The 267,280-nt window shown below is 43.4% G+C and overlaps 1 protein-coding gene across 1 annotated transcript; it reads left to right on the top strand.

Moving 5' to 3' along the window:
* The first annotated feature begins 149,087 nt into the window (after positions 1-149,087).
* LOC134567973 (dimethylaniline monooxygenase [N-oxide-forming] 2-like) lies at positions 149,088-251,872 on the top strand. The gene is made up of 9 exons (XM_063426162.1): positions 149,088-149,129; positions 167,985-168,122; positions 209,235-209,423; positions 211,069-211,231; positions 212,222-212,364; positions 215,035-215,234; positions 227,624-227,973; positions 250,309-250,381; positions 251,425-251,872. The coding sequence occupies exons 2-9, from the start codon at positions 167,988-167,990 to the stop codon at positions 251,792-251,794; spliced, it is 1,623 nt and encodes a 540-aa protein (XP_063282232.1). The 5' UTR covers positions 149,088-149,129; positions 167,985-167,987; the 3' UTR covers positions 251,795-251,872.
* The last annotated feature ends 15,408 nt before the right edge of the window (positions 251,873-267,280 follow it).

Here is a 267,280-nt window from a genome sequence, read left to right as displayed (position 1 = left end):
CCCCTCTCTGACGCGGTCTCATCACGCTACATAATGCGACCGCGCCAGACACAAGACGCTGGATTAATGAACGGCGTACCGCGGAACTTAACCGGCTGAAAATCTCTCTCTGCAACTTACCTGTGTACCGAATCGGACTGAAACTCATCTAACCGCCTTCTCCTCTCCTCGACCACGGCTTGTATCTGACTCCTCTCGTCCTGTCTCCCAAAGAACCTTCCTGGAGGGGAACTCTGGAACCAAACTTCAGCCTCAGGAAGCTAAGTTAATCGTTCCATCTGTTATACGAACTTTTTCTCTCAAAGACTCCTGAGCACTCATCCTTAGGTCTGCTCTCAAGTCCTCAAATCAAATCTGCTGTAACCTGCTCTCTAAACTTCCAGGCTCCAGCTGATAACGTATCCTGCTAGCTTAAATCCTCATTCAATTCACTGTTGGTTTAAACTTCATTATCACTTCATTCAATTAACTTATTTCTTGCAAAAGCAACTATACTTGATTGCAATAAGGAAGCCGCTTGCCAATATTGAAGTATTTAAAGAGACAGTGCCTATTTTTTCCTTCAACCGAATAATTAAAGATACAGTAACCGTATTTCCTATATTGTATTGCCAGTTCCTACATTATTCTCTATAAATCTAAATCTTCAACTAAATCCAAGGAAATCTGCAGTTGAGCTCCATCTCAATCTATGTAAACGTGACAGAAACTCACTGACAGACATACACTCATTCACTGACAGACACACACACACACACAAACACACATATATACATATACACTCACACATACACTCACTGACAGATATACATACACACACTCAATGACATACATACATTCACTCACTGACACACACACACACAGATACTCAGTGACATACATATGCTCACTCACTGACACACACACACACAGAAACTCATTGACAGGCATACACTCCCTCTCTGACAGACACACACATACACTCACACAGACACTCACTGACATACATACACACACACTCACTGACAGACATACACACACTAACAGACACACACACTAACTGAGAGACATACATTCACTCACTGACACACACACACACACACACACAGAGAAACTCACTGACAGACATACACTCATTTACTGACAGACACACACACACACATATATACACACACACATATATACATATACACTCACACAGACACTCACTGTCAGACATACATACACACACACACACACTCAATGACAGACATACACTCACTCACTGACACACACATACACACACACACAGATACTCTGTGACAGGCATATGCTCACTCACTGACACACACACAGAAACTCAGTGACAGTAATACACTCACTCACTCACTGACAGACACACACACACGCATGCTCACCGATAGACATACACACACTCCCTGACAGACACACACTTCCTGACAGACACACACTCACTGACAGACACACACTCACTGACAGACACACACTCACTGACAGACACTCACTCACTAACAAACACACACACACACACGCATTGACAGACATACACTCACTCACTGACACACACATACACACACAGAAAATCAGTGAAAGACATACACTCACTCACTGACAGACATACACACACACACACATACACACAGACACTTACTGACAGACACACACACACTCACTGACAGACATACACTCACTCAGTGACAGACACACACACTCACTGACAGACACACGCAGACACTCGCTGACAGACATACACACAGACATTTACTGATAGACACTCACTCACTGACAAACACTCACTGACAGACACACAGGCAGACACTCACTGACAGACACACACACTCACAGACACTCACTCACTGACAGTCAAACACTCAAACACTCACCTCGCTGGGTTCCAGTGTGGGGCAGGTCCTCACTTCTCCCGCTCGCTGTTTAGTATGCCGGTGTTGCAATGACGTCATATTCTGCCTCTCATCATCACAGAGGGCACGCGAGGGAGGAGTGAGAGGCTGCAAGAACAGCCTCCCTCACCTCCTGGCTCTTCTGGTCACCGGCATTTGATGGCAGAGCAGGCACCTGTCATCAAGGTAAGAAGGTGCCTACTCTGCCATACTGAAGGACAACTTAGGAGGTGCCCTGAGTGGGCCCCCTATAATAGGGCTCCTCTGGGCGCCCCCATCTTTGGGCACCTGAAGGAGCGGCCCGGTGCTGGGGGGGGGGGGGGGGTGGCTCAAGAGCCGCTCGCCCAGCGCTGTGGCACAAGACAGGGGTATCCACCAGGAAATAAAGTTCGCCTAACGATGGTGCCAGCCCTGCCTTCGCCAAGGACCACTTCCTAGCTGGAACAGGGGACAAACCACAGCACCTCTGCCCACAGTCACCGTGGCTTGACTAGGGTCCTGGCACCGCTCCCTCCTGGAGCCAAATGGGGAACATGCTCTAGCAACTCCCAGGCACTGGACGACACTCAGTCCTTACAAGGACTTTCCCCGTTGAATCCTCCACACTGGAACAGTGATCAATGATTATCCCTTTTCCCTCCCAGTAACCAGACAACACATAGTTCTGGGAGTACAAGCTGGAATGTTTTAATCTGTCCAGAAGGCCTGCTTTTATACATTTCTGAACACAGACAAGCAAACCCATGACACTCCCACAGAAAACAGAATAATCCCTCCCCTATGCCTGAGAGATAATTGAGTCAGGAACTGTACAAAACTCAATTATCTCCAGACACCAAATCCACACATTTCACAAACACCCCAAAAGTACCTTAAAATACATAAAAATGCCCTAAAAGTTACATCCCCTGGTAGCCTTGATCTGGGTGACCAACATATTCAAAAATCACCAAGATCGGTTCAGGGGTTCGGGAATTTCCTGGAAGTCCAAATTTGACCAACGGCACATGAGGCTCCTGCCCAAAACAGTTCCATAAGATTAGGGCTAGCAGTTGGTCTAGTTCGGTAGTTTAAAACCGAACAAATTACAGAATATAGTCAATATTCTTGCCCTGGAGCTTGTTTCCCTTGTTCGTGGGAATGTTTCCACCGAACAGTGCCTTCCTAAGTGTTGTAGAACTGAACGCAGTTGATGCTGGAAGTCCAGCGGTGTTCGGGAGTTTCTGTGTCCGTTTTCAGTTCCATGAACTCGATGACCAAACACTGCTGCCTGCATTCGTACGAACAAGATGGCCGTCACCTCGTGGTCCTCCATAGAAAATGCAGCCACCCAGATGAACACTTAGAACACTGCGGTGGAAATTGCTACAAAGTAGAAATTAGGCTTTACAAGCTCCCAGGTGGTCTTCGGTTTGTGTGGCTTTTCAGTTCCCGAACCATATAGTCCAAATAAACGAATGGAGACTTTTACAGGGCATGTTACAGGGCCCATAGTCTCCTCCAGGCGCTCGTGGCAAAGGGGCACATGGAAAGGGGAGTTTGTCACAGTCACCTACATATTTCTTTTTATAACCCTTTTTTTTCTATGAAGAAATATCTATGGTAAGTATTAGAATACGTTGAAATATCAAAAGTTAGATTTGTTTTTCTAATTCATAATTTTCTGCAAGCATATGTGTCTGTCTGTATGTATATTGCAAAGGTTTAAATATTTGTTTGCATTCAAAATTTTACAGACCTTCTTTTCAATTCCTCTGCCATTTTCTGGCTTTTGATTTTGCTGTACAAGAAATTAATAATGACAAAAACCTTCTACCAAACACAACCCTGGGATATTCAATATATGACACTTGTACCTTTCACGATAAAGCACAAGAAGCCACACTAAATATTCTATCAGGAGGAAGCAATCGTCCCTTTAATTACAACTGCAAAAAAAATAGTACCGTTGTGGCTTTCATTGGACATTTATACTCATCAGTAACACGCTCAGTGGCAGACCTCCTCTCAATCTACGGCTACCCACAGGTGAATTAATATTGTTTTGATTTTATTTTTAAATTTTTATAAAATATTCCACCAGATATCAGGCTAAAAACATGTGCCTAATTATTACATCTGTTTAAATGCTAGATACAGTTGTAATTAAAATTAATTACAATTATTTAACCATCATTGATAATTTGGGACTGTATAATTCATTATAAGTTGCATTATCAGTTCAATTTGGAGTAACTACTTGAATCATTCATTGTGTTAAGCTATCTGAATTGCTTTTGTTTGATTTGTTTATTGCAACAGCTGTCATTTTTAATAATTTTGATTACAACTGTCTATGTCTATTTACACTGCAGAAGAGTCAACTAAGTCCTATAAACCAATGTGTTTAGGACATATCCACAATGTAACAAACTGAATAATGCTGAAAAGCAAACAATTGCTCCGATTATTTGGCTTCATATTACATGGGCCATAAATAGTAGCAACATGAGATATTAAATTGAACACACTTATCAATTTGTTTAACTATTTAGTAGATATACACCCAATGAAAACATAAATGCATTTATTTCTGCATTTTTTAAATTGATGGTATATCTAAAAACAGCTTGAAAAAGCTACATATCTGCTTTCTGCAGCCTTTGCTAGCCATTCAATTTTTCCTGAGCATAGACTTTCTTTGGCTGTCAAATTGCAGCCTTCCAAATAAAGTTAAATGAGACGTCTTTGCAAGGCAGGTACACTGAGCATCTGCCTGCCTCTTGTGTTTCACTCCACTGAGCTAAACTACGAGGATTTGCTTTTACTGACAGCGTGGAGGGTGTAATAAAGTGAATTTATAAAAGTGCTAATATCTTTTGAAATTAAAAATAGCGAACATGCTTTTCTCATATTAAGCACTTTAAGCACTTTAACACAGTAAGCTAAAATGTGTTAGTTGTTTAGTGTTCCTTTAAATGTAAGCAAATCTCTTGGATCTGTATTACAGTCACAACCAGGCCCGGACTGGCCATCGGGCACACCGGGCAAATTGCCCGGTGGGCCGCGATGGCCGTGGGGCCAAGGCCGGCAGGGGAGATCACAGGATCTCCCCTGACAGCCCCTGCAGGGCCAGCACTATCCGAGCGCCAGCCCTGCTGTGTGTCTCCATGGGCCGGTGGGGAGATCAAAGATCTCCCTCACCGGCCCAGAGACACTGAGATGCGGCCGCCAGCAGAAGAGGGAGGGAGGCAGGAGAGAGGACCGGCGGAGCTCTAGCCAGCAGCTCCGCCGGGTCCTCTCGCGAGGTCTGAGAGTTTCCACGGTAATGCTCAGATCTTGCGAGAGTGAACTCTAGCCTGCAGGGGCTAGAGTTCACTCTCACCACTGGACCACCAGGGAAGGAAGCATGGTCCCCCCCTCATGGGGGTATAACTTTTTTTTAAATTTTTTTTTATTATTAATACAAAAATATATATTTTAATTTAAATACAAAATACATTCACAAACACACAGCACCCCCAGACACACAGAACACCCACAGCACCCCCAGACACACACAGCACCCTCAGACACACAAAGCACCCTCAGACACACAAAGCACCCAAACACACACAGCACCCAAACACACACAGCACCCCCAGACACACACAGCACCCTCAGACACACACAGCACCCCCAGACACACACAACACCCTCAGACACACAAAGCACCCTCAGACACACAAAGCACTTAAACACACACAGCACCCCCAGACACACACAGCACCCTCAGACACACAAAGCACCCTCAGACACACAAAGCACCCAAACACACACAGCACCCCCAGACACACACAGCATCCCCAGACACACACAGCACCCCCAGATGCACCCAGCACCTCCAGACGCACCCAGCACCCCCAGACACACACAGCACCCAGACACACACAGCACCCCCAAACACACACAACACCCACAGCACCCCCAGGCACACACAGCACCCTCAGACACACAAAGCACCCCCAGACACACAAAGCACCCCCAGACACACAAAGCACCCAAACACACACAGCACCCAGACACACACAGCACCCCCAGACACACACAGCACCCCCAGACACACAGCACACCCAGACACACACAGCACCCCAGACGCACACAGCACCCCCAGACGCACACAGCACCCTCAGACACACACAGCACCCCCAGGCACACACACAAACCCCAGACACACACAACCCCCAGACACACACAGCACCCAGTCACGCACACAGCACCCCCAGATGCACACAGCACCCAGACACGCACACAGCAACCAGACACGCACACTGCAACCAGACACGCACACAACACCCAGACACGCACACAGAACCCAGACACACAGAGCACCCCCAGATGCACACAGCACCCCCAGACGCACACAGCACCCCCAGACACACACAGCACCCCCAGACACACACAGCACCCAGACACACACAGCACCCAGACACACACAGCACCTCCAGACACACACAGCGCACCTTCAAACACAGCACCCTCGCTCACACACAGAGCACACTCCTATATATATATATATATATATATATATACACACACACTACAGTACCCCTCACACTTCACCACTACACACATTACGCTCCAGATACACGCTAGATCCCTTACCATATATGCACTCTTAATCCTCTATACACACACACACACACACACACACAATCTCCTATACACTCTCTTCGTCCTTTACACACTAGAACTCCTACACACACACACTGCATTCCTTGTCAGCAAACACATACAACATTCTCTAAACACACCCTCTCTACAACCCCTACACCACTACGTCACCTATACACACACACACACACTACAGCCCATATACACACACTCGCTACATCCCCTATAACACTATGCCCTCTATACACACACTCTCTACAGCCCCTAGCCACACATATTACACCACAAGCACAAATTAAATTGACCTATTTACACAATACCACACCACACTGTACACACCGCAATCCCCCAAGCAGGATCCAAACACATGCACCATACACTTTCCTGGCCCTTTTGTCCTCTGGTATCCCACTTGTGGAGACACCAGAGACAATTTAAAAGCAAACACAGCGAAAGCATGTTATTAAATTTGCTTGCGCTGCGCTGAACAAATTCAGGGCCTTTTTCTAATGCCAGAGCTCTTCAGTGCGGCTCTGCACATTGAACCAACATGCTCACTTTGAGAGGGGGCGTGCTTGTAATTAGTGATGACAAAACACACCCTCTCTGGCCATGCCCCCTTAGGGGGCCGCTCTGATTGAAAAATGCCTGGGCCTAATTTTTTCCCCAGTCCGGCCCTGGTCACAACCTCACTTACACTTAAGGTGTACAATAATCAATATTGTTTCACATAATGGGTGTTTTTGCAAAATAACTTTAAGAAAGTTTTAACCATATAAAGCGTTAAAATAAAAGGGACACTATAGTCAACAGAACAACTATAGCTTAACGTAGTGGTTCTGAGGAGTATAGTCCGTCATTGCAGGCTTTTTTCTGTAAATACTGCTTTTTCAGAGAAAAAGCAATGTTTACGTTACTGCCTAGGAACGCCTCCAGTGGCAACTCCTCAAACAGTGCATACTGAGAGGTGCTTCCTGGGGTGGTGACGTTCAGCATCTCCATGCTAATTGGCCTGGTAGGTGTTTGGCTCTGCCCCCGGCCTACCTCCTTGCCTAAGATCATTAGAATTGATAATCTCAGTCAATCCAATATTTTCCTATGGGAAAGCACCATGATTGGCTGAGATCATCAATTCTCATGATGGCAGCCAAAGGGGCAGATTGGGGGCAAAACCAGCTCCAGTGAACTCCCGCAGCAATAAGGTAAGATTTCTAGATTTTTAAAAGGTTAAGGGGGTGCCAGGTGGGCTTACATTTTTTTTAGCACTACATGGTCATAATTACACCTTTGCATTTCTGACCCTATAGTGTTCCTTTAAGTTAACAAGATCAAGTGAAAATGTAATTCACTGGATTTTAGTACAACCTTATGATAACTAACCATTAGCTATAGGTTATGTAAAGTTATTTTAAAATTCTTTATCATTTCTTTTATTTTGATTTACATTCTTTGCTGGCATGATATGTATGTGTGTTAACTCTTGCAGTGCTGTACACATGGGACATGCATGCTTATGGCACTGCTGGAAAAAATGCTGTGTATGCAGATAAAGGGGGTATTCCTGAAGCCAAGCCATAATAATTCAAGAAAACATACCATAATTTATACTGCAGAGGGGGGAATCTAGTAATCTTAGTCTTTTAAACAGAAGCCAAAGTTGTTTCTAGCAATCAGTATGTGTTCTTTATATTTGCCAGAAATCTTTTAAGGATGCTTGTGTCACTGTTAGATCAAAGGTCGACTTCAATTTAAAATGATTAATGTCAAATGAAAGTCACTAGAGACACTTCCTCATTGATGTCTTTACATCTGGCGTCATCATGCCCAACATGATGTCAAAACACAGTAAATAATTCTTATAGAGAAGCATTAGATTCAGTGTTTCTCTGTGAGAAGCATTCAATTAGCTGAGAACAGCCATTGCTATGCATGCCAAGTAGGATCTCCAATTCTTCTCCGCAATTAGTATTGGATTGATCAGAGGTCATCAGAAGAGCAGGAGCGGCTACCTGGCAGAGACCTCCCGGCATGAATTACAGGTGAAAAAAAACTTTTTTGTTTATAATTTTAAATAGGGGACAAAAACACTTTAACTGTAAAATTAAATATATTTTTAATGTTAGTTTGATCATTTACTTCTCTTTATTTCATAGATAAGTTACGGAGATAACATTGAGACCTCCCATGACGGAGTTTTGTTTCCATCACTTTTTCATATAAGTCATGGGTTCAATGCATATAACAAAGCAATTATTACATTGCTGAAACACTATGGTTGGACATGGATTGGAATATTGTACTTATCAAAGGACACTAGCGAGGCAGCAAGCCAACATTTTAGAAAAGAGAGTATTAAAAATGGAATTTGTGTGGAATATATGCTAAACTTAGAGTCATCAGAAAAACTTAATACTTTTAGGTACACATCAAATGTTATTATTATATTTTCCTTTGAAGGACACCTAGAAAACATAGTACGTGTTTTTATAACAAAACTTAAACTTAAAGATAAAGTACTCATTTTCTCATCAGATCCAAATACTCAAGATGAGTGGACAAACAATAAATTCTATGAAGTACTGAACAGATCACTTCTCTTTTCACCAGCTAACTCACATATTCCAGGTTTCAAAGAATTTATCTATAGTATTAGCCCTACAATGTATACAAATAACACACTCTTAGAAAGAGTATGGTTGTTGTATTTTAATTGTCTTCCAACAGCTGATAATAGCAATCAGGTCCGAAAACGTTGCCAGAAAAATTTCACACTCGCTTCTATTCCTAAAATTGAGTTTTCTTCTGAAAATCTCCAGACAAATAATATATACGTGGCAGTCCATGCAATAGCTCATGCTTTGCATAAAATGTATATCAACATATCTAAAAGTGGGAGGATTGAACATTATCACTCAAGACAGGTAGGTGTTCAAATAAAAGAAATGTATCAATTTATTACAAAAAATTATAATATATTAAAAATAATATGTATGATGCTGGAAGAAGAATGTAGATCGTAGATACATATTACTGTTAAAATGAAGAACAGGTTGACTTTGCTAAACCAAAATATGGTGCTTCAAAATGTAAGGTTTATTTAGAAATACCAAAGGTGTAACTTTGTCTTTGATTGGGTCTATGTCAAGTTGGGCCTGTTTTTTTGTTTTGTTTTTTATATTTCTGATTTCTCTTTGTAAATTATTTCAGCTGAGTAAATATCTAAGAAGTCTGCATTTCAAAACATCATCTGGAAATGATTTTTATTTTCAATCGACAAAAAACGCAGAAGTACATTTTCAGTTGTTACAATATATACTCGGCAACAATAGAGTTAAAAGAAATCATGTTGGAGATTACATTTTAGCTGCGGACAGAGAAACACAACTCTTGATCAATGAGAGCACAATTGTATGGGCATCAAATCTTGATGGCGTAAGTAATATATAGAGACACACAGGTATTTTTGTACTGTGCAAGTTCTCTTATGTGGGAATGTGTGTGGATTGGGGTTGTAGTATGTGTGTGGTGAGATATAATGGCTGCAGTCTGTGTATGTGGGATGGAAAGTTGCAGTGTGCATGTGTGGTAAGAAAGACACTGTAATATATGGCATCAGGAGCTGTAGTATGTAGAGTAATAGGGGATGTAGTATGTGAGGGATAGGGACTAAATTGTGTGTTTTGGATTATTGAAGAAAAACAGTAAAGTTTATTCCCCCTCCTATTTGCTTACTTTTGGATAAGGAGAGGGCAAGATCTGGTCTGTGCCTCTAGTGGATGCAGGCTGCAGCAATGTTTAATACACTAGCTGAAGCAATGCACCCATGGAGAGTAAAGAGCACAAAGTCCCTGGGCCCCTCTTCATTACAATGGGCTGGCTTTTGAGGGAGATCTTTGATTGTCTCAATCCTGCCAGAAAAATGTCAAAAAACAATAAAATCCTTTATTTCTTTTTATTTATTTTTAAATATAACATTAAATATCATAATATTAACTTTTTATGAATAAATTGACACTTCTCTGTACCAAAAGAATTACACAGTTGTTGAATATTAATGTATTCCGTGTTAATATATGGTTTCTAGCTATTTCTCGATGACAATAACATTCTATTTTGAAAGGGATAACATTTTGCAGATTATTGCTGTGTAAAACTGACAATAACATTTGAGAAATACCAAAGAGAGTTTATATTAAAATACTAAATATGCTAAAGAGACACTATAACCATTGCATCTCTTTGAATTGGTTATAGTGCTGGAGTCCCACTGGCACTGTCCCTCCATTCGGGGGTTAAACACTTCTGAGCATTCCTGGTCACTTATAGCCCCGTCCCCACTGGAGGTATGGATAAGACAGAGATTGCACTTGCCCTTTATGCTAAAACAATTCAAACAAGCAATAGTAGCTGTGATAGGCTGAAAGTAGTAATCTGACACTCTTAGCCAATCACCATCACAAACTGTTGATCAGGATATTGCCTCCTTATTGAACCAACACTGAGCAAAACAAAGGAGATGGGTTCCTGTGAACTCTCATTTAGCATTAAAATATTAAAACTAGTTTAATGCTAAATGGAAGGACAGTGTCAAGGGAATCCAAATACTATAACCATGTCAATGGTTTTGCTGTATTATACTCTCAAGTCAATTTCATTCTTAAAATCTACACTATAAAAGTATATTTTAAAATGGCACCTATACTTTAAGGGAATTTATAGCATTAAGTGTCCTCTGGTACTCCCCTCACCCCCTCCTTGTGCCCTCCTCCTGGCTAATAAAGGGATAAAAAATAGTTTCTGTACTTACCTGATTCAAGGTCTGATCTCACTCATTTCTGGCTCCTTTGATGTTATCAGGCTAATGTGCGAGTGCTGCCAGTGCCATGAGCACATTAGGCCATCCCCATAGGAAAGTATTGCTTTAATGCTTTCCTATGGGAATTTTAGTGACGTCAGTTAGGTGACCAAAGGTCTGTTAGCCTCCAGGAAGTGCCTCTAGTGGTTGTCTGATTGACAGCCACTAGAGGCAGTCTTAGTCCTGAAATGTATTTATTACAGCTTCTCAAAAACTTCAATGATTTACACAGCGCCCAGACCACTTCAATGAGATAAAGTGGTCTGGGTGACTATAATGTCCACTTTGATTAGGGGGCAAGGGGCAGGGCCAGACTAGGAACTAAAAGCAGCTCTGGAAAACAATTCAATACCAGCACAATAATGCAGATGTAGAGGTGGAAAACATAAAGTAAAATAGAAACCTATTATTCCAATGTGAAACAAAGTGCTCATTGGGATTAAAAAAATGTAACAAAAAAGTATTTTAAGCAGACGTGTTTCAGTCCAACTACCTTGACATATTAAGGAAAGTTTGGTAATGGGACTGAAATGGTGCATGTATGCCATTGCACAACTGTGATGTTATCTTGTTTTTTGGTATCTTGTTTATGAGTGTGCTCTTCACTTTGAATATGTTATGCGACATTTCTGTGCACATTATGCATATATATACATGCCTAAAATATGTGTAAATATTATATATATATATATATATATATATATATATTGTGTATATATATATATATATATATATATATATATATATATATATATATATATATATATTGTATATATTGAAAGCTTTCTCTCTCCTCTCCTCTGGAAAAGCCCAGCAATGATCCAGGAGCAAGGGGCAAGCAGGGAGACCTCATCTGGATCTTTTCAATGACATGTTTAAAATCACCATGGCTGAGCGTGATTGCTCTTCCGCAGTATTTTAATAAAGTAAAAGGGCTGTGTGACCACTCACTTTGTGCGTGACTAATTGTGGCCGCAACTGACACAGGGAACCCAGTACCTTTTTTCTTAATGCTGCAGCCAGGAGGCATAGTCAAATATACAGCGGATGAGAGAAATCTCTCAGCCATGGTATTTCAAAGGCTTTAAAGTGCTCAATTTAAGTGCTGCACATAGCTGTCAGTCTGGGACCACTAACTGTGAACCCAGCTGATTCAGGACATTCTCAGGTATTGAAAGATACCTGGGATTTCTTGGTACCATCAAGGATTTAATCTGAATTATGGTCTATGCTGTTAAAGGGCGTTAAAGACCATTACTGTATGATGGCTTTGACCGTCACGTTGTGGTTAAGGGGTTAATCTAGGCTAAATATTTTTTTTATGGTGAGAATAGCAAAAATAATTGTAAAATTCCACAGATATGACAAATAAATTAGGGCCCTAAATGTGTCTGTCCCGAGTGTACTTGTGTAAGTGTCTATGTATGCAAATGTGTTTGCGTGTGCATATTTTGTGTGATGAAAAATAATAAAAACCATGTTGTCTATTTTCTGACTGTGCTTCAAACTCCTCCTGCTCCACCTCCAGTACTTCTTTTTTCTTCTTTCTTGCCTAATGCACCTGCAAACCTCTACATCTGACCTCTCTTAGGCATGAGAGAGAGAGCTGAGGGCTTCATGGGTGTGGTGACAGCCTCCACTGTCACTTTGGTGGCCATTTTAACTTTTGGACACTGTGTGGACACTGGGCTTTGATGCTGGGGCTGTGTCAGGAATAGCTGATGCCCAACACGCAGAACTTAAGTAAATATAACAGAAAATCCTAAGACGTATTACCGGGCCTTAGAATGGCCGGATTTAACATAAAATAGAAAAAGAAAACAAGACAGGATAAGGACAAGAACGCAGAAATCACAGAAACAATGAACAAGCTAAAGGTCAAGGAATATAGAATTCAGAATAGTCAGGAGCCAAGCCAAATGTCAAGGAATCCAGAGATTGGATAGTCAGAAGGAAAGCCAAGGTCAAATACACTAGAATCAATACCAGAAACGCGCTCTTGGATAACCACAATGGAAACCACGACAGTGCACAGAGAAATTGACAAAAAAGGTTTATATAGCCTAAGGTGCTCCCTGATTGGCTGTAGGGAAGCATGTGATAGTAGGCATGTGTGTGACACACCCACACGTTCAAAAGGGAATGGCACTCTAAGGGTTAACGTACGAACCCTTAAAAGCATCAAAGCTGCAGCGTCTGGCGTCTCTAATGATTGGACCGTCTGGAGCTTAGGTGAGTGATGGGCGGCATTCCCATTACCACGTGGGAATGCTGCCAGAACGAGATGTGCCCGCCATGTCCCAGTCCACTCCCGGGCATGAGCAGACCAGGCGGGTGTCTGCATGACAGGTAAGGATCCGACAGCATTCCCCTTGATGTGTGGCGGCGTGATAGGCTTTATGTGCTTTATGGTCTGAAGCTCCTTTGGCCTAGAGGAGGCCTGTTGGAGTTGTGGCCCTGGAAGAACAGCAATGAAAGCAATGTCGTGTTCTCTCTCTCCATCATGCTCTCTCACAGTTCCCACAATTCCCAGCACAGCCACATCATACTCATAGCCACTACTCTATGATGTGGCTGTGCTGGGAATTGTGGGAACTGTGAGGGAGCATGACAGAGAGGGAGAACACCGCATTGCTGTTCTCCCTCAATCCTCCTGAGATGGCCTGTCTGTCTGACAGCTGCGCTGATATCATTACTACCGAAACCTGCCAGGTGACTACCATCCTTATGTGAAACAAAAAAAGAGAAAAGGACCTCAGGAGCATAAAGCCCCTGTGGACCATGTTTACCACTGCTAACTATATATATAAGAAATAACTTTTATTAAATCATTAAAATAGTAGATTCATACCCAATGAACGAATATGTGAGAAAAAACAAAAAGAAAAAGAAAAGTAAGGCAGTTTGGGGAGAGACCTGCTAAATCAGCCACTAGAGCTGAAAAGAAAATAGACCTCAATGGTAAAAGAAAACATAGACTGGTCTCCCACTTGATACCTCATATGCTACAATATAGAAATCTGGGGACACACAACCAGGGAGTAAAAAAAAAAAACCCCTAGAAACTGATCGATAGCCGCTCAAAAGAGTGGCTTATAGGGATAATTACAAAATAAAGAATAAGAAATGTCGATATTGCAGTGCTACAAACTTAGTAACACAAAAGGTCCTGCTAGAAATGGCTTGAATAGTATCTAACTGGGTAGAAACACTAATGCTGAAACCAGAGAACCCCAGATCTCATACCCGTAGGCTGGAGTCTAAGTAGCAACAAAGTCACTAAAAACTAATAGCCGTCGGACAGAAGGAGAGACACACCAACACAAAACCCCTCCTAATAACTGACACTGTAGTAGCAGAGAATGTGAAACCAGAAGCCAACTGCCCAGTGAAACGCTGAGCAGTACCGGCTATAACTGAAACTACGTGCCGAAATAGAAGCGTGGAGGGAAGAAAGTAAAGTACTGGACTAAACGTGCAGACTCCTAAACTGTCTCCTATATCACTGGACCAATAACCCAGTCCCAAGGGTCCTAACGTCCTTCTGGGACCTTACACTGGCCCAGAACTGTACCCCCTAGTACGTCCACTGATATGCCCTGCCAACGAGAGAAATTATAGTAGCAAATGGAATGAGCTGTAACCTGCCTATAACTAGCCTGACGCGTGTTTCAGCGCTTACACTAGCGCCTTCGTCAGAGGCAATAATCTCTAGATGTGCCCTGATTCGTCTGTCATTTAAGTGAGTCACTAACCAATAGGAGCTGGGGGTGTGTATCCATAATTCCCACCATGCACTGACGGGAGGCATGTACCACGCCCCCAGAAAACGTGTCATTATCCCATTGGTTGAGAGGTCCCGACGGACATAGACCCAAATGGGAAATTAACCCGTGGGTGTCTGGTTGCTCAGCCTCAACGGGTGAATAACCAAACTGGAAGTTAACCCGTGTGGTGCCTTGTCCTAGCATGGCTAGGTGGCGTATCACACATGTAGTGATAGGGCCATTAGAGCCTGGCATAGTCCGTGGGATGCCCTGTCCCTACAGGTCTAGCTAGGGGGCATAAAACATATATGGCTACAGGATGTAAAAGGGATAGAGCTAACACTGACAATATAATCCAAAGAAAATAAATCGCAATTTATTACATAAGACAGTTATGTCCCTCCGGTTTTAAACCAGAAGGAGAGGAGTGTAGACCAAGGAGGGCACATTATAGTTACAACTCAGCGTCGAGGTTACAAGGAATGCCCATCCAATGATGTGGGTACAGAAGTATTAGGTGTCAGGTAGTTACATGACTTCTAATGAAGCAACCCCTACATCAAAAAGGAGGGGGAAAGTGCCTTGGAAACAACACTAAACAAATTGAGGGACAAACTCCCTGGAACTAAATAATACATGGGCCAATGATAACACTAAGTGCTGATGAAGATGGTAACCATAATAAGGAGTACCATCTTATTGGATTAACAATCAGTGGCCTAGCCAGATCCTGTTTCTATTCATGATACACTAACGACAGACTAAGAGGGCACTGGTTATGCAACCTAGATCTACATAATAAAGAAAAATAAACATGAAAAATACAAAATAAATAAACTATACAATAAGTCTTATATCTCTCCAAATAAAAGACAAGTTACACAAACACAGTTCACACCTCAATGAAGGAGTGAAGGGAGTAAAAAAGAAACCTTTATTTAAACCTCTGGGAGCCAGGGTATCAAATCTGTTAATCCAAAATCATTCATGCCTGAGAAGGGCTCAATCTAAATCCCCACCTCTCCTGCCCAGAGAGACTTGTTCAATCCCTGCAAACCTCAGACCTTGTGATGAACCATGGTGGTAAACCTTCATGTGTCACCCTACGGGGGTGTTTCTGGGGTGTGTGACTGAATGGACGTGTTCCATGATCTTCCTTTTTAGAGGTCGGATAGTCTTTCCAACATACCTCAGTCCACACTCACATATGAGAAGATAAATCACCCCCTTAGATCCAGTTAGATACTATTCAAGCCATTTCTAGCAGGACCTTTTGTGTTACTAAGTTTGTAGCACTCCAATATCGACATTTCTTATTCTTTATTTTGTAATTATCCCTATAAGCCACTCTTTTGAGCGGCTATCGATCAGTTTCTAGGGGGTTATATATTTTTACTCCCTGGTGGTGTGTCCCCAGAGTTCTATATTGTAGCATATGAGCTATCAAGTGGGAGACCAATATATGTTTTCTTTTACCATTGAGGTCTATTTTCTTTTCAGCTCTGGTGGCTGATTTAGCAGGTCTCTCCCCAAACTGCCTTACTTTTCTTTTTCTTTTTGGTTTTTCCCACATATTCGTTCATTGGGTATGAATCTACTATTTTAATGATTTAATAAAAGTTATTTCTTATATATATATATAGTTAGCAGTGGTAACCTAACATGGTCCATAGGGGCTTTATGCTCCTGAGGTCCTTTTCTCTTTTTTTGTTTCACATAGCGTTCAAGTAAGGGTTATCCCCTATAGGTTTATCCACAGACACACTATGAGCTCCCTGTGGGGATTACTTGTCTTTGTTTCTATGGCTACCACCCATACCCTTGCTGCGGCCACGGACAGCCCCTCTGAGTGTGCCGCACTCACCCTCGATGTGGCAGCTCACACTCTACCTCTATCTCCCTCATACTCGGAGAGAAACTACACGGCCCCAGGTGCCACGGCCCACTGGGACATTTCCCGGTATCCCGGTTGGCCAGTCCGGTCCTGGCAAGGGGTATCAGGAGAGCTAGAGAGTTTATAGGATCAGGAATACATGTTTGTGTTCCTGACCCTATAATGTTCCTTTATTTGAAATTGCAAAAAAAAAAAAGTTTGGGTTTGCAATGCCTAAAGTGAAACTGTTATATTTGTTTTACAGTTTTTTCTTACCCCTCATATTTCTTAAAGATTATATTCCCTCCCTTGCCACTTGCCTTTATCATATTTTTTTTATCACTTCTGCCTTGTGCCGGGTCTCAATATCCAGGCTTCACCATTTGGTTCTCTTCTAGCTTAGTAACTAAAATTGAACTATTCTTAAACGACAACAGTCCCCTCAAAACATGTTTTTAATTAGTAGACAAATATTTTACATACACACATTTAACCAACAATATCACAGAAAACAAGATTAGAATAGTTAAATATATTTACCATACAAGACAAAGACAAAAGACAAAAGCAAACCATCATACATCTAATAGATCTAAAGTCTAATAAATTGTGCCGTAGATGAACAAGATACAATGTTTATACCCTCTACCAATTTGTCATACATGTGGCATACTTAAAGTTGATATTAATATAGTTCATATATTTTTCCTTTTCTGACCAGAATAACGGTTGTTTTTTTAATTGGCATTCTCAGAGGGAGAATTAGGTTGTTTCCAATGTCTGTCTATCATAATTTTTGCTGCCATTAAACAGTGTATAATTAGTGTGTTATTACTCCGACTCATTCTTTGCCATCCATGGTGTAATAAAACAACCTCGGGTTTCACAGGTAGAAAGATATTGGAGTGGATTATTTCCCAAGTCTTCTCCCAAAAATATCTAATGTGGAGACATCCCCACCAGATATGTAGTAAAGAACCTTCTCTTTCCAGACATCTCCAACGATTCGCTGTGTGTGCCAAAGACACCGTGGCTAATTGTGTAGGGACCAAGTACCACTTTTGCATGAGTTCCAAGCGGTGTACTGTCTTTTTAATTCTAGAGAAGGATTGGCACCACTCACTTTCTGTAATATTAATAACAAAATATGTTTTGTAATATATTAATCCTTTCATCAAGTTTTGAAGGAAATATATTTTTTAAAAGAATGATTTATATGAGCCAAAAAAAAAAAAAACCCTAAAAAACCCAAGAAAACATGAAAAATCCTCCCTACCTTTAATATATCAAAGTTAGTCCCATAATGATCTATAGGTGTATATTGCCTTTCTATTATTGATACGGGTACATACTTGCCTTTTCTGCATACAAATAAGCTAAAGTAGCCAAGCTGTTGTTATACAAAGCTAGAGATTTTTTCCCCTGTCAATTGTTAATATTTTAATTGGCTCTGTTCAGTTTATTGAATAATCCTGACTGTGTTATGTTTGCTTTCAAGGTCCCAAGATCTCAATGTAGTAAATCATGCCCACCTGGATACAGAAAATCCAATCCAACAGAAGAAACATGCTGCTATTTTTGTGTCCAGTGCTCTCCTGGTAAAATATCCAATCAAACTGGTATGAAAGACTTATAACTGTTGTCTTTTTTTTTTAATCAAATTAAATGTGTCGGTTGTATGCTTTCCTGATTGATTATTTATCTTGAAGTCATGTTTACAGTGATGCATTGTAGCACTACAGAGGTGATGTGCAGAGTATGGAGTCATATGTTAGGCCCCTATACAGTAATATTGAAGTCCACAGGTCCCCACACTTTTTTACATGTCTTTTTTTTTTTTTTTTTTAGTGAGACAAACAACTGAGTAACACACTGAGTCAGACTAGGCACAAAATCTGAGACCTGTGTCTAGTCTCAGCTGATATTGACAGACAGAACCATGACAAGCTGGCATCAGTACATTTCCACTGAGTACAAGGACAACTCCAAGCACAAGCAGCTCAAGTCTTCCAGACTCCAACCAGCAACATTAATTAAATACATTTAATGAATATATCTCCATAAATCAACTAGTGAAACAATAGCAGCATATCACAGTTGCCTTTGAAACTAAAAAGTCAAAACAAATCACTGCACCACTAAGGCAAACTAAAAGGTTTTTGATTCACACACCACAGTTTGTAAATTCTAGGTGCCTTAATGTGAATTGTTGCATGTTTTTTTTTCCGTAACTTAACTTTTCTAGGTGCCAGCACACAGTTACATAGTTATATAGCTGAAAAGAGACTTGCGTCCATCAAGTTCAGCCTTCCTCGCATATGTTTTTGCTGTTTATCCAAAAGAAGACAAAAAACCTAGTCTGAAGTGCTTCCATTTTTGCAACAAAATAGGAAAAACTCCCTGACCACAAAATAGCAGTCAGATGTCTCCTTGGATCAAGCAGCTATTACCCCAATAATTAGAAATTATATCCCTGTATGTTATGTTTTTGCAAGTATTTATCCAATTGCAGTTTAAACATCTATATGGATTCTGATAAAACCACCTCTTTAGGCAGAGAATTCCATATCCTTATTGCTCTTACTGTAAATAAAAACTTTTCTTTGCCTTAGATGAAATCTCCTTTCTTCCAGCCTAAATGTGTGACCTTGTGTCCTATGTATATCCCTGTTTATGAATAGATTTCCAAATAAGGGTTTGTACTGGCCCCGAATATATTTGTATAATGTTAGCATATCCCCTCTGAGGCGCCGTTTTTCCAAACTAAAAAGATTTAAATTTTTTAACCTTTCTTCATAACTAAAATGCTCCATTCCTTTTATTAATTTTGTAACTCATCTCTGCACTTTTCTAGTGCCATAATATCCTTCTTTAGAACAGATGACCGAAATTGCACAATGTGGTCTTACCAGCGATTTATAAAAAGGCAAAATTATATTTACATCCCGAGAATTCATACCCCTATTTATACATTTACCAACTGCAGATTGACATTGCATATTGCTGCCTAAGTTGTTGTGTATAGCTATTCCCAAATCGTTCTTGTGTGTGGTTATCCCTAATTTACTACCATTTCAGGTTTAAGTTGCTTGTACATTCTTGACCCCGAAGTGCATCACTTTGCATTTCTTTACATTAAATTTAATCTGCCATTTTAGTGCCCACTCCCCCAATCTATCCAAATCCTTCTGCAGCAAAGCAATATCCTCATCACATTTTATTGCTTTACAAAGTTTTTTTCACTAAGGTATTTATGCCAGTTGATATGTTGTAGAGCTGCCATAATCTTATTGAAATTGGCTTTTTTTAAATTATAAGTTTTTGCTTTTTTGAGTTTATTTAATAAATTACCATATTGTGATCAAAATTTCCCATATGCTCCCCTACTTGAATGTTGGTCAAAAGATCAACATTGTTTGTTATAATGAGATCAAGACAAGCATCCTTTCTAGTTGGTGCTTGTACCAGTTGTGACGTGAAAGTGTCATTGAACACATTCAAAAACCTGATTCCCCTTGCTGAAGTACTAGCCACTCTATCCCAATTTATGTCCGGGTAATTAAAATCTCCAATTTTGTTACCCTGATTTGCAGCTTTCCCAATTTGCTCTAACAGCTGTTCTTCTTTATTAATATTTACATAAGGTGGTTTATAACATATCCCAACCAATAACTGATTTCCCTTTGTTTCCCCCAAGCAGATATCTACCCATAAAGCGTCTCATCCCACCATGTTTGTGTCATGCCTATTATGTCATATTGTTTAGTGTATGCTCTAGTTTCCCCCATTTTGTTATATAGGCTCCTTGCATTAGTAAGCATACATTTAATATTATCATGAGTCATTTGTACTTTTTGTGAATTATTATCAATATAAATACCTACTCTGTTCTGAGCTTTCCCCTCCCCCATCTCCACCACCCTTATACTGAGCTGAAAATATTACCTTGGAGGTAATAATATAGTTATGTTTTTTTTTACTTATTATTCATCTTGCATATCCTTTTTTTGTAAATATTTTTATATACATTTATACATATATTTCATATATTTATGTCTGCAGACTTCTTTAAAATCTAACATTCAGTTTGAAGGCCATATGTTTCACATTTTGTTTTTGCATTGACTGAAGACCATAGCTCAGCGTCGTAGGAAACAAAGACAATCAGGGGGCGGTGGGACAAAATTATTATAACAAGGTACTCTATTAGTAGAATGGAATAACCAACTCTTTTTTTTTTCAAATTTAAAGTTTTTTTATTTTCCAGGAAAATTCAAAACATCAAAACATAAGTGGGAGGGGTACAGAAAGGAAAAGAGGGGGGTGGGGGGGAGGGAAGTACAATTGGCGACATAATAATGCATGGTTATATCATTGGATACGTATACATCATAAGTAGATATGTGAAACCTTTATACATTTATATAGTTAAGTATCTTGCCCTGAGTAACCGGGACCATCTGTAGTTCTGCCCCTAATTCTAGCCCACTTAGCAGACTATAACCAAGCCTCATTCTCGTGTTTCTTGTGGTGACCTATGGTGTTGGGTGTTGCGGATCCTCCAATAAAGTATTTGGCGTGGTGTCGCTATATAATCCCTCAAACCATGTGTCAGGGTACCTGAAGTCTCTACCTCCGAGAGAGGTAGAGACTTAGACGTTCATCCGTCCGGACGCCATGTTTCCTCTGTTCCTCGCGGTCGACCCGGTCACACAAACGCCGGCCGCGAGGGAGTCTCTTCCTTTTGTAGCATGGTGCCCGGAGGCCGACGTCATCACGCCAATCCGGAACGACCTGTCACTCAGTCCGAGACAGACTAATCAGGTTTCGTCGGAGGCGTGTCTATCCTCTCTAGCCAGGGTATTTAAACATACTTCGCCCTGTTGCTCATTGCCCTGTCGTGGTTCTAGCCTGTCTAGTCACACAGTGCTCTGGTGTTTCTCAGTTATCCTTTTGGTTTCGACCCGGCTTGTTTCCTTACTCTGTTTACCTCCGTTATCCTTGACCCGGCTTGTTCCTCGCTTACCTGTCTTCTCGTTCCCTCGACCTCGGCTTGTCTCTGACCATTCTCTATACTCTCTGTACGTTAGCCCGGCCATTCTAAGGACCGGTATACGTACCCTGTACCTGTTTGTACTTTGCGTGTTGGATCCCTGTCCCGATCCTGACATTACGACAGGGCCAATGGATCCTGCAGGTACAAACAGTCAGGTTGGTTCCTCTGATTCCAGGTTTGACGCCATGGAACACAGAATGGACCAAATGGCCTTAGCACTACAGGCATTGTTGTCTCGTGCTAATAATCCTCCAGAGGAGACGCGTCCTACTCCTATTTCCTCTGTAGGTTCAGGCCTAGAGGTAGCTACTGTAGGTGCCTCTTCCCGTGTTACTCCACCTGTACGTTATGGTGGGTCACCTGAGAAATGTCGTGGTTTTTTAAACCAGATCAGCATTCACTTTGAATTGCAACCTCGCTCCTATCCTACCGATAGGGCAAAGGTTGGGTTTATTATCACCTTACTCATTGAGAAAGCTCTGAGATGGGCTAACCCATTATGGGAGAACGATAACCCGTTGGTATACAATTATACTGCCTTTGTAGCTGCTTTTAGAAGAACTTTTGACCCCCCTGGTAGAAAGGTCAATGCAGCCAGATTACTGTTGCGCCTGAGACAGGAGAACCGAACATTAGTGGATTATGCACTAGAGTTCAGGTCTCTGGCGTCAGAAGTTAAGTGGAATGAACAGGCTTATATGGATGTATTCTTGAACGGGTTATCAGATGTTATCCTTGACGAAATTGCTACTAGGGAGCTACCAGAGAATTTAGAGGACTTAATTTCGTTCATTTCTCGTATTGATGAACGTATAAGAGAAAGACAGAACACTCGAGAGAGGAACCTAAGACCTGCCTTTAAATTAGCACCCGCATTTCTAAGTCCTGAGTCCAATACCTCACTGATTCCTGAACCTATGCAGATAGGCAATACTCATCTCTCAGAAGAGGAGAGACTGTACAGGAGAAGGGAGGGATTGTGTATGTATTGTGGAGTCAGAGGTCATTTACGCCTGAATTGTCCTGTTCGCTCGGGAAACGCCCGCACCTAAGTTTCTCTAGAGGACAGGCCTTGGGTGTTTCTATTTTGTCCTCTACGCATAATTACAAAAATCACAGGCTTTTACTACCAGTTTCTTTAACATGGAAGAAGGAAGTACTTAAGACCGTGGCATTGATAGATTCCGGCGCTGCTGAGAATTTTATCGATCAAGCCTTTGCCACTGAGCACACTATTCCTTCCCAGTTAAGAGAGACCCCCTTGGCCGTTGAGGCCATTGATGGTAGACCACTACTCGAGCCTGTTATTACTCGTGAGACTATATCCATGAGCCTGTCTGTTGGTATCTTACACGAGGAGAGTATATCTCTTATGCTTATTTCGTCCCCTTCCGTTCCCATAGTCCTGGGGTATCCATGGTTAAAGAGACATAACCCTACTATCGATTGGGAGTTAGGGGAGATACTCTCGTGGGGTCAGGGTTGTCAGGAGAGGTGTTTACAGAAGGTATCCCCTTTGGCTGTAATTTACACACCTGACACTACTACCCAGCCTAAAGAGAGACAGATACCTCCTTTGTACATGGACTTAAAGGCAGTATTCGATAAAAAGAACGCTGATACTCTACCTCCACACAGGTCCTTTGATTGTAAAATTAACCTATTACCTGGTACCATGCCCCCTAGGGGCAATGTATACCCTCTATCCACTAAAGAGAATGCTGTTTTAGAGGAGTATATTCAGGAGAATTTAGACAAGGGATTTATCAGGAGATCCTCATCTCCTGCCGGGGCTGGGTTCTTTTTTGTTAAGAAGAAGGATGGGTCACTCAGACCTTGTATCGATTATCGAGGGTTGAATAAAATAACCATCAGGAATGCCTATCCTATCCCCTTGATTACAGAACTCTTTGATCGGTTAAAGGGCTCTAAGATTTTCACCAAGTTGGACCTCAGAGGGGCGTACAACTTGGTGAGAATTCAGCAAGGCCATGAGTGGAAGACAGCGTTTAATACCCGCTATGGTCATTATGAGTATACGGTCATGCCTTTTGGTCTCTGTAACGCACCTGCAGTTTTCCAAGATTTGATTAACGAAGTTCTTAGGGAATTTCAACATGATTGTGTTATTGTCTACCTGGATGACATACTCATACACTCTAAAGAGATTGAGACCCACCATCGACAAGTCAGACAGGTATTACACAAACTTTTACAACATGGTTTGTACTGTAAACTTGAGAAATGCAGTTTTGACCAGACCCAGATAGACTTTCTTGGATACGTGATTTCTGGGGAGGGCTTTAAGATGGATCCTGACAAACTCCAGTCTATTTTAGATTGGCCATTGCCTCAGGGACTCAAAGCTATTCAGAGATTTATTGGCTTCTCTAATTATTATAGACGCTTCATTAAGGGCTACTCGTCTATTATTGCGCCCATCACCAATATGACCAAACAAGGGGCGGATACTAAGACATGGTCTACTGATGCTCTAGCTGCTTTCAAGAGTCTCAAAGAACTTTTTGCTTCTGCTCCAATACTAGTCCATCCGGATACGACCTTACCGTTCCTGCTCGAGGTCGATGCCTCTGAGACAGGAGTTGGGGCGGTTCTGTCACAAAGATTGGGGGTAGATAAACCATTGCACCCATGTGGTTTTTTTTCTAGGAAACTTTCGGGCCCTGAGAGCAGATATGACATCGGCGACAGAGAACTCTTAGCAGTCATTAAAGCCTTAAAGGAATGGAGACATTTATTAGAGGGAACCTTACACCCTATTACTATCCTGACGGACCACAAGAACTTGTCCTACATTGGGGAGGCTAAGCGCCTGTCCTCTAGGCAGGCTCGTTGGTCCTTATTCCTGACTCACTTCAACTATGTGCTGACTTATAGACCTGGTTCAAAAAATTCTAAAGCCGATGCCTTATCTCGCCAGTATGAACCTTCTACTGTACCTGAGCCGGTTCTTTCCTCTATAGTTCCGAAATGCAATATTGTTGCTAATACGAATCTCAGGATTCATTCTCCGTTACTGGCCGAGATCGTTAAGCTACAACATTTAGCACCTAGACAGACTCCTGTGGGTCGACATTTCGTTCCTCCTGCTCTTCAACTGGAACTGTTGCAGTGTTTCCATAACAGCAAGATGGCGGGACATCCGGGTATTCGCAAGACTTTTGCGTTGATCTCTAAGGATTTCTGGTGGCCTGCTTTACGTAGGGATACTAAAGATTTCATCGCTGCATGTGAGGTTTGTACTAAGACCAAACAACCTCATACGCTTCCTTGTGGATTCCTGCACCCCTTAGAAGTTCCAGAGAAGCCGTGGTCCTGCTTGGCCATGGACTTTATTGTCGATCTACCTATCTCTAAAAAACAGACTGTTATCCTCACCGTGGTTGACAGATTCACTAAGATGGCACACTTCATTCCTCTGCCTAAACTTCCATCTTCTCCCGAATTGGCCGAGATATTCGCTAGGGAGATTTTTCGCCTACATGGGATACCCTCTCAAATTGTGTCTGACAGAGGTTCCCAATTTATTTCCCGTTTTTGGAGGTCCTTCTGTTCGCAACTTGGTATCAAATTGAACTTTTCTTCTGCCTATCACCCTCAGTCTAATGGAGCTGCTGAACGTACCAACCAGAAAATTGAACAATATTTGCGATGTTTTGTTTCCGAACACCAGGATGATTGGGTCGGTTTGATTCCTTGGGCAGAGTTTGCACACAACAATCTCGTTTGCGATTCTACTCATTCAAGCCCCTTCTTCATGAATTATGGCTTTCACCCGTCTATTCTTCCTTCGGCTTCTCCTTCCCAGGGGGTGCCGTCGGTTGATGTTCATGTTGCTAATTTGAGGAAGTTGTGGGATCAAACTCGGCAAATCCTTACGCACAATTCTATGCTGGTTAAGAAACATGCTGATAAACGTAGAAGGGCGGCTCCGCTCTTTGTTCCGGGTGATAGGGTATGGTTGAGCACGAGGAACATCCGTTTAAAGGTGCCCTCCATGAAGTTCGCTCCCCGTTATATTGGACCTTACAGGGTGTTGTCTCGTATCAATCCAGTTGCGTATCGTCTAGCTCTTCCTGATACCTTACGCATCCCTAACTCGTTTCATGTGTCGTTGCTGAAACCTCTTATTTGTAACAGGTTCTCCTCCACAACAGCCCCTCCTTGTCCTGTTCAGGTGGAGGGTCAGGAGGAGTATGAGGTTAACTCTATTATTGATTCTCGTATCTCCCGGGGGAAAGTACAATATCTGGTCGATTGGAAGGGATACGGTCCTGAGGAGAGGAGTTGGGTACCTCAGGAGGATGTTCATGCTCCTCGTCTCCGCAGGGCGTATCACTCTCGCTTTCCATCTCGTCCCGGTTCTTTCCGCCCGGTGGGCGTATCTGAGGGGGGGGGTACTGTCAGGGTACCTGAAGTCTCTACCTCCGAGAGAGGTAGAGACTTAGACGTTCATCCGTCCGGACGCCATGTTTCCTCTGTTCCTCGCGGTCGACCCGGTCACACAAACGCCGGCCGCGAGGGAGTCTCTTCCTTTTGTAGCATGGTGCCCGGAGGCCGACGTCATCACGCCAATCCGGAACGACCTGTCACTCAGTCCGAGACAGACTAATCAGGTTTCGTCGGAGGCGTGTCTATCCTCTCTAGCCAGGGTATTTAAACATACTTCGCCCTGTTGCTCATTGCCCTGTCGTGGTTCTAGCCTGTCTAGTCACACAGTGCTCTGGTGTTTCTCAGTTATCCTTTTGGTTTCGACCCGGCTTGTTTCCTTACTCTGTTTACCTCCGTTATCCTTGACCCGGCTTGTTCCTCGCTTACCTGTCTTCTCGTTCCCTCGACCTCGGCTTGTCTCTGACCATTCTCTATACTCTCTGTACGTTAGCCCGGCCATTCTAAGGACCGGTATACGTACCCTGTACCTGTTTGTACTTTGCGTGTTGGATCCCTGTCCCGATCCTGACACCATGTTAGCCAAGTTTGTTCTGTTTGTTTTCTCTTCATAGGAGAATCGGATGAAAGTAGCTCGTATTTGTAATATTGATCTACTCTGTCTAGTAATTCCTTTCGGGAGGGGCACCTTGTGCTTTTCCACTGTTGGGCTATTAAGTGTCGCGCTGCTAAAATTACTGAGGAGGCTATTTTTTGAATTGTTTTCGACCACTGCGGAGGGAAGAGCAATAAGAGCGCTATAGTAGGTGTTAAAGATGTCGTTATATTAAGGGTGCGTTGTAGAAGTTGCTCAACTTGGTTCCACAGTGGTTTAATTCCTCTACAGCCCCACCATATGTGTGTCATGTTACCTATTTCTGTCATGCATCTCCAGCATTCCGGGATTGAATTCGGGTATATTTGGTGTAGTCTTTGTGGAGTAAGGTACCATCTATAGAGCACCTTCTTATGGGCTTCTACATGAGAGAAACAAGAGGTGAGACCTCTAAGGGCGTTGAGTGCTTTAAGCCATTTTTCGTCTGGAAGGTTGGGTAATCCCTCTTTTTCCCATTGTCGAACATAATTAAACGTATGGGGGGTACTCTGGCCTAATAGAGCCTTATAGCACAATGATAGAGTTTTGGATTTCAGTGGTGCTGAGTGACATCCAGATATAACCGCTAGTGCGTCTGTGGCGCTTTGTGGTGTGGTCTGTTGTCTACGTGTTACTTGAGTGTTTATGATACTTTTTAATTGTAAATATTGGAATATACACGAATTGGGTAAGTTAAATTGCGTTTGTAGGTTGGGGAACGTTTTTATTTCATTCTGTATACATAGATCCTTGATGAATCTCACGCCATAAGTGGTCCACGTTTTTAATGATAGCCATGGTGTGAGTCCTGCCAATGCTTCTATAGGAGCATCTACGCAATATTTCCCCTTTTCGGATACGGTGGCCAACAACCTGTCCCAGAACTTCAGCATCAGTATGGAGGTGGGGTACAAGGATAATTTTGGTGGGCGAAATGCTTTGGGTGTCCACAATAAGTGTAACAGAGCATGTGGCTGAGTTTTGTCTGATTCCATATCTGCCCACTGAAATGTGTGTCTGGGCGCATGGAGCCTTATGGCAGATTCAAGAACAGCAGCTTCGAAATAAGTGGCTATTTTAGGTACTCCTAGGCCCCCTTTAGATTGTGTCTGTTGGAGCAAGGAGATAGGAATTCGTGGTTTTGTTTTGTTCCAGATAAATCTGGTCAATATGGACTGTATGGTCTTGAGAGTGTGTGGCGGTACCTGGAGATGTAACATTCTAAAGATATATAGAATTTTGGGTAGCAGAACCATTTTTACAGTATTAATTCGACCTAGCCATGAAAGGTGTACATTTTTCCACGTTTGGATAAGAGAGGTGCATGTTCGCAGCAATGGTCCATAATTCAGTGATATTGTGTTGTGTGCGTGCAATGCAAGCTTTACTCCTAGATATGTGATGTAGTTCTGTTTCCAGTCAAATTTGTGGGCCTGGCGTAGGGTATCAACTCGTGATGTGGGTATATGGAGTGGAAGTGCTTGTGTTTTATTGTTGTTGAGTTTGTAATATGATATCCTCCCATATTCCTGTAGGAGGCACATGAGGCGGGGCAGAGACGTTTCTGGGTTGCTAATAGTCAGAAGTATGTCGTCCGCAAACATGGACAATTTAAAGTTAGAGTTTCCTATGGGTATCCCTGATATGTGTGTGTCGTTTCTAATCTTGATCGCTAGTGGTTCTAGTGCAAGGATGAAAAGAAGAGGAGACAGCGGGCAGCCTTGTCTGGTACCGTTAGAAAGATTGAATGGTGATGAAGTGAATCCTGAATTGTATACTTGAGCTGTTGGGGTGGTATACAATGCCATTATGCCCCTTGTCATCTCTTGTGGGAATTTGTATTTGTGTAAAACTGATGTCATATAAGTCCAGTTCAGCCTATCAAAGGCTTTTTCAGCGTCTAGTGCCAATAAAAGGCTTTCTGTTTTTTCGGTTGAAATGTGTGATAGTATATTAAGTATTTTCCTAGTGTTATCAGAGCCTTGTCTACCTTTAATGAAGCCTGACTGGTCATTATGTATTACACGTGTCAATATAGGGCTTATTCTATTCGCTAATAGTTTAGCATAAATTTTTGTGTCACAGTTCAGTAAGGATATTGGGCGAAAATTAGAGCACTGGGTTGGGGGTTTCCCAGGCTTTGGTAAGGTGGTTATGTGGGCTTGAAGCATCGCTGTGGGCATAGACCCCCCCTGGAAACAGTGATTGAACAGTTTTGTTAAGTGTGGCGCAAGAATGTCTCTAAAGGTATAGTAGTAGAGGTTGGTAAACCCGTCTGGACCAGGTGACTTGTGTTTAGGTAGTTGTTTGAGGACATTTATAATTTCATGCTCCGTAAAGGGCTGTATTAATTTGCGGTTTTCTTCAGGTGTAATGGTATGTGGGTGAATGTCGTTCAGGAATGTGTCTATTTCGGCTTGGGTAGGGGTATGGCATTCGGGGTTCTTTACTAAATTATATAATTTGCTGTAATAACTGCTAAATTCCTCCACTATTTCTTGCGGATTAGTAATTTTCCCTCCCTGCCCCTTGTCTAGGAATGCTATTTTGGAGGCCAAAGATCTGGCTTTTAGTTGGGTTGCCAAAATCTTCCCAGCCCTATTTCCCTCTTTAAAAAAATTATGTTTCATTTTCATTAATATATATATCGTTTTTGCTGTTTCCATATCTTTCAATTTGGACTGTAGTTCAAGGATCCGTTTTGTAATGTCATGTGACGGCGATTGTTTATTTGTACGGGTGAGTGTAGTTAACTCTTTGTGTATATCAATGTACATCGTCATCCGTTGTTTCTTGTTGTAACTAGCGTGTTTAATAAATTGTCCTCGAAGGACCGCCTTATGGGCCTGCCATAAAGTCTCTATTCCTGTTTCTCCTGTATCATTTAAGGCGAAGTATGTTGTCAAATCATCTGTGATTTGCTGTATAAGCTTGTGGTCGTTAAGGAGGGTGTCATTGAGCCTCCATGTGCGGTTTCCGCTCGTGGGATGTTGTAGTATGACTGATAATGTGATTGGGGCATGGTCGGACCATGTGATAGTGCCAATATTGGCGCTAGACATTTTTGCTGTGATCGATACCGGTATAATGAAGCGGTCCAGTCTAGAGTACGAATTATGAACTAGTGAATGGTGTGTATAGTCCTTATCTAGTGGGTGTAATGTTCTCCAGATATCGGTGTAACCATGTGAATGTAGCGTATTTTCTATGAGAGAAATGGAACGAGCCCGTTGTTTCGCAGTTTTTTGCGAGATTTTAGAGGAGGAAGTGGTGTCGAGATTTGTGTCAAGGATGAAATTAGTGTCTCCACCAATTATGATGTCCCCAAATTTGTGGGCATTTGCTAAAGCCAGGATGCGGTCTAGAAAGTTATGGTGGTCAGTCTGAGGTCCGTATACGTTAACCAAGGTGTAGTGAGCGTTGTTAATTATGCATTGGAGTAAGAGGTACCGTCCTTTTTTGTCACTCAGTTTTTTTATCAACTGAAATGAGACCTCTTTGCTGATCAGGGTAGTAACGCCTCTTTTTTTTTTTCTGTATGTACAATGGTAGCCTATAGGGAAATATTTAGAGGAGAATTTAGGTTGATTGGAAGTTTGGAAATGAGTTTCTTGGTAGAACGCTACATGGGCTTTCTGATTTTTAGCCTCCAGCAAGGCCATGCGACGTTTGTGGGGTGTATTGAGGCCTTTAGTGTTAATTGAAAGAATGTTAAGGGTCATTTGGACTTGGCATGAGATCTCTAGGCTTGAGCCGCGGGCTCGGTTTGTTACCATTTAGGTGTCTAGGTATAACATTGGTTGCAGTGCAAGATCTAATGGTGGTTTTGTTGGGGATCCAGGTTGCACCTCTTTGAACGTCGAAGTGGTATATATGCGTGAACATTACTTTTCTACATGGGGCAGAGACCCTCCATTTCTGTCTATAGTAAGTCGCCTTAGGGGGGGGTGGGATGGTTGATAGGGGTGGAAAACCAAAAATACAGAAGTAACTATATACAAAGAAAAGGTCTATAACATAAGACCTAGTCGTCTTAGCGTTTGGGCACTGAAGCCCTTGTGGGGCCGAGAGTCCCCTGGTTGGTAGAGAGAGAAATTGTCAATGTCACATAGTCAATTTTCCTGCCGGTCTCCAGAAATCCGTAAGGTATGTATTATGTGGTTTTTTTTTTTTTTTTTTTTCATTTATGTTGTATTTTTTTTGTTTTTCTTTTTTTTTTTTTTTGTTTTTTTTTTTGTTTTTTTTTCCTTGTTTTTTTTTTTTGTTTTTGTTTTTTTGTGTTGTGCACCAGTCGTGTCGTGACTACTGTGATGGATTTGGGTAGCGCTATGTTACCTCATAAAGTGGATCCGCGTTAGCGGTGTTATGCTAACTTCGTATAGAGGTAATCATCAATCATAGTCTAAGTTGTCACGCGACATGTTGTTCTGTGGTTAGCACAGTAAACCTATATTCGCATCACAAAGAAGAACTTTATGTAACGCGGCTCTCCACATAGTGAAAAGAGCACATTAGTAACAATATTTGTATGGCGGAGAGGGTATTGTGTCGTCATCAAGGGGGTCCCTATCCATGATAGGATGGTCAACTGTTATAGGGTTATATATGTTACAGCTATTTGCGGTGTGTTTGCGAGTCCTTTATAGTCTCAGCAAGCATCTGAGGGTCATTAGTGCCCAAGTATATACTAGGAAGCGTGTATCGTAGGGCGACTAGGAGGTACAACACCTTGTCATATGTGCATATGTAAGAGCCCTCGGGGAGCAAGTAGTAACCCGGTGGGACCTGTGCACCTTTTTATAGTTCGCGTGTGTAAACTCACAGTTGCCACCCTCGTTGTGTGGAGAGGTCGGGGTGGAACCATGTGGGGTGAAAGTGTGACCCGTTCATCATCAGTCTCTGGTATCTTGGTTGGGAAGGCAGTGTATTTCCCAGTGCTGCTAACCCTTATTACCTGTGACTGGGCTGATATTAGCTTACACTTGGGGAAATAGTCATTATTACCCATTCCACCGCGTTTACAAAATCCCCTTAACCTTAGAGTACATTAACCCTAGTCCTATCGTTGGATCTGTGGTATTTTCTATACGACCTGCCTGTAACATTAAACAAAAACATATAAAGAATAAAGAATACATTACAAAAGGTGCCGATTATCGGTCTCCAACATCAGTTTCGTCTGCCGTGGGATCTTAGACTATGTCCAAAAAGTTATTGTTCATATAGGCAAAGAAGGGCCATTCATTTAACTGCGGTATGTAAGTCCCATTCATGGGTGAGTTTCTTCGGTGATTGGGTGATGGCGGTAGTAGTCGCATCTTCCCCTGTCCACGCTACATTCCATTCCATCAAGACTCTCTTTCCATCTTCTAAGTTGGTAATGTGCTTCTCCGCGCCATTCCTTTTTACGATGAGACGTGCAGGAAAGCCCCATTTGTAGGGAATATCCACCGCTCTCAGTGCACTGGTAATCGGCATGAAGGTTCTTCTTGCTGCTAATGTGGATGCCGAAAGATCAGTGAACAGTTGTATCTTGCTGTATTCAGCGGGGAGAACAGGGTGTTTCCTGGAAGCTGCCATTATGGTTTCTTTAGTGGTATAATAGTGGATTCTTGTGATAGTATCCCTTGGTGCAGTCGCGGGGAGGTGCCTAGGCCTAGGCAATCTGTGGGTCCTGTCCAGTAAAAATGCGGATTCCGGAAGGTCTGGAGCTAGAATCTTAAATAAATTACGGACATAGTCGCCCAATTCTCCTGGGTTAATGTTGTCTGGTATCCCTCGTATGCGCACATTATTACGGCGGTCTCTATCCTCGTGGTCCGCCAATTTGGTAAGAATAGTGGAAAGTTTAGCCTCCATTCTATCATGTGCTGCAACCACGTTGTTGTGCGCTGTTATGATTTCTTCAGTTTTACTTTCGAGGTAATCGGTTCGATCTCCGAGAGCTTTAACATCTGCTCTTATTTCTTTCGCCAGCTGGGCAAAGTCGGCTCGTAATGATGTTTGTAAGCCGTTCAGCATTTTCTGTATCGCCGATTCCGTGGCTGGGAGTTCCCCGTGGGAGAGAGAGGTAAGGTCGCTCCGTCCGGAGCTGGAGGCCGGGGATGTAGGCCTGTCGGCGCCATCTTGCGCTCGTCGTGGCGGTGAAGACATAGCCGCGATTTGGAGGGTAGGTGCTTCTTTCACTTTATTTTTTTTGGTGAGGCGTTGTGCCATGGTGTCCTGGCAATAAGCAGTTGTTGTAGGTAGGAAAACTCTCTCTTGACGCTGAGTTAGTCGCTGTATTCTGGGGTCCTCTCACGGAGCCGATCGCTCACACGTCCATTTTCTTGAACGGTCAGGCCACGCCCCTCATAACCAACTCTTTTAACGTGTTTTTTTTTTTTGTTTGATTTTTTAAACTTCCTTAAAAGATATGCCTTTAAAAGCTTCACCTATTTTCTGGTGTTGGCAGGTTATTCTTAGCCCCATCCCCCCTTGCTTCTGCACCAATGCTATAGCATATTAGTAAAGGCCAAAGAGCCAATGATTCCACCCACCCAAAGGACGTCTTTGCTTACTAAAACAGTGTTCAGCAATCTATAATCTCAGTGGTCACAAGAATATATTTCAGAGTTTTTTATATGAATTATGAATCTGGTGAGGTATAGTCCCACTTGTAAACAATAAAACTAAAAGGGCCAAAAGACACTCTTTGGACAGTCAGGTGGAACCTCCCATGTAAACAACCACATCTGTCATCTGCTGGAAAGTATTTCAGATTTCTGTTGCACAGTTGCTAGCGTGAACCCAAAATAGATAGCAAAAAAGTAACACAGTTTGTTTTATAAATATGCTTTCTACATGTGTCTATAAGTAATTGTTAATGCATTGTGATTTTTAATTTTAGATATGGATAATTGTCTGGAGTGTCCTGAATATGAATATCCTGATGCTGAGCAAGTCTTTTGTCTGCCAAGAACCATTGATTATTTATCCTACCATGAACCTCTTGGTGCAATATTGACATTGTTTCCACTTGTGTTATTTTTTATTACTGCTGCTATATTTGGTATTTTTATAATGCACAGACATACACCCATAGTAAGAGCCAATAATAGGTTTCTAAGTTACCTCATCCTCTCTTCTCTCATGCTTTCTTTCTTGTGTCCCATGTTATTCATTGGCAATCCTGGGAAGATCACATGCTTGCTTCAGAATACTGTTTTCAATATTATCTTTGCTATTACATTGTCATCAGTTCTGGCAAAAACAATTACAGTTTTAGTAGCCTTTTCAGCTGTAAAGCCAGGAAGCAAATTCAAAATATTTCTGGGATACAGGGTATCCATCTTTATAGTTTTGTTCTTCTCCTTGGGCGAAGTTGGAATTTGCTTGTGGTGGTTAACATTCTGGCCTTTATTTCCAGACAAAGACTCAAAATCAGTAATTGGAAAACTAATACTTCATTGTAATGTTGGCTCTCTCCTTTTGTTTTATGTTGCTCTTGGTTATAACTGGTTCCTGGCACTTTGTAGTTTTATTGTAGCTTTTCTAGCCAAGCAGTTGCCAGATCTATTTAATGAGGCTCGTTATATCACTTTCAGTATGATTGTGTTCTGCAGTGTTTGGGTCTCATTTATCCCAGCATATATGAGCACCAAAGGGAAATACATGCTTGCTGTAGAAATATTTGCTATCGTGGCTTCCAGTGCAGGGGTTCTGGGATGTATATTTGTTCCTAAGTGCTACAGTATCATTTTAAGGCCCCAAATAAATATTAAACATTCTTTATGCAGGACAGGTTTCTAAATGGTGCATGTTTGACCTTTAGAGATATAAGAAGAAGCCTACTGCTTATCTTGAATTGTTAGTCCTTGTTTGTGACTTAGTTACTTACTAATTAAATATTTATTTTGTTTGCAACATTTCAAAGAAAATTTCACAATTTCCCACATCAATATTACGGTACATATGTAAATAGATCAATGTTCTTGTCAAGCAGAGTAGTTTGTCTTGTTAAAGTAGGAGTCTCACACACGACTATCTATTTAGTTAGATATTTGTTTAAGAAAGGTTAAACAGTGACCTATTTTCTAGAGATTATACACCCATCAGGTTTCTTGTGCTATAAAAGAGTTTTCCTATGTTTTAGTCACACATGGCAAAGGGAAAGGCAGACTTATAAATATAATGCTAAAATGTGTTTTGTGTTTTGACACCATGATGATAAAATATGTAACATTAAAGAGATACTTTAAGCACTAAAACCACTACAGCTTAACTCCTTAACTATGTTAGGACATTTCATGTCGACTTCCACATAGAGGGTTTTAACTTGATTAATACGGAATTGAATCTCCTGCAGACTTGGTCTGAACAGAGTTAAATCCCGGCTCACACCTAGGAGACACAACTATAAGTAGATGCTGGGGACTCCCCTCTGTCAGCTGAGCCTGTGGTCCTGTGCTGACAGATGTGCTTATGCAGCACTTAAAATGAGTGCTACATACAGCCCTTTAACTCCTCCCTGGCAGAAAAGTGGGACTTAATGTTTATATGTATTTTTTAGTTTCAGCATGTGTAGATTGCACATTTATAAATGGAAACAAATATGAACATTTTGGTTAAACAGGGAAACTTAAAAAAAAAAAAAAAAAATTACCAAACAATGAAGCTTTGATCACAAGGTGAATAGACGATACAGCATGCCAGACTGTGTTCACTAACCTCTCTTTTAGCTTTAGTATCTTTTTAGCTAGGATATCCAGCAGAGGGTATATCTTAAGGCAAGGGGTAGTAGTAGAACATGTTACATAGTTACAGTTACATAGCTGAAAAGAGACTTGCGTCCATCAAGTTCAGCCTTCCTCACATTTGTTTTTTGCTGTTGATCTAAAAGAAGGCAAAAAAAAAAAAAACAGTTTGAAGCACTTCCAATTTTGCAACAAGCTAGGAAAAAGATTCCTTTTTGACCCCAGAATGGCAGTCAGATTTATCCTTGGATCGAGCAGTTATTACCCTACATTGAAAGATTATATCCTTGAATATTCTGTTTTTGCAAGTATGCATCTAGTAGCTGTTTGATAAAGTTAGGGGTAGGATTAACATTATGGTAAAGTTAGGGGTAGGACTAACATTAGGTGTAGGTTAGTGTAAGGTAATGGTTAATGCAGGGTTATTGTTAATTCTGTTTTAGGGTTAGATATCATCTAGGACAGGGGTGCCAAAAAGTAGAGCCCCAGATGTTTTAAAACTAAAACGTCCGTGATGCCTTGTCATTCTAAAGGCAAAAAGCATCATGTTAGTTGTAGTTCTACAGTATCTGGAGATATATCTTTTGGGCACCCCTAGCCTAATGTTAGTTTTAGGGGTAAATTTATAGTAGGTATATAGTTAGAATCTGTGTCAGTATAGGCTGATGCGTCACATATATATGAGGGGTCATCTTGATGTGTAAGCAATTTTAACATTGTATTCATAATTAATGTTGTGTGTTAGGTATACATACAGGATATCAAACTGAAGCCCTTTCTGTCCTTTAAAAAACAAACGTAACATCCAACCATCCACGGTACTGATGGACAGAGCGCATAAACACCTAGGCCGAAACACCTACCAATTACAACGCCGATAGATGTACAAGTCAAACTACACTATTTCCATGTGAGAGAAACCATCCTTAGATCAAACCAAACGCAACAAGACATACCAGAACAATACAGATCCACTCAGGTATATATCGACCTGTCGACGGAAACCCTCCGAAGACAGAGAGACTTTCGAATGATAACAGCTGAGCTGAGAAACAGGAAAATTGAACATTGACTGGGGATTCCCAGCCAAACTGTTAATCAACAAAGATGATAAGTTCCACGTAATCTTGGAGGTAGCAGAAGGCACCAACCTACTGCGACAATGGGGATTCATCACTGCTGCGCCAAGTGACAACCCAAAACAGCCTGCTGGACTCACCCAGGAATGGCACAATACCCGACACCCCAAGGCACGAAGGAAAATGTCACCGCAGTGAGTGTCATACAACCAGAGAAGATCCGGACTCATACCCCTACAAACGGAGGATTTATTTGTTCCAGTTCTCACGAAGTTTCTATGTCCCTACTCCGGTTGAGAAGGGCGGTTGAGAAGCACCAAAGGACATATAAAAGTCTCCTGTATATCACTGGGCTTTCAACAACTTCCACAGGGGGTAATGTACAGTGACTGTCACACAGCATGTTAGACCCATGACCTGGACATCTAGGCCAGACGCATAGTCAGGGCCTCCATGGGGGAGCATGGGCTTTGCAGGGAATACAGCGGGGCAGGGAGATCATCTGTTCAGGGGATAAACACTCCTTGAATTTCATGTGCGATTTCTTAGTCCCTAAGGCCTCCTAGACTGGCTACCCCTACACCTACAGAACCGGATTAAGGCAACTTGAGCTACAAATCCCCAGGGTGAGATACGCAAAGCTCCTAGAAGCCACATCCCCACCCCCCTTATATAAAGGTCATACCAACATTAGCCAGCAGGTTATTAGGATTTAGGTGGAACACCTGCAGAAAAGTTCATATGGGTTAAAGGGTTCAAATGCCCACGTCTTATACAACAATTAATGCCAACATAACATTATCAAATTCCAGGTAACAGCCCACAGTGCCGAAGGCAGGGTAGCTAGAATTGGGCTTGGCCAATAGCCCGACCTGTATGCCATTATGAATGTATGTCTGTGTATGTCTGTATGCCATTATGAATGTATGTGTGTATGGATGTCAGTGTCTGTATGTATGAATGTGTTTGTGTGTATGTATGTATGTTGGTGTCTGTATGTATGTATGTGTCTTTATGTCCTCATGCATGTGTGTCTGTATGTATGTTAGTATGTGTCTGTCACTATGTATGCCTGTGTGTATGTCTCAGTATGTGTGTGTCAGTATGTATGCCTGTATGCGTGCATGTCTGTTTCAGTATGTGTGTCTGTTAGTATGTATCTGTGTCCCTGTGTCCTTTTGTATCAGTGTGTGTGTTTGTGTCTGTGTGTGTATTCCTGTGGGCGGTATTTGGAGGCGGACCCAGTGGGCGTTATTTGGAGGCGGGCCCCAGGGGGCCCAGACCCTGAACTGAGTTAGGGGCCCTAAAATTTCTGGTGGCGGCCCTGGTTATGTGAAAAGAGATTGGGGTGGATTAAATTAAAAATAATTCCATCCATTTTTTATACTGGGAACACCACCCATTTACATTAAACATAATGTATATGTGATTATTAAAAATAATACAAATAGACTCAACAAAAGGTACAAAGAGTTGATGATAAAATAATAAAAAATTATTTATATCCTCCCATGACACATTCGACTTATCTCTACAGTCTCTAAAACCATACTTCTTGAGAGAAGTATATTAGATTCTCATCCTTTACAACTTCCACTGCCTTATTCCAACGACTGTGCCCCTTTCTCCCAAATACCCTTTCCATCCTTTCATTTATATACAGATCCTTTGAGTCCTTACTTTCATCTACTGTTCCGCATGTCAAAAGTGTTTTGTCTTGTTTTACCTATTGTACAGCACTACAGAATATGTTGTCCTATATTTGTAATTGTTATTTTAATTCTAAAAAAATCTTTATTGGCAATTATTACTTCTCTGAAAATTACACAATTTAATAAAATGTTATTTTTTAAAAAAAACACATATAATTTGTGTTAACCTTTTTTTTTTTTTTTTTTTTTTTTATGTGATCACATTTCAGTTCTGTCCAGGCACAGCCAGGACACACATAGCAAATGAGCAGGAGAAAAAAAAAACATTATATAATTTCTCTTTGTCTCTGTATGCTTTCTCTGTGCAGCCTACCAGGTGCAAAGTAGAGTGCTAACAACGATGATTAACAGGAAGCTATGATGGAGGTGCCCAGTTAGATGATAAAGAGTTGTTCATTTCTACATTTAGTTTTATTTTAAACGTCACAAATAACATAATTATTAAGTATAGGGATAAGTGAATATATTACAGGAACATCCCAGCATTATACATGTTTTACAAAGCTGGAGTGTTGTGGGTTATTTTGGGTCCATTCCTCTCCACCTGTAAAAATAAAGGGTTGACTTTGATAATCAGCATCAGACTTGTCCCTCATTGTAACTTTGTACTTTTCATAGAGAAACACTGGAAGTAAGGGTGAATGTGCAGCAATCTGTATTCCTGTCACTATAGTGTTAGAAACACAGTTTACGCTCCTCCTCACCTCACCTTCACAAATCTGGAAAAAAACATAGATATAAATTAGATCTTTTTTGCGATGCACTGATATACAGGAAGGCCCATGAAATTTCACATCCATTGCGATTACAGCATGGGAACAAATGTGTATTAATAGTAATTTACTGCTACATTGTAAACTAATCTCCATGTGTTATAAACTGGGTCTTATCAAATCCTCTGACCACATTGAACAACATCACTGTAACGGCTACCCAGGTAGTGAGAGGGTATCAGCCGTTGAAGACGTCCTTTTTCCCGGCAAGTCGCTGTGTAGTAGTGGAGTTGCTTATTCCCATTCACGAGGTCCAAGTGAAGAGTCAGGCAGAGCTATTAAAAGAGCAAGGTGTTATGCTGTAAATCCCCTTCCAAGAACGAGACAAGGCTACGTTTTGAAGGGTCAAGAAGAACTGAATTTTAATGGCATGCATTCTCCTTTTATGTGATGCTGCCATGCAAGGGAGACACCTACATAATTAACACAGTAACCAATAACAGATAAGGTACAACCCACACATCTCCTCCCCTCAGATAAACCTTTAACATAATTAGTAAGGATACATTTTTACCCTAGTTTTGGATGTACCCCAAATATCCCCATAAATCCAGATAGCCCTGATATGGGGGAGCAACATATGTAAAAATCATCCCATTCGGTTAACGGGTTCGGGAGTTATGGAGCTTTAAAGTTTTGACCGACCGCACAGGCACACTAGCCGAAAATAGTTCCATGAGTTTTGGCCTTGCGGTCGGTCCTTGTTCGTGTGTTAAAAAGACACGAAAAGCTTGCCATCCGTGGGTATCTTGATGTTCGTCAGAATCCCTATATGTTGCATAGTCTTTCTACCGAACGGCATGGCGGTCGGTAGTTTTGGCACAAATTTACGGTGCTATAGAGGGCTCAGCGGTGTTTGCCTACTCGAGTGTCCGATTTTAGTTCCAGACACTCAACGGCAAAACACCGCTGTTCGGGAGTTAAGATGGCTGCGACCACGTGTAGTCCCGAAATGGCGGCCACCCAGGAACTGAAACAAAGCGTTCGTGTGTTTCCCATAAGAGCTGAATGTGCCGATCAGGGAGGTAAATTACCACATAATTAGGTAGCAGGGTGGTCCGGTGTTTGGTAGTTTGTATTTGTACGATGAATGCTGGGTCCATACCGTCTGGGTCGCACAAGTAAACGAATGCTTTAAAAGTCCCGAACTGTTTTAAAGAATAATCCTCACAAAACAGGTAAGCACATTCAATTATATCCAGTTTGATGTCTTTTGCTGGATGAACAATATGTCTTTATAATCCGCGGTCTCTGTCCCTGTATATGTGCCCAGCTAGCTCTTAAAGGGCTGGTAGCAGTAAATATTCCCAGACATAAGGTAGGGTTTTGTTACAATCACAAAGTGTTGTACAGGTAGTACTTGGTACCAACCAGATTACATGCCATTTTCCCTAACACACTCTCCACATGTTGGAGGTGCCAAAGCACAGAGGGCACTATGATGAGCGTATGGTGGCAATGGGAACTCTTGGTGAAATTCTGGGAAAAAGTCAAACGATTCACTTTTGGAAGTGCACGAGGGAGGCCACAGATATTTTCCCCCACCCCTTCTCACCAGGACTCCAAGCCACTTCTTACCTACATTTCCAATGCCCCAATGACTCACAATACCTCAACTTAGGATCTCTACTAGACGGTAGGATCCGCAGAACCCAAGCCTGGTCCATCTGTTCCAATTTGCACAACTCACCCACTTCTTAAAGGCTATTGCCAGCCTCCTGAAGGGGTCCAGAACCCATTTAGACTTTGAAGCTCACTGCATTACCCGTAATGTAAAAACAAAACAACTCTCAATATTAAGTGAATTTACAGTGCAATATAAGATTTGACTATTTCAGTTTTTACAGTTAGAATGTTTATAGATGGTTTTAATGGGCCCATTTCGGGGCATTGTATAGTGTGACAGTTAAAATTACTACATAAATATATACTACAAAATCCTCCAATCAGAACCTCTGTATACAGAAAAGTAGAACATGGATCTCAACATCCAGCTTACACAACCACATTGGAACACTAATTTTCGGCAGATACACACAGTCTCGATTTGTACCAATGTACAAGAGAGTGGCTACAAGAGGATTTCGAGATGGCACTATTCTCCATCTAAATTACACAACCTATTACACAACCTATTCCCGAACACACTAGATACCTGCTAGAAATGTTCTCAATCTGGAGCAACTCTAGCCCACACCTGGTGGTACTGCCCACTTGTCCAGAAATACTGGACCAACATAGGGAAGATGATCCAAACAGTGACAGGACTCCAAATCCATCACATACCACATACGATTCTGATCTTTCCTTGTCTATTTCCCAAAAACACAATGCATTCTTCTTACTCACCTCCTCACAACCGCCAATTTGAGATGGAAAAAACCACAACACCCCTCCATCAGAGACTGGATCACCAAAGTTGAAACTATTAAAACTATGGATGAAGTTCATGCCTCCATATCCCACAAATACCCACTCTACCAGTTGGTGTAAGAGCCATGGATGAGATTCATGAATGATCAATAAACCAACCCACACCAGAGTAGCAACAACACATCCCCACCAACCCACTATCTCAGAATTGAAACTCACACAATAGGCTTTATCCCATTCCACCCACAATGCGCACTGTACAAACGTGTCAAATATAACCAGCCCCACCCCCAAATCAAAACTAAATTTACAACACATCCCAGTGCTGGCCCTCAAATCCCATTCACCAGCACTTTACCCCCTCTCCTCCAGTCAAGCCGGTCCTTGGGAACAAACTGTAAAACAGAAGGCATTACACGGACTAACTTGGTCTGGACAACCTCTTAGCTGACTGATGCTACACTCCCACCGCTTCACACTGAAGAAGGAACGATCAGGTGATGTTACTTAGACACCCAAACTCGACCCTATGATCCTTACTCTAATTGTTCTCAAACATTCCATAGACCATATACATCTCTTACCTCACCACGTCAAACTAATATCAAACTAAGCACATCTCCACCAACATGAGGCATGAAGCCACTGTTTGTACGTTTACTCTCCCTACTCAGTACCCATGGAAGGCACTAAGGACAGAAGTATTTAGAGTCACATATTTCAAAGCAAATGACATGGTCCCTTGTTACGAATCTGTTTGACCTGTGCATGTATGATACACAACTTTAAAAATGTAAAAGCAAACCCAAATGTGATATGATGTAAAGATGTTTACTCTTTCTCCGCTTGTTGTTGATCCTTTTCATGACAACATACTCATGTAAACTGTGAAAGTTTGTCATGGAAATGTATATTTTCATATTCTCAATGAAAATGAAAAAGAAAGTAAAAAGAAGATAAATACAACAAAAACAATAAAATAGAGTGAGGGAGACAGAGAAGAAATAAGAGAACGTGGGGGGGGGGAGGGGCATATATGCCTTTTGTCATTAATAAAATTAAGATTATTAGTATACTAAAGCTAGCATAACCTTCAATTTTACCACATGACAGGAGGCTTCATATTTTGCAATTTCAACACTGAGATAGAAAAGAAAAAGCACTAATTTTAGGGGGATGAAAACAGAACTTGGATTCATGTGTCCAAGCTGCTGCACGAAGGATATCAGGAAGTGAGGCGCCCACCACCAAGGCTAAGGAAGCTGCCGCTCTGTGCATCAAAGGTGCTCCGAACGTTGGATCTATACCCGCCAAAGATAGGAGCCAACAAATCATATGGTCAGAGTTGTGACTGAAACCGGACTATAAGGCCAAAAGTATGATATGAGAAGTTGACGAAATAAAGGAGACCACAATGTTGTGGTAGCCTCCTGTAACGGATCACCTGGCACCCCAACTAGGTACCTCCGTTGAAGGATGCTCATAGCGCTTCCTGAGGGCTCCAAGCACTCCAGCAGACACCTCCAGGCACTGGACGCTACTCAGTCCTGGGAACTCTGGAACCTCATAGGGAATTAGCTCTAGTTCTTACAAGGACTTTCCCCATTGAATCTCCTGCAAGCTGGAACAGCAGACACAGGAGCAAATCTTCATCCCTCCAATAACTGGACAACACAGTTTTGGAGTGTAAACAGGAACAGACAGAGCTGTGGTTTTATATGTCTTATATACACATTTTTACACAATGTTGCCACCCACATGGTTTTGTAGCACAGCAACTCAAATCTACTATAATACAGTTAAACACCACCAGTCAGGACAAACAAACCCTCCCCTCTGCCTGTGATATAATTACTGTACACAATGGGTTAATGTAATTATCACAGGTAGGAAAATACGTTTTTTACACAATTCTTATAACTTCTAAAATATACATCCAATCTCCAGTTACATATTATGAATCAGCACACTTCAAATATAAACATATCCAAAGTTCAAACAAAAAGATCTGGTATGCCTAATGCAACACACAGGAATGGGGGAGTCGGACTCTTGGTATGTCGCTCAAACCGGATAAAAATAGGGTTTCACCTAAAAAACCTATCCAAAGATATCATGAAGGGTAACACCCTGAATGCAGTGTACGTGATCCAGGAGCTGACTTGCAAAAATGGCTAACATGCAAAAATAGTGATCTACTAGTAAAGTTGGAATATAAACAATAAATTATTAAAAAAGTTATAAAAATTCTTAGAAGAGAACACTATCTATATGAAGAGAAAGTGAGTTAAAGTGCAACTAGTGTGTATGGTGTGTATACCTTTAAAAACTGCTATAGGCAGAATAAATGGAATAAACAAAAAATAATATACTTTCAGTGAAATATATAAACCTTGTGAGGCAGAAGAAACAGTAAATGCAAAACTGATTCCTGCAGTGCAATATAAGTGTTATATCGCTGAAAAGGCCCACTAGAACAATAATTGAAATGATAAAAACTGGATGTAGATAAAAACCAGTTTATTCACAATTTAAAAATATATGTAGATATGTAGATTAAAAATATAAGTCAGGAACGAAATCCAAAATTATTACCAGCACAGTGGATGTGGGTGATAGAAGTCAGCCTCAAGGACTGGTTCGGATGGCTGCGGATGGTGTAAACACTTTCCTCTTTCCAGCTGCCGGTAAAGACGGCGTGCGTCTAAGACCTCGCTCTGAGAGGTGAGTATTGCAAACCTCCCAGTCCGGGACTGTGAAGGCTTCGCGATCAAGATGTTACTCCACTGGCTGGGACATAGATGGAGTCCGAATCCTGCTTGCTTAGTCTGTAACGTGTTTTGTGGGAGTCAGCCCCACTTCTTCAGAGACGGAATGCAGTATCGTGTTTAAGTGGCAATTTAAATACACTTTCAATTAATTGTCAATAAACCTACATTTACATACGTTTAAATAGTGATTACACAATAAAATGATACCAAAGTTCATACAAATCCCTTCAGTGGTTAAAAAGTTAGTTGGAAATCCTTTTTGACCGAGGAGGGACAAATCAGCCAGTTTCAATTGGTCTGGCAGGGTCCCTGGGACAACGTCCTGCTGGAGAACAATGGGGGTGGGGAGGGGCGGAGGCACACCTTCCCATGGATTCAAAGGGGCAGAAAAAGTGTCCCAAAATCCAATAAGCCCAAACAATGTTTGGTACGCTGTGAAACCTGAATGGTAACACCTGGCGGGCAAAACACAAACGCATCCATGTTGAATGCCCGAATGTCCAAGACCCGTCAAAAGGAGACTACGCAGAGAAGAAAGGTAAACTTGGTCATAAGCTGGCGAGGGGATAGTCTGTCGACAAGGGGCCTATCGCATAAAAATTGAAGGACGACACTGACGTCCCAAAGTCGTGCTTTTTTTTTTTTTGGTCCTGTAGGACGCCACAGACACATGCTGTGGAGAAGATGACAAATGAGGGGATCTTGACCCACATGAGTCCCCTGTAAAGAAACGTGAGCCGCTGAAATGGCTGACTGCATTACATTGATCGAGCAATATGACTTTCCTGATGAGAAAAGAGAAGAAAGGATATTCAGAATAGCAGAAATAGGGGCAGTAAAGGGATCAAAAGTCCCGTCCCACACACCAATCGGACCAAGATTGCCAGGCTGAGAGGTAGCATCTCCTTGTTCCTGGTGCCCAGGAGTCCCATAAGACATCCTTAGCATCTTTTGATAGGTCTCCGACATGCCAGCAACCCCAGGAAGCATCCAAGCCGCCAGTGGGAGACGGCCTTCCAGAAAAAGTCGATGTCGTTCTCCCATCGGGTTCCGGAAAATAATTGGATCGGGTGGTAGGAGGAGGGGATCCTCGCACGACAACTCCAGAAGTTCCGGGAACCAACGTTGTCCCTGCCACAGGGGAGTTAGGAGATTCAGGGCCACCCTCTGCAGGTAGACTTGTTGGAGGACCCTCGCAATCATTACCAAGGGCAGAAAGGGGTAAACCCCTTGTCTCGGCCAGGTCTACAAGAAGGCATCCACCGCGGTGGTCTCTGGGTCTGGAAAGTCCTGTGTTTGGTGGTTGTTGTGTGAAGCGAATAGGTGAAGGCAAAATAGGCCCCTCTGCTCATCAGCCAAGTCCATAACTCTTGCCAGGGGCCCTATGGCATCGAGTAATTTGTGCTGTGCCCCCTTGAATCCACGTTCCACCCCTTTTCATGGGTCCCACAGGACAGGTGAAGGCCACCTAATCTGGCAGCATGGGATAAGGGCACTCTATTTATCTAATGGTTTGGGAGACAGAAATGCATGAACTTTGCAAGGTTATCCGGGTGTGTTCATTCCTCAGAGCGAGGGTGTTGGATGTTCCTAGGGTCGAGCATATGGATTCCAGAGGCATCCAAGAAGACTATGGAGTCATCCTGTGCATTAGGAGCCTCATGTCAGGATCGGGACAGGGATCCAACACGCAGAGTACAAACAGTAGCCAGATACGTATACCGGACCTTAGAATGGCCGGACTAACGTAAGTAGTACTGAGAGAATAGTCAAAGACAAGCCGAGGTCGAGGGTAACAGAAGGCAGGAGAGCGAGAGACAAGCCGAAATCAAGGATACAGAGGTAAGCAGAGTAGAATAAGCAAGCCGGGTCAAAACCAAAGGGAATAAGCAGAACACAAGCACTGAGTGACTAGAACAAGCTAGAACCACGACAGGGCAATGAGCTGACGAGAGAAGCTCCGTTAAATACCCTGTTCCGAAAAGTAACCACGCCTCTGAGGCGTCCTGATTGGTCCTGCAGCATTTGACTGACAGGTCGTTCCGGTAGTCTCCTGACGACTTCCGGACATGATGCTGTAAAAGGCAGTCACTCCCTCGCGGCCGGCTTTGCACGACCGGTTAGACCGCGAGGAAGGAAGCCATCAGACCGTCCGGATGAAGGAACTGCTAAGTCTCTACCTCTTTCGGAGGTAGAGACCACAGGTACCCTGACAGTACCCCCCCTCTCAGATACGCCCACCGGGTGGAAGCCACCAGGGCGAGAAGGGAAGCGAGAGTGGAACGCCCTGCGGAGACGGGGAGCATGCACCTCCTCCTGAGGTACCCAACTTCTCTCCTCAGGACCATAACCCTTCCAATCGACCAGATACTGCAGTCTCCCTCGGGAGACTCGAGAATCAACGATGGAATTGACCTCATACTCCTCCTGACCCTCCACTTGCACAGAGCGAGGAAACATGCAAGAGCAAGGAAACATGAAATGAATTCGGAATGCGCAAGGCATTAGGCAACGCTAAACGATACGCAACTGGGTTAATTTGAGACAGTACCCTGTAAGGTCCAATATATCGAGGAGCAAACTTCATGGACGGCACCTTTAACCTAATGTTTCTAGTACTTAACCAAACTCTATCGCCTGGAACAAACACCGGTGCTGCCCTTCTACGTTTGTCAGCGTGTTTTTTAACCAGCATGGAATTGTGCAGAAGGATTTGTCGAGTCTGATCCCACAACTTCCTTAAATTGGCAACATGAATATCCACCGACGGTATCCCCTGAGAAGAAGACTCCGAAGGAAGGATGGAAGGATGGAAGCCATAATTCAAGAAAAAAGGGCTAGACTGCGTAGAATCACAAATGAGATTGTTATGTGCAAACTCCGCCCAAGGAATCAAACCGACCCAATCGTCCTGGTGTTCAGAAACGAAACAACGTAAATATTGTTCAACTTTTTGGTTAGTACGTTCAGCAGCTCCATTGGACTGAGGATGATAGGCAGAGGAGAAATTCAATTTGATGCCTAGTTGGGAGCAGAAAGATTTCCAAAAACGGGAAACAAATTGAGAGCCTCTGTCAGAGACAACTTGGGAAGGTATCCCATGCAAACGGAAAATCTCCCTAGCGAATATCTCCGCTAATTCAGGCGAAGATAGGAGTTTAGGTAAGGGAATGAAGTGAGCCATCTTAGTAAATCTGTCCACCACAGTGAGGATAACAGTCTGCTTTTTAGAGATAGGCAAATCAACAATGAAGTCCATGGCCAAACAGGACCATGGCTTTTCAGGGACCTCTAAAGGATGCAGAAATCCGCATGGAAGCGAATGAGGTTGCTTAGTCTTGGTACAAACCTCACATGCCCCTATGAATTCTTTAATATCCTTACGTAAGTCAGGCCACCAAAAATCTTTAGAGACCAGAGCATATGTTTTGCGGATGCCCGGATGCCTCGCCACTTTGCTGTTATGGAGACAGCGTAGCACCTCCAGTTGGAGAGTGGCAGGAACGAAGTGTCGATCCCCAGGAGTCTGTTTGGGTGCCAAATGCTGAGATTTCATGATCTCGGAAAGCAATGGAGAGTGAATCCTAAGATTCGTGTTTGCGATGATATTTCCCTTGGGAACTATGGAGGAGAGGACTGGTTCAGTTATAGTGGATGGTTCATATTGACGAGACAAAGCATCGGCTTTAGAGTTCTTAGAACCAGGTCTATAAGTAAGTACATAATTAAAGTGATTGAGGAACAAGGACCAGCGAGCCTGTCTGGCGGATAAGCGCTTAGCCTCCCCAATATAAGACAAGTTCTTATGATCCGTTAATATAGTAACAGGGTGTAAAGTCCCTTCGAGTAAATGTCTCCACTCCTTTAAAGCCTTAATGACCGCTAACAGTTCCCTCTCCCCGATGTCATATCTGCTCTCAGACCCAGATAATTTCTTAGAGAAGAAACCACAAGGGTGTAACGGTTTATCCACCCCTAACCTTTGAGATAGAACAGCCCCAACTCCTGTCTCAGAGGCATCGACCTCGAGCAAGAAAGGCAGAGTAGTATCAGGATGAACTAGAATGGGAGCCGAGGCAAAAAGTTCCTTGAGAGTTTTGAAAGCAACAAGAGCCTCCTTAGACCAGGCCTTAGTATCAGCCCCTTGTTTGGTCATATTGGTAATAGGCGAAATGATAGAGGAGTATCCCTTAATGAAGCGCCTATAGTAGTTGGAAAAACCAATAAACCTCTGGATAGCCTTGAGTCCTTTGGGCAAAGGCCAGTCTAAAATAGATTGGAGTTTTCCAGGGTCCATTTTAAAACCTTCCCCAGAAATCACGTACCCAAGAAAGTCTGTCTGAGACTGATCAAAACTGCATTTCTCCAATTTGCAGTATAGACCATGTTGCAGAAGTTTGTGTAATACCTTTCTAACCTGCTTATGGTGAGTCTCAATCTCCTTAGAGTGTATTAGTATGTCGTCCAGGTAAACAATAACACAATCATGTTGAAACTCCCTAAGTACCTCATTAATCAAATCTTGAAATACTGCAGGAGCATTGCAAAGTCCAAATGGCATAACCGTGTATTCGTAGTGGCCATACCGGGTATTGAATGCCGTCATCCACTCGTGACCATGCTGGATTCTCACCAAATTGTATGCCCCTCTAAGATCTAACTTGGTGAAGATCTTGGAGCCCTTAAGACGATCAAATAATTCAGTAATCAGTGGGATAGGATAGGCATTTCTGACAGTTATTTTATTCAAGCCTCGGTAATCGATACAAGGTCTCAGCGTACCATCCTTTTTCTTAATAAAAAAGAACCCAGCCCCGGCCGGAGAAGAAGACCTCCTAATGAATCCTTTTTCTAAATTCTCCCGAATATACTCCTCCAGAACCGAGTTTTCCTGAACAGACAAAGGATATACATGACCCCTCGGAGGCATCGTCCCTGGTAAAAGCTTAATCTTACAATCAAATTACCTGTGTGGCGGCAAAGAATCGGTATTCTTTTTGTCAAATACTGCCTTTAAGTCTAGGTAAAGGTCTGGTATTTGTCTTTCTGTGGACTGAGTAGGATTCTCCGGTATGTTAATATTAGCTAAGGGAGAAACCTTGCTTAAACACCTCTCCTGGCAGCCCTGGCCCCACGAGAGTATCTCCCCTAACTCCCAATCAATAATAGGGTTATGTCTCTTCAACCATGAGTACCCTAGAACTATGGGAACGGAAGGGGACGAAATGAGCATAAGAGATAAATTCTCAGCGTGTAGGATACCAACATTTAAATCAATGGGTATGGTCTCACGAAAGATAACAGGGTCTAGTAGTGGTCTACCATCTATGGCCTCAACGGCCAAGGGTGTCTCCCTTAGCTGGGTTGGGATGTTGTTTTTACTCGCAAAGGCCTGGTCGATAAAATTCTCCGCAGCACCGGAATCTATCAATGCCATAGCCCTTACTACTTCCCTCTCCCAAGTCAAGGAAACTGGTAGCAGAAGCCTGTGATCTTTATAATTAGGAGTAGAGGACAAAATCGAAACACCCAAGGCCTGTCCTCTAGAAAGACTTAGGTGCGAGCGTTTCCCGGACGGTTAGAACAGTTCGAGAGTAAATGACCTTTGGCTCCACAATACATACACAAACCCTCTCTTCTTCTGTACTGTCTTTCCTCCTCAGAGAGGCGGGTATACCCTATCTGCATAGGTTCAGGAAGCAAAGATACCGTGGAGTCAGGACTTGGAAAAGAGGGAGCTAACCTAAAAGAAGGTCTCCGATTCCTCTCTCGAGTGTTCTGTCTCTCTCTTAAACGTTCATCTATACGAGAGATGAACGAAATTAAATCTTCTACATTTTCAGGGAGTTCCCTAGTAGCAACCTCATCAAGGATTACTTCAGATAGACCATTCAAAAATACATCCATATACGCCGGCTCGTTCCACTTGACTTCTGACGCCAGAGACCTGAACTCTAGTGCATAATCCACAAGTGTTCGGTTTTCCTGTCTCAGGCGCAACAGTAATCTGGCTGCATTAACCTTTCTACCTGGAGGGTCAAATATTCTTCTAAAAGCAGCTACAAATGCGTTATAGTTCTATACTAATGGGTTATCGTTCTCCCATAGTGGATTGGCCCATCTCAGAGCCTTCTCAATAAGTAGGGTGATAATAAATCCTACCTTTGCCCTATCTGTAGGATAAGAGCGAGGTTGCAATTCAAAATGGATACTAATTTGGTTTAAAAAACCACGACACTTCTCAGGCGCCCCACCATATCGTACTGGGGGGGTAATGCGAGAAGAAGCACCCACTGTGGCTACCTCTAAACCTGAACTGACAGGAGAAATAGGGGTATTACGTATCTTCTCTGGTGGGTTATTGGCACAAGATAATAGTGCCTGTAGCGCAAGTGCCATCTGATCCATTCTGTGATCCATGGCTTCAAACCTAGGATCAGGGGAAGCAAGCTGACTGTTTGTACTTGCAGGATCCATTGGCCCTGTCGTAATGTCAGGATCGGGACAGGGATCCAACACGCAGAGTACAAACACTAGCCAGATACGTATACCGGACCTTAGAATGGCCGGACTAACGTAAGTAGTACTGAGAGAATAGTCAAAGACAAGCCGAGGTCGAGGGTAACAGAAGGCAAGAGAGCGAGAGACAAGCCGAAATCAAGGATACAGAGGTAAGCAGAGTAGAATAAGCAAGCCGGGTCAAAACCAAAGGGAATAAGCAGAACACAAGCACTGAGTGACTAGAACAAGCTAGAACCACGACAGGGCAATGAGCTGACGAGAGAAGCTCCGTTAAATACCCTGTTCCGAAAAGTAACCACGCCTCTGAGGCGTCCTGATTGGTCCTGCAGCATTTGACTGACAGGTCGTTCCGGTAGTCTCCTGACGACTTCCGGACGTGATGCTGTAAAAGGCAGTCACTCCCTCGCGGCCGGCTTTGCACGACCGGATAGACCGCGAGGAAGGAAGCCATCAGACCGTGCGGATGAAGGAACTGCTAAGTCTCTACCCCTTTCGGAGGTAGAGACCACAGGTACCCTGACACCTCACCAGTCAAAATTACCCTATTAACTGATAGTATGTACATAAAGGACTCCTCCGAGTCTTCAGTAAAAAATAGGAAAATACCAACAGGTTATCTACAATACAATAATAGCAGAAAAGACATTTGGCAATATTGCAAAATATAAAATGGATTGTGAAGTAGAATAAAATGCACTCACAAACCCAAATTGAATGTAGGCATATCACTAAATTTTTTAAAGGTTTTTGAAGCGACCTCGGGACATATAGGACTTCAATACATGTAAGGTAAGGAAATAATAATAGTGCAGAGTTTCTCAGTAAAAGATACTGCTTTAATAGAAGATATGCTTACAAGATAAACATAGTATACAGGCACATCACAATCTGTCGAGGAGATAGTTGGTTCCAGTCCTTGGATCCAAATGTGAAAAGCCCTGAGCCAATCCACATCGATGAGGAAGTCTAGGTTTATCACTCAAGTGCTTCCGGGTTTGCGGATCAAGTCTCACTTTCATGTTGCGTCCAGACGTGCAGACGTCGGAATTAGATATGGCGATGCATTCCAATCGCCTGCATGTGTTCCACCGCTTGTAAATGAGCATAATTGTCCATAATGTTCTGCTATTATTGTATTGTAGATAACCTGTTGGTATTTTCCTAACCCAGAAATATGTCCAGTTGAAAAGTCTTATCAGACCTGGACTCAGAGTCCCAAGCATCATCATCTGAGTCGGATGCTTCCACTTGCCACTCGTCTACCCCTGAGAGTGTTTGTGGATGGTCTTGTTCATCATCTGAGGAGGGGATTTGTGGCAGGTTGGGGACCGTGCATTTAGAGGACTCCCTGCGTTGGGCGGGTGATTTGCCTTTGGACTTTTCTGCCTTAGAGCTTTTGCTGTTCCGATGGTGTGTAGGGAGGCTGAATCTTCGTAGGCTCTCTTGGACGTAGGTCTAGTTATGTGTTCGGTAGCGAACGTTTGAGAGAATGCCTTCTCCATAGATGCCGCAACTGCAGCTACAATCGTAACCTGCATGTCAGTTGGAGTCTGTGACTCTTCCATGTTTGTAAATTGACTTAATATGGGGCTCTGATAGTAGCAGAGGCCTAGGGACCAGGGTGATGGTATGTCAGTAGGCCTTAGTGTAGCCTAAATCAGCAACCGTGTCTGAGGAATAAGACAGATGGAGAAGGCTGGGGTAGATCACTGGGGCTCATGGACAGGTCCTGTTTGGCAGCACAGAAAAAGGGGGCTCAACCCAGCCAGGATAAGGTATACACCCACTGGACTAACCAACCGCCAAGTGCAGAGTACTAACCTGATGCCTGTTCCCAGAGAGTATCCAGCAGACAGTGCAACAGGAGTAATAAACCTTTTTGTAGCGGGAGAAAAACCGAACCATGGTAGCAGTTTACAGTAAAAAAACTTAAAATCACAAAATGGCCACCGGGATGCATGCCTATGACCAAAGTACCATCCAGTTTTTCAGGAGGTGTTCGTGGGTAAAAAGGCACAAATGGGTTATAAGTAAAAAAAATATTGAACTTAAAGCATTGGAATGCTTGCCCGTGAACGCCTATATCCCAAGAGTTTGTGTGTGAGTGAACTAGTCTCCCCGAATGTTAGCACAATGAAAAAAATGAATGCACAGCACAAGCTTGTATATCAACATTCGGCCTGCAAACGTTCGTCAGAATGGAAACGTTTCTGAGACATGATCAGTTTGGCGACCTTCAGCAACCCGCACGTTATGAGGTAACAGATAGGTGCGGGGAAGGTCAGGGACCCCAGAATGTGGGGGGAAAGCCTGATAGGGAAGTGATGGAGCCCTCGAGGTCCACAACAAAGGAAATAGGCAAGTAATAATCAGTGGAAGAACCCCAAATATATAATATAATATATATATAAATATATAACATTTAACTGAAGCCACCCAAAAGGTGGTATGGCCAAATTAAATAAAGGCAATATATAATATAAAGACAATAAAAAGTAGTAATTAGTATAGAATATGATTCTAGAAAGAACAGAGAGAGGAGAACCAAAAACTTTGTAAATAACTTGTGATGGAGCAGCAAAAAAAGGAAGTGCTTCAGTTATACACGGCTCATATATATTGTTTGTGTTTGATTGGTTTTCAATTTCACTTTACTTTGCTGCAATATGGAGTTAGTAAAGAAAGATAAAGTAAAATTGAAGATTGGACTATGCTGAACTAAATTCTACAACTTTTAAATCAAATATTGAGGTGGTAAGGGAGCCTGGTTACCTTAAGTGCATGTTGGGTGTACAAAAATGGCCATTGCGATCAATTTCAGCTTTATAAATAATAATTTTTATCTCTATTGGCTTCAGGGTCCTCTGGCAGACCTATTCTATGCCTTTTTTCTTAAAAAAAAATAAAAATAAAATAGTGCTGGTTTTAGTGCAATTTGCTAACATACAGACTTGGAATTTAATCTAAAGAATCCAAAATGGCCGATTGGAGTCTTCCGGTTTGCACTGAGCATGTGCAAACTGCCTTAAAGGGCCAGAGGGATATTTCCTTCTGCATAGTTTGTGTGGTGAATTTGCTGCTGCTAAATGTTGGTTTTAACCCTGATCTTTATTATAAAGGTAAGGGAATTACTATAATTCTATATTAAAAGTTTTTAATGCGTTTTATTTTGCTGGTATATGTTTGTAATTAGTTCAATTGCTTTGTAGCCTTTTGGTGACCATGGCTTCCTCTTCCTCCACCTCTACAATCAGATATAAAAGTTAAAGGTGAGCTTTTACCTATATTATAAAAGAGTGCCTAATGGTTATACCTATATATGGATGACATATATATATATATATATATATATATATATATATATATATATATATATATATACATACACACACACACACACAATCCTACCGATACATATATATTGCAGCATGAGACAGCCTGAGAGATAAAGTTCCAAGCATAACTGAAAATCCAGGCAATATCCAGGGCCGGACTGGGGATACAAAGCAGCCCTGGAAAAAAAAATCTATGCCAGCCCCATAAGTCATTGCGCCATATATTGTCGCAATATATATATATATATATATATATATATATATATTTTATATATATATTTTTCTAATATAATATATTGGTCCTTTCAGAGTAAAACATTTAATTATACAGTAAGCATACTCACATGCAGACACAGACAATCTCACTGACACACACAAGCTCATTGATACACAGCCTCATAGACAAACAATTTCACTAATATACATAAGCTCATTGACATAAAAACATAAGCTCACTCACTAGCAGGCACACACACACACACACATACACATGCAAGCAAGCTCACTAGCAGGCGCACACACACACAGCTTAATGTAGTGGTTCTGGTGTCTATAGCCTGTCCCTGCAGGCTTTTGAATGTAAACACTGACTTTGCAGAGAAAAGGCAGTGTTTACATTGCTTCCTAGTGACACCTCTAGTGACAGACACTCAGACGGTCACTAGAGGCGCTTCCTGTGTCAGTGCGGATTGGCTGAGATCATCAAGCTTGATGATCTCAGTCATAGAGGCAGAGACCAGCACAACGTTGGAAAAAAAAAAGGTGAGTAAAACACTATTTTTAAAAACACACACAGACACCACGACTGACACACACACACACACACACACACACCACGACTGACACACACACACACCATGACAGACAAAGACACACACACACACCATGACAGACACACACCATGATACAGACACACCGTGACACAGACAGACACACAGCATGACACATACAGACACACACACACAGCGTAACACAGACAGACACACACACAGCGTAACACAGACACACACACAGCGTAACACAGACAGACAGACACACAGCATGACACAGACAGACACACAGCATGACACAGACAGACACACAGCATGACACAGACAGACACACACACAGCATGACACAGGCAGACACACACACACTGCATGACACAGACAGACACACACACACTGCATGACACAGACAGACACACAGCATGACACAGACAGACACACACACACTGCATGACACAGACAGATACACAGCATGACACAGGCACAGACACACCGCATGACACAGACAGACACACACACACACCGCATGACACAGACACACACACAGCATGACACAGACAGACACACACACACCATGACAGACACACACACACACCATGACAGACACACACACACACACACCATGACAGACACACACCATGATACAGACACAGCATGACACAGACAGACACACAGCATGATACAGACACACACACACCGCATGACACAGACACACAAACAGCATGACACAGACAGACACACACACACCATGACAGACATACACACACCATGACAGACACACACCATGATACAGACACAGCATGACACAGACAGACACACAGAATGATACAGACACACACACAGCATGACACAGACAGATACACAGCATGACACAGACATAAACACAGCATGATACAGACACACAGCATGACACAGACACACACACAGCATGACGCAGACACACACACAGCATGACGCAGACACACACAGCATGACACAGACAGACAGACACACACACACACACAGCATGATACAGACACACACACACACAGCATGACACAGACACATACACACACACCATGACAGACAGACACAAACACACACAGCATGACACACACACACACTTCCACTGACATACATATTTTTTAGTACCTGTGGGCAGGGGCGTACCTAGAGCATTTGGCACCCGGGGCGGACCCTGAGTGTGGCAACCCCCCCCCCCCCATAATAAAAATGTAAGAAAACACCCACATATTTTTTCAATGTTTTCAATAATATTTATTGCACAAATTTGTAAACTGCTTGTAAAATTTGTAAAATGCGCCAGTTTTGTAGAAGGGGGAAGACCAGTGCTTTTGTAGAAAGGGGCTGGTGAGAACCTTCTAGAAAACTCCTGCCCTGCCCCTTTCTACAAAGCCCCTTGTCTCGCCCTTCATATAAAAACCCTGCACCCCGATCACATAAATTTCAGACACTCCCTACAAATAAAAACCCTGCACCCCGATCGCATAAATTTCATTCACTCCCTACACATAACAATCCTGCATACCCCCTTAATAAAAAACAAAAACGTGCACAACCCCTCTTAATAACAAAAAACCTGCACACCCCCTTATAAAAACCCTGCACACCCCCTTAACAAAAAACAAAAATCTGCAGTGCACATCCTCCCTTAATAAATAGAATACTGCAACCCCCTTAATCAAAAAAACCCTGCACCCCCATTATGTAAACCTCCCCCTTTAATTCTTTAATCCACAGCCCCCTTTAATTAATCCACACCCCCCTTAATTAATCCTCACTCCCCCTTAATTATTACACCCCCTTAATTAATCAACACACCCCTTAATTAATACACCCCCCTTAATTAATCCACCCCCTTAATTAATCCACACACCCCTTAATTAATCCTCACTCCCCCTTAATACACCCCCCTTAATTAATCCACACCCCCTTAATTAATACATCCCCCTTAATTAATCCACTCACCCCTTAATTAACCCACTCACCCCTTAATTAATCCTCACCCCCCCTTAATTAATAGACCCCCTTAATTAATAGAACCCCCTTAATTAACCCACACCCCCATTAATACACTCCCCTTAATTAATACATCCCCCTTAATTAATCCTCACTCCCCCTTAATACACCACACTTAATTAATACTCACTCCCCCCTTAATTAATACACCCCCCTTAATTAATCCACACCCCCCTTAATTAATACTCACTCCTGTCTTAATTAATCAAAACACCCCCCTTAATTAATACACCCCCCTTAATTAATACACCCCCCTTAATTAATACTCACTCCCCCCTTAATTAATACACCCCCTTAATTAATACACCCCCCTTAATTAATACTCACTCCCCCTTAATTAATACACCCACTTAATGAATACACCCCCCTTAATTAACACACCCTTAATTAATACACCCCCTTAATTAATACTCACTTCCCCCTTAATTAATCCACACCCTCCTTAATTAATACACCCCCCTTAATTAATACTCACTCCCCCCTTAATGAATACACCCCCCTTAATTAATCCACACCCCCCTTAAGTAATACACCCCCCTTAATTAACACACCCCCCTTAATTAATACACCCCCCTTAATTAATACACCCCCTTAATTAATACACCCCCCTTAATTAATACTCACTCCCCCCTTAATTAATACACCCCCTTAATTAATACACCCCCCTTAATTAATACTCACTCCCCCTTAATTAATACACCCACTTAATGAATACACCCCCCTTAATTAACACACCCTTAATTAATACACCCCCTTAATTAATACTCACTCCCCCCTTAATTAATCCACACCCCCTTAATTAATACACCCCCTTAATTAATACTCACTCCCCCCTTAATTAATACACCCCCCTTAATTAATCCACACCCCCCTTAATTAACACACCCCCCTTAATTAATACACCCCACTTAATTAATACTCACTCCCCCCTTAATTAATACACCCCATTAATTAATACACCCCCCTTAATTAATACTCACTCCCCCTTAATTAATACACCCCCTTAATTAATACACCCCCCTTAATTAATACACCCCCCTTAATTAATACACCCCCTTAATTAATACTCACTCCCCCCTTAATTAATACTCACTCCTTAATTAATACACCCCCCTTAATTAATACTCACTCCCCCCTTAATTAATACACCCCCTTAATTAATACACCCCCTTAATTAATACTCACTCCCCCCTTAATTAATACACCCCCTTAATTAATACACCCCCCCTTAATTAATACACCCTCCTTAATTAATACACCCCCCTTAATTAATACTCACTCCCCCCTTAATTAATACACCCCCCTTAATTAATACACCCCCCCCTTAATTAAACCTCCCTCCCCTTTAATTCTTTAATTAATCCATTATCCACCCCCCCTTTAATTAATTTAGCCCCATCACATAAAATGACTACTTACATTTTATTGAAGTAGTACGCCACTGCCTGTGGGTGGGCAGACTGGTAGCTGTGCTGGCGGCTGCAGGAAGAACTTGAAAGGCGGCCGCAGGGGAAGCTTTTCATGAGGCCGGGAGCAGGCTCTTCTGGGGGAGCAGGCTGTTCTGTCTCTGCTCCCCCTCCCTCGCGCGCTAGAAAGACCGGGGCCGGAATATGACGTCATATTCCGGCTCCGGTCTCATTAAGCTGCGCGCGAGGGAGGGGGAGCAGAGACAGAACAGCCTGCTCCCCCAGAAGAGCCTGCTCCCGGCCTCATGAAAAGCTTCCCCTGCGGCCGCCTTTCAAGTTCTCCCTGCGGCCGCAGGTAACCCCGGCCCCAGTTGCCGACGGCCCACCGGGAAATTTCCCGGTATCCCGGTGGGCCAGTCCGGCCCTGGCAATATCATGCCTGCCCATCTGATGCAATTGAACTGGAAAACTTATGCAGAGACTGCTTTAAATCATAGCAAATGAAGGAGCAACAACATCTGCAGATACCATTAACCCAAATCTGGCAGAGGTAATTTTCAAGGCTGTGGCTGGTGGGATTAAAAAGGAGACTTGCAAAAGGCATTCCTCTGAAAAACCTAATAGAGCAAGAGAAGATTCTTCAAGCTCTATGTCAGAGGTTCAGATCCCAGATGACTCTAACCCATCTCTGTAAATTGCACTTTAATCTCATACAGGAGGCTCCTGTAGAGAAGGGGATAACAAATTCAAAATTAATCAGAATTTACAATAAAGGAAGTATAAACTATAGATCGCATGCAGGGAGGTGTGACTAGGGCAACAGAAAACTCCTAAATGGCAGAGAATTGCAGTCATGCCCATCCACAAGTGCTTAGAGGGAGAGTTTTCTCTCTTACTGTCAGAATTGTCAATCCCAAAAGGTCAAAGTGCTCACCAGAATTAGTGGAGAAAATTACTTTTTTTTTAAATTAAACCTACCCAAACTATCTGTCTCTATAGGTTAATGCAGATGCAGGCTGATTGGAGAGGAGTAATTTCTCCTCAACCTTTTTTATTTTATGTTTTAGGGGTGTTACGGGCACTTATTCCCTGGGCTCATGTCCAAACAGTCTTCTGCTGCTGTTCTGAATTAAAAAAAAATTCCGGGGTGGGGATGGGGGGGCAAAATTATAATGACATCCATGCTTGGCCCCTTTTTGACAGTGTCATGAAGGGGATGGGCATAGTCATTATCGCATAAAGCCAGGGTAAATAGTGTTTTCACAACTATGGTCTCAGGAATACATGTCTGGATTCCTGACACTATAGTTTTCCTTTAATCAAATTAAAGGAACATTCTGGTCACCATAACAACTTCATCTAAATTAAAATGATATGATGCCAGGAGGCCCCTGTGTGCTCTCTTTCTTTTAAGGGGTTAAACCTCTCTCAAATGGTTTAACCACAAATACTTCCTCCAGCTTCAGATCTCCAGGTTGCTCAGTAGTATTCTGAAATGGAGTGTCAGGAAGTGCAGATTGACGTCAGGCATGGGTGCCACTGATTGGCTAGAGTCAGCTGACACTCTAAGCCAATTGCTAGTTCCCAGTTCATAATTTTTTTTTACTTTTTTATGAATGGGGAGCTACTAAATGGCTTAAAGTGCCAGCTGACTGTTCTAGCCAATCAGCCTGGGGAGATGAGAAGGTCCAAAGTTTCCCTGCCAGGCCCAGGTACCAAAGCCTTATGATGTGGTGTCCAGAATAAAGTGGAGGGGTTTTCTTATTCTTCATTTGACATAGTCTTCTTATTCTTCTGACACTGTCTTCTCTCCTCCTTGTCTTCTTCTGCTCCTTTACTTTTCTGCTACTTTCTGTTTCTTTTGCGCCCTCCTGCTCCTTTCTCGTTCTGATCCCTTTCTGCTCCTTGCAGACCCTTTCTGCTCCTTCTCCTACTTTACTTTTGTGCTCCTTCTGCCCCTTTTCTGCTCCTTGCTGCCCCTTTTCTGCTCACTTCTGTTCATTCTCCTTCCTGCTCCTTCTCCTACTTTACCTTCCTGCTCCTTGCTACAATGTGTGCTCCTTGCTGTTCCTTTCTGCTCCTTCTCCTACTTTACCTTTGTGCTCATTCTTATTCTTTCTGTTCCTTTACCTTCCTGCCCCTTCTGTCCCTTTCTGCTCCTTGCAGATGCTTCCTGCTCCTTGCTGACTTCCTGCTCATTTATATTTCTTTCTGCTCCTTTTCCTACTTTACCTTTGCACACCTTCTGCCCCTTCCAGCCCATTCCAGTGCCTTACTGCCCCTTTCTACTCCATGCTGCCCCTTCCTGCTCCTTGTAGACCCTTCCGGCTCCTTGCTGCCCCTTCCTGCTCATTTCCATTCCTTTCTGCTCCTTCTCCTGCTCTACCTTTGTGCTCCTTCTGCCCCTTCAAGCTACTTGCTGCCCCTTTCTGCTCCTTCTCCTACTTTACCTATTTGCTCCTCGCTGACTCTTTCTGCTCCTTACAGACCCTTACTGCTTCTTGCAGACCCTTCCTGCTCCTTGCTGACTCTTTCTGCTATTTACAGTCCCTTCCTTCTCCTTCAAGAAACTTATCTCCTTGTTGCCCCTTTCTGCTTCTTGCTGCCCCTTTCTGCTTCTTGCTGCCCCTTCCTGCTCATTGCTGCCCCTTCCTGCTCTTCCCTGCTTTGTCCTACTCCTTGCTGACCCTTCCTGCTTCTTGCTGACCCTTTCTACTCATTTTTGTTCCTTTCTCCTCCTTCTCCTAGTCTACCTTTGTGCTCCTTCTGCCCCTTTCAGCTCCTTAATGACACTTTCTGCTTCTTGCTGACCCTTTCTGCTCCTTCTCCTGCTTTACCTTTGTGCTCCTTCTGTCCCTTCCTGCCCCTTGCTGACTCTTCCTGCTTCTTGCAGACCCTTCCTTCTCCTTGCAAACCCTTCCTGCTCCTTGCAGCCCCTTTGTGCTCCTTTCTGATTTTTTCTGCTCCTTGCAGTCCTTTCCTGCTCCTTGCAGACCCTTTCTGATCCTTGCAGACCATTCCTGCTCCTTGCAGCCCATGCCTGCTCATGTCTGTTCCTTTCTGCTCCTTCTCCTGCTTTACCTTTCTGCTCCTTCTGTCCATTCCAGCTCATTGCTTACCCTTTCTGTTCCTTTCTGCTCCTTCTCCTACCTTACCTTCCTGCTCCTTGCTGACCCTTCCTGTATGCTGTCCCCCATCCATTACTTACCTGATCTTTAGTCTACCCCCATGTCTCACTTACCTAATATGTAGACTGTACCCCCATGCTTCCCCTTCCTGATCTGTAGGCTGCCCCCCAAGCCTCACTTCCCTCATCTGTAGGCTGTCTCCCCATTCCTTACTTATCTGATCTATAGGCTGCCCCCCCATGCCTCACGTACCTGATCTGTAGGCTGCATCCCCCCATCCCTCACTTACCTGATCTGTAGGCTGTGTCCCCCCCATCCCTCATGTACCTGATCTGTAGGCTGCCCCCCATCCTTCATTGCCTGATTTGTAGGCTGCCCCCCATCCCTTGCCTACATGATCTGTAAGCTGCCCCCCCTCCCATATCTCACTTACATGATCTGTAGGCTGGCCCCTATGCCTCACTTACCGATCTGTAGGCTGCCCACCCATGCTTCACTTACCTGATCTGTAGGCTGACCCCATCCTTCATTGCCTGATTTGTAGACTGCCCCCATCCCTCACCTACATGATATGTAGGCTGCTTCCACATGCCTCACTTACCTGATATGTAAGCTGCCCACTCCATGCCTCACTTACCTAATCTGTAGGCTGCCGCTCCCCATCCCTCACTTACCTGATCTGTAGGCTGTCCCCCATCCCTCACTTACCTGATCAGTAGGCTGCCCCCCCCCCATCCCTCACTAACCTGATCTGTAGGCTTGATCCCAGTGTTCACTCCACCCAATGTGTATAAAATGAGTATAGATATACCCAAGGATGAATACACTAGCACAGCTTCTTTCTGAAAAGATAAACAGACAATACACACGCATAGAGTAGTATAGTAATGTCCCAAATGCACCTGAGGAAGAATCAGATTTTAGTGTTGAAACGCGTTTTGCTATTGGAATTGGATGCACTTTTCTGTTTGTATACTTTTACCTTTTTATAATAAATATTATTTGTTTTAAAGTCAAAAGTTGGTGCTCTTCCTCTATTTCTACTAAGAAGATCTGCTATTCCTGAATGGGACCTGCACTCTTATAATGCTGTATTACCTGAGCCAGTTTGCTAACAGGCTAATTAAAATGTAGGTGACAGCATTCATTACAGTCTGTAATGAATGCTGTCACCAGACTGATTTTCCTCTCAAGCTGGTCCTCTCACACCTCATCCCTCTGTCAGTCCTTACATTGGCTTCCTGTATCCTATGGCCCCCTTCCTATGGAATAGCCTACCTACCGCCATCAGACTTTCCCCTAGTCTTCAATCGTTTAAGTGCATTAAAACCAATCTCTTATACATGCTGCCGCTGGGAGGAGAGGAGGAGGACGCGAGCGGCGCCTGGAGCTGAGAGGACGCCGCTCGCCTACAGGTAGGGGAAAGGGAGACCGCGGGCGGCGAGCGACTGAGGGTGAGTGCTGCAAGTGGATTGCAGCCTCCCCTTACAGCCGCCCATGGTGCCCTGACATAACCCCCCCTCGAGACCCGCCCGGAGGGCGGGAAGCCAAAGGCTTCAAAGGAAACCGTGCATGAAAGGAGCGGATCAAAGAGGGCGCGTTCAAATCAGAGACAGAAACCCAAGACCGCTCCTCAGGGCCATAGCCCTTCAAATCCACCAGATACTGCAACCGACCTCGAGAGAAACGAGAATCAAGGAGAGCAGCTACTTCGTACACGTCACTGTAGACCGCGCGGAGGGAAGCGGGACCCCTGAGAGGTCCAGAGAACCGATTACAGAGCAAGGGCTTCAAAAGGGAGGTGTGAAAGGTGTTAGGTATACGCATGGAAGGAGGCAAGGCCAGGGAGTAGGACACAGGATTTACCCTGCGCAATACCTTATAGGGGCCAAGGAACCTGGGCGCGAACTTCATCGAGGGAACCCTGAGGTGGAGATTCTTAGAGGACAACCAAACCCTATCACCCGGAGCATAAGAAAGAGCCGCACACCTACGACGATCAGCAAATCTCTTCTGAGCAGCAGCCGCACGAGAGAGAGCAGCATGGACCTGATCCCACATCCTCCGTAAGGAGGTGAGGTGCCTGTCCAAAGCGGGCATTCCCTTGTCGGAGAACACACCGGGAAGGACAGAGGGTTGGAACCCATAAGCAACCATAAAAGGACTTAAGCCAGTGGACGAATGAGTCATGGTATTCCTGGCGAATTCAGCCCAGAGAAGGAGATGAGACCAGTTGTCCTGGTGTGCATTCATGAAGCAGCGTAAATTTAACTCCACAGACTGATTTGCCCGTTCGGCAGCCCCATTAGATTGTGGATGATAGGAGGAAGTGAACGACAAGAAGACCCCCATCTCAGCACAAAAGCCCCTCCAAAACCGAGAGACAAATTGAGGACCCCTGTCGGATACAATTTCCTGTGGTATACCATGCAAGCGGAACACCTCTTTGGCAAACACCTGAGCCAACTGAACCGCAGAAGGAAGTTTTTTAAGTGGAATAAAGTGCGCCATTTTAGAGAACCTATCAGTTACAGTCAAAATTACTGTCTGTCCATCAGATGAAGGAAGATCCACAATAAAGTCCATGGATACGTGGATCCATGGTTTCTTGGGTACAGATAGGGGCATTAGGAGTCCCGGGGGTTTAACATTAGGGGACTTACACTGTGTGCAAACACGACAAGCCTGCACATAATCCACCACGTCTTGTTTAAGTGAGGGCCACCAAAACTGTTGAAGGAGACCCTTGTATGTTTTAGTAACCCCTGGATGACCAGCAGTTTTGGCGGTGTGAAATAAAGCTAATAGCTTCTTTCTGTCTTTCACTTTAACGTATAATCTACCTACAGGTGTCTCAGAGGGTGCTTGGGATTGGTATGCCTTGAAACCATCAAGGAAAAGAGACGAAACAACCAAACGGGTAGCAGCTATTATCTTAGTTGTAGGCACAATAGGTTCAGGAGCGGGGGCAATTGACTCCAAAGGTTCGTATTGTCGGGAGATAGCATCAGCTTTGACATTACGGTATCCAGGCCTATATGTGATAATGTACTGAAAGCGTGAAAGCAATAAAGACCATCTGGCCTGACGAGAGGACAACCTTTTAGCGTCAGCTATATAGGAGAGATTCTTATGATCAGTTATAACCAGGATTTTGTGTCTGGCTCCCTCTAATAAGTACCTCCATTCCTTAAAAGCCATCACAATAGCCAATAGTTCTCTGTCCCCGACGTTGTAATTCTTTTCAGAATCAGACAGCCTTTTAGAAAATAGAAACAACACAGAGAAAGGTGTGGAAATGGGTATCGTTTGTAGATATAATTAAAGATAATTTCAAAAAGCTGCTATAAAACACTCATGAGGGTACTCCAAAAACCACTCTCCACATGCAAAAAACGAACAATAAACCTCAAATGGGTCAGTGTAAACACCTTCCCACTATTGGTAAGAGTGTAGCGCTAATAGGTGTATTTACAAAGTGCTCAAGAATACAAATGTACACTTACCACTCAGGGTAATACCAAAATGTAGACATAAAAAGGAAGAAAACACAGAAAACATACATAGGGTAATAACGTAAAGCCTATATTGAAGTGGATTTAAATGTATACAGATAAACTCACATTTATTAGAGCCTTTTAAATGGATATAGGCTCTAAACACTTAAGTATCCGTGCCTTTAAGGTAGGCAGTGAGACCTTATTGATTCAGCTTGATATTTCCTCCCTCCTTTCAGTCAAGGTGTAGACTTCAAACAAGATGGAATAAAAGAGAAAAAAACAGACTTCTGCGTGCAGATTGTTTTACCCTTAACATGCAGTGCAATATCTCTTTAGGGTGAACAGAAGCCTTTTTAAGAGCCTTTTAGTAACTGGCTCTAAGTATAAATAGTATATGTGTCTAATAGTAGGGGTGACACTACCCTTAACCGGATCCAGGAATTCAAGATAGAGGTAAGTATATTCAAACACAACATTTATTATATAGAGTAAAATAAAAGATAGTTAAAATATCAAATAGTGATAAAAAATATAAATAAATACAATATGTTCCGAAGTCCTTCCTCTGTTATACCAAGACGCGTTTCGCCTTCTCCGTCGGCTTTCTGAATTGGTATTCTGTTGATGTCCTGTTTTCCGGTATTAAAAAGAGATTGTTTCTCTCGCCCTTACTCTCTGCGTCCAGTCGTTCGATCAGGTGATCTTAGTTGCGGCTTCTAATTGCCGAAACGCGTCTTGGTATAACAGGAGAGGAAGGACTTCGGCACATATTGTATTTATTTATATTTTTTATCACTATTTGATATTTTATCTTTTTATTTTATCTTTTATTTTACTCTATATAATAAATTTTGTGTTTGAATATACTTACCTCTATCTTGAATTCCTGGATCCGGTTAAGGGTAGTGTCACCCATAATATTAGACACATATACTATTTATACTTAGAGCCAGTTACTAAAAGGCTCTTAAAAAGGTGAGCACGTTCTTCTTTTCACCTTAAAGAGATATTGCACTGCATGTTAAGGGTAAAACAATCTGCACCCAGAAGTCTGTTTTTTTTTTCTGTTTTATTCCATCTTGTTTGGAGTCTTCACCTTGACTGAAAGGAGGGAGGAAAAAGCAAACTGAATCAATACGGTCTAGCTGCCTACCTTAAAGGCACGGATACTTAAGTGTTTAGAGCCTATATCCATATAAAAGGCTCTAATAAATGTGAGTTTATCTGTATACATTTAAATCCACTTCAATATAGGCTTTACGTTATTACCCTATGTATGTTTTCTGTGTTTTTTTCCTTTTTATGTCTACATTTTGGTATTACCCTGAGTGGTAAGTGTACATTTGTATTCTTGAGCACTTTGTAAATACACCTATTAGCGCTACACTCTTACAAATAGCGGGAAGGTGTTTACACTGACCCATTTGAGGTTTAGCCTTTTAGAAAAGTAACAACAGGGATGGAGGGGTTCGGTATGCGATCGTCTTTGTGATAACACCGCTCCTACACCTGATTATGAAGCGTCAACTTCCATAATAAAGGGAAGGGAAGGATCGGGATGGTGTAGCACAGGGGCAGTGGCAAATACCTTTTTGAGAGTCTTGAAGGCCTCAAGGGCTTCAGGAGTCCAAACCGGGGTGCACACCTTTTTTAGTCAGTTTTGTGATCGGAGAAATAACTGACGAAAATGTTTTAATAAACGTCCGATAGTAATTGGCAAACCCTATAAACCGTTGGATAGCCTTAAGTCATTGGGGAAGAGGCCAAGACAGTATGGCTTCTAACTTAGAAGGATCCATGCTGAATCCTTGTTCAGAAATGACATACCCTAGGAATTGTACAGATTTTTGGTCAAATAAACATTTTTCTAATTTGCAATAAAGACCGTTCTGCAACAATCTCTTAAGCACCATCCTCACATGATTATGGTGTGACTCCAAGTCAGGAGAATATACGAGTATGTCATCAAGATAAACTACGGCACAGATATGCAGTAGATCTCTAAGGACATCATTTATGAGGTCTTGAAACTCAGTAGGAGCATTACACAGTCCGAAAGGCATGACTAAATACTCATAATGTCCACTGCGTGTATTGAATGCTGTTTTCCATTCATCATTCTCTTTTATACGAACCAGGTTATAAGCCCCCCTGAGGTCTAGTTTAGTATAATATCTAGAACCTTTAACATGATCAAACAACTCAGTGATGAGAGGGATAGGATAAGCGTTTTTAACCGTTATATTGTTCAGACCCCTGTAGTCCATACAAGGCCTCAAATCGCCCTCTTTCTTGGCAACGAAAAATAAACCAGCAGCAGCAGGAGAGGAGGACCTTCTGATAAAACTTTTACTTAAGGATTCCCGTATGTACTCCTCCATAACCTGATTTTCTTTCTCAGACCTTACCCCTAGGGGGCATAGTACCTGGTAACAGGTTTATGGCACAATCATAATCACGGTGTGGAGGTATCTTATCAGCCTCCCTTTTTTCAAAAACCAATGCGAGGTCTGCATACACAGAAGGCACAAAAACAGAAAGCGGTTTAGCAGTGGGCACATTAAGTAGACATACAGAACGCACACGGCCCATACAGTCTCGTTGACAAGATTCCCCCAGGAGAGTATATCTAAACAACCCCAATCAAGTACTAGGTTGTGTTTAACTAACCATGGAAAACCCAGAACAATGGGAGCTGTAGGGGAGTCAACGATTTGGAAGGTTAACCTTTCCCTGTGCAAGGCACCCACGGTCATAACAATTTCTTGGGTTTCCTGGGTCACCAGGTTTTTTTTAAGTGGTCTACCATCTATGGCCTCAACGGCCAAGGGTGTGGCCTTTTGGATCAGAGTCAAGGCTGCGGTTTTAGCAAAATACTCATCCATAAGGTTGTCTGCAGCACCTGAATCGATCAATGCATTGGTTGTTATAGTGGTTTGATTGACCAAAAGAGTAACCGTAATAAACGGTCTAGAGATGGACACATGAGGGGAAAAGGTCATAACACCCGAGGCTGACCCCTCTCTAGGCCTTAGGTGCTGAAGTTTCCCTGCAGATTAGGGCAGGTTCTTCAGAGATGCCACCTCTTCCCACAATAAAGGTATAACCCCTCCCTTCTGCGATATGCCCTTTCAGCTTCAGTTAACCCTATAGCACCCAATTGCATGGGTTCGGGAGATGGTTGTCTAGGAGGAGGTAATGCTAGTAATGCGGTACTGGGTAAAGCAGGTAGCACCGGTGTATTCATCCGTCTTTGACTACGCTTCTCTCTAATACGATTGTCGATAAGAATGATATAATCTATTACATAATCCAGAAGAACAGGCAATTCCCTGGATGCTATCTCATCTAATATGTAAGCGGCCAAACCTTCATGAAAGGCTGTTACGAGGATGTCGTTATTCCAAACCACTTCAGCTGCTAGAGTGCGGAATTCAATAGTATAATCCGCTACTGATCTATTACCCTGTCGGACCCTAAGCAGAGCTTTGCCAGCAGAAGCAACCCTACCGGGTTGATCAAATGTGCATTTGAAAGCGGTCAAAAAGTCTGCAAAGGACATTGGGGAAGCATTTTCCCACATGGGATTAGCCCATGCTAAAGCTCTCCCGGACAAGTGGTTAATCAAAAAAGCAATTTTGGTTCTATCAGTGGGGTAGGAACAAGGATTTATCACCAAATGAATATCAATTTGGTTGAGGAAACCACAACATAATGCTGGATCACCGCTATAGCACTGTGGTGGCGTCATGTGAACCACGTGAGCCGGGATGGGTACTGGATCGGGAATGGGTTCTGGCACAGCAGCAACAGCTTCTTGAACGGCAGGTTGCAAGTGGGCAGTACGAGCCAGTATGGTTTGTAAAGCCTGGGCAAACTGATCCATACGGTAGTCTAAACCATCCATTCTAGCCTCCTGATTTACTAACATCTATGGAATGTCAGCAGGTTCCATGGTGGCCCTGTTGTAATGTCACGATTCGGGAACCTAACACGCTAACAGGTCACAGAAAGTAAAGGGTGCAATACCGGTCCTTAGAATGGCCGGGTTAAGCACACTTAGAATAGTCAGGAGACAAGCCAAGTAAAGAGAGCCAGAAAACAGGAGAACGAGAAACAAGCCGAGGTCAAAGGAATGGAGAATACAGGAGAATCGGAATAACAAGCCAAATAATAAGAAACCAGAGAGACGCACAAACAGACTGCAATACGGGTATCACAAGACCACAACAGGGCACTGAGAGACAGGAAAGGTAAGTATATAAATCCTATGGTTAATTCTGATTGGATAACTTCCAATCAGAATTAACAATCACACGTGGGAGATATTTACACCTCCCACTGTGATTATGGTACTGTGACTTTAACGCCGGGTCACGTGACCGACCCTGGCGTCTGTAAAAACGTGCGAGCTACCAGCGTGCAGCGTTATACATGCTGCTGCTGGGAGGCAAGGAGGAGGACTCGAGCGGCGCCTGGAGCTGAGAGGACGCCGCTCGCCGAAAGGTAGGGGAAGGGGAGACCGCGGGCAGCGAGGGACTGAGGGTGAGTGCTGCAAGTGGATTGCAGCCTCCCCTTACAGCCGCCCGCGGTGCCCTGACAACTACAGTCTGTAATGAATGCTGTCACCAGACTGATTTTCCTCTCAAGCTGGTCCTCTCACACCTCATCCCTCTGTCAGTCCTTACATTGGCTTCCTGTATCCTATATGAGTCAATCAAAGTGCTAACCCATACATATAGAGCACTGAACAATTCTAGCCCCTCTTATATCTCTTCTCAGATCCATAGGTATGCCCCTGCTCGGTCTCTCCGCTCTGTCCGTGACCTTCTCTTGTCCGGTGCTCGCACCCATATGGCCAACTCATGCTTGAAGGACTTATCGCGGGTGGCCCCCTTCCTATGGAATAGCCTATCTACCGCCATCAGACTTTCCCCTAGTCTTCAATCGTTTAAGTGCCTTAAAACCAATCTCTTTAGGAAACCTTATGGCCTCCCAGAGCAACCTCTACCTCACATACCTGTCTCTTGCTCTCTGTAAAGGGCAGCTCTTTATTCTCTTCTCCAGCTCTGCTCCACTCCGACCTTATTTGATTGCTATTTCCTGTCCTAATGTGTTTTATACCCCACTTCCTATAGACTGTAAGCTTGTTTGAACAGGGTCCTCTTTAACCTATCGTTCCTGTAAGTTTTCTTGTAATTGTCCTATTTATAGTTAAATGCTCCCTCTCATAATATTGTAAAGTGCTACGGAATCTTTTGGTGTTATATAAATGGCAATAATAATAATACCTAAAAACTAGACTAAAACTAAAACAATTTAGATGACTAAAATATGACTGAAATAGCTTTTTAGTGAAAAGAATATAACTAAAACTAAATAAAAATTTGCTGCCAAAATTAACACTGCTGACCATCTGCCAGTACCGCTTGCCCACTGCTGTCCCCGGGTTTACCTCCAATGTCTGCTGTGAAGTTTTATGAATCTGTTTAAACTCTGTTTCAGGGAGTTGGCCATATCTGTCCCTGAGTGGGCTTACTTTCAAAGGTTGCTGCTACTGTTTTGAGTGAAAAATTTAAATATTTCCTTTTAGGGATTGCTGGGAGTAGAGTATATAGGAGCATATATTGCTTTAAAGTTTACTACAATATTTAGTTAGCAAAACGTTCTGCCTATAAGATATTTAGTCAAAACTCTACAATTAATATTTAAGTAGCATATTTTTTTTTTTACTGTTTCCTGGTAGTTTATGTATCTTCACCACTTCTACTATATTGATTAGGTTACAGTTGTTGCATCATATAAACCTATACTTCTTTAACAACTCATTGAACTTATCGTGGTTCACCAGGGTCCAGTGACATTGTGCTAGATATGAAGTATAAAATGCTATAGTCTGCACTGTCATATCCTGCCTCTGCTGTATTTTTGTGTGTGCATTGTCCTTAATCTGTATTTCATTTCCTGCCCTAAACCTTGGAATGTATACATATTGTATATAGCTTGTGGCATGCAATGAAAATGTAGTTTATCATGTAGTATCAGTTCCTGAGCTCATGTCTTTAGTATGTGTGTGACAGGTCCACAGATTATTTAATTAGAGGATATGGTATTCATTGTGTAATGCTCCTGGCAATTTAACTGTAGAACATTATAATTAGATTAGGTGCCTGACATATGGGATAATTATAGTTATTTACTAGGTAGCCACCAGATGTATATTCTATTCTAAAGGACAAATAAACACGTGCTCATTATTTTAATTAACCATATACTTTTTATTATTTATGCCTTCTTATGCCTTCTTATAAATGTAAAGAGTTTTGAGTTATATTGAGTATTGCGGTTATAGTCCAATTCAAGATTATGCACAATGTGAAAATAAAATAAGGTGGCAAACCAAAAAAAAAAAAAATGTAAAAAATTGAAGAATATTTAAGACAACTGTAATTAAACATTTAATATTTAAAATTTTATATTTTGTGTATGTAAAATTCCTTTTTTGAATTATATTTATAGTAACCAATTAGCAATATAGGTAATAGAGGTGATGCACAATAGTGATTTTTGAATCTGCCTGCATCTGTAGGGAGTTTTATCATGTTTGGTCTTACCACAACATATATAGTACAGGATAAAAAAGGATGGCATTGAGGAAACAATGGGTAGAAGTGAATGCATTTGATTGGGGGGGGGGGGGGGGGGGGGACAGAAAAAGCAATATGTGCAAAATGGAAGAAGAAACAATGAGATGGTGAGAACGTAGTAGTATGCAAAGAGCACAGAAATATGTGGATAAAACAAAAGGAGAAAGGACAGTTAGAAGAGGTGACAAGAAAGGAGGATTGAGGAAAGAGAATGAGAGATTGCCTTTTTTCCCGCAAAGGTGCTGCCTCTCACGTTCTCTATGTCCAGTAACAAACTGTTTCAAGTCTTTCAACTTTGAAAGGTATGGTGACTGGCAAGAAAGGAGTCATTATGGTTACTTTTAAGAAAGGGAGGCTAATATGGTATGGGAGCCTGAATATGAAAATTATTGTTTAATCTTGCGTATAACTGGATGGATGAGGGCTATTAAGAGAGTAGAATGGACCTTAAGGAATAAGGGTATGACCCTTAAGGAATAAGTGGTTGTTGAAAACAAGGGAGAAATACATTGTCCTTGACAATATGGGTCATGCATGATGAGATAATGAATATGGTTAATTATGACGTTAGGAGCTTTTTGAGACAAGGGAACATGATAGCTAAAGGAGAAGGATTGGATTGTTGCTTTTGAAGGGGGAGGATGCCTTTCGAAGAATGAAAAGATGGTGATGTAAGGCTTTTTCATGTCCAATATCTCATCATCATTACAGGAAAACTCTAACTTTATAACTTTATATATGTATTTATGGGTAGTCAATACAATGATAAGCAAAAATCTGCACACCAGTCAAGCCAAAAGACTTGCTTTTCCCACAGAAATCACACATTTGTAGTGATGATACTACCGCAAAGGATTCTGGGTGGGCATATGCAAATTAATTTAACAAAGAACATTTTTGCCTCTCCTTAATCCCTATGTATTTTTTAAACAAATGGAGGTTTTGGTAAGAGTTGGGACCCACCTAGGGGGGTCTGCCTTGACGTTGGCAGGTGGGCTCATCCTCTCATGGCCATTGGAGGTAACTAAAAAACTCCATTTGTTTAAAAATACATAGGGATTAAGGAGAGAGCGCAGGTAACTTGTTTTTCTTTGGTTTTTACTATATATTGCGGCTGATGTGTACTGTAGTCATTGCAGCCGCCCCGTGATGGGAGTGAGCGCAGGACTTTTCTTTCTGCATTTGTATCCATTTTAATTAAAGTGATCTTGGTTATTTTTATACTATGATTGTGCCATTTTCCTTTTTTATTTTTGCCTGGCATCCTGTTCATCATTGTGAAGATCTCACAAAATAATTCTAGGTGGGAATAATACCACTCCTGCATTATTCATTGAGCGATGTAGCTGCTCAATTAAATGTGAGTACATTTATTTTTATATATTACTCCTGGTTTAGTGTACATAGTAAGCACTATTGTTGTAATTATTTTTGTCATTTTTGGTTTCATGGTTCCTATACCGCTGTGAAAACTGCGCTGCTGACTACACTACTACACATATCAGTAATATGTTATTTCCTCATTTTGTCCCTTGTTATCCTAAACTTTGCATGTTTTTACCTTGTGACTGTGAAGGAATACGCCATCACTTTCAGCTCCTTTCCGTTGTCTGCATTTTTGCCCAAGTTTATTTAGTTTATTTTGTTCGGTTCCCGAACTGAGACCACCCCAGAGACAACATTAGAACATGGAGCGTTAAGTATCTTGTACGAACACCACAACAGAACAAATTTAAAAAAAAGCGGTTCTGGACAAAAGCGTCTGAAGTACCTGGGCCTTTTGATCCATACAGTGATCTTGATCTTCAAACCTCTCCTTATAGAAAGCCATTGTTGTCCTAAACCTGCTGGGTCCATGGGCCTATTGTAATGTCACTGTGGCGGTCTGCCAAGGTATTACCGCCAAGGTAAACAACCAAATAATCTCACAAGTAAAATATAGCTAGTGTAGCATGTCCCCTCTAACACCCTGCAGCCCCTGTCTTTCCCTCTCACCCTGCAGCTCCATGTCCCCTCTTACACTACATACCTCCCACTACAGACCCATAACATCCCCATTACAGCTCCTCTCCCCCAATTGCAACCCATATCACCCACACCACAGCTCTTTCCCAAATTGTAGCCATTAACCTACTTCAGCCCCTATCCCCCCCTACATTTTCTAAAACCCTCAATTACAGCTTATACCCTCCATTACAGCCCCTGTCCCCCACTACAGTCCTGTCCCTTTACTCAGCCCCTGTCTACTGGTTTTAAAAGTGTAAAGTTTGGGTGTATGTTTGTCTGTGTGTGTGTCGGTATGTCTCTCTGTGTGTGTGTGTCGATATGTCTGTGTGTGTGTGTATGTCAGTGTGTCTATGTGTGTGTGTACGCCAGTATGTCTGTGTGTGTGTGCGCCAGTATGTCTGTCTGTGTGTGTGTGTGTCAGTATGTCTGTCTGTGTGTGCGCCAGTATGTCTGTCTGTGTGCGTGCCAGTATGTCCGTCTGTGTGTGTGCCAGTATGTCTGTCTGTGTGTTTGCCAGTAGGTCTGTCTGTGTGTGTGTCAGTATGTTTCTGTGTGTGCCAGTTTGTCTGTGTGTGTGTGTGTGTGTCAGCCAGTCTGTGTGCGTGTGTGTGTGTCAGTATGTCTATCTGTCTGAGTCAGTATGCCTGTAACAGTGTGTCTTTCTGTGTGTGTCTATGTGCCTGTCAGTGAGTGTGTGCATGTGCCTGTCAGTGAGTGTGTGTTTTTTAGTGTGCGCCAAATCAGCAAGTGTATGTATGTGTGCCTCTCATTGAGTGTATGTTTAGGTGACTGCCCCCACCTTCCTTTCAATCACTTGGGAAAGGTGTTTTTACTCTCTTCTTGATGCAATGGGCCACTTGACTGGATTTGCCCCCCCCAGGCCTAAGGCTGCCAGCCCTTCCGTGATCATTACCGTGATCATTACCTTCCGTGATCATTACAGGGACTTAAACTCCAGATAGGGGGTTGGCTAATCAGGATCACTGGGGCAAATTGCCTATACAATAAACATACTCCTTATATTTGCACAATTGAAAATACAAAATGAGTTAAAAATATCACATGTAAACAAACCTTCAAACATTAAAAACAAATATATTGCACTAGCACCTACTCATAAAACAACACAAAAGAGGAGACATTAATGCATATATTACAGTGTTATATCCAAGCTTATAGTTCCATATCATGTTTTTCCCACTAGGAAACAATAGTAGAACGAAGTGGGTATAGAGGTAACCTCTGGAGCCTATATAAAATACATTGTATACAAAATAATACCATATAGAAGTGTTTAAATAAAAAATAATGTATGTATAAAAGACAGAATACTATTTTATATAAAAATATTATAATATTTCATAAAAAAAAATCATAAAAAGATAAAAAGATCAAATTCTATATTAAGACCATATGGCTCCAGAGTTTTTAACTTATAAACCCACTTCTTTTCTTCTCTGCCAATATTTAAAATGTGTTTCCTCCTCTAGGGGATTTATTAAATATGCTTATACTTAAAAAGGTTAAGCCCCTTGAATCACTGTTATGGTGTTCCTTAAAGTGTGCCGAGATGCTATGTTGTGTAACTCCTTTAAGAATATTATTCACATGCTCTCCTATTCTTTTATGTAGTGTGCGTATTGTATGCCCTACATACTGTAAGCAACATGGGCATATTAAAAGGTAAATTATATTACGAGTAGTGATGTCCCGAACGGTTCGCTGGCGAATGGTTCCTGGCAAACATAGCGTGTTCGTGTTTGCCAGGGATGGCAAACATATGCGATGTTCGGTCCGCCCCCTATTCGTCATCATTGAGTAAACTTTGATCCTGTACCTCACAGTCAGCAGACACATTCCAGCCAATCAGCAGCAGACCCTCCCTCCCAGTCCCTCCCACCTCCTAGACAGCATACAATTTAGATTAATTCTGAAGCTGCATTTATTTTTTTGTTTTTTTTGTTTATTATACATTATCCTCCATAGCCAGTAACCTGTGTTTATTATACATTATCCCCCCACAGCCAGTAACCTGTGTTTATTATACATTATCCCCCCACAGCCAGTAACCTGTGTTTATTATACATTATCCCCCATAGCCAGTAACCTGTGTTTATTATACATTATCCTCCCATAGCCAGTAACCTGTGTTTATTATACATTATCCCTCCCATAGCCAGTAACCTGTGTTTATTATACATTATCCTCCCTGTAACGGACCGTTTCGCTCACAAGGGGATAAAAACCGTTTAGGCGATAATCTCCTTCCAGATAGACCAGCAGCTACTGCAATCACCAACCTCCCAAACTCCAAACTCCACGAATCCCCCAACTCCCGAACAGGAGACGAACCCTGGAAGCAGCCGAACAGGAAAGGCAATACGAACAGCTTACACTCCTGGCAATCGGCATACAGTCAAATTCCCCCCAAGAATGAGACAACACTTCACTTTGAGGGTTAAGCAGGAACACCCAGCCTGGTTTTTATGACAGTTGTTGCAAATACAGGACCGCCCACAGGGAGGGATAAAACAACCAATCATATCACAGTTACATCCCACATATCCCCTCCCCTTATCCTGAGAGGAAACTCAATTACGGATACAATTAAAACATACTTTCTACCCAACTTTTATAACTCTAAAACCATACATCCAATCTTCATAAAAATAACATATTCAGACTCAGCATACTTTAAACATAAACATTCTCAAATCATACAAATCCCTCCAGTATATCAAAAGTTAGACGGAAGTTCTTTTATGACCGACATATTCCATGTTCCATGGATTTGGGCTGTGCGGTCGGTCAGTTTTCTGCATTAAAACGGCTAAGTCCCGTTCGAAGTGTTGCCTGTACTTCGACTTTAGTCGAAGTGTCAAAGTGGAGGCGATGGTAAGGGTCGGCGGTGTTCGACGTTAAAATGGCCGCCGCCACGTGGTCCTTTGTCCGATGCCGGTCACTTTGACAACTTCGGTAACTTCGCCACTTCTGCAACTTCGACAACTTCGGCACTTCGGCTGCATCTGAAGTGCCATATAAAAAGTGTCAATCCTTCTCCCACAGTAATTAAAGGGCCAGAATGAGTGACATGCACTCTGTTAGGACCGAACACTGTTTTTAAAGGGCCCAATCTCCCAGGGCCATAGTCCAAAGGCATCAGGCGGGCAACCAGGCTTCTCCAGTTCACAGTGGCGAGGTTGGTTTCGCCACACTTCTCCCCTTTACCAACTAGACTAACAGGGTATCTGACCTCCTGCTGGTCAGTGCCCTGGTTAGTCCAGCAACCCACCCACAAAACAGAAACAGCAGTACAGCCCACCCACAATAACTGGTTACTGCACCTGGGTAGAGGAGAACTTTGTCCATGTCCAGGTGCCTCACCACGGCGGTGCGGGGGGCTGGTAGACTGTCTTGGTGGGTTGCTGAGGGGGCAGAGACCAGCGGTACTCTGCCCTGGGGCCAGCGCTACCACGGAAGTAGCCTGGTTGGAGCCTGGTGGTGGGCGGGGGAGACCGACTGTCTTCCCTCTGGCTACACTGCTCTGTGGCTGGGGGACAGGACCGACCGTCCCTACCCCTTGTGCTGCAAGTACAGAGACTACAGTCCCATCTGCACTGTTGTGGGGTTTAACATCAACCCTTGGTGGGTTAGGCTGCCGCTGGAGAGAGGGTGTAACAAGCTCCTCTCTCTGAACTGTAAACTGCCGCTGGGGAGAGGGGGTAGCAGGCTCCTCTCCCTGACACGCTCTCTGTGGGTGGAGAGGGGACCAACTGTCTCCCCTTTCAATATTTGGTCCTGCGGCTGGGGTGCGAGACTGGCGGTCTCTGCTTCTTGCAGGACACACTGCCGCTGGGGAGGAAGGACGGCACCTTCAGCTCCCTGGGACACACACTGCCGCTGGGGAGGAAGGACAACACCTTCAGTTCCCTTGGGTACACACTGCCGCTGGGGAGGAAGGATGGCACCTTCAGCTCCCTGGGATACACACTGTCGCTGGGGAGGAAGGACGGCACCTTCTGCTCCTTGGGGTACACACTGCCGCTGGGGAGGAAGGACAACACCTTCAGCTCCCTGGGGTACACACTGCCGCTGGGGAGGAAGGACAACACCTTCAGCTCCCTGGGGTACACACTGCCGCTGGGGAGGAAGGACAACACCTTCAGCTCCCTGGGATACACACTGCCGCTGGGGAGGAAGGATGACACCTTCAGCTCCCTGAGATACACACTGCCGCTGGGGAGGAAGGACGGCACCTTCTGCTCCCTGGGACACACACTGCCGCTGGGGAGGAAGGACAACACCTTCAGCTCCCTGGGATACACACTGCCGCTGGGGAGGAAGGACGGCACCTTCTGCTCCCTGGGACACACACTGCCCCTGGGGAGGAAGGACAACACCTTCAGCTCCCTGGGGCACACACTGCCGCTGGGGAGGAAGAACTACCCCTTTGGCTCCCTGGGGTACACCCTGCCACTGGGGAGGAAGGACGGCACCTTCAGCTCCCTGGGACACACACTGCCGCTGGGGCAGAAGGCCGGCACCTCCGGCTCTCCCGAACGCACTCTGCAGCTGGGGAGGGCGGACGATACCCCTGGCTCGGTCTGCCAGGAACTGCAGGTATTCCGCTGCCAACTTTCTCACAAACTGTACATATTTCTCCTCTGAGTTGGGGCCAAAGTAAGCCAGCCGTATGGAAACCTTTCTGTCAAACTCATCCTGAGTGCAGTCAGACGCCATGCTTGCTCTGCCGACGTTGGTTCCTTTGTAGATAGGGGCGCTGTACGGGTACTGGCGTTGTCCTCACTTTGTAATCCAAGGAATGGTGTTGCCCTGTAGCTGTCCTTCTGGGCTGTGGAAATGATCCCACCGCTTTCCACCAATTGTAATGGACCGTTTCGTTCACAAGGGATAAAAACCGTTTAGGCGGTAATCCCCTTCCAGATAGACCAGCAGCTACTGCAATCACCAACCTCCCGAACTCCAAACTGCACAAATCCCCCAACTCCCGAACAGGAGGCACACGAACCCTGGAAGCAGCCGAACAGGAAAAGCAATACGAACAGCTTACACTGTTAGCGAGTAGGGGCATAATTTACTATTACTAAGTAATCTTTACTTAGTATTAGTAAATTTGGCTGAAAGACCAATTTAGGTCTTTCAGCCTTTTAGTAGATAACTCCCTAATTACCACGGTATTAGGGAGCTATCTACTTATTAATTCCTGTCATTACACTGACTGGCTAAGTAACTTACATTTTATATGAATGTATGTTACTTGATTGTTGTAAGTGTTGCATTATCAGGGAGGATAATGTATAATAAACACATGTTACTGGCTATGGGGGGGATAATGTATAATAAACACAGGTTACTGGCTGTGGGAGGATAATGTATAATAAACACAGGTTACTGGCTATGGGAGGGATTATGTATAATAAACACAGGTTACTGGCTATGGGAGGGATAATGTATAATAAACACACTTTACTGGCTATGGGAGGGATAATGTATAATAAACACAGGTTACTGGCTATGGGAGGGATCATGTATAATAAACACAGGTTACTGGCTGTAGGGGGATAATGTATAATAAGCACAGGTTACTGGCTATGGGGGATAATGTATAATAAACACATGTTACTGGCTATGGGAGGGATAATGTATAATAAACACAGGTTACTGGCTATGGGAGGGATAATGTATATTAAACACAGGTTACTGGCTATGGAGGATAATGTATAATAAACAAACACAAAAAGAAAAAAAAATACAAAAAAAAGGAAAAATGAATGCAGCTTCAGAATTAATCTAAATTGTATAATAAACACAGGTTACTGGCTATGGGGGGATAATTTATAATAAACACAGATTACTGGCTATGGGAGGGATCATGTATAATAAACACAGGTTACTGGCTATGGGAGGGATCATGTATAATAAACACAGGTTACTGGCTATGGGAGGGATCATGTATAATAAACACAGGTTACTGGCTATGGGAGGGATTATGTATAATAAACACAGGTTACTGGCTATGGGAGGGATTATGTATAATAAACACAGGTTACTGGCTATGGGAGGGATAATGTATAATAAACACACTTTACTGGCTATGGGAGGGATAATGTATAATAAACACAGGTTACTGGCTATGGGAGGGATCATGTATAATAAACACAGGTTACTGGCTGTAGGGGGATAATGTATAATAAGCACAGGTTACTGGCTATGGGGGATAATGTATAATAAACACAGGTTACTGGCTATGGGGGGTAATGTATAATAAACACAGGTTATTGGCTATGGAGGATAATGTATAATAAACACAAACACAAAAAGAAAAGAAAAAAAATACAAAAAAAATGAATGCCCGTTCAGAATTAATCTAAATTGTATGCTGTCTAGAAGGTGGGAGGGTCTGGTAGGGAGGGTCTGCTACTGATTGGCTGGAATGTGTCTGCTGACTGTGAAGTACACGGTCAAAGTTTACTCAATGAAGACGAATAGGGGCCGGACCGAACATCGCATATGTTCGCCATCCTCGGCGAACGCGAACAAGCTATGTTCGCCAGGAACTATTCGCCAGCTATGGGGGGGATAATGTATAATAAACACATGTTACTGGCTATGGGAGGGATAATGTATAATAAACACAGGTTACTGGCTATGGGGGATAATGTATAATAAACACAGGTTACTGCTATGGAGGATAATGTATAATAAACACAAACACAAAAAGAAAAAAGAAAAAAATACAAAAAAAATAAAATAAAATAAATGAATGCAGCTTCAGAATTAATCTAAATTGTATGCTGTCTAGAAGGTGGGAGGGTCTGGGAGGGAGGGTCTGCTACTGATTGGCTGGAATGTGTCTGCTGACTGTGAAGTACAGGGTCAAAGTTTACTCAATGATGACGTATAGGGGGCAGACCGAACATCACATATGTTCGCCATCCTTGGCAAACAAGCTATGTTCGCCAGGAACTATTCGCCAGCGAACCCTTCGGGACATCACTAGTTACCTATTTTAAAAGGAATTTAAAATGATATATTTACACAAAAAAGAAAAAGTAATTTTGTATAATAATAATGGATTTGAATTTAAAATTAAAAGATTGTAAGAATATAAGATAAAATGCAATATTGGAAAAGTGAAAGAGGGAAAGAGAGAGAGATAAGAAAGAGAAGCAAAGGAAGATTATAGGTGCAAGGTGTTTTTTTGTGTTTGTTTGTTTTTTTACCCCCATCTTTTTTACCCCCATCTACCCCCATCTTGTCCCTGCTCCTCTGCTGATTCTCCTATTTTGCATTAGGCTTCTCTTAGCTGGATCTGAGCTTGTTCCACAACTTACCCAGTGCCTCAGTCCGTGCGCGCAATGTGCGTTCCCACGTTCACTACGTCATCACACCACACCACCAAGCCATGCTAGATTTAATGTTAACAAATAAAGGTTTGGTATAAGATATTACTGTAGGTGAAAGATTAAGATCCAGTGATCATCAGTCAGTGTGGTTTAATATAAGAACAGTGACTGAGTCACACCACACAAAAACAAAAGTTTTTTAGATTTTTAAAAAACAGACTTTTCTAAAAATAGAATATGTAAAGGAGTCATTATCAGACTGGAGCAGTTTAAATAGAGTCCAAGAGAAATAGGATTATTTAAAAGTTGCACTTCTGAAGGCAACAGAAAATTGCATTAGGCTTGTCAGTAAAAGACAATATTTAATAAACCACTGTGGTACTCCGCAGATGTGGCCACAATAGTAAAAAAAAAACAAAAAAGCTTTTAGTAATTACTTAAAAACCCAGAGTGAGGAAGATAGACAAATCTATAAGATTTGGCAGAAAAAGGCTAAGCAATGTATAAGAGCTTCCGAATCACACACAGAAAAAAAAATTGCACAGTCTGTAAAAAAAGGGTAAAAACATTTTTAGATACATAAATGAGAAAAGGAAAATAAAACAAGGAATAGCTAGATTAAAAACAAAAGAAGATATATACAAAAATGGGATACAGCTGGGTACTAAAATACAAAAGATGAACACTGCATAGAAAGGAGGCCCCAGTTTATCATGTTGGTGACAAGGTTTGGCTGTCAACAAAGAATCTTAAGCTTAGGATTCCTTCTCATAAATTGGGTCAAAAGTTCATGGGACCTTTTGATATCATCGCTCAGATCAATGCTGTCACCTTCCGTCTGCAACTTCACGATTCCATGAAAATACATCCGGTGTTTCACGTTGCACTGCTTAAACCTTTTCATGAAAATACTTTCCCTGGTCGAGCCCTGCCTGCCCCACCACCAGTCCTCGTGGATGGTGAAGATGAATGCGAGGTGGAAAAAATTCTTGACTCCAGGATATTCCGCAACAAGCTTCAATATTTGGTTCTTTGGAAAGGCTATGGTGAAGAGGATAGATCGTGGGAACCCGTGGACAATATTCATGCTCCTGATCTTCTTCAGTCTCTCCATGCACAGTACCCTGCTAAACTCTTCAGCTGTGTCTGGTCATGTGTCTGGTTCTTGGCATATAAAAGCCACTTCCTGTCTCTGTACCTTTGCCAGATTATTGTGGTTCCTGTACTCTCTAATCAAGCTTGTTCCTGTTTCTCCTACCTGTTGCTGATTTTGGACCGTTTTGACTTTGCTGCTTCTCCTTCCCACTGACCTCGGCTTGCCTCACTACAATTATCATCTCTCTCTTCCAGTCTCCCATCTCTGCTTAAGACCAGAAGGCCACTCAAGGCTCAGGGGCTCAACCACCTGGGTAACGAGTGGCTACCTCTGGCAGAAAACATTGCTGATCTGGCTACTGGACTCCAAAACTTTGTAACATCAATATCATTACACATGTGTAAATACGGCAACTACTGATTGCACTCACAGGATAGATGCTCAAGACATGCCTTGAAGCCCAAATAGTGACGAGGGTATGTCTTTTTCACGGGGTATGCTTTTTTGATAGAACACCGGTTGCCTTCAAAAGTTTATGAACGCCGCTTGCGTGCCAACTCCTTAGCACCATGCGTTTCAAATCTGCTGGAACTGCTAAAAAGCAGTTCAGCATTAGGGAACAGGAGGATCTTAAAATATAGGAACATAAAGACAACATAGCAGCTATTCATTATAAAGATTTTTACCAAATAGACATATTAGATATAATAAAAGATAAAAATAAATGGGAAATCAATTTGTCACCAGTCAGAACCACCACATATGAAATAGATTAAGGTTATAAAAAATATAATAAAATATAATTTCAAAAAATGTTAAATAATAAATAAATAGAGATATGGGCAAGGACAAATAACACCTGATGTGAAATCCGATGTATACCCAAAAAACAGAGCAAAAAATCATATGAATAATTGGAATACAAAAATAATGAAAAATATAAAAAAATACATAAAATATAAAAATAAAGAAAAATTAAATATAAAAATAAAAAACAAAAATGCATTTTAGAAAAAAAATGCTGTGATAATATATGCATACATATATACCCATATGTACACATACATATATACATGCATATCTATCTATATCTATATCTCTATATCTATATCTTTCAAATATGTCTTGGCACTCACCCTTAAGTTTTTTTTAAGCCTCGGTGCTACCAGCGTATGCAGTATACAAGTAAAAGGTAGAGAGGTGCACTCACAGGTCTTCTTTCAATCGTGAAATTTATTACGTTATTTCAAAGTTGTCCCAACATATCGACCCCTCTGAGGGTCTTTTTAAAGGACCTTGAAAAAGACCGTCATGGGTCAAAACGTTGGGACAACTTTGAAATAACTGAATAAACTTCACGATTGAAAGAAGGCCTGTGAGTGCACCTCTCTACCTTTTACTTGTGTGTAAATATGTATATATACATATATATATATATATATATATATATATAGCACAATCCAAATAGGTTATGGTGGGGAAAAAATGTGATTGAAAACCCCTTCCACCTGAAGTCTGTGGATAGTTAATACAATGTTAAACAAAAATCTGCACACCAGTCAAGCCATAAGACTTGCTTTTCCCACAGAAATCCCAAAACTGCAGCGATGTTGCAACCGCAAAGGGTTCTGGGTGGGCATATGCAAATTAGTTTAACAAAGAATCACATTTTTGCCTCATTCCATTTTAAACATGGATTCCTTTTAATCTGTGTTTGCAGTATACAACTGCTTGGAACACAATTTAGGAAAAGATGAAAAACCAGTGAACCACTCATGGACAGTAGTGATGTACCGAACTGTTCGCTGGCGAATAGCTCCTGGCGAACATAGCATGTTCGCGTTCGCCACGGCGGGCAAACACATGCACGGTTCGATCCGCCCCCTATTCGTCATCATTGAGTAAACTTTGACCCTGTGCCTCACGGTCAGCAGACTTATTCCAGCAAATTAGCAGCAGACCCTCCCTTCCAGACCCTCCCACCTCCTGTACAGCATCCATTTTAGATTCATTCTGAAGCTGCATTCTTAGATAGAGGAGGGAAAGTGTAGCTGCTGCTCATTTGATAGGGAAATTGATAGCTAAGCTAGGGTATTCAGTGTCCACTACAGTCCTGAAGGACTCATCTGATCTCTGGTGTAAGGACAGCACCCCAAAGCCCTTTTTAGGGCTAGAACATCAGTCTGCTTTTTCTTTTTTTTTCTGTGTAATGTAATTGCAGTTGCCTGCCTGCCAGCTTCTGTGTCAGGCTCACAGTGGATACTGTGCCCACTTGCCCAGTGCCACCACTCATATCTGGTGTCACAATAGCTTAAGCTTGCATTTAAAAACAACATTTTTTTTCACTGTAATAGATTAATTAGCAGTTAGTTGTCTGCAAGCGTCTGTGTGTCAGGCCAACAGCGTGTACTCTGCCAGTGCACAGTGCCACTCATATCTGGTGGCACAATAGCGTGCATTTAAAAACAAAAAACTTTTTTCACTGTTATAGATTGAATAGCAGTTACTTGTCTGCAAGCGGGTGTGTCAGGCCAACTCTGCCAACCTCTGCCACTGCACAGTGCCACTCATATCTGGTCTCACAGTAGCTTGCACGCATAGTACCACTAATCCAAAAAAAAATGACAGGCAGAGGCAGGCCACCCCGCAGGGGCCATCGTGGTCGTGGTGCTGTGATTCCCTTTTGCCCTAGAATAATACCCAGTTTTCAGAGGCCACGTACCATGAACTTGAAAAGTTCTGAGGACATAGTTGACTGGCTAACACAGGACACCCAATCTTCTACAGCTTCCGCTCGGAACCTTGACGCACCATCCTCCTCCAGCTTAGCTTCGGGCACCTCTCAAGATACCACTCACCCGCCTGCCGCCACCACCAACACTAGCACCACAGCCGCTTCACGTGGTATGTCAGAGGAGTTATTTACACATCCGTTTGAAGAAATGAGTGATGCACAACCATTATTGCCAGAGGATGTAGATAACAGGGATATGTCTCAGGCAGGCAGCATTACACACATGGGCGTACGGTGTGATGATGATGATGATGTTGTACCCGCTGCTGCTTCCTTTGCTGAATTGTCAGATACAAGTGAAGCGGTTGATGATGACGATGCGTCCATGGATGTCACGTGGGTGCCCACTCGGCAAGAAGACGAACAGGGCGAAAGTTCAGATGGGGAGACAGAGAGGAGGAGGAGGAGGAGGAGACGAGTTGGAAGCAGGAGGAGTTCGTCGCAAGGAGCTAGTGGCACAGTCAGACAGCATGCATCGGCACCCGGGGTCAGCCCGACAGCACACCAATCAACGCATGCTGTGTCCACCAGGGCCGGACTGGGGATACAAAGCAGCCCTGGAAAAAAAAAATCTATGCCAGCCCCATAAGTCATTGCGCCATATATTGCCGTATGTAAGGCAATGTCTTGCCACCCCAGATGGTTGAGTAATATATATATATATATATATATATATATATATATATATATATATTGCTTTTTATAATATATAATATTGGTCCTTTTAATTTAATTATACATTAAGCATACTCACATGCAGTGTTTACATTGCTTCCTAGTGACACCTCTAGTGACAGTCACTCAGACAGTCACTAGAGGTGCTTCCTGTGTCAGTGGTGCAAAGCGTGATTGCACAGTGTGCAGCACCTACTATCAGGGCCTTTGCAGCCAATCCAATGGCAGAGCATTGGATTGGCTCAGATCATCATGCTTGATGATCTCAGCCATAGAGGCAGGGCCAGTCGAGGGGAGACCAGCACGGCGTGAGGAGAAAAAGAAAAGGTGAGTAAAAACACTTTTTAAATACACACAGATACACCATGACAGACACACAATGATACAGACACACACACAATGACACACACCATGACACAGACACACAATGAAACAGACACACAATGAAACAGACACACAATGCAAAAGACACACAATGCAACAGACACACAATGAAAAAGACACAGACACACACACCATGACACATACACACACAATGACAGACACACACACATACAGACACACAATGACACACACACACCATGACACAGACACACAATGACACAGACACACAATGACACAGACACACACACACACACGCACCATAACACAGACACACAATGACACAGACACACATACACTGACACTGACAGAATTACACATTTTACCTGTGGGTGACCGGCTGGGTGGGCTAGTGGCCACAGGGGGAGGTCTTCTGGCAGCCGCTGGCTGGGGGAGGTCTGCTGGCGGCCGCAAGGGGAGCAGGCTGCTCTGTCTCTGCTCCCCCGCCCTCGCGCGCTAGAAAGAGACCGGCGCCGGAATATGACATCATATTCCGGCCCCGGTCTCATTAAGCTGCGCGCGAGGGTGGGGGAGCAGAGACAGAACAGCCTGCTCCCCTTGCGGCCGCCAGCAGACCTCCCCCAGCCAGCGGCCGCCGGCCAGCAGACCCATCTGTCTGCCCGTCCGTCTGCCCAGCCCCAGGTACCAACGGCCCACCGGGAAATTTCCCGGTATCCCGGTGGGCCAGTCCGGCCCTGGTGTCCACCACCAGAATGCCGTCATTGCAGAGCTCAGCAGTGTGGCATTTTTTTTGTGTGTCTGCCTCTGACAACAGCGATGCCATTTGCAACCTGTGCCAAAAGAAACTGAGTCGTGGGAAGTCCAACACCCACCTAGGTACAACTGCTTTGCGTAGGCACATGATCTCACATCACAAACGCCTATGGGAACAACACATGAGTACAAGCAGCGCACAAACTCAAAGCCGCCATCCTCCTCCTGGTCCAGCATCTTCAGCCACGTCAACCACTGCTGTCCTTCTTGCCCCCTCTCAACCATCCGCCACTCCATCTCTCGCCTTGAGCAGTTCTTGCTCAACTGCCCACAGTCAGGTGTCTGTCAAGGACATGTTTGAGCGTCAGAAGCCAATGTCAGAAAGTCACCCCCTTGCCCAGCGTCTTACAGCTGGCTTGTCTGAACTATTAGCCCGCCAGCTTTTACCATACAAGCTGGTGGAGTCTGAGGCGTTCAAAAAATTTGTAGCTATTGGGACACCGCAGTGGAAGGTACCCGGACGAAATTTCTTTGCACAAAAGGCAATCCCCAACCTGTACTCGATTGTGCAAAAGGAAGTAATGGCATGTCTTGCACACAGTGTTGGGGCAAGGGTCCATCTGACCACTGATACCTGGTCTGCAAAGCATGGTCAGGGCAGGTATATCACCTGCACTGCACATTGGGTAAACCTGCTGACGCCTGCCAAGCATGTAATGCGTGGCTCTGCAGAGGAGTTGGTGACACCGCCACGACTTGCAGGCAGGCCTGCTGCCACCTCCTCTACTCCTCCTACTCCATCCTCTTCCATAACCTCCTCGGCTGAGTCCTCTTCTGCTGCTGCGTATTGCTCCACATCAACGGCACCCCCCCAGCTCCCCAGGTACTATTCCACATCCCGGATACGGCAGTGTCACGCCGTCTTGGGTTTGACTTGCTTGAAAGCAGAGAGTCACACCGGACAAGCACTCCTGTCCGCCCTGAACGCACAGGTGGGAAAGTGGCTGACTCTGCAGCAACTGGATATCGGCAAAGTGGTTTGTGACAACGGAACAAATTTGCTTGCGGCATTGAAGTTGGGCAAGTTGACACATGTGCCGTGCATGGCACATGTGTGTAATCTGATCGTACAACGCTTTGTGCATAAGTACACAGGCTTACAGGACGTCCTGAAGCAGGCCAGGAAGGTGTGTGGCCATTTCAGGTGTTCCTACATGGCCATGGCGCACTTTGCAGATATCCAGTGGCGAAACAACATGCCAGTGAGGCGCTTGATTTGCGACAGCCAGACACGTTGGAATTCAACACTCCTAATGTTCGACCGCCTGCTCCAACAAGAAAAAGCCGTTAATGAATAGTTGTATGACCGGGGTGCTACGACAGCCTCTGGGGAGCTGGGAATTTTTTTGCCACGTTACTGGACGCTCATGCGCAATGCCTGTAGGCTCATGCGTCCTTTTGAGGAGGTGACAAACCTAGTCAGTCGCACCGAAGGACCCATCAGCGACATCATACCATTTGTTTTCTTCCTGGAGCGTGCCCTGCGAAGAGTGCTGGATCAGGCCGTAGATGAGCGTGAAGAGGAAGAGGAAGAGTTGTGGTCACCATCACCACCAGAAACAGCCTTATCAGCATCGCTTGCTGGACCTGCGGCAACGCTGGAAGAGGATTGTGAGGAAGAGGAGTCAGAGGAGGAATGTGGCTTTGAGGAGAAGGAGGAGGAAGACCAACCACAACAGGCATCCCAGGGTGCTCATTGTCACCTATCTGGTACCCGTGGTGTTGTACGTGGCTGGGGGGAAGAACATACCTTCATTGAGATCACTGAGGAGGAGGAACAGGAAATGAATAGCTCGGCATCCAACCTTGTGCAAATGGGGTCTTTCATGCTGTCGTGCCTGTTGAGGGACCCTCGTATAAAAAGGCTGAAGGAGAACGACCTGTACTGGGTGTCCACGCTACTAGACCCCCGGTATAAGCAGAAAGTGGTGGAAATGTTACCAAATTACAACAAGTCGAAAAGGATGCAGCATTTGCAAAATAAATTAAAAAGTATGCTTTACACAGCGTATAAGGGTGATGTCACAGCACAATGGGAATCTAACAGGGGAAGAGGTGAAAGTCATCCTCCTCCTCCCACGACCATGCCGGCAAGGACAGGACGCTTTAAAGATGTGTTGTTGCTGGAGGACATGCGGAGCTTTTTAAGTCCTACGCATCACCACAGCCCTTCGGGATCCACCCTCAGAGAACGACTCGACCGACAGGTAGCAGACTACCTTGCCTTAACTGCAGATATCGACACTCTGAGGAGCGATGAACCCCTTAACTACTGGGTGTGCAGGCTTGACCTGTGGCCTGAGCTATCCCAATTTGCGATAGAACTTCTGGCCTGCCCCACTTCAAGTGTCCTGTCAGAAAGGACCTTCAGTGCAGCAGGAGGTATTGTCACTGAGAAGAGAAGTCGTCTAGGTCAAAAAAGTCTAGATTACCTCACCTTTATTAAGATGAATGAGGGATGGATCCCGAAGGGACTGACATTGGGCGATACATTCGACTAAAAAAGGCCTGATGAGATGAGCTGCCTTGGGCTAAAAATGGTCCACACGCTGCTGTATTTTAGCTCTAAATGCCAGTTGACTTGCGTGACTTATCCGCCACCAACTACGGTTCAAGCCGCAATGTTTTAGGGCACTTTCTGCCTGGGAAACAAACATCAATTTTTATGGCCGCTGCTACAGCAGCGGCTGCAACAATACCTAATTTTTCAGGCATGTGTACATGCCTAATTTTTCGGCCCTCTGGTGCTGCACTGTGTCTTCAAAAACCAAACAACAAAAAAAGCACATAACAGAGATTAAACTGATAGGAAAATTACTACTTAACACACCACTCCTATCTGGTGGCACATTAGATTGCACGCGCAGTGCCCCAAATTTGAAGTAGGAGGACCGACCAAGCATCTTTTTCCATCTCCCGGTTCCTAAAAATCGATGCCATATACACGTCCCCTGGTAGGGCGCCAGCTCGTTATTCTCTTGGGCGCCAGCTCGTTATTCTCTTTTTCACTTCACTAGGGACACTTTACTGCATTATGGGCACTTAGACCCACTCTTTGCCTTGCACACTGTTATTCATAGCCAGCATCTGTGATGGGAAATCAGGCAGTCATCTAAATGTTTAGATTGAGCTTTAGCTTAGAACACCCTTGAAGGTGTTTAAGGAGATTAGGGCTAGTTTAAAGGATTCTTCTTAGACCTCTCTGAGTCTTTATAACCTATCCAGCATTTCTGGAAACTAGCTAAGAGAAAGGGTGGCTGTGTGTCTGTGATACATTTAACTTTATATCACCTTATTGACACTTTATCACTCCGGTCTCCATACTCTCTGCCTATACCCATCTATTTAGAGGGAATTTCCTTGCCCCTGCCAATATTATATAATAGGTAATAGTATTACCATTATTATACAATTAGGTCTCTGAGGACAGGTGTCAATCCATATCTGCCAAGTGACCCTATGTAGGGGGAACAGTCCCTATTCTGCTCTGTGTCAGTGTGTATCATGATCTCTGAGGACAGGTGTCAATCCATACCTGCCAAGTGACCCTATGTAGGGGGAACAGTCTCTATTCTGCTCTGTGTCAGTGTGTATCATGATCTCTGAGGACAGGTGTCAATCCATATCTGCCAAGTGACCCTATGTAGGGGGAACAGTCTCTATTCTGCTCTGTGTCAGTGTGTATCATGATCTCTGAGGACAGGTGTCAATCCATATCTGCCAAGTGACCCTATGTAGGGGGAACAGTCTATATTCTGCTCTGTGTCAGTGTGTTTCATGGTCTCTGAGGACAGGTGTCAATCCATATCTGCCAAGTGACCCTATGTAGGGGGAACAGTCTCTATTCTGCTCTGTGTCAGTGTGTATCAGGGGCTCTGAGGACAGGTGTCAATCCATATCTGCCAAGTGACCCTATGTAGGGGGGACAGTCTCTATTCTGCTCTGTGTCAGTGTGTATCATGGTCTCTGAGGACAGGTGTCAATCCATATGTCAGGTGTCAATCCATATCCATTGTGATTTAGGAATGTTTAGGTGATTTATGCCCTTTTGTAACGGCTTACCTTGGTTGGGAGTCTGTAGCGCAGATATATGCTCACCCTTGCAATTAAACACAGGCCAAGGTGGACAGGTAAGAACTCACCTGGCCTGTGAGTCTGTGCATGGGGGCTGTGCAGGTTAATGCTCCAAGTCGCAGTACAGAAACGGATAAACCAGGAGAATAGTCAGTGGGTGCCAGAAATCAGGATAAGCGAGTAAAGAGCCGAGGTCAGAGGATGCCAGAAGTCAGGGTACGAAATAACAACCCACGGTCAGGAGCACACTGGAACACGAAACAGCAATACTTGAACCAGAGTCAATGAACTGACACTGCCCTCAGGGAGAGGCAGTGTCTTATACCTGGCTAATTGGTGATCAGCCACAGGTGTGCTGAGAATGTTTGAGCAGCCACAGAATAACGTCCAGCCCCCAGTGCTGGATACAAGGCAAGATTATACTTCAGGCAATTTCTAGAGCTGTATAGTGGCTCAGAGGCAAGAGAGCAGGTCCAGGATTGCAGAGTACCCAAGTCCCTCATCGGGCACGTCTGGGGCGACCTTGTCTGGATGTCGCGGTGAGAACCATGACACCTTTATGGATTAAAACCAGACTCTGCATCAACTGTGTAATTTTCCATGAGAGTTTTGCTATGGATCCCCCTTCGGCTTGCCACAGTCCAGGTGTTAGTCCCCTTGAAACAACTTTTCCATCACTTTTGTGGCCAGAAAGAGTCCCTGTAGGTTTTAAAATTCGCCTGCCCATTGAAGTCAATGGCGGTTCGCACGGTTCGCCGGTTCGCGAACGTTTGCGGAAGTTCCTGTTCGCCGTTCGCGAACCGAAAATTTCGTCATCACTAACCACACGGTCTCAAAAGCGACATATGTCCAGAAAATCACTTTGTTAAATCTCCAAGTTTGAAACGTGCATGTAATCTATGTGACCCTGTAACTTCCATGAACAGTAATTTCTTGAAAACCAGCAGATGGGGTCACTGTTATATACGTGAGACGTTAAAATATATTGGGGATTCAGTGCAATAACACATATCTGGATTATGACATTTAATGTGAAAATGGAATTCATGTATTTAAAAAAATATAGAAAGAAAATTAGTGTTTTTGTTATTAAGCATGAAAGCATTGGTGATACCTTGGGTTGGAATACCCTGGGTTGTCTAATTTTGAAAATGACATTGCACATTAGTAAAAATTTTATTCCCCAGGCTGCTGTACTGTCATAAATTTGCAAGTTTTTAACATGCTGCCATACTGTTCCATAGTGGGAGGGTCCACTTGTGAAATGAAAGGGACATGTGATCCTGCAGACAGCCTCCCAGCTAGACTCTTCATGCAAGACTGTACAGAGAGAAAGCTGCTGAAGAATTCTCCCTGCATGGCCCTATGCCCATTGCACAGTGCGAGAGCATCAAATGATGTGCTTGTTGGTCTCTCTTTTTCTCTATCCAATCAACTAAAATGTATGGATCATGTAAGACTAAGGAAGATTCATTGTCTAGGCAGTTTGAAACTGTGATTACACAAGAAAAATTGGTTGTTCCATTTGTTCCCAAAGAAAAGGTCAATGTTACCACTATTCTTTCCCTTTCCTCTAAAAATCCTCTAAAAATCCATCAAAGCCAGGCTACTCAATGCACAATGATACCAAGTTCTCCAGTCTTCCAGCTAACTTCAAGGCGTATGCAACCATTGCTAGGAGTTTCTAGTGGTATGGCATGTGTAAGGATGTTAAGGAGTATATACAAGCCCTAATCGCGTGTGCTTAAAACGTGTCTCACCAAAGCCATTGTGGATTATTACAAGATCAACCATTCCCCTGTGAGCCTGACAATCCCCAGAGGTCCCTAAACCTGGCTGAAAGGCAGAATAAGTGTTCAGGGAATGTCCACCACCCTTAAATAGTGAAAATAGTCTGTCCATTTTGAGAATCGGTTTCTGTGACAGACCACTTTAAACTTCTCGAGTTGCGTACCTCTAGTGAATTCGCTAATATCTTCAACAAGAAACTATGATCTTCTACATGAAATAGTGTCTTATGAGGTACACAATCCGTTTACAGATTTTAGTGAGGGTTCTGTGCACAAATTGGGATCCAGTTGACATTTTCTTCAGCTTATAACTCACAGACCAATAGGGGAGCAGGAGCATTAGAGTAGTAGGTGCTTCACCTACTACATTCCGGTCAGTTGAGTAGACCTTCTTCATTGTGCTGAATTTCCCCTTTAACAATGCCACATATGCATTTTCAGGGCACAGTCCTTTCTTTATCAATTATAGTCATCACCCCATTGTCCTGCTGGCATCTTTCACCACTAAGGAGACCAAAACCTGACAGACCTATGTCAAACCAGGTAGCAAGTCGGCACCACCCTGGTAAAAACTACAGCTGCACAAATAAAGCTTTGCAAATTGCCATTGCATGGCAGCCCCTGCATATCAAGTGGGTGACAAAAGCTGGTTGTCCACTCTTAGCATAGGGCTTAAGGTGACATATCTGAAGTTTGTAATTAAGTACATTATCCCTTTAACATTGTCCACAGAATAAACCAGTTCTCCTATGCCCACCACAATTCAAAGGCACTAAGTATACCATATGTGATTCAAACATCCTTGTTAAAAAACCCTGACATGTTAATGGTACACTATGACTATTCATGCTCCTCTTCCTCTTGTAATTGATGGACAGGAGAAGTTCGAGATTCAGCCAATTATTGACTACTGCCTGTCCAGAGGTTATATTGCAATACCTGGTTGATGGACATGAGGAAATATCATAGTTGTTAACTATACATAACTAATTTGATCTTTCCATTATGTGGTTCCGATCAACATGCTTGTCCTGTTGTGTATCCCTTGAACGGTTTCTACTAATTAAGCATTCTGCGTCTCCTAGGAGATATATGCGCATGCGTAGTTGGGGCTGAATATCAAGCAGCCACCTGTATCTGACTAAAACGGAGTTAGACGCCGCCCATCCACGGAGCTTTCAACTAGAGTACACTCGTATCATTATATGATCGTGCATGTTAGAATATATTTGTAGCATTGAAATATGGTACGGTATCTATTTAAGCATTCCTTCTTGCATCCATCAAGTTCAGCCTTCCTCACATTTGTTTTTTGCTGTTGATCCAAATAGCAAACTGTTTGTGTGCTTTAGGAGTAAGAATGCCAGTGCACCACACAGTTGAACTGTAAGTGATTGATTTGCTACCTTATTTAATTGTTAAGTTTGTTATATTTCACTCATGTTTGTCCTGATGAAAGTTCCCATGTGGAACTGAAACATTGAAATGTTTCTACATTTTTCAAGTAAAGAATCATTTGTGAATTAACTGGAAGTGCTGATTTTCCTGTTTTGCATACAAAGTGCAATCGAGCGCCGGGTCATAAGACAGTGAGAGAAGGAGTCCAAGGTCTTTTTTTCTTTTTTATGATTACTGGGTGTTTTGGCACTACATCCTGCCTGTGCAGCCACACGTTGGAGTCAATTCTTATATTTTACCTAAAGAACAATTCAATAAGGACACATTTTGTCCTACATATGATTTAAAATGTTTATATATTTTCTATTTCAACACTGCAGCACTTTGCATAAAGAGTTGAGCACTTTAAGTTTTAAAGATACAGTAATATATATGTCTGTGTGAAAAGAAACTATTCACAATATGAAAGGACTTATGTTAGCGTCGTGAAAGCACTGGTGCACTTTTTGTTAAAGGCATGGAAACATTTTTGCAACACTGCAGCACTGTTTTTAAAGCTATGGATGTACATTTTCTTTTTAACCCCTTAAGGACCAAACTTCTGGAATAAAAGGGAATCATGACATGTCACACATGTCATGTGTCCTTAAGGGGTTAAAGAGAGGGTAATAAAAGTGAAGTTTTAATCAACTTTTTTTGATAAACACAAAATAATAATCAAAACTTTTTTGTTGTTGACACTATTGGATATAAGATATGGATGAGTACATACAAGCAACAGGTGGTAAGACACCACAGGCAGAAACATTACAATTTACGGAAGAACAAGCAGAAAGTATACTATGGGACACAACTAGTCTGGAGCTTCCTACTACCATAACCACTAAAGATGTACACTTTAAATTATTAAAATTAAAAAAGTGAGAGGTGGACCTGGATCTCCATAGCCTCTTCTTATCAGACTATCACAGGGCTAAACAGTTTCCAAGGGGCTTTAGGGTGCATAACACCCCCACAATAGGACGGATGAAACCAAAGTTCAGGAAAAATTTGACTTTTGTCCTGAATAAGTGCTCTATGGATCTGATGCTAATCATAATCCAAGATGTGAAAGAGGACCTGCAAGATATTAGAATGCAAATTCAACAGATTGAAATATGACAGTAGAAGATAAAGTGCGTATATCAGGTTAAAATTCAATAAATAAGGGTGCTTCAATCACATATGAGGTCACTCCACCACACATAAAATCAGTGAAAATAATATAATAAAAGATGGTGAGAGCACACATTAACTGTAAATATAAAATATAAAATATTACCCTTACAATTCAGTAAAATCCTGTAAATATAAAATCAGGAAAAATACATAGGGTAATAACGTCAACATACAATTTAAAATGGTGTATAATTAGACACACTCACATATTACTGAGTCACTCAGAAGCTGACTCAGACTAAAAGCTTTGAATGGATAAGGAGTAGTGATGGCTGGTATCCAAAAAGCCGGCTGTCGATTTATTCCTTCTTTAAAATAACCAGGATGCAGGTTTCTTTCAAAGGTTTAATTCCAAAATACAACAGCAGCAATAAATAAAATACAGCAGTCCCACTCTCCACACACTAACGCATTTCAGCCGAAGCCTTTCTCAAAGTGTGAGTCCATTCAAATTTAACTTGCTTTAAATAAGAGGTTTTTCGCGGTATTTTTTCACTCGTGATTTTCAGCTCCTCCCCTTTTCTGACGCGACCGGTATCCGGGCATCCTAGCGTCCGTAGTTACCCACTTCACTTCCGTATTCGTCATCATGACGTGCGGGTGTGGGAGGGAAAGTCTCTTGTTTCGGAAGGCTTTTTATGATCGCGAAAAATTTCTTATCCAAGCTGATAATATAGCAACATTTACAATTTTCTAACTGTCAAATAGATACATTTATTTGCTAATATACATAATAAACGTAAAGTGGTAAATGTAGCTTATATTAGTCCACAGTCTATTTTGACAAATTTCTAATTAAACATAATACTTTTATTCATTATGTGTATTTTAATTAATGCATACAAATAAATATGAAAATTCATTCTAATAGAGAATCTTTAAAAAAACATTTCTTTAAAAATACAACAAATACAATTGTTTCTGATATTTTCTTGTTCTCAAAAGAATAAGAAAGCTGAAGAAAAAGGAGATTTATTAGTAAAAATCCATAACATAAATAAGAGAAAACGAATTTGTAAATTAATTATTACTTCTAATAATTATATAAAACTGAACAGATTTAAATAGTTTTCAGCTTTTATATAAATACATGAATATATAAAAAGATAATTTAAAAAGATTATATAAAAAGATTATTAAAAACCTATACCAGTATATACTATTTGGGAGAGACTTTAATTTTCTAAAATTAATATCCAATTAATAATTACCTAGAAATTTCCTAAAAGTTTATCTATAATGGAGGTTGATAGGCTTTTGATAAAATTAAGTTTAAATGTAACTATTTATTTCAAAGTCGGCATTAAGCCCCCTTAGTATGAGCGTGTCCAAGTCGAAAATCCATTTCATTTCTGTCTTACTAAGAGCATTATCTTTATCTCCAACCCTCCAATGGATTTGTATACAGTCTATTGCAAGGAAATCTAAAAGACTAGGATCTCCATTGTGATGCTCCATAAAATGTTTAGACACACTGTGATTAGGAAATTTTCTTTGAATGTTGTATATATGTTCTCTAATTCTTATTTTTAACCCCTTCAGGACCGGCCTGTTTTTGCGATGTTTGTACGTTAAGGACCAGAGCAGTTTTAACACTTTTGTGGTGTTTGTGTTTAGCTGTAATTTTCCGCTCTCTCATTTACGGTTCCCATACAAGTTATATATTGTTTTTTTCAGGACAAAAGGGGCTTTCTTTACATACCATTATTTGTATTATGTCCAATATTGTATTTAAAAAAAATAATAAAATATGGTGAAAAATTAAAAAAAAAAACATGTTTTTGGACTTTTACTTGAAAAATCTTTTACTTATCTACAAAAGCTAATGAAAAAAACTGCTAAATAGATTCAAAATTTTGTCCCGAGTTTAAAAACACCCAGTGTTTACATGCTTTATTGCTTTTTTTGCAAGTTATAGGCCTATAAATACAAGTAGGAAATTGCTGTTTCAATATATATATATTTTAAATGTATCAATAGTGACCTTGTAACACCGTTATCTGTCATAAATCCCTGAAACACACCTAACATGTACATATTTTTTTAAAGTAGACAACCCAGGGTATTCAAAATTGGGTATGTCCAGTTTTTTTTAGTAGCCACTTAGTCACAAACACTGGCCAAAGTTAGCATTTATATTTGTTTGTGTGTTAAAAATGCAAGAAACGCTAACTTTGGCCGGTGTTTGTGACTAAGTGGCTACTAAAAAAGGCTGAACATACCCCATTTGCAATACCTTGGGTTGTCTTCTTTTGCAAATGGTATGCCATCATGGGGCTAATTCTCATTCCTTGGCTACCATACGCTCTCAAAGGCAACCTAACCAATCCGACAAATTTCAATTAAAAAAAAAGTAAAATCAAGCCTTATATTTGACCCTGTAACTTTCACAAACACTATAAAACCTCTACATGTGGGGTACTGTTATACTCAGGAGACTTCGCTGAACACAAATATTAGTGTTTAAAAACTGGAAAATGTATCACAGCAATAATATCCTCAGTGAAAGTGCTGTTTGTGTGTGAAAAATGCAAAAAACTTCACTTTCACTGACAATATCATCGCTGTGATATGTTTTACTGTTTTGAAACACTAATATTTGTGTTCAGCGAAGTCTCCCGAGTAAAACAGTACCCCCATGTACAGGTTTTAGGGTGTCATAGAAAGTTACAGGGTTAAACACAGTGCTAGCAAATTAAATTATCTGGACTTTCGGCCTGGGTTGGCAGGCAGGTCCCTCAAATTGCAATCATTAAAATTACTTAATTAGGTAAAAATATTACATAAATACACATGTAGAATTTTAATATATATACATATTTATATATTTGACGTCTACGTGTATATTTATGAAATTATTTATGTAATTATGTATATGGACATATGTATATTTCGTATTGTTTTTATTTATTTATTTATACATAGATATATATACAATTTCATTCTAAGTGTATTTTTATATAAATAAATATATATATATATATATATATATATATATATATATATATATATATATTAATATCAAAATACAGTTAGAATAAAATTTCGTATAGATATATAATTTTTTTTAAATGTTATTATTATTTTTACATGTTTAATTTAATTTAAATTACTTATTATTTGTATTTTATAATAATATATATATATACAACATATATAGTTATTATATATATACGTGTGTAATTTACCGTAATTATAAGTGTATTTTTATATTAATATATGTACATATTAATATAAAAATACACTTAGCATGACATTATATATATTATATATATATATACTGTTAGAATAAAATTGCATATATAAATATTTTTTTATAATTATTAAAAATTATTTTTATTTTTTGTTATTTATTTTTATTAACATATTATTTGTATTTTATAATAATATATATATACCATATATATAGCAATTATATATATTGTATATATTCGTGTGTAATTTAAATATAAGTGTATTTTTATATTAATATACGTATATATAAATATAAAAATACACTTAATATGACATTATATATATGATACATATACATATATTATATATAGATATAATACATGTATATATATCATATATATATACACATATTATTATTATTTTTTTTACACTGATTTTACACTGTTTTTTTTTAACTTTAATTTTGATTTTTCACTTGCAGGGAGACTGCCTGTCAGCACAGACAGTCCCCCTGCAGGCAGATACACAGACACCTATTGCGGTCATGTGATCGAGTGATCACATGGCCGCAGGGTCCTGATCTGCCGAGGGTGACTGCCCGGGCAGACAGGCAACCCCCCTGGACCGGGTGGAGCACTGATCGCCGCCGTGGGACCGACGGCGATCAGGTAAGTAGCCCCAGACCGTTATGACGGTTCAGGACCGTCAGCGGTCCAAACGCATGTTTTACCGCTGACGGTCCTGAACCGTCAGCGGTCCTGAAAGGGTTAAGGGACGTGACGTTTTCCCTATGTATTGTAGTCCACATGGACATATTAACATATACACAACATCCACTGTACTGCATGTTATAAAGTGTTTAATTTCATATTCTCTTTTTGAATTAAAAGAGCTGAATTTTAAAATGTTCCTGTTATTTTTATTTCTTGTTTTACCTTTTGATCCCTTGCAACTTCCGCAATAGAAAAAAAATTTTTGTTCCTTCAAAAAGTTATTTGGGCATTCCCTCTTTTCCTTGTCCAAAAAACTGTTGGTTAAAATTTGTTTCAGATTACTTGCTCCTCTGAAAATGAGTTTTGGTTTATTGTCTATGAACGGGCGAATTTCATCGTCAACATTAAGAACATGCCAGTTTTTATTCACAATCTTATGTAGGTCTTTATTATTAGAATTAAAATTAAAAATTAATGGGATGATTTCTTTTGTTTCTTCGTTTATCTTTTTCTCCCTATATTCTAAAAGTTCTGATCTATCCTTTTCTTTTACCTCTCTGTATGCTCTTCCTAAAATTCCTTTATCATACCCTTTCTGTAAAAATTGTTTTTCTAAAATCTTAACTTGGTCCTCAAAATCTTGTTCTTTAGTGCAATTTCTTTTAATTCTTAAGAACTGTCCTTTTGGTATATTGGATAACCATGGCTTAAAATGACAACTACTATAATCAATAAAACTATTTACATCCACTGCTTTAAAATGTGTTCGACTTTTAATTTGGTCATTTTCAATAAAAATTTCAAGATCTAAAAAGTTAATACTCAAGGGGCTGATTACATGTGTCAATTTAATATTCCATGAGTTTTGGTTAAGGGAGTTAATAAAATCCAATAAAGTTTGGGGACTGCCTTTCCATATGATAAAAATGTCGTCTATGTAACGTTTGTAGAGGACCAGACTTGCCCCAATGTCCAATCTGGAGAAGACATATTTTTCTTCCCAGTAAGACATAAATAAATTAGCATAACTTGGGGCAAATCTGGTCGCCATGGCAGTCCCCTTTGTTTGAAGATAAAAATGGTCCTCAAACCAGAAAAAATATTATTGAGGATCATATTAATCCCCTCCATAATAAAATATATCTGTCCTTCTAAAAGATTACCAAACTGGATTAAAAATGTTTAGTAGCCTCACACCCCATACTATGTTTGATATTTGTGTAGAGGCTACTAACATCACAAGTGGCCATCACAAAAGAGTCCTCCCATTTAAAACCTTCTAAAATTTGTTAAACGCTCATGGTATCCTTGAGATATGCTGAGCATTTTGGGACTAAATTTTGTAAGAAGCTGTCGATATACTGTGAAAGGGGTGATAGAAGAGATCCAATCCCAGAGACGATAGGTCTCCCTGGTGGATTTTTTGGATCTTTGTGTATCTTGGGTAAGATATAGCTAACGGGAATTCTAGGAAATTTTACATCTAAAAATTTGTATTCTTTCTTGTTTAAAACTCCTTCTTTATAACCTTTACCTAGGAACGTTTTATAATTAGCTTTAATTTTTTCCAAAGGGTTACCACAAAGTTTAGTGTAAGTGTCAGCTGGTTTAACAACTATTGTTTTATCCTTTCTAATTTCTTGTGTCATTAAGTGAAAGACAAGCTTCTGAAGCTGTGTCCTTAAGGGGTTAAAAGACTTAAGAAAAATTAAACCATTTAATAATAAACAAGGAAATCTAACCAGAAAAGAACTACCCCACAAAGGCATACCATTTCTTAAAGAAGACACCCCAGGGTATTTCAAAAGGCATATTTTGAACCTTAGCGTGGGATCATTTTTCCGCTAGCTTGTACCAGGTGTAGTGGTAATAAGCGTTTTTTTCTGCCTTTTTGACACACAAAGTGAGTTTGCACAGTATATTTTGCAAACCTTATGTGTACCACCACTCTATAATACTTTATATGTTGCTCAGCTATGTCGGCTGAGTACAAAAATACCCCCGTATGTACCTTTGCCAGGTAACTGTGGACATCGGAGGGGCACATTTGGGACACAGCCATTCCATTTTTTTTCAAACTTTAAATTTTTACGCTGTGCCCATGTCCCATTTTAGAGTATTTTACCAGGCTATATAATCCAAATACCCCATAAAGCCATACCATTTCTTAAAGAAGACATCCCAGGGTATTTCAAAAGGCATATTTTGAACCTTAGCGTGGGATCATTTTTCCGCTAGCTTGTACCAGGTGTAGTGGTAATGAGCGTTATTAAATGTATTTTTTTACTTTTTAAAACTTTTGTAACTTTTTAAAACAATTTTTTAAACTTTTGTTTTGCTTATTAATTTTTTTAAAGTTTCCTAAACTTTCGTAAAACTTTTTTTTACAGATTTAAAATTTTTCTAAGCTTTTTCTTTTACCGTTAACCCCTAACTAGCAGTAAGCAGCACTAACAGTAAATTCCCCATTTTCCCATTACTCCCACCCACCCCACCTAGCAAAATATTTAATTATACAATATTTAAATTAGTTAATTAAATAAATTTAACCCCTGAGGGTTAAAAAATAAATAAAAGTTAATTGTCAGGGGTTAAAAAAAATAGATCACAGTATAATACTGTGATCTGTATTTTGATCACTGTAGGCATTGATAGACTGGCAGGGAAGGGGTTAATTTTTATTTGGACTGGGTAACGGGTTTATTTTTTTAAATTTTCTACTTAAACGTTATTAAAACTTTTTTTAACTAAATTTTTTAACTTTTTAAAGCTTATTTTAAAACTTTTTTTAACGTTAACCCCTAGTTAGCCTAACACTAAATCCCCCAATTCCCCACTAACTTCCACCCTCCCCAGCTAGCTAAATGTATAATGTTAAAATATTTAAATTAATTAATACAATAAATTTAACCCCTGAGGGTTAAAAAAAAAAAGAATTAACCCTCAGGGGTTAAAAGAAAAATCAGATCATATTAAAATGTAATCCCTGCCAATTGATCACTGTAGTCAGTGATCAATTGGCAGGGAAAGGGTTAATTTTTTATTAAAATGGGTAAAGGGGGGTGGGATTTAAATTTTACTTTTTTTTGTTACACCAGGGGGCAGGATCACTGAAGATCCATCTCCCTGCACTTCACAGTGAACCCGGAAGTGCAGGGAGGCGGAGGTGAGTATACTGAGCACATGTGCCCGCTCTGACATTCTGTCAGAGCGGGCACATGTACTGGGGCAGCCCGATCCGGTGCTCCCGGTCTGCCTCTAATGCAGAGGCAGACCGGAGCACCATTAACCTCACGATCGCCGCGATTACGGCGATCTGGGGTTAATTTTACCGCGTGACGGACGAGGTCCGTCACCCGTCGTTAAGGGTATTCCCTTGATGACGGACCTCGTCCGTCACCCGTCCTGAAGGGGTTAAGCATAATTTCTCAAAGGTTTTTATGCAATCGGATTTAAGGTGACTAGGGTAAAATTTTGATTTTTTTTCTTAAAATTGGTATGTTTAAAAGGATTTTCATTAAAAATTTCTATATCTTTACTTTCTGTAAATGTATTAAAAAACTTTTTAAGACATAACTTTTTTGAAAAATGATGAATGTCTAAAAAGGTTTCAAATTTTTCTATCCCACAAGTGGGGGCATATTTAAACCCTTTACTTAAAACTTGCTCATGGATTGGGGTTAAAATCTTTTCTGATAAATTAAAAATTCTGATTTTCTGTTGTTGTTCATTTCTTTTTTTTTCTATCTCATTAATGTTCTCTCCTCTTTTCTTCTTTTGTTTAGCTTTTTGCATTCTACTACCTCCTCTTCTGTTTCTCTTATCCTTTTTGTTGGGGTTTGTGTTTTCCCCCTCCTGTCCGTTAGTCTTGACATCGAAAATCCTAAAAAAGGCTCCTCTGTCTCTATATTTCTTACATTTTCAAACCTATTTGATAATGGGATAGTCGAAATGTCCTTTCTTATTCTACTTTCACCTCTTATTCGGGGTTTCTGTTTCTTATTTCTAACCTCTGTCCCAACCCTTTCTGTCTTTTTATCCTCTCTCGATCTTATTGGGTTATTTCTATACTGTGGGTATTCTCGTGGCAAACTTGTTTTTTTCCATTTTGTTTCTGTTTTTTGGGGTCTAGTGTTTTCCCTATTTTTAAATTTTTTCTCACTCATTTTTGGTCTTATATTCCCACTTTTAAAATATCAGACACATTTGTATTTGTTGTATTTTTAAAGAATTTTTTTTTTAAATATTCTCTATTAGAAGGAATTTGCATATTTATTTGTATGCATTAATTAAAATACACATAATGAATAAAAGTATTATGTTTAATTAGAAACTTGTCAAAATAGACTGTGGACTAATATAAGCTACATTTACCACTTTAAGTTTATTATGTATATTAGCAAATAAATGTATCTATTTGACAGTTAGAAAATTGTAAATGTTGCTATATTATCAGCTTGGATAAGAAATTTTTCGCGATCATAAAAAGCCTTCCGAAACAAGAGACTTTCCCTGCCACACCCGCACGTCATGATGACGATTCGGAAGTGAAGGGGGTAACTACGGATGCTAGGATGCCCGGCTACCGGTCGCGTCAGAAAAGGGGAGGAGCTGGAAATCACAAGTGAAAAAAGACCGCGATAAACCTCTTATTTAAAGCAAGTTAAATTTGAATGGACTCACACTTTGAGAAAGGCTTCGGCTGAAATGCGTTAGTGTGTGGAGAGTGGGACTGCTGTATTTTATTTATTGCTGCTGTTGTATTTTGGAATTAAACCTTTGAAAGAAACCTGCATCCTGGTTATTTTAAAGAAGGAATAAATCGACAGCCGGCTTTTTGCATACCAGCCATCACTACTCCTTATCCATTCAAAGCTTTTAGTCTGAGTCAGCTTCTGAGTGACTCAGTAATATGTGAGTGTGTCTAATTATACACCATTTTAAATTGTATTTTGACGTTATTACCCTATGTATTTTTCCTGATTTCATATTTACAGGATTTTACTGAATTGGAAGGGTAATATTTTATATTTTATATTTACAGTTTATGTGTGCTCTCACCATCTTTTATTAGATTGAAATATGAGTATGCTGTCCTACTGAGCTCCCAAGAAGGCATCAACCAGTAAATAAAACTTAATGAAGAGGTTTTGAAATATAAAAAACAACTTGTCAAATTTAAACGGCAGAAGATGGAAAAGGTCCAAATGGACTATAAAGATAATCAAGTATACAGATGGTTATCAGGGGATCAGAGACCACGACTAAGACGCTTCCGTAAGAGAATTATGAAACCTAATGTCTCAACAATTGATGTTACTTCAGGGGAGTCAGCCTCTGAAAGAGAAGGCACAACAGCATGGAAAATGGTCAGTTTTTTAGGGGTCAGCGACCAAGCCGCGATGTCCTCCCCTCCACGCAAAATAACGAGGAGTCACATAAGAAACTAAAGAGACACATCACGAGACGGGGACAAGGGGAGCACTTACACAGGACTCAGAGGAAGATCTCCTCTCCAGAAATAATACCGGTGTTTAATCTATTACAGAGAAAACTGTCCCATGACGAAATCTGTGTCTTGATCAAAGGTCTGTCATTCATTGCAACAACGTCGCCAAATAGGTACCAATGGGATTTTGAACTTTTTAAATTTGGAAGAAATTTAAGATTAAAGGATTTTCGCCATAAATCACAGTTAACAAATCCAATGACAAATGATCAAGTTTCAAGACATATGTTTAAGACCACAAGCAAATTTAATCCACCGACATGCCAAACTTCAATTAAAATGTTCTTATATACAGTAAAATATGAATCTGGTGGAGTACTGGAGACCAAATCTCCAGAAGGATATTGATAAGGTAAACTAGAAAAATGGTCAGAGTTATGGCAACTGACATTGTGGATAAGTTCAAGATAATCAGGGCAGTCTTTGACACAGGGCAAAAGAGGCAGTTGCCCCGGGCCCATTTATTCCTGGGGGGCCCAAAGCATCTGCCCCTTAAACCCCGCAGGCCCATTACTTTTACACCAGACCGGGCCACTTTCATTATGTTTCCCCGCGGTCGGGGCCCTGTCACAATGATCCCCTGCTCTGTTTCCCTGTGGACCGTGGCTGGGATCCTGTGTCTTTGTTCCCCCATGGCCTGCTAGGCGGAAGTGAGTTCAGGTCACTTCCGCCCAGCCAGCTAACGGAGAGCCGCGTGGGGAGGAGGAGGAAGAGACGGAGGCGGCAGACACAAAGGAGGCATTGCTCTGTCTCTTTCCTCAGCCTTTTTAGATCTGACCTAAGTTCTATGTATTAGGGCTTAGTTTACCCTGACATCAGCTCTTTTAGTACCTTCTCTTCCATGCACTGATCTGTGCAAAAATAATTACTAAGGGTTTTAGTTATTAAACAGAATTTTAATGAATTGCCAGTTGTGTATCGAAAGTTATGCACAAATGATCAGTTAAGGGAACAATCAGCATATGGGGTCAAAAATTAAAACTTCTTCGAAGTGAATAGTAGAGTAAAATGTAATTAAATATGTTTAGATCAGTGGAATATTGTTTTATATTGGAATGTAGTCAGTGGGTAATTTTCCCAGCAGCAGTGCACTGCAAGACTCATGATACTCAGAAATTATCCTAAAATAAAAAGCATATATACATTTGGCTGGCTGTGCATCATAAGAGTAACACTTTTGTAAAAAATAAGAGGCCGGTGGTAGCAATTATTGACATGCGAAATATATTATTAGATTAGTGGAAACCTGCAGCCTGTGATACTAAAATTATTGTAAAAAAATTGTGTAGGTCAAGTTTTATCTTAACCAGACTTGCTTGTATCTACATTGGCAATGAAGCACTTAATGGTTAAGGAAGGTGAATGCTTTTAAATCTTACTGAGCTAAGGGACATAACATGACCCTGGATCTACCAATGGACCCAAGGGATGCCATACTTCTGCAGCAAAAGAAAACATAAATTGTTGTTTATATATGTACCTGTGTGTGTGAGATTATGCATATCTGTGTTTGTATGTGTACCTGTGTGTTTGCGTACCCATGTGTCAGAGTGTATGTGTGTGTGTCAGAGTGAATGTGTACCTGTATGTCAGCGTGTGTGTGTTTGTGTGTCTGTGTACCTGTGTGTCAGAGTGTATGTGCATCTGTGTGTTATAGTATATGTGTTTGTGTGTCTGTGTACCTGTGTGTCAGAGTGTATGTGTATCTGTGTGTTATAGTATATGTGTACCTGTGTGTCTGTGTACTTGTGTGTCATAGTGCACGTGTACCTGTATATCTGTGTACCTGTGTGTCAGAGTATACCTGTGTGTCTGTGTTTGTATGTAATTCTGTGTCAGAGTGTATGTGTACCTGTGTGTCTGTGTAACTGTGTGTCTGTGTAACTGTGTGTCAGTGTGTATTTGTACCTGTGTGTCTTTGTATCACAGTGTATGTGTACATGTGTGTCAGAGTGTTTGCGTATGTGTGCGTCATAATGTATGTGTGTTTGTGTGTCTGTGTACCTGTGTGTCGAAGTGTATGTGTAACTTTGTCTCATTCACACCGCCCTAGCACCCTCACCTTGCACAGTTACCCCTTTAGGAGGGTGGGCTCCAGGGGGCCCAAGCAAATGCTTGCCCAAGGTCCAATCAATATTAAAGACGGCCCTGAAGATAATGCATCTTGGACGTAAAAAATCCAAGGGCAGAGTACAGAATATTTGATAGAGTCCTAACCTCAACATCTGAGGAAAGGGATTTAAGGGTGATTATTTCAGATTGCTTAAAGGTAGGCAGACAATGTAATAGAGTAGCAGGAAATGCTAGCAGAATGCTTGGTTGTATAGGGAGAGGTATTAGCAGTAGAAAGAGAGAAGTCAGGGCCGGTGCAAGGATTTTTGCCGCCCTAGGCAAAAAAATGTTGCCGCCCCCCATATGTCCTGCCCACCATGTGACATCACAATGCCCCGCCCATATGCTCTGCCATGTGGGCTAACGCCAGTCTTCACAAAGTGTCTTTTATCTGAAAAGACAGTGTGTTTACATTAAAAAGCCTACAGGCACAGGCTATAGACACCAGAGCCACTACATTATGCTGTAGTGCTTCTGGTGACTATAGTATCCATTTAATGTGAGGTAAATTAGAGATTAGTGCCACTAATAATATATTGGATTGCCTACTTATCACCAGATGAGGACAATAGGCTGATGATGGGCTCAGACTGGCTCCACAGGTCTGGTGTAGAAGAGGCTCTCTGGAGACTGTTTTTAACAGTGCTCACAACAATTAACGAACAGGAAGCAGCTCCATTTTTTAGGGCCCCTTACACAGCTCAAGGTCTGGGCCCTCAGGGGGCATATGCCTAAAATGCCCACCCATAAATCCACCTACATGGCCCATCCATGAGTTGGGGATGTTTTATGTGTGCATTTTGTGTAAGGGATGTAGTGTGTTTATAGAGGATTGTATGTTTCTGTGTGTGTGTGTGTGTGTGTGTGTGTGTAAGGGGTGCAATGCTTGTTTCTGTGTATGTAATTGAATGCAGTGTGTGTCTGTAAGGGGTGCATTAATTATGTAAGAGAACGTAAGGGATGCATTGTGTGTTTCGGGTGTGTCTGTGTGTGAGTAGGAATGCATTGTATGTTTCTGTGTGTGTGGGGGGGGATGCATTGTGCATGTGTGTAGTGTAAAAGAGAGGGTTTGTGGGGTAGGATAGGGACAGCGAGGGGAACAGCTCTTTATTTTATTTTTTTAAATATTCACAGTGCTCTCCCCTCCGGTCAATTATTGATTTCCCCTTCCCTTCTGTCCCTCCGTGTTCTCCCCTTCTGTCACTTAGTGCTCTCCCTTGGCCCCCTGTCCCTCTGCAGTCCCCCCTTGGTGGTCTTCTCACTCCCCCCTGAGCCCCTTAGTGGTCCTCCCTCTCCCAAACCCCTTAGTGGTCCTCCCTCTCCCAAACCCCTTAGTAGACCTTCCCCTACTCCCCCCACCCCCTTAGTGGTAATCTCTCCCCCTTAGTGGTCCTTACCCTCCTCCCCTCTCCTTAGTAGTCCTCCCTCCTTACCCCCCTTTGGTGGTCCTTCCCCCCTTAGTGGTCCTCCCTCTCCCAAACCCCTAGTGGACCTCCCCTCCTCTTCCCTCAGTGGTCCTTATCCCCCCCTCCCTCCCCTATTGGTCCTTATCCCCCCTCCCTCCCCTATTGGTCCTTATCCCCCCCCCTCCCTCCCCTAGTGGTCCTTATCCCCCCTCCATCCCATAGTTGTCCTTATCCCCCTCCCTCCCATAGTGGTCCCTATCCACCCCCCTAGTGGTCCTTATCCCCCCTCCCTTCCATAGTGGTCCTTATACCCCCCTCCCTCCCATAGTGGTCCCTATCCCCCCATAGTGGTCCTTATACCCCCCTCCCTCCCATAGTGGTCCTTATCCCCCCTCACCCCCATAGTGGTCCTTATACCCCCCTCCCCCCATAGTGGCCCTTATACCCTCCCCTCCCCCCATAGTGGTCCTTATACCCCCCCTCCCTCCCATAGTGGTCCTTATCCCCCCCATAGTTGTCCTTATACCCCCCTCCCTCCCATAGTGGTCCTTATCCCCCCTCCCATATTGGTCCTTATCCCCCCCATAGTGGTCCTTATCCCCCCATAGTGGTCCTTATACCCCCCTCCCCACATAGTGGTCCTTATACCCCCCCATAGTGGTCCTTATACCCCCCTCCCTCCCATAGTGGTCCTTATCCCCCCATATACCCCCCTCCCTCCCTCCCATAGTGGTCCTTATCCCCCTCCCTCCCATAGTGGTCCTTATCCCCTCCCCCCATAGTGGTCCTTATCCCCTCCACCCCATAGTGGTCCTTATCCCCTCCCCCTCCCTCCCATAGTGGTCCTTATACCACCCTCCCTCCCTCCCATAGTGGTCCTTATACCACCCTCCCTCCCATAGTGGTCCTTATACCCCCCTCCCTCCCTCCCATAGTGGTCCTTATACCCCCCTCCCTCCCATAGTGGTCCTTATCCCCTCCCCCTCCCTCCCATAGTGGTCCTTATCCCCCCCTCCCTCCCATAGTGGTCCTTATCCACCCCCTAGTGGTCCTTATCCCCCCTCCCTCCCATAGTGGTCCTTATCCCCCCTCCCCCCATACCCCCCTCCCCCCCATAGTGGTCCTTAAAGCCCCCCTCCCCCTATAGTGGTCCTTATCCCCCCCTCCCTCCCATAGTGGTCCTTATCCCCTCCCCCATAGTGGTCCTTATCCCCTCCCCCCCCATAGTGGTCCTTATCCCCTCCCCCCTCCCTCCCATAGTGGTCCTTACCCTCCCCTACTGCCCATGTAGCGTGGCCGGGCGGCGCAGAACGCGGGACAGGAACCTCTGTTTCCTGTACCCGGCCGCCGGCGGAATGACAGGAAGCGCTCACTCAGTGAGCACTTCCTGTCATTCCGCCGGCGGCCGGGTACAGGAAACAGAGGTTCCTGTCCCGCGTACCGCGCCGCCCGGCCACGCTACATTGAGAGACTGGCAGGAGGGAGCGCTCTGCGCTTCCCTCCTGCCGGTCACTCAAACCCGGCCACCCTCACACAGCAGTGCTGCGCCGCCTGGGGCTTGTTAAAGCGCTCAGGTGGCGCAGCATGAGGAGCGACACCGGGCACAGGGATCCGGCACCCCCTGCTAAGGTGCGCCCTAGGCGGCTGCCTAGGTCGCCTTACAGGTGGCACCGGCCCTGAGAGAAGTGTTCATGCCATTTTACCAAACACTGGTGAGACCTCACTTGGACTATTGTACACAGTACTGGAGACCGTATCTCCAGAAAAATATTGGTACTTTAGAGAGAGTTCAGAGAAGGGCTACTAAACTGGTTCATGGTTTGAGGATAAAACTTACAATAAAAGGTTAAAGGAACTTAACATGTTTGGCTTGGAGGAAAAACAAGACTATACATAAACGGAATCAACACAGTAAAGGAGGAGACTATATTTAAAATAAGAAAAAACTACCACAACATGATGACATAGTCTTCAATTAGAGGGGCAATGCCCCCCCCAGGTCCCCACCCATGGGTGGCAGGTGTGGACCCTATTTAAATAAAGGGGGAACCTAATGCCCCCCCCCCGGTTCCAACCCATGAGTGGTGGGTGGGGACCCTAATGAATTAAAGGGGGGACCTAATGTCCCTCCAGATCCCCACCCATGACCGGCGGGTGAAGAACACAAATAATAGAGTGACTATGGGTCCCCAAGCCCCTAGTCACTCCCCCCAAATTAAAATACCCTACCTACCCCACTCACTCTAATAATAGTGAGGGGGGAGGGCAATAAACTAACCCTGTAAAATGAAATTTCATACTTACCATTAGATGTATTTTTTCTTCTTTTCTTTTCTTTCTTCAACCCCAAAAAAGGCCAAATAAAAATCCATAATACCCATCGCATCTGTTAAAATAATAAAAAAAAACAGAGTACAAAAAAAAATATACAGAAAAAAAAATCCAGACACTAAAGAATCCTTTCTTACCCAGATAGGGCACGGTGCAAAATGAGCTCCGCAGGGCGGGAAAAGGCTTATATAGCTTTCCCACGCCCAGCACCTGGGCTCAGAGTGCTCTGATTGGGTTTTGGGTAGTGTTGTCGCGAACCTGAAATTTTCGGTAAGCGAACGGCGAACGCGAACTTCCTCAAATGTTCGCGAACCGGCGAACCGCGCGAACCGCCATTGACTTCAATGGGCAGGCGAATTTTAAAACCAACAGGGACTCTTTCTGGCCACAAAAGTGATGGAAAAGTTGTTTCAAGGGGACTAACACCTGGACTGTGGCAAAACTCCCATGGAAAATTACACAGTTGATGAGTCTGCTTTTAATCCATAAAGGGCATAAATCACCTAACATTCCTAAATCACAATGGATATGGATTGACACCTGACATATGATATATTGACACCTTGACATATGGATTGACACCTGTCCTCAGAGACCCTGATGCACACAGACACAGAGCAGAATAGGGACTGTTCCCCCTACATAGGGTCACTTGGCAGATATGGCGTGGTCGTGGGAGGAGGAGGAGGATCACTTTCACCTCTTCCCCTGTTAGATTCCCGTTGTGCTGTGACATCACCCTTATAAGCTGTGTAAACCATACTTTTTAATTTATTTTGCAAATGCTGCATCCTTTCCGACTTGTAATTCGGTAACATTTCCGCCACTGTCTGCTTATACCGGGGGTCTAGTAGCGTGGACACCCAGAACAGGTCGTTCTCCTTCAGCCTTTTTATACGAGGGTCCCTCAACAGGCACGACAGCATGAAAGACCCCATTTGCACAAGGTTGGATGCCGAGCTACTCATTTCCCGTTCCTCCTCCTCAAACAGAGCAGAATAGAGACTGTTCCCCCTACATAGGGTCACTTGGCAGGTATGGATTGACACCTGTCCTCAAAGCCCCTGATACACACTGACACAGAGCAGAATAGAGACTGTTCCCCGTCCACAGAGACCATGATACACACTGACACAGAGCAGAATAGAGACTGTTCCCCCTACATAGGGTCACTTGGCAGATATGGATTGACACCTGTCCTCAAAACCCCTGATACACACTGACACAGAGCAGAATAGGGACTGTTCCTCCTACATAGGGTCACTTGGCAGATATGGATTGACTTCTGTCCTCAAAACCCATGATACACACTGACACAGAGCAGAATAGGGACTGTTCCCCCTACATAGGGTCACTTGGCAGATATGGATTGACACCTATCCTAATGATCCCTGATACACACTGACACAGAGCAGAATAGAGACCGGGGGTCTAGTAGCGTGGACACCCAGCACAGGTTGTTCTCCTTCAGCCTTTTTATACGAGGGTCCCTCAACAGGCACGACAGCATGAAAGACCCCATTTGCACAAGGCTGGATGCCGAGCTACTCATTTCCCGTTCCTCCTCCTCACACAGAGCAGAATAGAGACTGTTCCCCCTACATAGGGTCACTTGGCAGGTATGGATTGACACCTGTCCTCAAAGCCCCTGATACACACTGACACAGATCAGAATAGAGACTGTTCCCCGTCCACAGAGACCATGATACACACTGACACAGAGCAGAATAGAGACTGTTACCCCTACATAGGGTCACTTGGCAGGTATGGATTGACACCTGTCCTCAAAGCCCATGATACACACTGACACAGAGCAGAATAGAGACTGTTCCCCCTACATAGGGTCACTTGGCAGATATGGATTGACACCTGTCCTCAAAACCCCTGATACACACTGACACAGAGCAGAATAGAGACTGTTCCCCGCCTACTGAGACAATGATACACACTGACACAGAGCAGAATAGAGACTGTTCCCCCTACATAGGGTCACTTGGCAGGTATTGATTAACACCTGTCCTCAGGGACCCTGATACACACTGGGGGGAGCTACTGTCCTCCCCAACCCCTGCGCGGTGGGTGGGGGCCATAAATCACAATGGGGGGACCTACTGTCCTCCCCCCCCGGCCCCCACCCCTGCGCGGTGTGTAGGGGCCATAAATCACAATGGGGGGGACCTACTTTCCTGCGCGGTGGGTGGGGGGCATAAATCACAATAGGGGGGACCTACTGATAGGAGTGGAGTATTGTTCATATCAGTTTAATACCTTCCGCGTCTCCTATCAGTGGACGTGTATATGGCAGCCATTTTAGGAACCGCACACCTGGGACCCGAGCAAGGTCACCTCGTTCAAGCTGCTCTGGTTCCTTGATGAGCCAGCTGCCCGTGAGTTAACATGTCCCGTGGAGAAGCACTCTGTCCTGTAAAGCCTCACCACAAAAAAATTAAATAAATAACAGCACTCGGAGTGGTGAGTTTAGTAAATGTTCATATCAGTTTAATACGTTCCGCGTCTCCTATCAGTGGACATGTATATGGCAGCCATTTTAGGAACCGCAAACCTGGGACCCGAGCAAGGTCACCTCTTTCAACAGGCGACATGATTTGGCCCTGTAAAACTATCCTGGATATTCTCTACAATTTCTATGGATATGGCAGTGATTTCTGTAACAGGGAGATGGAAGAAGATGCTTGGTCGGTCCTCTTACTTGAAATTTGGGGCACTGCGCGGGCAAGCTAATGTGCCACCAGATAGGAGTGGTGAGTTTAGTATTGTTCTGATCAGTTTAATACCTTCCGCGTCTCCTATCAGTGGACGTGTATATGGCAGCGATTTTTAATTGTGGAATCATCTCCCCTTTTTAGGCCAAGGTGGGAAGATGCTTAGACCACTGGTATATTGGTGCCATCTTGGAGGATTTCAGTCACTTGGTTGGAGCCGGGGGTGGGCTGAACTTCACTGGTGGTAAAGTGACCCATAGTAATTTTTCCCCTTTTAGAAAATGAGGGTGGTGAATTGTATGACTTAATTTACTTTAAAATATAGAGACGGCTACAGTTCTGCGTCTGTTTATTCAGTGTTTTTTGAGTGGTGGTGCTAATGTAACCTGTGAGTTTGCATGTTTCCTCCATCTGCAGTTTTGCCTCATTGACTTGGGTCAGATTACCATACACACCAGGTTTCTAGAATCGAACAAGGTGTTTATTTGTTTTTTTTTGGTGGGATCTCCTTCTCTAAAACATGGTTAATCCTGAAATCCTTAGCTTTAAATAGCCATTTGTACCCTGCTTGTGATTTATTTTTTCACTAATTTTTACTAAAGGTATTACAACATTTTGTCAAATACATCTCTTCTGGAAGGATATCCTGCTGCAAAGCAATCTGACGTTATTATAACATTTAACAGGTTTTTAAATGCAAGCTATTGGGACACCGTTCAAGCTGCTCGTTAAAGCTGCTCTGGTTCCTTGATGAGCCAGCTGCCCGCGAGTTAACATGTCCCGTGGAGAAGCACTCTGTCCTGTAAAGCCTCACCACAAAAAATTTAAATAAATAACAGCACTCGGAGTGGTGAGTTTAGTAAATGTTCATATCAGGTTAATACCTTCCGCGTCTCCTATCAGTGGACGTGTATATGGCAGCCATTTTAGGAACCGCACACCTGGGACCCGAGCAAGGTCACCTCTTTCAACAGGCGACAAGATTTGGCCCTGTGAAACTCTCCTGGATATTATGTACAATTTCTATGGATATGGCAGTGATTTATGTAACAGGGAGATGGAAGAAGATGCTTGGTCTGTCCTCTTACTTTAAATTTTGGGCACTGCGCGGGCAAGCTAATGTGCCACCAGATAGGAGTGGTGAGTTTAGTATTGTTCTGATCAGTTTAATACCTTCCGCTTCTCCTATCAGTGGACGTGTATATGGCAGTGATTTTTAATTGTGGAATCACCTCCCCTTTTTAGGCCAAGGTTGGAAGATGCTTAGACCACTGGTATATTGGTGCCATCTTGGAGGATTTTTTTTTGGTTTGGTTTTTGAAGCCACAGTGCTGCACCAGTGGGCCTAAAAATTAGGCATGTACACATGCCTGAAAAATGTGGTATTGTTGCAGCCGCTGCTGTAGCAGCGGCCAGAAAAATTGATGTTTGTTTCACAGGCAGAAAGTGCCCTAAAACATGGCGGCTTGAACCCTAGTTGGTGGCGCACGCAAGTCAAACGTCATTCAGAGCTAAAATACAGCAGCGTGTGGACCATTTTTAGCCCAAGGCAGCTCATCTCATCAGGCCTTTTTTAATCGAATGTATCGCCCAGTGTCAGTCCCTTCGGGATCCATCCCTCATTCATCTTAATAAAGGTGAGGTAATCTAGACTTTTTTGACCTAGGCGACTTCTCTTCTCAGTGACAATACCTCCTCCTTTCTGTCAGGACACTTGAAGCGGGGCAGGCCAGAAGTTCTATCGCAAATTGGGATAGCTCAGGCCACAGGTCAAGCCTGCACACCCAGTAGTCAAGGGGTTCATCGCTCCTCAGAGTGTCGATATCTGCAGTTAAGGCGAGGTAGTCTGCTACCTGTCGGTCGAGTCGCTCTCTGAGGGTGGATCCCGAAGGGCTGTGGCGATGCGTAGGACTTAAAAAGGTCCGCATGTCCTCCATCAAGAACACGTCTTTAAAGCGTCCTGTCCTTGCCGGCGTGGTCGTGGGAGGAGGAGGATGACTTCCACCTCTCCCCCTGTTAGATTCCCGTTGTGCTGTGACATCACCCTTATACGCTGTGTAAAGCATACTTTTTAATTTATTTTGCAAATGCTGCATCCTTTCCGACTTGTTGTAATTCGGTAACATTTCCGCCACTTTCTGCTTATACCGGGGGTCTAGTAGCGTGGACACCCAGTACAGGTCGTTCTCCTTCAGCCTTTTTATACGAGGGTCCCTCAACAGGCACGACAGCATGAAAGACCCCATTTGCACAAGGTTGGATGCCGAGCTACTCATTTCCCGTTCCTCCTCCTCACTGATGTCATTGAAGGTATGTTCTTCCCCCGAGCCACGTACAACACCACGGGTACCAGATATGTGACAACGAGCACCCTGGGATGCCTGTTGTGTTTGGTCTTGCTCCTCCTCCTCCTCAAAGCCACATTCCTCCTCTGACTCCTCTTCCTCACAATCCTCTTCCAGCGTTGCCGCAGGTCCAGCAAGCGATGATGATAAGGCTGTTTCTGGTGGTGATGGTGACCACACCTCTTCCTCTTCCTCTTCACGCTCATCCACGGCCTGATCCAGCACTCTTCGCAGGGCATGCTCCAGGAAGAAAACAAATGGTATGATGTCGCTGATGGTGCCTTCGGTGCGACTGACTAGGTTTGTCACCTCCTCAAAAGGACGCATGAGCCTACAGGCATTGTGCATGAGCGTCCAGTAACGTGGCAAAAAAATTCCCAGCTCCCCAGAGGCTGTCCTAGCACCCCGGACATACAAATATTCATTAACAGCTTTTTCTTGTTGGAGCAGGCGGTCGAACATTAGGAGTGTTGAATTCCAACGTGTAGGGCTGTCGCAAATCAAGTGCCTCACTGGCATGTTGTTTCGCCGCTGGATATCGGCAAAGTGAGCCATGGCCGTGTAGGAACGCCTGAAATGGCCACACACCTTCCTGGCCTGCTTCAGGACGTCCTGTAAGCCTGTGTACTTATGCAAAAAGCGCTGTACGATCAGATTACACACATGTGCCATGCACGGCACATGTGTCAACTTGCCCAACTTCAATGCCGCTATCAAATTTTTTCCGTTGTCACACACCAATTTTACGATATCCAATTGCTGCGGAGTCAGCCACTTTTCCACCTGTGTGTTCAGGGCGGACAGGAGTGCTTGTCCGGTGTGACTCTCTGCTTTCAAGCAAGTCAAACCCAAGACGGCGTGACACTGCCGTATCCGGGATGTGGAATAGTACCTGGGGAGCTGGGGGGGTGCCGTTGATGTGGAGCAAGACGCAGCAGCACAAGAGGACTCAGCCGAGGAGGTTATGGAAGAGGATGGAGTAGGAGGAGTAGAGGAGGTGGCAGCAGGACTGCCTGCAAGTCATGGCAGTGTCACCAACTCCTCTGCAATGCCACGCATTCCATGCTTGTCAGCCGTCAGCAGGTTTACCCAATGCGCAGTGTAGGTTATATACCTGCCCTGACCATGCTTTGCAGACCAGGTATCAGTGGTCAGATGGACCCTTGCCCCAACACTGTGTGCCAGACATGCCATTACTTCCTTTTGCACAATCGAGTACAGGTTGGGGATTGCCTTTTGTGAAAAGAAATTCCGGCCGGGTTCCTTCCACTGCGGTGTCCCAATAGCTATAAATTTTGTGAACGCCTCAGACTCAACCAGATTGTATGGTAAAAGCTGGCGGGCTAATAGTTCGGACAAGCCAGCTGTCAGACGCTGGGCAAGGGGGTGACTTGGTGACATTGGCTTCTTACGCTCAAACATGTCCTTGACAGACACATGACTGTGGGCAGATGAGCGGGAACTGCTCAAGGCGGGAGATGGAGTGGCGGATGGTTGAGAGGGGGCAAGGAGGACAGCAGTGGTTGACGTGGCTGAAGATGCTGGACCAGGAGGAGGATGGCCGCTTAGAGTAGGCGTGCTGCTTGTACTCATGTGTTAAACCCATAGGCGTTTGTGATGTGAGATCATGTGCCTACGCAAAGCAGTTGTACCTAGGTGCGTGTTGGACCTCCCACAACTCAGTTTCCTTTGGCACAGGTTGCAAATGGCATCGCTGTTGTCAGAGGCAGACACACAAAAAAATGCCACACTGCTGAGCTCTGCAGTGACGGCATTCTGGTGGTGGACACAGCATGCATTGATTGGCGTGCTGTCGGGCTGACCCCGGGTGCCGATGCATGCTGTCTGACTGTGCCACTAGCTCCTTGCGACGACCCCCCCCTGCTTCCAACTCGTCTCCTCCTCCTCTCTGTCTCCCCATCTGAACTTTCGCCCTGTTCTTCTTCTTGCCGAGCGGGCACCCACGTGACATCCATGGACGCATCGTCATCATCAACCGCTTCGCTTGTATCTGACAACTCAGAAAAGGAAGCAGCAGCGGGTACAACATCATCATCATCACACCGTATCTCCATGTGTTTAATGCTGCCTGCCTGAGACATATCCCTGTTATCTACATCCTCTAGCAATAATGGTTGCGCATCACTCATTTCTTCAAACGGGTGTGTGAATAACTCCTCTGACATACCAAGTAAAGCGGCTGTGGTGCTAGTTTTGATGGTGGCGGCAGGCGGTTGAGTGGTATCTTGAGAGGTGCCTGAAGCTAAGCTGGAGGAGGATGGTGCGTCAAGGTTCCGAGCGGAGGCTGTTAAAGATTGGGTGTCCTGTGTTAGCCAGTCAACTATGTCCTCAGAACTTTTCAAGTTCAGGGTACGTGGCTTCTGAAAACTGGGCATTATTCTAGGGCAAAAGGGAATCACAGCACCACGACCACGACGGCCTCTGCGGAGTGGCCTGCCTCTGTCTGTCATTTTTTTGGGGGATTAGTGGTACTATGTGTGCAAGCTACTGTGAGACCAGATATGATTGGCAATGTGAACTGTAACAGTTTTGCAGAGCACACACTGTAGGCCTGACACAACCGCTTGAAGACAAGTAACTGCTATTCAATCTATAACAGTGAAAAACAAATTTTGGTTTTAAAAGCACGCTATAGAGACACCAGATATGATTGGCAATGTGCACTGGAACAGTTCTGGAGAGCAAACACTGTAGGCCTGACAGAGCCGCTTGAAGGACACTGACTGGCTGCTATTAGCTTACACTGGAAAAAAAATTTCTTTGTAAAAGCACGCTATAGAGATACCAGATATGATTGGCAATGTGCACTGGAACAGTTCTGGAGAGCACACACTGTAGGCCTGACAGAGCCGCTTGAAGGACACTGACTGGCTGCTATAAGCTTACACTGGAAAACTTTTTTCTTTGTAAAAGCACGCTATAGAGATACCAGATATGATTGTCAATCTGCACTGGAACAGTTCTGGAGAGCACACACTGTAGGCCTTACAGAGCCGCTTGAAGAACACTGACTGGCTGCTATTAGCTTACACTGGAAACCTTTTTTCTTTGTAAAAGCATGCTACAGAGACACCAGATATGATTGGCAACTGTCAAAGTACGCTGGCACAGGTCTGCAGAGCACACGCTGAAGGAGGCCTGACACCCAGACGCTTGCAGACAACTAACTGCTCTTCTATTACAGTGAATTTTTTTTTTTTTTTTTTAAATCTAAAGCTTAAGCTATTGTAAAAACAGATATGAGTGGTGGCACTGGGCAAGAGGGCACAGTATCCACTGTGAACCTCACACAGAAGCTGGCAGGCAGGCAACTGCTCTTCTATTACAGAGGAAAAATAATAATTTGGTTTTAAAAGCACGCTATAGAGACACCAGATATGATTGGCAATGTGCACTGGAACAGTTCTGGAGAGCACACACTGTAGGCCTGACAGAGCCGCTTCAAGGACACTGACTGGCTGCTATTAGCTTACACTGGAAACCTTTTTTCTTTGTAAAAGCACGCTACAGAGATACCAGATATGATTGGCAATCTGCACTGGAACAGTTCTGCAGAGCACACACTGTAGGCCTGACAGAGCCGCTTGAAGGACACTGACTGGCTACTATTAGCTTACACTGGAAACCTTTTTTCTTTGTAAAAGCACGCTACAGAGATACCAGATATGATTGGCAATCTGCACTGGAACAGTTCTGGAGAGCACACACTGTAGGCCTGACAGAGCCGCTTGAAGGACACTGACTGGCTGCTATTAGCTTACACTGGAAAACTGTTTTCTTTGTAAAAGCACGCTATAGAGATAACAGATATGATTGGCAATCTGCACTGGAACAGTTCTGGAGAGCACACACTGTAGGCCTGACAGAGCTGCTTGAAGGACACTGACTGGCTGCTATTAGCTTACACTGGAAACCTTTTTTCTTTGTAAAAGCACGCTACAGAGACACCAGATATGAGTGGCAACTGTCAAAGTACGATGGCACAGGTCTGCAGAGCACACGCTGAAGGAGGCCTGACACCCAGACGCTTGCAGACAACTAACCGCTCTTCTATTACAGTGAAAAAAAAATTTTTTTTAAATCTAAAGCTTAAGCTATTGTAAAAACAGATATGAGTGGTGGCACTGGGCAAGAGGGCACAGTATCCACTGTGAACCTCACACAAAGTCTGGCAGGCAGGCAACTGCTCTTCTATTACAGTGGAAAACAATTTTGGTTTTAAAAGCACGCTATAGAGACACCAGATATGATTGGCAATGTGCACTGGAACAGTTCTGGAGAGCACACACTGTAGGCCTGACAGAGCCGCTTGAAGGACACTGACTGGCTGCTATTAGCTTACACGGGAAAACTTTTTTCTTTGTAAAAGCACGCTATAGAGATACCAGATATGATTGGCAATCTGCACTGGAACAGTTCTGGAGAACACACACTGTAGGAGGCCTGACACCCAGACGCTTGCAGACAACTAACTGCTCTTCTATTACAGTGAAAAAAAAATATTTTTTTTAAATCTAAATCTTAAGCTATTGTAAAAACAGATATGAGTGGTGGCACTGGGCAAGAGGGCACAGTATCCACTGTGAACCTCACACAGAAGCTGGCAGGCAGGCAACTGCTCTTCTATTACAGTGGAAAAAAATAATTGGTTTTAAAAGCACGCTATAGAGACACCAGATATGATTGGCAATGTGCACTGGAACAGTTCTGGAGAGCACACACTGTAGGCCTGACAGAGCCGCTTGAAGGACACTGACTGGCTGCTATTAGCTTACACTGGAAACCTTTTTTCTTTGTAAAAGCATGCCACAGAGACACCAGATATGAGTGGCAACTGTCAAAGTATGCTGGCATAGGTCTGCAGAGCACACGCTGAAGGAGGCCTGACACCCAGACGATTGCAGACAACTAACTGCTCTTCAATTACAGTGAAAAAAAATTATTTTTTTTAAATCTAAAGCTTAAGCTATTTTAAAAACAGATATGAGTGGTGGCACTGGGCAAGAGGGCACAGTATCCACTGTGAACCTCACACAGAAGCTGGCAGGCAGGCAACTGCTCTTCTATTACAGTGAAAATTTTTTTTTTTTTTTTAAATCTAAAGCTTAAGCTATTGTAAAAACAAATATGAGTGGTGGCACTGGGCAAGAGGGCACAGTATCCACTGTGAACCTCACACAGAAGCTGGCAGGCAGGCAACTGCTCTTCTATTACAGTGGAAAAAAAATTTGGTTTTAAAAGCACGCTATAGAGACACCAGATTTGATTGGCAATGTGCACTGGAACAGTTCTGGAGAGCACACACTGTAGGCCTGACAGAGCCGCTTGAAGGACACTGACTGGCTGCTATTAGCTTACACTGGAAAACTTGTTTCTTTGTAAAAGCACGCTACAGAGACACCAGATATGAGTGGCAACTGTCAAAGTACGCTGGCACAGGTCTGCAGAGCACACGCTGAAGGAGGCCTGACACCCAGACGCTTGCAGACAACTAACTGCTCTTCTATTACAGTGAAAAAAAAATATTTTTTTTAAATCTAAAGCTTAAGCTATTGTAAAAACAGATATGAGTGGTGGCACCGAGCAAGAGGGCACAGTATCCACTGTGAACCTCACACAGAAGCTGGCAGGCAGGCAACTGCTCTTCTATTACAGTGAAAAAAAATTATTTTTTTAAAATCTAAAGCTTAAGCTATTGTAAAAACAGATATGAGTGGTGGCACTGACTGTGCAAATGGGCAAGGCATCCAGCCTGACACAGAAGCTGGCAGGCAGGCAACTGCTCTTCTATTACAGTGGAAAAAAAATATTTTTTTTAAATCTACAGCTTAAGCTATTGTAAAAACAGATATGAGTGGTGGCACTGGGCAAGTGAGCACAATATCCAATGTGAACCTCACACAGAAGCTGGCAGGCAGGCACCTGCAATTACATTACACAGAAAAAAAAAAAGCAGCCTGATGTTCTAGCCCTAAAAAGGGCTTTTTGGGGTGCTGTCCTTACAGCAGAGATCAGATGAGTCCTTCAGGATTGTAGTGGACACTGAATACCCTAGCCTATCCCTAGCTATCAATTTCCCTATCTAATAAGCAGCAGCTAAACTTTCCCTCCTCTCACTAAGCATGCAGCTTCAGAATGAATCGAAAATAGATGCTGGGAGGGAGGTCGGAGGGTGTGGAAGGGAGGGAGTGCTGCTGATTGGCTGGAATGTGACTGCTGACCGAGAGGCACAGGGTCAAAGTTTGCCCAATGATGACGAATAGGGGGCGGATCGAACCGCCCATGTGTTCGCCCGCGGCGGCGAACGCGAACACGCTAAGTTCGCCGGGAACTGTTCGCCAGCGGACAGTTCGGTACATCACTACATATGAAGTATTATACAGTCGTAGCACACATAAGGTTTGCAAAATATACTGTGCAAACTCACTTTGTGTGTCAAAAAGGCAGAAAAAATGTTTATTACCACTACACCTGGTACAAGCTAGCGGAAAAATTATCCCATGCTAAGGTTCAAAATATGCCTTTTGAAATACCCTGGGGTGTCTACTTTAAGAAATGGTAGGCCTTTGTGGGGTAGTTTGAATTTAAAACCTGCGAAGATGCTTGGAAATTGCACATAGGCCCAGCGTCAAAATTCAAAGTTCGGTAAAAACTGATATGGCTTGGTCTCCTATATGGCACTGTAGCTTCACAAAATAGTGCCAACGACATTCATTGGGAATGTGTTTTTACTCAGAAGACTTAGCTGAGCATAATTTGGAGGTTTTGAACTTAGTGGCACATATGAAATATACAAAATGTCCAGCAAAAGTGCAATCCGTATGTAAAAAAATGCCCCAAATTATTTTTTACCACATACTTTGGCATATATTGGTGAAAAAATGGGGGCATGCTATGGCACAATATGCACCTTATGATATACCCTGGAGTGTCTACTTTTACAAATGGTAGGCCTTTGTGGGGTTTTTTTGAACCGTCAAACTGTTATAATACCCCAAATGGAAGCATAGGCTCATTAAATCCGTCTCTCAAAATTCTACTGTGAATACTGAAAAGGACAGGTCTCCTGTATGGCACTGTAGCTTCATGAAATAGTGCCATAGACATACAATGGGGGCGTCCTTTTACTCAGAAGACTTAGCTGAGCATAATTTGGGGGGTTTGAACTTAGTGGCACATATGAAATATACAAAATGCCCAGCAAAAATGCAATCCGTATTTAAAAAATGCACAAAATAATTTTTTACCACATACTTTGGCATGTAATGGTAAAAAGATGGGGGCATGTTAAGGCACAATAGGCACCTTATGAGATACCCTGGAGTGTCTACTTTTACAAATGGTAGGCCTTTGTGGGGTTTTTTTGAACAGTCAAACTGTTATAATACCCCAAATGGAAGCATAGGCTCATTAAATCCGTCTCTCAAAATTCTACTGTGAATACTGAAAAGGACAGGTCTCCTATATGGCACTGTAGCTTCACAAAATAGTGCCAAAGACATACAATGGGGATACCGTTGTACTCAGCAGAAGTAACTGAACACATAAAAAAACTTTGTACAGGAATAGCACACACCAACTTTACAAAATACACATGAGAAGTTCTTTGTTATAAGTTTGTGTGCGAAAACCCCAAAAAAACACAATTTTACTCCAATATTTAGCAGAGGTTGGCGGTAAAATGGCTACGTAGAAAGTGTCAAAACAACCTTAGGTAAATAGCCTGTGGTGTCTACTTTATATAAATATATACTTTTGTGTGGCAATTTTGTTTTCTTTTATGGCTATTAAGCTTACAAGACAAACATACCAAATTCTAAAATCGCTCCATATTAAAAGTTTATTTTACTCCTTGTGCTTTGTGACCTGTAACTACCAAAAAAAACTTTAAATCCCAGACACATTATATATTCTGTAAATCAGAACAACTAAATTAATTTATTTTTAATTACTTTCCTTAACCTGCACTAATTGTGCACACATTATTATTGCAAAAACTGTAAAAAAAAATCAAGATTTTTCTTTTTTTTTGCATTTTTCTGTATTTTTTTTTTAATAATAAATAAACATTTATGTAAATATATGTTACATCAAATTAAAGCTCTTTCTGTCCTTTAAAAAACGGTATATAATATGCGTCGGTGCAATAAATTAGTAAAATGCAAATTGCAGTTGAACGCAAACAGCAAAAAATGCAAAAAATGCTTGTGTCATTAAGTGAAAGACAAGCTTCGGAAGCTGTGTCCTTAACCCCTTAAGGACACATGACATGTATGACATGTCATGACTCCCTTTTATTCCAGAAGTTTGGTCCTTAAGAGGTTAAAGGACCACTCTAGTGCCAGGAAAGCATACTCGTTTTCCTGGCACTAGAGTGCCCTGAGGGTGCCCCCACCCTCAGGGACCCACTCCCGCCCGGCTCTGGAAAGGGGAAAGGGGTAAAAACTTACCTTTTTCCAGCGCTGGGCGGGGAGCTCTCCTCCTCCTCTCCGCCTCCGTTCCTCCCCGTCGGCTGAATGCGCACGCGCGGCAAGAGCTGCGTGCGCATTCAGCCGGTCACATAGGAAAGCAGTCAATGAGACAGCCACTAGAGAATTAGGGGGAAGGCTTAACTAATTGATAAACATAGCAGTTTCTCTGAAACTGCTATGTTTATAAAACAATTAGTTAACCCTAGCTGGACCTGGCACCCAGACCACTTCATTAAGCTGAAGTGGTCTGGGTGCCTAGAGTGGTCCTTTAAGGGGTTAAGAGTTTAGTGTTAAGGTAGTTAGGGGTTGAAAGAAAAAAAAAACTTAAAAAAAAAATAGTTCAGAATGGTATTTAGCTAAAGTTCTAAAAATGCTTAGGACGTTCAGTGCCACAGGCACAGGCCACAGACACTGTCTCAGAGTTTGATGTAGCTGAATGCAGCAATGATTATTTCTTGATTCTGCACAGCACACAACATAAATACATGATTCATCTATGCAGATAACTGGGTACCCCTTGATAATTTTGCACCAAATATACTTACTTTAACAGCAAATATTATGCCCAAATATTATGCCGTATGCCTAACTTCATTGGCTACGGCACACATCAAGGGTATTGTTTTACTCAAGATGTAGCTGAGCATAATTTAGGTGGTTTTATCACAGTATAAGACACATAAGACATGTAAAAATGACTACAAAATAAACAAAAGCCACAAACTTTTATGTAAATTGGTGAATAAATAGAGACATGATAAGGCACATTATATACCTTGCGAATTGTCTTCTTCCATATAGAGTAGGACTTCATAATATGCTGCTACATTGCCCCAAATTGGCCCATTAAAAAAATTTATCCCAATTCTATGCCTCTGAACAGGGACAGTCCCAATTTTGAGCCCAAATCCCTCTATCCCTCTTTTCTGTCCCTCTTTTGAAGGAACTCCGTATTCTTGTCTGAATTTATACCAGAGCTCCACAGCAATAATATTAAAAGGAATGTGTGACGGTAGTCACCATCACTGGAAGCAGAAGGACACTTTACAGAGGTTCCTAAATTGTTCCTCTCACGATTTGGGGAACCCAACACGCTAACACACACACAGAAAAGGTGCAGTACCGGACCTTAGAGTGGCCGGGCTAAGCACACAAAGAATAGTCAGGAGACAAGCCGAGTAAGGGGAACCAGAAGACAGGATAACGAGAAACAAGCCGAGGTCAAAGGGTAGGAGAAAGTCACAAAGTCAGATTAACAAGCCAGAGAGTACGTAACCAGAAAACACAAGGTCAGTAGCAATACTAGCAAGCAAAGACCACAACAGGGCAGGGAGGAAGAGGATAGGTAAGTATTTATACCAAAAGGTTAATTCTGATTGGATAATTTCCAATCAGAATTAACAATCACACGTGGGAGATATCTAAACCTCCCACTGTGATTGAGGCACTGTGCCTTTAACGCCGGTCAGGTGACTGACCCCGGCGTGTCATATATTGGGCGGTCTCCCAGCGTGCAGCGTCATGCATGCTGCCGCTGGGGGACGTGGAGGAAGACACGGGCGGCATCCGAGGCTGGAGGGATGCCGCTCGCCGAGCCCACGTGGAGGAGGGGACCGCGGACGGCTGGAGGGTGAGTACTGCGAGTGGAGTGCAGCCTCCCCTCGCAGCCACCCGTGGGATCCCGACATTACCACTCCCTCAAAGACCGCCCGGAGGGCGGGAAGCAGAAGGCTTCAAAGGAAACCGGGCATGAAAGGAGCGGACCAAAGAGGGAGCGTGCAGATCAGAGCTCGAAACCCAAGACCGCTCCTCAGGGCCGTACCCCTTCCAATCCACCAGATATTGCAGCCGACCCCTAGAAACACGAGAGTCGAGAAGGGCAGCCACCTCGTACACGTCACTAGAGACAGCGCGAGGGGAAACGGGCCGCCCGAGGGGACGAAAGAAACGGTTACACAGCAAGGGCTATAAAAGCAAGACGTGAAACGTGTTTGGAATATGCATGGAAGGAGGTAGGTCAAGGGAGTAGGAAACGGGGTTAACCCTACGTAACACCTTGTAGGAACCAAGAAATCTGGGAGCAAATTTCATCGAGGGAACCTTGAGACGGAGGTTCTTGGAGGACAACCATACCCTATCACCCGGAACATAAGAAGGGGCCGCAACCCTACGGCGATCAGCAAACTTCTTCTGAGCAGCTGTCGAACGAGACAGCGCAACATGGACCTGATCCCACATCTTCCGTAAAGAGGCGAGGTGCTGGTCCAAGGTGGGCATTCCCTTGTCGGAGAACGCACCGGGAAGGACAGAAGGCCGAAACCCATAAGCAACCTCAAAAGGACTTAAGCCAGTAGACGAATGAGACACCTTATTCCTGGCAAATTCAGTCCACGGAAGGAGGCGGGACCAGTCGTCTTGGTGCGGATTAGTTAAGCAGCGCAAATACAATTCCACAGACTGATTAGCACGTTCGGCCGCACCATTAGATTGCGGGTGATAGGAGGAAGTGAACGACAAGGAGACCCCCATCTCAGCACAAAAGCCACTCCAAAACCGAGAGACAAATTGAGGGCCCCTGTCAGATACGATATCCTGAGGTACCCTATGCAAGCGGAACACTTCTTTGGCAAACACCTGAGCTAGCTGAACCGCAGAAGGCAGTTTCTTAAGCTGAATAAAGTGCGCCATTTTAGAGAACCTATCCGTCGCAGTCAATATCACTGTCTGACCATCATAAAGAGGAAGGTCTACAATGAAATCCATGGATAAGTGGGTCCACGGTTTCTTGGGTATGGATAGAGGCATCAGTAGACCCTGGGGTCTCACATTAGGGGACTTACACTGTGTACAGACCCGACAAGCCTGTACAAAATCCACTACGTCTCGCTTAAGTGAAGGCCACCAGAACTGTTGAAGGAGGCCCTTATAGGTTTTGGTAATCCCCGGATGACCAGCAGTTTTGGCGGTGTGAAATAAAGTTAACAACTTTTTTCTGTCATTTGCTTTAACGTATAGTTTACCAACCGGCGTCTCAGGGGGTGCTTGGGTTTGGTATGTCTTAATACTATCAAGGAAAGGAGACGAGACAACCAAACAGGTAGCAGCTATTATCTGAGACACAGGTACAATAGGTACAGGAGTCGAATTAACAAATTCCAACGGTTCATGCTGTCGAGAGATAGCGTCAGCTTTGGCATTAAGGCAACCAGGTCTATAGGTAATAACGTATTGAAAGTGTGAAAGAAATAGAGACCATCTAGCCTGCCGGGCAGATAACCTTCTAGCATCAGCTATATAGGAGAGGTTCCTATGATCTGTTATAACCATAATTTTGTGTCTAGAGCCCTCTAATAAGTACCTCCATTCCTTAAAATCTAACACAATAGCTAATAGTTCCCTGTTCCCAACATCGTAATTATTTTCTGGATCAGACAACCTTTTAGAAAAATAACAGGGATGGAGGGGTTTGTCATACGATAACCTCTGACAGTACTGCTCCCACACCCGACTCAGAAGCGTCTACTTCCATAACAAAGGGAAGAGAAGGATTAGGGTGGTGCAGCACTGGAGCAGAGGCAAATGTTTTCTTGAGAGTTTTGAAGGCTCTAAGGGCTTCAGAAGTCCAAACCCTAGGGTGTAGACCTTTTTTAGTCAGCTTCGTTATAGGAGAGATAAGTGGTGAAAAGTTTTTTTATAAATTTCCTATAATAGTTGGCCAATCCTATGAAACGCTAGATAGCCTTCAGTCCTTGGGGAAGAGGCCAGGACAGTATGACTTCCAGTTTAGCAGGATACATACTGAAACCCTGTTCAGAAATTATATATCCTAGGAATTGCACAGATGTCTGATCGAATAAACATTTTTCTAACTTACAGTAGAGTCCGTTCTGTAATAACCTTTTGAGCACCATCCTAACATGGTTATGGTGTGACTTCAAATCAGGAGAATAGACAAGTATGTCGCCAAGGTACACCACGGCACAGACATGCAATAGATCCCTAAGGACATCATTTATGAGGTCCTGAAACACAGCAGGAGCATTACACAGTCCAAAAGGCATGACCAGATATTTGTAATGCCCACTGCGCGTATTGAACGCTGTCTTCCACTCGTCATTCTCCTTTATACGGACAAGGTTATAAGCCCCCCTGAGGTCTATTTTAGTAAAGAACTTAGAACCCTTAACACGGTCAAACAACTCAGTGATGAGGGGGATAGGGTAGGCGTTTTTAATCGTTGTATTGTTCAGACCCCTATAGTCTATACATGGCCTCAAATCGCCCTCCTTCTTTGCCACAAAGAAGAAACCAGCACCAGCAGGGGAGGAGGACCTTCTAATAAAACCTTTACTTAGGGATGCCCGTATGTACTCCTCCATGATCTGTTTTTCTTTCTCAGAAAGATGGTAGACCTTACCCCTAGGAGGCATAGTACCCGGTAACAGGTTTATGGCACAGTCATACTCACGATGTGGAGGTAGCTTATCTTCCTCCCTTTTTTTAAAAACCAAGGCAAGGTCTGCATATACAGAAGGGACAGAAACCAAAAGTGGTTTAGCCGTGGGCACGTTGAGTAAACAAACAGGACTTACATGAGCCATACAGTCTCGTTGACAAGATTCCCCCCAAGAGAGTATATCCAAACAACCCCAATCAAATACAGGGTTGTGTTTAACTAACCAGGGGAAACCCAGAACGATGGAGGCAGTAGGAGAGTCAATTATTTGGAAGGTTAACCTTTCCTTGTGCAAAGCACCCACAGACATAACTATTTCCTGGGTTTCATGGGTCACCAGGGGTTTCTCAAGTGGTCTACCATCTATGGCCTCAATGGCCAAGGGTGTGGCCTTTCGGATCAAAGTCAGGGCTGCGGTTTTGGCAAAGTTCTCATCCATAAGGTTGTCTGCCGCACCTGAATCGATTAAGGCTTTAGTTGTTATAGAGGTTTTATTGACTAAAAGAGAAACCGTGATAAACGGTCTGGAGATGGACACATGAGGGGACAAAGTCATAACACCCGAGGCCGACCCCTCTCTAGGCCTTAGGTGCTGAAGTTTCCCTGTACTCTAGGGAAGGCATTACAGTGGTGCCCCCTCTTCCCACAATAAAGGCATAACCCCTCCCTTCTACGGTACGCTCTTTCTGCCTCAGTTAGCCCCGTAGCACCCAATCACATGGGTTCAGGGGATGGTTGCCTAGGAGCGGGTAACGCTAGTAGTGCAGTACTAGGTAGAGCAGGTAACACCCGTGTATCCAGCCGTCTTTGACTACGCCTCTCTCTAATATGGTTATCATTAAGAATCATATAGTCTATAACATCATCTAGAAGCACAGGCAATTCCCTGGATGCTATTTCATCCAGTATATAAGCGGCCAAACCCTCCTGAAAGGCTGTTACGAGGGCGTCATTATTCCAAACCACTTCAGCTGCTAGAGTGCGGAATTCGATAGTGTAATCCGCTACAGATCTGTTACCTTGTCGGACCCTAAGCAGAGCTTTGCCAGCAGAAGCAACCCTACCGGGTTGATCAAACGTGCGTTTGAAAGCTGTCAAAAAATCTGCAAAGGACATAGGAGACGTATTCTCCCACATGGGATTAGCCCCTGCTAAAGCTCTCCCAGACAAGTGGTTTATAAAAAAGGCAATTTTAGATCTGTCCGTGGGTGATGGATTCATCACCAAATGGATGTCGATTTGGTTGAGGAAACCACAACACAATGCTGGGTCACCGCTGTAGCGCTGTGGCGGCGTCATATGCACTACATGAGCAGGAATGGGTACTGGAGTGGGAATGGCAGGCTGCAAGTGTGCAGTACGAGCCAGTATGGTTTGCAAATCTTGAGCAAACTGATCCATACGGTGGTCCAAGCCATCCATTCTAGCCTCCTGATTAACTAGGAGCTGTGGTATGTCAGCAGGTTCCATTATGGCCCTGTTGTAATGTCACGATTTGGGGAACCCAACACACTAACACACACACACACAGAAAAGGTGCAGTACCGGACCTTAGAGTGGCCGGGCTAAGCACACAAAGAATAGTCAGGAGACAAGCTGAGTAAGGGGAACCAGAAGACAGGATAACGAGAAACAAGCCGAGGTCAAAGGGTAGGAGAAAGTCACAAAGTCAGATTAACAAGCCAGAGAGTACGTAACCAGAAAACACAAGTTCAGTAGCAATACTAGCAAGCAAAGACCACAACAGGGCAGGGAGGAACAGGAAAGGTAAGTATTTATACCAAAAGGTTAATTCTGATTGGATAATTTCCAATCAGAATTAACAATCACACATGGGAGATATCTAAACCTCCCACTGTGATTGAGGCACTGTGCCTTTAACGCCGGGTCAGGTGACTGACCCCGGCGTGTCATATATTGGGCGGTCTCCCAGCGTGCAGCGTCATGCATGCTGCCACTGGGGGACGTGGAGGAAGACGCGGGCGGCATCCGAGGATGGAGGGATGCCGCTCGCCGAGCCCACGTGGAGGAGGGGACCGCGGACGGCTGGAGGGTGAGTACTGCGAGCGGAGTGCAGCCTCCCCTCGCAGCCGCCCACGGGATCCCGACAGTTCCTATGCCTAAGTGACCCTGTACACTGTGCAGGGTGTTTATAATTTGTTTTTATATTGTTAATTGATTTGTGTGCTCTACTGTCCTGCCGATGCTTGTTACCAACTAGTGCATTTGGCTATGGAGCCTGTAAAGCTCCCTCTGTTGGTAGCAACAGCAATATGCACTACCTGAATTGCAAGACTGGTTAATGTGCATATTCAAGTTGATTTGCATATTGCTAATTCTACAGGTAGGAGTGATATTTTGTGTTGGTTATTGATTTCCCCACCCTTTTGTAGCTATATTATTGTGTTATAATTTCCTGCATGTTTTCTGATATGTTTTGATTATTTGTATTTTTATTGAATTGCCACTGTAAGTTACACATAAAGAGCATTTGGTCCCAAGAAAAAAAATAAAGTTTTGTATATGAGTTCCATTTGGAACGGTATCCTTTGAGGATTTTTAGGAATCCCAGACACAGAGTTGTTGTACCTGTTGGTTGGCTGCATAATCCCTCTGGCCCTTTGATAAATCAAGAGAGTTAGGCCTGAGAACCGCACGTGTCTTTGTAAAAGCAATAGAATTCACATTGCAGGCAGAGGTGGATACCTGCCTGGAAGAAGTGCTGCAGTGGAATAGGAAAAGGGGTGATACCTGCCTGGAAGAAAGACTGCAGCGGAATAGGCAGAGGGGACGATACCTGCCTGGAAGAAGTGCTGCAGCGGAATAGGCAGAGTGGTCGCTACCTGCCTTGAAGGGGAACTGAAGCCTGGTCAGGTGGAAAAGCTCCAGAAGGACTCCAGTCAAGCCACAATGACTGGGGCAGAAGAGCGGCAGTTTTCCCCGGTTCCAGCAAGGAAGCGTTCCTGGGTGGAGGTACCCAGCCGTGGTACAGGGAGCTCCGCTACCAGGGCCGGATTAACATAGGGGCTGATGGAGCTGCAGCTCCAGGCCCAGGCCCATGGAATAGGCCCATTTTTAAAAAATAAATAAAAATAAATTGAGATTACTCTGCAATACCAGCACCGGCCAGTAGGGGTCACTGTGTGTGGAGAGAGGCAGGGATAGGAAGTTACAGCATATCTCTGCCTCTCTCTACTACTCACTGATCCGTGGGGGAGCAGCTACACAGCACAGAGTCCAGACAGCAGCTCTACAGCTCAGGTAAGTGAGGGATGGGGGAAAGGCAGCAGGGACACATGAGGACACTGATACACAAGGGGACACAAGGGGACACTGAGACACTAGGACACACTGAGACACTAGGGGACACAGACACTAAGACACACTGAGACACTAGGACACATGGGGACACACACTGGGAGACCTGGAAACACTGAGACACTTGGGGACACTGGAAAACATGGGGACACAGACACTAGGGGACACTGAGACACATGGGGATGCTGTGAGACATAGGGACATTGGGAGGCACTGAGACATTGGGACACGGAGACTCTATGCCCCCATTTCTCCCAGTGTCCCCATGTCCCTCATCCATTGTCGCTAGTGTCTTGGTGTCCCCATGTCTCCCAGTGTCCCCAAGTGTCTGTCTCCCAGCCAGTGTCCCCTAGTCTCCCAGTGTTTGTGTCCCCATGTCTGTGTCCCTGGTGTCTTAGTGTCCCCAAATGTTTCAGTGTCCCCATGTCTCCCAGTGTCTGTGTTCTTAGTGTCTCAGTGTGCCTAGTGTCCCCATGTCTCCCAGTGTCCCTATATGTCCCAGTGTCCCCATGTCTATGTCCACGACTGTCCCCATGTCTCCCAGTATCCCCAAGAGTCTGTCTCCCAGCCAGTGTCCCCAGTGTCCCCTAGTCTCCCAGTGTCTGTGTTCCCATGTCTCTGTGTCCCTAGTGTCTCAGTGTCCCTAGTGTCTCAGTGTCCCTAGTGTCTCAGTGTCCCTAGTGGCTCAGTGTCCCCATTTCTCCCAGTTTCCCTAAATGTCTCAGTGTCCTCATGTCTCCCAGTGTCCCCATGTCTTTGTGTCCTCGGGTCTTTCAGTGTCCCCATGTCTCTTAGTGTCCCTGGGTCTCTCAGTGTCTCCATGTCTCACTGTGTCCCCATGTCTCACTGTGTCCCCAGTATGCTAGTGACACGGGGACACACTGAGACATGGGGACACTGGGAGACTAGGTGTCTGGGTGACATAGGGACACTGACACTGTGATACATAGGGACACTGAGACACTGGGTGACTTGCGAGACTGAGACACTGGGAGCAATCCATCTATACAGCAGAATCAAACTGTGAGTAGTTTGTTGGTGATTTTACAGAATTTTCTCTGATGTCACTCCTTGTGATTATACAAATGATTAAGGCTGGTATTTATTTTCAAAAAAGGTGGCAACCCTAACTACTCTTCACATACTCTTGCTTAAAGGAGCACTATAGGGTCAGGAACACAATCATGTATTTCTGACCCTATTATGTTAAAACAACCACCCTGGCCCCTTCTTGACTCCCTAAATATAGTAAAATATGCTGCTGGATCTGCCTCTGAACTGACTGGCTGCTGACATCACCAGAAGTGGTGGTCTGAGCAAATTACAATACTTCCCCATAGGATTGGCTGATACTGTCAACTAGGCAGATCAGGGGCAGAGCCAGCACAAGTCCAACATAGCCCTGGCCAATCAGCATCTCCTCATAGAGATGCATTGAATCAATGCATCTCTATGAGGGAAGTTCAGTGTCTGCATGCAGAGGGTGGAGACACTGAATGGCAGTGCTGCACACTAGGCAGTACTGCCACAGGAAGCACCTCTAGCAGCCATCTAAGGAGTGGCCAGTGGAGTTATTTTCTCTGAAAAGACAGTGTTTATTGCAAAGGGCCTGAATGGAATGATTCTACTTACCAGAACAAATACAATAAGTGGTAGTTGTTCTGGTGATTATTGTGTCCCTTTAAGTTTGGAAGCTTAAGAGGGATGTATGGGAACAAAACTTGTGTGGACTGGCTGACAATAAAATTAGTTTAGGTAATGCAGACGTTGGTCTCTCTAACACTGTGGCATGTCCCCTTTCTTTTACACTTACTACATACACCTTTTCTCTGTCCTAGACTATATACCAGGAACTTCTGCCTGCTAGTAAGACGGTAAGGAGACAAGTGGACCAGCGAGTGCTAGGGGACAGTCCTTAGAAAGCATGGAGTGAGCGCATCATTAGACACATTTATGTTAAGCTCAGGGTGCTGCCTGCATAGTATGCCCTTAGTTGGACAGCCTGCATTATGGGCGGGAAGCCTGACATGCATTCATGCCAGGCTGTCCTTCAAATTCTTTGGACAGACATGCCCCCTTTTTGGGCATGTTCTCCCCTTTTGGCAGTTCTGGTTACGTGATTTGCACCAGTGGCCCACCTTTTACCCCACCCATTGACTTCCTGCTTCACTGAACACTGCTGTTAGGGGGTATGGATTTACTTGAAAGATGAAAGCATAAATTAGAGATTAGCATAGAGTATGTGTTTTCTTATAGCTGCATCCTTTGAGTTTCCCTCCAGCACCATCTCCATCAGATACATGACCCTTGGGAGGGATGACTGTTTTTGGTTGATAAGATTCCACAATTAGGCCCCGTCATAATTGTCAGCACCAGGCCCAGTGTGCTCTTAATCCGGCCCTGTCCGCTACAGAATGTGTCTAGAAAACAGTCTGTATAAGGAAGATGCATTTTGATGGCCTTAATTATGGGAATTCAGTGTAAGGATACCAAATAAGGGAACTATCTACGTTGTGGGGAGACTGCCTGCAGCCCAGACAGTCTCCCCATGGCGAATTAGGACCCCTGTGGCCATGTGATCGCTCAACAGGGCGACCACATGGTCACAATAGGTGTCCATCTGTCTGCCTGCAGGGGGACTGTCTGTGCTCCCTGCATGTGTAAAATCAGAAAAAAAAATTAAGTTAAAGTTAATAAAAAAAAATATTATTATATATGTGTATATATATATATATGATATATAGATATATATTATACCTATATAATATATGTCTATATATAATATATATAATGTCATGCTAAGTGTATTTTTATATTAATATGTACATATATTAATATAAAAATACACTTATAATTACGGTAAATTACACACGTATATATATAATAACTATATATGTTGTATATATATATATTATTATAAAATACAAATAATAAGTAATTTAAATTAAATTAAACATGTAAAAATAATAATAACATTTAAAAAAAATTATATATCTATACGAAATTTTATTCTAACTGTATTTTGATATTAATATATATATATATATATATATATATATATATATATATATATTTATTTATATAAAAATACACTTAGAATGAAATTGTATATATATCTATGTATATATAAATAAATAAAAAGTATATGAACTATTCATATGTCCATATACAAAATTACATAAATAATTATTTAAATATACATGTAGACTTCAAATATATAAATATGCATATATATTTAAATTCTACGTGCGTATTTATGTAATATTTTTACATAATTAAGTTATTTTATTCATTGCAATTTAAGGGACCTGCCTGCCAACCCAGGCCGAAAGTCCAGAGAATTTAATTTGCTATCACTGTATTTTACCCTGTAACGTTCTACGACACCCTAAAACCTGTACATGGGGGGTACTGTTTTACTCGGGAGACTTCGCTGAACACAAATATTAGTGATTCAAAACAGTAAAACATATCACAGCGATGATATTGTCAGTGAAAGTGACTTTTTTTGCATTTTTCACACACAAACAGCACTTTTACTGATGATATAATTGTTGTGATACATTTTCCAGTTTTTAAACACTAATATTTGTGTTCAGCAAAGTCTCCTGAGTGTAACAGTAACCCCCATGTACAGGTTTTATAGCGTTTTTGAAAGTTACAGGGTCAAATATATGGGTCAAATATTTTTACATTGAAAATGGCCAGGTTGGTTACGTTGCCTTTGAGAGCGTATGGTAGCCCAGGAATGAGAATTACACCCATGATGGCATACCATTTGCAAAAGAAGACAACCCAAGGTATTGCAAATGGGGTATGTCCAGTCTTTTTTAGTAACCACTTAGTCACAAACACTGGCCAAAATTAACGTTCAATTTAGTTTTTTACTTTTTTCACACACAAACAAATATGAACGCTAACTTTGGCCAGTGTTTGCGACTAAGTGGCTACTAAAAAAGTCTGGACATACCCCATATTGAATACCCTGTGTTGTCTACTTTTAAAAAAATATGTACATGTGGGGTGTTATTTAGCGATTTATGACAGATAATAGTGTTACAATGTCACTATTGATACATTTTAAAAATGTATGTTTTGAAACCGCAATATCCTACTTGTACTTATAGCCCTATAACATGCAATAAAATAGCAAAAAGCATGTAAACACTGGGTATTTTTAAACTCAGGACAAAATTTTGAATCTATTTAGCAGTTTTTTTCATTCGCTTTTGTAGATGAGTAAAAGATTTTTCACATAAAAGTAAAAAAACATGTATTTTTTTAAATTTTTCATCATATTTTTTCATTTTTTTTAAATTAAATTACATGAGATTATATAAATAATGGTATGTAAAGAAAGCCCATTTTGTCCTGAAAAAAACAATATATAATTTGTATGGGAACAGTAAATGAGAGAGCGGAAAATTACAGCTAAACACAAACACCACAAAAGTGTAAAAAGATGCCTGGTCGCAAATGTACAACATCGCAAAAAAAGTCTGGTCCTTAAAGGGTTAAAACTGTGAAGCAGATTAGCTGGCCAGTTGAATAGTGAGTAATACTGTTGTTTAGTAAGTCTCCAAGTTGGAGTAGGATTTATTTTCTTTTTGTTTTATTTTGTGGGAGAGCACAACCTTGTATATATTGTGGAAAGTGACAAACTGCAGTGCTATTTTATCCTGACTGTTGCATTTGAAGTTTATTGTGAAGAGCCTGGCCATCCAGCAAATATATATATATATATATATATATATATATATATATATATATATTATACACGCATAGATGGACATGGTATTTCAGACTTCGTACTGCATTTCTTCAGATACCATTAGCAATAGACACTGTTTTAAACACAGCTTTTTAAAACCAAAGCATCCAAAAGGATCAGGGAACGGAAACCAGTCATGACCTGCAGTTTTGATCTTATGGTTCTTATTAGTGTGGTCTAGAAATGGAAGTATTTTTGAGAGCATATAGCTGATGCTGATAAGACCCACAAGGACGCATATATATATATATATATATATATATATATATATATATATATATATACACACACACACACACATCTGAGAACTGAGTGAAAATGTAATAATGTATTTGTGAGAAGATTATGTTGGGAAAAAAAGTCACATATTACATAATGTTACATATGGAGAAATGTTATTTATTTACAACACTTTTTCACACAGCTGATTTAACTTCGTTAAACATTTTTTTTCAGCTTGCCAATTTTGTCTTAAAAGACCACTATAGGCACCTAGACCACTTCAGCTCAATTAAGTGGTCTGGGTGCCAGGTCCCTCTAGTCTTAACCCTGCAGCAAGAAACATAACAGTTTCAGAGAAACTGCTATGTTTCACTGAGGGTTAATCCAGCCTTTAGTGGCTGTCTCACTGACAGCAGGGCCGGACTGGCCTACCGGGATACCGGGAAATTTCCCGGTAGGCCGCCAGCCCTGGGGCCGCTTTAACATTGGGCTGCCCTGGGGCCGCGTTAAGATTTCTGTAACCCTATGCGCGGCCGCGCGGCCGCAGCCACAACCGCGCGGCCGCAGCCACACCTGAGCCGGCCGCTGCTGCTTCCTGTCAGCCGCCGGATGTGAGCGGCAAATGACGACATGACGTCACATCCGGCGGCTGCGCGGCGGCGGCTCTACTGAAACTGCATCGCTGCCTTTTTTCCCTGTGCTGTTGGAACTTGTAAAGGTAAGAATAAAGGGGTTTGGGGGGACCTAATTAATTAATTAATGTATTGGAGAGGGGAGGGGGGGGGGTCATTAATGTATTGGGGAAGGGGAGGGGATGGGGGTGGTCATTAATGTATTAGGGAGGGGGGGTGGTCATTAATGTATTGGGGAGGGGATGGGGGTGGTCATTAATGTATTAGGGAGGGGGGGTGGTCATTAATGTATTGGGGAGGGGAAGGGGGGTGGTCATTAATGTATTGGGGAGGGGGGTGGTCATTAATATATTGGGGGAGGGGAGGTTGTCATTAATGTATTAGGGAGGGGGGGTGGTCATTAATGTATTGGGGAGGGGAGCGGGGTCAGTAATGTATGGGTGAGGGGATGGGGGTGGTCATTAATGTATTGGGGAGGGGAGGGGGTGGTCATTAATGTATTGGGGAGGGGGGGTGGTCATTAATATATTGGGGAGGGGAGGGGGTGGTCATTAATATATTGGGGAGGGGAGGGGGGTGGTCATTAATATATTGGGGAGGGGAGGGGGGTGGGCATTAATATATTGGGGAGGGGAGGGGGGGTTGTCATTAATGTATTAGGGAGGGGTGGTCATTAATGTATTGGGGAGGGGAGGGGGGGTGGTCATTAATGTATTGGGGAGGGGGGTGGTCATTAATATATTGGGGAGGGGAGGGGGGTGGTCATTAATGTATTGGGGAGGGGAGGGGGGTGGTCATTAATGTATTGGGGGGTGGTCATTAATATATTGGGGATGGGGAGGGGGGTTGTCATTAATGTATTAGGGAGGGGGGTGGTCATTAATGTATTGGGGAGGGGAGGGGGGGTCAGTAATGTATGGGGGAGGGAAAGGGGGGTCATTAATGTATTGAGGAAGGGGTCATTAATGTATTGGGGAGGGGATGGAGTGGTCATTAATGTATTAGGGAGGGGGTGGTCATTAATGTATTGGGGAGGGGGGGTGGTCATTAATATTGGGGAGGGGGGTGGTCATTAATATATTGGGGAGGGGAGGGGGGGTTGCCATTAATTTATTGGGGAGGGGAGGGGGGGTCAGTAATGTATGGGGGAGGGGAAGGGGGGTCATTAATGTATTGAGGAAGGGGTCATTAATGTATTGGGGGGGTCATTAATGTATGGGGAGGGGAGGGGGGATCATTAATGTATGGGGGAGGGGAGGGGGGTCATTAATGTATGGGGGAGGGGAGGGGGGTCATTAATGTATGGTGGAGGGGAGGGGGGGACAGTAATGTATTGGGGAGGGGAGTAATGTATTTAGGGGAGGGGGGGCAGTAATGTATTTAGGGGAGGGGGGGCAGTAATGTATTGGGGAAGGGGAGGGCAGTAATGTATTGGGGAGGGGGCAGTAATGTATTGGGGAGGGGAGAGGGGGCAGTAATGTATTGGGGAGGGGGGACAGTAATGTATTGGGGAGGGGAGTAATGTATTTAGGGGGGGGCAGTAATGTATTGGGGAGGGGGGCAGTAATGTATTTAGGGGAGGGGGCAGTAATGTATTGGGGAAGTGGAGAGCAGTAATGTATTGGGGAAGGGGGGTAGTAATGTATTGGGGAGGGGAAGAAGGGGGGCAGTAATGTAATGGGGAGGGGAGGGCAGTAATGTATTGGAGAGGGGGAGGGGGGCAGTAATGTATTGGGGAGGGGAAGAAGGGGGGGCAGTAATGTATTGGGGAGGGGAAAAAGGGGGGGCAGTAATGTATTAGGGGAGGTGGGTCAACTGTGTATTAGGGGAGGGAGGGGTCAGCAGTATATTATAGGAGGGGGTGACAGCAGTATATTAGGGGGAGGGGGTCAGCAGTGTATTAGATGGGGAGAGGGGGACGGGAAAGATCTGACTTGGGAATTTGAGATGAGGCAATAATTATATTTTTTACATTTATATTTGTGGCCCAATAAATATTTTATATATATATATATATATATATATATATATATATATGTGTGTGTGTATATATATATATATGTGTGTGTGTGTGTAGAAGGAAATGTAAATAGAGGGGGCTACAGTGGTGAGGGAATTATATTTGTAATATATTTATTAGGAACTGTGGAGGGAAGGGGGTTGGATGAGAGCATTAAATATTATAGCATTAAATATTATAGTTATGGGGTAGGAACTGTATTATATATTTTTGGTTTAGTGCAGGGGTAGGTAACCTTCAACACTCCCTTTGTTTTTTGACTACATCTCCATTAAGTCTCATGGGAGGTGTAGTCCACAACATCTGGAGTGGCAAAGGATGTCTATTCCTGGTTTAGAGCATAGGTGTATAACCATTTGGCTTCCCCAGGCCAAAATAACCCCTTAAACTCTTAAAGGATCACTATAGTGTCAGGAAAACAAAGCGGTTTTCCTGACACTTTAGTGCTCTGAGGGTGCCCACACCCTCAGGGTCCCCCTCCCGTGGCGCTGAAGGGGTTAAAATTCCTTCAGTTACTTACCTTAATCCAGCGCCAGACTCCCTCGGCGCTGGTGACCTCTCCTCCCTGTCTGACGTCAGCTCCCCGTCCGACGTCACTGGAGCTGAATGCGCATGGCCGCGCGCGCATTCAAAGTGTCCATAGGAAAGCATTTCTCAATTCTTTCCTATGTACACTCTGCGTGATGGAGGTGAAATGTGCCTCCAGCGTCGCAGATGCGCCTCTAGTGTCTTTCCGGAAGACAGCCACTAGAGGCTGGATTAACAGCAAATGTAAATGTAGCAGTTTCTCTGAAACTGCTATGTTTACATGTGAAGGGTTAAAACCTGAGGGACATTGCACCCAGGCCACTTCATTGAGCTGAAATGGTCTGGGTGACTATATTGTCCCTTTAACGCTGTTACGGCGTTATATGCGTCCGCATTTTAATGGGCTGTTAAGCTGAATTTTGATGACTCCGCAATGCTATGGGGCTGGTATGTATTTTTTTCCAGGGCTGGTTTTCATACCCAGTCCGGCCCTGACTGACAGTAGCTAGAGGTGCTTCCGCAATTCTCACTGTGAAAATCACAGTGAGAAGATGCTGGACGTCCATAGGAAAGTATTGAGTAATGCTTTCCTATGGGTGGTTTGAATGCACGCGCGGCTCTTGCCCCGCTTTCAGATCTGACGTCGGCAGGGGGTGGAGAGTTCCCCAGCACAGAGGGAGCCTGGCGCTGGAGAAAGGTAAGTGGTTGAAGGGGTTTTAACCCCTTCAGCCCAGCGGGAGGGGGGCCCTGAGGGTGGGGGACACCTAATGACCCTATAGTGCCAGGAAAATGAGTTTGTTTTCCTGGCACTATAGTGGTCCTTTAAGCTTTCCAACTTGAGTTTCAATTCATCACAATTCAGTGTTTGGCGGGGGCGTGGTTTCGGCTCCGTCTGAAATGGCCGCGTGAGAGAAGTGCTCCGCTCACCTAAACCCCCGATATAGCGTTTCTTAGCGGCAACTCAGCTTTCATGGGGCGCACTAAACGCCCTGAGCATCCCCAGACCCCAGGGAACCCCCAGCAAGGCCCCCTGGACAGTTTCTTGCAGCCGCAGCCCGGGGCGAGCGGCGACCCCACAACAGCCAAGATGGCGTCGGCCCCAGCACAAGGCCCGACACATGCAGCCCTGGAGAGGATTGAAAATTCCCTCCGGGATCTAACAGCTGTTATGGTCACTAAAACTGACCTCCAAGCAGTGGCCACAAACCTGCAGGACGCCTTGCGGACGGAGGTGGCTGGGCTCCGCGCCGAACTCACGACGCATGCAGGCCGCATTACCGCGCTGGAGGAGGCGGATGTGACTATGACGACCCGCATAACATCCACGGATACCGCGGTCGCTAGACAAGGCGAGATGATCCTATCTATGCGCCGCCACCTCGAAGACGTGGATAACCGAGGTAGGCGATGTAACATCCGCGTGCGCGGTGTACCAGAAGCCGATGGGACAGAGGAGGCTGCGGACACTCTCAGGGAGCTCTTCCATTCCATTATGCAGGTTACACCACCACCACAGATCCTCTTTGAAAGAGCGCATAGGGCACTGCGCCCCAGGAACGCAGAGGATGGCCCGAGGGACCTCATTTGCTGTGTGAGCTCTTTCCCGGTGAAGAACGCCATCATGCTGAAAGCCCGGGAACGAGCTTTTTGGCCCTTTAGAGGGGCCCAAGTTGCGCTTTTTAACGACCTGTCTCCTATCACCCTGGAGGCCAGACGGGCACTCCGACCTATCACAGCAACATTGCGGGAACACAATGTGACTTACAAATGGGGCTTCCCCTTCGCCCTGATGGCACAACACCAAAACCGGTGGATCACTCTGAGATGGCCTGAGGAAGTCCCGCGTTTTCTGGGAGAATTGGGCCTTCCGCCTCAGCCGGTCACCAACTGGATTTTGGGCCCGCTGGGACCGCCACCGAGACCACAGAGAGAACCCAGACAACGGTCGGCTGGAGCTTCCTATGCCCCCCGGACTGGAAGACACCGGGATCCGACATCCCCGGAGGAATAATCGCGCTCCCCTGAACTTTCCATGGTGCAACGTCCACGACTCTAAGCGATGAACCCCTGATGCTGGACGACGACGGTTCCCGCTCTGATTATCTCTGGATGAGTGAGTTTCACACGACAGACTCTGAGGTACTGTGGGGCCCCCTCTTTTTCTTGGCATCTTGGGAGGGGGGTTATTGGGACATGTGGACTCTGGACTGGGCCCTCCACCACTGTGATTCCCGTAATTAATTGCCTTATACTATGGCATTCCTGGTCCCATGATTTGTGACACTAACTGCATACGTACATGTTGAACCTTTGGGTGGGGGGTTTGGGGGGAGGGGGGCTGATGCGGCCTGTTCCCTCCGAGGTTCCTCTGTGAACAACACGGACTTGTGGGCCACTGGTTTTTAGCTGGGCACTGGGATTGATGTGGGTCCGGGGATGGGGGGAGCGGGGTAAGGGTTGTTGGATATATTCCATGCCTCCGCACTGTCTGCCGCTTTCCATAGAGGGTCACATGTTGATGTACTTAATTGCATATTACCTCAGGGTTTGGTACGTACAATTGTCAAGATGGATGGCCTGCTCCGCACCCATATCCTACTCCTGAGGCCTACATACCCATAACTAACTTGTGGGGGACCGGCTTGCGGTTCCTGCCCCCTTCTTCTCTCCCCCCCTCCCTCCCCCCCCTCTCCCCCCCCCCTCTTCCCACCCCCCCTCTTCCCCCCCCCTCCTCCCACCCCCCCCTCTTCTCACCCCCTCTCTTCCCCCCCCTCCTTCCCCGCCCCCCCCAGCCCCTTCCCCAGGTATGTGCAGCAGACTCCCAAGCCCCCCGCTCAGACACGCACATGGGATTGCAGGAGTATCAGACCCATCTGTTCATCTCGGGGTATATTTGTTTGTTAGACCCTCATCCGGGAGCGTTCCCTTTGACACGTGTGTATTCCCCCCCCCCCTGCCTGCCCCCCCCCCCCTCTCTGGTGCGGGGCGAGCTGGGGGGGGGAGAACCGTGGTGGGGGAGCGTACTTAAATGTGTTAACACTGTTTTAAGGCTTGATAAACCTGTTTTGTCGTGTTATGTTTTACATGGATCACTACATATGCATGTGGTTATTTTTAGGTTTTGCTTTCCATAGACTCACATTCCCTCTCACAACTCGGGGATCTGACGTATGCAAAATGTTCATTAATCTACAATATGATCACTAGACGACCTACTAGGGGCGGACTAATGGGATAGGTGGGAGGACTAGAAGGAGGTGCTCTATGCTGGGGCTGTACCTGGGAAAACGGGATAGCCTTGGAATTCACTGATTAGCCTGGACACTTATATTTATTGCCTAACCTACTTAATGATTACTGTCCGTGGGCTCCTTCATCGCTAATGCCCAAAAGGAAATTCACATTGCCCACTAGCTCTCAATACGGGGGGTGGGTTGAGGCGGGTGCTGACTATCTTCTCGTGGGAAATCCTTTGAGCGGAGCCCGAGCCGTGCTTCCACACATATACACTCGTGCTAAAAGTGGTGCGGCCGCGCAACGGGTACTTTAATCTCCTGGGCTGGTACCGGAGTGAAGGCCCATTGACGTCGGCTGCTGCACGAGACTACCCTCCTCCACCTTGGTGGGGGGTGTAGATTTGGGATAGAACCCAAATTCTGTGAGGGTATCGACAATAGGGATACTTACCTCCTTTTAATCCCCTTACAGACGACTAAACCTGTATCTCGGGCCCCTGGACGAACCTGCCCCTAAGCTCACTTTACCTATCTCTGACCTCCTCTCTCCCCCCTATCCGTTCTCTCACACACACCCCCCTCTCTTTTTTCTCCCTCTTTCTTTCCTCTTCCCCCTCCCCCCTCTCCTCCTGCATTGGACTGCCGGGCGTATAGACTGGTTGCTCTTCACTAACCCGCCTTCCCGACGATACTGAGCACTATGGCCTACCGCACAGCGCCCCTGAAGGTTGTCACGCAGAACTGTAGGGGACTTAACATCCCCGAACGCAGGACGCACCTATTGAGGGAACTACAACGAAAGCGGGTATCAATCGCCCTGTTACAAGAAACCCACTTTAAGGAAGGGTCACAACCCAGATTACGCAACCGACACTATACTACCAACTACTTTTGCAATCATCCCGCATCGCACAAGACCGGTGTAGCCATTCTAATGGCGACCAACCTGGGATTTGAAGAACTGGACCGTGTACAGGACTCAATGGGGAGGTACCTCTTCCTTAAAGGGGTCATCGCGGACAAGATCTACACCATAGCTTCCATTTATGTACCTAATAAGAGGCAAGCTCCTTTCCTCCGCAACGCTCTCCAACAATTAGAGGACTTCTCCGATGGAATCCTAATAGTAGGAGGCGATTTTAATGCCCCGCTGGACCCGACGTTGGATTCATCCACGGGTCACAGCTGCATATCGCAGCGCCATATTAGGTCCATTAGACAATCACTGGAGGCCCTCAGACTGGTGGACTGCTGGAGGACATTACACCCCTCGGTGAAGGATTTCACCTACTTCTCGGCGCTTCATAACCGATATTCACGCATTGATTATCTTTTTCTCACTCAAGAGGGATTATCTTGCCTACTTGGAGCCGACATCACCCCTGCCACATGGTCGGATCATGGATCTGTTGACATGGAATTGGCCTCCCCACTCTACAAACCAACAGGATGGACCTGGAGACTCAATGAGGCCCTGTTACTAGATATGGACACGAAGGACCAACTACATCAGGCACTAGAGCAGTACTTTAGGGAAAATGACACGACGGATGTCTCCCCGATCTCGCTCTGGGAAGCACACAAGAGCGTGATCCGCGGGACATTCATACGCATCGCCTCGCAAAAACGGAAGGCATTCATGTCCGAGCTGACTGAGCTACACCGCACCATCTCGGCACTGGAGCGCAGTCATAAGAGATCCCAACTAAATGCGGTCTATGGAGAATTGATAGAACATAGAAGACAACTTAAAGCCCTCCTCTTGAAGAGACACCTCAGGTCTGTACAACGCTCTAAGGGCTTCTACTATGCCCACGCCAACAAAGGTGGCAAGTACCTTGCATGACTGTTAAAAGGCCCCATGCCCCATAGGCAAATCCGACAGGTCCGCTTGACCTCCGGGGAGATATCTCCCTTCCCGGAGAAGATTGCGGAGGAATTCAGGCAGTTCTATGAAAAACTGTACAATCTGTATCCGCCTAAAGGGGAAGCTGAGACTGTGAGGCACCGCTCGATGATTCAGGAATATCTGACTGAAATGGGCATTCACAGACTGGAGCAAGATTCTGCGGCACTCCTGGAAGCTCCAATTGGTATTGAAGAAATAGCTGCAGCCCTGAAATCCTCTAAGACCGGTAAGGCACCAGGACCAGACGGCTTCTCTGTGGGGTACTATAAAAGTTTCTCCGACATACTTTTACCGCGACTCACTGACGCCCTCAACGCAGTCGGAGAGGGGGGACATCTGGGGAGGGAATCAGTAGCTGCTACCATCTCCGTACTCCAGAAACCTGGGAAGGATCCATTACACTGCGGCAGTTACCGCCCGATCTCATTACTCAATGTGGATTCCAAACTGTTCACAAAAGTCCTGGCTACCCGCCTCAAATGCCTTCTGCCCGAGCTGATTCACGAGGACCAGACAGGGTTCATACCGGGTAGGGAAGCCAGAGATAGCACCATGAGATAATTCGCCATCCAACACCATGCTAGGAGACATGGGACCCGATTGATGCTTCTCTCCACGGACGCGGAGAAGGCGTTTGATCGGGTCAACTGATCATACCTTATGGAGATGCTGAGATGGCAGGGATGCGGTGAAAGGCTCCTCTCTTGGATATCTGCACTGTATATGGACCCCCGAGCAACTGTGAGAATCAATGGGGCCACGACGACTGACTTCGCGATCCGTAATGGAACCAGGCAGGGGTGCCCGCTCTCACCGCTGTTGTTCGCACTCTACTTGGAACCCCTCTTACAAGCTATCAGACGAAGCCCAGACATCAAGGGCTATGAATGGGAAGGAGTACACCATAAGGTGGCGGCTTACGCTGATGACCTCCTCTTTTTTGTCCGCAATCCCCGAACAACACTACCTTGCCTCCTCACAGAACTTGACAGATTCGGACAACTATCTGGATTCAAACTCAACATCCCTAAATGTGAGGCACTAAACGTCACACTCCCCACAGAGGAGGTCCGCTCCCTGGAATCACAATTCGCGTTTCGCTGGTGCTCCAACAAAATGAAGTACCTAGGCGTCTGGGTGAAAACAGAACCGGAGGACATATACGACTGCAACTTTACACCCCTCCTCAAGAACGTCCTGATGGACCTCTCCAACTGGTCCTATCCACATGTTACATGGCACGGCAGAGTTGCCGTACTTAAAATGAACGTCCTACCAAGGATCCTCTATCTCATGCAAACAACGCCCGTTGCCATCCCAGAGTCTTTCTTCTCGGCCCTAAAATCGGGAGTGCTTAAATATGTCTGGCGAGGCGGTCGCCCTCGACTCCGGCATGACATCCTGTGCCGACCTAGGACACAAGGCGGTCTAGCGCTCCCTGATTTTAAAAAATATTATCAGGCCGCGGTAATGCAACGTGTTTTAGACTGGCATGTAACATCGGCGCCCAAACAATGGGTGACCCTGGATAGGGGACTCATAGGTTCAACGCTGGAGGCCCAGGTATGGGGGAGTGCCGGAAGACGCATCACTCCGACTCGCATTGAGGGACTTGTCTCTCAGACCCTGATTGGTTGGCGAACACTGAGGAAGCAGGAACACATATCTCCAACGCCTAGCCCAATGCTACCGATCACACACAATGAAGGGGTGGGAGGTGGGCTCCCAGCGGGAGCATGGCCCGTCGAGAGTGAACGTGCATATATACCCATACATACAGTCCTCGCTGATGGGAAACTACGGGATCTCCCATCGCTGCTTGGAGACAGGCCCTGGACTCTTCTCTCCCAATTCCGTTACATGCAGCTGAAACACTTCCTTGCCTCCATCCCACACAATGCACGGTTGCGCAGGGACCTCACATGGTTCGAAAGACTCTGTGACCAAGGACTCTATCTGGCCCACGCAATTTCGATGCTCTATCAAAACCTATTGGTGGGGGGCACTCCCGCACCGATGGCGTTTAAGCGGCAATGGGAGGGACAGCTGGGGAAGGAACTTACCACCCAACAATGGGAATCCGCGTTGCTCTGGCAACATAAGAGCTCAATGAGCTCTTATTACCAGGAAATGAATTACAAGCTGATATCCCTGTGGTACCGGACGCCGGCACTACTTCACCGAATTTTCCCATCAATCCCACCAGTGTGCTGGAGATGCCAGGAAGAACGCGGCACGGTACTACATATCTGGTGGGAGTGCAAACTCATCACCCCATATTGGATCATGATCAGGGACGAGGTGACGCTCATCCTGAGAGACATACCCAATTGGAATGCGGAACTGGCCCTGCTACACGCCTCTACACAGCCCATACCAGTGTATAAAAAGTCGATACTGCGGCACTTGCTTAACGCCGCTAAGGCTCCCCTCCTCCTAATCTCCTTTCCTTTCTTTTCCTCCCTCTGATCGCGGGGTCTCGAGGGGTCCGAGATCGAAACTGGACAGACTGGACTTAAGCAGATAGGTGGAGCTCCGTGACAACTGACAAAATAGGAATCACTGACTAGAAACCTACGAGTTAGGACCTGACGTTGGACGGGACTCTGAGGGTAGAAATCGCCTTCAGGGACACTTACTGTACTGGACATCCCACAATCTGAATACGCTCTGATCCAATTCACTGGCATCTTGACACATGGACTGACAGAAACCCTACACATGCACACGCAACAGAAAACACCGCCCATGACAGGAACGATCAGAGGCTCTTAGAACCAATAGGTGACTCAGCGATGTTGAGGTAGGGGTGACCGGTGAACATGTTTTGGGCTCCGCTTTGGATGGGTATCGCATGGGAGGGGTCAGCACTTGCATTGGGACTTAGTTTTCTACCTTCAGTCTGAGCATTTGGCCACTTAGGGTGAGGGCGTCGGGACATGGAGGTGTTGTAGGATAGGTCTTTCACATACCTTACCTAACGGGGGGTACTTCAACATCACTGAACAGATTATATCTCTCCCCGGAGGTACCCCGGATTACACCTGGGACCCTACCACCAACAATCCCACATATGTGGAAGACTTGCTGGTGTCATTGCCCATACTCTATCTTCCGACCTTTGCTGACCCAACCCCACATAGCTCTAAACTCGAGACTCACTGGTCTCCCTCCCCTGAAACTATATTACTCCCCGAACCAGCCTCAACTATCTAAGGTAGTAACTACTTATGTGACATATTTACCCCCTGTTCACTATAGGCAAGCGCCAACTGTAATCCATGTCTAGCCAGAATTACATCACGCCGTGAATAAATACTCATATACACACAAATGCTACATGAAGGCGCTCAAAACTGATTCCTGCTCTCTGCTCCCACAGATAAAGGGAAGTAACCACGGAATTTGTCAACCTAGGTCAATACTCTGTTTACCTGATTTTGTGAAGTTTAACTGTACTAAGATTGTTTTACTCAGACTGTTCTGATACTAGAATATTCTATGCTGGCCTTATCTTGTTTTGAAAATATTACGTTTTTGCTTGGCCTGCGAGACACTTATGTTGATTATATCATCTCAATAAACAGATTTACTAAAAAAAAAAAAAATTCACTGTTTGGCAAATACACTCCAGTGTGTATTTTACTATAAATGGTTAACTAGCCACAACATTTTTATAACAAATATGAAAATGATTAACATCATTAACATATAAAATCGCTGGACTTTTGACAGGGAACTGAGTTGCTGGCTTGCTGCTAAAAAAGAACGTCTAAACGAAAAGGTAAAGTAAATTTAAAAAAAATGCAATTTCTAAGATTTAATCTTATTCTGTTTGCAATGTATTTTTTTTATATTATTTTTCTGACTCCGTTACTAACATCTTTTATCAAATAGCATTTAAAATGTTTGGGGTTTTTTGCAACAGAAATAATTTCACTTGAGCTCAGTTCCAAGTTTGTCGTTAAAATTTAAAGATTACACATTTGCTTGTATTCCTTTGGCACGAATATGTAAACTTCAGTTATGAAGTGGCATAGATCTGCGCAAAACAAAAGTTATTCACTAAAACAAGAATTTGTGGACAGTACAATAAAATTGAAAATCCTAGAGTAAAATAATTGAGCTGTCTTTCTGAAGTATTAATGAACCATGAATATGAGCAGTATTGTGTGTGTGTGTATAGATATAGATATAGATATATCAAGAGAAATTGAGAGCACTCAATGGATTTTGTAAATCAGCTAAATGTATTCAAATCAAACACATATAGATCAACGTTTCGACCGTCTAGCGGTCTTTATCAAGATACTGTGTCATGTACAAATATCAAATAAATACCATCACAAGTGTTAAACTTACCCAATCACCAAGTGCACCCTATCTATCCAATCTGCTGTGTGAATTAAACCGCGAGCCACGGACTGGCGTGTAAGCTGCCGTGAAGTGGTGTAAAGCAAAGACACCCGGTGTTGCCTAGTAACGGCAAAGCTATTTAGAAAAAAGTTTGAAGCAAATATTAAAAACAATACGGAGGAACAATAAAGATCATTAAAGTCTGAATAAATAATCCTGAATGTGTATATGAAGATGTATGCAGCAGATTTTGAAAAAAGGCATATCCGTCCAATGTATAAAGAGCAGTCTAATATGTATACATCTACTGGAAATAAAGCCCGATCGACGGACTCAAAATGAAAACTAAGTCAATGTATGAAAGCTATGTGGGATCCTATAAGTAAAAAGAATAAGATATGAGATGTGAATAAATTGGAATGTGTGAACTAGGGACAGGCTGATAACTACACATGAACTGAGAGAACCCAGCGTGTAGCAACAAGTAATGATGTGTGATGCTGGTAGCGTAGTGTGTACTGAAATAGCCAGCACAAAGTGTGATAAATGGAAAATAATCTAGATGAGCGTACTGGAAAATGAAAACATACAAAATATGTTATTAATGTTCGGCGTGCAGAAGTGCCCTGTGATGTGCGAAAAAGTGAAAATCAAAATGCTGTGAACGGACTGCTGTGTACGTGTGTGTTTGAGAGGGGAAAAGAAAACTAATGGTAAAAAGAGATCTGAATAGAGTGAAGAAATGAACATATAATGGTCTAAATGGTATGCTGGGTATGTGTGAACACTGTACTCTGATGAAAGTGGAAAAATGTGGTCAAAACATGCGATCTGAAAACAGGCAATCTGAAAACCTTAAGTATGTGCATATGTAAAAAGGTGTAGTGTATGACTAAGGAGCAATAATAAGTGAAATAGAGTCCTAAAATAACCTGAATGTACAGACAATGTTGCATGAACATGAACTAAAAAGTAACAAAATAAGGAGAACTTCTAACTAATGACATATACTATTGTATCACAGTAGAATATGCAAAGATAGGACAAAGTCCACTTTCATCAGAGTACAGTGTTCACACATACCCAGCATGCCATTTAGACCATTATATGTTCATTTCTTCACTCTATTCAGATCTCTTTTTACCATTAGTTTTCTTTTCCCCTCTCAAACACACACGTACACAGCAGTCCGTTCACAGCATTTTGATTTTCACTTTTTCGCACATCACAGGGCACTTCTGCACGCCGAACATTAATAACATATTTTGTATGTTTTCATTTTCCAGTACGCTCATCTAGATTATTTTCCATTTATCACACTTTGTGCTGGCTATTCCAGTACACACTACGCTACCAGCATCACACATCATTACTTGTTGCTACACGCTGGGTTCTCTCAGTTCATGTGTAGTTATCAGCCTGTCCCTAGTTCACACATTCCAATTTATTCACATCTCATTTCTTATTCTTTTTACTTATAGGATCCCACATAGCTTTCATACATTGACTTAGTTTTCATTTTGAGTCCGTCGATCGGGCTTTATTTCCAGTAGATGTATACATATTAGACTGCTCTTTATACATTGGACGGATATGCCTTTTTTCAAAATCTGCTGCATACATCTTCATATACACATTTAGGATTATTTATTCAGACTTTAATGATCTTTATTGTTCCTCCGTATTATTTTTAATATTTGCTTCAAACTTTTTTCTAAATAGCTTTGCCGTTACTAGGCAACACCGGGTGTCTTTGCTTTACACCACTTCACGGCAGCTTATACGCCAGTCCGTGGTTCGCGGTTTAATTCACACAGCAGATTGGATAGACAGGGTGCACTTGGTGATTGGGTAAGTTTAACACTTGTGATGGTATTTATTTGATATTTGTACATGACACAGTATCTTGATAAAGACCGCTAGACGGTCGAAACGTTGATATATATGTGTTTGATTTGAATACATTTTGCTGATTTACAAAATCCATTGAGTGCTCTCAATTTCTCTTGTTTATGTTATTGCACGGAGAGGCACCTGGTAGTTGCTGATTCATATTTGTTTGCTGATTTGGGAAGAGTGCCAGAAATAGTTGTGATTGATATATATATATATATATATATATATATATATATATATATATATATATATATATATATATTGTGACAAAAGTACTCCTTTCCCTTGGTACCTTGTCCTGGGATTGGGGTGTTACACACAGTCTTTTCAGGCTTTAGAGGCACTTCACATGCTGGATGAGGTAAATTAACTTGCTCTTTTATTGAGGTTCCAAAATAAATGCACAGTAAGGTATAAAGGTAACAAAATATATAAAACAAAAGCCTTGCTCTTCTGAGCACTAACTAAACAAAATAATCAGCTAACTGGGTTGGATGGCGTGTCCATTTCCCAACATAAACATAAGCATAAACAACCTTACTGTTTCAGGGTTTTCAGCTCTCTGTTCCCCCTCACAGAAACCAAACACAATCTCCCTCCTTCCTTGGCAGGGGAGTACTTAATAGCACCGGTAATTGGCAATCCTTTTCAGGTGAGTTAAATTAGGATTCAAACTCTGGAACTGGACTTCTCACCTGTAGGTTTCAAGCAACTTCCAAAATGTGGAGTGGAGCACTGTCCCACCCTACTCTCCAAGTACTCCACCCCAGGGCCCAAATATACACATATTTAAAGTGCAACATTCATTATAACATTACACATTTCCCTGGGGCTAATTACACAAAGTAGGAACCTTGCAAAATCTGGGGAGGTATATAGATTCCCTCCAGCACAATTCCTTGCTTTCGGTCACACATCCTCCCCCCCAGCTCAGACCTATTGGGTCGAGCGACCATGGACATTAGCGAGTGCATCCGCGAAAGACCATCTGCATTTCCCTGTTTACTCCCAGCCCTATGCTCTATGGAGAAATTATAGGGTTGCAAGCTAAGGAACCAGCGGGTTACTCTACTATTTTTCTCCCTGTTTTGGCTCATCCAAGTAAGGGGTGCATGGTCTGTCACTAGTCTGAATTTTCGTCCCAAGAGATAGTATTTAAGTGTGTCTACTGCCCACTTTATAGCCAGACACTCCTTCTCAACAATGGAATAGTTTCTTTCTTGGGGATTAAGCTTCCTGCTTAAATATAATATGGGGTGCTCCTCACCCTGAATTTCCTGAGAGAGAACAGCACTTAGTCCTACATCAGAGGCATCTGTCTGTAAAATAAATTCTTTAGAAAAATCAGGTGTTACCAACACTGGTTGGGCACAAATGGCTTCTTTAAGCTTTCTGAATGCTTGTTCAGTCTCTGGGGACCATTTTACCACTACTGGAGCATTAGCTTTAGTAAGGTCAGTTAATGGGCTTCCAATTGTAGCAAAATTGGATATAAATCTCCTGTAATAGCCAATGAGGCCAATAAATGTTCTCACCTGTTTCTTAGTCAGTGGTCTTGGCCAATTGCGGATGGCTTCAATTTTAGCAACTTGGGGTTTCACTAGTCCCCTACCAATAGAGTAGCCCAAATATTTTGCTTCCTCTAGGCCAATTGTACACTTATTGGGGTTAGCAGTTAAGCCAGCATTTTGTATTGAGTTAAGGACAGCCTGTACTTTTGGAAGGTGAGATTCCCAATCCTCACTGTGTACTACAACATCATCCAAGTATGCAGCTGCATAGCGCACATGCGGCTTTAGTATTCTGTCCATCATTCTTTGGAATGTGGCAGGGGCACCATGCAAGCCAAAAGGCAAAACTCTGTACTGAAATACGCCATCAGGAGTAGAAAATGCGGTCTTTTCTTTTGCTCGCTCTGTGAGTGGTACTTGCCAATAACCTTTGGTTAAATCTAGTGTAGTGAGGTACCGAGCTCTCCCAAGTCGCTCTACTAGCTCATCAACTCTAGGCATGGGGTATGCATCAAACTTAGAAATAGCATTCAGTTTGCGATAATCATTACAAAACCGTACTGTGTTATCAGGCTTTGGTACCAGCACAATTGGACTGCTCCAGTCACTTTGTGACTCCTCAATGACTCCAAGATCTAACATTTTCTTAACCTCTGCTCTGATAGCTTCTCTGCGAGCCTCGGGTATTCTGTATGGTTTGAGATTGACCCTTTTTCCTGGTTCTGTCAAAATGTCATGTTTAATCACACTAGTCCTTCCTGGGACTGGGGAGAATACCTCTTTATTTAATCTAATAAACTCCTTAACTTCCCTTGTCTGGTGTATTGACAGGGTCTCTGAGATATTTACTTTGGGGTCAATATTACACTTATCAGGGAAGGTTGAAGCCTCTGTAGTAACCAGAACTTCCCTTTCTTTCCATGGTTTTAGCAAATTGACATGGTATATTTGCACTTCCTTTCTTCTACCTGGTTGCCTTACTTTATAATTTACCTCTCCTACTCTTTCAATAATCTCATATGGCCCATGCCAAGTTGCCAGGAATTTGTTCTCTACTGTGGGAACCAGGACTAATACTCTGTCTCCTGGTTGAAATACTCGAATTCTAGCATTCTTATTATAGCTATTCTGCTGATTTTGTTGAGCCTTTTGCATGTGTTCTCTGACTATTGGCATAATGGCTTCAATACGTTCCTGCATCTGAGTTATGTGTTCTATTACACTGCGATGTGGGTTTGCTTCTTGTTCCCAAGTTTCCTTTGCTATGTCAAGTAATCCCCTGGGGTGTCTGCCATATAATAATTCAAAAGGTGAGAAACCCGTAGAAGCTTGGGGTACTTCTCTAATGGCAAACATTAAATAGGGCAATAGAAAGTCCCAGTTTTTCCCATCTTTATCAGTTACTTTGCGCAGCATAGCTTTCAACGTTTTATTAAATCGTTCAACCAAACCATCGGTTTGTGGGTGATAAACAGAGGTTTTGAGGTGTCTAATGTGAAGGAGCTTGCAGAGTTCCTTTGTAGCCTTGGACATGAATGGAGTACCCTGATCTGATAGGATCTCCTTGGGAATCCCAACCCGGCTAACATTAACTCTTTAGCAATGGACTTTGCTGAGGTTGTGCGCATAGGTATTGCCTCAGGGTAACGGGTAGCATAGTCTAGTACTACTAATATACACTGATGCCCCCTACTGGATTTTACCAGAGGACCCACAAAATCCATAGCAATACGTTCAAAAGGCACTTCAATAACAGGCAAGGGTACTAAAGGGCTACGGTAAGCCGTAAAGGGCGCAGTGACCTGACATTCAGGGCATGACGAACAGTAGTTCTTGATAGCTGCGATTACTCCAGGCCAATAAAATCTCCTCAAAACACGCGCTCTTGTTTTGTCAACCCCTAGGTGACCCCCCAAAACATGGCTATGTGCAAGGTTTAACACAGTGCGCCAATAGGCTTGTGGTACTAACAGCTGCTTTGTAATAACGGACTCTTTTTTCTCAACTCTGTACAACAGATCATTATCCACTTCAAAATAAGGGTAAGTAAGAGAATTCCCTGGATTGACAGGGGATCCATTCCTTATAGAAATATTATTCCTGGCTACCAATAATGTTGGGTCAGACCACTGTGCACTTCTGAAGTTACCAGTTCTAACCTCTAAATCAGCTAACTCTATATCTGGTTCAGAGCTTCTAGAAGGTCCCGCATTAGTTTGTTCTGGGTTTTCACCAACTAATGTTTTTATAGGGGAATGCTGCATATTGTTAGGCTCATCATCATGATCTCTCTCATCTGCCAGAGTATTTGCAAAAGGAAATTCATCATTCTGTTCACCTGATGGGTTTTCAAAACATGCCCATAGGTCTAGAAAATGGGGAAAATCCCTTCCAATAATCATCTCATGTGCCAGTTTTGGTACCAGCCCCACTCTGCAGTTTACAGTACCACACTGTGTTTTAACAAGTATATCTGCAGTAGGGTAGTTATGTATATCCCCGTGCACACAAGCAAAATCAACTTTTCCAGAGTTAACAATATGAGTATCTTGTAATAAGGATTGGTCTAGAAGGGTAACCATACTCCCTGAATCTAGCAATGCCTGTATACTTTTTCCCTCCACATTCACGGTACACCCAGGGTGACTATTCAAATAACCATTTTTTTCCACAGAACATACAACCTGTGAATAAAGTGCAATTCCTTCCCAATTATTACCAAAATTACACTCCATTGGTTCAACATTTTCAGGACAGTCTTTTGCAATATGTCCAAAGTTTCTGCATTTAAAGCATTTTATACCATAATTAGTACTTTTTGATTCATTTGTAGGCTCTTCCCACCTCCCAAAGTCTTTTTCTCTTTTAACAATGTCTCTTGGGTAATAAAACCCTGCTCTCTCATCAAAAGACCCCCTTTTCCCTGGAACAGTCTTACCAGACTTGCTGGGGCTGTAGGTTTTCAGATTCTTGGGTCTCTCTTGGCCAGGAGGTTGAAGCAGTTCTCCCGCTGCTATATACCGTTCAACCAATTCAACCAATTGGTCTGCTGTTTGGGGATTGCTCTGACTGACCCACCGACGAAGTCCAATAGGTAAGCCTCTTAGGAATCTTTCCATCACCAGTTGCTCCACAATGCGGCTGGGTGAGTTGATCTCTGGCTGCAACCATTTTCTGGCAAGGTGTATCAAGTCAAACATCTGTGAACGAATCGCTTTATCCAGGCTGTAAGTCCACGAATGAAATCTCTGGGCACGGACGGCTGTTGTCACCCCCAGGCGTTCCAGTATTTCTGCTTTCAGCTTCTTGTAGTCACTGGCTTCCGCTGGTTCCAGATCATAGTATGCTTTCTGGGATTCACCAGTAAGAAATGGTGCTAGCAGACTTGCCCATTCCACTTCCGGCCAACCTTCTCGCTCAGCGGTTCGCTCAAATGCCATCAGGTAGGCCTCTACATCCTCTGTGGATACCAGCTTTTGCAAGTAGTGACTCACTCTGATCACCTTTGGACATTGTGGTGATTCTGTGGCATCCCTGGCTAGCCTTTGTGATAGACTCTGGATCTCCTGCTGTATGACACATGTGGCATGCTGCTGCTCCTCTCTGAGCAATTGATGAGCTGCTGCCTGTGTTGCTTCAACTTGCTTGAATAAAGCATCTGTATTTTCCTTTTGAGCCAGTACAAGCTGTTGCAGTATTGAAATGCTCTCTTGCTGTATTGCATTAGTCTCTGCAGTCCTCCTGTTTGTCTCTTGCTGTACAGCAGTGGACTGGAGCAAAGCTTTCATGACATCCTCCATTTTCTCAGCAGTCTCTTTCTTCCTACTTACAGACTTTGCTGTGTGCTGCCCGCATTCTCCACCATATGTGACAAAAGTACTCCTTTCCCTTGGTACCTTGTCCTGGGATTGGGGTGTTACACACAGTCTTTTCAGGCTTTAGAGACACTTCACACGCTGGATGAGGTAAATTAACTTGCTCTTTTATTGAGGTTCCAAAATAAATGCACAGTAAGGTATAAAGGTAACAAAATATATAAAACAAAAGCCTTGCTCTTCTGAGCACTAACTAAACAAAATAATCAGCTAACTGGGTTGGATGGCTTGTCCATTTCCCAACATAAACATAAGCATAAACAACCTTACTGTTTCAGGGTTTTCAGCTCTCTGTTCCCCCTCACAGAAACCAAACACAATCTCCCTCCTTCCTTTGCAGGGGAGTACTTAATAGCACCGGTAATTGGCAATCCTTTTCAGGTGAGTTAAATTAGGATTCAAACTCTGGAACTGGACTTCTCACCTGTAGGTTCCAAGCAACTTCCAAAATGTGGAGTGGAGCACTGGCCCACCCTACTCTCCAAGTACTCCACCCCAGGGCCCAAATATACACATATTTAAAGTGCAACATTCATTATAACATTACACATTTCCCTGGGGCTAATTACACAAAGTAGTATATATATATATATATATATATATATATATATATATATATATATATATTTTTTTTTTTTTTATATATTGCACTTGTCACTCCACAAACAGGAATATAGAAAAATTGAATGCATTGGTGCAAAAAGACACCTTGAATATATATCAATATTTCAACCCAATTTGGGTCTTTTTCAAGATGTGTGTGTGTGTGTGTGTGTGTGTGTATATATATATACACTTTTTTTATTTTATTTACGTTTGTTTTATATTGCTGCTGACAGAGCCACTATCATTCTTATGCAGACAGTATAGAAAATGTTTTGGAGATTTATTAACTGAAAAAGTAATTATGGAGTACTGACTAGAGAATCGCAAACCTATATACTAAATTGTGAATTTCAAATTTAAGGTTGCAGTAGCCAAACCAGCAGCATATATGACTTAGAGAACATGAATTGTCACTTTATTGAATAACCCCGTAGCTTAAAATAGCGAGACAATAAAAATGGCCAAGCTTGAGGATTTTTGTTGTCTGGGTATGCAATTCATATTTCTCTGAGAGTTTAGATAGACAGACTACCTTTCAATGCCTGCTATCATTTTAGCAGTTAAGACATACACTTTCCCAGTTAAATAGCAATAAAATATACTATATGTATCAGAGGTCAGAGGCGGCTCTAGACTTTATGAGGCCTTAGGCTAAACTCAAACATGAGGCCCCACTAACAAAAAAGTGTCACATATAACATTGATGCACAGTTTACCTGTGTATGTGCCTGAGAGTGTGTCTGACAGAGAGTATCCTTGTGTGTGAGAATGCATGTCTCTGTGAGCATGTTTGCATTTTTGTCTGAGACTGAAGTGTGTTGTGTGTATGGTGGGTGATGGTGTGAGGGGGGTAATGGTGAGAGTGAGGGGGGTGATGTGATGTGAGAAGGAGGGGGGTTGATGTGAGAGTGAGGGGGGTTGATGGGAGAGTGAGGGGGGGTGATGTGATGTGAGAAGGAGGGGGGTGATGTGAGAAGGAGGGTTGATGGTGAGGGGGTGAGGCTGAGGAGGGTAGGGGGTGAGGCTGAAAGGGGTGGAGGGTGATGCTGAGGATGGTGAGGGGGTGATGCTGCGGGTGGTTGGGGGGGTGATGCTGAGGGTGGTGAGGGTGGTGAGGGTGGTGATGCTGAGGGTGGTGATGCTGATGGTGGTGGGGGGTGGTGAGGCTGAGGGTGCTGAGGCTTAGGGTGGTGGGGGGTGCTGAGGCTGAGGGTGGTGGGGGATGCTGAGGCTGGTGGGGTGGTGAGGCTTAGGGTGGTGAGGGGGTGAGGTTGAGGGTGGTGGGGAGGGTGGTGAGGCTGAGGGTATTGGGGAGGGTGGGGAGGCTGAGGGTGGTGGGGGTGGTGAGGCTGAGGGTGGTGGGGGGTGCTGAGGCTGAGGGTTGTGGGGTGGTGGGGGTAGTGGGGAGGTTGGTGAGGCTGAGGGTGGTGCTGAGAGTGGTGGGGGTGGTGGGGAGGGTGGGGAGGCTGAGGGTGGTGGGGAGGGTGGTGAGGCTGAAGGTGGTGGGGAGGGCAGTGGCGGATCCAGGGGCAATTGCCCCCCCTCCCCCCCAAGAAAACCGACGGTCTCCCTCTCCCCTGCCAGCACAGTAAAGGTAAGAAGGGAGGGGGGACATCAATATTTATTTTAATTAAATAAAAAAAAAAAAATAAATATATATATATATATATATATATATATATACACACACACTGCCCCCCATACTGCCCCCATACACACACACTGCCCCATACACACATACTGCCCCATACACACATACTGCCCCCCACACACACACATTGCCCCCATACACACCCACATTGCCCACACTGCAATACTCACGCACACACACTGCAACTGTTACACACACATACTGCCCCACACATACACTGCATCCCTGACATACACTGCCGCCCTCACTCACACACTACAACCTTAACAAACACACACTGCTCACACACTGTCCCCCTCACACACACACACACACACACACACACTGCACCCCTTACACATTGCACCACTCACACACCACTGCTCCTATACCCTACTACAGCCCCATTTCCCAGCAGACCTCAGGTAAGTTGTCAAACTGTTCTTAAACGGTTTGACTACTTACTCTGGGAGGGGTCCCGGCACTATTGACACCATAACCACTACACTGAGCTGTAGTGGTTATTGTGTCTGGATTATTTCTTTAAATAATCTACAAGTGCCCCTCCCGAGATCAGGCTCTGGATCCGCCACTGGTGGAGGGTGGGGAGGGTGGTGAGGCTGAGGGTGGTGGGGAGGGTGGTGAGGCTGAGGGTGGTGGGGAGGGTGGTGAGGCTGAGGGTGGTAGGGAGGGTGAGAAGGCTGAGGGTGGTAGGGAGGGTGAGGAGGCTGATGGTGGTAGGGAGGGTGGTGAGGCTGAGGGTGAGGAGACTGAGGGTGGTGAGGCTGGCTGAGGCTGGTAGGGAGGGTGATGAGGCTGAAGGTGGTGGGGAGGATAGTAGGGAGGCTGAATGTGGTGGGGGGTGAGAGAGCCTACCTTTAGTCCCTGATGGTCCAGTGGGCTCCCTGGTGGTCCGGTGGCCACTGCTCCCGGTCTTCAGCTCTGATTGGCCAGTTTTCGCGAGACACATGGTCTGCAGCTCTGCTCACTTCGACCAGTGTCTGCGGTGGCTAGCCGGGCAGCCAGGAGGGGCATCGCACCCCTCCTGGTGTCAGGTCCTCGGTCAGTGACCGAGGACCTGACACAGTCTGCCCACAGGCGGTTTAGGCGGCCACGAGGCCCCAACCAGCGCGAGGCCTTAGGCGGCCGCCTAAACCGCCTAATTAGAGAGCTGCCTCTGTCAGAGGTCCAAGGGTTGATAAAACAAGAGAAAAAGCATCAGGCACTCATGGAATTAAAGCCACAGGCAGATTTTTGGGATCAGGAAAGGAAAGCAACGTTTCGACCTACTAATAGGTCAAAATGTTGATTTGCTCACCTGATTTAAAGGGACACTATAATCACCAGAACAACTATAGCTTATTGTATTTGTTCTAGTGAGTCAAATTATTCCCTTCAGGCTTTTTGCTGTAAACACTGACTTTTCAGAGAAAATGCAGTGTTTACATTACAGCCTAATGATAACTCCACTGGCCACTCCTTAGATGACTGCTAAAGCTGCTTCATTGGGTAGTGCTGCAGAGTAAGCAGCACTGCCATTCAGTGTCCCCACCCTCTGCAGACACTGAACTTTCCTCATAGCGATGCATTCAATTAATCTCTATGAGGAGATGCTGATTGGCCAGGACTGTGTTTGACTTGTGCTTGCTCTGCCCCTGATCTGCCACCTTGAGATGCTCAGACAATCTTATGGGGAATAATTGTGATTGGCTCAGACCACCACTTCTACTGATATCAGCAAACAGGGTCAGGTCAGAGGTAGATAGGGACAGAGCCAGCAGCTACTGATGTTACTATATTTAGGGGGGCAAGAGGGGCCAAGATGGGCTCAATGGTGGTTTTAACACTGTAGGGTCAGGAATACATGTTTATGTTCCTGACCCTATAGTGCTCCTTTAATAAATCTGCCTGTGGCTTTAATTCCGTGAGTGCCTCAAGATTTGTTTCTTCTTTTATGTGTGTTTTGGATTTGCTGGTCCTGCTTTGGTGCACCCGGGTTTAAGTGGATTTGAGGTCACTCTACTTCTCTTTTATAGGTCCAAGGGTTAACTGCCAGCATATGCATTTTGTAGTAAAAGTGAAAGGTGCATATAAGAAAACAAAAAAAACCTTGCAAGCAGTCTCAGCTAATGTTCATATCACTGACACTTCTTGTGAGTATGTGGGGTAATTGATGATAATGTCACAATGTAGCCACCAAATTGAAAACAGTTGACAATTAATAATTTTTTAGTAAACTTAAAAATGCAAGTCACAATAGAAAAACTATTGACATTTTGTGTGTGGCGGACTGCCTGGCAACCCGACTGGGTGCCTCCACCAATCAATGCTTCCTAGTATCCACGAGTACTTCTAAGCACTCCACCCGACACCATAACCACTGCAGTCCCCGTGGCCAGCAGTACAGCGTGGCTGGGTCTCGTTGCCCTCCACCCACCATGGATCCAAGACCAGGATCCAGCTTCCAGTGGGTAGTCCTCTCCTAATCCAGAGAGTAAAAACAGGTAGCACGGGTATAATCCAAGGGAGTGCAATCCCCAGAGTAATATAGCTGTTCCCTCCAAACATGAGACAAGGCTCTATGTTGATGGGAGCCACACACGGCCTTATATGTGAATCCCCATGCAAGGGGTTTACCTTGACATATTCCAGGGGCATTCCCCACGGGACCTGAGAGGAGACTGTGACAAAGTACACAACTTAAAGGAACACTATAGTCACCTAAATTACTTTAGCTAAATAAAGCAGTTTTAGCGTATAGATCATTCCCCTGCAATTTCACTGCTCAATTCACTGTCATTTAGGAGTTAAATTACTTTGTTTCTGTTTATGCAGCCCTAGCCGCACCTCCCCTGGCTATGATTGACAGAGCTTTGTATTTTATATGATTGTTTAAACTGCAGAATTTTCTCTGATGAAGTCCAAGTTGTATGGACGAAACGCGTTAGATTGCAGTTTATTTTACATTTTATTGATTGATTCTTTAAGGCTATTTATTGCCTTTGAATAAAAAATAGTTTTACATTTCAACTGGCATACTTCCATTCCTTGGAAAGACAGAGCAACCTACCTGTGGAAGGCGAATACCACTTCAGCCCATTGTGGGCTTAAAGGCGCATTACCCTACACTATTTTGTGAGTGCAATCATGTGGGTTAAATCTAATTATTGTTAATGTACTTCACTATGTGCTATGTATTCTTTTGTTTTTTAGTTATTCAGCTGTATCCCATTTTTGTTCATTCACATATCTGTATTTGAGGTTCGTTTGGGGGAAACCTCTTGGGAAGCTGTATCCATCTTACACGCAGTTAAGTACCTCTGCATATTCCTACCATTAAGTTGGTTAGGTGTACTTGTGTATATATTTTTTTGTGCATTTTTTTTTCTCTTCTTTATACCAATATTTAGTTATTATTATGTCAGGTGTCTGATTCTTCACCAGGATCTGGTTATGAGGAGTAAACAGTGGTAGGAATTGGTTATGCACTGACTTCCTCCAGAAGGTTGTCGCTTCAGCATGACCTATCACTGTGCAGCCACATGACATGCGGGCAGGGCTTACAAAGTACGTTCCAGAGGCCTTAGGGGTAAGAAAAGAGGCCAGGCTTTACACCGTGGAGGAAGTTATTTCCAACCCCGGAACTACACCACCTAAGTTGCACACTTATGGATCATAGGTGGAGCAGACCTGTCCAAAATTTTACGCCTACCATTGCAGGAGGCCAGCCAGCTGTGACTTCCGCTGCTGTTTCTACAAACATGAAATATGTGATTAAAGATCTAAAGGCTACTATGGAGAGATATATTAAAAGCCAAGATTGAAGAGGCAGTCTGAAGTCTTCAGGTTACAACTGACTTCTACACGGAAACTTCCCTAGATGTAACTAGGATATTCTCTGGATCAAATGGCTTTATCTATAGCAGCTAAGAAAGCATTATGGTTCTGTTTCTGGGATGATGACTCATCCTCCAAGTCTGCCCTCTACACCTATTTGAAGGGGTGGTGCTGTTTGGTAAAACTTTGGATAATTCCATTGAAAAGGCGAAGGAGGACTGCAAGATATTGGTACCTTAGGATGGAAGTTCCAAGGATCCCAGCTCCTCATAGTCTGACCGGAGAACCTCCAGTGACCAGTATTTCTGAGATACATGGAGCTACTGGCCCTGCAGGGAATACTCCAGAGGTAACTCATGGCAGTTGGTAAACCTGCCTTTCAAGGTTCTAATGGAGCTATAACGCAGTTGTTTTGCTCTTCAGCAATGAACATATCTCCTCCAGTACTGGAGCCTCATTTTTCTGATCACACATACCTGGGCTCGTCATACTCTGGAGGCTTGAGTGGTATCCATGGTCCAGATTGATATAGACTGGAGTTTTTTCATAACAGGCACAGGAGTCTCCATACCAACAGGAGTATTAAGACCAGTGAATCAAAAGGCAAAGCACTGAAGGAAGAAGCCTTCTGGACAAAGAGGTGAATTTTTATTTTTTTAGGTCCCAGAACAAGTGCAGTTCTAGAGACAAGCCTCTCTTCTGGTGCTAAGAGTAAAAGCACATGAAAGCCTACACTGGATATAAGAGGGGCCAACAAGAGGTGGAATGTCAGAGTCTTCGGGATGGAGTCAATCAGATCCATATCTCAAGCAATCTGGAAAGATAATTTCCTTACCTCTATATATCTCAAGGATGCTTACTTTCAGTCCAATCTGCACAGATCTTCGGCATTAGCTCAGAAGAGAACTTCAATGTTAGTGCCCTACCATTTGGCCTCAAAGCAGCCCCAAGAATCTTTATATGTGCTTATAGTGTTATTGAGAGTCCAGAACTCCACCTGGTTCCATTATCTGGAGGATCTACTTCTGATAGCCTTAGACCCTCAGAAGGCAGGCACACAGAGGTATATAGTTCTTTCATAACTCCTAAGGTTTGGCTGCTTGATGAATATCAAGAAAAGCAGTTTCAGACCAGCTCAGTGGTTGACATTCCCAAGTGGAAAATTCTATGCTCTGCTTTTCCCTATCTCGGGAACAGTTCCACAGATTGTAAAGGGTTTCTTCATTTCTGCTTGGTAACAGCAAGAAAATAGATGCAACTAATAGGAATCCTGGCTTCCACCAGCAGACTTGTCAGATGGGCCCAATGGCATCTCTGGATTCCTTATAGATCCTTCCTATCTTGGTCTAACAAGAGAGAGAGATTATTGGAGCCAGCCACTTACTATGTCCCCATCAGTGGAGTTACACCTTACCCTGGCAGCCGAAAGAGGGATTAGATCTCTGAGTTTCCAGTGAACAGAACCTCATTGGTCAATTATTAGCTCGAATTCCAGTTTTTATAAGATTGTTTGGACCATGTTGCACAATATTTCCATTCATTTGTATGGAATTAAGAGTCATTTTCAAGGCTCTTCAATTCAGAGGCTTGCTGAAGAACGAGTGGGTCCAAATTTGTTTAAATATCAATGCAACTGTATCCTATATCTACCAAGATGGGTCTCACAGATACGTATTGATGGAATTCCTATTCATATAGGCATTGGTTGAAATCATGCCTCCACTGAGTGTGGTGAAGCCAATAGGTGACGTACCACTGGTCTCACGGGCCCTGACTAAACCATTATTTGAACCTCTAGAAGGAGCTTCCATGGTGGTAGCACAGAAAGTGCTGGTGGCTGGTACCCCAGCAAGGAAAATGGGTGAACTCCAGGCTTGATCCTGTGTACCCCCATTCACTGAATTTCAACAGGATATGGTTGTCTTGCATGTAGCACCAGAGATCCTGCCTAAAGTGGGAGCCTTTCAATGCCATTCTCTACCTGTACCAAAGGATTTGGGGCATTCTTCACTAGTGCTGTTTCAGCATCTCGTGGGCTTCCATGGCAATGGTCTCTGCTGATACTTTGTAAAGTTGGCATTTGGACCTCTTTGAACTAGTTTGTCCTGCATTACATATTGGACATTGAAGCAATTAATGAGGCACAATTTGGACGTCACATCCGTTCTCTACCTGTGCTGGAGGGTATCAGGGCACTCTCCTCTCATGCTGTTGCAGAATCATGGGTTGCCATGGCAATGGTTTCTGCTGACACTTTTTGTAAGCTAGCATTTGAACCTCTTTAGACATGTTTGTCTGGCATTTCATACTGTTCGTTAAAACAGTCTATGATGCACAATTTGGTACTCAAGTACAGTCTTCTATCTATGTTGAATTATTCTGATTATTTGATTTGCTATTCTGTCCCTCCCTTTGTAAACCTGTCCCTCATGTACAGGTTTGATGGTGTTTTCAAAAGTTAGAGTCAAATATAAGGCTTGCGTTTCAGTTTTTTTACATTAAAATTCGCCAGGTTGGTTATGTTGCCTTTGAGACCATACGGAAGCCCAGGAATGAAAATTCCCCCATGATGTAATACCATTTGCAATAGTAGACAACCCAGGGTATTGCAAATGGGGTATGTTCAGTCTTTTTAGTAGCCACTTAGTCACAAACACTGGCCAAAATTGGCATTCAAATTAGTTTTTGCATTTTCAAATATTAACACAAACTGTGGCTTCTAAAAAAGACTGGATATACCCCATTTGCTATACCTTGTGTTGTCTACTTTTGCAAATCGTATGCCATCATGGAGGTAATTCTTATTCCTGGGCTACCATATGGTCTCAAAGGCAACGTAACCAATCTGGCGAATTTCAATATCAAAAATTGAAAAATGTAAAACGCTGTATTTGACCCTGTAACTTCCCAAAACACCATAAAACCCGTATATAGGGGGTACTGTTTTACACGTGAGACATCGCTGAATACAAATATGTGTATTTTATTGCAGTAAAAGCAAACAGTATTTTGACATTCACAGTTAAAATGTCACGTAGAGCTAAGAAGTTTTAAAAAATCTTATTTTCTCCCATTTTTTAAAAAAAATATTTTATTCATATTAAATTATGTTTCATACCTAAATATGTTATGTTAAAAGAAAGCCCTGTTTCCCCTGAATAAAATGATATATAATAAGTGTGGGTGCATTTAATATGAAATAGGTGAATTACGGTTGGACAGACATATAGCGCAAATGCCAGGTTTTGTTTACGTTTTGTTTTGATCACAACTTGTACATTTGGCTGTGGTCTTAAGGGGTCAATAATACCCCAAAATACATATTTAGCAATAAGGTACCCCCTGGAGAACGATATCCCTGGATAGCCTGGATATGAGTGCCCAACATATCCTGAAAGCACTCAGATCCTACGACAGGGGTATAGTTTAGACAGACCGCACACGGGGCGCCTGCCCAAAAGAGTTCCATGAGTTCAGGCTGAACGGTCAAGCTCTTTCGGGAGTAAAAAACACAATAAAACCAATGAATGAACTGTTCGTGCGTACGCTGGTCATGTGCCCCACGTTCGGGAGTTTGCTCCCCCCGAACGCCGCTCTTCTTAGACAAATGGATCCGAACATACGTGGAGATGGAAATCTCAGCGGTGTTCACGACGTCGAGTGTCCGATTTATAATTCCATGCACTCGATGACCAAACACTGCTGTATGTGTTTGCGGCTAAAGATGGCCGCCACCACCTGTTCGGCCATACGAATGGTGGTCACCCAGCCGACCACTTAGAACGTTGCGGTTAGGGTGTTAATGAGGTCTAAAGGGTCAATTGGCAGCACATGACTCCCCTGGGTGGTCAATCTGTTGGAAGCATAAGTCTATTCTGTTCGGTGAATCCCATATACCGATCCAGACAAGGGGAAAGGCATGAACAAAGCCTTTCCCTAGTCTTAGCATCCAGGTCCAGTACTTGGGCCATAGTCCTGAGGTAGGAGGCTGGCAAGCAGGCCCCTCTAGAAGCCTGTGGCGAGGTTCTGTTCACCACATTGTGATATAGTCACCTAACAACCACACAGTGATGGGCAGGTTACCAGTTTGGGGCACGCTATCATTGTTCACATAGCGGTGGTTAATTGTGGCCAAGAAAATTCATGGGTCTGGGGCCCCTATCTAACCCTTGGGCCCAAGGTAGCTGCCTAAGGTTATTTTATGGTTAATTACTGTGGCCTTGCCCAGTCACTCAAAGGTTAAGTATACCTCTTGATATAACTCACCACTTATAACTTAAAGAGATTCTATAGGGTAAGGAATGCAAATCTAAATTCCTTTCACTATAGTTTAGTCTTACATTTTAAAAACTTTAATAAGTAGTTACCACTTAGTGCTTTTGCATAGAGGAAGACAAGTCCCAAGAATCATGAAATAAATGATGGAACCAAATTAACTATTTTATTTGATACTTAGAACTAGTTATAATGACTACAGAATGATGACAAAACCAAGTTGTATATGCACTTGCTCCAAGAATGGTCTTCCAGCAGAATTATAGAAACAGCAATGAATCATAAATGTAAAGAAGTTAGAAGCCATGGCAATCCCAACATCACAATTTTCTGTAGAACATGTCAAGAATGTCTTCAATTACATACATTAAAAAAAAAAAATCCTTAAATACCCTTGGCCCTTATCTCAATGAAGTTCATAGGTTTGAAGTCACATTTTCAGCATGTTGTAGCATAACTTAAGACTGATCATCTTATTGATAGCAGAAATTAACTACAGCACATGCTTTGTTATACTATATAGGTTAAAACTCCATACAAAGAATATACATTCCTAAAAGATAAATATTTGTCCTAAATTGTTATATATAGGTTTTAGAAACGTCTAATTTCCAAAATGTACTTGATTATTATTATATGTTGTATATTTTCAGGGCATGATGAGTAAAAAAGTGGCTATAACAGGTGCTGGGGCCAGTGGACTAACAGCAATCAAGAGCTGTCTAGAAGAAGGTTTGGAACCAACATGTTTTGAGAGAAGCACTGATATTGGTGGACTTTGGAGATTCACAGTAAGTGCCCATTATATATCCTAAGTACCGTATATACTCGAGTATAAGCCGACCCGAATATAAGCCGAGGCCCCTAATTTTACCCCCAAAAAGTGGGAAAACGTATTGACTCGAGTATAAGACTAGGGTGGGAAACGCAGCAGCTACTGGTAAATTTCTAAATAAAATTAAATCCTATAAAAATTATATTAATTGAATATTTATTTACAGTGTGTGTGTATATAATGAATGCTGTGTGTGTGTGTGTGTATGAGTGCAGCGTGTGTATGAGTGCAGCGTGTGTATGAGAGCAGCGTGTGTGTGTATGGATGCGTGTGTGTGTGTGTGTGTGTGTGTTGCAGAGCCTTGGTGGGGGGTGGGCATTTTTTTTTAAAATTATTTTAATAATTTTTCTATTATTATTTCTTATTATATTTAATTAATTTTTATTTTTATTGTATTTTATTATTTTTTTATTATTTATTTTATTTTATTATTTGTTTTTTTTCGTCCCCCCTCCCTGCTTGATACATGGCAGGGAGGGGGGCTCTCCTTCCCTGGTGGTCCAGTGTCATTGGTGGTTCAGAGAGGGGGGGTATATGTAAGTGTTTGTGAACTGTTTATATGACTGTAGCAGGTGTCTTTTGTAGCATGTCGTTTTTAAAATTTGATTTTGTGAATATTAGCTTTGACAAACTAAATGTGAAGATTATGTGTATTAGTTTTCATTCTTTTTAAATAAAAAAAAATCGTTGTCAGTCATAGACAGTGCCAGGTCTGTTGATGGAATTGAAGTCATCCAATTAAATTGCATTGAGTGTTGAGGGGGAGAGGGGGCTGGCAGAGATGTTACTTACCTCTGCTGCAGCTCCTGTCAGCTCCCTTCTCCTCCGCGGCGGTCCGGTCAGCTCCCTCTCTCAGCTCACAGTGTAAGTCTCGCGGCCGCACTATGACCCCGCGGCTCTCGCGAGACTTACACTGGGAGCTGACCGAGGTGCTGAACGGACGGCGCGGAGGAGGAGGGAGCTGCAGGAGAGGTAAGTAAGATCTCTGCAGCCCCCACAGCCCCATTGTCTGTATTATGGCAATGCAAATTGCCATAATACAGACATTGACTCGAATATAAGCCGAGTTGGGGTTTTTCAGCACAAAAAATGTGCTGAAAAACTCGGCTTATACTCGAGTATATACGGTATGTGTGTTAAACATTGGTAAGAGTAAAGGCATTAGTATAGATGCTTCTATAGCAAATGTGTAGGACAGCAAAGTCTATTCATCTTACACACTTATGCAAGCATAGAAGACCTAGATTCAGAAATTACCTTGCTGGTTCTTGGTGTAGACGACCATCCACCTATATAGGTTGAGTCATGTCTTGCAATTTACACAGATATTAGATGTTCAAAAGCTGAAAAATTGCTAAAGTCCAGTTAGGGCCATATGGACATGGTCTGCATACTTGGGATATTTACGATCCTCATTATGTTTTCCATATTTTCTACATATTGCCTATCTGTTGGACACACCCTCAATTTTATTAGTCTTACCAATAGTTCCTTCTATTAGCCTTTTAACTGGTTGTTACTGCACTTTCTCTGACAAGATGACCCAGCAACAGGATCATAGACGTGTGCACAGGGTCTGCCGGGGCACATTCTAATCTAGGGTGCCCACGTGTCTCTAGACATTATCGCATTTTGTGGGTCTACCTTCATTCTGGGACAATGCTATGTCCCGGAATGAGCTGGGCCCATTATTAGTGAAGAGGGGGCCCACTGGCTTCCCCACTATGCCAGAGCCCTGGGCCCCATTTGCTGCTTGCCGGTGGAGATGTCCCTCCCTCTCTCCCACCCCTCCCAGGGCTACGAGAAAGTTAGATCACACGTGATGACGTCACTTCCTCCCATCGCTCTTTGCAGACGGCCGCGTGGAAGGAAAGATAGAGGAGCTCCCAGGACCAGGTAAGTGCATTATGTAATGCGGAATTAAGGCTTAGAACAGTCTTTCCTTTAAAAATAGATTTACTTTTACAAGGTGGTTGTTATAAAGATAAGTCGCTGTGTTTTATAAGAAATTGTTTCTGCATCTCCTGTAATGACTGTTAAATTGGCAGTGGCTACTAGATAATCTCTCTCACTGTTGTTTCCAAGCTATACCTTTAATGAAGTCATTGCTGGCATCATCACTAGCATGCATGTTTACTGTACAGCTGTTTTCATATTCAGAACAAGTAAAACCGGCTTTGGAAATTATCATTGTTTTTGTTCTAAAAAGGTTAATTTTGGAATAATCACTGATCATTAAGTCTGTCTATGAATATACATTTGTTGGTTTTTTTCTTTGTTTTTTCTTTGTGTAATTAACCACTTAACGCCGTTACGGCGTTCTATGCCGTCCCGCTTTAAAGCAGTTGCGGCGGCATAGAACGCCATAACGGCTTTGAGCCCTGGAGCGCCCGGGATACTTACCTACCTGGTGCTCCGCTTCAGGAGGACTTCCTCACAGCCCAGGCAGCCCTCCCATGCCAAAATTGACCCCCTATAGCTGGCTGTGGATCTGCCAGCAGGGGGACTGTCTGAAATGTCAGACAGTCCCCCTGCTGGTGGGAAGTAGTAAAAAAAAAATTATTAAACATGTTAAAAATAAAATAGAAATATGTATGTATGTATGTATGTGTGTAACGTCCTACAAAGTGTATTTTAATATTGATATAAGTACATATATCAGTATTAAAATACACTTAGAATGACTATATATATATATTATACATACACACACACACACAGAAAAAAAGGCAAGGGTGTGAGATAAGTCACCACCAAACCTCTAGAAAGGTTACAGGGAGTAGTAGGGGCTTAACCCCGGGTAGATAGAAATACAAAAGAAACAAGAAAATGGGAAAAAGGAGATCCACCCACTAAAGGTGGATGGAATCCTTTCCCATTTACAGACTACTCACTTTGAGTAAAAAAGTCACATAGATATTGTTTTTAAAATGTCAAGCTTAAGCTATTGTGACACCAGATATGAGTGGTGGCACTGGGTAAGTGGGCACAGTATCCACTGTGATCCTGACACAGAAGCTGGCGGGCAGGCAGGCAACTGCAATTAGATTACACAGGAAAAAAAGCAGACTGATGTTCTAGCCCTAAAAAGGGCTTTTTTGGGGTGCTGCTCTTACAGCAGAGATCAGATGAGTCTTTCAGGACTGTAGTGGACACTGAATACCCTAGCTATCAATTTCCCTATCTAATGAGCAGCAGCTACACTTTCCCTCCTCTATCTAAGAATGCAGCTTCAGAATGAATCTAAAATGGATGCTGTACAGGAGGTGGGAGGGTCTGGAAGGGAGGGTCTGCTGCTAATTTGCTGGAATGTGTCTGCTGACCGTGAGGCACAGGGTCAACGTTTGCTCAATGATGATGAATAGGGGGCGGATCGAACCGCGCATGTGTTCGCCCGCCATGGCGAACGCGAACACGCTATGTTCGCCTGGAACTATTCACCGGCGAACAGTTCGGTACATCACTAGTAAAGAACCTTTATTGAAAAAATGAAAGTAATAATGATTGGTAGCAAAGTTACCAAAAGAAAAATTATAATAATAGATACACCGTAGAAGTGTTAAAGTGAAAAGAAACCAAACCTATTAAAAACCTGGAAAGATGCTCCTATATAGCCACCTAGACATGTATAAATGAGCAAAATGGATGGGTATTGAAAGACCTTAAGAGAAGATCAAATAAGCAGCATCAATCAAAGTGAATGCATCGGCAAATGAAAGCCGACGCGCGTTTCTGCGTTTCTAAACGCCTTTCTCAAGAGCTAACCAGTGAATGATCGCTGGCCTGTTTATGAAGGGATCTAAGTGCTCCTCCCCTTGATGATCCTCCAATCCGTGCCCTGAGCTGAGAGGGCACGGATTGGAGGATCATCAAGGGGAGGAGCACTTAGATCCCTTTATAAACGCGCGTCGGGCTTTCATTTGCCGATGCATTCACTTTGATTGATTTTCTATTTTACTTACCTGGGCTCCCACGATGTCTATACCGGTTCTATTACGCACTAAGTGTTGAGGGATATTATTAGGCTGCCTCGAAGCAGCAGCTTAGTTGGCTGTGGGTTAGACAGTTAGTCTAGGGCGTATACAGGCATGGTGCTACTTTTTATCCTTTAGTTTAGGCTGGGAGGTTTACTGTTTTCTCCTAGTCCTTTTTACTACATGGAGGGGTAATCTATCAGACCCCCAGTAGGCTCTTTAGGACTCTCCTGGACGCCTGTATTAAGTGACTACTGCATACCCCTCTTTCCACTAAGTACTTTAGCTGCTGCTAGGCACCTCTTATCCCCCACCCTCTATCTATGGATTCTATGCTATTGTAGCAAGTATTCATATTATTTTTTGCTAGAACCTGATCAGACCGTGTCTCCACCCTATTTAGGAGTTGTGGATGCTGCTTATTTGATCTTCTCTGAAGGTCTTTCAATACCCATCCATTTTGCTCCTTTATAGATGTTTAGGTGGCTATATAGGAGCATCTTTCCAGGTTTTTAATAAGTTTGGTTTCTTTTCACTTTAACACTTCTACAGTGTATCTATCATTATAATTTTTATTTTGGTTCTTTGCTACCAATCAATATTACTTTCATTTTTTCAATAAAGGTTCTTTACTAGTGATGTACCGAACTGTTCGCCGGTGAATAGTTCCAGGCGAACATAGCGTGTTCGCGTTCGCCATGGCGGGCGAACACATGCGCGGTTCGATCCGCCCCCTATTCATCATCATTGAGCAAACGTTGACCCTGTGCCTCACGGTCAGCAGACACATTCCAGCAAATTAGCAGCAGACCCTCCCTTCCAGACCCTCCCACCTCCTGTACAGCATCCATTTTAGATTCATTCTGAAGCTGCATTCTTAGATAGAGGAGGGAAAGTGTAGCTGCTGCTCATTAGATAGGGAAATTGATAGCTAGGGTATTCAGTGTCCACTACAGTCCTGAAAGACTCATCTGATCTCTGCTGTAAGAGCAGCACCCCAAAAAAGCCCTTTTTAGGGCTAGAACATCAGTCTGCTTTTTTTCCTGTGTAATCTAATTGCAGTTGCCTGCCTGCCCGCCAGCTTCTGTGTCAGGATCACAGTGGATACTGTGCCCACTTGCCCAGTGCCACCACTCATATCTGGTGTCACAATAGCTTAAGCTTGACATTTTAAAAACAAAAACTTTTTTCACTGTTATAGATTGAATAGCAGTTAGTTGTCTTCAAGCGGGTGTCAGGCCTTCAGCGTGTACTCTGCCAACCTCAGCAAGTGCACTTTGCCACTCATATCTGGTGTGACTATAGCGTGCCTTTAAAAAGAAAAAAAGTTTTTCACAGTAAGCTAATAGCAGTCAGTGTCCTTCAAGCGAGTGTCAGGCCTTCAGCGTGTACTCTTCCAACCTCTGCCATTCCACTTTGCCACTCATATCTGGTGTGACAATAGCGTGCCTTTAAAAACAAAAAATGTTTTTCACTGTTATAGATTGAATAGCAGTTAGTTGTGTTCAAGCGGTGTGTCAGGCCTACAGCGTGTACTCTGCCAACCTCTGCCACTGCACAGTGCCACTCATATCTGGTCTATGTCTCAGGCAGGCAGCATTACACACATGGACGTACGGTGTGATGATGATGATGATGATGTTGTACCCGCTGCTGCTTCCTTTGCTGAGTTGTCAGATACAAGTGAAGCGGTTGATGATGACGATGCGTCCATGGATGTCACGTGGGTGCCCGCTCGGAAAGAAGAAGAACAGGGCGAAAGTTCAGATGGGGAGACAGAGAGGAGGAGGAGGAGACGAGTTGGAAGCAGGGGGAGCTCGTCGCAAGGAGCTAGTGGCATAGTCAGACGGCATGCATCGGCACCTGGGGTCAGCCCGACAGCACGCCAATTAACGCATGCTGTGTCCATCACCAGAATGCCGTCATTGCAGAGCTCAGCAGTGTGGCATTTGTTTTGTGTGTCTGCCTCTGACAACAGCAATGCCATTTGCAACCTGTGCCAAAAGAAACTGAGTCGTGGGAAGTCCAACACCTACCTAGGTACAACTGCTTTGCGTAGGCACATGATCGCACATCACAAACGCCTATGGGATCAACACATGCGTACAAGCAGCACACAAACTCAAAGCCGCCATCCTCCTCCTGGTCCAGCATCTTCAGCCATGTCAACCACTGCTGTCCTCCTTGCCCTCTCTAAACCATCCGCCACTCCGTCTCTCGCCTTGAGCAGTTCCCGCTCATCTGCCCACAGTCAGGTGTCTGTCAAGGGCATGTTTGAGCGTAAGAAGCCAATGTCAGAAAGTCACCCCCTTGCCCAGCGTCTGACAGCTGGTTTGTCCGAACTATTAGCCCGCCATCTTTTTTTTTTTTTTTTATTCTTTATTTTTGCAATGCAAAAAATCATAAAAGCAGGCGTGTGGTGCCCCAATAGCATTCCTCATTTTTTCGTTATTTATGTCGAGATTGTCCACGTTTACACATTACACTGAGTATACAATTAAAATGTGGTCCTAGTTTAGCTGAGCAGGTCTAACGAAACCTTGGCGGCACAATGCGTTATAAACTTTATGGAGCATTCAATCTAGGCACTGGCTTATCTAACTGATCTAGGACACTTGAATACAAATGTAATATCGCTAACTATAGTATAAAATATTCAAAGATCTTGTTACCCTGACTAGGCACAGGAAAAGCATTGAAAAGTAGTTAACAGCTGACTGATGATTAGTATAGTAGTACCTAGTTGGAATAATACTTATAAAAGTTAAACTATGTGTACACAGCTAGGGGGCGTCATACAGCAGTTAGCATTGCTAATTGTTCATAGGGAAATCACAGCTGGCTTTCAATACCATAACAGCTAGGAAAAGAATTTTTCGTTGATATGCATTTGTATTTCTTCTTAGATAACAAAAAATCATGAGATGACATTGGCAGGGCTATTCACTTGTGTCATCTGTCATGAATTGTAATTTGAATGTTAATTTGAACTGTGGGGCACAAGAACTTGAATCGAAAACATCTTTAAGCGAACTATGTTTTCACTAAGCTTAATTAATAACTAACATTAACGAGTCGGATTAAACGCACTCTGCACTCGAGGTATGATCTGTTTAAATGACCCCACTATGGGCCCTAAATGGTAAAACGTTTCACATGGGCATATGAAAGGTACACATGGCAATTCAAATCAGAAAATATGTAAAACATTTTTAGATATTCTGGAAATTAGTACACCAATACGATTAAGCACGTTGATTAATAAAAAAAAGAAATGTTAATCTATCAAAGCGGCTTGAGAAAATATATGTTTAAAAAGATACAAACATTTCAAAATCTGCTTATAAAAAATAAATACTGCCTTAAAATTCAAAATGCAAGTATGAATATTAGCACACACAAGCTATCTACCAAATGTGAAAACTATTATTTAACTTTTCTGGCAACTAAAAGTAACATACTACAGAGTTTACTATATTCAGTGCAATAGCTAAAGGAAGTACTGGCTAAAAAATTCAATGCAAAACTAGCAAAGTTGTAAAAAACTGTATTAAGTCGGTTGTTTTCTTTTTATCTGGTGAATAAAATGTTTCTACATTATATCACACAGCTATTTGTCGTCTTCAAAAAATTCTTCTTGTGGTTTTGTCTTTCTGTACTTTCAGGATTCATGTTTGCACGTTTTTTTTTCAGAATTTGCCAGGAATCTATTTTTGAAGTTGTTCCCCTCCCTCTTGACACGATCAATGACCTGTGAGTCTCCGTAAGCAGGGTTGACCTGTTAGTCCCGTTTTCCATTCAAGTTGCATATGATGTCCCGGCTAGGTTTCTAGAGACAAATGTTGGAGCCTCGGCGTTGCCCCAATATGGAGGGAGCGTGGAGTTTGTTGGAGGCTTTGATGTGAGTAGCGAGTCCGGGGGGAGACCCAGTTGCCCCAGGATTCCCTCTGCCTCCTGCATGTTGCGTACGGTATGCCTGGCGTACGCATGGCGACTTCTCGCTTCAGTAGTTAGGACACGCCCCCCCTAGCCCGCCAGCTTTTACCATACAAGCTGGTGGAGTCTGAGGCATTCAAAAAATTTGTAGCTATTGGGACCACGCAGTGGAAGGTACCCGGCTGAAATTTCTTTTAAAAAAAGGCAATCCCCAACCTGTACTCGATTATGCAAAAGGAAGTAATGGCATGTCTGGCACACAGTGTTGGGGCAAGGGTCCATCTGACCACTGATACCTGGTCTGCAAAGCATGGTCAGGGCAGGTATATCACCTACACTGCACATTAAACCGGTAAACCTGCTGACAGCTGCCAAGCATGGAATGCGTGGCTCTGCAGAGGAGTTGGTGACACCGCCACGACTTGCAGGCAGGCCTGATGCCACCTCCTCTACTCCTCCTAATCCATCCTCTTCGGCTGAGTCCTTTTCTGCTGCTGCGTCTTGCTCCACATCAATGGCACCCCCCCAGGTGCTATTCCACATCCCTATTCTGCTCTGTGTCTATCAGGGATCCTTAGGATAGGTGTCAATCCATATCTGCCAAGTGACCCTATGTAGGGGGAACAGTCCCTATTCTGCTCTGTGTCAGTGTGTATCAGGGATCCTTAGGATAGGTGTCAATCCATATCTGCCAAGTGACCCTATGTAGGGGTAACAGTCTCTATTCTGCTCTGTGTCAATGTGTTTCAGGGATCCTTAGGATAGGTGTCAATCCATATCTGTCACGGTTCTCACCAGTTAGACAGACAGCGAGACGTGGTCGCTCCTGGAGTTCCCAACAGGGGACTTGAACCAGGGAACTTCTCAGTCCTAGTCCTGCTTTCTGCCTCTGAGCCACAGCAGCTTTTACAGTGACTTCTGATTCCGGTCCTGTTCATCCTGGCATGGCTACTACAGTGGGGGCTGCACCTTGACTTGGCCGTGTCTCACCTGACTCTGATCAGTCATCAGCAGGGTATTTAAACCCAGCCTCGCCCTGTGCTCAGGGTCAAGTCTTTGATCTTGTGATCCTGTTTCGTACCTGTGTTCCAGTTTCTCGCTGCTTTGTATTATTGACTCCGGCTTCTGACTACGTTTATTCTGACCTCTGGCATCCCTTGACTTCGGCTACTCCTCGTTGTTCCTGACCTCTGGCATCCTTTGACCTCGGCTATCCCTCAACATTCCTGCTGGTTCAGTCCTTGCCTGTCCTGCGTATTTGGTACTGCATCCTGCACAGACCCACAGGCCGGGTGAATTCTTACCTGACCACCTTGGCCTGTGGCTATCTGCAAGGGTGAGCAACATATCTGCGCTACAGACTCCCAACTCAGGTAAGACCCTGACAATGTCTGCCAAGTGACCCTATGTAGGGGTAACAGTCTCTGTTCTACTCTGTGTCAATGTGTTTCAAGGATCTTTAGGATAGGTGTCAATCCATATCTGCAAAGTGACCCTATGTAGGGGGAACAGTCCCTATTCTGCAAAGTGACCCTATGTAGGGGTAACAGTCTCTATTCTGCTCTGTCAATGTGTATCTGGGATCCTTAGGATAGATGTCAATCCATACCTGCCAAGTGACCCTATGTAGGGGGAACAGTCTCTATTCTGCTCTGTCAGTGTGTATCATGGTCTCTGAGGACAGGTGTTAATCCATATCTGCCAAGTGACCCAATGTAGGGGGAATAGTCCCTATTCTGCTCTGTGTTATGAGGAGGAACGGGAAATGAGTAGCTCGGCATCCAACCTTGTGCAAATGTAGTCTTTCATGCTGTCGTGCCTGTTGAGGGACCCTCGTATAAAAAGGCTGAAGGAGAACGACCTGTACTGGGTGTCCACGCTACTAGACCCCTAGTATAAGCAGACAGTGGCGGAAATGTTACCGAATTACAAGTCGGAAAGGATGCAGCATTTGCAAAAAAATAAAAAGTATGCTTTACACAGCATATAAGGGTGATGTCACAGCACAACGGGAATCTAACAGGGGAAGAGGTAAAAGTCATCCTCCTCCTTCCAGGACCACGCCATATCTGCAAAGTGACCCTATGTAGGGGGAATAATCCCTATTCTGCTCTGTCAGTGTGTATCAGGGTCTCTGAGGACAGGTGTCAATCCATATGTCAAGGTGTCAATAAGTCATATCTCAGGTGTCAATCCATATCCATTGTGATTTAGGAATGTTAGGTGATTTCTGCCCTTTATGGATTAAAACCAGACTCTGCATCAACGGTGTAATTTTCCATGGGAGTTTTGCCATGGATCCCCCTCCGGCATGCCACAGTCCAGGTGTTAGTCCCCTTGAAACAACTTTTCCATCACTTTTGTGGCCAGAAAGAGTCCCTGTGGGTTTTAAAATTCGCCTGCCCATTGAAGTCTATGGCGGTTTGCCCGGTTCGCGAACGTTTGCGGAAGTTCCCGTTCGCCGTTCGCGAACCGAAAAATTCGTGTTCGTGACATCACTATTCTTTGCCATATCTATGTGACTTTTTACTCAAAGGGAGTAGTCTGTAAATGGGAATGGATTCCATCCACCTTTAGTGGGTGGATCTCCTTTTTCTCATTTTCTTGTTATGTGTGTGTGTGTGTGTGTATGTATCTATCGAGGGGAGAGATAATTTAAATGCATATATATTAAAATTCTACATGTATATTTAAGTAATCTTTAAACATAATTAGGTGATTTGATTAATTAAAATTTGATTGACATGCTTGACAACACAGGGAGAAAGTGCAGAGAATTTAATTTGCAAGCACTATATTTGACCCTGTAACTCTACAAGGCACCATAAAACCTGTACATGGGGGGATACTGTTTTACTCGGGAGACTTAGCTGAACTCAAATATTAGTGTTTCAAACTGGTAAATTGTATTACAACGATGATATTTTAAGTAAAAGTGACGTTTTTTGACTATATTATTGTAGTGATATGTTTTACTGTTTTAAAACATAATATTTGTGTTTAGTGAAGTCTCCTGAGAATAACAGTAACCCCCATGTACAGGTTTTATGGTGTTTTGGAAAGTTAGAGAATCACACATGAGGTTTGCATTTCATTTTTTTTGACATTGACATTTGCCAGATTGGTTATGTTGCCGTTGAGAGCGTATGGTAGTCCAGGAATGAGAATTACCCCCTTGATGGCATACCATTTGCAAAAGTAGACAATCCAAGGTATTGCAAGTGGGGTATGTCCAGTCTTTCTTAATAGCCACTTAGTCACAAACACTGGACAAATATACCCCACTTTCAATACCTTTGGTTGTCTACTTTTTCAAATGGTATGCCATTATGGGGGTAATTCTCATTCCTGGACTACCACACCGTCTCAAAGGTAACATTACTAATCTGGCAAACTTCAATTTGAAAATGGAATGTTCTGTGGTCTGACTGCCGACCGAGATGGCCGCCTAAAGTCAGAGCTCCGCACCAGAGGCTCACTAAAGCTCCACTGTAACCTGCTATAACCTGACACAGCAAAGATACCTACCAATTACGGACCTCCTGAAGCCGCCGGGAACATATTAACGCGGATGTCAAGCCGCAAACACGCCAAGAAAGGCACCAAAGAAGCTCCCTCAGTGGCGGACATGCTGACATCGCAACAACCGCCACCACGTGGCATCATGGCGGACACCAACCCCGGCAATACAACCGCAATGGCCCCAGCCACAGGCACCTGCACAGCCCCAGATGCCTCCTCCGGCGCAATCCTCCACTTCCTGGCGGAGGTGAAGGGGTATTTGGCGGCAGAAATTAAACGCACGGCGAAGGAAGTTAAGGCGGAGATAGCCGCCATCGGGGCCCGCACGATGGCAACGGAACATTGGGTGGCAAGAATAGCCACTGCACAAAATGACACCACCAAACTCACCAACACCCTCCGGCATAAAATCACTGACCTGGAAATCGAATTTGAAGACATCTCCAACAGGTCGAGACGCAACAATCTACGCGTCAGGGGCCTTCCAGAAACGGTGACAGAGAACGAAGTGGAAACAGTCCTGGTGAATTTCTTTCGGCAAAGCCTGCCAGATATACCAGAACACCTATGGCTAGTAGAGCTTTCCGAGGCAGAGGCCCGAAAAACAGCCCACCGAGGGATGTAATAATGAAATGGTACTACTACAAAACAAAAGAAGCTATACTGAGGCACAGCAGAACAGCCATTTCTCCACGAAGGAATAGAAATCCAGATATACCAGGATGTCGCACCAGCAACACTACAGCGCAGAAAGGAATGGAAACCGATTACAGACCTCCTGCGGCAGAAAGGGATCCGGTTTGCGTGGGGCTATCCATTCAAGATACTAGTCTTCCTTGGCCCCAAACCAACCATCCTGCTACCCACTACGGATGTCCGTGAATTCATGAAAGGCCTAGATATTGTGGTCCCAGACGAAGTGCCGTTACCGACAGACAGCATGGAAGATCTCCCACTGCTGCCGGAAGGCTGGGTAGAAGGCACTAACCGACCGGCATGAAGTCCGGAAAGACAGGGTGGAACTGTAACGTATAATGTGCAACAGAACTTTAGTAACACCACTGACATAGTCTGTTTATTGGTATAAGGTCATACAATGCTAACTGTTGGAGCCCGTTGGCTAAGGGTTTATATGTGTGCTTGGAGGTCTGTAAACATGCTGGGAGCCGGGGAGGAGGGGGGAGAAGGGTGTGACAAGGGCCCACCACCACGAAACATGGTATGCTAATAGGAACCGGGATCACTCTTACCGTAGGCCTCCAGCACTTACAAAGGACCGATCAGGTCATGCCGGTCACCTCAGGCATAATAACGGCAAAACAGGGTCAGGGGGGGCGATACACCTTTATTAGGAGAGGCGAGGGGAATGGATTGTGGCGGCGATGGGGCCCACACCGCTCTCTACAAATAAACATGTTTAATTGAAAAGCACCAAGGGCAGCTAGCAAGCTCAACCGCCCAAACCCTCTTCCTTTATACAAAAAAAAAGGTGGGAGGGGAGATCAAAAGAGCGGGAACCATAGACCAGGGGATACTGGGTAACCACTCCCCCAGCAAACAACGGCCCTGGGACACAGGAGGGAGAGGACCTCCCACCCAGGGTGAGGAGAGAAAATTATTATGATTTTCCCATACGGTGGCAATGAGGATGAGCAGGGACGCACCAGAGTGGCCCGGGTTCTTACCCCCCCCCCCCACAGGACTGACAATCTTACAGTATCAGCCGGTACAGTTACCTAATCCCTGGGGCAGGGCAGACAGTGACAAACCCCCCTCATGAGCACCTATCCAACGCACAACCGGCTGTCAGAGGAAACAGCACTTACACACAACGGAGCGGGAGACTCCAGACCACAGTTCCTCCTTAGAGACCCCACAGCCCTACAGGCACCCCCCAGACAGATCAAGTAATTATGGTCGCATATCCCTTCCCAGACGAATAATCCATAAGGACAGAAACCCTGAATACGGGAGTAGACGAGCACGCTACGGGTGGATCCCCCCACTCCCATGCCTCCCACCGGACCGCACGGGTTGCTCATCTCTTATACGAGCCTCGACAGGGTGCATACCGGCTGAGCTCCCCCCCCCTGCTTGAGGTGATTCCCTCTGCGCGGTGGATGCCCATCCCCTATAGCTCCTGGCGAATCGTAAGACCCGGAAAAACCTAGTGACAGACATACTGTACTGTGCATACTGTGGACCTTGATAGTCCACAAGTGAATGCTCACAACTGGGTGTTTCTTATTTTTTGTTTTTGTTTTTTTAAATTGTGATTTGTTCGCACTTGTGTATATATATTGTGAGTTCATCTGCTCTCTCTGAGGTTGTATACTCTTAACAACCTCTCTACCTACATCCATCTATACCCTCCCACCCTCTCCCACATCCCCACCTCCTCAGCCCATCTTGCTGCTCCCTCCCACTCCAATCCCAGACCTCGGCTAGAGCTTGGCGTAAAGGACACACAACCAGGAGCGGACGGTGGGGACCGCGCCGGGCAACCGGAATAACCTGACTGCCTTCCTCCAGGTGGGTAAACCAGCAGCCACCACCACACCACGAGACATGGACCTCAAAATCACCTCACTGAATGGACTTAACGTCCCCAACAAACGCAGACTAATGTTACGGGAAATAAGACGACACAAAGCTGACATTACGTTCGTGCAAGAGACGCACATACCACATAAATCACGAGTGAGCCTGACTGACCACGTGTACACCAGAGCATACGCATCACGGGCCCCCTACAAAAAAATGGTGTAGAAATACTCATACACAAGAAATGCCCCATACACAAGAAATGCCCCATACAAGTCACGGGGACACACGTGGACCCAGACGGCCGGTACGTGGTGCTGACAGGCACACTTCACTCTAACACCTACCACTTCATTAATGTATACGCTCCAAACACCCCGACACCAGAGTTCTGGACGGCCTTAGAAACAACAGTGCACCACCTGCAGAGGGGACCTAAATGCGACGCCTTGCCCGGCGGCAGATCGGGGAGGAGGGCAACACCTCCCATGATCACAACACAGGGGGGGGGTCAAGACAAACTCCTACACCAATTCATCCTTAACACGGGCCTGTTGGATCCATGGAGAATCCAACACCTCAGTGAGCGCGATTTCACGTTCTACTCTGCCCCCCATACCACATACTCCAGGATAGATCTTTTCCTCACCAACAGGCTAGGCATGCAATGGGTCAAGACATCCGCGATAAACCTGATCTCATGGTCGGACTATGCAGACATTGAAATTACGCTCAGAATGCCGGGAACCAGCACACCCTGGAGATGGAGGCTCAACGCTTCCCTCCTCAAAATCCCACACATACAGGAGACAATTAAGCAAGAGATCGCACACTATTTTCAAACAAACACCCCCGACATCTCCCCCACAATCCTCTGGGCCGCCCACAAACCAGTAATAAGGGGGCCTACTCATAAAGCTGGCCACACAACATAAAAAGAAAAAATAAGAAAAACTAGTAGACCTACAAAAACAACTGCGTAAAACAGAAATGCAACACAAACAGGCAATCACACAAGCCACAACAAGAAATTTAAACAAAATCAGACGACTGCTTAGGGAATTGATGCTAGATGAGGTAAGCAATGACATGTGCTGAACAAAAAGACTCTTCTACGAGAAGTCCAATAAAATGGACACCCTACTGGCAAGAGCCTTACGACCTAAAAAGACTAAGACCTCCCTCGTGGCCATTAGAAATAAGCAGGGTACGATCCTTAGCAACCCCATGGAGGTCAATAATGAATTCACGCAAAACTATATGACCATTCACCCACACTGACGGAAGACAACAGTGAGTACATGGAGGAACTTGCATCGTTCCTAGACAGAGCCCATCTTCCGAGACTCCAGGTGGAGTTGATGGAACCCTTGGGAGCCCCCGTAGACATGGACGAAGTCATGGTAGCGATAGCTGAGCTCAAGGGCAACATAGCCCCGGGGCCCGACGGATTTACCGGCAATTATTATAAGACCTTCAAAGAGGAACTCATGCCCCATCTGACTAAAATGTACAAACATTGGAGCGACTGAGGGGCACCGCACCACGACCTACTGACAGTGGATATAACCCTCATCCCCAAACCGGATAGAGAACACCCACATCACAGACTATCGCCCAATCTCCCTGATAAATTTTGACCTGAAAACATACGCTAAACTACTGGCCAACAGGCTGAACCCGCTCCTCACTAGATACATCCACGCAGACCAGGTAGACTTTGTCCCCACCAGACAATTATATGAGAACGCCCAAATTGGTTTGGGTGGCTATACGTCTCCACTCTCCACTGGAACTCCAAGCGGACCAAAGATGGAATGAGACTTCAATAGAGGTAGGTATGATAAATATGCAGATTTATTGATATAAAAAAAGGCTATAAAATTGTAGCCGTATTTTAGATAAAGTAAAAGCAAAAACAAGGTCCTACGCGTTTCGTTCCTATGCAAAGGAACTTCCTCAGGGACCAAAATACAATATTCTGGCGATTAATTCACTTTGATCTCGTGAGTGCAACATTGTATTAGCGCATTGTCTTTCACCTTGCTGTATCACACTAGGTTTGTTTTTCTGTTCCTGTTCTAGATTATGCACAGCCGTATCTCATTCCTTTTTGTGTCTATATATGTTGTAAAAGGTCGGGAACTGGGCCACGACCTTGAGAGGCTGTTATAACTACATGAGATAAGTATAAGTGTATTCAGATACTATTGGTACTTATTTGGAGGTATCATATACATATATACTAATTATATGAGAACAACAGGCGAGCCGCCGATTTATGGTGGGCAGGGAGGACGCGAATGCCTTCTCTGCTCCTCTCCTTGGACGCTGAGAAGGCGTTCGACAGGATACTGTGGCCCTACTTATTCGCAACCCTACGCAAACTACAATTACCGGACACGTTCGTGAACGCGGTACAAGCCATGTACACCCACCCAAGGGCACAGACAGTGACACCAGGAGCAGCCCCGGGCCCCTGCGATCTCAAAAATGGCACGAGACAGGGCTGCCCCCTATCCCCCTCCTGTTCATACTAGCACTGGAGCCCCTGCTACACCTTATAAGGGAACACCCCTAGATAAAAGGCGTAAGAGTAGGACAGGAGGAGTTCAGTCTCCGCATACGCAGACGACCTCTTACTAACCCTCACCGAACTGCGAAGCTCGGTGCCCAACTTCCTTGAGCTATTAGACGAGTATACGAGAGTGTCGGGGTACAAAATAAACGTGGAAAAGTCGATAGGAATGCCCATGGGGATGCCCGACATAGACACCAACTGGCTGACCCAAATTAATACCTTAAATATTAGCCAACGACCGACTAAATACCTTGGGACCACATTCACACCCAGCGCTAAAGACCTATATGCCGAAAATCACAAACTCTTAATAACGATCCTCATGAAGGACATGGATAAATGTCACGAAAAGCCCATATCGTGGATAGGCAGACTACACAACATAAAAATGAACTTACTACCACGCCCTCTGTTCCTTTTTTCTGGCACTACCGGTGGGGATCACCAGGGGAGACCAAAAACCCCTTCAAGCCGCCGTAGACAGATTAATCTGGGCTGGGAAGAGGCACAGGATAGCGAGACAGACCCTATACACACCTAAAAGAAAAGGAGGGCTGGGGCTCCCCAATCTACACAACTACTACTTATCAGCACAATTGGCACAAATTATAGAATGGCACTCACCACCAGATACCCATAGGTGGGCAGACCTAGAAACTTTACTTATGAACACAGACCTCCCGCAGTTTTGGATATGGGTCCCCAAACCCGACAGGCCGGTGCTACTCAATCAAGATTTGGGACTCAACGGCCCACAAACACGCCCTGACGCACCCTATCTCACCACTCACACCTTACTTGCGCAACAAGGCATTCCCACCTGGGCTGAAAGCCAGGGACTTTAGAGGCATCGAAAACACGGGCATAAAAAGATACCATCAGCTGTACCACGCAGGCTCGTTTAGATCCTACGAGTACCTACGTACACTAGCCCCCCTGACAACGAAGGATCACTTTAGGTACATACAACTCAGAGACTTCGCCGGACGTACACAGGTACGGACAGCAGCCACTACCAAACCTACCTTTTAAGAAACACTATGTATAACCAGCGCACCATGTACCGGCCTAATCACACTCCTATACGCGCAAATAAGTGCACCAGCAGATAAAAACTACACACCAACATATGTCACGCAGTGGGAAACTGATTTACAGCAAACACTAGATGGAGGAGAATGGCAAGACATATGGGAGGCAGCAGCAAAGGCATCCATATGCGTATTACACCAAGAACAGTGTTACAAAACACTAATGAGGTGGTGCAAAACACCCACCGACACATGTTGGAGAGACTGTGGCGAAAAAGACACATATCTCCATATGTGGTGGACATGCCCCAAGATAAAGACCTTCTGGGAGGAGGTGGCCTGACTATCGACAGCAGTATTGCATAGACCAATAAGCCCAGACAAGTGGATGTTCTTACTGGCGAGACCAGCTGATGGTCTGGCTACCAAAGAACAAAAATTGCTCAATAAAATAAGCCTAGCTGCTAGGAGAGCCATAGCGCAAACATGGCTACAAACTGACATGCCCCGCGTGGAGAAAGTTATATGTAATATTAAGGAGGCACATCTCATGGATTAATTAACAGCACAAATCAGATATACCTACCCACAATTCCTCAAAACATGGGAACCATGGGAAGACTATGCCAACTGCTGACGAACACAACTAGGCAGAAACACTGACCGTCCCGGACCCCCGGCAACAGTCCACGTTACCGTCCGCCCCGCATCAGCAGAGCTCACCACCGCTGCCCTCCCTCCCCCCCCCATCCTTCCCCCCTCTCACCCCCTGCACCTTTGGCCTCCCCTCCCCCCTCTGCACTTTCTCTTCTTACTCATCTATCCAGACCCGTAAAGGGTCATCTCATGAGAAATATTCATGCCCGCATGAAGTGGATGTAATAGGAAAGGTTCAGCATAAATGTACACAGATGGCAATATGGTATTCATATGGATGCACAAGTTCAAGGTAAAACTGTTAGTGGCAATGGAGCCCCACCGGCGCACGATAACTGAAACACCGGCTCTCTCAGAATGTTGTAACCGAGCGGATGGGCTACACAGCCACCTCATATCGGCATGTACACACCAAACTGTCGGTACTGTTTAATGCACTATATGTACGCAGAATATTATTAATTGTAAACAGATCTTTGTGTGTGTAACAGAGCAACATGTATGTACTCTTTTGATCGCAGCACGAATGCCACTTGTGCAATTGTCCATGCTGCATGAAGTGATAAATAAAGAATAAAAAAAAAGAAAATGGAATGTTCTATATTTGACCCTGTGACTTTCCACAAAAACATAAAAACTGTTAATGGGGGGTACTGTTGTTGACATCGCTGATTACAAATATGTGCATTTTTTGCAGTAAAACAGTATTATGACATTCACAGCTAAAATGTCAGACGGAAATACAAATTTAAAAAAAAATCTTATTTTCTCACATTTTTTTTAATTTTATTCATGATAAATTATGTTCCATATATGAATAGTTAATGATAAATTAAAGCCCTGTGTCTCCTGAACAAAATGATATATAATATGAAAGAGGGGAACTACGGGTGAACAGACATTTAGTGCAAATTCCAGTTTTTGTTTACGTTTTGTTTTGATCAGAACGTGCACTATTGACTCCGTCCTGAAGGGGTTAAATGCTCTTTGGTTTCCTGGAACAGACTGTGAGAAATTAGAATTATTTATTAGATAACATGAATTATGTACCTCAATGTTATATAAATACTGAGCTGGGCTTTTGTGCAAGGATTTGAGTGAGATTTTGAGGAAACTAGATCACATGTGATCCCTATGCAACACGGGTCTCAAATTACCTGACCTTTAGTGTGACAAACTCTTTTAAAGATAAGTCGCTGTTTTTATAAGCATATGATTCATTATTCTGTAAAAAGAACATTTACAAATTTTTTGCCAACAGTCTTTTCCTTACAAGTGTACATGGTGATGGAGATTTTTCTACTGTCTAAATGAGTATTGTAGATTGGGATATATATATATATATATATATATATATATATATATATATATATATATATATTGTAGCGGAGTGCAGTATTAGAGTTCCCGATCTCCGCCGGTATCATAGGTAAATCCACAGTCAGCGCTGAAAAGTAAGGCAATATCCCAATCCTCCCAATAACCGGACGAAACACAGTTTGGGAGTCAACTAACTGGCTTTATTCACAAGCTTGCATATTTATACAGTTCCCCATGCAAGGGGTTTCCTTACAGAGGTTTCAGGGGATTTATCCCATCATGCAACCTAATTCTCCCAACAGGCCTTGCTGCACGAGAAGGATACTCCCACTAAAATGGACGATTAAGTGGATTATCCCCTCGTGCAGCAAAACTGACAATTTACTTTAAAATACCGTTTCTGAGTTTTATTCGGTATACAGAGTTAACCGAATGTTCGGTAGATAGCTGGGGGCTGAGCGCATCTTTTGAGAGAATACCGCTCAGTTCCCAGCTGAACTGACCGAATGCCGCAACAAATACAATTATACATGGAAGTTCCCCTCAATCTGCCGATTGCACTTAGGGGAACGATCCTACCGAACACCGGGCTCCCGAACGGTCTGGAAGTCCAGTGGTGTTCGTGTCATCGAGTAGCCGATTTTGGTTCCAGGCGCTCGACGACCAAACACCGCTGAGGAATAGACGATCCAAGATGGCCGACCGCCGCATGGTCGGTAGCCGAACGACGGCCACCTAGGAGAGCCTCTAATTACCGATTGCAACATTGTTGCAATCGGTTAACAAGCGCCACATGCCTCTAAGTGTGTGGTCTATCAGGGGAGCCCTCATTCGTTCCACGAACAGCCCGGATATCCGCTGTTCGTCGAACGAAGTGCTCGCATGCTGGTAGCTTACGGCTGCCAGCAGGCGAATTACCATAATCCCAGATACACAGTAAAGTTACATATACCACACAGTACACATAGCAGAATACACACAGCACATAGTACAGACAACCTTTCTACAAAACAGTCTAGAAGTGGCTAGGTTTGATATATATATATATATATATATATATATATATATATATATATATATATATATATATATATATATATAATTTTTTTTTTTTTTTACCTGTTTGTAAGTGAGATTTGTCTGCTCATTCTCATAATCAGCCCAGGTTAGAGTCTCATGAAAATGTGACGTTTGACAAATTGCATTTAGCATACGTGTTGCAAAGGGGAGGCTTGATGGGCTGAAGACCTGGATCTCTACAGTTTGTTTATTTTAATTTGTACATCAGGCAGGCACTTATCAAAGCAGCCACCTATTATAACGAAAGATCAGGAGTATGGTGCTCCTCCATGCTACTTAGAAGGACAGCGTGTGCTCCCATGTGAATGACCGCTTGTGTTGGGGAACAGAACATTGTTGCACACCCCTTTATCACATAATGTAGTGATGGCATAGAGTCCCTGGCTATGCGTTCATCAGTAGCACGCTGTTCATAGGAGGCGATGTGACTTAAAAATGCAGGGAAATGTTTTTACTGTGTCATGCAATTTTCAAGAAAAGTAAGTTCGCAATTTTTTCCCATGCATTTTTCACACACGACGTGATTGCTCACAAAAGCCACAGAAGCTGTCCACAGAGTTTTCTGGTACACAAACAGACTAAAGTGAAAGGGAGCTGTTTGTGATGTAGTCTGTGTGTAAAAACATATTTTTGTGGTGTACTAGGTGTGACTAGGACCTGTAGTGTGTGTGTGTGTGTGTTTGTATGCACTTCCATGTACAGGAGCCATAGAGAGAGTGTATATATATATATATGGTTTGATATTTTGTATATATGCGTGTGTGCTTGTTCTTTTGGGTGCACATCCTAATGCAATCGGCTGCACACACCTATGAACAGGATCTAAGACGTATGTCATTATAAATTTCCACATTACATAATTGACTCCACTGACTTTAGTTTACTTGCAGGTTACTGCAAATGCCCAGGACCAAAGTTCTCACCCCTAGGCACATGCTTAAAAAAAGTCAGTTCATTGAGTTAATTTCTGCTAATACTGTATGTACAAAAAGGTTATTAAAGGACCACTATAGTGCCAGGAAAACAAACTCCCGTGGCGATTAAGGGGGAGGAATGGGGTTAATCCCTTACCTTTTTTCCAGCGCCGGGCTCCCTCAGTGCTGGGACTCTCCACCCTCTTCTGATGTCATCGGCTGAATGCGCATGCGCGGCAAGAGCCGCATGCGCATTCAGCCAGTCTCATAGGAAAGCATTCTCTATGCTTTTCTATGGACGCTGGTGTCTTCTCACTGTGAAAATCAGTGAGAAGCGCGGAAGTGCCTCTAGCGGCTGTCAATGAGACAGCCACTAGAGGCTGGATTAATCCTATTATAAACATAGCAATTTCTCTGAAACTGCTATGTTTGCAGCAGAAGGGGTTAATCCTAGAGGAACCTGGCACCCAGATCACTTCATTAAGCTGAAGTTGTCTGGGTGCCTATAGTGGTCCCTTAAGAGTGAATTAACATAAAATAGATGTAGCAACACTTACAAAACCTTACCAGGATTATCCCTTTCATGCTTAGATGATTTACTTAGATTTTCTTATAGCTGCTGTATTTCCCAGTCATCATCTAGCAAAGTAAACCATTTTAGTGCTCATCCTCACTTAGCTTAGCCTGACAACCCATTTTTTTTATGATGGACTTTAAAAGGTGCATTACATCAACATAGGTCCATTTATATGGCTAGTCACAGTGCTTTGGAGTATGAGAAATGCAGACCAAGACCCTGTGACAAACTGCCATTTGCCACTGGGCATTGGAGAGGACTGATCGCTAGCCTCCTGCCCTGCGACTATGGCCCTGGAATGTATTGCCCTTTAAGAACTGCATTTGGGCATAATGGATTTTTGTATACTGTTTCTGGCCCTTTAACTGTGTTGTACAAAAAAGAGTTTGTACTTTTAAACTGGCACTTCGGATGCAGTCGAAGTGCCGAAGTCGTTGAAGTGGCCACCATTCGACAAACGAACACGTGGCGGCGGCCATTTTAATTTATTCGAACGCGGTCAGCGGTGTGTGCAGCCAAATCTATGGAACTGTTTGCGGCTACCCAATTGCACGAACACCGCTGACCCGTACCTTCTTCGACACCGTGGCTGGAGACTAAGTACTGTTCGAAGAGTCGAACGCTCGTTCGAAGAGTCGAACGCTCGTTCGAAGAGTCGAACGCTCGTTCGAAGAGTCGAACGCTCGTTCGAAGAGTCGAACGCTCGTTCGAAGAGTCGAACGCTCGTTCGAAGAGTCGAACGCTCGTTCGAAGAGTCGAACGCTCGTTCGAAGAGTCGAACGCTCGTTCGAAGAGTCGAACGCTCGTTCGAAGAGTCGAACGCTCGTTCGAAGAGTCGAACGCTCGTTCGAAGAGTCGAACGCTCGTTCGAAGAGTCGAACGCTCGTTCGAAGAGTCGAACGCTCGTTCGAAGAGTCGAACGCTCGTTCGAAGAGTCGAACGCTCGTTCCAATGGGACTTAGTCATTTTCTCGGTGCAAAATAGACCGACCGCACAGCCCAAATCCATGGAACTGTTTTGGGCATGAAAATGTGCTTGCGGTCGGTCCAAAGACTTTTTAATATTTCTGGAACTACTGAACGGATTTTCACGAATTTTGAATATGTTGTTCCACAAGTTGTGTTGTTCAAAAAATGTAAGTTTTATTCATGTATGGTGTCAAATGAGAGTTATAAAATTGTATAAAAATGTATAAGTTTTAGTTTGGAGATAATTGAGGAGATACAGTAAGAAACTAAATTATCTCCCAAGCAGAGGGGAGGGAATCTGTGGGATGCAACCGTTATCTTATTGGTTAAAGGGACACTATAGTCACCTGAACAACTTCAGCTTAATGAGGTTGTTCAGGTGAGTGCTACAGCTCCCTGCAGCCTTTTTCTTGTAAGCACTGTATTTTCTGAGAAAATGCAGTGTTTACATTGGAAGCTTGGAACACCTCTTGTTGCAGTCAATCAGACGGCCACCAGAGGGACTTCCGAGTTCAGAGGCCCTAAAAAGGCCTCATTCACGTCTGACGTATTCACGCATGGGTGAATACTTCAGACGGGCTATCTGCACACAAAGCACTGTGAACGCGCTTTGTGGGCTGAGGCTGTCAGCACTGCTGTGGGAGTGGCTTAAGCTGACAGCTGAAGACTGAACCCACAGGGACTCTTTCTGGCCACAATAGTGGTTGAAGGGGGGAGGGAGACCTATTCTCCTCCCCCCCGGCCCCCACCCCTGTGCGGCGGGTGGGGGCCCTAAAAATAACAAAATTGGGGGACCTTCTGTCCCCCCCGGCCCCCACCCCTGTGCGGCGGGTGGGGCCCTAAAAATAACAATAAGGGGGGAACTACTGTCCCCCCCCGGCCCCCACCCCTGAGCGGCGGGTGGGGGCCCTAAAATTAACAATTGGGGGGGAACTACTGTAATGAGGGGGGGACCTTTAACTAAAAACCTGTAAAAAAAATAAATGAGATTTAAAAACAACTTACCATTCGATGTTTTCTTTCTTCTAAAATCTTCTTTCTTCAGCCCCAAAAAAGGCCAAATAAAAAGCCATAATAACCGACGCAATTAAAAAAAAAAAAAAAACTAGCGCAAAAAAAAAAAATCCATGTTCACCCATGGAGGGCTCCGCGCAAACTGAGCTTTGCAGCGTGGGGAAGGCTTATAAAGCCTTGCCACGCCCTGCAATTAGGCGAGGAACACTCTGATTGGCTGGTTTAAGCAATCAGAGTGCTCTTTGTCATTTTACACAGCGTGGGAAATGTAACTTTCCCACGTTGTGTAAAATGACACAGAGCACTGTGATTGGATGGCTTGAAATCCATCCAATTACAGTGCTCTGTGTCATCTTACACAGCGTGGGAAAATTCTTTGGAATTTTCCCACGCTGTGTAAAATGACAGAGCACTCTGATTGGCTTAAACCAGCCAATCAGAGTGTTCTTAGCCTAATTGCAGGGCGTGGCAAGGCTTTATAAGCCTTCCCCCGCCCTGCAGAGCTCAGTCTGCGCGGAGCCCTCCATGGGTGAACATGGATTTTTTTTATTTATATTTTAATTGCATCGGTTATTATGATGATGGGAGTGGATGGATTTGGGGATGGATGTGGATGATGGGAGTGAATGGATGATATGGATGATGGGAGTGGATGGATTTGGGGATGTATATGGATGATGGGAGTGGATGGATTTGGGGATGTATATGGATGAAAGGAATAGATAGAAATATAGATATAGATAGAAATAATTAGATAGAAATAGATAGATATAGATAAATAGAAAGAAGTAGAAATAGAGTGTGTATGTGTTTAATAATATTTATTTAAAGTGTGTGTGTATGTTTAACAATATGTGTGTTTGTATGCAAACACTATATATAGAGAAATCTCTATATATAGTGTTTGCATGCAAAGTTTGGAGTAGGAGGGGGTGGGTATAGAAAGCGAGCTGAGCTGTCAGTCAGACAGCTCAGCTCGCGAACGCGCATTCCGCGCACATGCGCGGTAAAGCGCTGAGTTTCTTCATAGGGTGGCTGTCAATGCCGCTCTATGAAGAACGCGATTGGTGCAGCGCGAAGCCGCGCATGCCCATCACATCGCAATGACACTTCTCTCTGAGAATCCTATTGGGCCCCGCAATTTCGTCATTTTGACGAAAAAGGGGGAGCGGCATGGCTGGGAGCTCGGCGCTGGAACGGAGGTAAGTTTTTAATATAAAAACGCTCCGAAAATTATTTTAAATAAATGAAAGTTCATATAAAAACAAGAAGGAAGGCTGGGGGACCGGTCTTTCTTGCTTTTATATGTTGACTATAGAGTCCCTGTAATGCCTAATTGCCTGTGGGTGTCTCCCTTGCAGGGGAGCACTGCATAAAAGCAGAGTACCTGCCATTAAACATGAGATCTTCTTGACCCTCAATACGTAGCCTTGTCTCGTTATTGGAGGAACTGCTATATCACACTGGGGATTGCAATGCTCTGCATACTCCCTTGAGCTTTACTCACTTAGCACTTGTTCCTGATATGCTCTCCTGGAGGAGAGGTCTTCCCCACACGGTCCTGGAGGACAGAGGCTGATTCCAGGGTGGACGGAAGACGGCGCGGCTCCAGTTAAGCTATGGCAGTTGTGGAGTCTGCGGTGGTTGTGGTGTCCAGTGCGGTGCTTGTGGTCCTCGGCGTAAGCTAGGAAGCGTCCATCAATGGAAGGTGTCCGTTACAGACCCCAAATACACATACATGTTTTCTAAGGACTAACCTGTATACATGATGGAAACTTCAAATTAACAAAGTCCCTTGAAATCACTATACAGCTATATACAACAAAATTTTTTTTTTGTTTTTTCTAAAGTCATTTTTCTTCTGGTAGAATAGCTTTTTATTAAGTTATGTTAATATAGTTACTAAGTATTTGAAATTTGAGACTAATCAATTTCAATTTCTTAATTGATTAATCTATTTCTTAATAATTAAGTCTATTTCTTAATTTCTAAATTATAAATGATTTTGGTGTACTTTCTTTAGTCCCTGGCCTTATCTTATATCTAGGACAGCCTTATGCATATCGCACTCATGCTTAAACTCACTCACTGTGTTAGTCTCTACCACTTCAGCTGTAAGCTATTCCATTCTGTAAAGTAATACTTCCTGAAATTAGTTTTAAACCTTTGCCACTAAAATTTAAGACTGTCCTCCACCACTGTGTTGTGGTAGTTTTTTCTTCATTTAAATATAGTTTCCTCCTTTGCTATGTTGATTACCCTTATACATTTAAATGTTTCTATAGCATCCCCCCTGTATCGTCTTTCCTCCAAGCTATATATGTTAAGTTCCTTTAACCTTTTCTGGTAAGTTTTTCTTTTTTTTTTTTTTTATTTATTTCATCTGTTTATTGAGGTTTCAAATATCACAAAATTTTAGAATGTACAAAGCACACACATTGTATATCCATTGTTTACAGGTTGTAGCGGAACATCTCTATTCCATCCATAGTATCATTTCCATATACAAATCATTCCATTACAGTTATATCGTAGGATATGAGATTGGATAGTACAAGTGTTAGAAACAAAATAAACAAAACAAAACAAATTAATTAAATAATAAAACTAAGTAATAAAACCGTGTTACATTGTCCAAGCAAATAATAAAACCATATCCATAACATATTTGTATGTGACCTGGATACTGATCTACTATAGAACCAACATTTCAGTCTACATTCTTTGAAAGTTTGTATTATGCCCAATATAATCACTCAATTCTGTTTTTTGACATGTACGTTGTCCACGGCCGCCATATTTCCGTGAACCTATCCAATCTCCCTTGGGAGGACCATCTTAGTTCTTCCATTACTCTAAAATGTCCACTCCCTGAGTCCTATGTGTGATGCGTTTTTCCAGTTAGTTGCAATAACTGATTTAGCTGCTGTAAACCTAAACAGTAGAAGTGAGTATTTGAATTTTTGCTTTGGAGTGTCTACATTGAATAGCACCATCGTGTCTATTTCGCAAGGGATTGTCTTACCATCAATTTCCTTTATTTTTGCGTTAACCATTCCCCAGAATGACCGTAAATATGTGCAATGCCACAACATGTGTCCTAAGTTCCCGTTTTCCTCCCCACAGCGCCAGCACCTTGGGAGCTCATCCCATGTAAACCTATGAATGTCAACTGGTGTTCTATACCACGTCGATTGTATTGAATCTCGTGTAGGGCAGTGCTGGGGTGGGAGTGAAAGGCTCTGTCGAACACCCGCTCCCATTCTCCATTACTCAGTGTGCAGTTAAGGTGTTTTTCCCATTTGCGTGTGAACCATGGCCTACCCTGGTATAGATTCGTCTGAAGTATTCCCAAGCATTTAGATATTGTTTTCGGAATCAACGTCACGCTCCCACACAATTGTTTGAATTTAGTGACATCTCTGGAATTTTTGTCAGGAGTATGTAGAGATTTCAGAAAATGGGACATTTGGTGAAATAAGAATTTTTGATTTAAAGTATGTTCGGATGTTTGTGTTATATCTGTTAGACATAGTGGCCCTTGGGCAGACCATACGCTGTCCAAGGGTATGTATGGTGAATTTTCCAATCGGACTGTAATTGGGAGTGAGATACCTTTAGCCCCAATCGGAAATTTTAGATTATGAGAAACCGGGTATCTCGGTGATATGTCGGGAAGGTGCAAGATTTTTCTCCACGCATTAATCGTGGCATCGATAGTGTGATGGGTAGGTGTAGGATAGTCCATAACGTTCGTATAAGCCCACGGGAGAGCTTCCAAGGGAGTATGTGATATTGCTTGTTCTATCTCGACCCAACGCTTCGTAGGAGGTTAGCATGACCATTCTATTATTCTTGTCATATGTATAGCATAGTAATAGTGAAAGGCGTCTGGTAACCCCACTCCCCCCCCCGATGCCTGGGCCTCGTGAGGATGTGATAAGCAATATGGGACCTTTTTTCCAGCCCATATATACTTAGTGAAAATCGCTTTGACAGTGTTGAAATATTTCTGTGGAATTCTTATAGGAATCGTATTCAACATATAAAGTAAGCGAGGAAGGATATTCATGGAGATCTAAGCATCTGAAGTGAGGTTTGTCCCATTTATGGAGGTCATTTTGGATCGCGTCTAGTAGTTGGGGAAAGTTTGCCTGATATGTGTCTATTATGCTGTTTGAGCTATGGACTTTTATGGTATTTAATGGACTTTGTATTCCAATGGAATGTATACGTCCCTTTAAGTTTCACTTCAATGTCCCTTTGAACGTTTATATTAAGTGCCTCACATTTTGTGGGGTTAATTTTAAAATTGGAGTGCGAGCTATATTCCGTCAGAAGCTGCATTAACGGTTCCAGTGATTGGAGAGGGTTTACAATGTTAAAAATGAGATCGTCGGCAAAAGCCGATACTTTATACGACTGTGAGCCTACTTTGATGCTGTGTATGTTTTCATGGGTCCTAACTGCCTGGAGTAAAGGCTCTAGAGCCAATATAAACAACAAAGGTGACAAGGGGCAGCCCTGTCTTGTTCCGTTTGTTATGGTCAGTGGGCCTGAGAGTATAACGTTCACTTTTATCCGGGCTGTGGGTTTAGAGTAAATGGCATCGATCAGTGTCTGCCAATTAGGGCCAAATCCCAGGATGTCGAGAGACATCTTTAGAAAGGGCTACTCCACCCTGTCGAACACTTTTTTCGGCGTCAATTGCCAACAGGATGGATGGCTCCTCTCTCTCCCCCTCACCCAGTGGACCAGGTCTAGGACCTTAGTGGTATTGTCCCTAGCTTCCCTTTTTGGCACGAATCCGGCTTGATCAGGATGGATTAAATCATTCAAAAACGGCCTTGATCGCGTCGCCATCATTTTTGTTAAAATTTTGATGTCTACGTTTATTAGGGAAATAGGTCTATAACTACCACAGACCACGGGATCTTTCACGGCTTTGGGTAATACAGTGATGGTAGCTTCTAGACTGGAATGGGGAAGTGGTGTGTGTTGGGACAAGGAGTTCAGGGTTTCCAGGAAGTGTGGTGTGAGTTCATCTTGAAATGTTTGGTAGTAAGTTGCCGAAAACCCATCAGGGCCTGGAGCCTTGTTATGAGGGGTATCTCGTATAGCCTTTTGAAGTTCCTCTAGCGTGAATGGAGTGTCTAAGGATTGTGTTTCCAATTCAGAAACTTTCTTAAGTGTATGTTTCTCTAGGTATCGTCTCATAGTCTCTTTGTCAGGTGGGGTATGTTGTAGATTGTATAAGGAGCTATAAAATTTGCGGAATTCTTCCGTGATATCCTCCGCAGTATGCCGTTTTTTTTTTTCATTTTGGGTATATACGTGTGTTGTTGTTGCTCTTTACGTGCCGAGGCCAAGAGCCTTCCACATCTATCATTGTGTGTAAAATATCTCTGTTTGGACCATTCTGGTAAGTTTTTACCTAGCAATCCATGAACCAGTTTAGTAGCCCTTCTCTGAACTCTCTAAAATATCAATATCCTTCTGGAGTTACGGTCTCCAGTGCTGCGTACAGTACTTCAAGCGATGTCTCACCAGTGTTCTGTACAATGACATGAGCACTTCCTTCTTTCAACTGCTAATACCTCTGCTATACAACCAAGCATTCTGCTAGCATTTTCTGCTGCTCTGTTACATTGTCTGCCTTCCTTTACGTCATCTGAAATAATTACTCCTAAATCCCTTTCCTCAGATGCTGAGGTTAGTAGAGTATCAGATATTCTATACTCTGCCCTTGGGTTTTTACACCCAAGATGCATTGTCTTGTACTTATCCACATTAAATGTCAGTTGTCACAGCTCTGACCATTTTTCAAGTTTACCTAAATGATTTGCCATTTGTCTTATCACTCCTGGAACATCAACCCTGTTGAAAATATTTGTATTATCAGAAAAAAATAGATATCTTACCATCAAGACCTTCTGCAATATCACTAATAAAAATATTAAAGAGAATGGGTACAAGTACAGATCCCTGAGGTACCCCACTTGTAACTAGACCAGGGGTAGGCAACCTACGGCACGTGTGCCATGCACGGCACTCAAGGTATCTTTGCACGTCACTCAAGGCGGCTAGAGTCAAACAGACTCTGGTCTATCAGGAGTCCCAGGGAAACTTTAGATATCTGCTAATACGAAATGGTGGTGAATGGCAATCCTCAATTTAAGCATTGCAGCACATAGAGGAAGTGATCTCACATCACTTTATTCCAGCACTTTGTGAATGGGAATCCACACTGGAGTAGAGCAGCCCACAGCTGCAATTGCAGCTCTTGTCCTTGACATGTACCTGGCCAGCCTGGTCGCCACTGGAACCCAGGGAAGTCACCCACACTGCTAGATATACACAGAAATGCAGAATAACCCTCCCCTCATACAAATAATACAAACAGCCCACACAAAAACACAACACACAATCCGCACAAACTCAACACCACTGACAATCCACATACATGCACACAACCCCACATGCAGCCTCTCATATGTAATACCCCAAACAGCCGAACACATACACACAGACTACCAAACACACTGTGACATCCACCCACACACAAACTTCTACAAGCAGCCCTCATGCACAGCCCACATTCATAGGTATCATACACAATACCACAAACTACTCATGAACATACACAATATAGAAAGCAACTACAGTATAAATAACACAAGCAGAATACAGCAACATACACACCTATATTAAAAAAAAATAGGACCGGCACGCTACGGGACATCACAATCCTATCTCGGCACAGTACTGCTCAAAGGTTGCCTACCACTGAACTAGACCTTGCTTTGAATAAACTCCATTAACTACATAGTTAAATAGTTACATAGCTGAAAAGAGACTTGACATGCGCACAGTCGATTATTCGGCAGGTGCGCTGTGTACCCCAACCCCCCAATAACTTACAGACACCGTATTTCTGTTGGAATAAAAAAGTCCACAGCTTTATTTATTATTATAAACAAGGTAACAAATTGGGGTCATTGCCACAAATGTAAATTTACCTCCACCCCCCACCGTACATAAATTACCCCCGGCAATGACCCCGCCCAATAACAATAAATAACATTATAAATAACAAATAACACATAACACATGGCCTACCAAAGAGGCCCCATATCCATAACTTTTTTTAACTGTAGGGGTGTACCGAGACCCCCCTACACCACCTGGTTCGGAGCCACCGATGAGCTCGAACCCACAAACCATTTCACACTCCAGTCTAATCCAGCCTAACCAATTTATACTCCTCCTACCTTCCAATTACCCAAGCCCTATCCCGCCGCTGTGACCAAACGGGAACTACAAAACAACAGGGAGGGTGGGAGGGACAATTACCAGGTAAGTGTCAGTTTAGTTAAAATGTCCCTTACTCATAAAATGGCCGCTTAATATACTCCTATTATCCAGCCCCCATTTACCAATAACCACGCCCCTTTAACTGGCTACTCCCCTGCCTACTCCTGGCTCTGTCAAGGCCCACTCCCCTGACTGCGCTGTTCCATGGGCTTCATGACATGCGCACAGTCGATTATTCGGCAGGTGCGCTGTGTACCCCAACCCCCCAATAACTTACAGACACCGTATTTCTGTTGGAATAAAAAAGTCCACAGCTTTATTTATTATTATAAACAAGGTAACAAATTGGGGTCATTGCCACAAATGTAAATTTACCTCCACCCCCCACCGTACATAAATTACCCCCGGCAATGACCCCGCCCAATAACAATAAATAACATTATAAATAACAAATAACACATAACACATGGCCTACCAAAGAGGCCCCATATCCATAACTTTTTTAACTGTAGGGGTGTACCGAGACCCCCCTACACCACCTGGTTCGGAGCCACCGATGAGCTCGAACCCACAAACCATTTCACACTCCAGTCTAATCCAGCCTAACCAATTTATACTCCTCCTACCTTCCAATTACCCAAGCCCTATCCCGCCATAGCAAGAGACTTGAACCCTTAATGTCTCGAGCGACCCCCACCACACATAAATAGGGCTTTGGAAATACCATCCTGGAAACCTAAATTTAATAGGTCACACCCCACCTCAGACAGGTGCACACCATCCCGCCTAAAATAACCGGGCAACCCGCCCTCCAATTCAAAGTGCCTCACTGGGACCCCCCCTATCCTCCTAATAAAGACAGACATGGCCTTGTTTACTTTACCCCGGCAACGTGCCACAGCCACCGGGTCCCTGGCATGCCTCCAGTTCAACCGCGGCACCATCTCAGAACACACTATTGTAACTCCAGGGACCAGTGCCCTCACCCTATCCAGGTCCCTCTTCATTCTCCTGACCAACACCTTCTGGGGGACCAAACCTAAGTCATTGCCCCCACCGTGAATCAAAAGTATATCTGGGGCAAACCCCCTTGACAACATCCCAAAAATCTCCCCACTTATGCTCTGCCAGCTGAAACCCCGAAAACCAAACCACCGAAAGGTCCACTGTGTCCAGAAGAAAACCCAGTTGTGTGCCTTGTCTCCGAACTGCGGCCCTCTTCTCCGCCCAGTAGACAAACGAGTGACCCACCAGCCAAGCGACCAAGCCTGAAAGGAAACAAATTCAGTTAACCGGCAGAGCACCCTTTACCCACATCCACAACAATCCATTCACACCAACCTTTCCGGCCTTACATATGCCCAGAACCTGATGGATTCCCATCTCCCAATCTGCTTTATCCGCTCCTCCCCTAGCCCGAGACGCGCCGCCTCAGTCGCCGCCCCGATACGGAATGAGTGCGTACCAAATTGTCCGGGCTGCAAGCCCAATCTCGTCAACCCCATGTGGAAGACTCGCAAGAACTGAAAGCGCGACAGCGCTTTCCCGTCCTCGTGAATCAGGAAGCAACCACCAACCTTCGGGTGAATCTGTAAAAACACGTCCTCACACACTACCGGGCACACCGGGGACCCTGGTAGCGAGGACAGGACAATTTTCTTACCCTTTCCGAAGACGTCCGTCTTCGAGCACCGGAGCCAAATCACGACCTTGTCTTGTTCGATAACCACATCCTCATACCGGAGGCCCGATGTCCCCGACCTATTGGCGCTCACCAATTCGCCAATACGAAAGGCCCCAAAGAAAGCCCATACGAAGGCCACAGAGAACAAAGTTACCTCAAATGCCGAACTGCACACTTCGCTCAACAACCCCACCAACCCTTGAAGGGTGGCAAAGGACACTGGCCTCCTCGTATCCACGGACCTCCTGCCCTTCCTGAAACCCTTCAAAGTTTGCTTTACCAAAAAATGTTTTGTCAAGTCTTCCCACCCGTTAAACTTGAACAGGAAAGCTAACGCAGACATGTAGCGCTCCACCTTAGAAGGGGACGACCCACCTGCCACCAACCTGCAAAGAAGCCACAACAGCGTATCCAACCTACCGGCTGCGGAATCGCCTGCTCCCGCCTGGGACATCATTTCCTCCCATTCACTCCAAACCTTTGTATAAGCGGCCCAAGTCCCCGGTGCCAGCGAGCTCCTTATGTATCGCCCAAGCACAACGTCCCGAGCCGCCACATCTCCTCCGGGCACGCCTGCCCAGTCGCTTGCGCGTCCGGTGCTGCTTCCCGGAACCGCTCCCACTGCGAACGAGACAGAGCCTCAGCGACCACATTAAGCAGACCCGGCACGTGCCGTGCCCTGAAGACAATGTTCCAAGACATACACAAGAGCACAAGCTGACGCAACAACCTAACCACTGGAAGGGACGAAGCCGATAGACTATTAATTACCTGTACCACTGCCATATTATCAGAGTGGAAGATAACTTTCTTGTCCTTGAGCTCCTTGCCCCATAGTGATACCGCTACCACAACTGGAAAAAGCTCCAAAAAGGCGAGGTTCCGAATCAAGGGGCTCTCGGACCAAGCCGTAGGCCAAACCTCGGCACACCACTTGCCCCCAAGGTAAGCCCCAAAGCCAACGCTCCCCGAGGCGTCCATAAACAGCCCGGCGTCGCCAGATGCCTTCATCGCATCCCTGAAAAACACCCGCCCATTAAATTCAGTGAGGAAGCGGTCCCATATGTCCAAGTCCTCTCTCATGCCTACAGACACCCTGATGTAATGACTTGGCAGTCGAACACCACAGGTCGCCCTAGCCAGCAATCTACAAAAAACCCTACCCATAGGGATCACCTTACAGGCGAAGTTAAGGCTGCCGAGCAAGGACTGCAGTCCCCGAAGCGTAACTTTCCTAGCGCCCTTTATCGCGTTCACCTGCTGGCGGAGCACCCTCAACTTCTCCTCCGGCAGCCTACATTCCCCCACGACCGAGTCGATTTCCAGCCCTAGAAAACTCAGGCACTCGGTCGGGCCCACTGTCTTGTCCTCCGCCAGAGGAATCCCAAACTGTTGCGCTATCCTCTGAAAAACCCGCAGTATTTGGGCACATCTGTCGGACCCAGCCGGGCCCACACACAGAAAGTCGTCCAGGTAATGGACCACCGTACCCCCGCCCGTTTCCGTACGCACTACCCACTCCAAGAACGTGCTAAACTTTTCAAAATACGCACATGAGATGGAGCAACCCATGGGTAGGCACAGGTCCACGAAAAACTTACCCTCAAAAAGGCACCCCAACAAATGGTGACAGTCTGGGTGGATAGGAAGGAGCCGGAATGCTGCCTCCACATCCACCTTCGCCATCAAGGCCCCTCGCCCTGCTCTCCGAACCAACTCGACAGCATGGTCGAATGATGCATACGATACGGAGCACAGGGCCTCATCGATATCATCATTTACTGACGCCCCTTTCGTGAATGATAAATGATGAATCAACCTAAACTTACCCGCCTCCTTCTTGGGGACTACCCCTAGTGGGGACACCCTCAAGTCAGGCAACGGCAGAGCCTCGAACGGCCCTGCCATCCTACCCAGTTGCACCTCCTTCAGCAACTTGTCCCGCACAACTCCCGGGTGCTCCCCCACCGACTTGAGGTTACTGCATAACCTCCCCACATCCCTACTCTGAAACGGTATTGAAAAACCCTCCGCAAAGCCTTGCCATAAGAATTTGGCGTCCTGATGGTTACCGTACTGTTTTAGCCATGATAGCATCTCGCCTACTTTCACCGGGGTTGCCCCCCGCGGCAGCGGAGGGGGCCGACGCTCCATTGGCTCCCGCTCCTGGTGCAGACTTACCTCGCTTAAAACACCGACTGGCTCCATGGGCCCCCCCACAACCGGAGCACTCGTGCTTAAACCGGCACGCCGTTCCCCACTTGCATTGGCCCTCGTTAAAGAGCCAACAGAAGCCTTTCTTTTGCCCGGCCGATGCACGTCCCCCAGGGGCCGCACCGGCTGTCCCGTGAAAGGGCGCAGCCTTCTGCGCCATCATGAGCCGCATCCAGAGGGGAAGGTCCATTTGATCCCACCGCATGCTGGGATTCGCCGCTAACCTCTGGCGAAATTGTTCGTCGTACCGCCACCAGGCGACCCCGCCATAAGTCCGGTACGCTTCCCCAATCCCGTCTAGGTAGCAGAACAGTTGAGAGCATTTTTCCGTCGACTTTTCCCCTATCACGCTGGCCAGGATACAAAAGGCCCTTAGCCAGTTCCCAAATGTCTTAGGAATCTTCCGATACCTACGCTTTTTCTCCTCCTCCTCCTTCTTCGCGTCCTTCTTGTCCTCCTCCTTCATGTCTAAGAACTCCTCCAGCGGGAGTAAGGAAAAAACCTCCACAAACTCACCCTTCCAAATTTTCTCCTTTATGTCCATTTTTAGATGACAACCTAATGGGCCCGAGAAAGACACGTGCACGTTTTGCCGCGCAGCGTCGGTAATTTCGCCCCCAATACCAACCTTCTCCCCCGACTCCTTAATAGTTTTGGACACAGATAACCCCACCTCGCTATCCTGTGCTGGACCCACGGCCCTACCCGGTAACCCTTGGCCCTTCTCACACGTCCACACTCTCCCAAACTGAGGTGAAGCCGTTTCCACACCCGCCCATGAATCTAAGAAAGATTTTAAACAAGTCAGTAGTGTTCCTACGTGTGGTGCAACAGTTGACTCACCGCCTGAGCCCGAAGCCGCAGAAGGCCGTGGGTTCGTTTCCCTTCCGTCCGCCATGCTTGGCTCTGGAGCATCCGATTGGCGCCGACTCCTGTCAGCCTGGCCCTGCCTCAGGACCGCGGGTGTAGTGCTGCGAGACCTGCAAGGAGAACGACACCTGGGTAGTGTGTCCACATGATCACATACCCGCCCAACCTCCTTATGCTCCTGCCTGTAGTTCCGCACCATGTCCCGCCTCCCTGCCTGGCCCTCCCGGCCGTAAGCGCTGCGCCGCTGACCTGGCGAGCTCCTGCCTGATGACCCAGACCCACTGCGCCGCTGCCTCCACCTCCGTTCCCCTGAAACCGATCTCCTCCTGCTAAGCCTGCTTGTTGACCTGCTCCTCTCTCTACCCCTCCACCCGTCAGCCCGCCTCCTGTCATGCCTGGCACTGACGCCGCGCTGCTCCCTGCTGCGATGCGGCCTAGGGCTCCGCGAGAGACCCCGCCGTCCCCGGGAGCCGCCCCTGTGGCCCTCCCGCTCTCTCCCTGTCTCCATGCCCTGGGCTGATTCCTGGGAGCTATCCCGACCCGCTGAACCTGGCCCCTTTTGGGCCGCCTTGTGAACTGGGGATTCCGCTTGTCTGTCCAGGCGCCTCCGGTCCGCCAAAGCCGCGGGCCCCGCCGGCCCCAATGTACCTGGCTGGGCGGACCCGCCGTCTGTGTCCCTTGTGCTGCACCTGGCCCCACTAGAGGCCGCCCCCGTTGTGTCCCCTTGCACAGGGGCTCCCCCTGCCATCAGGGGGACCGCCTGATCTCTAGAGGCCTCCGCTCTGCCCCCCGCCCGCTGCCCGGCCCCAGCGCCATTCCCTGACTCACCGGGCCGCATCCGCTCACTGCTTCCTCCATCCGATCCGCTCTGCGTCCTGGCTCCAGCCGCAACCGTCCCGCCTGCCGCCTCCCGGCGGGGCGCACGCCGCGTGGTAGGCCTCGGCCTAGCTGCTGCCCGCGCCCGGCCAGCACCTCGTCGAACAGACGGTGCCGGCCGCGGTATCTCCACTCCGCTGGGGCCCGCTACCTCATCCAGGGCCCTAACAGACTCCGCTGATGGGCTCCTCCGTCTGCCGACTTCGGGCTCCATGCCTGGGCTCAGCCGCTGGGGCGGTCTCGCCCTCCTCATGGAACGCCGTGCAGCCGCCGCAGGGGTTGTAGGGGGGGGGACCCTGAGCCCCCAGTTGCTCATGAAGCCAGGCCAGTCCTCTATCCCGCACAGCAGCTCTCACTCCCTCCAGGATTTCTTCCATTGATGCCATAATCTGAAAGACAAAGAAAAAACCAACACAGACCTGCCAAAAACAATTACCAGGTAAGTGTCAGTTTAGTTAAAATGTCCCTTACTCATAAAATGGCCGCTTAATATACTCCTATTATCCAGCCCCCATTTACCAATAACCACGCCCCTTTAACTGGCTACTCCCCTGCCTACTCCTGGCTCTGTCAAGGCCCACTCCCCTGACTGCGCTGTTCCATGGGCTTCATGCGTCCATCAAGTTCAGCCTTCCTCACATTTGTTTTTTGCTGTTGATCCAAAAGAAGGCAAAAAACCCAGTTTGAAGCACTTCCAATTTTGCAACAAGCTAGGAAGAAAATTCCTTCTTGACCCCAGAATGGCAGTCAGATTTATCCTTGGATCAAGCAGTTGTTGCCCTACATTGAAAGATTATATCCTTGAATATTCTGTTTTTGCAAGTATGCATCTAGTAGCTTTTGAACATCTGTATGGACTCTGATTAAACCACTTCTTCAGGCAGAGAATTCCACATCCTTATTATTCTTACAGTAAAAAAAAACAACCTTTCCTTTGCCTTAAACAAAATCTTCTTTCTTCCAGTCTAAACGTATGACCTTGTGTCCTATGTAAAGTCTGGTTTGTGAATAGATTTCCACACAATGGTTTGTATTGGCCCCGAATATATTTGTATAATGTCATCATATCCCCTTTCAGGCAACGTTTTTCTAAACTAAATAGGTTTAAATTTGTTAACCTTTCTTCATAGCTGATATGTTCCATTCCTTTTATTAATTTTGTAGCCCGCCTCTGCACTTTTTCTAGTGTCATAATATCCTTCTTTAGAACAGGTGCCCAAAATTGCACAGCATATTCAATATGTGGTCTTACCAGAGATTTATAAAGAGGCACAATTATATTCTCGTCCCGAGAATTAATGCCCTTTTTCATGCATGACAATACATTACTGACCTTGGCCACTGTGGATTGACATTGCACATTGTTGCATAGTTTGTTGTCTATAACAATTCCCAAGTCCTTTTTGTGTGTTGTTATCCCTAATTCGCTTCCATTAAGGGTATACGTTGCTTGTGTATTCTTTACGCCAAAGTGCATAACTTTGCATTTTTCTACATTAAATTTCATCTGCCATTGGAGTGCCCAGTCCCCCAGTCTATCTAAGTCCCTCTGCAGCAAAGTAAAATCTTGCTCGCATTGTATTATTTTAGAGTTTTGTGTCATCTGCAAACACTGAAACATGACTGTCAATGCTGTCTTCAAGATCATTTATAAACATGTTAAATAGAAGGGGTCCCAGAACAGACCCCTGAGAGACACCACTTGCCACCTCTGTCCAGCTTGAACATTTACCATTAATGACAACTCTGTGTACTCTGTTTTTAAGCCAATGTTCTACCCAAGAACAAGCATTTTCATCTAGACCTACTTCCTTGAATTTGAACACTAATCTATTGTGTGGAACTGTATCAAATACCTTGGCAAAATCCAATTCTACAATCCTTTGTTGCTTGTCACTCAGCCACTGCCTAACCCATTAAACAATATTGGAATCCAAACTTAAAGATTGTAGTTTATTAATGAAACTTCTACATGCAACAGTGTCAAACACCTTACTGAAATCTAGGTAAGCAATGTCAACTGCACTGATCTATTATTTTAGTTGCCCAATCAAAAAAATCTATAGGATTAGTTTGGCATGATCTCACTGAAGTAAACCCATGTTGTTTTTGATCTTGAAATCCATGTGATTTTAGATGTCCAATCCTATCCTTTAACATGGTTTCCATCACTTTCCCCACTAATGAAGTAAGGTTTACTGCCCTATAGTTGCCCGACTACTCCCTACTACCTTTCTTGAGAATGGGTACAACATTTGCTAATTTCCAATCTTCTGGGACTACTCCTGTTACCAATGATTGGTTGAATAAATCTGTTAATAGTTTAGCTAGTACACCACTAAGCTCTTTTAAAATCTTTCAGTGTATCTCATCAGGCCTAGTCGACATATTTGTCTTTACTTTTGAAAGTTGAAATATAATCTCTTTCTCTATAAACTCGCATGTAACAAATGACTCATTTGCCATTGTTCTTAACTGAGGCCCCTTTCCTTCATTTTCATCTGTAAATACTGAACAAAAGTATTCAATGAGGCAGTCATATAGACCTTTATCCTCTTCTACATACCTTACTTCTTTTGTTTGTAATCTAACTAATCCTTGTTTTACATTCCTTTTCTCATTTTTGTATCTAGAAAAATATTTTATTTCCCTTTTTACTGACTGTGCTATTCCCTCTTCTGTGTGTGCTTTGGAGGCTCTTATAACTTGCTTTGCATCTTTCTGCCTATATTCTAGAATTATCTTCCTCACTCTGTTTTTTTTTTTTTATAATTTATAATTACTAAATGCTAACTTTTAGTTTTTTTACTATTTTGGCCACTTATGCGGAGTACCAGTGTTTTTTTCATTTTTCTGTTCTTACTGACAAGTCTATTTTCAGTAGTGCAACTTATAAATAATCCCATTTCTCCCTGACTCTATTTAAACTGCTCCAGTCTGATAATGACTCCTTTACACATATTCTAATTTTAGAAAAGTCTCTGTTTTTCTAAAACCTTTTTTTGAGTTTTTGAGTGGTGACTCGGTCACTTTTCTTATATTAAACCACCCTGATGGGTGATCACTAGATCCTAAGCTTTCACCTACAGTAATATCTGATACTAGATCTCCATTTGTTAACACTAAATATAGTATGGCCTCCTTACAAGTTGGCTCCTCAACTACTTGTTTTAGAGATAATCCGAGTAGTGAGTGCTCCTGGCACAAGCAGCTGTTTTAGTTTTCCACTTCACATCAGGAAGATTAAAGTCACTGTGATGATAACTTCCACCTTCATTGTCATTTTAGCTATTTCCTCAACTAGTAGATTGTCTAACTCTTCTATTTTTCTAGCGGGCCTATAAATCACATCTACATGAGTTACTGTGTGATTACCAAATACTAATGTAACCCAAACTGACTCTATGTTCGCCTCACTAACTTTTACTAGGCTAGATTTTTGAAATTTAAGATTTTTATTTTTCAGGAAGATATAAAGGGTAGGGATACAGAATAAAGAAAGGGGGAGGGTGAGGGGGTGGGGTCATACATCATCTGCAATGAATCACAATAGCTTTACAGTATTTTATATAATAAACCTTATATAGAGTACGCTATGTAGGGTACATTGTATAACAGTACGCCATATAACATCTCTATATAACATATAACATGCAACACAATCAACAACTAGGCTAGATTTTATGCTATCCTTTGCATCCAGGATCACCCATCCCCATTTCTTGCTTTCTCTGTCTTTTCTATATAAACAGTACCCTGGTATTGCTATGTCCCAGTCATTTTTCTCATTATACTATGTCTCAATAACAGCGACTAAATCTACATTCTCAGTTGCCATTATTGCCACAAGTTCATGGATCTAATTCCCTAAACAGCGAGCATTTGTAGACATGACTCTAAGATTATAATTTTTTAACACACTCAAGTGGCTAAAGTTATTTTTCACTCTCGCTACAGTTATTTTTCACTGTAATCATACTTTATTTCTACAGGATGATATTGAAGAAGGAAGAGGCAGTATATACAGCTCTGTGGCAACCAATACCTCCAAAGAGATGATGTCTTATAGTGATTTCCCTATGCCAAATGACTTTCCTGTATATCCACATCACTCAAAGATATTGGAATACCTCCAACTTTATGCGGAGCATTTCAATCTACGGAAACATATACAGTTAAATGTAAGCAAACACGTCACAACCTGAATTTATAGATCTCATTGTAGTTCTATCTATATTTACTTTCTTAAGTTGAAAAGCATCCATTGTCTTTCTAAAATCACTTTTTATATTACACATTGGAATGTCTTTATTTACAATAGCAATGTTAAGGGTATATTACCTGGTGTAACATATTTTAAGTGGTCCAAATAATTAGCCTCAACTTAGATAGGACTTTTAATTGTGCTGATCATTTTTTTTTTCATTATTCCAATGAGAATCGGTTATGCTCACTGCAATTCATGTATCAAGAATTAAAAACCTGCAGCACATCATCCACTTGGTAGGTAGCATAATGTACAGTATGTGAAATATCAACCACAACATTAAACCCATTGTCCAAGGTGCAGTGAATAACATGTATTATATTGTTACAATAGCACCTGTCAGAGGAAGAATATATTGGGCAGTAAGTGAATTGTCAGTTCTTGAATTTCATGTGTTGGAAGCAGGACAAACGAACAAGAAAAAAGATCTGAGTGACTTTGACAAGGGCCAAATAATGATGGGTAGATGACAGAGTATCTCCAGAGCATAGGTCTGAGCGGGGTGTTCCTGGTGTGCAGTGGTTAGTACCTATCAAAAGTGGTGCAAGGAAGGACAACTGGTGAACCGGTGTCAGTGTCATGTGTGCCCAAACCTCATCAATGCACATGGGGAGCAAAGGCTAGATCCTTCTACTGCAATCACACAGAGGAGATACTCTAGATAAAATTTCTGAAAAACATATTGCTAGCCATGACTGAAAGGTGTAAGAACACACAGTGCATCACAGTTTGCTGTGTATGGGGCTGTGCAGCCAAAGGCCAGTCAGAGTGATTACTGAAAAGGCCTTCAATGGGGATGTGAGTGTCAGAATCAGACCATGAAGCAATGGCAGGAGGTTGCCTGGTCTGATGAATCAAGTTTTCTTTATAATCAGGTGCATCATACCTGGGTAAGAGATGGCAGCAGGAAGCGCTGTGGGGAAAAATGCAGGCGGATGCAATGTTATGCTCTGGGCAGTGTGCTGCTGGAAAACCTTGGATCCAATCATTCATGTGAATGTTACTTTGATATGTACCACCTTCCTAGAGTTTTTTTGCATATCTCTTACACCCCTTCATGGCAATGGTTTTCCCTGATGGCAAATGCCTCTTTTAGAGGTATAATGTCCTCTGCCACTCTGAAAAAATAGTTAAGGAGGAACATGATACATAGTTCAAGATGTTGCCTTGGCCTCCAAATTCCCCAGACCTCAATCCGATTGAGCATCTGTCAGATGTGCTGGAAAAACAATTTTGATCCATGAACTTGCAGGACTTAAAGGATCTGTGGCTAATGTCTTGGTGCCAGGTACCACTTGACATGTTCAGAGGCCTTGTGGAGTTAATGCCTCAATGCATCAGTGCTGTTTTGGCAGAATGAGGGGAACCTACACAACATGAGGAAGATGGTTTTAATGTTGTGGCTTATCAGTGTATAAAGTATGAAAGAATAGCATCTACAACCACATAATAATCTAAATACAGCTGCATAAGAGAAACTATGGATTTCAAAGTTCTCTATATATATCAAATATTGCAACTTGTTTCAGAATGCAATGATAACTGTAATTTGTCTACAGACTGAAGTTTGCAGTGTGACGAAAAATTCAGATTTTGACACAACAGGACAATGGAATATTGTAACAGAAAAGAATGGCATAAAGGAACTAGCTACATTTGATGCAGTTATTGTCTGTAGTGGCCATTTTTCAGATCCTTATTTACCTCTTAATTCATTCCCAGGTTTGTATTTTTCTTAAAATGCAGAAAGATGCATCAATCTAGATTAGCAGCACAGACTGTATAGTTGTGTTACATTAAAAAGAATATTGTTCCCTTTCCTCACATTATCCAAAGCCAACATGAGAGAGATGCACATTCTTCAGGTCTTTTCCTTCCATGTCCCTTAGTTGTTCTAAAAAACTGGTAGTAGGTTATTAGGAGAGAGAGCATATCAATAAGGTAGTACATGGGGACATATACACAAGGTGGGGCAATGAGGAGATAGAGGCAAGGGTCAAGATCAGAGCAGTGAGCAGCCTAGATACACAAAGATAAAACACATATTGGGTCTCTTAGATGATCCAATCCTACCCAGTGCAAGACAAGTGGCGTATTCACAAATAAAAGCAAATGTCAGGTCCTGTTAACAACCGAAGTCACCATTGACTATTATCTTTACTCTTTCTTCGTCAAACATACAGGGTGGAGAATAGACATTAACCAAGAAGAAGTATAGTGAAGGGTTTTCCCTTCTTGCCCAATATGTGCTGTGATGTTGAGTGTAATGAATATTTAACGATAAGCTAGTGGTACCCACTTCCTCTTACCCACAATGTCAAAGTCAGTCCCATGATTTAATCATACGCCCAGTCCAGGAGGTCCATGCTTCAAGGCCTTATTAGAGTTTCACACCACATAGATAGCTAAAGGAAGCCCCACCCCTGGAACCAAAACCTAGAAGTGCCAATAAATGCATAGCAGGTTTTGTATCTCTTTTTTGTGCTAAAATTTCTCACTAGCTATCAAGTACTATGTAAAGAATATATATATAGATTTCAAGATGTGAATTCTATAGAATACATACTGTGTTTTTAGTGTCTGCTAAAAATAGTTTGAAAGGTAGCATTAAAGTGGGAACTCCACAAAAACTTTGCTCTTGATTAAATTTACCCCATGCAAACATGTAAAATAAATCATGCAAATATGTAACTTTTACCTCCTTTTTCATAGGTATAGAACTTTTCAAAGGCCGCTACATTCATAGTCGATTTTATAAAACCTCTGAAGATTACCGTGGAAAGACAGTGTTAATAGTGGGCGCTGGCAACTCTGCTGGAGATATAGCTGCAGAAATCAGCTTTACAGCTAAACAGGTAGGTAATCTATAAATTTAATTTGCATTATGTCAAACAATGACTTTGAAAAAAAAAAGAAACAGGAATTGTAAAAAAAAGATTCAAGGAAATTAGAAATACTAGAACATAATACTAGATGTATTATTATTTGTGATGGACCGCTGGCATTCCGACTGAGTACCTCCGCCAATCGATGCTCCTAGTGCTTACCGAGGACTCTGAGCACTCCAACCGACACCATCAGCACTGCAGACCCCACTTCCAGTGATGCAGCTGCGCTGGGGTCTCTGTCTCTCACCCACCCTGGATCCATGACCAGGATCCAGCTCCCAGTGGGTGAATCTCTCCTAAATCCAGAGAGCGTAGCAGGAACAAATCAAGCTCTTAAATCAAAAGCTTACTCTGGGGAGTAAGTGATTATAGCAGTCCCCAGAGTGTAGGTATCCCTTCCCCCAAGCATGAGCCAAGGCTTCAAGAAAGGTGCAAATAGGTCTGCTTTATTGAGGGCTACCTGCCCTGTATTTATGCAAGTGTATACCAGGTGGACACTCCCCTAGGAGCTGATGGAACAATGGGACACATATTGGATATTAGCCAATCACAGACAATACAAACAAAACACTCCCACAGTGACATCACAATCCCTCCTCTCTATCCTGGAGATAATTGGGAAGTAATCAAATTATCTCCCAGTAACCACATGGTTACAAAAAGACATAAAATACACAATGTTACAATTACTACATAAAACACATACATGCAACATATCCCCAGATAGCTTAGATCTGAGCGCACATTATTACTGAATGGTGCTCAGATCACATACATACAGTTCAATCGCCATGGAGCCAAAGTCTTTTCCATAGTCTTTCATTACACGAACAGGCTCCATGGCATAGCTATCTGGGGTAGCACTACTCACATACTGAAAGTCCCGAATGCCCCGGCAGAAATACACAAACCTTTCTGCAGGGTAAAATACAGCTATCAGCACAGGGGCCATAGTCGGAAGGCAGGAGGCTAGCCAGTAGTCCACTCCAGGTACAAGTGGCGAAGGGCACTTCGTCACGTTGTTGTTATTATTATTATTATTATAATTATTAATGCTATTATTATTACTGGCATTTCAAAGGTGCCAACATATTCCACAGAGCTGTACACCTGGGGACCAATACAAAAGATAAAGAACTGGTCTGTGAGCCTAGATCTAGCCATTGAATCTCTTCTATACAATGTACTTATCTAGATAGCACATGAGCTTGCAATCTACGGGTTATAATGTGTAGCTGAAGCAAGTGGTAGCAGGGAAATTTGGATTAGATGGCCTGAGAGAAATAAAGGATAATTAAAGCCACTGTTAACATGTAAAGTCAATTAGGCAGTACATGTGTGAGATTTCAAGTAGCTGGTGAAACATCAAATCACACTGTGTGGAATCAGGGTAACATTGCGTCATACACTAAGTATATTGTAAATTGAATGTTTTAGTATTTTCTAACTTGCTGGGTTTCTGTGCCATAAACTTTTGTCATTTGTCATGCAGTAATAGTGTCACATATAACAGCCTGATAGCATTGCTCTGCAGAGGAGGGGCAAGTGCCACACATGTTTAATTGTCATTTATTGGAGAAGGTCATGCATAATGCATTGTACACTGCAAAACTGCATAGCCTAGTATGTCATTGTATCATACACTCAGTAACAGCATAACATTCTATGTAGTGGCATAAATCATGAAGAGAGAGTCTTAGAGAAACATTAATTGGGCCCTTGTATTGAATTGAGGGTAGCTAACGTGGGCATGATCCCTAGTGGCTCACTGGGTGGTGCCTGAAGTCTGCATCTCCCTCTCAGTGCAATAGGTAGGTTATCTGAATCATCAGAGAGCACTGTCAGTGATTTCCACCTGCCATAAACGCAGTCCACAACATTCCCTCATAATTGAGAATAAAGTTAGACCGGTCAGAGGACATACTTTTATATCCCGTTATGGAGCTGTAGAACACCCATTTTGTTTGACACTACAGACAAATGCCTAATTGCCTTAGGGTATTATCTGCCTTCTTATGACCTTTGTGGCGATCCTGATGTGATCCAAGTAGTATAGCAGAAGAGGAAATAGGAAGGATAGGACTGATAGCAAATGAAAGAAATAAGATATTAAGTATATATGTATGAGCAGAGTTTGTGACAGGATATTATGCAGAGTTGGATGATCTAAAGTCAGAATTACTCTGGAAAGTGGTTAAGAAGAGCCAAGAGTTTATAGTTCACTCAGAAGCTAGATAATACAGATTATAATAGAACACACTGGCATAGCTGTCAAAAAGCAGGTTGGAATAGCATTTAGGAGATCATGTATTGTGCATTTGTGATGAGTATAACATACATTGTGTGATTTACAGGGAACAGTGCTACTGCATATTATGTGTCATATTATATACTGTACAATAGCATCATATATCATTAGTTGCTTTATTAACTGGAGAATAGCATTGGATGGTATGTTTTATGTTGTACAGGTTTAAAAAACTTTACACTTTTTTAGACTTGTATCACAATTTTGGAAGTTTTTCAGTTTATTGCGTTGTGTCACATCTCAATTATCGATTGTAAGTGAAAATGACTTCCTCTTCAGCTGTCCATTACTGGGCAAGGTCTTTAACTGATGTTATGTATGTCTCCTAGGTCTTTCTCAGCACCAGGCAGGGGGCCTGGATTGTCAGTCGCATATCACATAATGGATTCCCTATTGACATGGTCCTTTTAAGACGCTGGACTACTTGGCTAAAGAATTTGCTTCCTTTTGCTCTTTCAGCCAAGTTGAATGCAAAAATCTTTGGCAGGTGGTTTGATCATGCAAATTATAGTTTGGAACCTAAAAACAGGTAAATGTGCCTACAAAATATAACTTAATAGTTGCATCTTACTACTTTTACGAACTCAAATGGTTGTGCTACACATTAAGTGTGTACAAAAGCATGTGAAATGCTTATTAATATTAAAATGTTTGTTTTGTGCCATGAAATTATTTTAATGGTTAGCAGTCTATTAGATTTTCCTATTAACTTTCTTACTGCTGTCTGTATTTTGTAACAGTTGCCAAGATTATAATTTTGATATATTGCATAATTCTTTCACTATTTGAAATTGCAACCAATTAAAGGATTATTCTTTTTTTTTTGTATACATTTTTATTAGTTTTATCACTTACATACAACACACTCAACATAGGTATTGGTTTGAAACAGGATACACAAAAAGAGTAAAAAGCACATACAACAGTCTGTCTATCAATACATACTATCTTAACATAGTGATAAAAAAAAATTTGCAAATAATAACCTGCATCCTTCACCCATCTACCCAACTGCTTCGCCAATCTCCCCATTATCCTATATTAAGGGCATATTCCAACTCCACATATTGATCATCATCTACAGCCATATCCTAGAGGAGAAGCCCTATAATGTAAAAAGCACTCTATATAAATAGGAATGAGGAAATATTCGAAAAGCTGAAAAATGGGAAACCCGGGAAGATGGAATATGTCCAGGTCAAAACCCTCATTACCCATGTACAACAAGCACACACATAGTAGCTTAAACTATAAAGAATTTTGTCCATGGGTTAAACAATAGTCGTCCCAGATGGCCCACCTATACTTCGGGGCTATGTAAACCTCTAAGTGTCCATCCTCTCTTTCTAATGCTCTATTTCTCTGCATCACCCTTTCCACATCTGACCATTTTGGCAACCTCCCTGCTTTCCAAGTTACAACAATCAACCATTTCGCTATTGAAAGAATACAAAGCAGGAGGGATTTTAGTTCTTTTGTGCGGTAACTAGGTATGAAGTGAAACAGAGCCAGTTCTGGGGTTAAATTAATCTTTTAACCAATGATACGAGACACCCCATATTGTACTTCCTTCCAATACTTTTGTATGTGAGGACAGAACCACCACATATGTACTGCTGAGCCTACTTGGTTACAGCCTCTCCAACAGAATTTAGAAGTATCATCTTTCTTCATTTGCCAAAGTTTAAGCGGCGTTACATACCATCTATTTACAATTTTAAAGTATAATTCCCTATATGAAACATGTTTAATTAATGTATCCGTTAAAACAGAAGCAGCCAACCATATTTCCAGGGGCCGGGATTGATTTAATTCTTCTTCCCAAATTCTCATATTTAGACATTTGATGTTCAAATCCCCATCTCTCAAGACACTAAAACATTTTGAAAGCAAATGCTTCCTATTCATTGAACATATTATTTTTTCACAAGGAGTCAACTGTCTAAACTCTTTTAGGCGATAGCTCGATGAGTAAATACTCAATTTCAACCTATTATATTCTAACCACATATTAGCTGGAATATTAAAATTAGACTGAATATAATCAAATTGGAGGAATTCATTATCAACATATAAATCTCTTAAGTATCTACATCCAGCCTTTAGAAATATCTCTAGCAAAGCAGAATAAATCTTCTCCTGAATCCATAAAATGGGCATTATCGGACTTGGAAATGGAATCAGAGAATATTTTTGATTCAAATTCCGCCAACCATTGAGAATATGCCATAATGGTTAAATTTTACTATGCACTAGACCACTGGATAGATCATCACAAAAAATAATTGAGTTCAGATGTGTTTCTTTTTTAAAAAAAAAAAAAGGCTTCTGTCGATAACCAATTATTATTTTGTACCTCTTCCTCCCATCTCAGTGTATGTACCAGAAGGGAGGCTTCCTGATTAGTGATGTCCCGAACAGTTCGCTGGCGAACATATGCGATGTTCGGTCCGCCCCCTATTCATCATCATTGAGTAAACTTTGACCCTGTACCTCACGTTCAGCAGACACATTCCAGCCAATCAGCAGTAGACCCTCCTTCCCAGACCCTCCCACCTCCTAGACAGCATTTTTTTAATTATTTTTTGGTTTTTTTTAGACAGAATGTTATATTTGAGCATGCTAGGCTGAAGGTGCGTATATCATGGCTAGTTGCACTGAGGGTATGAGTATATAGCAGTACATTGTTGTGAAAGATGGCTGTCATGTTTAGGGTGTAGCTTGCACGTCAGAGGCGGCTCTCTAATTAGGCAGTTTAGGCGGCCGCCTAAGGCCTCGCGTTGGCTGCGGCCTCGCGGCCGCCTAAACCGCCTGTGGGCAGACTGTGTCAGGTCCTCGGTCACTGACCGAGGACCTGACATCAGGAGGGGGCCCGGCGGCTTGCCCGGTATGCCGCCGGGTGCGAGGCCCCTCCTGGCTGCCCGGCCAGCCACCGCAGACACCGGTCTGCAGCTCCGCAGTGAGCAGAGCTGCAGACCATGTGTCTCGCGAAAACCGGCCAATCAGAGCGTTGCCGCGGGTTACCACGGCAACGCTCTGATGGTCTCGCAAGATTACATGGTCTGCAGCTCTGCGGAGCTGCAGACCGGGAGCAGTGGCCACCGGACCACCAGGGAGCCCACTGGACCACCAGGGACTAAAGGTAGGCTCTCTCACCCCCACCACACTCGGCCTCCCCACCACCCTCAGCCTCATCACCCCCCACCACTCTCAGCCTCACCACTCTCAGCCTCCCCACCACCCTCAGCCTCACCCCCTCACCACCATCAGCCTCACCAGCCTCAGCACCCCCACCACCCTAAGCCTCAGCACCCTCAGCCTCACCACCACCCTCAGCATCACCCTCTCTCACCACCCTCAGCATCACCCTCCCTCACCACCCTCAGCATCACCACCCGTAGCATCACCCCCCCACCCCAACCATCCTCAGCATCACCCCCTCACCATCCTCAGCATCACGCCTCACCCCTCACCACCCTCAGCCTCACCCCCCTCAGCCTCACCCCCCTCAGCCTCACCCCCCTCAGCCTCACCCCCTCACCACCCTCACCATCAACCCCCTCCTTCTCACATCACATCCACCCCCTCCTTCTCACATCACATCCACCCCCCCTCACTCTCACATCCACCCCCCCTCACTCTCACATCCACCCCCCCTCACTCTCACATCCACCCCCCCTCACTCTCACATCCACCCCCCCTCACTCTCACATCACTCCCCGTTTCCCTCTCACCATCACCCCCTCACACCATCACCCGCCATACACACATCACACTTCAGTCTCAGACAAAAACGCAAACATGCTCACAGAGACATACATTCTCACACACAAGGATACTCTGTCAGACACACTCTCAGGCACATGCACAGGTAAACTGTGCATCAATGTGTATATGTGACACTTTTTTGTTAGTGGGGCCTCATGTTTGAGTTTCGCCTAAGGCCTCATAAAGTCTAGAGCCGCCTCTGTTGCACGTTATCAACTGTGTATTTATATCAGCAGCTCCACCACTAGTTATAAATCAAGTGTGAGTCGCCCCATGAGATGAGACTAGTGAATAACATAATACATGAACGGTTAAGGTAAAGGCATGTAAGGAACTACGACAATAAACTCTTTAGGAGGTGAAATAATGACATGTTTAAACGCTTGCTTCTTTACGATTAGTTAATGTGCAGAGAGCAGTTCATGTGATCAAAGGCATGGTGTGGAGGATCAGCTATAGTGGGACATGCTTGGCAGGCTGCTGTTTACTGCTTGTGCTCATCCGATCCCTTCTGGGCACGAGGTGCAGACCCTGGGAGTCCCTGATACCTGGAACAACAAAGGCAAGTCTCTGGCTGAGTGCCGGGTTCGCGGCTTGAGGTGGTGGAAGCTTGTTTTGTCGGGTGGTCAGATCTGTGGTGATCCCGGTGGTGCTTCACGTCCGGTGCGGGATTGTGGTGGCTTAAGGTGGAGGCGAGTGCTTGACGTGGGGCAGGCTCTGCATTTCTGTTTGTGCCTCCGGTCCCGTCTTCGACGCCTTTTGCGTTGGTGGATTTTAATGGGGACTGCTTCGCTTAGCTGTGGTGGAGCTTGTTGGGGCTTCCTGCTTGTTATTTGCTTCCAAAATTGATTAAAGAGTCTGTCCAGCTTAGACTCAATATCCTGCCATGCTTTGCTGGTACCAGGAGGACTCGCAGATGAGTATGTCAGCCTGGGCGGCTGTGCTCTGTGCGTCCATTAGCTCCAGACAGCCTCTCAGGGGGGGGACCGGGATAACCCCCACCGGTCCGAGGGGGGGTGTAACAGAGCTCCTGCTGGGAAGTAGCTGCTCCTGGGCATCCCAGGATCGGGAGATCGGCCGCCTCTCCTGCCCGGTGAGCACCAGGCCACACTTGCCACACGGAGGTAAGTAAGACTCTGTCGAGTTGCTGACCACTATTAACCCCTTAAGGACCAAACTTCTGGAATAAAAGGGAATCATGACGTGTCAGACACGTCATGTGTCCTTAAGGGGTTAAGCATGTCGGGTCGGTCAGGTAGGAGCAACATTGCTGGGTCATCCCCCTTCTGGGATGAAATTCGCTTGTTGATAGCTGCTTAAAGTGAGATATTGAGGGAGCTCACATGAAGTGCGTCTTTTCTCCATGACAGCTAGGCCCCGCCCCCCGGAAGCTGCATTCTTAGTGAGAGGAGGGACAGTGTAGCTGCTGCTGATTTAATAGGGAAATCGATAGCTAGGCTAGTGTATTCAGTGTCCACTACAGTCCTGAAGGACTCATCTGATCTCTGCTGTAAGGGCAGCACCCCAAAAAGCCCTTTTTAGGGCTAGAACATCAGTCTGCTTTGTTTTTTTCTGTGTAATCTAATTGCAGTTGCCTGCCTGCCAGCGTGTGTGTCAGGCTCACAGCGTATACTGTGCCCACTTGCCCAGTGCCACCACTCATATCTGGTGTCACAATAGCTTGCATTTAAAAAAACAAAACTTTTTTGACTGTAATATAATAGCAGTCAGTTTCCTTCACACGTGTGCGTTTCAGGGCCTTCCAGGGCACAGTGTCACAACAGAGCAACTCATATCTGGTGTAACAGTAGTGTACATTTAGAAATTTTACTGTGAAATAATAGCAGTCCGTTTCCTTCACACGGGTGCATTTCAGGGCCTGCCAGGGCACAGTGTCACACCAGTGCAACTTATATTTGGTGTAACAGTATTGTACATTTTAAAAAAAAAAACATACAGGGGGCTTGTCACCTTTTGGGGACCCTTGGTGTTGTACGTGGCTGGGTGGAGGAAGAGACCTTCAATGACATCAGTGAGGACAAGGAACGGGACATGGCTAGCTTGGTATCCAACCTTGTGCAAATGGTTAGTTTGCGGTTGTGCAAATGGACTGTTTGCGGTGCCTTAAACGGGCAGTTTGGTCTGTCACTGTGAAGCAGGCGTAACCCTTACACTACCTGATCGATACAACATCATACCTGATGATTTAAAGCATGTTATTCCAAACAATTTAGGAATGTTAGGTGATTTATGCCCTTTATGGATTAAAACCAGACTCTGCATCAACTATGTAATTTTCCATGGGAGTTTTGCCATGGATCCCCCTCCGGCATGCCACAGTTAAGGTGTTAGTCCCCTTGAAACAACTTTTCCATCACTATTGTGGCCAGAAAGAGTCCCTGTGGGTTTTAAAATTCGCCTGCCTATTGAAGTCTATGGCCTATTGAAGTCTATTGCGGAAGTTCGCGTTCGCCATTCGCGAACGGAAAATTTTATGTTCGCGACATCACTATTCCTGATACTTCTTAATGTCTGGATAGGGCATCCCACCACCAGAACTTTTTTTGGCCAATATTGGTATCTTAATTCACATTCTTTTATTCTGGTGGATGAATACATCTATCCCCCGGTGTAGATTATTCAACAAATAAACGGGACAGTGCCAGGGTATACATCGCATAATATATAGGCAATAAAGTCATCTTAATCACTGCTATTCTACCTGACCAGGAAATCTTAAGATTTTTACATGTAGATAGTACTTGCATTATATTAGAATAGACTAGTTTGAAGTTAACTGTTATAGTTTTTTCATTTCAGCAAATAATTTAATTCCTAAATGAGTTATTGAATCTTGCCAATTAAACTGGTATAATTGGCTAAGAAAATTTTTCTCAGACCGCCCCATGTTGAGGCACATCGCTTCCGATTTTTTTACATTTAATTTATAATTGGAAATTTCACTATATTCAGTTATAACCTCTTGAAGAGCTGTTAGGGATTTTTACGGATTTTCTATTGTTATTATTACATCATCAGCATAAAGAGAGATTACATGGGATTTTCGATTTACAACAATTCCTGTTATATCGCGCACGCCAGTGGTTCAATAATCAGAGCAGAAATTAAAGGAGACAATGGGCAACCTTGCCTAGTACCATTTGAGATGACAAACCTTTCAGACCGAACGTTTTGACCCGTTACACATGCACATGGAGATGTATATAGAGCAGCTATCGCCTTAGAGGCAAAGTCACCTAAGTCATATTTTGACAGGGTGTGGAACATAAAGTCCCAATCCACCCTGTCAAATGCTTTCTCAGCATCCAGTCCCACGAATAGTGCAGTTGTTTTTTTTTATTTTTAACCACTGAGATTACATTTAAAAGTTTCCTAATGTTATCTGAGCCCTGTCTCCCCTGGATAAAACCTGTTTGATCAGAATTTATCAAATTGTGGATATGTTTATTTAGTCCTTCTGCTAAAATTTTAGCATAAATCTTAATATCCACGTTTAGTAGAGAAATAAGTCTAAAGTCCCTACACTCAGGGGTTGGATTGTTTGTTTTGGGGATTGTTATTATTTGAGCTTCTAACATTTCTGTGTGTGCTCGACCAGCCTTCTTAATTTCGTTTAAAGTTTGGAAAGCTCCTCTTGGCAAAGCGAATAAAATTGATTAACTAGGCCATCGCGGAAAAAACAGTGCAGAATAATTGATTGACCGACTGTTGGTCTTCACATATTATCTAAGTACTTTACTATCGCCACTTCTAGCACGAATTTACTTGACTCACTAGCAAATTACCTTCACTCTTGCTTTACTATAACCAGGTGCCCTTGAAGGCATCTTTCTTTCTCCTCTTTAAAACCTCCACGATCAGCTGTAGGAGAAAATCTGACGAAAGTAACTGGGCTGCCCGCCTAGCCGCAAAACGGCATATGATTGCTATTGGTATCCGTAACGGCAGGCACTATCCTAAGAGGCAACCTAGCAAGGGATACGGCACACCGACCAGACTAAACATCTGATCACTTTCCAGTGCCTACTCCACGCTATTTGCCCATTACGAGAGAAACACCCGTCAGCACTAAAGCAGCTACCTAATCCACAGATCTACTGGGAGACTACGATACCTCGTGTGCTGGCCATTTGAGTGTCACCAACATCTCCCAAGCACCGCTGAGTGACGGGAAACCTGGCATACCACTTGTAATCACTTACGGTAATTGTGTAAGAGATCTACTCCTTACCATTCTGATTACAGCAGTAGCCAAATCTCTCCTCTACTCTCTAGGTGAGACGACCCCATCTCTAGAGAGAATAATAACTTAGCACTCTCCTCTATAGCCTCTCATGACCTAGAACGACGAGCTAATCCTTAGAGGTTAATGGGAAAAGAAAGTAACCACATAATTGTGCTCTGGGAGGAAATTGTCTTATCCGGAACACATGTTGATAAAATAAATGTGGCTAAGATTGCATTGTGTTATACAGGGTGATTCGACATCTGCAATCATTTACCCAAAACACATGGTGAAAGAGTAACTCGGTTTAAAGTGTATTACGCTACACATGGTGACCTGCACTTGTGTATCCTCTTAAATTAAAGTACTAGTAAGTAGCGATATATATGTTCTTGGGCAAGGTCTGTTGACACTACCCCGTCCGGAACTTATATTGATACATATACTTGGTCACAAGTGCATCACGCTAAACTTGACTATGTTGACACTTGTATCCATTTGAAGTACAGTCAAATAAGTTACTCCAGTAGTAGACCCATACTATAGGAATAACGATGTTATGTTGACACTTGTATCCATTTGAAGTACAGAAAATAAGTTACTCCACGAGTAGACCCATACTACAGGAATAACGATAGCTGTACGTACTAAGCTGGACTACCATACACCTGGGTCCACATTTTATGTTGTGTCTTTTCCCTCTATATTTATCCCCCTACCTACACACCCCGATTTTTCTTGTGATAGTAAGTCTGGACACTAGCCAAGAGCTAGCCAGCATACTACTGAGACTTTAAATTGGTGACTGTTTATGTTAGGATCGTCTATCTCCCTATTAAAGTATTAAGTTTTTAACGCTTTTTTCAGCACACCTAACTCTCCTGGGTGCTTGACCCTAAGAATACTTTGGTTCTTAACTAATTAGGAAGATCTTTTCTGTAACCAACATCCCTATATTAGGAACATTATAAGGACAACTTTTTCTCCCTTTGCACTCTATACCTTGAGGGTTACCCCCTCTATGTCCGGCTACACTGGATAATCTCATGGGCCAACCCACTTCTTTATTAAACTAGGCCATCAGGTCCAGGAGCTGAGCCAAATCTCAATGTAGAGATTGCCCATTTAACTTCCTGTTCCGTTATATCTTCATCTAATTTTACCAACTCTGTATGAGAAACCCTGGGAAGATAGATCTTGTCTAAAAATTCCACAATTCTTCTTTTTTTTTCACACTAACAGCTATATTAGAAGAAATCAAATTATAAAGATCATGATAATATTTCTCAAAACATGCGGCAATTTCATCAGATTTAACAAACAGTTTTTTATTACATAACAACTTGTTTATTCTATTATTGTTTAATTTTTGTTTCAACTTACTAGCCATCAATTTCCCTGCTCTATTTTGGCCATGGTATAATCTTTGTTGGGCAGCCCATAAAGATTTATCCACTAATAGTTTCTGAATTATTTTTATTTGTAATTGTAATTCTCAAATTGTATTTATCTTTGAGTCAGATGGATATTTTCTATTTTCTCTGTCCAATAACACCAATTCTATATGTAAATCTCTTAATGATTTACCTCTCTGCTTCTTTAAAACTGACTGCCATTTTATCATTATCTTATATAAGCTTTATAGGAAAGCCATACTATTTCTTTAGAATTTATGGTTCCATCATTTCTTAAAAAGAATGCAGCCATTTCATTTTTTAGGTTTTTAAGTATTTCCTGATCTTTTACCAGTTCTGTATTCATCCTCCATGATCTTTTGTTCTTATCCAAACTTACTCCAACCAGACTATGATCAGACCAAGTGATCACCCCTATTTCTGAATGTTTGATCTTTGAGATACCCTGCCCATCCACAAAAATATAATCCAAACTACTATACATTTTATGTCTATAATGAGTAGTCCCTCTCTAAAGGGTGGAAAATTCTCCATGTATCAAAAAGATTGTATTTTAAGAATACCCTATTACATTTCTTAGAATTTTGAACTAGATGAGGGTCCAATTTTATCTCTCCCATAAAGTTTCTATCTACAGATGGATCCAAAGGCAAATTAAAATCTCCACAGACGACTAAGGACCCTATAAAAAAAAAAAAAAATTACTTTCAATGTCTGAGTAATAAACTTAATTTGCCCTTTGTTAGGGACATACATATTTAAAATGGTAAATTTGTGGGAATTAATCAAACCTGCCCATAGTAAATATCGTCCTTCTTTATCATCTATGACAATATCCTCTTTTATTGTTCGTGTTTTTATTAAATATTATTGAGACCCCTCTCGATTTACTTCTCGAGTAAGTATGGAAAATAGAAAATCTACAATACAATAACAACAGAAAAACAGTGCAATAATGCTATAACACTTTAAAATGGTGAGTAAATGCAAAATAGTCACACTCACAAACAAAAATTGATTGTAGGCGTTATCATAAAAGCCGCTCACTGAGTATCCACTGACTGAGAATCCACTCACTGAGTATCCCCTGAATCTGCCATGATGCTTCGCAAGTCCTGAGGTTTATGATAACGCCTACAATCAATTTTTGTTTGTGAGTGTGACTATTTTGCATTTACTCACCATTTTAAAGTGTTATAGCATTATTGCACTATGTTTTTCTGTTGTTATTGTATTGTAGATTTTCTATTTTCCATGTTAATCTGAGGACTGTGAGGAGTCCTTATCTACAATACTTCAGTACAAGGGTAATTGTTTTTAGAGTTTTTTCTCTATCTATTTACCCACTAAGTGTGTGTCTTTTCTTATCCACGCTCTGGTGTATCTGGACATTTCTGTATTTAGCTATATATATTTCTCGAGTAAGTAGCATTATAGGGATTAGAATAATATCTATTGCCAAAAAAAGGGAATTTTATTAGTTTGCCAGTTTACCCCTAAACAGGTTTTTAAATGCTATACTTCTTTTACCCATTGTGTTTAACCCCTTAAGGACCAAACTTCTGGAATAAAAGGGAATCATGACATGTTAAACCCTGGACATTTTGACTAATAATCCTGAGTGTCATAGTGAACCAAACTCACCACGACTCTGAGGGCCATCTAATCTACCTCCATCAGCACTTCCCACCCCATGTTTCGAAACCTCCCAAATAACATAATAACATAATGAAAGGATTATTCTTATAACCATGATCACTTCAATGTTTTAAAGTATATGCAGTGTTTCATATTGCAGAGATATTCATCCTACCTATCAGAGGTGTAACACCACCTCTGGTAACATCAGCAGAATCATCAGACTTGCTAATGTCAAATCTGTGCATATTACTTTGCAGAGATGCTCATTCATTGGCTGAGAGTGCAGTCAGCCACTAAATGAATGGCAGGATCGGAATTCAGCTTTTGCAATCTGCAGAAATCGGATGCTTTCAAGCCATCATCATGGATGTCAGATGTAACCCAAGTAAGAGGCAAGCCATTGTAAAACAAATTGCCCCTTTACTGGGGAATGGCACCAGGTAACTCCTAACCTCATACTCACTACAATGGTCTGTAGCAGTTATGATGTTTGGAGTAACCTTTTAAGTATCTGTTGCCTACCTCCCTTTTTTCACACGTTTACTTCTCCTTTCCAGCCAGTAGATTCTTTTTAGTTATCTTTTTTCAAAACTAGGAAACACACATTTACTATGCATCAAGTTTCTCAAAGGAACAAACTGACAATAAATATTGAAAAACTTTTTTTTTTTTTTTTACTAGAATACATTTATTAATCTTTGTTCTACTTGACACCCACATCGAAGAGGAACTGTCACTTCGTGGGATTTTTTATTTTTTTGTTTGTTCATCTCTAAATGTATAGTTTACAAATATGTGTTTGTAAGGTCTGAGTAATAACATTAAATATATAAACCCACATTGCTGTATTTAGCTATGTACCGGAACTGAGCACCTCCATCGTGTCTCCCCGCCATTCATTTCTTTACACTCAGAGATAGCATAGTTACAGGAGAATAAACAGAAACAATGGGAGTATTTATCAAACTGTTATTTTCTAAAAAAGTGGCTCAAAGTTTTAAAAGCAATCACCATGGAAACCAGTAGAACCAGCAAGCACATTCTCTTGATGTCTTCTGCCCTTTTTACATCTTTTATATTTTCTGTTTCTCCTCCTCCAATGCAATGTACCTAGCTGAGACTGAACTAAACTTGATTGCATTCCGATTTGCTAAAACATTAAAGGGACATGCATCATTTTGAGACATTGGTCTCATTTCAAAGTTTTAGTGTTGAATGAGACTGTTGCCTCACTCTGCATGTTGAAAAAAACAGGTCGATGTGTTTTTTCTATGTGGACTTGATTCCTCTTTCTTATGCTTTCCACACCCAATCCAGAGTGGACTTTGATCTAGCCAATCACTGTCCTATCCCTAGGAATTCTTCAAAAGTACATTGGGTATGCCTGACAGATTTACACATTTGCAGTAGGAAGATCTCTTCAACTTGCAAACATCATAAAAGGGGGAGAAAAGAGGGAATCTGATCACAGTGATTCATACAGTGCAGAATCCGGTGTTTGGTTATTCCCTCTTGCTGCTGCATAACGATGCCCTGTTTCTCTCATTAATTGACCATTCTGATACTGAGATGGATGTATAAGAGCGGAGGAGGAGGGTTGGCTGAAAAACTCAGTTGAAATGCACACCCAATAATGCAATCTAATAAAATTCATAGTATGTTTAGAAACATAGGTTTTATTTGTTTATTTTAGTTTGTATATTTGTTTAAAAGTGTTTGCCTGCTGGATGAAATAAATAATGGTCTATTAACACATGCCTGTTTAATATGTGTTTGAAAGAAAATAAACACCACAAGAAACCAATTATAGTGTAATATTCAGTGTTTCATTGTTTTTCTGCGTAATAGGTTGAAAAACCCAGTTGTGAATGATTACCTGCCATGCCAAATACTTCATGGACTGATCAAGGTGAAACCCCAAATCAAAGAAATTAAAGAAACATCTGTTATCTTTGAAGATAATACTGAAACTGGCAGGTTGGATGAGATTATTTTTGCTACTGGGTACAATGCCACATTCCCTTTTATTGATGATCCTGTCATGAAATTGAATGACAACCCGGTGTCTATGTATAAAAATGTATTTCCAATTAATTTGGCTAAACCAACAATGGCTTTCCTGGGACTCATCCAACCACTTGGATCAATTCTGCCAACAACAGAAATACAGGCTCGGTGGGCAGCCAGAGTGTTTAAAGGTATACATGTGTGAGACATCCTCAATACTTTGAAGAAAGTTTTTGAGTTAAAAATTGTGTTTACTTTATAAACCGGAAAAAGAGGGCAGTGATTTTGCCATTTCAAAATTCAGTATCTTCTCATTATTTTTAGCTGCTACATAACATCACCAATTGCAAGATGATTTATTGAAGTGTTATTTGACTAGAATTCAATTTATTATGATCAAAAAAACCACAAACAGAAACGATATTCATCTCAAAAATGTTTTGCCACAAATGTGAAAATTACTTTGAGTTTACTTTGAATTTTCAACAATGCACACATTAGTAAATAACTCTGCAAGTATCATGGGGAGATATTTTTTATATTCTTAAAATTCGTTGTACACATATATTTAGAAATGCCAAGTTGATCAAATGTAGTGATGTCGCGAACACAAATTTTTCAGTACGCGAACGGGAACTTCCTTAAACGTTTGCGAACCGGCGAACCGCCATTGACTTCAATGGGCAGGTGAATTTTAAAACCCACAGAGACTATTTCTGGCCACAAAAGTGATGGAAAAGTTGTTTCAAGGGGACTAACACCTGGACTTTGGCATGCCGGAGGGGGATCCATGGCAAAACTCCCATGGAAAATTTACATAGTTGATGCAGAGTCTGGTTTTAATCCATAAAGGGCAGAAACAACCTAACATTCCTAAATCACAATGGATATGGATTGACATATGACATATTGACACCTTGACATATGGATTGACACCTGTCCTCAGAGACCCTGATACACACTGACACAGAGCAGAATAGAGACTGTTCCCCCTACATAGGGTCACTTGGCAGGTATGGATTGACACCTGTCCTCAGAGACCATGATACACACTGACACAGAGCAGAATAGACTGTTCCCCCTACATAGGGTCACTTTGCAGTTATGGATTGACACCTGTCCTCAGAGACCATGATACACGCTGAAATAGAGCAGAATAGAGACTGTTCCCCCTACATAGGGTCACTTGGCAGGTATGGATTGACACCTGTCCTCAGAGACCATGATACACACTGACACAGAGCAGAATAGGGACTGTTCCCCCTACATAGGGTCACTTGGCAGGTATGGATTGACACCTGTCCTCAGAGACCATGATACACACTGACACAGAGCAGAATAGAGACTGTTCCCCCTACATAGGGTCACTTGGCAGTTATGGATTGACACCTGTCCTAAGGATCCCTGATACACACTGACACAGAGCAGAATAGAGACTGTTCCCCCTACATAGGGTCACTTGGCAGATATGGATTGACACCTGTCCTCAGAGACCATGATACACACTGACACAGAGCAGAATAGGGACTGTTCCCCCTACATAGGGTCACTTGGCAGGTATGGATTGACACCTGTCCTCAGAGACCATGAAACACACTGAAACAGAGCAAAATAGAGACTGTTCCCCCTACATAGGGTCACTTGGCAGATATGGATTGACACCTGTCCTCAGAGCCCCTGATACACACTGACACAGAGCAGAATAGGGACTGTTCCCCCTACATAGGGTCACTTGGCAGATATGGCGTGGTCATGGGAGGAGGAGGATTACTTTCACCTCTTCCCCTGTTAGATTCCCGTTGTGCTGTGACATCACCCTTTGCGCTGTGTAAAGCATACTTTTTAATTTATTTTGCAAATGCTGCATCCTTTCTGACTTGTAATTCGGTAACATTTCCGCCACTTTCTGCTTATACCGGGGGTCTAGTAGCGTGGACACCCAGTACAGGTCGTTCTCCTTCAGCCTTTTTATACGAGGGTCCCTCAACAGGCATGACAGCATGAAAGACCCCATTTGCACAAGGTTGGATGCAGAGTTACTCATTTCCCGTTCCTCCTCCTCAGTGATCTCAATGAAGGTATATTCTTCCCCCCAGCCACGTACAACACCACGGGTACCAGATAGGTGACAACGAGCATCCTGGGATGCCTGTTGTGGTTGGTCTTCCTCCTCCTCCTCAAAGCCACATTCCTCCTCTGACTCCTCTTCCTCACAATCCTCTTCCAGCGTTGCCGCAGGTCTAGCAAGCGATGCTGATAAGGCTGTTTCTGGTGGTGATGGTGACCACAACTCTTCCTCTTCCTCTTCACGCTCATCTACGGCCTGATCCAGCACTCTTCGCAGGGCACGCTCCAGGAAGAAAACAAATGGTATGATGTCGCTGATGGTGCCTTCAGTGCGACTGACTAGGTTTGTCACCTCCTCAAAAGGACGCATGAGCCTACAGGTATTGCGCATGAACGTTTAGTAATGTGGCAAAAAAATTACCAGCTCCCCAGAGGCTGTCCTAGCACCCCGGTCATACAAATATTCATTAACGGCTTTTTCTTGTTGGAGCAGGCGGTCGAACATTAGGAGTGTTCAATTCCAACGTGTCGGGCTGTCGCAAATCAAGCGACTCACTGGCATGTTTCGCCGCTGGATATCTGCAAAGTACGCCATGGGTGATGTAGGAACGCCTGAAATGGCCACACACCTTCCTGGTCTGCTTCAGGACGTGCTGTAAGCCTGTGTACTTATGCACAAAGCGTTGTATGATCAGATTACACACATGTGCCATGCACGGCACATGTGTCAACTTGCACAACTTCAATGCCACCAACAAATTTGTTCCATTGTCACAAACAACTTTGCCGATATCCAGTTGCTGCGGAGTCAGCCACTGATCCACCTGTGTTCAGGGCGTACAGGAGTGCTTGTCCGGTGTGACTCTCTGCTTTCAAGCAAGTCAAACCCAAGAAGGCGTGACCAGGGCCGCCATCAGGGGGTGACAACCATGACGGTTGTCACAGGCCCGGCGGCCCTGGGGGGCCCGGACTGCTCTAGCAGTCCTGGGCCCCTCTTTCATTCTCTGCACACATAGATAGCGAATATCGCTATCTATGTGTGCAGCCGCGGGCCCCCCGGCTCCCTGTTACCGCAGAGGGGGCCCAGCACACAGCTTCTCCTCTTCTCGCTTCTATTAACTCTCGCGAGACCCGCGGAGCGTTGCCATGGCAACCGGGTCTCGCGAGAGTTATTGGAGGCAATGAGCTGAATGTGAAGAAGCTGTGTGCTGGGCCCCCTCTGCGGTAACTGGGGGCCGGGGGCCCCTTCATGCCACCGGACCACCAAGGATGGAATCTCCCCCCTCCCTGGACACAGGTAAGAAGCAGGGAGGGGGGAGAAACATTTAATTAATTTAATATACAATTATAAAATGAATGTAAAAATGCCACTTTCCCCACCCCTCCCCCTCCACAGATTGCACATTTACACACACACACTGCTTACTTTACACACACACACTGCTTACACTACACTGACACACACTGCATCCACTACACTGACACACACTGCATCCACTACACTGACACACACTCTGCATCCACTACACTGACACACACTCTGCATCCACTACACTGACACACACTCTGCATCCACTACACTGACACACACTCTGCATCCACTACACTGACACCCACTCTGCATCCACTACACTGACACACACTGCATCCACTACACTGACACACACTGCTTACACTACACTGACACACACTGCATCCACTACACTGACACACACTGCATCCACTACACTGACACACACTGCATCCACTACACTGACACATACTGCATCCACTACACTGACGCACACTGCATCCACTACACTGACGCACACTGCATCCACTACACTGAAGCACACTGCATTCACTACACTGACGCACACTGCATCCACTACACTGACCCACTGACCCACACTGCATCCACTACACTGACACACACTGCATCCACTACACTGACACACACTGCATTCACTACACTGACACACACGGCATCAACTACACTGACACACACTGCATCCACTACACTGACACACACACTGCATACACTACACTGACACACACACTGCATTGACTACACACTAACACACTCTCTGCATTCACTAGTACAACACACACACACTCTGCATTCACTAGTACAACACACACACACTCTGCATTCACTACACATTGACACACACTCTGCATTCACTGCACTAACACACACACACTCTGCATTCATTACACACTAACACACACTGAATTCACTACACTAACACACACTGCATTTATTACACACACTACATTCACTACACTGACACACACTCTGCATTAACTATACACACAGCACCCACTACACAAACATCCTGTATTCACAGTACACACACTACATCCACCACACATTGTAACACTCTGCATTCACTATACACAGACACTGCGTCTAATACACACCCTACATCCACTACAGACACTGCATCCACTAAACACAATGCATCTAGTACACACAAACAAATCCACTACATCACTGTACACACACTACACCCATTACACACATTTCACTTCCACTATACACACCACATTCAGTCCCGCATCATTGTCAGCGGACTAGGTAGGGCGTGGGCGGGCCCGGGGGCCCCAGACCTTGTGCTTTGTCAGGGGCCCCAAAATTTCTGATGGCGGCCCTGGGCGTGACACTGCCGTATTCGGGATGTGGAATAGTACCTGGGGAGCTGGGGGGGTGCCGTTGATGTGGAGCAAGAAGCAGCAGCAGAAGACTCAGCCGAGGAGGTTATGGAAGAGGATGGAGTAGGAGGAGTAGAGGAGGTGGCAGCAGGCCTGCCTGCAAGTCGTGGCGGTGTCACCAACTCCTCTGCAGAGCCACGCATTCCATGCTTGGCAGCCGTCAGCAGGTTTACCCAATGCGCAGTTTAGGTGATATACCTGCCCTGCCCAGACCAGGTATCAGTGCTCAGATGGACCCTTGCCCCAACACTGTGTGCCAGACATGCCTTTACTTCCTTATGCACAATCGAGTACAGGTTGGGGATTGCCTTTTGTGAAAATAAATTTCGTCCGGGTACCTTCCACTGTGGTGTCCCAATAGCTACAAATTTTTAGAACGTCTCAGACTCCACCAGCTTGTATGGTAAAAGCTGGCAGGCTAGGGGGGCATGTCCTAACTACTGAAGCGAGAAGTCGCCATGCGTACGCCAGGCATACCGTACGCAACATGCAGGAGGCAGAGGGAATCGGGAATCCTGGGGCAACTTGGTCTCCCTCCGGACTTGCTTCTCACATCGAAGCCTCCAACAAACTCCACGCTCCCTCCATATTGGGGCAACGCCGAGGCTCCAACATTTGTCCCTAGAAACCTAGCCGGGACATCATGAGCAACTTGAATGGAAAACGGGACTAACAGGTCAACCCTGCTTACGGAGACTCTCAGGTCATTGATCGTGTCAAGAGGAGGGGAACAACTTCAAAAATAGAATCCTGGCAAATTCTGAAAAAAAACGTGCAAACATGAATCTTGAAAGTACAGAAAGACAAAACCACAAGAATTTTTTAAAGACGACAAATAGCTGTGTGATATAATGTAGAAACATTTTATTCGCCAGATAAAAAGAAAACAACCGACTTTATACAGTTTTTTACAACTTTGCTAGTTTTGCATTGAATTTTTTTAGCCAGTACTTCCTTTAAATATTGCACTGAATATAGTAAACTCTGTAGTATGTTAGTTTTAGTTGCCAGAAAAGCTAAATAATAGTTTTCACATTTGGTAGATCGTTTGTGTGTGTGTGCTAATATTCATACTTGCATTTTGAATTTTAAGGCAGTATTTCTTTTTTATAAGCAGATTTTTATATTTTTGTATCTTTTTAAAGATATATTTTCTCAAGCCGCTTTGATAGATTAACATTTCTTTATTTTATTAATCAACGTGCTTAATGGTATTGGTGTACATACATTACATATTTTCTGATTTTAATTGCCATGTGTACCTTTCGTATGCCCATGTGAAACGTTTTACCATTTAGGGCCCAGAGTGGGGTCATTTAAACAGATCATACCTCGAGTGCAGAGTGCGTTTAATCCGACTCGTTAATGTTAGTCATTCACTAAGCTTAGTGAAAACATAGTTGGCTTAAATATGTTTTCTATTCAAGTTATTGTGCCCCACAGTTCAAATTAACAGTCAAATTACAATTCATGACAGATCACACAAGTGAATAGCCCTGCCAATGTCGTCTCAGAATTTTTTTGTTATCTGAGAAGAAATAAAAATGCATATCAACGAAAAATGCTTTTCCTAGCTGTTATGGTATTGAAAGCCAGCTGTGATTTCCCTATGCACAATTAGCAATGCTAACTGCTGTATGACGCCCCCTAGCTGTGTACACATAGTTTAACTTTTATAAGTATTATTCCAACTAGGTACTACTATACTAATCATCAGTCAGCTGTTAACTACTTTTCAATGCTTTTCCTGTGCCTAGTCAGGGTAACAAGATCTTTGAATATTTTATACTATAGTTAGCGATGTTACATTTGTATTCAAGTGTCCTAGATCAGTTAGATAAGCCAGTGCCTAGATTGAATGCTCCATAAAGTTTATAACGCATTGTGCCGCCAAGGTTTCGCCTGCTCAGCTAAACTAGGACCACATTTTAATTTTATACTCAGTGTAATGTGTAAACGTGGACAATCTCGACAAATAACTAAACCCCATTGTTAAAAAATGTTGATAATCAGCGTGAGGAATGCTATTGGGGCACCACACGCCTGCTGTTATGATTTTTTGCACTGCAAAAATAAAGAATTAAAAAAAAAAAAAAAGCTGGCGGGCTAATAGTTCGGACAAGCCAGCTGTCAGACGCTGGGCAAGGGGGTGATTTCTGACATTGGCTTCTTACGCTCAAACATGTCCTTGACTGACACCTGACTGTGGGCAAATGAGTGGTTGACGTGGCTGAAGATGCTGGACCAGGAGGAGGCTTTGAGTTTGTGTGCTGCTTGTACTCATGTGTTGATCCCATAGGCGTTTGTGATGTGCGATCATGTGCCTACGCAAAGCAGTTGTACCTCGGTGGTTGTTGGAATTCCCACCACTCAGTTTCTTTTGGCACAGGTTGCAAATGGCATCGCTGTTGTCAGAAGCAGACACACAAAAAAAATGCCACACTGCTGAGCTCTGCAATCACTGCATTCTGGTGGTGGACACAGCATGCGTTGATTGGCGTGCTGTCTGGCTGACCCCGGGTGCCGAAACATGCTGTCTGACTGTGCCACTAGCTCCTTGTGATGACCTCCCCCTGCTTCCAACTCGTCTCCTCCTCCTCCTCTCTGTCTCCCCATCTGCACTTTCGCCCTGTTCTTCTTGCCGAGCGGGCACCAACGTGACATCCATGGACGCATCGTCATCATCAACTGCTTCACTTGTATCTGACAACTCAGCAAAGGAAGCAGCAGCAGGTCATAACACCGTACGTCCATGTGTGTAATGCTGCCTGCCTGAAACATAGACAGATATGAGTGGCACTGTGCAGTGGCAAAGGTTGGCAGAGTACACGCTGTAGGCCTGACACACCCGCTTGAAGACCACTAACTGCTATTCAATCTAGAACAGTGAAAAAAGTTTTTTGTTTTTAAATGCACGCTATTGTGACACCAGATATGAGTGGCAAAGTGCACTTGCAGAGGTTGGCAGAGTACACGCTGAAGGCCTGACACCCAGACGCTTGCAGACAACTAACTGCTATTAGCTTACAGTGAAAAACTTTTTTCTTTGTAAAGGCACGCTATAGAGAAACCAGATATGAGTGGCAAAGTACACTTGCAGAGGTTGGCAGAGCACACGCTGAAGGCCTGACACCCAGACGCTTGCAGACAACTAACTGCTATTCAATCTATTACAGTGAAACAAATGTCTCTTTTTAAATGTCAAGCTTACGCTATTGTGACACCAGATATGAGTGGTGGCACTGGGCAAGTGGGCACAGTATCCACTGTGAGCCTGACACAGAAGCTGGCAGGCAGGCAACTGCAATTAGATTACACAGGAAAAAAAAGCAGACTGATGTTCTAGCCATAAAAAGGGCTTTTTGGGGTGCTGTTCTTACAGCAGAGATCAGATGAGTCCTTCAGGACTGTAGTGGACACTGAATACCCTAGCCTAGCTATCAATTTCCCTATCTAATGAGCAGCAGCTACACATTCCCTCCTCTATCTAAGAATGCAGCTTCAGAATGAATCTAAAATGGATGCTGTACAGGAGGTGGGAGGGTCTGGAAGGGAGGGTCTGCTGCTAATTTGCTGGAATGTGTCTGCTGACCGTGAGTGTTGTGGATCCAAATAATGATCTTTGTTATATTCAGAGGAAGCCCAAATTGTTGTTACAAGTGCACTTGGAGAAGCGAGAATTAGACACCAGACACCTGTTGGTATTCAAAATAAGCCTCTGACGTTTTATTCATCAGCTGGGTTTTATACATTAAAAAGTAAGTGCTTACGTGCAAATACTCTTAGAACAGTAATAGCAAGGGAGTACAGATAAGGCATAGTGATGAGCGTCATGTACACATAACAAATATGTTTCAAGGTAAGAGAGAACAAAAAGATTAGAGTAGAGTTATCCTAGGTGGGGGCTCTCTGCTCCCGGAACTTAGACATATATGGTCTTAAGTGTTGTTCAAGCATTTCCTAATTCCAAGTTAGCCAATTTTAATATAGGATATCATTATATGACACCTATAAACTTGAGCCTTGGAATCAAGATAAATTCTATCACAGATAGGTTAAAACAGCACATACCTTCAATAGCTTCACATCCTAAGTCATGTTTCATTAGTAAGTAGTCAATGGCTGCTCTATTCTCAAGGATTTCCTTCTTATTTGCCTGGTTGTCCATAAGTAGCTCTTCTAGGGCCTGTGAAGTGGCATTTAAACATTTTGCAAGGGAACAGGCTACAGCATTAACTACTCGGGTATTATACAGTGCTAAGCCTGGGACTCCTACCAAGGTGTACGCTAGGGCAGAGTATTCAGCTTTGGATAAGAGTGATTTCAGGGTTACAATCTGAAGTAAGGGTGTTTTTAACATCTCTTCTGTCTCTCAGCAGTTTGTGTAGCTGGGTGGTTTTAGTGATCAGGTCAGATTTGGAAAACATGGTCATGGTTAGGCGAGAAATAGCACAGGGACCTCCTGTAATGTTACCTGGGACATAAGCATAAGTAATATTTCCACAGGAGAAAGTCCATCCTTTAGGAAGATAGACATTGTAGTGGTAACTCATAACTTGGTGAGTTTTGGTACAATTCATAGTGGTGCTCAGGGCTCTACAATTCGTGGTATTTTTCCACCATGTGGGGCAAAACATGGATTCAGTATTAGGGTCTTTTGAACAATTACATGAAAAAGACCAACATAGTTCAGCGCCTGTCACATTAATTGTCTTCAGGGCTAGGGGGGGCTTGCCTACCAGTGGGTTGAAGGCATAAGAATATAGTTGTAGAGATTTATGGGGTCTATGGGTATGTAGGTACTTCCTCAACAGTGAGATAGGGGTAGGGACAGCTATAAGACAAGATTCTATGGCATTTTCAGTACTGAGGAGAGGGTTGAGGCAAAAGGAGGTTAAATTAAAAGCCTTTGCTATCTCCAACCATATATTTTCCTGCCATGAATTATTATTTTCTGGTCTCAAGAAAGAGTAGCAGAGTAGCATATCTGAACAGAGCATAAAATGGTAAAGAATAAGAACAGCTTCATGTTGGTGGATCAGTCGGAGTGACTTGTTTACAGTGACTGGCGTGTATCCACGTGGCTTTTCCTTCTAGTTTTACCGAGGTAGCCGTAGTCAAGAGCACTTGGAATGGACCGTCAAAGCGTGGTTCAAGTCCCTTCCTCACATGCCTCTTTATCACCACCCAATCACCAGGCTGCAGTTTGTGAGTTGCAGAGTTAGAGTCTGGATCTGGAATAGAATCAAAGACTTGTTTATGCACCCTGTCTAATCTTTGGTGTAGGGCCTGAACATAGGCAGTCATACTACCATGCTGCATCTGGAAGGTTTGGGGAAAATAGAGGCCTGTCTTTGGGGCACATCCAAACAGGATCTCAAAAGGGGATAGGCCATGTCTGGAATTGGGGGTGAATCTCATAGAAAAGAGTGCTAGGGGAAGGCATTCAGTCCAGGGCTTCCCTGTGTCTTGCATGGCTTTTGCAATCTTGTTCTTTAAGGTGCCATTTGCCCTTTCTACTTTCCCGCTACTCTGGGGGTGATAAGGGGTGTGGAAGGCCTGACTGATCCCTAAGGCTTTCATAATTTCTTGCATTATTATATTATATTATTATATGCTTGAAAAAGCCCCGTGGGAGGGGAGAAATGCATTGCATCTGAACAATCCGGAAGTTTTTGCACCTACACCGTGTATCCGTGTATCCATGAGGATTGAGCTGCGAGGAGGACACTCTGATGATAGACCTTCTCTCTCTTTCTCGGACTATCGGTAGCAGGTTGCAGGAGACTGGTGTTTTATATCTTTTTATGCATTGGTAATAAAGAAATTCTTGGTTTACACATATCCGGATTGGCCCACGTTCTTTCTACACTGAGTGGATCCCACGATCACTGGGGGCTGATCCTCCCTGGAGCCTGATAGTTTGGGGTGGTACTTCAACCACTCCACCATTGTGAGTGAGATACCTATTTATTTATTGTTAATTTTGCACTGTACAAACATATTGCACTAGGTGTTGTATTATTTGTATTACAGAGCCGTGTATTATTTGTTCCAGAAGCTCTGCAAGTATATCAGTCCTTTTTTTATTTATATTGGATATCCCTTGTCTGCACATATATGCACTTTGGCACTCCACATATTGTGTACATTTCTTAAAGCACTATAGCACTTTGGTATTATTGCATTGTAATCAAATGTGTTATATGCCCTTCCTTATTACCTATTTAGCACTTAGGAGATCTCACCAGGACTCCCAGTGAGTTGCAGCTATTTGTTTCGATTTATATTGTGTATGTTCGCTATACATATATTTTCCTCCTTGTGCGCCATTTAACCTTCCGTCGATATACATGTCTGGAATTGGGGGTGAATCTCATAGAAAAGAGTGCTAGGGGAAGGCATTCAGTCCAGGGCTTCCCTGTGTCTTGCATGGCTTTTGCAATCTTGTTCTTTAAGGTGCCATTTTCCCTTTCTACTTTCCCGCTACTCTGGGGGTGATAAGGGGTGTGGAAGGCCTGACTGATCCCTAAGGCTTTCATAATTTCTTGCATTATTTCCCCAGTGAAATGGCTACCTCTGTCACTTTCAATCACTTCAGGTACTCCATATCTACATACCAGTTCATTCAGAAGCTTACTTGCTGTGACCTTTGTTGTGGCTTTCGACACTGGGTAGGCCTCATGCCAACCTGAAAAGAGATCAATGCACACCAACACATATTCATACACTCCTACCTTAGGTAGTTGAATATAGTCTATCTGCAGTCTTTGAAATGGGTAAAGTGGCCTTGGTGTGTGCTTACTCGGTGTTTTGACAGCCTGTCGTGGATTGTTTCTAGCACAAATCATGCAAGCTTGGGTGTGTTTAGCTGTTACAACAGTAAATCCGGGTGCTACCCAATGGGTGTTTACTATGCTGTTCATGTGCATCTTGGATAGATGTGTAGGTCCATGGGCAATCTGAGCCATCATGGGGTACAATACTCGTGGCAAACACAGTCTTTTACTTGTAGAGGGATGAACTTGAATTGCTGCTTGCTTGGCAGCTTCGTCTGCTCTGTGGTTTCCTCTTGAAATTTCATCTGTGATCTTCACGTGAGCTGCCACCTTGATGATGCCTACTTGAGTGGGTAACAGGATAGCGTCCATAAGTGCACTCACGGCTTCAGAATTCTTGATTGGAGTTCCTGCTGAGGTGAGAAAATCACGAGCCCACCATATAGTACCAAAATCATGGGCTATACCAAAAGCATAGCGAGAGTCTGTATAAATATTAGCAGTCTTTACCAGTGTACTTGGATGGATTTAAAACAGATTGTGGCACTAAAAGCTGGCCCCATTTGGGCTAGAATAATTGCTAAATATACTGATGCCGATGAAGATAACCTCAGAAAAAAGCAACATGCAAACAGATGAATGGTTTAGAACCAAGTCTTCATCTGGAGCATGCTATGTCACTGTAATGAGAGAATGGGCTAAGGTAAAGACAGAGGAACTAGCCCATAAATTAGGAGATATATTACAAGGGAAAGATGAACCTGTAGAAACATTCTTCACCAGACTACAGATAGCTTGGGAGGCATTGGGTTACACAGATATTAAAACCACTTCGACCAGACTGCTTATTAACTGCTTCATGGATGGTATCCACATACCCATAAAGACTGGTCTCCAAAATGCTAGACCTGAGTGGAGAAGTTTAACCTATGGTGATCTGGTGAAGGTGGCTAGAGGAGTGGAAGCTAATTTAAATACTAGAAAGAGGAGCACACCTCTAATGGCTGTAACTGTCCCTAGAGCTGGTGACAGAAGGCAGGTAGACTGCTGGAATTGTGGCAGGAAAGGACACATTAAACGTAACTGCAAGTGTCCTCCCTAAAAATAGAAAATCCCAGGATTCTAATGATAACTCCCAAGACAGCCAACCCCCTTCACCACCTACCCCCCCAATAGGAAATTGGCAAACCAGTGTCCCTACATATTATAAATATCCCTGACTCTGCAGGACCCTCACCCATTATCAATGTTACACTACCCGGGGACCGAATAGTCCCTTTCCTGTTGGACACTGGCGCTGCTAAATCGATGTTACAGGAAAAATATGTGTTCCCGTATGAGAAATCTAATGATGTATTATCATGTGTAGGGGTGGATGGTATCGAAAATGACATTTCCCTTACCCACAAGCTGAAATTGAAACTACACGACTCTACTGCCCTTGTAACAAGGCTACTTGTCAGCCCTCATGCCCCTGTTAATCTACTAGGCTGTTATATACTGTCTGCTCTTAGTGCAAATATCCAGTATAGCCCCACTGGAAAAGTAACATTGTCTGTGCCTTTGGAGGACAAACAAATTATATCTCTTTCAAATGTTCTGGCAACTCTCACTATGCCCAGCCATGTGCCAGAACCTACCTTTGACTTGTCCTAAGTCCCTGATTCCTTATGGGCTACAGGGAAGACAGATACAGGCAGACTCTCTGTGCCCCCAGTCAAGGTGAATCTCCTGCCTGGAGCCAAACCTCCCTACCAAAAACAATACCCCCTAAGCCCAGCACAGGAAGATGCTATTTTTCAATCTGTGCAAGAGTTTCTGCAGGCAGGGGTAGTTGTCCAGACCACCTCCCCTTGTAACACACCATTGTACCCAATTAAGAAAAAGCAAGAGAAAGGTAAACCTGTGGTATACTGTATGGTACATGATTTGATGGCAATTAATGCTGTAACTGGACTGATTGCCCCTAATGTTTCCAAACCACACACCTTGTTGGCACAAATCCACCTTCCTCTAAGGTATTTACTGTTATTGGCAAATGCATTTTTCAGTGTCCCCCTGGATCCCGACAGTCAGTTTTTATTTGCATTTACACATAAACACAAGCAGTACACTTGGACAGTATTGCCACAGGGCGCACAAAACTCACCCACTATGTACAGCATGGCAATGGCCCAGATTCTTAAAGAATGGGAAAGGCCAAATAATGTAATTGTATTGCAGTATATCGATGACCTACTCCTATGATGCGATAATATGGAATCTTGTATTGTAAACACTCTTTCCTTGCTGAAATTCCTGGCAAAAGCAGGCTGTAAAGCTTCAAAAACAAAACTGCAAGCTTGTGTAGAGAAAGTTATTTTCCTAGGACATTGCATTTCCCAGGGCATAAAACATCTCACGGAAAGTATAAAGACTGCAGTTCAAAATATTAAACCCCCCCCCCCCGCCGCAGCCTAGCCCAGCTTCGTACATTTCTCAGCTTAATATCTTACTGCCGTCCTTGGCTGTGTTCAGTAGCTATCTACATGCAACCACTGTATGATTGTCTTGCCAACTAAAACAAACCATTTAAATTAACCCATGCGGCAGAAAATGCCTTCTATACACTTAAGATACTGGTAACGTCCGCTCCAGCACTGGGTCTCCCAGATTACAGAAATAATTTTAACCTGTTCTGTACTGAGCAATCAGGTTATGCTACATCTGTCCTTACACAGGACCATGGTGGTAAACAAAGACCAATAGCTTACTGCTCCACCAGATTGGACCCTGTTGCCAGGGGTGCCCCTTCATGTGTTAGGGCAGTGGCGGCTGTTACTGCCCTCCTGGACAAAGCCACTGATATTGTTTTAGATAATCCGTGTGACCATATACACACCGCATGATATCAACAGCATACTGTCACAAGTTCAACCAAAACACATACATACTGCAAGGCATCTCAGAATGCAATGTACCTTGCTTATGCCACCCCTGGCAACAGCCTTGCTTATGCCACCATCCAAGTACACTGGTAAGTAGCTTGAATTGTGGATAGAGCTAAGGGGGCCTTTTCAACATCTGCCAGCTGCTGTATTATTGCCAGTTGTTCCCTGGGTGTCCAGGGCTTATATTCTTCCCAGTATTGGATACTTGAGCTCGGCTGTCTGTTCTCATGGTATACGCTCCCAACTTTGGGTATCATTGGAGTAGAAAATTGTGGAGCTAATGGCCCCACTGGGGTGACTATGGGGGAAACTAGGGGTTCCTTTAAGTCTGGACTATCTTCCTGCTCTAATGAACCCATAGGTCTTACTGGGACACCATATGAAGTCCCACTGTGTAATATTACTGGAAAGAGAGGTTTTGATCTCCGTAAAAGGGAAATCGCCTGGCCTTTAGGGACCAAAGGAGTCCCTGCATTATCCTGGTAAAGGGGTGGTTTACAAGATTTTTCCCAGGATCTTGCCTACTCTGGGACCCTAGAGGTCCAAAACATTGATAATATGGTACACCTTTCCTGGTGGTTTCTCTACAACCACATTTAATTCAACAGCAGTATCATGCCATTTTTGTGCAACTTCTACCAAGTTATTATCTTCTAACCAACCTCTGTAATTTGCCAAAAATTCACTCCATATATGTGGGTCTATAGTGCCCTCTGAGGGCATGCCTGCTTTCTTAAGTAACCTCTTAACATTCTTAATTGCTCCTTGTCCTTTGTGATGCTTGACAATAGTCAAAGCCGTAAAACCCACTTGGGTACTTTCAGAGCTACCCATCTTAAACTTGTAAGGGTTAATTACTTCCTTACACAAGACAAACTGTACAATAACAGTGTATTTAAAACACTTATGACCAATGCAGTGGAATTTTCACAGTTCTGTCTTCTAAACACAGATCAGGAGATCTGCCCTTGGAGGATTCTAACTCAAAGTATAAAACAAATGACAAGGCAAACAATAAAAATAACTTACAACCCACAGTTATAATCCACTATCTCAAGATTCCTTTCACAAGACATAACACAACCTCCACCTGAATATAACCATAATACCACAGAAAACAAGTTCTTTAGATCAGACTTTTTTACAATCCTTACCCACCCAGGCAGGGGTCTCAAAGAGCACCAGAGAGTCAAAATCATTTATAGGTAGAAAAATAAAAGCTTTCCTACCCGCTGCAGATGATTAACCATCTGGGCTCCGAGCCAACCCTTCTGGGTCCGGATGAACTGGATTCGTCTGATCCCGGGGTCATGGCACCAAATTGTTGTGGATCCAAATAATGATCTTCGTTATATTCAGAGGAAGCCCAAATTGTTGTTACAAGTGCACTTGGAGAAGCGAGAATTAGACACCAGACACCTGTTGGTATTCAAAATAAGCCTCTGACATTTTATTCATCAGCTGGGTTTTATACATTAAAAAGTAAGTGCTTACGTGCAAATACTCTTAGAACAGTAATAGCAAGGGAGTACAGATAAGACATAGGGATGAGCGTCATGTACACATAACAAATATGTTTCAAATATGCAAGAGAGAACAAAAAGATTAGAGTAGAGACATCCTAGGTGGGGGCTCTCTGCTGCCGGAACTTAGACATATATGGTCTTAAGTGTTGTTCAAGCATTTCCTAATTCCAAGTTAGCCAATTTTAATATAGGATATCATTATATGACACCTATAAGCTTGAGCCTTGGAATCAAGATAAATTCTATCACATGAGGCACAAGGTCAAAGTTTGCTCAATGATGACAAATAGGCGGCAGATCGAACAGCGCATGTGTCCGCCCGCCGTGGCGAACGCGAACATGCTATGTTCGCCGGGAACTATTCGCCAGCGAACAGTTCGGTACATCACTAATCAAATGTATTACATTCACTATTGAGCTTTTGGGGAAAAAAAATAAGTACTTGGGTTGCTCTGTTAGCCTGTTAAGTTTGCACAAAACAATTTATTGCATATATTTTTTCTCTCATAACAAAAATTCCAAGTGATAATGGTGGTTATTTCTTAAAAATAAAATAAATTAAATGTAAGTAATATAGCAGCACCTATCAAAATTCAATAGCTCGTAAAATACACTACAATAACATGATATCTGCCCTCTCACTGCTACCAATACTACCAATGGACATAAATACCTTTTGATAGCAGTGAGAGGGCAGATGTGAGGAAGAGTATTGGATCAGTGAAAAATGTTATTCTGAGTGACGTCATAACACTGCATGTGACGTCATTGCCCTGCCTCCCGAACCAGAGTTGCAAGTGAGAGGTTCAGAATTTAACCCACAAGAGCTTGGAGCTAAAATTAAACAGAACTTGCAATAAAGGAAGGATAAACATTAGATGACTCTCTACAGGCAGTGTTTAGTAGACATGTGCAATTAGTTTCGGTCCGAATGCGAATCCGGACATATTTCGGGCAATTCGGACATTCAGATACTTCCGACATTCAGATACTTCCGAATTGCTGAAGTCCCGAAATTATGAAATTGCCGAATTTCCGAAGTTTCGAAGTTGCCAAAGTTTCAAAGTGCCGAAGTCCCGAAGCAAAGTATTGCCTAAGTACTAATATACTTACCCAGTGGAAGAATGTTACACTGTATACAAGTTTAAATAAAAAGCATACAGGGGGCGGAGCCAACAGCCGAGCCGACAGGTCGCATCTACTGAGAGCTCCAAGCTATATCAGCACAAAGAGCCAAAACAACGATTAATTTCACCCCCCAAATAGCAAACAAAGCTGACCTGCATCAACAGACATCGCAGCAATGGGCAGGAAAACAAAAAAGCAGAAATCAGAGATGCCCCGGCCGGGTACAAGCATTGGGGACCTATGGAGGCGAGCACATGGCGCCCTGGAGCCCAATATGGCCAACTATATGGATGAACTCGACGATTCCGACGAACAGCCTTCAGACCCTGAAGACATGGGCTTACCCAGGGCACCGGCACCGATACCACCAAAACCGCAGCCGGACGCGGCACCGGTCACAAAGGCCGAAATGCGGGAGCTACTGGCCGAACTCCGCCGGAACATACAGGCCGATGTGGCAGACATGCGGAGGGACATTAAAAGCCTGACAGACCACATGGCATCGGTGGAGCAAGACTCCCTCAACCACACGCGGCAAATGAAGAAGCTACAACAGGAGGTGAACTCACTACACCAACAGCACCGGATGGTGGAACAAAATATGGCGGTAATGGAAGACTCGCGCCGTGCCCACAATATTAAGATCAGAGGCATAGCGGAGTCGGCCCCAGACACTGAACTACCCCACATCATAAGGCGTCTCGTTAGCAAGATGCTCCCGCCGAAACAGGCTAAGGGAGTGAGCCTGGATGGAGTATTTAGAATACCTAAGCCGACGACGGCCCTGAAAGCGGATCCCAGAGACATAATTGTAAAATTCCAAAAGCGACAGGACAAAGAGGCAATCATGAACGCCAGCAGAGGTACCGCACCATATGCCTTTAAGGAGATGTCCCTCACATTTTTTGCGGACTTATCCAGGGGAACAATGGCCTGGCGAGCAGCACTCCGGCCCTTCACCTCCTTACTCTGCACACACGGTATCAGGTACCAATGGCGCCCACCCCACAAGCTACAGGTCCTCCACGAAGAAACCGCATATCTAATCTCGGATCTACAGGAGGCAATCAGGCACCTACCACTCTTGGGCCTCTCGCAAGACTCTATACCGCAACACCGTAAAACCTCTAAGCCCCACGAGTGGAACCCTGCCACCTCAGAGACTTTTGTCCCGCGAAAGACCACCCAGGCTGCACAGAAAATAGCCCATACCTGAGGGCCCCCTGTGGACTAACAGGGCCAAATCGCCCGTAGTTATAACTTTCTAATTTTGTATGAATAGCGGTATTTATTCTGCAGGACAACATATAGCCACGCTCACTCCACCCAGCATACACGACATTAGGGCTGCCAAGCCGCACGCACCGCCCTCACCGAGCGAAAACGGCTTCAATTGCCGAAATTTGGCCCGCAGTCTAGCATAGCACCATACTCGCTCAGGGCATACCCTGCTAGCAATGCGAATCAACCTCGTCACAAATCACATCACACACACAACAGGGGACACCCACCCCCCTTCCACCAAGGGAACTCAGAGTACCTTAGCGCTCCTATACATTACTCACCCAACACACTCACAGGCTGTCTACTAGATGCCCATGCTTCCTCCTCAACAGTGCTGACCCAGCCTTAAAGCTATAATAGTCTCCATTGTGGTATCTGGCGGTAACCTGCACGGATTCAATTCTAGTTTTAGTTTTATTTTGCCAATCCCGGTTCCAGGGTCCGCCTTTCATATACATGGCAGGGCCTGTACATATATCTATATCAATATCTACATGTCTATGTGTTTTTACGTGTTTTTTGTGTTTTCTTTCCTACTTGTAAAATACTACCGTGTTCACAGTTGATGTATTAGAAAGCTAAATATGCCTAACGACCTCGACCGCACAGCGCTTAGACTCTAATTGTTGGGCGTTTCATTGTTATTTTTTTTTTTAATTTATACTTAATATGTAGTATTACCGTGTGTCTCCTCTCAATAGCCTCAGTGCATCTCGCCTACTGGCAAAGGGACAGTTGTCCACATATATATGACATTCCCACCTTATCGGTGAGTTAAGCTTGATTTATGAATCCTCTAGCTAGCCTATTCCATATGGGACATGCACCTATTAACAAGATGGGTATGTCCACACTAAGTGCACTGAGGACCATCTCGCTTTGCTAATACTTGTGTTCTACAGTTACTTAAAATATTCACATAGTCCAGTCGGTAACCAAACTGAATGTCTACTGCAAACTAGCAATCTGGAAATATACTGTCTAGCCTATAGTAATCATCTCATTAACAAAAAAAGTGCTTACGTTTCAAGTCCATGAAAATGTTATGCTTGTTTTATTGTATGCTTGTCAAAGCTGTTGTGGCCTTGCAAAGCTATTTGTAATACTCAGCACACAAAAATAAAGAATTAAAAAAAAAAAAAAAAAAGCATACACGCTTAGCCAGGATTCAGCTATAAGCATCTGCAACACTTACAACAATCAAGTAACACACATTTATATAAAATGTAAGTCACTTAGCCAGTCAATGGAATGACAGGAATGAATAAGGAGATAGCTCCCTAATACTGTGGGAATTAGGGAGTTATCTACTAAAAGGCCGAAAGACCTAAATTGGTCTTTCAGCCAAATGTACTAATACTAAGTAAACCCTGAGCGGCGAGTGGGGGCCCTAAATACCAATAAGGAGGGGGGACCTAATGTCCTCCCCATGGCCCCCACCCCTGGGCGGCCATGGAGGGTTCCGCGCAGACTGAGCTCTGCAGGGCGGGAGAAGGCTTATAAAGCCTTGCCCCGCCCTGCAATTAGGCTCAGAGCACTCTGGTTGGTTGAAATCCACCCACCCAATCAGACTGCTCTGTGTCATTTTACACAGCGTGGGGAAGTTCTTTTTTAATTTTCCCACGCTGTGTAATTTGACTCATAACAACTCTGATTGGTGGATTGAAAGAAACCAGGGAGTTATGAGTCAAATTACACAGCTTGGGAAAATTCCAAAGAATTTTCCAACGCTGTGTATAATGACACAGAGCACTCTGATTGGGTGGATTTCAAGCCAACCAATCAGAGTGCAGTGACAGGTAAATGTAGAGACTTACATGTCAGTCCCTTCATTTACCTGTCAGAGTACTCTGATTGGATGGCTTAAACCAACCAACCAACCAAAGTGCTCTGAGCCTAATTGCAGGGTGGGGCAAGGCTTTATAAACCTTCCTCCTCCCCGGGGAGCTCAATCTGCATGGAGCCCTCCATGGGTGAAGGAGGATTATTTTTTTTTGCGCTCAGGTTTTTTTTTTTTGTCTAAGTGCGACAATCATTATGGATTATTATTTGGCCTTTTTTGGGGCTGAAAATGAAGATTTTAGAAGAAAGAAGAAATCAAATAGTAATTAATAGTAATCAAATTAGTAATAAGTAATATTTATTTTTGTTTACAGGTACTTAGTTAATGGTCCCCCCTTATTATTTGTAGGGTGAGGGGGTAGGTAGGGGTTAATTTGCTTTGGGAGGGGGTGACTAGAGGTTTGGGGACCCCTAGTCACCTGAGGGGGGGTTAAATTATTATTTAGGGCCCCCACCCGCCGCTCAGGGGTTGGGGCCAGGGGAAGAACATTAGGACCCCCCCATATTGGTATTTAGGGCCCCCACCCACCGCTCAGGGGTGGGGGCCAGGGGGAGGACATTAGGTCCCTCCTTATTCTAATTTAGGGCCCCCACCCACTGCTCAGGGGTGGGGGGAGGGGGGAGGACATTAGGTCCCCCTCTTATTCTAGTTTAGGGCCCCCACCCACCGCTCAGGGGTGGGGGCCAGAGGGAAGGACATTAGGTCCCCGCCTTTTTGGTATTTAGGGCCCCCTCCCACCGCTCGGGGGGGGACATTAGGTCCCCCCCCTTATTCTAATTAAGAAATAAGGGGTGGGGGCCAGGAGGGAGGACATTTTTTTTACTTTAGGGCCCCCACCTGCCATTCAAGGGTGGGGGCCGGGGGGAGGACAATAGGCTGCTCACTGTTTAATAGACATGCCCCTATTCGCGGTATGGAGAGTAGCGGCACAATTTACTAATACTAAGTATTTTTTACTTGGTATTAGTAAATTTGGCTGAAAGACCAATTTAGGTCTTTCTTTCAGCCTTTTGGTAGATAACTCCCTAATACTGTGGGAATTAGGGAGTTATCTACTAAGCGGCTGCAAGAGATATCCCGAAGTTTCGAAGTGTCAAGTGCCGAAGTTCTGAAGTGCCGAACCGAACCAAAGTGCCAAGTCCGGAAGTTCCGAATTGCCGAAGTCACGAATTTCAGAATGCCGAACCGAAACGAAAATTTTCACCATGCACATACCTAGTGCTTAGGAAGGCTGTGTAAGTCCCATGCAGGGAGGTAGGACTAGGGTTCATAAACAAAGTGAATAAACTCCTAAATGGCAAAGAATTGAGCAGTGAGCCTGCAGGGGCATGAGCTATACACCAAAACTGCTTCATTAAGCTAAAGTTGTTTTAGTAACTATAGTGTTCCTTTAATTTCCAAATAGTGTATTTTGATTAATAAAGATTTGTGGAAGAAAGCTGTTGCCTGATTGATTCCTTGTAAGATACTTACCAAAGTGATTTATGTGGAGCATCCATAGCCTGAGCAGTCTTTACCTGCTCTGTTTGTGAGTGTGCATATATTTATATAGGTTATTATTGGTGTTTACATTATTACACTATATTGTTTTCTTTTTTTTCTTACATATATTCTATGAATGGAAGAAGTTTTTTAAGTAAATTCTAAGCACTTTGAAGTTATGTATTACCCTATACGTTTGACGCACTTTTGTGTTGTGTGTTTACCCGTAGCATGTTATGACATATTTGTATGCACTTTACAAGGAAGTGTGTGTACACTAATGTTTAGCACTTTTGCACTTTTGTTTATGCACTTTATTGTAAGAATAGTACACATTGTTTTTTGCACTATCCTTTCACCTTCAAGGCCGAGTGCACTTTTATTTGAGAGTGGGAATACTCATGAAAGATATTTAAAGTTACAGCACACTTTAATTTTGTTTTATATATCTTCTCTTACTGATATGAATTCAGAAACAAAGAATAGAGGGCTCTGGCAGTGGTAGGAAAAAAATAAATATGCCACAATGTAGCAAAATTACTGTAAACCGAGGAAAACAAATCCTGTTTTTCTAGTTAGTTTGAAGAGCCTTATGAGACATGAGTCCAACAAGACATCTCAAATGTCATGAACAAATGGTAGCAGTATCATGATCTCCACTGTATTTATTTTTATATTATCAGGGAAGAAATGCAGTCGAAAGAAAATAAATTATGGAAAACTCAGTGGATTATGTGCCAAATGTATGTTAGGTCAATGAATACAATTTTTATTACCAGAAACTCTTTTTCAGGTGCAGCTCAGCTCCCTTCAACTGGAATGATGGAAGCATATGCTATAAAAAGCAATAAAAGGAATGAAAAATGGTAAGACATTGATTTTCTTTTAGCAAACCAGATATTTGTCACTGTGCGTATGCTGAAATGGTACTGGGGGGTGGGAGGGAGGCAGGAACATTGGACAGTGCTGTACATAGGAGACATGCATCTTGCAAATACAGTCTCCTTGTCAAATTGAAACACAGTTACTAAATACTTAATAGAAATGCAGGCCAAGATACATTGAGTCTATACACAACACGCTGTGCAGATGCATAAGGAAGTAGACAGTTATCTGAAGTGAGCAGGGTTCTGAAGTGGGTGGAGGGATAGAGAGGAGCATGAAGTAGGCTCAGGTGAGGTCTGAAGAAGGGTCTGAAGTGGATAAAATAGTGTGAAGTCTACTAGCCTATTATACTAAATATACTAAAATAAAATGTCTTTTCTATGCAATCACAATATAGGTTTAAAACAGATAATTAGGTGTGCAAATAACTGTAAAAGCACAGTGTAAAAATATAAACAGTGACACTAAAAACCATTAAAATTGATAAAAAAAAACCAAATAATTAAATCAATAGTAAAAAAGTGAAAAAACTGTTACTTGTGTATATTGATTAATACACTGTGATATAGTGAGATAAAATAAGTACAGAATATCCTTACAATCTCCCTTAATTGATGATCTCAATGAACGAGAGAGCTGAGTGTCTAGTAATTCATCATTCGATCCCTGTAAAGCTTCTTCTGTTCTTGATTTAAACAGGCCCATTCCTCTTTGGAAAAGTAAACATCCACTTCCCAAATCTCAAATTGTTCTCTCTGTTCCTAGTGGCTCAGCCAGCTCTGCATGGCGCACACAGTCAATGTCCCTAAGAACGTGCTGATTACAGAGGAGGTAAGCCTAGTAAGGAAATCCTTCTGTTGAGTTTTTATTATTATTATCATTATTATTAATATTAAACCTAAAACCGCCCCCTCCTCAAACTGGACAGAAGGATTTCCTTACTAGACTTACCTCCTCTGTAATCGACATTACTAGGCTTACCTCCTCTGTACATGGAAATAATGCAATATTTTTTTTCATTCAGGTTTGGGAGTGGAAAAACACAGATCTTTCAAACACATTATATTGAATACATCGATGAGGTTTCTAAGGAGATTGGAAACCATCCCAAGATACTTAGTCTCTTTTTCACAGATCCTAGGCTGGCATTAAAAATCTTCTTTGGCCCTTGCACATCTTACCAGTACCGTTTAACTGGGCCAGGAAAATGGCATGGAGCCCGCGAAGCAATTTTGACACAGTGGGACAGAACACTAAATGCAACTAGGACCCGTGTTATTTCTAAGAATCATGGTACTAGGTCAGTTTTGCCCACTCTACTGGTATTTTGCACTTTAACTGCAGCATTATACCATCGTTATAAACAGTTGTCCTTAAAAGAAAAAAAATTGTAATCAATATTTTTCAATGATTACAAAAATTGCCCGAAACACCATTTGGAAAAACCACCAGAGTGAACAAAAAAAACAAGCCATAGTGTGTGCACTCATATAAAATATGTTGCTTTCATAATAAATATAAATACCACTTTTAAAGACCACTCAGATGCACACGGCATTTCTTGAGCAATCCTCATTGGAATATCTGAGTATCACTATATAAACATTTTCACCAGGTCATCACTTTGCTGAGAAATTATACTTTTGGAGTTTAAAAAATACAACCTTTAAGCATTGCCCCTTGAAGTTGGCTGATGCAAAGGAACAGGCAGTAGAGGTTCAGGCAAGCCCAAGTAATATCTTTTCATTGCCACAATTATATCTTTTAATTGTGTTCCATTGTATTTTCAATTATCTCTTAAGTTACACTCCAGCCAAGACTGTGAAGTCCTGGCTCTGCTACTCCTACAAGTTTTATCTTAAATAACCACCTCAGTTATGCTCGTACATTGTTAATTGTCTCGTATTAAAAGGGAAAACTATTTTTAATATATATGATGTTGTAATTGTTGTACTGTGTATCATCTTTTTTTTTCAATTTGACAATTTGTATTGTTTATTTTCCTTTTTTTTCTTTTAAATTAAGAAAAAATTGGGGTACAGAATAGAAGGGGAGAGGGGATCGCAAAGACATACTTCTTCCCAATTAGACAATTCTTTTTAACAAGTGTGTCATGGTAAATAGACCGTGCCCTTGTTAGGAGCTAAAACTGGTAACGCATGTGTCAGGATACTAGTTGATCCAGCATGCAGAATTGTATCACATCTAAGACTTAAGGTAACGTCTTACCGGGCCTTAGAATGGCTGGACTTAATGTACCAGAGAACAGTCAGGATACTTGCAGAGGTCAGGGACACAGAGACACAAAGATGAGGGAAAGCCGAAAGTCAAGGATACCAGAATACAGGGAAGTCAAAACTAAGCCAAAGTCAAAAACCAGAAATAAATGCTTAGGAACACTCTCTCGGGAAACCTACTAAGGACAACATGCCACAGGAGTCAGATACACCAGTACAGGGCTGCTGAGTGGCACCTCCGTCAATGCCAGAAAGGCAGTTGTCATCAAAGACACCACGAGGTGAGGATGAACGTGTGACATTACCCCTTATCTGCAGACCACCCACCGAGCGGGCAGGACCAGTTTTGAGGGGAATATTGGCGTGGAAATAATGAATCTTGCAATCAGCATAAATATCAGAAGCCAGAACCCAAGAACGTTCGGCATGCCTATACCCCTTCCAATCAACCAAATACTGCAAGGAACCACGAGAAAACATGAAATCGATTATGGAAGCAACGTCATACTCCTTCTGTCCAGAAACTACCAATGGGGTAGGGGGAACACCTGGGAAAGTATACCTATTGCAAATAAGTGGTTTGAGCAAGGAAACATGAAAGGTATTGGGAATACGTAAGGAGTCAGGAAGTACCAGAGAATAAGAAACAGGATACATTTGCCAAATGATATGAAATGCACCAAGGAATCTGGGGGCAAACTTCATGCTAGGAACTTTTAGTTTAACGTTGCGAGCTGATAACCATACCCTCTCACCCACTTGGTTAACAGGGTTGGCAACCCGCCATTTATCAGCATGAAATTTGAAACGAGCAACCGCAATTTCGTGAGCGGAGTGAACTTTGGTCCAAGTTTCACGAATAGCAGTGAGGTGCTTATCCAGAGCAGGGATAGCTGTGTCAGAGAAAACAGCCGGTAGGACAGTGTCGGGATTACAGTATGATCCAGCACGTATAATTGTGTAACACAGAGGACTGATAGGTAAAGTATACCGGACCTTAGAATGGCCAGACTAAAGTACCAAAGAATAGTCAGGAATAGCCAAGGTCAAGGGATACAGAAAGAGACACAACGATAAGGAAAAGCCAGGGGTCAGGGATGCCAGAAAACAGGGAAGTCAAAAACAATGCCAAAGTCAAATAACCAGAATTATCAGAATCAATAACGCGCACTCGGACAACCACAAGGGAAACCACGACAGGGCACTGAGCAGGATGAGAACTGGGCCCTAAATACCCCTCCTCTGGATCTGATAGGCTTTAATCGGCCTTTGACTCCAAAGGCAGTTACCAGATTCCCATTTGCATAATTACTGCTCAGCACAAACCCTCCTGTGGATTTGATTGCTGCTCGGCACAACTTTTTTTTTTTTTTGTAAATTCTTTATTATGACGAACAGGTGAGTACAGAAACACACATAGTCATACACCACAACAGTGTATATACGGTAAGTCAGTTCGTAAATTAACATCAAAAGTAAGCATTATTATCTTCTGATCATCTGATATGCAGCAAGCGTCATATGGCTGTTAAACAACCAATAAAGCGTAGGCAATATGAGCAAAGTAAACAATCAAACGAATATAGATAGATGCATCTTTAAAAGCTAAAACAGTTCCAGTAACATCAATAACCACTCAATTAAAGCTAAACAATGGGATATCTCAGGGCCCCCGTTCCGTGGCACCTCCAGGTGACCCGGTTTATAAATCTAATAGCCGGGAGAGTAGGTAGTAGCTATAGTCACAGTCATGATTAGATGCGACATATATGGCTGAGGGCCCCTGCGCAATCCCAAGTGGGAGCGGTGTCGAAGACATGTAGGTATTTATTGATGAGCTAAGTACATTGTGTAGCAGGTGAGATTGTGATTTCCAAGCACATACAATGCACCACTAAGGGTGTCACCCCCAAGTCCGCGTCCTAGTCTGGGGTCCCCTGGAGTTGAAACCTCCAGTAGTCACCCGTGTTACAGGAGTGGTTTGGGTGCGTCTGTCTACTTCAGTAGTCCGTCAGTCAGACGCCTGATGAGGTGCCTTGGAGTGTCGCAGGGCGTCTGTTATGTTCCCTTCCTCTCGTCGGTCTAGTGGTCTAGTGGCCCAGTTAAACTGTGGAGTCATTGCTCAGTTCGGTCAGTTCCCTAGTCGTCCCTGTAGTCAGTTTTTGGTGATGGCACTGGAGCGCCTCCCTGGGATCTACTGCATAGTTCGCCTATAGCTCACGCATCCTCACAGTCAGGTACCCCCGATCTGGCCTCCCCGGGGCAGTCCGAGCCGCCGCCACTGTGTCCCAGAAATAGGTTGCGTGGGGATGAGTAAAAAACCTTGTATGTTGTTGAAAGGAGAAAAAGAGGGGGGGGGGGGGGGGTTGGGTTTAGATGTGGCACCATACGTCAGCACAACCCTGTAAAATATGTTTCCATTCTTTAAGTGCTAGTTTAATGGCCAACAATTCTCTGTTACCAATATCATAATTACGCTTTGCTGGAGACAACATTCTAGAGAAGTACCCACATGAATGCAAAGGGTTATTCTGACTCTCCCTCTGAGAAAGAACAGCCCCCACCCCAGTTTCGGAGGCATTAACCTCCAGTATGAAGACTTTGCTAGTGTCAGGATGTACCAAAATGTCAGCTGAAGCAAACAATTTTTTTAAAAGTTCAAAAGCTTCTCTAGCTTCCTTAGACCATATTGTACAACTAGCCCCCGTATGTGTCATATTGGTGATGGGGGCTATCACAGAAGAGAACCCTTTAATAAATCTTCTGTAATAATTAGCAAACCCAATAAACCTTTGGATGGCGTTAAGTCCATTGGGCAATGGCCAATGTAGAACAGCCTCTAGTTTATGAGGATCCATCTGAAAAAACTGTATCTCAGTCTGGTCAAAGATGCTTTATTCAAGTTTGCACTAAAATTTATTTTTAAGCAAGGTTTGCAGCACCTATTTGACATGTTTGTGGTGAGTCTGAAGGTCAGGGGAATAAATAAGGATATCATCCAGGTATACTAGGATGAATGAATAAATATAGTCTCTGAGTACATCATGAAGAAAGTCTTGAATTACGTCCGGAGCATTGCATATCCCGAAGGGAATGACCAGGTATTCAAAATGTTCACTAGTGTTAAATGCCGTTTTCCACTCATGATTTTGCATAATCCTTACCGAATTGTATACTACTATCCCACACCACAAAGTTTGTGAAGCCGTGTTTATCATTTTAGAGGAAGCTAAATCTATCCCGGAAGACCAAATTAATTTTATTATACAAGGGATAAAAATGATTTGAACCAAAAAATACTTTTGGTTTTTAGACTCTTTTTATATACAAAAACAAGGTACAGCTGTGGGTACCAGATTTCCCCGTAGCTATGCGAACCTCTGTATGGCAGAATGGGAATCAGAGGCCATATGGGGTGAACTTCCATGGCAGGCAAATCTGGTGACATATTTTAGATAGATATAGGAGAAAGTTGAAAAAACTCTTGAACTTTTAAATCACCTTAATACCAACAGACAAGGTATAGTTTTAACGTCAGAATATAGTAGTAATAGTATTAACTTTTTAGATTTAGAATTTTTTTTTATCATAGATGGCACCATTCACACAAAATCTATTTAAAAAATTTCTGCATTAATACAGTCATTAAACAATCTAGCTGTCATTTTAAACCTACGCAGACATTGCTCAAATATTACAGACTTTAAAGAACAAGCCCAAACACTGAAAGAAAATGTATTGACACAAACTTTCCAAACTTCCAATAATAATAAAACTCTTGAAGTAGTTACCAACAAGGACAGAAAAGACATTTTAGAATATAAACCAAAAAAACAAGAAAGACCTTCCTTTTATGCCTGTCATCTTTTATTTTAATAATAAAAGAACAACTGTAAAATGAATTATTAATAAACACTGGCACATTTTAAAACAGGATGATGTTTTAAAAAATTATAACCCAGATAAGCCAAGTATTGTTTTTAGAGGTGCTCTGAATTTTAAATCAATCCTCACCAAAAACTACACTAAAAGATTTTATTAACTAAAAATATTTTTTTTATCCTAATCTAAAGTTTGTTTAACCCCTTAAGGACCGGCCTGTTTTTGCGATGTTTGTACGTTAAGGACCAGAGCAGTTTAACACTTTTGTGGTGTTTGTGTTTAGCTGTAATTTTCCGCTCTCTCATTTACGGTTCCCATACAAGTTATATATTGTTTTTTTCAAGACAAGAAGGGCTTTCTTTACATACCATTATTTGTATTATGTCATTTATTGCATTTAAAAAAAATAATAAAATATGGTGAAAAATTAAATAAAAAACATGTTTTTGGACTTTTACTTGAAAAAATCTTTTACTTATCTACAAAAGCTAATGAAAAAAACTGCTAAATAGATTCAACATTTTGTCCCGAGTTTAAAAACACTCAGTGTTTACATGCTTTATTGCTTTTTTTTGCAAGTTATAGGCCTATAAATACAAGTAGGAAATTGCTGTTTCAATACATATATTTTAAATGTATCAATAGTGACATTGTAACACCGTTATCTGTCATAAATCCCCGAAACACACCTAACATGTACATATTTTTTAAAGTAGACAACCCAGGGTATTCAAAATGGGGTATGTGCAGTCTTTTTTAGTAGCCACCTAGTCACAAACACTGGCCAAAGTTAGCATTTATATTTGTTTGTGTGTTAAAAATACAAAAAACGCTAACTTTGGCCGGTGTTTGTGACTAAGTGGCTACTAAAAAAGGCTGAACATACCCCATTTGCAATACCTTGGGTTGTCTTCTTTTGCAAATGGTATGCCATCATGGGGCTAATTCTCATTCCTTGGCTACCATACGCTCTCAAAGGCAACCTAACCAATCTGACAAATTTCAATAAAAAAAAAAAAGTAAAATCAAGCCTTATATTTGACCCTGTAACTTTCACAAACACTATAAAACCTCTACATGTGGGGTACTGTTATACTCAGGAGACTTCGCTGAACACAAATATTAGTGTGTCAGAACAGTAAAATGTATCACAGCAATAATATCCTCAGTGAAAGTGCTGTTTGTGTGTGAAAAATGCAAAAAACCTCACTTTCACTGACAATATCATCGCTGTGATATGTTTTACTGTTTTGAATCACTAATTTGTGTTCAGCGAAGTCTCCCAAGTAAAACAGTACCCCCCATCAGGGCCGGACTGGCCCACCGGGATACCGGGAAATTTCCCGGTGGGCCGCGGCACATGGGGCTGGCAGGCCGTTTAAATGTGCTCTTTAGGGTCGGGTTTCCGGGTATGCAAGCAGAGTGTCGGCCGCACAGGGCTCCGGGCGGCCGACACAGCTTGCAGATCCTCAGTGCAAACGGGGGCCTTGGCTGTAATGTACCCGGCAGAGGCACTATGAGCAGAGCCTCTGTCGGGTGATAGAACGACGCCGCACGGACTTGCATGCATGCTGCCTGGGGAAGTGACGTCAGGAGTCAAATGGCAAGCCACGCAGAGCAGTACAGGCAGGACACCGGTTTCCTGAGGCTCCCAAACAGGGGAAGTCCTCATTATCACTGGCTGGGATTGGGCCGAAGTGGGGGACATTAAAAGAATTTGTACTTCTCTAAAGGAGTGAGTTTAGAGGAGATGAGTTACTATTCATGAGGAGAGGTATTGGGGTACTATTTATGGGGAGGGGGAAATAGGTACTGACTATGTGGGGTTGGGTACTATTTATAGGGAGGGGGATATGCTTACTGTCTATGGGAAAGTGGGGTACTATTTATGGGGAGGGGGATATAGGTACTGTCTATAGGAAAGTGGGGTACTATTTATGGGGAGGGGGATATAGGTACTGTCTATGGGAAAGTGGGGTACTATTTATGGGGAGGGGGATATAGGTACTCTCTATGGGGGGTTGGGGTACTATTTATGGGTAGGGGGATATAGGTACTGTCTATGGGGGGTTAGTGTACTGTTTATGGGGAGGGGGATATAGTTACTGTATATGGGGGGATTGGGGTACTATTTATGGGGAGGGGGATATAGGTACTGTCTATGGGGGGTTAGGGTACTGTTTATGGGGAGGGGGATATAGGTACGGTCTATGGGGGCGTTGGGGTACTATTTATGGGGAGGGGGATATAGGTACTGTCTATGGGGGGATTGGGGTACTATTTATGGGGAGTGGATATGGGTACTCTCTATGGGGGATTGGGGCACTATCAATGGGAAAGGGTTGGTTTACTATCTATTGGGAGGGGGATTTGGGTACTATATATGAGGAGGGGAAGAAGGAACATAGGCTATTAACTATGGGGGGAGGGGAATGGACTACTAACTACAGAGGGAAGAGAATATGCAGTACATTCTACTCCCGTATTCCACCTATGGGGAATAGGGGAGTAGAATGGACTGCAAGCTATGGGGCTGTAATGGGCTACTAGCTATTGGAGTTGGTAATTGGCTATAGACAGTGAGGGCTACAAATTCACCACTTTTTCAGACCGTGCCCACCATACACAAAACCCCCCTGCATACACAAACACACATTAACCCTCTACACATCTACGCCCCTTTACGCACATTACCCTCCACACACACGCATATGTCCCTACATTCAAACACATTAACCTGCCCCAAAAATATGCACCGGTATCCACACCAACTACATATAAATATGCCCCTGCACACACACAGACTGAAGTTGTGTACATATTTGAGTAAATAAAATTAAAACAAATTAAAAAAGCAAATACTGTGCACAAGCATTTGAGGTGGCTCGTAATGTTTCACACGTGGCTTGTAACTCAAGGAGCAAATGAACCGCTACTTAACTTAACATCCCAACATTCCCCTGCACTCTACTATCTTGCTCCACGTACTAATTTATAAACATAGAATATATATATATATATATATATATATATATATATATATATATATATATATATATATATATAATGTACATGTAGATTGGATTAGTCGTATTAGTCCAGTAGTGGATGCCAAAATACTATTGAAGTATGTAATAATACCTTTTTTATTACACTAACAAAATATTTAAAATACTTTTTAGAGAGTTTACCTCTCTTCCACAAGTCTAAAACAATACTGATCAATATGATAAGTTTGACACTTTAAGAGACACTGTAGGCACCAAGACCACTTCAGCTCATAGATGTCCCATATCCCTTAACCCTTCAGTGGTAATTATTGCAGTTTCTGAGAAACTGCAATAATTATTTTGTAGGGTTAACACCTCCTCTAGTGGCTGTGTACCAGAGGGACTTCAGGAATTAAAACGGACCTTTGGTCCGTTGTCTGACGCTGGACGTCCTCACGCTATGCATGAGGACCTCCAGCGTCAGATTTTTCCCCATAGGAAAAGCATTGAATAATTAGGTCTACCCCGCCGGCTGACAGGGACACACACACTTACTACATGGCACAATGATTTATGGGGCTGGCATACATTTTTTTCCAGGGCTGCTTTGTATCCCCAGTCCGGCCCTGCCCCCCATGTACAGGTTTTAGGGTGTCATAGAAAGTTACAGGGTTAAACACAGTGCTAGCAAATTAAATTATCTGGACTTTCGGCCTGGGTTGGCAGGCAAGTCCCTCAAATTGCAATCATTAAAATTACTTAATTAGGTAAAAATATTACATAAATACGCACGTAGAATTTTTATATATATACATATTTATATATTTGACGTCTACGTGTATATTTATGCAATTATTTATGTAATTATGTATATGGACATATGTATATTTCGTATTATTTTTATTTATTTATTTATACATAGATATATATATATACCATTACATTCTAAGTGTATTTTTATATAAATATATTTATCAATATCAAAATACTGTTTGAATAAAATTGCATATATATATATATTTTTTTTAATTATTACAATTTATTTTTATTTTTAGTTATTTATTTTTATTAACATATTATTTGTATTTTATAATAATATATATATATATACACCATATATATAGTAATTATATATATTGTATATATTCATGTGTAATTTAAATATAAGTGTATTTTTATATTAATATACGTATATATAAATATAAAAATACACTTAGTATGACATATACCTATACATATACATATACATATATATTTTTTTACACTGATTGCTTGATTTTGCAACTTTATTTTTTTTATTTTCTACTTGCAGGGAAACTGCCTGTCAGCACAGACAGTCCCCTTGCAGGCAGACACATGGACACCTATTGCGGTCATGTGATCGAGTGATCACGTGGCCGTGGGGTCTTGATCTGCCGAAGGGAGACTGCCCGGGCAGACAGGCAGTACCCCTGGACTGGGAGGAGCGCTGATCGCCGCCGGGGGACCGACGGCGATCAGGTAAGTAGCCCCAGACCGTTATGACGGTTCAGGACCGTCAGCGGTCCAAACGCACGTTATACCGCTGACGGTCCTCAACCGTCAGCGGTCCTGAAGGGGTTAAATGTAATAGCTGCACAGTATGCAAAAAGTACAGACCACAATATTAAGTCAAAAACTACGCACTTTACATCCAATAACACTAAAAATACTTTTACTATAATAGATCTCATATGTTGCAATTCTAAGGAATCCAAAAATGCAAACTCACGTGGAGGGGCGGAGATAATAAAAAATGTTTAGGTAAAAAAAGAAATGCACCCCAGAAGGTTTAAATGTAGACTTTGACCTTTTTAACTTTTTATAATATTAATATAAAAATATTTCTATATTTCAGTATATATTCTCATTTACTAGTCTTAACATTAACTCTTTTATATCTTTATTTTCATTCATTCCTCTTATGTATTATATGTATTTTCAACTATTGTACAAATCATTAATAATATGTACTGCATTCTCAGTAAATACCACTACACCACTCATGCATTTTCTCCTCCCAAATAGAAGGTAAGACCTAAGCCTAACCCTTTCTATTATTATATTATTGTGGGCATCATTAATAGATAGATTTTTTTAATACTAAATTACCACTCACCCACTTTTAACACCAGCTTCCCTATTAACATGCAGCTCTATCTACTGCACTATCACTACATATGCTACAATTCCCACTGACCCACGGCCGATATCCACACACATTCCTCTCTAACCTCTCCCTCCCTACAGAGCAACTTAATCTGCTTCCTCTTATTCATAATCCCACCCCACTTGCGGCCGCAACCCACGTCCAGGGCCGGATTAACATAGGGGCTGATGGAGCTGCAGCTCCAGGCCCAGGCCCATGGAATAGGCCCATTTAAAACACTACTCTTAGGTTTGCCACCTGACTGGTATTTTAAGGCACAGCCTGTATTTGAGGCTGCCTGACCGTGATGGTATTGCAGTAATACCGCAATACAAATGCAAATATTTTTCTCAGTATAAATGGAGATTACTCTGCAATACCAGCACTGGCCAGTAGGGGTCACTGTATGGAGAGAGGCAGGGATAGGAAGTTACAGCATATGCCTGCCTCTCTCTACTCACTGATCCGGGGGGGGGGGGGGAGCAGCTACACAGCACAGAGAGTTCAGACAGCAGCTCCCAGCCTGCAGAGATGACCTACAACTCAGGGAAGTGAGGGATGAGGGGAAATGCATCAGGGAGACATGGGGACACTGAGACACTAGGGGACACATGGTGACACTGAGATGCATGGGGACACTGAGACACGTGAGACATAGGTAGACACATTGGGACTCGGAGACACTAGGGACACAGTGCCTCCATGTCTCCCATTGTCCCCATATGTCTCCCAGTGTCCACATGTCTCCCAGCCAGTGTCTGTGTCCCCATGTCTCCCAGTGTCCCTATGTCTCCCAGCCAGTGTCCCTAGGGTCCCCATGTCTCTGTGTCCCTAGTGTCTGTGACCCCATTTCTCCCAGTGTCCCCAAATGTCTGTGTCCCCATGTCTCCATGTCCCCATGTCTGTATCCACAAGTGTCCTCATGTCTCCCAGTCTCCCCAAGTCTCTCAGTGTCCCCATATCTCTGTCCCCTAGTATCCTAGTGACACGGGACACACAGACATGGGGACACTGGGAGAAATCGGGACACAGACACTGGGAGACTAGGGGACTGGGCGACATGGGGACACTGACACTGTGATGCATAGGGACACTGATGCCAGGCTGGCCTTCTAATTCTTTTGACAGACATACCCCGTTTTTGGGCATGTTCGCCCCTTTTGGCAGTTCTGGTCATGTGATTCGCATCAGTGGCCTACTCTTTTATCCCGCCCATTGGCTTCCTGCTTCACTGGACACTGCTGTTGGTATGTGTAATGGATCACCTGGCACCCCGACTGGGTACCTCCGTTGATGGATGCTCCTAGCGCTTCCTGAGGGCTCAAAGCACTCCAGCCGACACCATAACCACCGTAGACTCCTCCAGAGAGCAAAGCAGGAACAAGCTCTTACAAGAGCTTAGTAGTGATTTAGCAAGGGAGTATAACAAGCATAGCAATCCCTTGTAGCATATTCCCCCAATAAACGACGGCACTCCAAATTGAGGGTGAAGTAGAACTGAACTTTTAATCAAACACTCTGCTTTTATGCCCATTCTACAAACATAGTACCGCCCACAGGGTTTTGCAGAACAACCAATCCATACGTACAATACCCACAGACACTCCCACACAAAATCCTCCCCTCTGCCTGTGATATAATTACTGAACACAATGGGTTAATGTAATTATCACAGGCAGAGAAATACAGTTTTTACACATGTACTATAACTTTAAAAAGATACATTCAATCTTCATAAAAATTACATATTCAAACTCAGCACACTTTAATTATACACAGTCAAAATTCAGCCAATTCCATCCAGGGGTTAAAAAGTTAGCTGGAAGTCCTTTTATGACCGACCACAAGCACATTTTCATGCCCAAAACAGTTCCATAGATTTGGGCTGTGCGGTCGGTCAATTTCACACTGAAAAAATGACTAAGTCCCATTTGAACGTGTGCGTTTGAATCGCCGAACGGGAATTAGTCTCTGGAGCTGAAAATTCAGTGTAGGAGAAGGTAAGGGTCAGCGGTGTTCGTGGAACTGTGTAGCCGATTTCAGTTCCATGAATTTGGCTCCACACACCGCTGACCGCATTTGAATGAAAAAAGATGGCGCCGCCACATGTTCATTTGTGCGAACGGCGGCCCCCCAGCGGTCAGCAATTTACCTACAGCAGGCTCCCAGCCTGGGAGGTAAATTGCCTGCACACTTCCACTTCTGGGTGGTCCGCCTGTGTGGTACTTGGTTCAGTAAGCCCCATTTACTGAACCAAGTGGGAAAAGGGCACAAACAAAGTATATTAGGGGGACAGAGGACACAGTCTTAAAGGGGCATTGTTCCTTCCGAAAAGTCACAGTATGTCCCCAGATGGTTCTTAAAGGGCCAGCAGCAGCAGCATAATAAAATACAATATGCCCAAATACTGTATTTAAAGGGCCAAATCTCCCAGGGGCCATATTCAGCAGGCAGGAGGCGGGCAAACAGGCTTCTTCAATGCCCAGAGGCAAGGTTGGTTTCGCCACAGTATGGATTTACTTGAAAGATGAAAGCATAAATTAGATAAAGAGATTGGCATAGAGTATGTGTTTTCTTATAGCTGCATCCTTTGAGTTTCCCTCCAACACCAACTCCATCAGATACATGACACTTGAGAGGTATGACTGTTTTAGTGTTTTTGGTCGATAAGATTCTGTAATTAGGCCCCATCATAATTGTCAACACCAGGCCCACTGGGCTCTTAATCCGGCCCTGACCACGCCCCCTATGACTTCTCTCTTTTGCAAATTATTTCTACCATTTTTAACAGTCTGGTCCTGATGGCTGCCAATCCACGCCCCCTTAACACTTACTACATATCTCATTCTGCACAGCGTCAAGTTCCGAGTCAAAAATGGTCAAAGATTTTACACACAAGTTCCCTATACAATATACTTACTGTATGTATGTTTGCTTTGTTTTGTATTTTGATTATGTATGTTATGTCTTGGGCGCCAAGTTCGAAATTGTTTCATTACCAGACCCCTATATAAACCTTACCTTAATTCTGTTAATGATTAGTCTATGATTACTCTTAGAACGCTGGTATATAAATAGGAACAGGAACCAAAAGGTTTTAGATCCCCCTTGATGAAGCCTATTCGCCTAAATGTCGGGTTTATTGTAACTCCTGCTCTGGGTATGTGGATTGTTTTACTGCGCACTTTATTTTGAATTTGATATGTTAAACAGGTATGCCTTATATACTGTTTGCACTTTAATTGTACAATTTTTTTTATCAAATCTCTACTTAATTAAAAAAAAATTGTGCAAGATTAACTTGGTGTGCTTTGGGTTCTTCAATATTGTATGTATGAAATCTGTTGGTGAAACAAATTTTCCCATAGAGCACCCAATATCTTTCTATCATACCACTAGCTGTATTAAGGGGAGCGCTCACTATACAATTTTATATGCAAATATCAATAATAATTGTAAAAGTTTTTATGTGCTTGGAGGTAGAAAATCCAATTGTATTTTCTTAATTTGTTCAGTTTGGTGTGTGCTGTGCATGTGTGTGAGCAGTCAAGCACTGTGCGGTGTTTCTTACCATGAAAAACAATAACATTGCAGTAGTACATCTACCAAGCACCAATCCATTTTGCAACATGAACACCTATTATTACTGAATAAAGTTATGTTTCTTTACCTAATACACAATCATTCATATCTGAAATTTTTTAAATTTTAAAAATAAAATGCCCGTTCATCAATGTCACATACTAATACCAAAACAAAATTAAGCGTGGGAAGGAGTAGGGGTCCTGTTCCCCAATTCAAGATCAGAATTAGTGCCATAGCCTTTGGGAGTCTGAACGCCTCTTGCTTGACTCTGAGGACTGTTGTCACCTCCTCCACCACTGCAGCCACCACTATTAGCTATTAGTATTCAGACTCAGAATAGTAAGATTAGAAGCATGTCTGTTAAGTTGGATTCACCAAACAAGAGGCACTTGTATGTCTCTCAGCCTTTTTATACTGCAATAACTTCTGCTGCCACTTTCACTGATACTGCAGCTTCTTCTACCACAGAGAGTTGAAACATTACAGAAGAGGTAGGCAACCTTCAGCACTCCAGGTGTTTCGGGCTACAACTCCCCTGATGGTTTGCCAGCATTATGGCTCTCAGAGCATTATAGGAAATGCAGGCGACACCATCCAGAGCCAAAGGTAGTCTATCCCTGAATTACAGCTACTGTGTTTTATGGTGCTCAGAACAAGGGGCTGGTGAAACCAGTGTACTTGTAGCTGTGCCTGTGTTACCCTCTATTTCTTGTAGCCCCTCAAGAAGCAACTAAAAAGAGCTAATGATAGACTTTGTCGGTGCCATCAGGGCCACTTTTTAGTGAGAGATATCTCACTTTCCCCCACCACTCCAGATATTTTTATGTCCCAGGAAGAAATTGACAATTATACAGATGAATTGCTAGAAGGTAGTCCAGAGAACAGAGGTAAAAGTCCACTATTTCTGCACCTATGTGTGTCTAAGGCCATCTCTATCTACAGTAGAAACATCTCACTTAATTGAAACAGTACTATATGGATGGTATAGTCACTAAAGCAAACGTGTAAACATGGAATTAGTGTCACCTCTACTGTTGATTCATGAATGAAAGTTCAACTTATATTGCTTTCCAACAGACTTTCTGTTAACCACAAAGTCTAGTTCTGTGCCTTGTCAATCAGTAAGACTAACGACTATCTGAATATTAAAAATAGTTTCTTTTTTTAGTGTTCTCTTCTTTGACCTAGTCCATATTTTGCTTAAGAACTCGCTAAGCTTGTTCATGTCTTTTTCTTTTTTTTTATTGTTATCTGTAATAATTCTTACAGCTGGATGTCTAGTTATACCCCTTTGCAATTGCATTCGCACATAGAATCATCTGTGTGTTTGTGATAATTGTGATAAAATTCCAATTAACTAATTAAGCATGATTGATCACTAATGAGCAAATGAATCTATTATAGATAGTTAAGATGGCACTTGGCTTAAACTGTGTCGCACTAAGCAATTCAACTAAGATGACATTGCATAAAATACTTAAACTGTGTCGCACTAAGAAATTAAACTGTGTCGCACTAAGAAATTAAACTGTGTCGCACTAAGAAATTCAATTAAGATGACATTGCATAAAATATTCCATAGCATGTCTGGCCAATATCCAAAAAGGCCCACGTGCTGAAAATAGGGATCTGGTGCCAACAATGTGTAGAAAGATAAGAGTAGGGACATAGAATAAGATACCGCATGTGTCTGCATGGGCCTTGGGTGGTCATGACTGGCCTGATGAACCATACTGATTACTTAATGCGCATGACAAGATACATGCTGGACTGCACTGATAAGAAATCTCGGAAAAGTTACAAACTTGGTAAAAGGTATAAAAGACAGAGAAACTTGGCACTCACTTGGCGAACTACCCACCTGTAATGCGGACACGTGTTGCTGGTCTCTGCTGTTCCCAGAGAGGGTCCCTCCAAGCCTGACTGTCAGAGTTCCCCCAGTCGTGCAGTGAGGACACAACCAAGTTCCTCTAATGGTGATGTATACTTAAGCTGATATATCTAGATACTAAGCTGTTT

The sequence above is a fragment of the Pelobates fuscus genome, chromosome 7 (genome assembly GCF_036172605.1).
Source record: "Pelobates fuscus isolate aPelFus1 chromosome 7, aPelFus1.pri, whole genome shotgun sequence".
NCBI classification, from domain to species: domain Eukaryota; kingdom Metazoa; phylum Chordata; class Amphibia; order Anura; family Pelobatidae; genus Pelobates; species Pelobates fuscus.
The sequence above is the reverse complement of the archived record's forward strand: the minus strand, read 5'-3'. Positions and strand labels throughout refer to the sequence as shown.

What these genes read in the sequence shown, in the direction of transcription:
- LOC134567973 (XM_063426162.1), top strand. Translation starts at nt 167,988, where the DNA reads ATGATGAGTAAAAAAGTGGCTATAACAGGTGCTGGGGCCAGTGGACTA. An exon ending in GTGGACTTTGGAGATTCACA is followed by an intron (nt 168,123 to 209,234) that starts GTAAGTGCCCAT and finishes TTATTTCTACAG; the next exon opens with GATGATATTGAAGAAGGAAG. An exon ending in GGCAGCCAGAGTGTTTAAAG is followed by an intron (nt 227,974 to 250,308) that starts GTATACATGTGT and finishes ACTCTTTTTCAG; the next exon opens with GTGCAGCTCAGCTCCCTTCA.